Source organism: Lycorma delicatula, chromosome 1 (genome assembly GCF_047948215.1).
Source record: "Lycorma delicatula isolate Av1 chromosome 1, ASM4794821v1, whole genome shotgun sequence".
NCBI classification, from domain to species: Eukaryota; Metazoa; Arthropoda; class Insecta; order Hemiptera; family Fulgoridae; genus Lycorma; species Lycorma delicatula.
In genome coordinates, this window is record NC_134455.1 from 7,283,129 (window position 1) to 7,571,486 (window position 288,358).

General features: G+C 32.1%; 2 protein-coding genes and 1 long non-coding RNA gene across 11 annotated transcripts; 1 reads left to right on the forward strand and 2 right to left on the reverse strand.

Annotated features, from left to right (window-relative positions):
* Nucleotides 1-20,157: 20,157 nt before the first annotated feature.
* Nucleotides 20,158-25,270, reverse strand: LOC142318030 (uncharacterized). Its single transcript, XR_012754780.1, has 4 exons — nucleotides 25,099-25,270; nucleotides 23,164-23,354; nucleotides 22,423-22,529; nucleotides 20,158-20,548 (listed from the first exon to the last, which is right to left on the reverse strand). It is a non-coding gene; the product is annotated as an uncharacterized LOC142318030 (long non-coding RNA).
* Nucleotides 25,271-25,515: 245 nt separating this feature from the next.
* Nucleotides 25,516-223,859, forward strand: LOC142318031 (sodium leak channel NALCN-like). 9 transcript variants are annotated; one of them, XR_012754783.1, is made up of 10 exons: nucleotides 61,463-61,530; nucleotides 143,693-143,817; nucleotides 158,003-158,136; nucleotides 163,657-163,821; nucleotides 170,077-170,294; nucleotides 170,803-171,025; nucleotides 172,499-172,635; nucleotides 182,393-182,647; nucleotides 204,190-204,474; nucleotides 223,105-223,859. XR_012754783.1 is itself a non-coding variant. In XM_075354559.1 (5 exons), the coding sequence occupies exons 3-5, from the start codon at nucleotides 158,045-158,047 to the stop codon at nucleotides 170,132-170,134; spliced, it is 315 nt and encodes a 104-aa protein (XP_075210674.1). In that variant the 5' UTR covers nucleotides 25,516-25,656; nucleotides 143,693-143,817; nucleotides 158,003-158,044; the 3' UTR covers nucleotides 170,135-170,216. The 9 variants fall into 9 exon arrangements, 2 of the variants coding, with proteins under 2 accessions (XP_075210674.1, XP_075210673.1); XR_012754784.1 differs by lacking the exon at nucleotides 163,657-163,821; XR_012754785.1 differs by lacking the exon at nucleotides 163,657-163,821 and having other exon boundaries at nucleotides 182,393-182,641.
* On the reverse strand, nucleotides 136,086-137,315 carry LOC142320115 (uncharacterized). The gene has a single exon (XM_075358106.1). It carries the CDS (start codon nucleotides 137,313-137,315, stop codon nucleotides 136,086-136,088), a length of 1,230 nt encoding a protein of 409 aa, XP_075214221.1.
* Nucleotides 223,860-288,358: the final 64,499 nt, after the last annotated feature.

The following is a 288,358-nucleotide window of genomic DNA, read 5'->3' on the forward strand; positions in this document are numbered from 1 at the left end:
ATAATGCCCTGCAATAATATAATAATGCCCTGAGGTAGATAATCCTCACAACCAGAATGTACCATCTATGTTCCACGTTCAAGGTGGTAACAGCTATACGTAAGTTCAATACATACAGGTGGCAATGGGATTCCAAGTATTTTTCTTGAAAATATAATCATTCTTTTGACTTCCATCTTCAGGTCACTATATGAACTGGAATTTTTGGCTACCTGCAGATCATGAACAATGGAAATGGACTTAAACCACCTTTAGAGCCGGGGATGTGATGGCCGGGGTCAATGTGATAGTAGGTGTAAAAGAGACCCTTCTGTTGTACACATGCTCCCTGCAATGGTAAGCATGTAGTAAGGTGCCCATGTGTGTCAATGCATGGGAGCCCTTAAAATTTTGGTGAGTAGAGGACTGGAGTCAGTGTAGAGACTGTGCATCCTCTCTCTGCCAGGACATTGCTCGTTCCACCAGAGTACCAGGACAGATCTCCAGGGTCAGTAGCTCTGGAGTGGGGGTTATACCCTGGCAGCTAGCTTGCAATGGAGGGGATCAAAATTTCATGCAAGTTGAACTATTTATCGTGGCAGAGGGTTTATGTAAACAACCTCGTTTGGAACCAGCTGTGTGACCAGAAGTGAAATGGCAGAAGAGTTTTTGAGGAGGAAGAATTCATAGTAGTCTGAAGGATCTGCAGAGAACTGCTATCAAGAACTGTTCATCGAGATCTAAACTAAATATCTGGTGATTATAAATGAAGGTGGAAATTATGCAGCGGTAATAACTAATTTCTTATCGCTCGTGAAATAACTAATTGTACTGGAGGGCCAGTAAAGGAAATACAAAAAATTTTCAACAGTCTTTACATCCGGATGACCAACAATATCCAGTTGCAGATTCTTTGAATAAAGAAAATAGAAGAGTTTGCTGTACGTGTACATCCTCACAGCACTCTTAATACCTCAAAAGATGTTGTGGTTTGTCAAGATCTATTCAACCTATTCTGAGCAAAAAATTTTGGAAAAGTTGTCACCTCAGGGAGTAATAGGGTGCTGAAGGTTGAACATGGGAAGGAATGATGAAGTTCTAACTTCTGCCTCTCATGTAATCACTTTTAATAAACCAACCTTGCTGGAGAAACTGCATGCTGGTATATGCTGTCTGGATGTGTGTGCATTGCATTCTTGTTGCAACCCGTGTAATGCTTCAGATGCAAACAATTTGGCTACACTGTGGTTTGATATGAGAGATTAAAAATATGCATGTATGATGAAGAGACCCATAAGGGGAATGATGCAAGAAATCTCCTGTCTGCATCTACTGCAAAGGAAAGCATTCGTGCCAGTCAAGAAACTGTCCTGTTTACAAATATGAAGTAGCTGCTCAAGAAGTTAAAAACATAGAGGTCAGCTATTTTGAAGCTAAAAAAATTGTAAACAGCCAAAAATGTAGAGCAACAACAACATATGCCGAAACACCAGCTACTGTTTCTACTGCAAGTTAATGGAAATCAACTTCTCAGTAAACTCGTTCTAATGTTAGCTAAAATGATAGTTAGAATAATAGGTAAAACAAAATCTCTCTCTCAAAAGGAAGCTAAGAGACTCTCCAAGATAAAGCCACCAGATAATGTATCAAGCAAACGTAAAGTGCATATGAGCAGAATATGATGTCCGTTCAGAAAATAACTCGACTTTATTTTTTATCTTTATTATTAATTTACAGATTATTACTCCCCTTCTCAATTCACACACTTTTCCCGGCATATTTCCACTTTGCAAAGCAGTTATGGATAGTGTCATTTGAAATGGCCTTTAAGGTTCGTGACGAATTTGCTTTAATGTCACCAATAGTCTCAAAACGGCATCCTTTCATCACTGATTTTAATTACGGAAATAAGAAAAAAATTGCAAGCAGCCAGGTCTGGTGAGAACAGAGGCTGAGGGAGGACAGTCATCTGATTTTTGGCACAAAACTTATGAATTGACAAAGCTGAGTGTGAAGGCGCATTGTCATAGTGAAGGGACCATGATTTGTCTCTTTTTGGAGGAACAATTCTGGACCCTTTTTGTGGATTTTTTTATGTAAGCATTGAAAAATGCCTTCATAGCATGGACCTTATGGCAAGAATTCATAATGCATAACCCATTAAAATAAAAAAAGAAATAGAGAGCATTACTTTGAGATTGGATTGAGTCTGACATGCTTTCTTGAGGTGTGGAGATCCTTTGCCAATCTGTTGTGGTGATTGAACTTTTGTCTCAATGTCATAGCTGTAAACCCAGTTTTTGTCTCCTGTTATGATCCTGTGCATAAATAAATATTTCACTGTCATTGGTTTGTTCAAGAAGTTGCAGACAAACGTCTACTTGATGTTCTTTCTGCTGATTGGTCATTAAATGAGGAACAAACTTCGCTACAACTTTATGCATGTTCAATTTTTCAGTCAAAATGTCATGGCAAGAACCATTTGAAATGGTAACCTCTTCTGCAAGTTCTCTGACAGTAAATTGACAATTTGTAAGCACCAGATCATTGATTTTCTGAATGTGGGTATTGTCAGTTAAAATCAAAGGCCTTCCTAGTCACGAGTCACCTTCAACTGACTGATGACCGCTTTTAAATTGTGAAAACCATTCATAACATTGCGTACAAGTCAGAGCATCTTCTCCATAAATTTGTTTATAACACAAAAACTAAATGAAACACCAATAATCCAAGAATATGTGATTGCAAAGGAGGTTATGTGGAACACAATGCAGCCAGTTGAACGACACTAAATAATCTGAGAAATATCTCCGTTGGCACATAATTAAAAATGTTCAATTATTTTCTGAATAGACCTTGTAAGAAGGAAAATAAATCTGGGTTCAAGTTCATCTACATAACCTGTCGGATGAGCATGTTACGAGGGTAGAGAGCCCTCTAAAGAGGCTCTGAAACCATCTCTGATGTGGTCTCATGAAGCCACAAGGGGAACCCCTATTTCCCCGTTTGCTGAAACAGTGGCTGATGTGCTTCTTTTGTGGGTGTCTCCAATTCCTGTCTGAATCAGCGCCTAAACTGAGCACCAAGTCATGCCTGTTGTTGTCCACCGTTTCCTTTGTCTCCAACTCCGACGATGGGAGCTACAAAGGGTATGACATAATTTTAGAATGTAAAGCTGTTCAGAGAATGAAGAAGAGAAAAAAGGAATGGGCAAACACTGAGATGAACTGGCTAATATAATCAAGTCAATTCTTCAATGGAACATCAATGAAAGGATAGATTAATGGAGCTCAAGGATGATTGTCAAACACTCTTGACCTTCATCACTTGGTACATGATGTAGACCCAATTTGTATATGTCTGCAAGAAATATACTTCCACCGAGATTAAAATTCCAATTTAAGAAGATATAACAAAAATATTTACATCAGTGATAATATGTTTTTATCGACAAGACCAACGGCCAAATATAAGTTACAGGTGGAGTAGCAATATTAGCATCGCCTAGAGCTACCACTGAAGCAACTGAAACATAAAAGTGATCGCAATCAGAAAGAAGTGCTCACTACAGATTATTATCTGTAGCATATACTTACCAAATTTTGATAAGGAGGATGAAATAATGCAATTAATCGCTCAGCTTCTCCCAACCATTCTATCAATGGACAACTTTAATGAACACAAACCTATTTTGGGGTCGAATCGAGCATATCTCCAGGGAAGAGAATTAGAAAAGTTCCTTTTAAATTCTGACTATTATTTTAAATGATGACTCAGGAACTTATTTTAATGTCAGAAACAGATTGAAGTTCTGTATAAATTTAACTTTTATTAGTGCTTCAATTGCATTGAAATTATCTTTCAAGGTTTTACAAGATCTTTACGGAAGTGACCATTCTCTGGTAAAAATTACAACTGACACTACAATAAAATAATATCCCATCTCCAACAAATGAAAGTGCAATAAGGCAGATTGGACTAGCTTCACTGCTAATACAACACTTCACTCCAGAAGTAACTGGAGTTATTGAAAATGATGTCTGATACAACCAATGTTATATTTGACTTGGGATTAAGATAAATACCCAGAACATCTGGAAAACTCAAGAAGCCACCTGATCCTAGCAACAATACATGCCATCTATTATCAGAAATACAACTGTATTGATATTTGGAAGAAATTGAAGGCTATCTGTGGGCATACAAACTATACTCCCATAAGTTGCCTTCAATATGAACATGAGCTAACAGATACTATACGTGAAATTGCAGAATTATTAGCCAATCAATTTGAAAAAGCCAATAAAACGGCAAGTTATGATGAAGGCTTCAAAAATAAATAAAAAACAGAACTTGGTCACTTAAATGTTGGAACCAAAGTGAATTTTGTTTACAATGTACCTTTCTAAATAGATTTGTGACAGCATTGGAGAAAACTGGTAATACAGCATCAGGTCCAGATGAAAAACATTATGAAATACATCAGAATTATAAGCACTGCTGCAGAACTTAGATTGCTACAACCATATAACCTGATATGGCGGGATGGAATGTACTTGCAGCAGTGGAAGAATGCATATATTGTTCCAATTACAAAAAAATATAAAAATCTGATCGATCCCAATAGTTACCTTTTCATAAAAACATCTCCTTCCACAATTTGTTGGAGAGAGTACACATGAAAACCCTCGTCCAGGAAAGCCATTGTCTTAGCAAGTGAAGAGATTCAGAGAGTCAAGTTTTGTGATATAGAAACAAAGTATTGAACTATGTTTCCACCTAAGAGCTATGCACCAATTCCAAAATATTTGGTAATAAAGAAGAAAGAAGGGAATTTTTCTAAAATCAGTTCTTTTGTGACTCCTCGAGGGATCACGGAACCTGAAGGAGGACCTTTAAAGGAGAGAATGAAGACTGCTATGGGACTGTTTGTTGAGACCTGTCAATGATCTACAGATGTGGATAGTCAACAGCGATCTGAGTAGCTCTGGCTACTCAAAGCTAAGATGGGACTCAACGACACTAAGGTTGCAACACAGGTATGTGTTGCAACCTAAATACTTCCAAGGGTGTCGCTGTGTGCAGGGACCACACAAAAGAAGAAATCATCAAGGAGCTATTGCATGTTGACAATTAAATACCCAACGCAAGTTTGAAGTCTTACCATCCATGTCACATGTCCTGAGGTTTAACAAACTTAGGTGTCCTGAAAAAAAAAGGGTAGATTTCATAGGCTAGATATTTGTCCACTCATCCCAATATGATTACAGTGTTTTGGATGTCAGAAATTTGGACACAAAGCAGTGCGATGCACAAGAAAACAAATCTGTGCTTATAGTGACTCATTACATCCTGATGACTCATGCAGGGATCCACCGATTTGTGTAAACTGTAGTGTACATCATACTGTGAGATCATGAATCTGTCTGAAATATAAGAAAGAAGTAGCAACATAGGAGATAAAGACCATTCAAAGGTCAGCTACTTTGAAGCTAGAAAAATCATGCTTAGCAAATTGCCAAAGATCGCATCTTATGTACAGGTTGCTGCCGCTCCTGCAGTCTCCTTTAAACCAAAGAACGTGATCTCTGAATTGGTGTCAGCCTTAGTAAATATAGTGTAACGCATCATTAATCGACCAATTAGGGATAGCAGCCCAAAGCCATCACAGATAAAAATAGATATGATAAAACAAAAGAGCTCTTTTCAACCGAAAAATGAGCCTTCAACCAATCCCAAGGCAAAATAAAGCGAAACGAAAATACAGAAACCAGAAGACAAAGTAAAAATTGAAAAAATTTCCAATCTAGGGAACTGAGAAGAAAAGATAAAATATTTCAAAAAGACGATATTGGATGACCAAGGCCTTTAAGTGAGAGAGCAAACATTTCAGCCACCCATCGCTTTAGCGGGAAGTGCATTTAGTATCAACTCTGATGCACTGCTCACCGCACCATCTGAGCCGGTATCTCATGTCAGTAGCAAAACATCCTTTGTAATTTAATGCAGAGAATTCCATCTCCGAGGCCTAATAAGAAATTTCAGAATTTGACATAGAAACCTTCAGGATGATGGAAAAAAGAAGGAAAAAGGAGAGCCTAAAAGTAAATCTAGGCAATAGAAAATAAGAATGTAAATAATTTTGTGAACTTTTGACAAATTTTATGAAAGAATGATTTTTTTTAATAATTGTATGACTGCAATTGTTTTGATAAATTTGACATTTCTTTAGAAATGGATTGTTGTTTTTCAAGAGGTAAGGTCCCTTGTCATCTTGTGTTCTTTTGGGGTTTTTAATGTGCTATGACAAGTCTATTTCTGGATGAACTGTCTAACAAAACTAGTTTTCTGAATAGTTCACTGATGATTTCATCAGGAAGAAAAGAAATCTCTTTTCTTTTTTTTTTGTTTGGGAAAAGGGGACTAACATCTATAGTAATCAATCGATTCCTGTACACCCACAAGAAAAAAATAAGGATGGCCTCCAGATTTCCGCTTACAGCTCCATGAAAAAACCCTAACTAACAGGGGAGCTGAGTGACATATTTTAATGTGAGGAAAGTCCAGAGTAAATAAAACCATGCTGTATGCACTAGTTCTATCAGGGAATGTATATAACAGGGGAACATTGAATATAAATATGATACTAAACTACAATATACTACAAACTACAAGAGACTTACTTGGTAATGTGGCAAACCAAAAACACTAAAATGCAAGTCACTAGAAAGAAAGGCTATTCAGATATACTCATTACATCATTGGATTTAATATGAAATATATCTACCAGCCAACCATACTCATTTAGCCTGATAATACATAAAGGGATCCAACTGCTGTTGTTAAACCATTTAAACAGGTAGTACCTACAAGAACGAATAAAAGGAATACATAAAGTTATATTTTTCATATCACTCAACAACCCCATTGATAGTTTTATGGGCAAAGACAACTTCTTGCACAGTGCGCCTGACCTTGAGCCACAGCATCTTCCATAATCAGCACTCATCCTTGTAGTTTCAAAGAAGAGTAAGTAGTACTAAAACGAAGATGCAGCATATAGAGTAGTAACTTCTGTAATGCTTCTATACTACTGCAGGTACAATCCCTGTCACAATTCCAGATGACAGCACAATATTAGAGAATAGGTCTAACAATAATCTTATATAGGTGCAAGATTGTATTTGCATATTGGAAATGCCGACCAAGCCAAACAAGTAAACCAAGATTCCTTCTGGACTTGAAGATTATCCTACTTACATACTCATTGAAAATTAATTTTGGATTTAACCTCAAGATCAGAAATATCTTTAACACTCTGCGTAAATTGCTGCCAATCCTGTAAATATGTATTTTGTCAGAAGGATTTTTCTAGAGTAGGTTACAAGAGTGTTTTGCCAAGATTAAGCAGCATTCTAAGAGGTGTGTTTTTTAAGTAAGGGCCGTTTTCAATTTCCCGCCATTAGATGCAGTGGAAATTGATGACGCTAGTGTAGCATGTTTATTTATATCAATGATCATTTGTTTGTGACAATAGGTTAACATTATTCATGTTAGTTGCTGTGTACAGCCTGGCTGAAATGAGTACTACAATAAATAATCCTGCAAGTTGTGAAGTGCAATTGGTAATTCATTATCTACTGGCAAAAAACAAATCTGCTACTGATATTCATAGAGAAATTGTCGATGTTTTTTGATCCAGTGCTATGTGTGAAGGTAAAGTTCACCAATGGTGTTGTTTGCTTCATGGAGGAAGAATGTAATGGTTGCCCAACTGTCATCACAGATGATTTGACTGAAAATGTGAGTGCAAAACTCCATGTAAACAGAAGGCTTACTGTTTTTCAATTATCGATTGAATTAACTTTTGTTTCGTGATCGGTAGTTTACAACATTTTAACTGAAAAACTGGGTTACAGAAAGTTATTTTCCAGATGGGTATCAAAATGTTGACAAAAACACACAAAGAAAAGTGTTGCTGCAGCTCAAACATTTTTGAAACGCTATGAAAATGAAGGCGATGAGTTATGGAAACACGTTGTGACCGGTGATGAAACTTGGATATTTTATTCAAATGTTGAGACACAGCAGCAATCAGTGCAATGGCGGCATTCAACATCCCCAAACCCCAAAAAGTTCAAGCGAGAAAGATCAATGAAAAAGCTTATGGCAACAGTTTTTCGGGATGCAGAAGGGATATTTGATTGAATTTCTTGAATATGGAAGAACTGTTAATGCTGATACATACTGTGAAACGCTTACAAAACTTAAGATATTCAATTCAAGATAAAAGACATAGGAAGCTAACCGATGGAATTTTGTTTCTCCATGGTAACGCAAGATCTCACATGGTGCACAAAACCACAGAAGAATTGTGATGAGTTCATTGGGAAATCTTCAAACATCCACCTTACAGTCCAGATCTTGCACTGAGTGATTATTACCTTTTTCTCCATTTAAAACAATGGCATGCATCGCAGAAGTTTGAATATAATAAGGAATTGCAAAACAGAGTAATTAATTGGTTTAGATCGTAAACGGGAAAATCCTTAAGTAACGGAATAATGAAGCTGGTAAGCTGATATCAAGAGAGAGAGAGAGAGAGAGAGATTTTGTTATAATAATTTTTTTTTCTGTTTCGCTTATTTCAATTTTTATATCAAAACAGCTCTTACTTAAAAAATATGCCTCATATCATCAACTGACCATTTATGAATTATATCAATATCAGATTGCAAAACCTCATGATCAAAATAGCTGTTAACCCTAGCCATGATTTTAAGGTCATCAGCATATAATAATGCCTTAGAGAAATAGTCAGTCCAATATAATCCATAAACAAAATAAATAATGAAGGGCCAAGGTTGGAATTAGGTACTCCATATTCAGCCTTAAACTCATCTGAGAATCTCCTTAAAACATTCACATGGAATGGTCTATCTGCAATATAGCTCTGCAACCACATCAACATCACAGCACCAACACCCAAACAGCCAAGCTTCAACAGAAATAAATCATGAGACATAGTGTCAAACGCCTTATGAAAGTCGAAATAAATGACTTTGACTTATTTATGGGATTTCACTTCTGGAGCAGTAAACACTAGCATGTTGCTTAAATTAGTTGTTGTAGCTTTACCTACATGGAACCAGTGCTGAATTGAATGGACTATCTTCTCCAGCAAAGCATTAAAATGCTGGTAGACTGACTTCTCAAATACTTTGACAACAATATTGATATCAAAAATTGGATGATAATTATCCATAGACTGAGGGGATTACCATTTTTTGGCATTGGTGGAACAAGTGCACATTTCCAATCAACTGGGAAAATACCAGAAATTGTACATCCAACATAAAACAGAAGCAATTAATTTAGAGATGCCCTTAATAATAAATGCTGGGACTTATGTCAATACCAGCTGCAGTATGGGAACACAGCATCTAAATAAAAGATTCAACATCTTCAGTCGTTATAATTGGAATATTAACAGTAATGTAATTGACAAATGACCCAAAATCCACTCTCCAAACATCTGCTAGACAAGGCTTGTAAATTGATTGAAATTGCCTCCTAAATACTTCACTCATATCTTCTGCATCAACAATAGTTCAATTACCGACTTTAAGTGGGTGAACTCCACTGGAGTCCTTCAGCACAGATTTTACATAATGAAATAACTTTTCCAGCCTTCTTATAAGACACTCTCAGCCAACTTGGCTCTCTTTAAGACATCACTTTTTATACAGAATTTTAGCCTTTTTTTTCAATTCTGAAAATTTATGATAATAGACCAGACACCCTGCTTTTTTATACTTTCTGTGAAAAAAACTGCTTTTTATTTAGACAACTAATCAAGTTAAATGAAAGCCATATGGGAAACCATTTAGGTTTGGGTCTACATAAAGGAATATTCTTTCATATACAAGAAGAAAGAATATTATTAAAAGCAGAAATGGCCTCATTACCATCGGATAACTGATAAACATTACTCCAATCAGCTTGATTTACCGTATGGTAAAGATGAAGATAATCACCTTTCATATAGTTTAATGAATTAACAACACTATTACATAGAGCAATTTCACTAATATAGATGTTAACTGAGAGTGTATCGTGCAGCAGAAATGGAAAAACAAGATGATCAGCCTCCAACTGGACACTGACATTATTGTTATTAGATAAAATGAGTGAACCTCCAATAAGTAAATGAAAATATACTGAACTAAGTTAAGGTCATCCACAAAATTGAACAATATATGCCTTCTTCTTAGCGTAAAAGTGGGCTCCACTACTTAAAACATTTACTATTCCATTTTATATTTGGGGCATTAAGATCACCAATAACAATATTATAAGAACTAATGTCAATTTTAAAAACTAAACTACCAAAATACTCGGATATGATCTCAGGCTTAATATCAGGACTTGAGTAGTGATTCCCAAGAAGATTAACCCCTCCAAACAAATTTACTTCCACCCAGATGCATTCATTAAAGGCTTCTAAATCATGGCACCTAAAGGAAGCTATATTGGAATGCACTACAAATACCACTCCACTACCATTCTTGCCTGATATAAAGAAGTTGCTATCAGCCCTATAAACATTGAAGTGGTTTGAAACATAATCAGAATTCAAAGAAGAGTCATTAAATGCTGATTCTGTGAAAGCAATAACATTGTATGGGCTCGCAGCAACAGAAACAAAAAATGCATCTGGCTTAAATTGGAGACGCCTAACATCCTGATAAAATATCCTCAAATTATATATCTTCACCACCAATTAGAAAGTTTCTGTCCTCCTCCTTGGACTTACATTAACACAAGATATTATTCTTCTTATATTAACAGAAGACATAATTTCTGCTCAGATCTTAATGAGTCATAGAATAGAAAAATCAAAGTACCAGAAGGTCACGTATCAGCAGACTTTCTCAAAGTGCTTATCGAGAAGAACAAGATGAAAAAAAATTATATCCTTCTTTCTTGGTTTTAAGATTATCTCGTACATCAAAATCAACTGATTCCCTCACCAGATTTCTCGATATTAGATGAAGTAGAGGAATCAAATCTAGTAATAAAATTTTCTCTATTTTTGGGTCTTACTAGATTGGTGTTGTCATTGGCAGTTCCAAAAGCAGCCTTTTTTATTCACCTTAGTCGTTCTATCCTCAACCTCATTACCTAACTATGTAAGAGAGCAGCAGATTGTAATAGCTGAACCAATAAAGTATGGATGAAAATATTTATAAGAAATGACTGATCAAGGTTAAACCATGAATTGTTGGTTCTTTTAGCTATTCTGTAGAGAATATCAGAGCTAGTCCTGCTGATAAAACCACAGCCCATTGCCTAGCTTCAGACCAGCCGAGTCAGCAGACAAGTCCACTGCTCAACTCAACAAAAAGGTAGGACATACTGATGATCTTGTGTGATAAACAGCCTTCTGAGCAGAACTGCCAAATACAGAGAATATAGTTACAACTGAAAAATGTGGTGGATAACCTAGCTAATGATTATCTGGCCTGAAGATGGTATTAGTATTATTATCATCTCTATCACCACCTCTCTACCCAATCAGACAAACAGAAAAAAAACAATGGCCGGTGCCTGGGGCCAAAGGCTTAAAAGCAAAGATAATAATAATCCAGTGTTTATATGGTGGAGCTCATTGCTATACAACATTTCTACTAAGAGAGTCTTATATGTTCAGAGTCTCTAAGTGTACAAACTGCTATTCAGATCAAGAACACTGAGGATGTCCCTATCATAATCATCCCGTCTATTCCATATATATATTAAATCAATGGGGACAGTGATGCCTATTTTTATGGACTCCAGGGCATGCTGGTATCTCAGGAAATGAAAGCGCAGATGAAGCTGCCAGAATGACAACTTGTGAGAATATGGATATAATCCCTATTTGTGGGGCAGATGTTGAAATCATCTAACATGATCAGAAACATGTGGAATGATGAATGGAGAAGGCTAAATACGAAATTAAATGTAATTAAAACTACTCCATAAAAATGGAAGAGTGACGTGAAACTGACTTACTGAGAATATGTGGTAGTGACCAGACTCAGAAGTGATCACACATGAATAACAAATTCACATTTGTTAATCGGTAAAAAATACCATTGTGCAGTGTACGTGATAAAGAACTTACTATTAACCATCTACTTGAAAAGTGAAAAATTATATGAAAACCTCAGAAAGATATATGAAAAAGAAGCAATATTGCTGCTGATTTAGAAAATAGCAAAGAAGAAAGAGTAGTTGCCTATCTACATGCCAGCAAACTACTAACGAGTTCATACTACATCTTCAACAAAGTCAGTATGAGTTAGGTTTGACTGAGAATCCTCTATGTGAAGACACTTTCACTTGAACATGCAGTTCTTAAATTTATATGGTACTATCAACATTCTTTTTTTGTGTATTTTATTTTACTGTGTTTAATGTTTTAGTTTCATTTTTCTTTTTTTATGTAAATGTCAGGGCTCTTTACATCCTGTAAGATTTAATATGAGTGTTTTGTTTAAATGTTTTTCATGTTATGTTTATTTTTTGTGTTTTAATTAAAATGAAAAGACTCTACACACCCTTACATCTGACAATCCTGCTGGTGATTTAATTCTTTTTTTTTAAAATTGATGAGGGCTATGATCTTAGAAGTCTATGCCCATATAATGCAAAAAAGATATAATAATAATAGTTTTATTGTCATCTTTTACGAAGTGCATATTTCTAATATTTCTATTTAAATTAATCATTTGATATAACGTAGAAAAAATAAAATAATTGCTTATTGTAAAGGAAATTAACAACAGTACCGAACAGTTTACTAAATATTGCTCATATTAGAACAGGTCCAACTAAAACAACTTTTGAAAAAAAAAATAGATTTTTTGGAGTATCTTCTAACATCATCACCTTTTTCTTCTTCTTATCTGGTATTGGATGCAAAGATGTGATATACACTGACATCTTGCTATGTTACACTGTCGTTCTTCAGTAATTTTTATTAACCTCCAAATTCTTCCTCTTAGTATCACCTTAAAGTTTTGTAGCTGCTACTTGCTTGGTCTCCATCTTTCAATCTTTTGTTCCTGTTTAGCCTCCAGTAATTACCGTTCAGATAATACTTCAGAGGATGAATGAGGATATGTATGAGTGTAAATGAAGTGTAGTCTTGTACAGTCTCAGTTTGACCATTCCTGAGATGTGTGATTAATTGAAACCCAACCACCAAAGAACACTGGTATCCACGATCTAGTATTCAAATCCATGTAAAAATAACTGACTTTACTAGGACTTGAACGCTGGAACTCTTGACTTCGAAATCAGCTGATTTGGTAAGACGTGTTCACCACTAGATCAACCCATTGGGTTGCTTGGTCACCATTTAGACTTCTTTTTCACCACCCAAATCAATATTTTTGATGCTATTAATCACTGATCTTTGTTAATAAACTACTATATGTTTGACCATTCTATCTTACTTGAAAAACTCTATATTTTTTATCCCTTTTACTATTGTATTCCTTTCATAATCTTTGTAGTGAAAAAAAAGATCACCAAGCGAAAAGATAGATTATAACAGATTTAGGATAAATTATGTTCATCCTGTTTCAGAGGAATTTTGTTTCTTTCCTTTCAGTTCAGTTTCCTCTTACTCTGTAGTAAACTGGAATTCCAAAACTGAAAAATAATCATGTCAGAAAATTCAAACAGTTTAATTTTCCTGAAAGAAAAATATACCTAACATGTAGTTAGGTATTAATAGCATCATGTACCGATCACTACTATTTAATGTGAAAAATATTCACGTCTGAGGATTTCTCTAACATACAAATATTTTTTGACTGAACTTAGTATATGTTATCCACCTCTGTGGCAGAGTCAACCTTCACAAAAGATGAAATATTTCTATCAAAAGGTAGAAAAACCATGAAACATTGGTGACGTAAATAGTATATGTTCTGTAAAGTACATATATAAACAATGGAATGCAGATTATCTGAACATTGATTTTCCAGGTGTCCAACTATTCAGACTGCTTACATCCACATTTAATTTAAAAATAGTACATTACACAACAAGCCTAAAATAGTAGCCATTAATGCACGAGTGCAAGTAAGTTATGACATGAGTTTTGCCAAGGATCATAAACTTTGCATGAGTGCATAAATGGCTATTATGGAGAGTTGCATACCATATATTTTCTATGGCTATGAAAATATTGGGATTATCAATTAAAATCAATGATTTACATAGTTTATGGAATATCTAAAAAAAAAAATCTTTTAGAAAATACATTAAACTATACATTTCTGTGGCAATAGGTTATTAGTCATAAGTTCTGCTTTTTTTTAATATTGAGCGGTGTTAATGAAATTCTTTCTCAGAATTCAAAATAATTAATAAAAGGATAAACAGTGTAATATAGAAACAGTTACCTATTGGGGTATTTTCAAAGTAACCTCTGCTTGCTTACTAAATTGGATTAAAATCAAATTAAAAAATAGCTGATACTTTAAACAATACCAGCTTCTGATTGGCCAGTGGTTGAAAACAGTAGGCTTTTGACCGGTTGAACTCCTATTTCATAATGACCCTCATTATGATACAGGTTCCAGCCACGTAACCCAAATATTATAATAGAAAAAATTAAAAGAGTATTTATCCGACCTAAAATACTACTCAAATATAGATTTTCTTCAACAGGGAATTTAATTTTACCGTTTTTTGTTTTAATGGGATTTGTAATTAATTAATGTTTTTGCATTTTAAAAAACACAAAGCATATGTAAATATTTAGGCCTGTGTTAAACTAATTAAAAAATTAACTTCTGAAAAGATTGATGGAAACATATTAATTGGTCAAGCATTAACTAAACTATAATGTAATTATGTTTATTTTTATTCTGCTATCATATACAGTAGGTCAAAACAAATGACATCATTAGCATATTCTTCGCTTATTCAAAGTTTCATAACTTTATGAAAGATAAGCTGTGTAATTTTCATGACATGAAATCACGCAGTTTTACTGACTGGGATATTTTAAGCCTAAATTGTTAAACTTCTATAAATTCACTGATCAGAGTCCCACACACATAATTAATTTAATTCTAGTGCTGTTAACATATGTACTAATATGTTTGTGATGCTATAAAGAAAATATTTTTAAGAAGACAAAAGAAAATAAATTATTAATATTTTCTCTCATTTTATAACAGTGCTTTGTTTTAGCATAAATTATGTTTTCTATTATATACATAATTACTGGAAAGTAAGTGTTCTAATTTATATTTTTCAGCATAAAGGACAATACAAAGAAAATATTCTCAGAGTTAAATAATACGAGATAAAAGTATTCTGACTGAATGTTTAAAGCAAATTTAGAAGCTCTTACCCCATAAATGAAATATGTTTCTTTCTGCAGTTCTCACTTTCCTAAAACATTACCTTCAGGAAAATTACAGTCGGATGTTGGAAAAAAAATCACAGAATATAAGTTAATTCAATTAAACTGATTAGCTGTTACCATTGTATTATATTTTCAGATAAGACTATTCATCAGTGGATAATAATTTTTAAAGAAAGAGTGCTAATGCAGGAGATCGCCTGTTAGCCACAATGTTTAAGAAGAGAGCATAGAAATCATCAAAATTTTTCTACCCCAAAAGTACTTAGTATAAGTGCTGTGTTCAGATAGAAAAAGGAGACTGTGCATACAGATGAAAAAAGGAGGGTTAATTGCAAAGCCGTTGTGAAGTTCAGAAATAAAGCTCTGTCTCCATTTCATGTTTGAGTAAGTGAAAAATAAGAACTGCATTGAGGGGTTTATGACCTTGACCGTACGCAACAGAACATAACTATAGCTGCTGAACTACTACTCCAGAAGTCAGAGATCGGTGGAAACCGAGCAGTCATTTACAGCGATATGATTGAGTTATGTACAGGATTTTATTATCACCTGCAAGGTTTTGAGGGTAAGTATATATTATGTGACATTGCATTTGAAACTCTATACTTCTTTTAAACACACCCGACCTATGAGAATAAAGTATACAAAAAGCAAATGCAAACTGAAAATTAACTACACTGACTTGCTCCTTTTATAGTATATAAAGACTAAAAGCACGTATAAATGTGCAAAAGTCTATTATTTTAAGTTGAGAATTCAGTAAACCTGAGCTCCAGTTAAAATGTTTACTCTATAAGACAAATATCTTCCCACAATTCTTAATTTATCTTAACAAGAATTCAGAAATCCATAGATCAGTCAAGTGAAGGTCTAGTTAAAATATACATTACATTAATACATGTAAAATGTAAGTACATTAATACAAAAATATACATTTATATTACACAGAAGAAATACTTACACTCATTAGATTGGAAGAGAGTGATACTGGGTATCATGATTTATATACACGGTACTTGAGAAAATATAATTGGGAACCCTTTGAGAAAACTTGAGCATGTTTTTGATATTTTGAATAGAATATCACCTGTAGTTGGGTTTCAGTTAAATGAAGTAATGATTGACAATTATCACAGAATTTTTTAAAGAAATTCTGAAACTTACAGACTACCCCTATTAAATAGTCAAATTTAATTGTTTTCGAACTAAAGTAAAGTTCCTGAAATGTACAAGAAAAAGTAAAATTTTCAGATATTGGCTGGGAGAATCTGTACAACCATGTAAAAAAATGGTTGTTTGTGGGCGAAAAACGCTTGGGCGTTATCATCGCCCGGTATGTCTACTGAAAACTGGTAGATCTTCAAGGTGGCCACCCAAATCTACAGAGAAAAGTGGTGTTCCACAACAGGAAAATTTATGTACTGTTAAATAAATGATAATATGTCTGCAGCTAAAGTTATAGCCATCCTTGGACTTAAATCCTTAAAGCCATGTGCTGAAATACATATGTAATTGTTAATGATAATTAGAATAAGAGTTAAATCATAAATGTAGTGAATTAAGACTCTTTTTAAAGGGACTGTTGAGTTACTACAATTACTTGTTTTTCAATTCCATTTCTGCTAGTGTATTATATAGAAACATTCAATTAATTACATAAATTTAATTACATTACTTACTGAATTCAGAAAATTTTTTCTTCAATGTTTTAAGTTAAGCATTTTCACTTTGTACTCTATTGTATACCGCAAGTAATTAATGAAGAGTTAACCTATGATTTGTTTAGGAGCTTCATAGGAGTATTATCTTTCTCTTGATAGACAGATTGATGATTTTTTCTTTTTGGTTATGGGAATGAATGTGTGTGTTGTTTTGTTGTACTTGATTGATAATGGGGATATAGTAATATCTATGGATGTGTGTGAAAAAATGGTGTTTGTTGTACATGTTATGCAAATTCATTTTTACTGGTTACCGGTTAATGTGAATTTTTAAATTCTGCTATGATACTGGGAGGTAATTATCACATATTGCTGTGGAAGTGTGTTAATGATGTAAACAATAGCTTCTTAATGAATCAGAATAACCTAATAATTCACCGAAATATTACAAATTTTGATCTTTTTTTTATCATCGGTAAGCAGCTGGAAGATTAAACAAGATATTGTCTTTCTGGGACATGCACGAAATCAGTTGATGAGGCTTCTTTATTTAGAACAGATGGATATATATATATTTTTTTTTTGTGTAGTAATTTTTCTAAAGCTACTGGGCTTATTGTGTTTGCATCTGTTATGGAGGGTTTTACTTGTATGACAATAGATTGTGAGTCACTGTATACAGATGAGATGTTATTCTTTTGGAATATATTTAGTTTATTTTTTACACTCTGTGTTTATAGCTGGAATAAGCAAAATTAGACTTGAAGACATTCACCTTCTCCTTCTTCCTACAATTCCAATGCGATACCTTATTAATATAAATTAATAAGGTATAAATTTAATTAATTAGTTAAATTAATATTAATATTAAAGAATGGATAATAATGATGAACACTAACTAGAAATACTCAGAATGAATGAACTCCGCACAGCTCCTTTTTACTAGATACTAGAGTTACTGATAATGATAAGCCAACCAGTATTTATTACATTTTTTATAAATCAAGTTTATATAAACACAATATTTCTAATGTTGTCTTTTTGACACATTTTAATGGTCATAGGGCTGGCTGTTGCCATTGTTATTTCTAAGGCAGAACTCAAAATAATTTTGTTACGGATTTTAAAGAGTTCTGGATTATGATAAATTAAGGTCATATTTATATGAACATGACTGGAGTAAAATTCTTGATAATGATGATTTTCAGTTTAATTAAACTTTTTAGATATTTTATTAGGGTATAATTAATCAAAATCTGTTGGATTATCATTATCATTAATCAATTTATGCCGTGGACAACAGTCGGGCTGTGCATTACCATTTCTCAGAGATGGATTGTATAAGAAATGGCATAAAAATCCTCATAGCCACAAAATTATACTGAATACATTGAATTTAAGAAAAAGATAGATGTGTGGATTACGGCAGCTAAAATTCAATATTTTAAAAATATGAATTACCTACTATGAATCAGTGAAAAATTATAAACCCCTATACTGGTATGCCTACTATTAAAAATAAAATGTGTAAATGGTAATGTTGTTTCTGACGAGGATGAAATTGTGAATATTTTTAATGAATACGGTTGTTGGACCTATTCTATTTATAATATTTATTAATGACCTATTTTTACCTATTTTATAGTAAAGCTACATCTTTTGCAGATGATACTGCTCTAGTATATTCATCTAAAAATTTTTTAGATTTCAGACTTATCTGGAAAATTCAAGCTTATGGTTTTGTCAATAAATTAATGCTTCAAAAACCCAATATCTAATTTTTACTTTATCATTTGCTTCCAGCTTATTAGCTCCATTAATATACCATATTAATTTATAAGCATTAAAAAATTTTATCATATAAAAAAATATTTTTCCAATAGTCATTCAACAAACCTACTTGTATTACTTGATGGGATTACAGCAGGTAAAAAACAATATTTTAAAAATAAACTGCCAAGAAGCAGTGGAGAATTATATATCAGTAAACGGGTATGTCTGCTATCAAAAATAAATAAATAATCAATATATGTATGTATATGGTAAAGTTCTGATGAAAGTGAAATTGCTAATTTTTTATGGTTAAAAGGTTTCTGGGTATTTCTTGAGATTCATAAATCAACAGATTAAACATTTGCTTTTATTAGATAAAATGTGTAGTACTGAAAGGTCTAGCTTTAAAATGTTTTGCATATTATCTGGAGGACTGAAGTAAGTGCACTAGAAATACACTTACGTGCATTGTGTACGGTTTCTTGTCTTATTCATGTATGTATTATGTATTAACAATTGAAAATAAATATATTTATTGTTATTACTGTTATCTTGTATTTCAAAAGCTCCAGGTTTTACAGTTTTATTCGCGAGGAACTAATAAAATCTCCGTTATGAAATTGTAGTTACATTCTTTACGTTTGACATAACCTAGAAATGTCACCTCAACTTATATTTAAACTAGCACAGAGTCCCATATTAACACTATTTTTTAACCGTAAAAACAAAATAAACAAACGATCAACTAAAATTGACAACCACAGCCAGTGTTTACTTGATACTGCCGTAATTCTAGCAATGAAGACAGAGCCATAATTGCCTTTTTAACATAAAATATCCATATGTACAAGAGTATGAAATATTATTTTAGTACAGTTCATTATTCAAAATTAATTTTTACTAAAATACATAGGCACGTAAATGCTCGCGCAGGGTAATAGTTCGGTAACAAAAATTCAGCAAATGTAGTTTCCTGACCTATAACTAACTGTAGTTAACTATCTGTAGACCTTAACTGTAGTTTCAGGTTTTACCTGAAGATTTATAAATTTAATTCTTTTTTGTAATATCAGTCATTCGAATCATTCAGTTCAAACCCAACTCACACAGTGATAGAGGCTCACAGTTCATCATTCATTCAATTTTACGCTTCAACCAGCAAATCACCACTACTACATATATGTATATACAAGGGTAAGTCAATTATTATCCGCAATGTAGTTATAAATTTTATTGCGATACAAATAGGAAACTTACATGTACATCATTTTCAACATAGTCCTTTTGCATTTCAACGCACTTGGTTCATCGTTGCACAAGCTTCCTGATGCCCTGATAAAAGAAGGTTTTCGGTTGAGCTGCGAGCCAGCAATGCACTGCTTCTTTTACTGTTTCGTCCAAGTTAAATCGACGGCCCCCTTAATGCCTCTTTGAGTGGAACAAAGAAGTGGTAGTCAGAAGGGGCAAGATCAGGACTATACGGAGGATGAGCTAGTACTTCAAAGTTGAGTTTCTGGAGCGTTTCAGCAGTGTGGGCAGCAGTACGTGGACGGGTATTGTCATGCAACAACACACCTGAATTGCAGACTTCAGCTTGGCAGTAAGCATCTCACTGTAACGCGCATTGTTTCTTGTCGTGCCCCTTTCCTCATAATGTTCCAGTACTGGACCTTGTGAGTCCCAAAAACCGCAAGCATCACTGTTATAAAGTTATCTCACAGAAACAGGGCATAAAGACACCTAGGAAAAATTCAAGTTTGGATATAAACCATAAAAGCCTTGTACTCAACACATTTGAGCTGTATGATATTTATAGATATGCAACACTTAATTTAAAACGTAATGTTAAATTAAGAAAAAATAATCAACTATATTTATTATTTAATCTCTAAAAACAAAAGGAAGTGATTCTGAATTGCTCTAAGATGATCGCAAACAAACAACAGTGACAGCTGATATATTTCTAATATATCCACATACTGACTTTTTACATTAACATATTGAATTTTTCATAATTGGTGGGCTGATGATGGAGAAATCATTACAGACAGATGAGCAAGTATTCTCACCTTTTACTGAACTGTATATGGTGGATTTAAACACTTATTCATTAATAATTATTTGATACAGTGGTATATAATGTTTGAAAAAATAAATAAACACACACACACACACACACACAATATAGTATTCTTTCAGCATCTGCAAAGCACAGAATTAGAGAATCACTCTTACTTTTAATCTTTTATTCCATCAAAGTGCTTCTGAGCCTAAGCCCATCCTCAGTGATGTTTTTTTATAATTCTTAAACTGTTTACATTTACACAATAACATTTTTAGCTTTTTACAATTTTGTAAAAGTTGTTTGTTTAAAATAAAATTAAAAAATCTTTAAATTTAAAAGATTTTTATAAACATTAAAAGTAAATATTTGTTCAGTCAAGAATGAAAAAATTTAATTCTGTGCTTTGCGGAGGATGAAAGAATATTATATTGTATTATTGATGTTTACTTACAGAGGAAGAAAAAAAGAAGAAAAAGTAAACTATATTTAATATTATTATATAATCGATTAATGACAGTTTACTTCTGGAAAATAATCTTTGTGGAATGATGTAATCAAATTTATCTTTCACAAAATGGATAATAGATGTAAATCAAAAATTATATAAAGAAGTAGTTTCATATTTGAAATTATAGCAATATTTTTTCCAAAATATCTATCACCATAAAATTTTAAGTATTATTCAATTAGTCTTTTATACTACTGAAATTACTGATTCGACTTAAGTATAACATGTTAACTAAATACCTTCAGAAATTTCTTAAAGTAAGTAAACATGAATATAATTTCTAATCTGCATCAATATTTTAATTCTGAATAAAGTTAAGAAAATTTTAATTTAATCTTAGAACTTTTAAAGATCTATTCAGTCTTTTCTTAATTTTGTAGTATTTAAGTAACTGCTACAACTTTTTAATGACACGATGCTTGTGATGTTTTAAAACCCAAATATTTTTCATTAAATTATCTGTAAAACTCAATGAAAATTTCATTATATTCAAAAAATAATTCTTAACTTCTGGCTGGAAAATCAAAAATGCCACTAAATCATAAAGATAAAGTCATTAAACTTTAAAAACAGTTTAAATTTTATTAAACTTTTAACCTTTTTTTTCTTTCTGTAAACTATCATTATATATAATGATACTTTATAATGACAGTTTCACATACCCTAATCCTTTTAATAAATATTCTTATTTTTTACCAATTACTTTATGTTCATTCACGAAACATTTCATATAAGTTTCTAATGTTTCTTTGTCCGTAACAGAAAACATTACAATAGTCTGGTTTTCTAATCCTGAAGAGGTTTGTATTATTTTACACCCTCTATTTTTTAAGTTGATAGATTTGTGTGTGAATTTATTATAATCGATCTTATATGAGAATAGATAAGTATGAAAGCAAAGAATAGGTATTATTATTATTATTAGTACTTTTGTAAATAATAAATCATGAGAAAAAGTTCATTACTCTTGTTATAAAAAACAAAATGCAATTTCACTAACCTGATTTTTTTTCATATGAAACACTTCATTTTAAATTTTGTTGCTAAGAGAATAATAAATAAAGTTTCTTACACCCAAGTTGCTTAAATATTGATAAATTTTTATGCCTGTAAAACACAAAATAAAGTTAAATTAGAATGATTGGACCTTAAAAATAAAATAATCTTAAATGCTAAATATGTTCATCTATTTTAAGCAAGTAAATTAATCCGAACGCAGATGTTATTTAATAAAAAATTAACTTAATGTTGATACAAAATCATAACTGTACACTTTGTGAATATCTAATTAATATGTTTTCTTTATTCTTAATCGCTTAACATACACTTTTTAGCATCCATTATACTTAATTGTTGACCTTATAAAGTTAATTCATTATTAACTGTTTTTAACACATAAACCGTACTTTGTTTACCCCAGAATTCAGTACGTTTAGATCGTGGAATAATTTTATTTCCTCGGTTAATTATTTTATTGCTCGATTAGCCTAAAATTTATAACCAGTCGCGTAATTTGTTTCTGTTTGTTTATTTTTGAGATATTATTTCGACGGTATTATAAATAGAAAACAAAGTCAGAAACGTTTGCGTATACGAAATAGTTAATTTATTTTGTAAAAATAGGAGTGCAAATTGTATTTTAAAATTCACTACGTGATAAGTTTGGATACAATAGGCAAACAAAAATAATGAGACTTATTTTAATCTACATTAAAATAATATATATATATAAAATTCTTACCTCGATCAACAACGAGGGTTATCTAAAATAAACGTATAAGATATAATATTAATAGTTAAAGTCTGACCACAGACATGAGAATCTAAACGGGGCTGTGCAATAAACCCAAGTTGGCCGCTGCATCCATACGCTTCATTCTGTCACGCAAGTAATCTCACTGTCTCTCCCCACCACTGTATAACCAACCGTCCCTTCAACAACAAATTTCTTCAACTGCCAGAGTAATAATTGTGAAAATAACCACACCATCTAAACTTCCTACACGGCACTCTCTCAGAACAAGCGACCGACCGTCAGTTTAATATTAATTTTTTTAAACATTTGATAAGTTATAATCATAAAAAATAATTGAAACCAAATTTTAAAACGTACATACACGTTAACAAAGGAACGTAACCAAGGAATCCAAACGGTAGTAAGGTTTTAAATTATTTCTTTTTAGCTAGTATTCAATTAACTTAAATAATTAACACTCACGCATACAATATAGTTGCAACACAATTTTACAACTTAGACCATATCTAAATTACTTAGACCGTATATCTTACAACTTAGACCGTATTCTGATTGATTACTCTTAGTAATCAATCAGAAAAACACAACAGGATCATTTCTTTTAATACATATGATAAAAAAATATTAATGAATATTTTTTTAATACATGGGGATTACGATATAAAACGATTATTTCCAAATTTACCTCATATCAAGTCAACTACCGTATTTCACAGTACAGCCCAGCACATCTGTAATACAAATAAGCGAAATAACACAGAGATGCTACTAATTGCACGCATAGTACTTTATATAACATCGATTTCAAATATTTTAGGATTTTTTTTTTTTTTAATAAATAATAGTAAAATTATAATATACTGATTCGTTAAAAAAATAAAAAAAAAAATTTTACCGTAAAAATAATTTTTTTTTTTTTTCATCTCCTTACAGGTTATAGCTTGGAAGATTTAGTCTATGAATAAGTCAAACACAACGCGGCGAATATTACCTGATGCCGAATTTGGCGGGCACGGGGCCAAGGGAGAAGTAAATGTCACGTTAAATGACAACATAGCACCTGTCAATACCTAATGTTAGAACTATTTCTTATACAAGCACCCTATTAAGATTAATATTAAGATTCTCCGTATATTAACCGAAGCGAACGGGTGTCTTAAATAATTTTGAAGTAATTTCCAGTTTCAGTAAATATTATTATCTCCTAATAAATAATATATTAAATTATTTATTTATTATCACACACGCGCGCACAATTTTCAATTTTAATTATAAACAAATACTGAAATATACTTTTTTATATAAATATAATTTTTTTCTCACTCAAAATCTGTTATATCAAAACCTTTGCTGTAACAAATTCCCGAGTACACATTCATTTATGAATATTTAACGACATTAACTGAGATCGGTGAACAAACGGTAAGCTATTTGGGTGTCGAACCCAGGAGCTCGAGTAAATCAGTGTAATCTTGATGATACAGATGGGAATTATTTCCTTGCTTAGCAAGCTTCATTCTCGTTACCCGACTTAAAACTTAATATATCTAATATATCACTCACGAAATACCCTTTCCTTAAATCAGTTTAGTTAAATATGATATATACAATGTATTTTACTCCGTTGTTAATTAATGGCCAATAACCTAAAATGTAACCGAACTTGTTTCTTTTTTCGATATTGTTAAGTCGCTATTTAGAACTACTCTTGGATAAATTATTAAGAGATAATTACAACAAATTTATTTATTTATATTATTAAATTTATTAATTTATTTTGTAAAAATAGATGAGAGAAAATTGGGTTCTAACATTTGTAATCTAATAAATAATTTGAATAATACATACACACAGAATAAAACAACTGCCAATTATCGTTTCAAAAATTGTAATTATATTAAAAAAATAAATACAACTCACCTTAGTCAGTAATAAAATGATGTAAATTGGATGATGTTTTATCCATGATGTATAAAAAAAAAGATGGCTTCCGAAAAATGATAGACGGAAGAAAAATATTACTTATACTACTGTATAAGTTTGTACGTATTGGTGACTGTGAGAGGGGGGAGAGTGCAGAGAGAATGTGAGTGCGTTTGACTCTCGTTCTTTGGTTCGTGTCGAAATTCATCAAACTGCGTGTGTCAAAATGTGTGTTACGTTGATGAAAAAGTATATTTGTTTATAATATTTTTAGCGGTTTCCATTATATTCAGCGATGTAGAAAAAATAAACAAATCTTACATAATAATAATATTAGCTTACATTTTCTTTCTGATAATTTATTAATCTATTAAAAGTGTTATTAACGAATAACGTTGTCATACAGTAAATAATGTTTCATATCTTTATATCTGTAAGCAGTGTTTTAAAAATCGTATCAAATTTTGTTTTTTTCTATTTATCGTATTCCGTATATTAGATGTATTTTACGTGAATCTAGACAACCTTTAGAAAATAATTCTACGTGTAAACTAGGTAAGTTCTTTCAAATAATAATATTTAATTTTGTTTAGATTTCTGTTAATAACAAAACCTTTTGTCAGTGTCTACATTTGGTGATTAATAAATTAGCTATCTACTTTAGAAAGATAAATTGCCTTTATTCAGTATGAAATTTTTTTGTTGATACTATCAAAAAGTAATGTGTGAAATTTATTCTGTTTGTTCAGATTTTAAGTTATACTTCGTTCTTATATAGTAATAAGCTATTTTAACATAGTACAAAACATTTAACTGTGTTTCATTTTGATTTTATAATATACTATTTTTATTTTTTTTTTTTACAAAATACCAAATTGGTTTGTTAAGCAATATAAATTGTAAATTAACCCTTAGCTGACCATGATATGAAATAACTTTTTTTTTAAATTTTACTGATGAATATCTTTAGATGGACCTAATTTAAGCAGGGATATGACTTATATTAAGAATTTTAACAAATTAGCTGAAATTTAACCCCGGTACTTACAAATACCGTTGGGCTCTGAGATGCTATAAGGTCATATCACTCAGCCAACTTATAAGGACTAAGAAATTTTCTTTACATGTAGTGGCTTAGCTTACAAGATAGTATTATTCTTTTCTTTAAGCATAATATGTTATGTTACACACACAATTTGAAATTGTTGAAATATATTCTAAGAGATTGGTTTGGTCGAGCGACTGACGAAAACGTGGCGTTGATCCGATAAGTCCACGCATAATGTCTTGCGATTAGATTATTTTTTATGGGGTTTTATAAAGATTGAAAATTCTCCTCTTTCGGTTAATGTAGATGACTTAAAACTGTATATCAGAAATGATGTTTGTATTGTTGATGGAAATAAGCTTTTAAATATTTGGGATTACTTGGACTGCCATATCGTTATCTATTTTGAGACTCACAGCGCACACACGGGATAATTAGATAAAATCTTTACAAATTTCTTTGCTTTTTTAAGGGTTATTTACGAAAAGAGTAACAAACTTTTAGCAGATGTTCTGCTGGGGAAAATAAAGAAGAAAGTTCTTATAAACATAGGTTCGTAAACTCTTCGTTAGCGAGTATCGGCTGGCAAAAGTTTTCGCTCTAATCTCTGCTTCTTCGGTAAAATTATGCCAGTCTGTAATTCCTCAGGCTTAAATTAAGGGTTAAATTTTTCTGTTTTATATCAAATTTGACCTGGAAAAGTTTTTAAAAATAATTCCCAGAACTCTAGTAATTTTCAATAAAAATGAGGTAAAATAGAAAAACTTTGGTCGAAAAAAACATATTTTATATTTGGCGAAAAATAACTTTGTTAAATGGCTAATAAACAAGTAAAAGTTTTATATAAAACTCCTACAGAATTTTGTGTAACTTCAGAGAAACTATAAATATAAACGTAAGAATTCTGAAGTTTATTTAAAACAAAATATTTCAAAATGCGGCAGATTTTAATTACGAATTAAACGAAACGAAATGTTATTTAAAACCAGCAATAAATATTTTCTGCTAATCGAATGCAAAATCTTAATCGTTGGAATCAGTATTGCTAAATAAAATATTTCAAATAAATTTAAATAAAATTAATTTTTAATTAGCTTTAAAAATGAGTAATTCATTGTTTTATTGATAGTTTAATTTATTTTTCTAAAATATTTAATTATTTTGTTTCGTTTAATACCTAATAAAATCTGTCACATTTTCAAGTTTTTTTTTTTTAACTTCGAAATTCTTTTGTTTCTGTGCAAATTATTCGTACTGTTTTACTCGGAATCAAATTCTCTACAAATTTTCTTTAAAACCTTAATGTTTTTATCACCGATTTAACAACGTTATTTTACACAAAACGTAAAATAATGTTTTTTTCAACTCCAATCTTTTGTTTTTTACCTCAGATTTCTCAAAAACGACTAAAAATATAGTTATAAGACCTACCTTTTTTCAATTTTTCAGGTCAGATTTCATATAAATCGACTAAATTTCCTCCTTAATTTGGATTCCAGTAATACAGAATAGCTTAATTTGACGGAAGGCACAGAAATCAGGCCGAAATCTTTCCCCACCCGACATTTGTTAACGAAGCCGTTTCCGAACCTATATTTGTACAAATTTTCTTCTTTATTTTCATCGGTATTTCAAGTCCTAAAAGTTTGTTATATACTTCGTGAATCACTCTGTATTAAACAGGTCACTGATATGTGGAATGCTAGAACTATATTGAATGCTTTTCTTTTAATTCAATATTATAGAAATATATTTTTCTTAATTTGAGACCAGCAAGCTGAGTTTTTGTCTATTTTGTGCCTGTAGCGTTGGAAATAGTCCTGAAAGTTTGTGATATTTTTCGTGAATATCTCTGTACATTCCTGTCTTGTAACTTGTCTAACGTTTATTTTCTTGTGCTATTTTTTTTGATTAAATTTCCTGATATCTGTAAACGTAAAGAAACTTCAATTTGAACCCCGCCCCCCGCACTCTCACTATGTAACCGAAAGTAAAAACCTTATTTTTCTTCGAAAATTCTGTAAAAAATAGATGTTTAACATCCAAATTAATTGTTTAAATAAAAATGCGTGAAATAATGTTAAAGTGTATACATTAAATATAAAAGATTAACTACAAAATGATTCTCAATTTCGGTATTAAAGATTATTTTGAGCACATCTTTTAGTACACTTTGAACGGGAATCAGATAAATAGTGATTTTAAATAAATCGGTTGGAAGATTTTTCAAACGATTGGCGATTTATTATAAAACGATAACATAATAAGGCCGCCCTTTCTCGTAAATATAGTATCGAGTTGTAAACGAAAACAGCTCCGTTATCTGTTTTGGTAAAAGTGGATATTGTTATTTTTTTTAAGTATAAGTGACCGTTCTTTTCAACAAAAATTGCACGTTCATACAGAATGCAGAAAAAATTAGAAATATGGATTAAGAGATATAAAATCTAAACCGAGTTATCGAAACAAAGTAACAACGTCGATGTGTTTTCGGCGAATGGACGCCTCGATCGAATGAGTAAGTTAAATAAATTTTTGTGTACTTTTAAAACTAGTTAAGTCCTTTTTGAATCACCCGGTAGTTAGTCGCGCAAAAATACTCGTAAAATGATCTCTCATTCGTCGTTATTAATATTTAAAATCTGCGCTGGTTTTTTATTAGTATATGCGGTACAGAAGGGAGAGGAACAGTAGACGGCAGCGACGGCCTTTCGTAGAAAAATGTTCGGGAATGCTTTGATTTTTGGGGAGGATTATGTTATTATATAGAACTGCGGATTTCATTGTACTTTGGCAGTTTACCGCTGCATTTGCAGTGATTTGAAAATTAGATATCTAGGTCCTCGAATACAAATACCGGTCGGTCGGCTAACCTTATTTCATTCCAGAGTTATCTAAATAAAAAATATTGAGAAATAATTTCAGAAAAATATTGAGTTATAAAAAAATATTGAGAAAAAGTTTTGTAAAAGTACTACGAAAGAAAATAGTAGTTTACTGAATACGCTTGCTAAAAGTTATCTAATTTGTATATTTTTAGCACTTTTCTCATCAAAATAATGTTTACAAGAAATATTAATTCTTCGCATTAAAAGAAGAGTTATTAAAATCTAAAACTAAAAAAATACGTTTTTCGTTCCACACACTGATTGAATATTTGACATAATTTCTTATTTAAATAATATTTATATATATATCTTTTTAAATTGTATTTTTCTGTTAATTTTTTTGAAATTAGTTGTTAATATTGCAAACTAGTGAAATAAATTATTTATAACAAATTTACATAAAATTAATTACCCTTAACGATATCAAATAAGTTTAATTGATGTTAATTATTTGATTTTTAATTTTTGATTATTTTTCTCAAACATTTAAGTCTTTTGTTTCATAATATTGTACAGTTTGTTTCGTTACATACGTACAATCTACCAAATTTTGATTCGGTCCAAAAAAAACTCAAAAATATTTTGTTTATATATATTTTCGGAAGATGTATATGTACGTATTTTGGATTCTAGCTCAATATCTCAGGACTGGCGCAACATAAATTATCCTAAAATTAATTTTTTTTTTTACATTGTTTAGTGTTCATGAAGAATTTTCGATAAAAGTGCTTATTTAAAATTCCACAGTTTCAAGTCGATCGGATTTGCGACGAGGTTCAATTAACTTTTCAATAGTTTTTTTTAGAAAAGAAGATCTCTTGGGACATCTCTTTAAAATTTGTTGATTTTTACAAATTTCTTATATTTTAAACGTTTTTTAAAGCTTTGGCTGTTATTAAAAATTTTATATCGCGTAGTTTACGTCACCGTTCAGAAAGGAGTCAAACGGGATCCAACGTTTTAAATAAAATTTTGATTTTACTTTCGCGTCTAGCGCTATAGCAGTAGATGGGAAAATACGGTAATCGGTCCAATTTGTGCGTATGTAGTTTTTAACAGATCTTTACGTTTTGACACCTAAGGAACCCAAAAAAAACGAATGGAAATTTTCCGGATGTTCATATGTACGTGTGTGTGTTCGGTGTTGTACCCTAAATCACCTTATATCACCAAAATTAATTGATCAACTACGACCAAACTTGGTCCAGTTATATCTATATATGAGGCTTGATGCCATTAAATTTTCAACTTAAAAGATCAAGGGGATGAGGCTCTAAAGCAAGGTCATCGTCAGTATCTCGATATTTCGCGTAGTTAACGTTTGTCTTAGGCACATTTGTTAATTATTAAAAAATAATATTTAAAAAAAAATTTTACAAAGTCGCATTTCCCTCCAAAAAAAAAAAAATGCTAGTAACTAGTGGCTAAGTGAATATAGTGCTTCATTAGTACCTCCTTTCATCACAAGGAGCGCTAATGTAGCACTGACAAGAACTTTGCTGGAGTCGTCTGTATATTACAATGTCAGAAGTGAGCGGTAGAATTAAATAAATACGTAATAAACTGTAAAAATGTATTTAATATTGTCGCTAGTACCGCCACACCCGCGCGAATGAAATACGGTAAACGCGCACGCGCACACACAGATTGTCTGTCGCAATCTGGAATGATAACGGGTTGTCGATAAAAAACTAGAATCAAAAGCCGTTTTAAATATTATCAAGTTTCACGGCTATACAATATACATATCTTTATTTGTATATATATATTTTATACTAACTGTTCGATCTCCCACTCTGTTTAATAAATTGACCAGTAAACGACGTTTTCGAGGATTTTTGGAGGAAAATACAAGGTTTGGACGTGCCTTTAAAATCAACCGCCCATGCGGATAATGCAGTTCACGCATCGACCAAATTTATTCAGTCAGCGGTATGGGCCCTCAATCCCAATTTGACTAACCCGGTGGGTTAAATTAATATGTAACCTATAATATCTTTTTTTACCTATAAAGCACTGAAGTTACCTTTGCTGTTATAACAAAATGCAAATCTGTTTTTGAAATGTAATCTGATTGTAAAAAAGCATACATACTTTAACTCGATTGAATTTTTATTTTATTTTTTTACTCTAGTATTATAATTTACATTATTACTTCTTTTTTCGTATTTATTTTAATTCAAATTTTTCATTAGCACTATATGGGTACAATAGTTAAAATCAGTTATGTGAATTAATTCTTATAGGATGTTAGTATATTTTTTCGTAATCTACATTTGAATATTTTTTATTAAAATATACATGCAAGATGCAAGTTAATTTAATTTGAATTAAAATTTTTATTGCTAAATCTAACCTTTATTTAAAATAAAGTTAATTAACTTTTTTATTTTACATTATTTTCTACCATAATAAGTCACTTAGTTTGAAAATAGCGCATTACACACTGGGTTCGTTCTTACTGAACTGTGAATTTAAGACAAAATATAAATAAAAATTGCATTTAAATGTTAAATTTACTAAATAATAAATAAATATAAACTTTGATTTAAACAATTAAACAAAACCAAAACAAATATTAATTTTAAAATGAATGATTTATTTTTAACGATGCCCAGTTCTTTACATCCTCTCTCTTGTCGACATGAACAGTGGTCATTTACAAGTGTTATATAGTTTTTTTATATACTTGTCCTTGAATCGGTTACATACAATAACGTTTGCGTCTTTGTTTTAACTACTGTCAGTTTTAACTGATTTTTTTTTTAGCACAAGCGGCAGTGTAATTATAAAAAGAATTTTAGACTACATATATCTTACAGTTATTTCTATACTTGTTCATCAATCATTTTATGTATATACAAAACTCTAGAACATCTATCATTTTTATTTTTTTCCGGGAAACTGGTCAGCTTTGACCTCCATGATCAAATTATGTTTTTAATTTAAAAATGATGCGGTATTAAAAGCATTAATATGAAAAAAAATATATATAATAAAATATTTTGCGTCTCGGTTTTCCTTTTTACCAAATGAGGTTTTTACCGTCCAAATTACATTGTATTTAATTAAAATTTAATTGCCAAAAGAAAAAGCTGAGAATACAGTTGTAGGACTTTCCCCGTCACGCGGCCTTTTTCTGATGCACGGATTACACACAGACACAACACACACGCACACGCGGGCGCGCGTGTGTGATTCATATTCTAAGACAAACGACAGTCGATCGTTTTTTCTCAAGACGATTCATGAATAGTCCAGTTCATATTTTCAAGCGTTCACTCAAATCTTTGCAACATACGGTCAAGGACATTCATCGGCCCGTGAAAATTTTGTTTATCAATAGTTTGTTGATCATAGGGACAATTCATTTTAACTTTTTCACGTATGTAATACCAAAAATATTCAGCCCATTATTATATTCATTATTATTGTTACTACTATTATAATTATGAAAATCATTATTACTACACGAACACTTCTTCTTTTAGCACTCAAATTGTTATTATTGACATTAGTATAATTATTATTATCAGTAGAATTGTTATTAGTTACAATTCTGGAAGATAGGGCGGGTTTGATAGAATAGACCTTAGTTTTATACTGTTGATAGATTTTACACCCTTTGTAACTCGCCGCAGCTGACGCAGGAAGCTGGAACCTGTGGTGCCTAAATACAGACTGTTGTGGCACGATCTGTACCGCATTTTACACAACGGGCGATTGCGTAGATCTTTGGTATGGCCAAAGCGTTGGCAACGTTTGCATTAGACCGCTTATTTTTTTTAAATACGGAGCTTCAGAGCTTACGATTGTATAGTTGAGAGATTTCAGGTCAAAAGTTTCTTTATTATTAGATTTGGGATCCAAATCTATTAAATAAAGCGGCAACGGTTCCTTCGTTTGACGATGGAGAACGTTAATAACGTCTCTAACCTCGTGGCCTAACTTCAATTCAACGATTACAGATTTATCTACCGAGTGATGCACGCCTCGCATGACCACTCTATATGCTCTTTCATGTTTCAAGTTTATATGTATAATGACAGATATTGTTTTCAAGCATTTTGGACGTCATAATATTATATATTTCAATATCAACCGGCAGAACATTTACCGTGCGGCCCGATTTCATTGTTGTCAGTTTATATTTAATAACATTACAATTAGATAATAATTGTCGACAGAAAATTTTTCAATTCGGTTATCGCATTAACGCCTATTTCAAAATAGACTCGGGTTTTAATAATTCTGCACGTCTCCTTCGTTGTCAGCAGTGTTTTCAAGAATACTAAATTTATTTGATGTAGAACAGCAAAATTAGGTACGCGATATTAGGTTCAGTATAATTTGTACGTCGGCGTTTTTTGCCGCTGGAATTACATCGTTCTGCCGACTAATATTTTCGTTTTGTATGTGCAATATTAGTATTGCTTGTCGGGAAGGGTTTGCACTAAAATCCGTAATATCACTTTTACTCTCTGTTCCTGAAGAGTCACTCGTGTTAGCGATAATATCGTTTCTAATTAAATTACGCCGCGGTTATTGAGGGGTCCCTATCAGAACACTTTAGAAGCCGCGTATTCTATTACCTTGTAGGTTAGGGTTTACACGAGATAGTAGGTTATTGTTTACATGCGATGATTCGCTGTTATTAGGAATAACAGCTTGTAGACGGTCCGTAGCAACGCTCAATAGACGGTTATGTCGCTTATTTAAAAACGACACCGAATAAAAATATTCCTTCTTGAGACAGTACTAAGATAATAATAAACAATATAGTATATAGATAATATAGTCTACAATATAATACCTGGTGATATTCGGTATAAGATAAATTTTCACTAGAAATCACTAGACTCGTCTGTCTTACACTAAAACTGAACAACTGATTGAAAATACTTTTAAAAATTGTGTATTGTTTTTAAAAGCGAAGAATTTTATCTTAATTCCTAGTAATTTTTACGTAATATCTACAATGACGATGTCATCCTTTCGAAAGTTCGACGAGAAAGAGGAGACGTTAATACGTCGTGTGAAAAATCAAGTAAATTTTCATCGCCAGCCGTTATGTTTTTCATATTTGAATTCATATTTTAATTTGTGTTTTAACCTTAAGTAAACATCATATTTTAAAATTATACTAAATAAATTTCGTTAATTAGTCATAATTTTAATCGGTTAACAATTTTTTTTATTTATTCATATTTATGTCTGGGAACTATTTAATTATATATTTCTAATCTTAAAATTTAGGTCGGCAACTAAAAAAAAAAACAAAACCGTATTGTTTATTAATTTAATTGTTTGTAATTCAGAAAATGCTACTCTTGTTAGTTTATTTAAAGAAAAAACAAATTGCAGTTAAAATTTTATTTACTTTTGTGGAAAAACCATTAAAAAGAAATGAAATAGAATCCTTAAATAAAATTTAGTTAAAACAGCGTATTAATAAAATTTTAGCGATATACAATAACGAAAATTCGAGAAATTAACTCTGCTATGAAGTTAAAATGACCGTACTTTTCGCACTAATTTTCCAATTTGTCTTAATTAGAAGACAGCGAAAAGGTTATTTGTATAATAAAATTGATAGTTGCAGTACTAGAGTTAGACTGAATTTTATTAGTACCAAATTATCAGACTATGTATGATTTTAATAAACTAATGAAATATCGAAGTGAAAAATATATCTCTAAATATTGTCGTCTATATTAGTTGTATTCAATTTTTTTAACAATAAGTAGAAACTAGCGCCCGGCTCTGAACATATGCTACTTGTTTATTTTCTTAAATAAAGGATAATAATATAATATTCAAGGTTTAATGAGTCTGTAGTCAAAATTTACAAAATTTGAATAGTTTCAACCCTGACTTAAGGTAACATAAGATGTAGTTGAAATGAGTTTAAATTACAATATTTTGGTCTATATAAAACAAACGTTATTAATAATTATTCACTATTATATTTGTAACCAAAATCTCGACTGAGGACACCGTTTTAATATTGTCTAAGCTTTGTGTAGCAGTTATTAATATCCTGTTGATGTTATAAAAGTGTATAAGTTACTGTTTTCTTTCATTGCCTGTCGTTAAAAAGTACACGTTAGATGAACGGTTTAGTTTTTAACATTTTTACTAAAAGTCCTGGGTTCGATTCCTGATAAGGGGGATCTTCTAAGGCGAGATAGAAGACTGATTCTTTGAAGATTTACGTAATTACAAAGCTATTCTCAAACAGATAACTAATAAAATATTTAATGATACATTTAACCTATGTTTTATTACTGATTTTTCACGCTTTAAACATTTTATATCTACTAGCGCGCGTGTACTGTTTTTTGTTTGTTTTTTTTTTAATAGAATTTCATTTGTATAACTGTTTTTCCTTATAGATTAACAGTATATTATTTTATTATAAAATTTAAATAAAATATCATTTTGATAAGAGAACTGAATTTGGCAGTGACAATCTAGGTTTTTCTTTGTAACGAATTTCCCGTTTCATCTTATTCATTTTTAAACAGAATAGTAAATTCTTCGTTAAGTTTTGAAGAAAGTTTTGGATCCTTTCCGTAAAGGAAAATTAAGTAAACTCATAAATTAAATACCTAGAAAAGTTACTGAATTCCGTTTCCGCTGATCTACAGCAAAAATAACTTTAAAATTAGCGTAATTTTTAACTGAACTGAAATATATATAAAAGGAAAATATTGGCTTGACTCAAATATATATCTGAAATCTAATATTATTTCAGTCGCTTTACATGTGGTATAGATTTAGTCGGTCGGGTTTTGTAAGTAGTTGCAGCAATCTTATTTTACTTATTGTTAAATCTACAACAGAAGGAAAGTACTTCTCTTATCACTAAAAAAATGACACATCCCGTATTTTTTACTCGCATTTCTCGACTAAAATTTATTTTTTATTCTTCGACGTTACTATTTTCACTGACGTCTCTGCTGCATCAGAACATTTTGTAAGTAATATTGTTTCCTTAATTCATCATGTTCAAATTTTATTTTATCACTAGGATCCCTCGTCCGCGCTATATGCATAATTTGGCATATGAAAATATTACTACCGAATCGAATGTCGAATCTATGCCAATCACGAGAATGGCTTACCCTGATGATGTAAATTCTTAGTTCGGGAACTAAAAATATACAGAATGTTACTCTGTACAGCCGTAAATTTGTAAACTGTCGGTATTTCCTATAATTTTATTATCAAATTAATTTATTTTACGTATATTATGGCGCTAATACAAACTGATATTTTATAGACGACGAATTAAATTTAGTAAATCAAATAATTACTGTTTGAAGTCGATATTAACATAGACGACATTAAATCTTGGTAAAGGAAGTTATAGATTTTTATCTATAAGGTATTTATTTAATGATTTGCATAGCAGTGAGATTGATGAGATTTAAACTGCGGTTAAATTTCCAGGTGTCATAAGAAAGTTACAGGTAAAATTTCGTATTGACTGGTTCAGTAGTTTTTGCGGTTATCGGGAACAAACGAAAAGCACTCCGTCAATATATGTATAGATTGAGGTTAATTATTTTTTTTTTTTTGCTGTTAACGTATATTTTTCCACAGTAAAGTATTTAAATTTTTTGCCGTTAATTTAAAATATATTCTCGATATTTTACTACAAAGTATGTGATTATGTTTTCCTAATGTGTCAGAAAAAAATCTATTTATGGATTACATTTAAATACACTTCTGTGTAAATGATTCTGATAGCGATTTATTTGTTATATCGTTTTTTTAAAATAATTTTTATCTTCAAATTATATTTTATAAACATTACATTTAATTTAAATATATTAGAATTAAGATTCATTATTAATTATTTTATCCGATCCTTTTATTTTTAATTTTAAGATCGATTGACCGATTAGTTAAATGTATTTTATTTCAAAAATTTATTTACGTCGGAATAAATTGAATGTAAAATATTCAGTGGAATACAAAAATTCATATTTCAGTGATGAGCACAGATTAGAGTTCATTTTTTATCAGCGATTGTAAACATCAAACATACAGTTTGATGTATAATTTTAATATATTTATAATTAGAACATACGTACAGAGTGTTGCGGGACGTATTCGCCGAACTCCAGAAACTGATTCAGGACACCAAAATGAGTAAAAACGTTCATATCAACATAAGTCCTGCTTTGCTTTGTTTTCCTTCTGGACGCAATTTTGTGATTTTCAACAAAAAAATTATTTCTCAGAAACGGGTTAACCTACGTTAATTAAATTTGGAAAATTTAATTTTTTATTCTACAAAATAAAAAAAATTGAAAACATCAACTTCAAAGATTTAAAAATGGAGTCATCTTAATTTTTTATTCTTCAATATCTTTGTGATTGTTTATTTGATAAAATTTTTACCAATTACAAAATTTATTAAGAATTTTATTTTAAATAAAATGACACCTCGTAAAACTACGTTGACAAACAATCGAGTTTTGTTTGTCAACGTAGTTCTATTTCTTCCATTAAATATAATAAATAACAGTAAATTAAGAAAAATTATTAGCTTTTAATATTTTATCCCTTCTACGTTGTGTGCTTGGAAATGTAAAAAATTTTAATAATATTTAATGAAAGACACATCAAATTATTATACTAATTCTTTACTTTAATTCTGCGCAGTCTAAACATTTTATTTGCTTTGCTATGCGCGCGCGTGTGTGTGTATTGAAACATAATTGACGTACACTTAGATCGCATGGACAGAAAACCAAAAGTGAGATATAAGATGAACAGATTTGTTCGTTATAATTCATTTATATTACAGAGCTTGTTTACTCACTTATTATCCCTCCCTTTCTCTCTACACAAATATATATATATATATATATATATATATATATATATATATATATACTGCCGTGTCAGTTTGTTTTTTAACGGTAATGTTTTACCTCTAGTCTGCAGTTGGTTTAAATGATTCTTTTCTATCTTAAATCAGTTATATTCTTTCTAATAAATAGAATAACATTTCTTTAAAGATATATTCACTTCCATTTGAATTATTAAAAAAAAATAATATTATTATTTGTTTAATCTTTTCTCAATTTTTCCTTTAAAATATTTTTTTTTTCGGTTGCTGACCATTTCTTAACTAATAACTGGAGATGATTTCTAAAAATAAAAGATTAAAACATCATTTACGGGAAGATATTTTCTTAAATAAAAGTTTATAAATTCAATGCGTCGATGAACTTGAACGTTTAAAAATATATAGATGGGATCGCTCTCCTGTCACAGTGAGTAATGTAATTTTTTTTATTTTACGAAATAATTTCAAACAATCGGTACACGGTACATAAAAAATACGTCAGATTAAAATTAAGTTTGATTCGGCTATATTTATTCCTTATAATAACAGAACTATGATGAGGCATAATTATACTGGAGGTCCGACAACGATATTATTGCTGCAGTGCATTTTTGGTAAGGAATTAAATGAACTGTCGACCCTCAAAATTTGCGCGCGCCCACACATTAGATCCTTAGATCCTACCTACGAGTTCGGTCGGCAAACTGTTTAGTTGATGTATTATAGCATTATGTTTTCTGTACTTATAAACATAAAAGGATTACATAAATGTAGGTATGTAGGTTGTTTTTAGAGTCTAACGCAACGTTGTTGTATGTATCTGGCCGACAGTTTTATTTATTAGAACCTTAAATTTAATCGAGTTAATTACAAGTTTTACCGATTACTTTGTTTTATTCTTTAATGTTTTATTTCGTTTTATAAATTAAACATTCTATCGTATTAAAAACCGGCCGATCAGTCGATATAGTTCTTACCTTCTAAATCTGCTGGTCCCGTGTTTGATTCTGGGCAAGAATTTGGTTTTTTTTTAAATCGTTAATTTCATTTACCTCATATTCCTTAAAATATACCTGTAGGATAGTACGAGGTCGTATTGTAAATAAAATCGGAAAAATTTGATCTGTTATTATTTAATATTAAAATTTTACCTTACAAAATTGATAAACTATCGTAATATTTTAATATATTTATTAAAATTAAAGGAGATTAATTATTATTTTTATAAAATGTAATCGATATAAAATAATCGACTAATCTTAAATTAATTTAATTATACCGGATGTGTATATAAGAAATAGGATTACTAACATTGTAACTCGTATAGCAATATTGACCGTTACAAGTGTACGGTTGTATTTGAATCGAACCATCACGTGATATAGTACTGTCCTACGGTAGCCAATCAGAGCGAAGGAAGCCACTTGGGTTTTTTCCTACCCCCTCACACCTTCACACAATCTTTTAGTTGATGCGTCCAGCTACTAAAAAAAAAATTAAACGAAAAAATAATTATCTTTAAAATTACTCTTTGCAAAGTAGTCCTCTGTCAGCGTTTGACCGATACATTTTTTTTATTTATCATATTTATAATTGTCGATTGAACTATTTTTTTATTTATTAAAACATTTCTTACTATATAAAAATATTTTATTACGTTTATCCATCATTAAACATATCGTTTTAAACGTAATTCTAAATGGAGTGCATTTATACACATTATTTCTTTTAAATTACTTTTTTCTTATGATAATTAAAAATCATACAATGGCTGTCATCGATACCGCCTCTAGAATAAAACCTCTAAACAAGACGAACATTTTCTCGAATTTTTAAGTCAGAAAAATTATTCATCAAGACCATATTTATCAAAGATTTTGTCGTGTAATATGAGATGTAAAATTTTGCAAATATCATATCATAATCGTTTGCCGACCTACATTTAAAATTGTTCAATATTTAAGCGTTTTGACCCTCCGTATCTCTGTGACATAACAGCACTGTAAACCAAGAAGACGAACCGTTCGCATTCGACGGTAACGGTTCAAGATAATGACCGCATAAGTGTTTTCATCCTTAGGAAATTCGGTTCAAATCTTAATTTCAGCCGAAGATTCCCGGTTTATTAAAACATATGTTGTTGCACTTAAGGTATACAAATTTAGCAAATTTTTCCACGAGTATATATCTTTATCATTCTATCGCCCCGAATATCACTTCGCTTACTGACCGTTGAATTAAGTTTGAATAAAAGTTTTCTTTTTCCTGTTTAGCCTCCGGTAACTACCGTTTAGATAATACTTCAATGATGATATGATATGATGATATGTATGAGTGTAAATGATGTGTAGTCTTGTACATTCTCAGTTCGACTATACCTGAGATGTGTGGTTAATTGAAACCCAACCACCACCAAAGAACACCGGTATCCACGATCTAGTATTCAAATCCATGTAAAAATAACTGACTTTACTAGGACTTGAACGCTGGAACTCTCGACTTCCAAATCAGCTGATTTGGAAAGACGCGTTCACCACTAGACCAACCCGGTGGGTCAATTAAGTTTGAAATTTGTTACACGTAACGGTATTATAATTAGTATCGACGAATCTTTACCGGAGTTACCGTTAATTATATCATCAGCAAAGATTATAAAAGATTGTAAAAAAGAAAAAGAAGAGATTATATTATACGTAGTCTATTATAATCGTTAAATATTTTTCCTTCAGCGGCCTCAATCAGCCCCTTAATAAATATCTCATGAGAATAGTCTGACTTAACTTCATTCTATTGTGACAGATTTTTCGTTTGCTGCTACTTTACGTCGTATCAATTTAATAATAACCCTTGTGAAAATGAAAACGAGCTTGCTATTTATTCTGCTTTAAAAAAGCTATAAGTTAAATAAATAAAAGATAACGGTTAAAAGAGATATTTAAACTGATTTTTTGGATTGTTCTACGTACAGCTTTGGAAAATAAAAATTATTAGTTTCGATTTACATTACAATATATTTAGTAAAAGATTAAGATTTTTTTTTGTTTGTGTATTAAAAAGCTTGCATCCTGAGAGAAAAAATTTCAACAAATTTATATTTTTCTTATTTAAGGACAGATGGAAATACGTTTAAGATTACAACTTGTTTTTATGTGTTTATATATCTATTTATCGGATATATTATCGTAACTTGATCCGAAAATGAAGTATTATTTTTAATGAAGTACTAATATTAAGAAAAAAAGGCTTTATAGTTTAAAATGGAAAGAAAAGGTAGTTTAAACGGTTTTGTCATCGACGTACTAAAACTAATATATATATATATATTTTTTTCAGTTTATATATTCAGAAGCCGATTTTTTCTAAATGATTTATCGGTATTCTATTTTTTTAAATCGTACATAAGTAGATATAATATAAGTATTTTTATAAAAGAATAATTTGTTTTTAAAGTTATAAATGTTAGCTGCAGAAAAAGAAGTCGCATCTGGACTTGCATTTCTGAAGCAAGCCCTGGAAAAGCCTTGTGTAATCTTTGCCGTATATCAATACCTTATGCCGGTGCGACGACTAGTAATCTATCTCGTCATATTAAAGTTAAACGCCCGGGAATTGATATTTCAAGACAAAAAAATCCTTGTCCTTCTGATTATCGTATTTCAGAAACGCATTACGATTTAAATCTTACGTCTATTGCGATTTATTTTTAAAGAAAATATTCATAAATAATGAATATAATTTCCTTGACTTTTTTTTAATATAAAAACTTAATAATACGACTCATATTTTGCGTGTCTGGATTTTTGAAAATCTTTGTGTTTTATGACCAGCGGCGGCTCGCGTATAGGCACTGTGGACTCCAGCACCACCTGTTTTCGTTTAATATTATCGATAACATTTAGATATAACGAGTCCTTTTTTCTTAAATTCTTTCTTTATACTTGCACAATATATAATAATCCTTAAGCTTAATGTCAGTAGCCATCCCCCAGTTTATGAAAAAGATACGAAAATCTTTGTACGGAATTGTGCGCTTCACAGTTCCAGCGGCGTGGTGTTTAGCTGTTGTGCGCATGCGCACATAGGAAACTGCCAGGAAGAGAAAGCACTGTCGCTCCCGCAGAGCCCACCCTGGCGTGCCGGCGGAAGATAGTTTTTTTTACGCCACGTGTTTACGGAAACTTCCTTTTTCGTTCGCTTCTCTAATTCGATCATCTGCGGAAGGAATACTAAAGTGTTTATTTGTCTTTTCAGTAGCGATCAGAAGACGGCGGAAAGCAAGGGCTCTTTGATCGCCAAATCAGAAGGGCTAAAGAGAAGATAATTAGTAAAAACTAATCACGTATTTGTTTCTGCGTACATAGAAATTGAAATAAACCGCCGTTGGAGTATAGTGTTTTTAAGCGGACATTTTATCGCCTAATATTACTAAAAAATATTATCTGTTGACATTTTATTATTTATTCGATTAAACCGAATACGCCTTTAAGCGTAATGTGCTTAGAAACGGTGTGCCGTATTCTTGAATATAATAAAATGTAGAATTAGATTATTATCCTGCTTTCTGCTATCGATTCATTCTTGTTTTCGGTTCTTTTATTTTACAGAAAACTTTAACCGCGGCCTTGAAAAGGCTAAGAAAATCAACCTCGTTAATGCTAGCTACGAACCGCTACCGTTCGTGTCTGTTTCTAACCAAACGACACGATTTCAGCGATGAAGAATTCCAGAAACCGGGTATCTCTCGATCGGATGGACCTATTTGGATGAAATCGGCACGATGATTTTTTGTACGTGACGGCGATTAATTTGTCACGATAGGTGTAGGAGGCAAGGAGATGTGGACCTTAAGGATCCCGTATCTCAAAATTTTATTCAAAGGGCAGAAATGTTTCCTAGCGAACATATTTTCCGGTATTATTCAATCCCCTATAAAGGGATAAAAATATCCTTTTTTCGGTTTCTCGCGCGGTTGGCGAAAGGACCTGTTGGTCTGCCTAAATTATATTTGAACTTTATTTCGACGAAATAGACTTTTGCGTTATCGGTCGAGAAATGTTAATCGCTGAAATTACTAATTTTTCATATTTACTTATAATTCTAACGTTACATATTTGTTAAACTGTTTACGCCGTATCTAAACAGTACATACAATGAATATTATTAAGCGACGTCATGAACTAGGTGGAGCGAAAGCACGGTAACACAGGCTACGAATTTACCCGGCTCCTGTCTGGACATAGATGTTTTCGAGAGTTGTCGCTCCTCGATCGCCCCCAGGGGACGCCTTCCGGTCATACGGATTTGGATAGTAGAGTGCCTGTGTGATCATGCAGGGACTGTACATACTATATGGCTTAGATCCGGCCCCTGCATGATAGGGGGCAGTTTTTTAGAGGGGGAGAACCCCGCACTACCGTCAGTGCTGGCCTGACGGCGGCTGGCAGAGATTATTCCTCCCCCTACGGAAAGAGAAAAAAAATGAATATTATTAAAAATACTGGTATCAACATTTTATTTTTATTAAATTTCAACTCGACCCGTATTCTATTTTCCCATTTTTGACAGCTGTTTTTAAACGCTGTACAGAGAAGTGACAACAGTATAATAAATTAATGAAACTTCTAGTAAAATCCAATATAAGCTACGTAAATTAGCGAGCGATTTAATAAATAAACCTCGAAAATGAGAAAACTATTTCACAAGAACGCAATATTTTTTTACATTTGGTAAATATAAAAAGCATACAAATGCTGCATAATAAATATGTACAACTTTATCCCGGTTTCAAAATTGCCACAATAAACACTTAAATTACTTATATACGCTATTACTATCTCGTATCAGATATATATATATATATATATATATATATATATATATATATATATATATACAGGTTATCCACGTTAAAAATGTACATTTATTCCTACTGTGGAATTTTTAATCCACATAATAATACTAGAAAGGCAACAACATAATTTTTAAGAAATTATACGCAAAATAACTTTTAAGATACGAGTAATCATAATTTCTTATTTTTTACCGTATTTTACGATAATTTATTCGGTTAACGTAGTTTCTCAAATTTTTTGGAACTCTGTTTCAGATCGTGCTTAAAACACAATTAACGTTTCGTTAATTATTCCTTTATATTTAATAAACGGATGTAGAAAGTTTAAACATTTTAAAAGATTTATTACGTTTTTTAACGGGATTTAAAAAACATTCGGTAGAATAAATCCAAAATACATCGGTAGATCGATTAACTCATCCCAATCAGGAAAAGGAAAGGTGGATATCGTTTTCATAATAACCGTAAATTAAAAGAAGTTTTACGTCTTTGAGTTAGTGGAGTTTTTATTTATGTAAACTACAGGAACGTAAAACTGATAGGCAACGGTCGTAAACGTATCAAACAAATATCACACCTTTATTAAACAATGCAAGCAAAACCGACATCAAAATCCGTTCAGCACTAAACACCCGGTCGGTTTACCGAAAACGATTTGGATGGATTTCAATTAACCACCAGATTTTCTTTGAAATTACGAACGGTAACGTATTCCTTATAAAATTATAATCATTTCCCTCTTCATTTTCTCAATTTATCCACCATCGTGTCATATTAGTAACGTTGTCATCGGTTTGTTATCGTCTGCGAGTAAACAGTAATTTTATTTGCAATTATTTCTAAATTCGGAAAAAATTAGGTTAGAATTACGGAAAAAATTAATAGGATAGCTGCCGTAATTACAATGAAGTTGAAGTTAAAATAGAAAGTAATTGTAATGTTTACAAGCAGTAATTTTAACGATAAATATTGTTCGAGCTGGTTGTAAGTAATAGTTTAGATGAAAAATTAGATATTATTTGTAAATTACCCGTCAAGATTGCGATTATTATTTTAAGATAGGTAAATCGGATTCATATTTTAAATTTTTTTGTTATTTTTGCGTAACAAAATAAATTTTATATCCATTGAAATGTTATTTTTTGAAAAATGCTTAGTAAATTTTTGGAAGGCAATTCGTTTTTATCTATTTCAAGAAAAATTGCCCGTAATAACGAATAAATTTGAGCGGTGCAAAAAAGTAGATTTCTTTGCTTGCGAATTCCGAGTTTTTATAAAATGTTTATAGCGCCTTAGAAATTAAAGAAATCTGCATATCAAACGGAAATTTTTATAAAACAATCGAACTTTATGTTTCAACCTGGCTCGGTTCTTTTAATCTTGGAGTTGGCAGTACATCGTATCTCGTTAAATTTATTATTTTTATTTATGTTTTTTTAGTAATTAACCGGAGGCAGGGGCAATTTTTTTTTTTTTTACCTTCCTTCACCCCTTTTAAAAAATCTAAGTCGGTTGTTATTTATTCGCGTGAAAATTACACGCATCAGAGAACCAATCGATTTACCGCTGAAAGAAAAATCTGAAAAATTATAAATACGGATTCTATTATTTATTATAAAAAAATGATACGCGCTTTTTAAGTGTGTTAACATTTTCCGTTGAAAATATATATTTTTTAAATAATAATAAACGTTTTTCTGGTAGCGAGTGATCTTGATTTAAATATTCTACATTACATTACCAAAATTAAATGCGATAACAAAATTCTAATAGATATTTCTCTAGTAATAATTTTTTTTTCTTTTTAACAGGTGACAAATTAATTTTATCTAAATCTAATGTTTTTAAATTTATATAAAATTCTGTGCGTCGAGTCTTATCAAAACTTAGTTCATTATATCATTTTGGATGCCCGCGACTTTCATCTCATACTGTGGGTTATTTTTTATATAATTTTACCGTTATTAGGATCGATAAGATATATTCCTTAAAGTGTTTTAGTTATTTTTTACTTATAATTTACAACTTTTATTTTTACTTAAAAGGAAGTATTGTAATCGCGAATAATTTCGGTTTTCACATTTCAACGGAAATATCCATTTTCACTTGTTTTTGCGTGACGTCTGTACATATGTATGTGCGTACGTAATTACCTCGCGTAGCTCAAATACGATTGGCCGTAAAATGTTGGAATTTTGGATTTAAAACTGTTGTAACACATCTAGTTGTGCACCTCCCCTTTTTATTACAATCGGATGAACCAAAAGCGTCCAAATAAAGCCAAAATTTTAAAAAATTAGATTTTGGACTTTTTCTTAACCGAAGTAATAAGCTCTGATCGAGAGGTTTTCTACGATATATCGTAAGCGGTACTTGTTTTCATCGGTTCCAGAGTTATAGCCCCCAATAAAATTTTAATTAATGACACGCACTCGTGGGTGAGACTACACTTTGCGGGGCCCAGTTAAGGGTGAAATTAAAAATTCGATTATATATTTAATAATCTGTACACACGAATTTGTTTTATTTGTTTTTCCGATTAACATTAACATTTAAATTACGGGTTCGTTTATTAACTTCATGTAGTTTTTAACTCTTAAGTAATTAACCGTTTAAAACAATATCTTTTTCACATGTAAAGAAGGATATATTTTAGGTAAGAGGGCCGTATTAAAACCACGTGTTTTCGCGTCCCTCAGTTTTATGTTTTTTATTAAATATTTATTAATTAAATATTTACTCGATTAGTATTAGGGCATAGAGTATATTTTTGTGAACATTTTCAAGTGATTTGATCAATTTTACAAGTGATTTGATCACGATTCTGTGATTTATTGTAGAATTTTACGGTTTTTAATTTTAATATAAATTTGGTGCGTAGACATTTATGTTTGGATGCTTCTTCGCCTTTGAGTCTGTATGTGTATGTGTGTGTGTGTGTGTGTGCTGCCAGGCCAGCTGCGCTTCCCTTCTCTGTTGCTATTGGTGCAGAGGGGTCAGGTGATGCGCCATGCTGCTCTGCGCATCTCAGCCAATGCTATCTAGCAAGTACAAGACTAAAGAAAGATAAATTACATAAAAATAAAAAACATAGACTTTAACGTAATATCTTTTAGAATTACTACTATTCCAGGAATACGCTTGCATATGCTAAATACTAACTCCTCCTTCCCCCAAAAATACCCGGGAGCTGCTGATTACAATACAATACATAAATATAAGCCTTATAAAAATTTAATTCACTAACGTCTAAAAATCTGGATTCCTGCAACTCTTTCTTGCGTAAAGTAGTGGGTTATTTCTATATAAGATAAAAGAAAATAATAATAAGTCGCATAAACGCTATTTAAAGTTTGTTAAATTTATAATTATATACCAGAATCGCAAGAAGAGTTTACGCGTCAACTACAATAAAGGAAAACAATACGGTAAATAACATTTACGCTACAAGAACAGAAGACTAAACTGAAAATATTACACTCTGCATCGAACACACATTACATTCGCAAATACAAAAATAATAAAATATAATTTTACCTTTTTTTATTATATTCCGACAATTCAGAAACAGCCGCGAACAGTAAGTTAGAATTAAATAAAGTATTTATATAACTTGAATCTTGTAAAGAGCTTAGCCCGATGATTTATCGATAACAAAAAAATTACACTGCTAACGGACGCCAGCACGAACAGAACTGGTCGGTAGACTGGTAACATCGTCCACACAGAATTATAATAATAATCTTGCGTGTGTAATTCGTTGGTATGTTGTTTATTACAACGTTCATTCATTTGTTGACAAATTCTAGCCCGGTATTGCGAAATTGACAAAACTGCTGGCGACGTTGCTGTCTGCGACCTTGACCACATACCTAATAATTTTTATTTTTTCCTTTTGCGGCACACTTGACAAAAAATACTGCATCTCCGTTTAATTAAATTTTCATTAAACATCTAAACATATTTACAATTCTTACTTGTGTATCGCTAGATTAAATAATAAAATCTTCACAATTTATTTCTCGATCGATATTATTTCAAATGAACATAAATATTTCCATTACGTTTTGTTAGCACTAGACTAGATAGGGAATCTTGGAGAGCTGCATCAAACCAGTCAAATGACTGAAGACAAAAAAAACTTGTTTTTCCTTATTCTAATTTTTGTTGATACTTTTCCAGTCGCATAAAATATCAGTTACATATTATTCATACAGTCGATTACTACTCTCTTAGCCCTACTTTTTCTAAATAAGATACATCCCATATATCGTTTATTTTTTGAATTTTTAGAACACAAAATCGTATTTTGAAATTTTAAAAATTAACTGAGATTACTAATTTTCCCTACTCCATACCCTGATGTTAGAATATTCCTGATCTGTGCTTTTCCCCTTATCGACTTAGTATCTATTAACTCTTTCTCCTGATCGAGCGATTTTTCATCCGCGTGTTTGTTACCGATATACTGAAGCTTCATTTCTTCAAAATTTTCTGTTACTTTTCGTTGCGGTACATCATTATGGCCGATAATGATATTTTTCTATCGATTATCGTTTCACCTTGGACGATCTTAACTTTGCCGTTCTTCATTTTTCTATTAATTTTAATTCAAAATATCTATATACACTGCATCGCCCGTAAATTTTTAAGTATAATATAACGAATTATATGAAATCAAAGAGCGATTAAACGATCGCCAACAAAAAAACAAAGAAACGAAATGATGATCAGCTCCGACTTGGCAAGAATATTGTGCGACAATATCAGAAGAGTAATGAACTAAAAGATACTAATTTTTTGCACCTTATTAAAGATCGGGCATGCACGTCTGAGTGTATATGTTGTTCTTATGAGAGTCTATTTTTCAGTCACTCTGTAATTAACTTTAATGTAGATAAAATTAAACAGAAATTAAAGTAGAAAATCCAAAAATAATTCGATTATAAATTATAATTTTCAATTAATATTAAATAATCAGATACTTCACCAAATCTATTAGATATACACGTTTTTAAAATTCCATAAAATTTTATTTCACTAATAACTTCTGATTTTTTTTCATATATATATATATATTATTATTGAATTGTAATTTACTGTATTTATTATTGTAATTTTTTTTTAAATAATGGGTTAATAATTATTAAAACAATATATTTAAACTAAAAAAATGAAAGTTAAAAAAAAAAAAATTAAAAAACGTTATGAAGTGTGATTGGAATCGATGAGCCTTCCCTTTAAGATCCAAACATTTCATAAATTAAAATTTTATTTTAATTTCGATCGCAATCGAAAAGTGTGGTCCACAATTAATGTTACAACAGCCCTAATCTAAAATTTCAACATCCTACGGCTAATCGTAGGATTCGTTATAAATAACGAACATTTTCGGGTAACCCATCTTTTTCTTTATTTTTCCTGTTTAGCCTCCGGGAATTACCGTCCAGGTATTACTTCAGAGAGATATGTATCTGTAAATGAGGTATTTGTACAGTCTCAATTCGACCGTTCCTGAGATGCGTGGTTAATTGAAATTCAACCGCCAAAGAACACCGATATCCACGATCTAGTATTCAAATCCGTATAAAAGTAACTGATTTTACTAGGACTTGAACGCTAGAACTCTCGACTTCCAAATCGGCTGATTTAGGAAGACGCGTTCACCACTAGACCGATTCGGTGGGTTAGTAAACATCACTGCTTTGTGATGTTAGTGTCCATGTCTGGTTCTTCGAACGTAAAAATTATAATTAATCTTAACGTCAAGCCTATCTAGGAAATATATTTAATGTAAATATAGTCTTATGAAAGCAAACAATACGAGGTGTATTTTCTCCTCCTTTTAGGTAATTAGTTATAAAGGAGGTAAACTCCTAACTCAAAATTTGTGTTAAGATTAACCTTCTCAGCCGTCCCTCTACCGAAGATTTATGGCTTATTGTTAAGTCGTCATAGCTATTACGATAATAAAGGAATTACTTAAAACCGATTACGGTCACACATTACTGACATCAGATATTCTTTATTTCTCCGTTATAACATCCATAGAAATGTAGTCCCTACTCCAAATTATAGAACGTAGGAAACCCCCTTAGTTCTTTTGCTTTTCTTAACCGCCTATTAATAATCTGCCTCAAAATGTTATCGTTAATTTTAACCCTCTTCGCAGAATTTTCTGTAAAAATAATAATCTGACGAGTAAGAAAAATCACCTAAATGTATCGATTAAAATTTATTTCATTCCTTTTTCATCAAAATGAAAGGCTTTCAAGAAACAAATGTATCCCGTGTGCTCTTTCTTTTGCGCTCGTAAGTAACAAACATCTTTACCGTTGTACGATAAATACTAATTTATCCTTGTATTTTTATTTAACATCACACTATTCGGTAGTCACTTATTCTAAAGAAAAAAAAAAAACAAAATTACCTGTATTTTATCGAATCGGGCTATAGAACTGTTTACTTGTTCTTTGGAGTACAAGAAAGGAGTTAATTATTTTTCTGCTGTTGTTCTTAATAAGATCTAGTTAAATCTTTTTCCCCGTTAATTTAATTAAAATATTATCTTTTACAGAAAAAAATAATATTCCGTTTTCAATGATTTTTTAATTCGTTTTTTTCATCGCTGTGTAATATGCGCTCAATGCCTTTTAGCTGTTTATTTTTTTGAATTTTATTTAATCTACCGATCATCTATGCAGATATTTAATATTTCTAAGAACTAATATAGACTCACCGCATCCAATTTTATTTTATATGTCGCTCTAATTAAAGTTTTACCTCTATTTTCTTTGATTTATCCGGTATTATAAGAGTTATTTTTTTATCGATGTATTTCCATCCTTAACCTTCCTTGATATTAATTGTATAATGCATTATCAGTGCAAAATATTTGTAGATTTAATACAGGTCTGTTGTCCTGTCACCGTCTGAAATAATTTTACCGTCTAGACGAAAACAACTTTATACTTAATTACATCGGGATAGGAATAGAACTTCGTAGGCGCACTCTTTGATTTTACATAATCGGTGTTATGCTAAACATATGCTCTAATTTTTTTCTCAAAAACAACCGCTTTAATGTAATTTAGTTAATTAGCGAATTCTTCGTTAAATACTAGCTAAAATAAAAAATGATAACTAATTGAAAACTTCAAGTTAATTTCTAGCGATTTCAATTTATAAATTTCTTCTGTATGAAATGAAGCGCGTCAAAACAGAGGTACTGGAATTTCTGATGAAAGATGCTATATTTCATCGGAAATTAAATACTATAGATTAAATAATATAGATTATCTATGTAGATTATTTGTAAATTCATTTCTACATTAAATAAATCGTGACCGATTATTTTTTCGATTATATTTCATTAAACTAAAAGACCCCTCTCCTATATCTCCCAAATTTTGAAAAATTTGTTATCTATGTCGATAAGAAGATTATTGAGCTATTTGTTTTGTACTTATTATTCTGGTGAATTTACCACGTCGATACTACTCTCGATTCTACTTTCAAGATTTTATTATTTTTTTAGTCGATAAATTAATTAACTATATAAGCGTGAAAATAAACGATTGAAATTTTATACGAAAAAAAAAATCGATCCTGACCGGAATTTGAATTCAGTACTTTCCAAACGTTGCTAATGTATCCGGAATTGCAATTTCGTGTATTCTTCTTAATTCGTGGTACCTAATTCCGGCCGGTCTGGAATAGGTAGCAAGATGTTCATATAATGCAGCCAAAGGATGGTTGTTAAAAAGTTTTTTATTTATATGGGCAGGAAAAGCCTATATATTTGCTGCATATCTTAACAAAAGGATCTCTCTTATATAATGTAGTGGCATTATTCCGGCTTCGGACATTAGGCTAGTCGCCGGACTTGTGCGGAAAGCGCCTGTCGCATATCTTATTCAGCTATTATGAATTACGTCTAACTTTATTAAATGCGACTTCCTAGCGGATGAATATACAATACATCCGTAGTCTAGTTTAGATTGTACCAATGCCTTGTATAGTCTCAATAATATTTCTTTATCCGAGCCCCAATTGATGTTCGATAAACATTTTATAATGTTTAAGGCTTTTTTGCACCTATCACTCAAGTCCTGTATATGTAATCTCTCCGTAAGGGATTTATCCAGTACCAGTCCTAAAAATCTCACATTGTCCTTATATTGTATTGGATTATTTTCGATTATCAAAATAGGACTTTGGTGAGGAATTCTCTTCCTACAGAAGTGTACACAGCACTTTTTTCTGGGGAAAATTGGAATCCATTATTCGTTGCAACTTCATTTAGAGCGTCATTCGCTCGTTGTAATTTGTATTTTACTAAAGCAGTCTTGTTGCTGGCATACACAATTGCCAAATCATCAGCTTTTGCTGATTTCTACTGGAATGGCTAATATCAATTTATTAATGGCGATCGTAAACAAGGTACCGCTCAACGGTGAACCTTGTGGTATGCCATTTCCCAAGCTTCTTTCAGATGAATATTCATTGTTGACGCGTACTTGGAAAGTACGGTCGTTCATATAGTTGCTGATTAAAACTGGCAGATTGCCACGAATGCCCCATTCATGTATCTGGAGCATTACTCCATGTCGCCAGGTCATATCGAAAGCATTCTGAAGATCAAAGAAGACTCCGACACAATGTTTCCTTGTAATAACAACTACAACAGTAAAAGTGTAGATAAAGTATCTTTTGCATTTCTTTCAATTTATTTAAAATACAATTAAATACTTTTAATTTGAAAAACCAGTCTTACGTTGTCATTGCATTTTTAAATAATACAAATTAAAAAAGCCTTAAATTTTCTGCATCTTGCGCAGTGTGTACATAAATGTCGTCAATTACTTTTTATTAATACCTTCTGAATTGAAGCTCATGACTTGGCTGCACATACGATATATTTCAAAACATCAGCTTACTGAGCGGTTCGTTAACTCCGGCAATTCATATGCCGTATTTTAATAAAATTACTTACCTTTCTTAACTCTGTTTGAAAAAACTATCTATCACTTTCTGCAAAATCTTACTTTCTATTTCTTTTTCAACAAATAAGAGGCAAAAAAGACCACATTGACAGCCGCTGCAACAGCACCGATTTTCATCGCGAAGGCTACTTCATTTGAAAAAGAAAGTTTGCATCGCCTCCAACATTGAATACTTGGGGAAACAGGGGGTACAATGGAAAACATCGGAGTCATGCCTGAAGCAAATTTGAGACCTATGTCGGACACACTGTATGAGAGTGACTTGATGATGATATGGATTTTAAAGCTCCCAGAGCTATATACAATCCCATTTTGTACAAGGGGGTGTTATAAAAGTATGCTAATGTATCTTCCCTTACAAAAAAGAACCCCGTCCTTTTGTTGAAAACCGCACATCTGTAAATCAGTAATGAAATGAATTTTAAAAAAAATCAAATTCTCTTGCATTAATGACAAGATTTAGAACAATTTTTTTTGTTGTACGACTACAATAAGGAAGATTCTTTTAACGAGTGAAAAGAGAATTACAATTCCCCTTGTTCATATGTAGATCGCTTTAAATTCACCGATTAAATATACCATTTACACCTTCTCAAAGCATAACGATTCGGTTCAAAAACGTTTAGTCATTCGCAAACACTACACGACCTGAATTCTTGATAACCGTTCCAAATCGTTTGCAAATAATAGAGTACTAATTTACTGGGACATCTTGTTTTCAGTCGGCTAACTAAATTTATACACAAAAAGATTTAGATTTATCTTCAATTAATCATATGGTAGCTGTACTTGCTGGAATCCTTTTCTAAACTGACTTATTTTGTCTGTGTCACATTAACAAAATTATGTACTAGACTGGTGGCAAGTCCAGATTCTAAATTTTCTTGAATGAACCCCACCTTATACTTCTGTTTTTATATTAAGTCGCCTACGTCAGTAAATCATCAGTTGCCGTTAGAAGTATGCAAAATTGCAGTACTCAGTGCTATCTGTCCTGTATTTACTCTAAATCTCTCGGTCGACTTTCCTGGGTGAATGACTTGACATTTATACGTCTCTTTAGCGAGGTTCATTATTTTCTTCGGCAAGTTATATCTTTCACGGTTTTCCAGTTATTAAAAGTTTCTTAAATTAAATATTTAACAGAGATTTTACTTCCATCTTCACATTCATTAAGCCAGTCGCGTCTCACGCCGGTCAACTGCCTTTCTCATCTTCTTCATCCGACTTTTATATCTCGTAACACTTCTTTTATCCTTAAGCGCTTACCTTTTCTGTTAACCTGTATGTATCGCTTTTTCATCGGTCAACAATCAATGTTATCTTATTTTAAATTCATTATTATCTTAACCGCCACGGGTTTCTGTGGCACAACGGTAGCGTCTGCCTTTTATCTGGAGTTTCCAGATACAAGTCTTGGTCAGCAGTTTTCTCACGCTACAAAATTCATTACGTTCATCGTAGCGATTATCTTATATTATTAGGCCTGGACCTGTGCCTTTTTTTACCGATCAAATAAAAAATTATTTTTATATCGACTGGCTTTTTTTTTTGAAAAAAGTAATCTATAGAAAATGAAATTCAGTTACGATAACGTAGTCCACAGAACATAATTTTTTAAAGTAACACAAAAAATGCTTAACCGGTATTGTGACTTTTTGTTTTTAAATGCGTTTTTGTTGTAAAATTACTCGTTTCAGTTAACAGTATAAATTTATCTACTGAACTGCTTGATTCCGTGACCGGATTTGTTTGTAATATAGTTTAAAATTGTACCGTTAAAGAATAACGATTCGCTTACCGATATTTTTTTATACCGGAATCTTTTTACGCAAATAGAAAGGATAAGAGGTAGAAAAAAGCAACTCTATAAAAGCTCTACCGAGGAGATGAGCCTACGTATATTTCTAAATTTTGCTAGTAGTTCAAAATCGATAAATATATGATCTTCCCTATTGCCAGACCTTGAAGGTCATTGAACTTTTATATTGATTTTTTTCTTTAATAATTGAAAATTAATACATTTATATCTTAAGTTTTTAATGTAAAATAGACTAAATATTCTCTAAAAAAATTTGGTCTGTTATGCTATCATCCGCAAATGTGAGTATTTACTCTGTTGATAAAACTTAACAAATTTGCTTTGCAGGCGAATGAAGACTATCCAGCAGTATGAAATCCACAGTTAATACAAAATATCAAATTAAAACAAATCCGTAGTTAACACAAACTTATTTTCTCCTCTACCACAATAAAAATATTTTCCTGGCGGCCTGATCCGCCATCGAAATTAGCGCTGCTTTGCTAGTCTTTGAAGTAAAGGCGTATTTTTAACTTATGAAATCAGATTTTTTTTAAACATCAGTTTATAGATTTCTGCTTTTCACAAGTAATCCGTATTAGTACTGGAAGGAAGAAATCTGCTAATCGTTTGTTTTTGCAGCTTACAATTAACTCTTAAGTTTTACATTTATTTACAGCTGTGATAAAAAATCTGATGTGGATCCCACATGACTTCCTTGTACGCCTATTAAATTACATATACGCATTTTTAAAAGTACATAAAATTTTATTTTACTAATAATTTTTTATATTCTTTTTTTATTATTTTTGAATTATTATTTATCGTAAACATTTTTTTACAATTAGGGATTAATAATTATTAATAAATCAATATATTTAAATTTTAAAAAAAAGTTAAAAAACCAGATGAAGTCTGATTCGAACCGATGTGCCTTCCTCTTGTAAGATCCAAGTATTTCGTTAATTAAAATTTTATTTGGCTATAACTCTGGAACCGATGAAAATAAGTACCACTGAAAATGATAATAACTACATATATAGTTGAAAAGCTCTCGATGAGGGCTTATTACTACAGTTAAAAAAAGATCCAAAATCCAATTTTTTTGGATTATTGGCTTTTTTTGACGCTTTTGTTTCAACAGTCCTAAATACAAATTTTCAACATCCTGCGGCTAATCGTTTTTGAGTTATGATAAGTACATATGTACGTGCAGATGTCATGCCGAAACTAATCAAAATGGATTCAGGGATGGTCAAAATGGATATTTCTGTTGAAATCTGAAAACCGAAATTTTTCACGATAACAGTACTTACTTTGGGATCTGCTTTTTTCTTTTTTTTGTTTAGCCTCTGGAACCACCAGAGTCAGGTATTACTTCCGAGAATGAATGAGGACGATATGTATGAATGTAAATGAAATGTCGTGTTGTACAGTCTCAGGTCGACCGTTCCTGAGACGTATAGTTAATTGAAATCCGATCGCCAAAGAACACCGGTATCGATGTACGATAGTATTCAAATCCGTGTAAAATAAGTGTCTTTACTAGGATTTGAACCTTAGAACTCTCGACTTCGAAATCAGCTGATTTGCGATGACGAGTTTACCACTAGGCCGACCCGGGGGGTTATGCCAGGCTTACTAGAAAAAGAGAAGCGATACATTATTTTCCAAGTCAAATGTACTATTCTCCATCAGAATACCGATCCTATTCCGTTACAGGTTGATAATTTTAATCTGTTTATCAAAGAAACTTGGGAACTTGTGTTCAGAAAAGTAAATCTGGCCGGAACCTTTTGTACGTCAAGTATTTTACACGTGTCGCTGACATAAGAAAGACCGAGACAGATGCAATATATTAATAAATTAATGAAATTCTTTTTGTCGCTGTGAAAAATACATTATGTATATTCGATAGGGAAATCGTAATAAGTGTTGCGGTTTTGTCTTTTTCCTAATTATGTCGTCGGTAGGTGTTGAATCGGATGAATTATGAGAATTTTACAGCGTTAAATTATTTTGAAACAATGCTATACGGTCGTGATATAATAATAAATAAAACCGATTATCAGAAAAACCTGAAAAGTAGTTTATAAAAAGTCGCGTTACATTATACGCCTTTTGAATAACTTCTAGATGTGCTATAACAATCTGATATGTTTAACAAATCCAATCTACTACACGATAAATATTAAGTAATATTTTCACGGTTTCAATGATATTTTATTTTATCGTAATATTTTCATAATTATTAATCTATTACAAAGTAACATTAATAAAATTATTCCGGTTGGGATAACGTCAAGTTATTTTATTTTCTTTGGGAGAAAATGAAAACCGGTTTTTATTTGTAGTGCGAGTTACTTCAAGAATTTTTGCCGTAACTTTGTCATCGTAAAATGGATTTGAATAAATAAGATGTCATTTTCTTCGCAATACCCTTCACTTTCTTTGTTACAACATTTAAATAAAACAGCCGTCACAAAGATATTAACAATAAAAATTATTACAAGACCACCATTTTGCGATGGATTGAGAGATTACGTTTTTATTTTTGTAAATTTAAACCTCTAAGTACCCCAGCAGTACAAAAAACATCATCGCGATATGACTACCCGTACCTGAAAAAAATTTTAAGTTAAAAATACAAAAAGGATAGCCTGTAACCTAAACGTGTTTGGACATGTGCAAGTATAAAGTTTCTTTCTTCATTTCATTTATTTTCGTTTTTTTATTAACGCTCTGTATACTACCTGCATTTAGTACTGAATAAGAGAAGTACGAAAACTAAGATTCATAGGCACGCTCGCATATATGCGAAAAATAAATTAAACTTCTAGCATTCAGGAACTACATTCTTCGCGCGTACTATAACGTTTAAACTTCTGGGGATATTTTTAAATTGGAAAACAGAATTTAGTACATTATACATTTAAAGTAACGGTTTCACGAGGAGACATCGTTAAAGAGATGAGTACGGGTTTGAACTATTTAATTAATACTTTGACAAAATCGTATAGCATATCCAAAAACTGTTCTATCCTATATTCTCTGAATTTTAAGTAATATCGGTAAAAGTAAAAAAGAAAATTTGATTTAAATAAAAATAATTAATAAAAATTTGCTTCGTAAACAACCGGTCGAGTAAATTAAATAAAATTAAAAAAAATTAGAAAATTAATTTTTACAGTTGTTTAGAGTTTTTAACATTTGTAATTTATTTTAATTTTATTGTAAAATATTACTGTATAATAACCAAAGAAGTAGTAATTAATAATCGCGGCAAAGTATATTTAATCGGCGTAAATGTATAATCACGCCGATTAAAGTTGTAAAACGTTTTCTGTACATTTTGTGTCTGACGAGTCAGAAATTACGGTATACTTGTCGCATAACATCTGATGATACATTTAAAGCCGACTTCTTTGCTTCGTTGACCAAAATTTTAGTACTGTAACAATATTTTAGTAGCAATCGATCTATAAAAAGAGAGAAAATGAAACTAAATTTTGTAGTAATTATACGATAAAACTAAAATAAATTACGAATGTTAAAAACCTTTAATAAGAAAACTTATACCTGTAATATATAAGTTTTAAACCGGTCTTACGTACTTTTTTCTTACCTTTCTTTCTTTTTCCTGTTGAGCCTCCGGTAACTACCGTTTAGATAATTCTTCAGAGGATGAATGAGGATGATATGTATGAGTGTAAATGAAGTGTAGTCTTGTACATTCTCAGTTCGACCGTTCCTGAGATGTGTGGTTAATTGAAACCCAACCACCAAAGAACACCGGTATCCACGATCTAGTATTCAAATCCGTGTAAAAATAACTGGCTTTACTAGGACTTGAACGCTGGAACTCTCGACTTCCAAATCAGCTGATTTGGGAAGATGCGTTCATGGAATGGAATGGAATGCAAAGTTGGCAGGAGTCTATTACTCCCTACTTTATCGCAGAGCCTGGACAGAGTCCCTTGCTGCTGGATCTTTCTAATCGGGCTTGTTTTTAAAAGGGTCACTTTTAGTCTCGGTTCTTATTTTTCAATTTTTGTATATTATTATTATAGTGAATTTAAGACGGATTTAATTGCATTCCAATTCCGTTGTTATACCAGCAGATGCGTTCACCACTAGACCGACCCGGTGGGTACTTTTTTCTTACCTGTAATAAGAAATAATCTTAAAATAAGTTATAAACGTTAAAAATCGATTTAACTATTCGGTTTTCCATTAAACAATTTTTTTATTTAGATTAATATTTTAGAAATTTTTTAATACGATTATTCATAGTTAATTTGTTTTATTAGTATTTTTATAACAGCCGTATAATCATTTTAATATGCTGTAATAAAAGTGTATTCTTACAAGAAAGCTGAGAGGGATTAAATAACAGCCGATTAAACAAGATTGTAAGATGTATATGATATTTATTAATGTGAATATCAATTGTTACATTTCATTGTACCTCTTTGTTTTTGTTTTGGACATAATGGACTACGTTATTTTAACAGATTCACTTTTTTCTCCCCAGCTCCCTCGTAATTTCCCTGATATATATATGCGATATGATGTTTTTTATTCCGATAAAAATGTCGCGAGAAAGTTTGCAACAAGTTTGTACTTTGCCAAATGCCGAGTTTATACTTTGGCATAAAATGTAAATAATTTATTTATTAAATACTTTTTCTCTTTTTTACATTTTAATTTTCTCGTAACGGTACCGCGTAAAAAAGTACAAAAATTAAAGTTATATTTATAATGTAATTTAATTATTATTATAAAAAATATCTTATAAGATGTATTCCTAAGCTGAAAATCGTGAAAAATGTTTTAAGTGCGGTGAGACGCGACGAATTTCACTGGTTACGTCAGTTATGCCAGATTTTATCATCATCGTAATGTACGTCAAATATCCAAAGAAAAATTTTGAAAAAAAAATCTAATTTTTTATATTTTTTTTAGGAAGGGGATAAACTCACCCCTAGATATAAAGTCTTTAAAAAAAATCGGGTGGAGCTGAGTCGGGGCGTACGGCTGTTGGTTTAATGTGAAACATTACAGACCTTGGATGAAGTTCCTCCGAGCTACAGACCGACCGATGGGAGAGCCACCGTCGTATCTTTTGAATAAAACTGAAAGACTCCGATGGAAAATTTTAGTCCCTTCGTTTGGCCGACTCTACAGATAAATTAGTCGGTCTGTATGTCAGCGAGTCGCTTTTAGTGTATCGGATCGAAACAAAAACGAGGAGACATCGATTGCGTACTAAATTTAATTTTAACATGAAACAGACGCTAAATGTTACACGATATTTATTTCGATTAATATTCGACGACAATTTTGTTCAACATCGTTATGTGATATGAGAAGTAAGAAGCGTAACGTATAATAAGCAGCGGTAGAGGTGCTCGCGCCGTCGGCGTCGTTCACTGAGCGCGCCGTGTCGGCTTTGCGACGTTCCCGAAACAGTTTCGCTTTCTCAGTACCGGACACTGGGGTACCTGTGCGCGGTACCTTTCCGACGATATGCGTAATTTATATTTCCGACTGGCTTTTGCGCGGGCTGAGGCTGACATATTGAATTTTTGTACTTTTTTACACGTTAATATTGTCCAAAATACACTTATTATTACATAAATCGATCTATCTCGAAAAACTCTAAACGCAGACACACGAATCCCCGCGCTATCACATCTAAATCGTCAGCTACACCGAATGGAATTGGGCGAGAGCGCCAGTTTTGGTCGATCTGTGCTGTGCTCCCTTCCCGCCAACCCGCTCACCAGTGACGCAAACTCAAATTCCTATCGGCGAGCTGACCGAGTAAGTTATAAAATGACACCGCACGAGACTAATAGTCAGGGAGTTGTTAAGGCTGGACGATGCAGACCTTTTCGTTACGCTACAAATTTCTGTTCTGGTACCCGTAAGTTTCGGTGTGATTTTAAAGATGTTTTGAGTCAAAAACGCCAAAATATTGTATAAATATATAAAAAGTATCAAAATCGATCCGACTGTTAACGCCAAAACTCTGTTTCAGTCACATGACTTTGTGAGAATCTATTTCTGAACATCTAAGACGAATTTTTAAATGAAAATATAGGCGAGTAAATACAAAATAAAAATTTATTACGGTAATATATATAATTTTTCTTTTTTGAGATGACGGGCACCGACTACCTTGATCATTTTTTCCTATGAAAACGGAATATTGTAGAGTATGAAAAATACTGTTCCCGACCGGGATTCGATTCAAACCTGGGACTTCCAAGTGAAAGGCTGTAACCCTACCGCACCGCTACGGAGATCGGCAAAAGATATTTAGAATATAAAATAATTTTTTTTATTCTAAATACGTCAGTTGTAAAAAATACAATGATAAAGATTTATTCAAAATAAACGATCGGAAATTTATTAAATTAACTATTTTACGTTTTAACCGCTAATTAATTTTTTCTTAAAAGAGGTCTAAGTTTATCCCAGCAGTTATTCCGTTCAGTTGTAAAGAACCCGAGTCGGTATACAAGTCAGGTCGACGGTGTAATTAATGCGTAAAAATTATTGCGGTAATTAAACATTAAAATATCCTCGTTAACAAATTATGCGATTATATCGTTAAAATTTTTAATATGTAATAAAGTAAATAATTCTATAAAATAGCAAACAAAATCGTATTATCAACTAAACGTAACTATGTATAATTAATACCCTTATGAAGTAACAACGTTATTCACTCTACGTGTGTCTGCATTAGAACGTTGTTAAAAGGTAGTCGGTTGTTAACTGTATTTCGTTCTTTCAAATCCCGCTATGAACGCTGTTGTTTTCATGATTACTCGGCAATTTTCGGGTCGGTAGACGTCTAGTACTGCGTACGTTTTAATTTCAACTCTCGATGAGTGTAGTCAGTTTTTATTAATGTGTTTCTGCTTTGATATGAACACACGCGTTATGAATCTATTATATTGTAAGTATATATTTATTTTATATTTGTTAAATAAAATTAATTTATTTATCGATAATAGATTAAATACGCTTTATTTGTAATCGTACATTTCTGTTTAATTCGTCGTATGAATTTTCTTATATACTATATTAAAGTATAAAGAATAGCGGCCAATTTAGTAGACGTTTAGACATATTTAATTACGTGAAAACTTTAAAATAATTACGTATCTCTCTTTGTCTTATTTATTCAATTTCTTAACTTTTGAAATTTTTATTTTAAAAATCATCTTCGAGTAGAATATTTATTTCGATATAACGTTAATAACACCCGTTCAAAGATGACAAATGCCGTCTTCTGTTTTGCAGAAACTTTTAAAATAACATTTATACATGTAGATTTAAAATTTATCATCAGCAAAGATTTTTATTACGTTATATCAAAACGATGTCTAGTCATTTTAAAGTAAAAATGATTCTATAAAACGGCGGTTATTTGAAAAATATAAATTCACATATTAACAACAAATAAAACGATTGTTTTATTTGTTAGGCACCTAAGCAGTGGCGGCTCGCGTATAGGCACTGTGGAACTGCACAACTCCCTATTTCCATTTGTTATTATCATTAATACTTAATATAACGAGTCCTTTTTTCTTTAATTTTTTCTTTATACTTTTACAATATATAATCCTTAAGCTTAATGTCAGTAGTCATCTCCCCGGTTTATAAAAAAACAAATACAAATTCCCAAAACGTCAAAACCATTATAAAAATACAAAAAAGGCTTACTTGTTAAAAAAAAGAGTAGCGAAGCGGTTTCCTCAATACCTTCTTTTCAGAATTACACGTACCATTATATCATCGTACCTAGCTAATTTAAATCGAATATGACACTTCCCCTGTGAAATAATTTTGAAATAATTTATATTTTACCCGTACTAAATTACGAAATTTTTTACCAGCGTATTATGTAAATTTTGAGAGCCATAATTCGAGTGAAAGGCCTTTTCAACGCATAATTACAATTTTAACGAGTAACTTACGTCAAAAATAAGGTATATTCTAAATTTCATCAAAATCGGAGGCGAATCCATAATTCTTTATAATTTATCGATGAGAAATTATACCCCAAAATTATTGTTTATAACCGGCGATACTCGTGTCAGTCTTCGATGAGGTTTCTTTCGATTATTAAATTATCGCGTGAATTAAATATCAGACATATTATCCGATAATAATAATTAGTTACCGTCATAAATTTACCCTTGAATCTAATCCGGTAAAAACATTGTAAGAAGATTCATTTACGTCGGGCGAACGGTTTTTGAATTTTAGTAGACGGTTATACAGAATATCTTTAAAGGTGAGGCCGAACTCTAGGAAGCGATTCTACTTAAGATACTGAAGAAAAAATCTACACTGAACGTAGATCCGTAAACGCATATTTTTCTGTACGTCAGGAATTTTGTGTTTTTTAAGAAAAAAAATATTTTTCAAGAACGGTTGGAGATAACGAAGTAAAATTTTGTACTTTATTTTAAACTGATATTTTTTATTAGGAAAAAAAATAACGATATTCTTCGTTGACAAATTTCAAAACGGCGATCGTTTCAATTTTTCAATCTTAAATATCTTAGGATTTATCAAATTGTATTGTATTATAAAAATCGTGAAACATTTTTTTGTTTGTGAACAAAACAACCTAGGCGTAAAATCCGACGACAAACAACAGAGTTATTCCAAAAATTAGGCCTAAATTGATAAGGCGGCATATTGTTTTTTTTTATTATCTTGACTCACCCGATAACTAAATCAATTTTTCTAATTAAAATTATTAAAATTAACAATTTTAATCGTAAACCACGATAATAAATCGGTAAAAAAAAAACAAAATTGAAAAAAGGTGAAAGGGGAAAACGGGAGAAGGAAATTGAAAGAAAAAGAGAAAAAATAAAAGGAAAACAAGTAAGGAAAAGCGAAATGAGGGAATGAAAGGGAATGGGGTTAAAAGAGAAAGGTTAAATTTTGTGAAGTTTCGTAATATTCATTTTGTTAATGTTTTATCAAAGTTTCAACTGTGTTCATTTACTCTCTCTCTCTCTCTCTCTCTCTCTCTCTCTCTCTCTCTCTATATATATATATATATATATATATATATATATATATATACTCAAATCTAGTAATGGCGAAGCATTAACTTTTATTTTGTGTGTTTTAAATAAAAACAGGAATGCTCCTCAAACTTCAGCATCTTGATAGGAAGAGTATAATATTTTGTTTAAATAACCCAAAATATTGTCTATTAATTAAATCTGATATTTATGGTATATAAAATAAAATTTTGTCGATAAAATATTTTTAATCATAATTTTCAGCTAAACCACAGATTTTTTTATGAGAATAATTCAATTTTTTTTTTGTTTTAACTAATCGTTATTACTTTTTCAAATTGCAAAACAAAATCGAAGCCAAAAAAGAATTTATAAAAAATTTCACTTAAAATCTAAAACTAAATAGCCCTAAATAGCTTCTTCAACTTATATAATCAATTCAAAAAATATAGTCGACGCTGATGCAAGATCCTAATCTTATATTTTACGTTTATCATGGAATCCGGTTGTTAAAAAGAAAGACGACCCGTAAACTGATTCTGCCATTGTAAAATTTGATCGCTGATATTCTCATTTTTGTATAATTGTGAAGTATAATCGTAGTACGATTGTTATTTGATATCGATAATTTATTTGATAGGATTCTGTGATGAGCTCATGTCACTGTGATTCCCGATGAAATTAAGTCAATTGTGTTTAAAAGTGGCACTTCTATAGGGTTAAATGGTTTAATTGATTTTGGTGGTCAGTTTATTCCAATTTCAATCGAGGGCGCTAGACTTGAGTGAAAGAATATTCAAAAGAACGATAGGAAGAATATTATTTCTGAAATGATGAATATGATTATTCCTATTTTTATTAACGATTTTACTTTAGTCGTGCTGTTTCCTTGAAATGTTGATTCTCGACGAATGTCTCGTCATCATATTGTTATCGATAAAATTGATATGGAGACTCCTATTATTATTAGGTTGTATTCTTTTGTTCGGGTTCATTTTACAGCGCCTGTTAGTGCTGTTATTACGTCGATCGATAGTATAATTGGTCATGGTCTTTTTGAAACTATATGGAATAGGTGATTTTTTTTTCATAGGGTACTTCTCTAGAGTAAAGTGTTACAAGCGTTGCAAAAAACATAAGCTTGAATGATCGTCTCAGGTCGACCGTTTCTCAGATGTGTGGTTAATTGAAATCCACCACCAAAGAACACCGGTATCCACGATCTAGTTGTAGTATTATTTTTATGTTCGGCTTTATTTGTAGTACTGGACATTATTATGATTTCTTGTTCATTATCGGCTTGAATTTATCAATGTTTATTGCTACCTTTGATTTAACGTCGGTATTTAGATTGTAATTAAGGTCTTTCAAGAAAATGTCCTTCTAACTTGATTATTGTCGTAATATTTACTTACGGTTTCTAATCTACGAAACTGATTGTCATAATTTATAATTTGAGATAAAAGAAAAAAATTAGTATTTTATAAATACAAGCTAAAATACTCTTTTTGTAATGCTTTGTAAGTATAACTTATTTAGTTATTAATGTTAATAACTAGCAATTGCTTACAGTGGTGTTGAAGAAGTGAAAAAAGTAAGTTTGCGATTTAAGCGTTCCACAAAATTGGCGATAGTTTTACTGCTGCACAGCGATTATTTTGGCGCCACTTCAGCATCCATCGGAATTATACGGTGTTGTCAGTTCATACCACTAAAGTTTTGATATTATAACGAATTTTTAATTCTTTACATTGAAAAAAAATATATATTTACAGCAATGCCATGAAGTTAAAAGTTCTGTTCGTCGTCATTAAATTCTTCGGTTCGTCATTGCAAATTCGATTTGTCGAACACTACCATTATTCAATAATTCTTAAAAAGGGGATTCAAACAAAATGAAACCATTTTCGGTCGTGTAATGTTCAGAACTTAGAATATTTTAAGGTGAAATTAAGTTTTAAAAATTACACGGGAAATTTTCAGTAAACACTGTTTTAATATTTAAATAAAACAATCATTAAATTTTAAAACTTGATCTGTTTAATTAACTCATCCATAAATATCCTGAGCATCATTTAACTTGGTGAACGACTTGTTATGTTACTGTATTGTCAAAATTGTCACTTTCTGTCTGATTCCAAACTATTGTGTTGCTGCAATTTGTTATTAACTTCTGTACAGATTTATCACTGTATTATACTATTATTCAGTTGAAAATGTGTACACTTCACAAAGAAAAATTTAGTTACACCAGACCTCCTTTCTAGTTCATAAAGTAATTTCAGATCTATATCTATCGCGCGACACCATATTTTTATTTCCATTTCAAATTGTTCCATAATGTAATTTGAGATGCGTTGACGGATTCCAGTGATATCATATTCACTTCAGATTTCTAATTTGCTTCTTTTGCAAAAATCATCATTGACGTTTTAAAAAACGCTTAATGTTTCGAATTAGTAATCGGCAGAATTATGAATAAGAGTTAAATGAAAATCACGCTAGAAAATAAAAATTTTATCGAGTATTCTTTTATAATTTTCTAAAGTTAAATTTTCCGAAAATTTCTTGGTAAAGCGAGTTTTTCTATTTTCAAGCCGATAAAAAGAAAATGAAAATCAATTCGTAAGTGTTGATCCGTTAACTTTACGTAGGAGAAATTGATGATTTTAGTTTTGTAAAAATACTTTACGGTTTTCTTTTAAAAACACATTATCCTGGCAGATCCATCTTTCAAGGTTGTATATATTGGTTTGTTTGACATTTCTCCTGCCACCACCCCGTTCGATCGCCCTAAAGCATAAGACTGTCTGAGCCGCAAACGGCTACTGAGCCAAAACAGTTTAGCGGCCAGTGTTCTAACTAGTTCCTATAGCAAAAGGTTTATTTTTTTTTGTCTTCAGTCATTTGACTGGTTTGATGCAGCTCTCCAAGATTCCCTATCTAGTGCTAGTCGTTTCATTTCAGTATACCCCCTACATCTTGCATCCGTAACAATTTATTTTACATATTCCAAACGTGGCCTGCCTACACAATTTTTCCCTTCTACCTGTCCTTCCAATATTAAAAAGACTATTCCAGGATGCCTTAGTATGTGGCCTATAAGTCTGTCTCTTCTTTTAGCTATATTTTTCCAAATGCTTGTTTCTTCATCTATTTGCCGCAATACGTCTTCATTTGTCACTTTATCCGACCATCTGATTTTTAACATTCTCCTATAGCACCGCATTTCAAAAGCTTCTAACCTTCTCTTCTCAGATACTTCTATCGTCCAAGTTTCACTTCCATATAAAGCGACCCTCCAAACATATACTTTCAAAAGTCCTTTCCTGACGTTTAAATTAATTTTTAATGTAAACAAATTATATTACTTACTGAAGGCTCGTTTAGCTTGTGCTATTCGGTATTTTATATCGCTCCTGCTTCGTCCATCTTTAGTAATTCTACTTCCCAAATAACAAAATTCTTCTACCTCCATAATATTTTCTCCTCCTATTTTCACATTCAGTGGTCTATCTTTGTTATTTCTACTGCATTTCATTACTTTTGTTTTCTTCTTGTTTATTTTCATGCGATAGTTCTTGCGTAGGACTTCATCTATGCCGTTCATTGTTTCTTCTAAATCCTTTTTACTCTCGGCTAGAATTACTATATCATCAGCAAATCGTAGCGTCTTTATCTTTTCACCTTGTACTGTTACTCCGAATCTAAATTGTTCTTTAACATCATTAACTGCTAGTTCCATGTAAAGATTAAAAAGTAACGGAAACAGGGAACACCCTTGTCGGACTCCCTTTCTTATTACGGCTTCTTTCTTATGTTCTTCAATTGTTACTGTTGCTGTTTGGTTCCTGTACATGTACAACAATGTAAAACATAATATAATTAATATCGTAAAAGTAAACAAATAAATATCAAGTAATCTTTATAAAGTGAATCGGTGCATTTTTTATTTCACGCAAGGTATTACAGTTGTGGACACTATTAGACTCGATTGCGTGAACATTAACTTTTGTATACGCAAAAAATACTTCTCGCACAAGTTTTGTAACGAATTTTTTAAACAAAAAATCATCCCCGTTTTAATTTCAACCTCTTGTCATAATTTTATATACAAGAGGATTATCGCATGATACACTTGCATCTAGACAAATACTTTCTGTACAATATAAAAAAAACTCACGTAATTAACTCAATCGTAACGAAAGTAATGATTTCTTTAGTTTTAACGAAACAGAGAAATTAAAGTTTTCGAAACAGAGATCGCGATATACCTGCCGATTATATCGCACGGTTTTAGCAACGTTCTATAAACATCAAAGTGGCCTAACCTGTAGAATGAAATGTGAACTAAATAGAAGAAAAACGAGGTTTAAAACTGCGACATATTCATATTTCTATCGTTTTTCATTCGTGAGATTCAAGCTATTGATTCAGTATTTTACACGGAGAAAATACAAAATATTCCGTGGAAACAGGCTTATATTTTATTTTATTAAAATTTTCATGATCAAAGGAGAAAGAAATAATTACACAGTTAAATAGAGCATATTCCATAGAAAAAAAAATTAAAAAAAGCACTTAAAAAAACATTTAAAAAAATTTATAGGATTTTATTTAACTGAATCAAGCCCTCCCACCTTTTCAAAGGAAGAACTTTAAATTTTATTACTGGAGGACTTTTAAATTTTTAAATAAAAATTTTCATTTCCATTGTTAGTATTTATAAATTCTCTCTTTTCTTGTAACTCTGATTAATTGAATCGGTTTATGCTCTATTGTTAGTCGGTTTAGTTCCATCCTCCAAAGACCCAGTGTTTGTTACGAATATGCAGGGTGTCCCATGTAAAACGCAACCCAACCTTATATTGGTAGGTATTGAAATAATAAAAAGGCATGTGTAAATGTAAATGTAATTTTTATTATTACCATCCATTACCTTACATTTAGAGTAAATGTTGGAAGTGGCCGCCATCTTCTTGAATACAAGCTTCGATTCTTTTTACGGCGTTTCTTGCAAACTTTTTTCAAAGTTTGTGGCCGGATATTTAATACGGCTTGTTCAATATTGACTTTCAATCGTTCAAGTGTTCGTGCTTTGTTGCTGTAGGCATTTTCTTTGAGGTAACCCCGTAGAAAAAAATCCGCTGCAGTCAAATCTGGAGATCTTGGTGGCGACAAGCCTCGACCGATAACACGATTACCAAAGAATTCCTCGACGAAATCAGAAGTTGAACCTTGCGTAGGCCGATGTCGCACCGTCATGATTTAGCCGGCAGTGTCTGTCTTCCTCTTCTAAGAGTGCGATGAACCGAAATAAAATATCCTGATATAGTTCTGCATTAATGGTGTACTCGAAAAATATAGGACCGATTATTTTCTTCAGCGATATCGCGCACCACACGCCCGACTTCTGCGGGTGTAATTGTTTTTCGTGATAAACGTGGGGATTTTCAGCGCTCCAAATTGTACTGTTTTGGCTGTTTACGTAGCCATCCAAATGAAACCGTGAAACTGTGAAAAATAACGAATCAGTAACGTTAATTCCCTCGTGCAGAAATCGACGGAACCGTTGACAATATTGTAGTTGTTTTTCTTTGTCGGACTCAAGAAGTCGATGTACCGTTTGAATGCGATAAGGTCGTAATTGTAATCGTTAGGTCGCCCGATGAACAGTCGATTTAGACAAATTAATTTCAGCAGACAAACGTCTGATCGATTTATTTGGCGAGACGAGTAATCGGTCTTTGATTTCAGTGACTGTATCTGTATTCAACACCGACGCAGATCTTTTGTGTTCCTTGTTATTAGCAGAACCGGTCTCTCTAAATTTTGCGACTGACCTTAATACTGATTTTTTGTTAGGAGCCGGTTTATCTGGGTACTTATGGCGAAACAAATCTTGCACTCCAACCGCTGATTTCGTACTGAAGTACGACTCGACAATGAAAACACGTTCATCTAACGAAAACACCATCTTGTCTCCAGCGATACACTGAACGTTATGATTGCATTTTTGTTACTACCGGTAGTGTTCTACTGCGTCGCTGCGATGTTCAGATGTTGGACGAGTCCATTTCAGTAACGAGTAGGGGAGTAAGCTTGACTTTTGAAATTTCACGGATGAGTGATTGATAGGTTGCGTTTTATATGGGACACTCTGTTTAATAAAAGCCCCTGTACAGGTGGTCCGAGTAAAGTTCAATCAAATGAACTGACGTTTGACTGCCCTGCTGTTGGGGGGCTCAGAGACCGGGCCACCCTGGAACTTAGAGGTCAAGGGGAAATTTGGCCACTCACAAGCGGCGAGTCAATGTGGCCAGAGCTGCATTATCGGACCGTGTGAGAGTTCCTTGATGCGGTTGCTTTGTTCAACCGAAATCAGTAGTTTAATTAAGGGAAAGACTCCTACCGCACTTCTGTGGAAAGCTAACCTAGAGATATATGGCTGACCACCAGCCGATCAAGGCTCCAAGCGCTTTAATATGGTGGACAAGTACTTGCTGGCATTGAGCGACCTAGACGTAGCAGCAAATTGCTGTCTAGAGGAAGTAAATTTTAATTTATGGATGTAATATATACCTGTAGTAGTCGACGGGGTGCGAAAACCCATTTTAGTAAATCTATGACAAGTGAGGGGTTTCAACACGCGCTTAGTCCGCTCATGCTGTTAGGTTAGCTCTAGGAGCTATTTAGGATACTGGTCGCTAAACTGTTTCGAGGCTCAGCAGCTGTTTGCGGTACAAACATTCGGTCTTTAGGGCGACTGAATGGGGTGGTAGCCGGATAAATGACAAGCTAACCGAAAAATATAACCTCCTTTTTTGAAGAGATTAATAGAAACAAAGTTTCAGGAAAAAATTAAAACGTTAGATTCGTTTTAAATATACTTATTATTATTAACATATTTTTTAACGAATGATTTAACAATAAATAAATTTAATAAACAACATATTTTATAAATTGAATAAAATTTAAATTCTTTATTTGTTTATAAATACGTAAAAAATGAAAGAAAGAAAGAAAATAACAAAGAATAAAACGGACAAATAAAAACCCTATACTAAAAGGTTTTATGACGGTGAAAGAATATCAGGTGAAATGGAAAGCATCTTCATTCTTCGGTCAACAGTCGGTACATAAAGTGTAGTTGTAGGTTGCCACACACAACCGGACCCCTCTTTGAATTACCAACCGATGAAACTGAGAACTCATCGCAGCGTTTGATCTTGAATTATTCAGCAAAGCAACATAACAGTTTATTTTTAGTCTTATTTTCTTAGTCCGGTAGTACACTTTAAATATAAAGATAAAACCTTCCGTTTGAACGATAACTAATTAAATTATTTTCTGATAGCGCAAAATATATTACATTAGACAGGTATATATGAACACCTACCGGGTCGGTCTAGTGGTTAACGCGTCTTCCCAAATCAGCTGATTTGAAAGTCGAGAGTTACAGCGTTCAAGATACCGGTGTTCTTTGGCGGTCGGGTTTCAATTAACCACACATCTCAGGAACGGTCGAACTGAGAACGTACAAGACTACACTTCATTTACACTCACACATATCATCCTCTGAAGTATTATCTAAACGGTAGTTACCGGAGGCTAAACAGGAGAAAGAAAGAAAAGGTATATATGGGAATCAAACATACATCCTTCATATTACATAATCAACGAATTATATACGGAATAATTAGTTACTACAGAAAATATTTAATGTTCACCGGTAATTACTGATATCATAAACCTACTTTCTTTTATATAATTTGTTTTTATTTAGTTGCTTTTGCTTTAAAATTACGTTAAGGTATTAATGTAGCAGGCAATGTACATCTGTAGTTTTAAACTACACTTTTAAACTAAATTAACACAGGTATTAATGTAGTAGGCGATCTACATCTGTAGTTAGTTCTTAGATGGCGCCACTGAAATCCTATACTGAAAATAACTATAATTATAAATATAATCTAACCAAGCTTAACCTATGCTGGCTTCGCTCGCTAATCAAGGTTAGCGAATGAAGCGAGCGTAGATTAAGTTCGGTTAGATTATATTTATAATTTATTTTCTTATTTCAATACTTCATCGGCGTCATCTAAGATCTAACTACAGATGTAGATCGCCTACTACATTAATACCTGTGTTAATTTAGTTTAAAAGTGTATTCTTACGAGCACGATACATGAATGCAGTATATACAATTAAAATTCTAAAGATGAAGAAGTATTCCAAAAATTGTCGTGTTACGTTTCGTGCGTGACGTAATTTTGGATTCAAGCCAAAAATCCTGTAGTGAACAGAATGAAGGTGCCACTTGTAGGGCTGTATACCAACAAGAACTGATTTGGTATGCTGATATTTCCACATATTTCGCACAATAAAAACACTTTCTTCCTCACTTTTGTTAGTAAACATAGAACGATATATGTTTGACTTCCTTGAAGATGATTATTTAATTATTGTAATTTACTTGTGACTCTTGTAAAAAAGATAAAATAGAAAAAGGATAAAAAGGAAAAAGGATAAAAGGATAAAAGGCGCTTGAAAAAGGATAAAATAGAATCGTTAAAAAAAAAAAAAAAAAAAAAATACTAAAAAGCAAAACAAAACATTATTATAATTTGGTTTGTCTCATCATATATTTTGATTCACTGATTTCATCCGAGAATATATCATCTACTAATTTACTAAACACTTTTAAACAATATTAACAGATTCAGTAAATAAAAATTCAAAAAAACAATTGAAAAACTCATTCTTTTAAGTCAAGTTATTTTAATTTTTATTTTTTTTAAGTTAAGGTTTAACTCGCTTGAATTTTTACTTATTACAAGGAAGTACTGTAGTCATGAAAAATCTCGGTTTTCAGATTTCAACTGATACGTCCATTTTGACCATCCCTGAATCCATTTTGACTAGTTTCGACGTGATGTTTATACGTACGAATGTACATACGTACGTATATATTTCGAATAATTGAAAAACCATTAGCCGTAGAATGTTGAAATTTTGGATTTAGGGTCGGTGTAACATCTAGTAGTGCGGGAGGTGCGCTACTAGATTGCAATCGACAGGTCCAAAAGCGTCCAAAAAAACTGAATTTTGTTTTTTTGAAAAGCCCTCATCGAGAGCTTTTCAACGATAAATCATAAGCGGAACTTATTTTCATCGGTTCCAGAGTTATAGCCGCATGGAATTTTAATTAATGAAATATTTGAATTTTACAGGGGAAAGAAGGGACATCGGTTCGAATCGGACTTCTTTTTATAATTTAAATATACCGTTTTATTAATTTTATTCACCCTGATTGTAAAAATAAGTTTTACGATAAATAAAGATTCAACAAAAAAAATATGAAAAATAAAATTTTATGTAATTTTCATTTTAATTCAAAAAAATTTACAGAGATTAATAATTATTAATAAATCAATATATTTAAATTAAAAAAATGAAGTCAGATTCAAATCGATGTGTCCATGGTTACCGATTCGACAGGTTCTCACACCGCATAACTACTTCAGCGCCGTGAAACAAAATTAATATATTAACTAATATAAAATGCCGATGCGGACACCACAAAAAAATTTGATGCGACCGGTGTCCACCGCAATGCAATTGTGTACTGCCCGATTGACTCTTGGACAGTGCACGATTCAGTTTCTTTATTAAAGAATTGAAGGATAGTATCCCGCTTTCAAACGAAATAAGTTTAAATGAATTTCAGGATGCGTATACCGAATGTAATTTAATAGACGTACATGGAAGTCATGTGGTGTTTACATCAGATTTTTTTAAAATCTAAAAAAGGGGTAGCCTTAAAAAAGAGCTGTAACGAAGGAAAAAAATCATCAGAAAATGTAAATACTGAAAAACCTGTGAAAAAGGAAAAAGTAAGGTAAACTAATTACTTTGGAGAACGAGTTAACTAAGAATATCCCTAAATTTCTCCAGCCGATTTTCATTCGGTTTCGTGTAGAAAGATTTTGAATATTAAAATTACATCAAGCTAATATTCATTGTGCTGTAACAACCCGAAACTAAAAAATCATCCAAATATAGAAATTTAAAACGACTAAAAAAAGTCTTCCATTACTGCCTAGAAGAAACTAATTTGAGCCCGCTAGAGAAACATCCTCTAAAAAATAAAATCGAGAAGCAAACGGCACACTTATAAAGAATATAATTCCTTAAGTTACGTAAGAAAAAATAAACGAGTCTCTTTAGAACCTACTCCTTTACTGGAAGACGGTTAAAATAATGAACTGCTAGTTGAAAAGACAGAAATAAAATTTAAACAATTTATGATCGGTCAAAAGAGGCAAGCATGCGACAAACAGAGTAGGTAAATTTAAAGGCGTACAAAAGTGGATTTAAAAACGAATAAATAATGCCATATTTAACTAATAAACATGTAAAGAAAAAACCAGTGATTAAGCAAATAAGCAAAATTGTAAAATGTTTAATAGAGTAAAAAAAAGCAAAAAGAAAACTCGTCGGTCCAATTTAGATGTGAAAACGCCTAGTACATTATATACCACAAAGGGGCTATTAAAAGCAATTTTTTATTGTGACAAGCAGTAAAATATTAAAGAAATAAAATCTGAAGGTTATGATATATCATCGTATAAAAAAACGAACACTTCAAAAATAATGAAAGAAAGAAAACGGTATCGTTCGTTACCGTTACTTTAATTCATTTTTTAAAAATATTTCATAAAAATAATAATCTTATAAAATCATAATGATTATCATTAAAATAAATAAATAAATAAAACTTTTACGATAAATTAAGTGACGATTTAACCGTCAAATAGATAATTACGTAAACGATCGGCACAGTAAAATAAATCCATAACTCAACGGCGTGGAGCAAAATGAAAGAGTTAAGACGACACATCTTATAAAGAAATAAAGCAGCCGGTAATGTCTTCCAAGAACCAGTCGGTTAACAGAAGGACAATATAGTGCGGGGGGATGATGTATAAGATTTAGATCAGACCGCCTGGAAGCGGTAAGACCTGAGGCGGCAGACCGGCAAGTATAAGCGAGCCGCGCTGTCGAGCCCGGTTTAATCGGAATCCGGTTTACCCGTATCACACTCGCGTCTCGTTCCATCGAACAACTACTCCCTCTTATTCCTTCTCTGTTTTTAGAGGTTCATTAATGAAACCGGATAGGAAGAGACAAGAACCGAGTTTAAATCCGATCGATGCAAAGTTTCTAAAACCGTATTTCACGTTGAATCTTTTTTTTTTTTTTTTCAGCTCCCCTGGGCCGGACCAACTTGTTGGTATTACGCCGCCCATGGGGAGTGTCTTTAAACTCAAATAGGCCTCCCCACCTACCGGCTATATACCGGCAAGGCAGGTCGGCCTACCGGTTAGCTCTTTTTGAGAGTTCTTTATTAATATTGCCCTTTTGGACACCACGCCAGACCCAGTTCGCCGCGACACGACGCCGGGTCCCTTCAGTATTCAGCGTGCTGTTACCTGACTGTTACCCGTGGAGTCCTTGGTGGCTCATCAGTGCCAACACACCGCAGCATGCTGGACCTCACCAGCAAGGCTGTCCACCCGGTCCTATTCTAGCCAACACCTTGTCTTCTTTCATCGGAGTATTTCTGTACAACAACTTGTCTAACAAAGCTAGCAAAATTGTTCCAGTTTGACTCGCTTCTTAGCATGTTGTCTCTGGAGTTATACCTGTGAGTGCCTTACTATGTCTAAGTGTGTCCCACCTTTTGCACTCAAAAAAGGTGTGCTCAGCATCATCTATCTCATTGCAGTAGTTGCAAATTGACTCTTCTCTCTTGCCTATTTTGTGATAAACAGCATCCCTGACCTCTTGTTCTGCCTTGCCTTGTGCCCTCTCCACCTTCTTTTTTGCGATTAGGTCAATAGGAGGTGTACCCGATAACACGCACAGGGCGGCATAGGACACTGTCCTGTATGCGGACACAACACCTAGGAGCACACACCTGTGCGTCCTCGCCAGTCTCTCTTTGTTGCGCCTGATGGTGATAGAGCGCCACCAGGCCGGAACGGCATACATAAGCGAAGACACGACGGTGGTCGCCAGTAAACGGCGCTTTGAGGCCCGAGGGGCATTCTGCGATGACATAATGATGTTTAGACTTTTTATCATCTTTTCTGCCTTGTTGCATACATTGACTATGTGGTTGGTGTATCTACCGTTTTTCTGGAGGATAACTCCTAAGTACTTGATGTTATTCGCTTCTTCTATAGCATGACCGTTGATGGAAATATTGAACGGTTCTAGCACTCTTCTACCCGTAAAGGCAATACACCGGCATTTTTCCGTAGACAGTTGCAGACCCCTGGACCTCAACCACTCCTGTATAGTGTCGATGGCCGCATACACCCTCTCCCGCACCTCCGTCCTTCCCTCTACGAGGACTGCAAGGTCATCTGCATAAGCCAGGACCTGGACGCCGACAGGAAACTCCTTCTGAAGCAATTCATCTATAATCACCAGCCACAACAACGGCCCCAGAACAGAGCCCTGCGAAACTCCACCGTGCATTTGAAAATGTACTGTTTCTTCCTGTGCTTCTACCAGACATCCTCTGTTGGACAAGTAACATTCAATTTGCCTACGCAGCTACGGGCTGAGGCCCCTAGCCGCAATTGCGTCATTAATGTGACCCCAACCAATAGCCCTGAACGCGTTTTTTATGTCTAGTGACAGCATCAATCGAATTCTCCTGGTTCGCCAAGTGGCTCTCTTCACCTCGTCGGCCCATCCCGAAATTCGGCAGATAGCCTGCACGGTGGATCGCCCCCGCATAAACCCGTACTGGTTAGGACTGATTCCGGCTCCCTCTTCTAGTTCTTTGATGATGCGGCGAGCCAGCATCTTTTCTACTAGCTTCCCCATCATGTTAAGGAGGCTCAGGGGTCTATAGGTTATATCTTCCTCCGAAGAGGTGCCTTTAGGTAGGAATACCACTCTGGCCTCCTTCCAGCAGTCGGGGAAGTCTCCGTTCTCCATGCCGTGGCTGGCAATCTCGAGCATCTCCCAGGGAGCCTTCTGAACCAGCCCCTTGATCACTGGCGCGGGAATCTTGTCCGGGACAGGGCTCTTTTTGGTTGCCAAGCTCCTCACCGCAAGTTGTAGCTCTTCCACGGTGAATCTTCTATTGTCGCAAGGTGTGGATCTCACGATATCAGGCACTGTATGCGGGAAAAACCTGGCTACCTCCCTTGCAACACTGGTCTTATTGAAGATAGGCATACGTCTCCCGAACTTTTTGATCACAAAACGATATGGCTGGCTCCAGGGATTGCTGTCAAGCTCTTCGCAGAGCCTGATCCAGCAATCCTTTTTACGTCTCTTAATAGCCTTATTGAGCGTTCTTCTTGCCTCGAGGTATCTATTGGCTATTTCCTGGTACCCTTCTCTGTTATTTCTAAGAATACGTTGTTTCCTTCTCCTAAGGGACTGGAGCTCTTGTCTCATCGCTTCAATTTCAGCAGTCCACCAATATACGGAGCGCCTCCTTGTATTGTTAGCTGCCATTCTGTCCATTTCCTGCTTTATTTTATTAGATAAAGCCTCAGGTGATAGTTGATGTCTATCAGACAGTCTACTTGCAGTCCTGTGACGATTTGAATCTGTGAACATATATTCTCACCTGTTCTTTTCAGACGCATTATGCAAAACGATCAAGATTACCTTCGTTAACATAAATAAAAATGATTCCCGAATAAAATTCATTACTGTATATTCTACTGCACATTTAAAACATTTATTTATCGACTAAAACTGTTGTCTTATTCTCTTTTAAACGACACGACCGGCACGCAAAAACTTGTCATTAATTATTATCGCATAACAGGTCGTTGGATTATACCGAATAATTTTACAGGATCTAGGATCTTTTTTTTTTTTGTAAATTTTAGAAAAAAATAACTAAATAAAAGAAAATCGGTTTACGTATTATGTAAATTAATCGGTATTCTAAGAGAACAGATAAATATTTAATAAAATATTTTTCTAATTTCCTTACACGATCACGAAGTCAAATCGCAATAACGCATTAAAAAAATTTATAAATTGAACCGAGAGACATTAATTTAATATCGCTCATATTTTTTCTGCTCGCTTCACTTATCCCCACTCACCGATCATTTTAGCTCTTATTTCACTCTCCATTTTCCCCTGAAAAATTCATACACACTCTAGAGAGAAGATAATAGTTATCCGCATGTAATTATCGTTTGTAATAACGATCTTAAAATCTTTGAACCAAATACGATGTATTATTTCCCAAAGAAAAGACCGGTTAACATTATTTATCGGGTTCGAATCCCGATCAGGCACGAATGCATCTTTTCGTACGCTGCCAATTTCCACCGGGCTAACGACGAAAGCTTGTGGTGTCACTTGTTACACGACAAACGAATATTATTATCTCTCCGGTTTTAAATATTTTTTATATATCCGGTTTGCAACGCCTAAAAACTACGTAAGTACAAACGGCAACAGTTATAATTAGTTTTAATAATACGCATCGATATTTATTCGGCTTAGTAAGCGAACTAGTTTCCTGTTTTTGATACATGAAGACGGTTCACTTTTCACTCTAAATAGTGTTGTATTTAGTAGCTCTGTATCGTACAGAATGACACCGGGGAGTGTACTCGGTTTTGAATGAACATTACACGCTTAAAATTTAATACCAAATTTTCAATTTCATTTAAAAAAATGCGCGTGAACTAATTCTATTTATTTCAGTCTGCGCGGATGTACTGTGCGTTCACCCCGTGTGACAGTGCGGTGTAGGATATCCAAGCGTAACGTTATCGGTCCCTATTTTTTTGAAAAGGAGGAAACAGGGAATTTCAATCGTTACACGCATACGATAAACATCTTTTTTTGTCATAACTAGAGACGTTTAACTTTGCGTGAGCATCCTACGGGGATTGTTTCCTAGTCATTCGATTTACAGGTTTGGAAATGCGCCTTAGCCTCCTCGATTTTCCGACCGCATTATTTGCGAAATCTTTCTGAGGAGGGTATTTAATGGAGCGAGTTTACTTCGACAAATCCCATTCAATAGACAAACTGATGACAGCTATTCGTAGAGAGGTTCAGCAGATCGTTCAGAAAATATCGGAGAGCGTGTAGGTCAGCTCACTTCTCGACTTTTATGGAAGATGGATATTACCTTCTTGATGTGATTTATTTCTACATAAAAATGGCATTCCTTCTCCTATTCACCTTCAGTCAAGTAATAAAATTTGGTGTTAACACTGTGTAACGGTCATTCAAAAATGAATATACTCCCTTGTGTCACCCTATTGTAAATCTAAGCGGTTTTAAAAATATACATAAAAATAAGTTCGGCTTTACGTAAGGAGTCGCTTAAAAATTTTTTTGTGTTTTTATTTTATCGGCAGGGATAATAAATTCAAGGAAATTATAAGCGATAAAGGACATAGAACCGTTATTTATTATATTATATATTACTAGAAAATTAAAATTCAGGCAAGCTTAGTAAAAAGTTAATTTACCGTTCGATTACGTGAGCGACATTAACCTTTTCAGATCAGGAAGCCAGTAAAGTGGCTCTGTGCGGTCACAGTTTTAAAACGCTGTTACAAAATCATTTTATATGGGATCTAAGTCGGTTATATTTTTTTATATTCACAATTTTCAAAAAATTTTTTTTTTCAAATTATATATATCTGTTTAAAATAAAATACGAAATAAAACATCCATTTGTAGTCAATTTTAAATAATAGAGGTAAAAACATTATAGAATTAATAAACATATACAATGTTTTATTATACAATTTGAACTACGGTTATACGAATTAAAATGTTTTATTTGGACAAGAAAGAATATGACCATTTTTTTCTCACGAATGTGCTTGTGTGTGTGTGTGTGTGACTGGTGTATTATAATTGCTATGAGGGTTACGGATTTATTTATTATTTACAAAACTAGCTTATTATATTAGCAACATAACGATGTATTGAAACACATAATAAGTTATGTTATACGGCACACAAAAAAAAAAGGAATTTGTGGTCATAAATGTGTCACTTTTATTTGAGACCTAATAAATCTTTTCTGACAAAAGATATCGGCATCAATGAAACACATACCGATTCGTAATGAATAACAGTATACAGTAAAAATAGTTTTTTGTCAATCCGAATAGCCTTTTAAGTGGAGGGGATTTTTATAAAACGTAGTTTTTACTGAATCTCTTTCATTTATACTAACATATGTTACTTTATTGTGCGAGTGAGTACGAGTGAACTGCAGTAAGTAACTTACTATCGCAAACCGGCGTTCCGTTGGTAATATATTATTTCATTATTTTTTTCAAAATTACATCGGTTTTTTTTTTCAGTGCGATTTTTTTCACATATTGGGCGTTTTTTTTAAATTTGTGATTTTTTTTTATTTGCCGTAATTTTTTTTTTTATCGAGACAATGAATGACGAACACATTAGGTTTGCTCTTGACGAAGGACTTTCAGATTATGACGAAAATGACAGTGACGACCTTGAGGGCTTGGACGACATCAAAAATACTGAAATTAGGAGTAACGATTTTTCGGAACCGCATCTCCTGAATTTTAGCAGCGACGATGATGATCCAGGTCATTCGATTAGTGATACTGACACGGAACAGAAAATAAATGTAGCCGGTTCAGTTCTACATCCACATGCTGAAGGAAACGGTAATATATTTCATGAAATCCATTATCGTTCTCCAGTGCAGTTGGATGTTGAAATGCAACCAGCTGTTGATTTTCCTCTCCAAGATGAGGAACTTGACACGGCGGAGTTACAAGAAAATCCAACTGACCGGGCCCAAAATGACGAAACAGTTACAGATGACGAAGGTTACGAGTTGGAAGGTCGTCTGCCGGTTCTTGGAAATCCCTGGTTAGTTTGTACTGATAGGTGTAAATATGACACACTAAACAGTTTGCCTTTTACGGGTCCGGAACCAGGTGCATTTGTAAAGAATCCCGACCTTTTGGCTAAATCCGCTCCTCATAAGAGAGGTCGGCCTAAGAAGCGTCGTAGGAATTTACAGAATGTGCCTGAATATATTCCTGATCCCCGTATTCATGGGCAGACGCCGTTTGCCGTATCTATGTTGTTTTTTGGGGCTATCCTTGAAAAAGTAACATCACAAACTAATTTGTATTTTCAAAGCCGTAGACCTGATAGACCATTACCTAAGGACAGAATTCAAGGTGACGTTAGTCTTGACCAGACGAAACGTTTCTTTGCAATCATCCTGGAAATGGGTCATACTGTAAGACACACTTTACAAGAATACTGGTCGACTGACGAGGTTTCCCATTTCGCTTGGTTTGGGAATACATTACCGAGAACTGTCTTTCTTCATATTTTGAAGTATTTACACTTCGCTAACCAGGATCCACCGATAGAATCAGAAATGCAAACTGGTAACTATGACCGTCTCTGGAGAGTACGCGAAATATTTGAAATTGCTCGTCAGAAATCTCGTGAACTCTGAAATCCACGACAAAAAATTGTAGTTGATGAGGTTTTATGCGCCTACAAGGGTAGAGTCTTGTTTCGGCAGTATATACCTAGTAAACGAAAGCGCTTTGGGATAAAGGTTTACAGACTTTGCGATAATTCTGGGTACACATTCGATATGAATGTATATCTCGGGAGATAACGAGAGGAACAAAATGTAAACGAAACGATTACTGAACGTACAGTTATCGATCTAATTGCAGGTTATGAAAATTGTGGATATCATTTGTATATGGAAAATTTTTTTCATCCCTGCAATTATATCGACGACTGAAAGATGTGGGAATTCTAGCTTGTGGAACAGCTCGATCCAATCGTGCTGGAATGCCAGCTGAATTCACACGAAACAGACGTAAACAATTAGGTTTGACCAGACACCGGTTAGCCTGTCGTGCGACACTGGATGGAATATCTTGTATTCTATTCAATGACAAGCGAATGGTAACACTTCTGTCTTCTATTCATGGGCCTGCTGAAGAGGGTAAATACAGTGTAACAATTCGCGGTACAGAAAATGTCGTGAGACCTGTAATGATTGTAGATTACAATAATTATATGGGGGCTGTTGATCTATCTGATCGTCTGTCTTCAAGCTATTACTTACATGACGCATGACAAAATGGACGAAAAAACTTTTTTCCACATTTTTGATATGCTCCTTGTCAATGCTTATACGGCTTACAAGTCAGTCAATAAGATGGAGAAAAACCAATCCTTCAGATGGTTTCGAAATGAGGTTTTGAAAGGGCTTGCTTCATCATCTCTTACGAGATTTTCTGCACGAGGATCTTATGTAAGAAATCGTGAATTTTTACGTCTTGAAAGTTGTGAAGCAAGACATTTTCCTAAACGTGAGGGAACAAACAGTTTTAGACAATGCGTTGTGTGCTCGGAAAACGGCATTCGCGTAAGATCAGTCTGGAGGTGTGTGGCTTGTGAGGTACCACTCTGTATAGACGGATGCTTTCTCGTGTATCACACATGCCAAAATATCACCAACTAGGGGTAAGAGCTTTTTATTTATGAATTTATTATTTCATTTTATTTGTTTAGGTTATTTATTATTTGTCTTCTATTTCATTCTTTTGTTTTTTTGGGGAATCTCCCATATTGCGATTTATATGTTGGTGTAAAAACTAGTGCGCGCTCGTAATTTCTTATTTTATATATTATATATATATAATATATATTACGATTTTATATACATAGTAACATAAAAAATACCTGTTGTTTGTACCGAATAGCTTGTAATTACTGGGGTAATTATTATGCGTTTCATGAACTCTATTGCCCCCCCCCCCCGTGGCGTGTAACAGCAATACTCTGTTGTAAAAAAAGTTTTTTTACGTTATAAATGCTCTAAGGAAGTCTTATAATTTTTAAAATAAATTTTACATTATATGTAACGCTAAGAAAAAATAAATAACTATAAAAATTTCTCGAAACTGATATGCTAATTAATCTGTAATTTATGACACGGGTTTTTCATCATATTTTGCCCAACTTTCAACCGATTTGCTTAAAAGTATTTTTTTTTTAATCAGCAAACTATGTTTCATAAACACAAATAAAAAAAAAAAATTTTCGCTAATAAAAAACGCGGTAGAAATGCGCAAAAAAATTCTGCAATTAAATTATCGTAATTTTTGTACGGTTTCAATTTTTTTGTTGTTACAGGCATAAAAAAATATCCAATCGTAAGGTTTTTTTTTGTCAGAATCTGTTAAATCTCGTTAATATACTGATATTTTTGAAAATTTTTTCACAAGAGGGTAGCATAAGACTATGAAGAGAGGCAATCAGATACCAACATATTTTTGCGGAGCGCTAAGAAGCGCGGAGCATTGTGATGGGAAAAGATTAAAACACGCGACAAACCTTGCGTATCCCGCAAAAAAATAAACTTTTTTTTTACGTCAATAGTTTAGACTTCTTATTTTCTCAAAAGGTCTTCGTTCTTTTGTTCGGTTGTTGTTTTCTTTCTTCCGTCCATCTGTTCAACTGTATTTTCTTCTTTTTCTCTGTGGAAAGTTAGAGTCGCGAATAAGTTTTCTAAATTTATCTCTGTCTTCAATAACATATTTAGAGATGTTAAATTTCTTTAAAACATGTGGTCTTTGCGGTTCTGTTTTTGAAAAAAAACCAGATATTTGTTTTATCAATCTGTTGTTCATTCTGTATAAATATTTTCTTTTTCGGAATAAATCCCCAATTTTTTGCTGTATCTTTGTAAATTTCTTTTCCGCTTTCCGATTTGTAAAAACGGGCGCAAAACTTAAATTCACATATATAAACCGTATATATGTGAATTTAAGTTTTGCGCCCGTTTTTATGTTTAATTTATTAAGTTTTTCTCCATTCTCTTACAATTTTTTCTAGGGCGAAATTAAATACGATCGGTGACCCCGGTTTTAATTTCAAATAGTTCTGAAAGTTCTCCTAAAACTTTTATTTTTGATTTTGTGTTTAACATCCCGTTTAAAAATGTTATTATTTCGGGTCCGTTTCAAATTCTTCGAGGATTGTATGTACAAAGTATCGCTAAAGTCCCGCGCTGTAGGGATTTTACTAATTTCGCTCTGTTTTCTAGTCGCAGAACTGAAAGATGTTGACTGCTGAAGAGCGGAGAGGAGAGATTATCTTCCTTTGTGGAAGAGGAGAATTCTCTCGTAGAAAAGTCGCAGATGAATTCGATGCGGGGCATCCTCGACGAGAGCCTGTGTCGCAAACAACGGTTGGCAGACGGCAAGAAAGGTTTAAGGCTACGAGTAGCTATGCCGATGCTAAAAGATTTGGACGTCCGTCCCGTTGCGTGTGAGGATAGAATAGTGTGGTGATGCGAGCGCCTCGTGCAAGGCTAAACGAATAATCACCGACAAACCGGGGCCCTTTTTGAAAGGTAAAACGGGGTGCTATTACGATATCAAACGATCGTCCTATTTCTATAATTCAAAAGGGGTTATTTGTTAGCAGGTTGAAGTATAACTTTGACATCGATCAGGTACACTGTCGATCGAACAGATCACGGTTATACAAAAATGTTGTTATATCTTTGCGACCGATCTTTCGATTTCCAAAATTCAAACGGGGTATTTGCCGGTATAATAAAAAAACCAAACCGGAAAAAAAAATTGATAACTCGTAAAAATCGATTGGCCTGCGCTACGCCGAGACCGGCTTGAGCTCTGTGAGCGCCCGCTAACGGTGGGAGAGGTTTTGTAGAGTTTGGTGACGATACGATTAGAGGTAATGCTGTCGGCATCGGATTGAAGATCAAGCTCCAACGGTCGAATTTGATGCTTTAGGGGGATAGGGCGAAGGAGAACGGCGTATGCTGCTGCTAATATCGTGTTCGGTTGTGACTGTGCGTAAACAACAAGGGATACCTTAAACAGAGCTGTCGTAGATCTGAGCAATCGCATCTTTGCCGAGGACCAGACCTACGTAGCATCGAGTCGCGTAAGATAGTCGGATAGTTTGGATCTCAGAAAATTCCTGTACGATCGATCCGGACGATATAAAGTCTCTGGAGGACTTGAACCGCTTGAGAATCAAGCGGTCATCTATTAGTTGTAACAGATTTCAACAAATCTGTTTGTTATGTAAATAACAGAAGATTTGTTATGCTAACGAAAAAAAAATCTTCTGTTATTTGCTAACGTAACAAATCTGTTATGTAACTGGCTTTTTGATATACGCCGGTTATATAAATAATTTGAAACGTTTACGGCTTCTTCATTTGACTCGGTACGTTAAATACGTTATATCCGTAAATTTTCGAATCGTAAATTTTTTCGACGATCGCTAAAACGTATTAAATAATAGAAACGATTATAAGAATTAAAAACCTCGATTGCCAGAAAAACAAATAAATCCGACTAAAAAATAAAAAAACAAGGTGTGTAAGTAAGGGACTAAACATCATTACGCAACCGATCGGCTTTCAGAGACTTAAATATGCTTTTTACGTAGTAGAAATAGCAGGTATTTAAGTTTGTCTAATGATTAAGTTCTCAACAGATCTTATATCGATAGGAAAATTCTGTCCTTCGAAGAAAATATTTAAATGCGGTCGGGGGAGTTCTTTAATATAGGACAACTACTGTTCAGAAATCTCTTTCGGTTTACTCCTTCAGAAGCTGAATAAGTTACAAAAATGTTTGGATTTAATGTTGAAATTAATCTTGGTTTTACGATCCACCACCAGACTGTTGTTATATAGACTGTAGACGTTTTTGTAAATAGTACTGCGTACAAAGATGTATTTTTATCGGTTTGATAAGGTGTTCTGACTTCGAGTGAAAAAGCGTCTTGATAACTAACGAAGAAAAAAGTCATATCAAATTCTAGAAATTTTTATTTAAGCGACTGTAATCTTTTAATCGACGTTAAATTCTACCCGCAAAAACAAAATCGTAAAAAAGTCACAGTAAAACAAGATATTAATGAACTTCTTTTTTTTTGTGTATATATTTATAATTAGTAGTTTAATTACGAAGTAACAAATACGTTTGGACATTCTTTCTGATACTCCAGGCACGTTGCCATTAATTTAACCCTACAGTGAAAAGTAAACAAATGACGCTAACATTAAATCTAGCTAAAATTAACAGTAGTTTTTATCGGTTTTAAATCAGGATTCTACATTATCACCGATTAAATACAAATCGCGTAGAATACTAAAAATTATTTTCTATTAAAAATAAAATTACGAATTTTGAGTTTTAATAATATTTGTAATATAATCTAACTAATTTTAAATTTAAGTTAGGAATTACAATAACAGCATTGTTTCACCGATCGAAAACGCTATAACTATTTCAATAATGTTTATTACCTTTAATAAATTAAACGATTCTGTACGTAATTCATATATTACCGATCGAGGTTAAAATTATTTTAAAGAATATTCAATAAATTATTTATCGATATTTTATAATTGTATAACGTAAAACAGAAACCGGTTTTACTGAGAAAAATTAACCGATTAATATTCCTTACAAACTGAGGGTAGTAAATATTAAACATCTAAGAAGAGTACACCGTTTTAGAAATCATAAATTATAATTATTTAGATTATTTCCTAGCTAGTAATTAGGCTTAAGCTTTAATAAAAATGATCGATAGTATTTGATAAAATACTATCGATCGTAAAATTCACAAGCTGTATAGTCAATTTTCACATTCGGTAATAGAAAATCGGCTTAAATCCATTATCTTCATAGTCCGTTGAATTTCAATTAATATTCAAACGTGTTTCTAATCTCTCCGATAAATATATTTTATAGTATTTAGATTGATCCTACCTACCGCATTCTTATCTTATTTACTCTAATTTTCTTAAAACGTTTTTTTAATAAAAATTTAGTCCTGCTAATTTACACCTAATTTTTTATTAGTCGATTTAAATGAATTTTGAAAAAAAATCATAGATAGAAAATTATTTAATCTAATCCTTTCAAAAGAAGTATTTGCTTTAAAAAATAAATGTTATAAGAAATATCTTTCCCTCTACGTTAAAAGTAGATGATAGTATTCTACAATAATAGTTTTAAACAAATCTAAATTAACGGTTATTGAAAAATACGAATTTATTTACAATAATAAAAACAAAACCTCTTTCAACTCTCCTTTTTCTAACGTGTTGATCGTACAACTACATATATTTCTATAAGCGTTTACTTATTTCACATTTTACGTCTGCTTTATTACAACTTAATCCGCTACATAAGCTCAAAGTTTCTGTATGGAAATATGATATAAACATATTGAAGTACGCGTATAAATAACGCCGTGCCTGTTCAAAATCCAAACCGGGAGTCTTCTGAATGAAAAGTACAAAAACTCCATTGTGGAGCTTGAAAATACACAGAAAACATTTTTTTTGGCGACCGAATAAATTACATTTACTAGCGTTTGGGTGGTTTATTTATATCAGCCGAATGACTATTTTCAAAAGACGAGATAGTAGCTAAATTCAAAGTAATCAAGAGAAAATATGCCAAATTTATACATCTACGCCTCAAATTATGTTTTCTGGTTCCAGACAACATATTTGTTCAAAACAAGCCACCGGTAAAAAATAAATACTTTGAAACGGTTATTACTGCTCTTCCTTCAGTTATTTATTAATTTTGATATCGTGCAATTTTTACATTAATATCAAAGCAAAAAAGTTAAAGTAAATAAGCGGCTTTAACCGGTACTATTTTGCAGATAAAAAAATAAAAAGTATCGAAATATTAAAAAAAAAAAAATTAAAAAATGCCGATCTCCATGGTGGAGTGTAGTATTTTGGTCGACCTTTCATCTGAGATGCCGGGTTCGAATCCCGGTCAGGCACGGCATTTTTCATTCTCAACAAATTTCTATTTTCATATCCCTGGTACGTACTTTGTAAGCTTTCTAACGGTAACAAAATTTAATTTAAAATAAAACGATAGTTCTGTTACATCAACACGTTCTCTTTAATCGCTGATATCCTCACATTCCATGTTAGAATACAAAAATTATCTCTAATTAAAGAACTCGGATCTTATTAATAACCGTTAGATAGTTACAGTAGATCGTAGTATATAATAAAGCTTGTTTTTAAATCTTCAAATAGTTTCAGTCGACCGTATTTTAAACGGTTACAAAACTTCCTCTAAGAATTTTGCAACTGCTTTCCTTAGAAAGCTTTACAAACGGGCATTAGAACAAGACTGAAACTGAATTAGTGAAGTGTTGAAACGTAGGTGTATTAACAAATAACCGATATACATATAGAAAAAAATTAACAAGATTATTAATCTCGATAAAATCTACTTTTTGTCATTTTATTTTGAATAATATTTTATTTATAATTATTTTCTGTAATTTTTTGAAAATTAGAAACACACAAAACAGAAATTAAATGTTAAACATAAAAAAGGTATAATTTTTTTAAATTTAATATTAAAATATAATTTTGTTTATAAGAAAATTAAATTGTGAAATTATTAATAATACGTGTAGATCCTACATATAAGGATCAAATTTAACTCACCCCCCGTTATGACCTAAGCGCATAAGAAAAATATACTATTATCATAACAACATAACCTCGCATTGAGGTTATCGACCTAAAATCGGGCGCAATTTTCGTCAGAGTTTTACATGCACAACATTAGATAAAGTACTATAGCATATCTAAATGTCAAGCCGATGTAGTTTTGAGATTTCGAACCGCAAAATTTTATACGTAAATGACATTTTTGTAAATCTCATAGTTAAAAAGGTAATGAAAATTCATGCGACCGAAAAAAGATACCTCAAATTGAGGTTATGTTGTCTATTATCGACTTTAAATTTACTGTAAATTAGGAACGATCCAAACAATCTTCATCTAATTTTCTCACGTATAACTTCAGGTACACTACTGCAGCATATATATTTCAATAAAACCGATCGAGTAGTTTCGGAAATTTTCGGGTCATAGATTTTATATATAGGCGTATATATATACTCTATAGTATTATATAAAGAGGAAGAAGGTTTTGTTTGATCGGGATAAAAAAAAACACTACTCGATCGATCGCAAGTAAATTTTTACCCGTTTCTCTTGGCATTACTGAGAAGGTTTTTTTTTAGACTTTAATGAATCGAATTAATGAACCGTGTATGTATCGCTGTGCTAGCCGGGTTTGAACTGAACGATTCGAATCGATCAAATAATATTACAAAAATAAGAAAATAAAATAATATTAAAGAATTTAAAAAAAATATATTTTTAGCAATACCGGGCTTACCGTGGGAACTACGTGTGAGGCTAGAACGGTGAGGCAAGCGAGAACCTCGTGGGAGAGTAAACCGATTATCGCCATTAACCGGTAACAAACGGGGTGCCCTTGGGCGCTGAACCCGACCGTTTTGGGAGGTGCAATGGAGTGATTTTATAAAATATCTGCAAACAACTGTCAGATTTTGAAAATTCAAACGGGGTATAGTTGAAGGCTAACTTCTACATGCATCAGTATACTCTCCGCCTAACAGATCACGGTTATTCGGAAATGTATATAAATGTACAGGGGGGGGGGAGCCCTCTGTCTAGATGGGAATGGCGATGGAAGTAAGCTCTACGGATGTCCAGGGCATCGATTCCCCTGGAAAATTGGGAACGGCGAGCGTAGCGAGCTCTGCGGTCATAGGGAAGGCCCCGAGGAGCCGCTGAGTCGGCTCCTCGGCCGACCTTAGCCCCGAGGGTTCAGTCTCTGTCTAGACGGGCCGCCTAGTAATAGGTACAAGGAATTTACATTTTAAACGAATGGTATTTTCATACTCCTCATACCGCAAAACGTAAAGAAAAACAATTTCACCCCCGATCCCACTGTGCAGCCGAAATTATAGGGTACTTTTCTTCAAAAAGTCTAAAAAAAAAGTTCTGCTCAAGTCTTAAGGACCGTAAATTTGAAATTTCCATTTTTAAATTCATAATAATACTAAATTTTTTTTATCGCCGTTCAGAACCGACAAAGTATTTTAGAACAAGGGATTAAAATCCCGTACATATTATTCACTCTTTTACAAAAGAATCATTAAGGGAAATTGTTTACCGTAATACAAAAAAAAAAGAGGTTAAGGACTGTATAAAAGGAGTTAACATCAGCCGACAATAAAAACTGTTTCTAATGTTAAGAACCGCTTTAAAATACGGTTTAACTCCGTTTAATACAATAAATAAAAATAAAAGTAATAATAGCGTACTTAAACGGCAGATTATCAGTTTTCCCTAATAGTAATAAAAAATAAAAATAATTATAAATAGGTAGGAGAGCCGCTCCCTTCAGACCACCCAAATGCAATCATCACAATAAAAAATTCCAGCATATAGCACTGATATTAAGAGGGTATCCGCGTAATACAACGAGATGATTTAACAAACACAAAACACGCTAATTCGTGTGTAAGCTACCCCCTCCCGACAATCATTCCGCTCTTCTTTATAGCATCCAACCGTATCGGTCTTTTTATGTACCTGCTCTAAAACCACGTGTTATGATCGTTAACCCCGTAACGGAACCGATTCGATGTTGTTTCTTTTTTCTTTTCATTTTGTCGCCAGACTCGAGTCCTTTATCGAATTATTCAGTGACTATCACGATACAAAATTTTTTTCTTCATCTAACGGTATTTGATTTGTATACGTAAAAAATATATAAATGTTTTAAGTGTAGAAGTGAAAAAGGAACTGCGGTAAATTATTTTCTGTAAATTCTATACGTTTTATAAAATATAAATATTTGTTATAAGATTATATCGTAAATTACTGTCTTTTTACTTTCCCGGCGAATATAAGTAAAAACAGCTACATTAAAAGGGAAATTACGGTTATCATATCAAAAATGAGGTATCGGGTTTTTTCAACTAGGTCATCTGACGAAAAAAAAAAAGGTATTGTATCGCATTGCTTTTGGCTTATGTTTCGGGGTCGACAAAACTATTTTCCTTTAAATTTGGCTCAAATGTTTTTATTCGTGGAAAGAACGATCGCGTTAGTTTCTTTTACGATATTCTTTAAGGAATGGAAGGATGTCGCGAAAAAACCAATTTCGATTCTCCTACCTAATATGTATATATACAAAATCCAAAAAGAACGCTTCCAAAAAATAAACCTCCACCTCGTAAAATTTTTTGTTTTTTTATTGTTATCTCCATTCGGTTTAAATAATTTTTAATAATATTGTGAATGTTTATACTTCATACATAAAACTATAAAGAAATCTCTACAATTTAAAATTAAAAATTTAGGTCCGGGGTCTATAATTTAAATAAATTGCAGAAAGGTTTTTGAAAATTTTCTTTTTCTTAATTATAAGGGGTTTTTGATTTAGAGAAAACTTTATTTAAGAAAACTGATAAACTTAATATGAATATTTTCTTAAAATTTATTCCCGACTTCTGTAAAATAATTATTATGTCTTTCGATTTGGCTCTAACTCTTAATTTTTATTATTAAATCTGTTCTTGTAAAGAGCTATTATTAAAATTAGAATAGCTTGGCACCTATGTTATATTCTGGACCCAAAATGAGAGGCGATTTTTTTCATTACTTTCATAAAAGCTATATTTTATTTTTTCTGTTATTACTTCGTAAAAAAATTTGATGTGGACAAGACAAGACTTCCTTGTACTCCTATTAAATTACATTTTTTTAAATGAAAAGTACATAAAATTGTATTTCGTTAGAAACTCTTTCTTTATTTTATTATTCGTAATCAATTTTCTTTACAATGAGAGATTGATTAATAATTATTAATAAATCAATATATATAAACAAAAAAGAAAAAATGAAAAAAAAAATGAGATGAACTCTCATTCGAACCGATGTGCCTTCCCTTAAGCTCCAAATATTTCATTAATTAAAATTTTATTTGGCTATAACTCTGGAACTAACAAAAATAAGTACCGCTTGTGATATATCGTTGAAAAGCTCTCGACGAGGACTTATTACTGCAGTTAAGCAAAAGTCCAAAATCCAAACTATTTTGGATGTTGGGTTTTTTAGTCAAGTCGATGGCAATCAAGAGGGGAGGTGCACAACTAGATGTTAAAACAGCCCTTAATCCAAAATTTCAACATCCTACGGCTAATCGTTTTTTAGTTATGCGAGATACATACGTACGTACAGGTCGTCACGCCGAAAGTAGTCAAAATGGATTCAGGGATGGTCAGAATGGATTATTTCCGTTGAAATCTGGAAACCGAAATTTTTCGCGATCACAATAATTCCTTTACTTTTTACGAGGAAGTTATAATGAAACTATTTTATTAAAAAATAAAAGTCAGGTCCTGAATATTCCAACTTACAAAGTATTGTGTGACTTGCTGGCTTACCCGGAAAATTTAAAATGCGATAACATTCTTGTTAATTTTTTTTATAGATTACAACTTTAAACGATTTAGGATTTATTTTGAAAAATAAAATCTACTAGAACAGAAACGGCTGACATTTAAAAAGTTGCGTTCTTTATGGGACACCCTGTCCTCGCATTAGCACCATGCGAGGACCAAACAACGTTTTTTTTTCAAATCTGAAGGGTAGATTTGTATTATCTCGTGGAAGATTTTAAGCCGTAGATCGAGGCCTAGCCCCCTTGGGGTGAAGTTTTGAATTAAAGATATTCATTAAAGAAAAAAATTAATCCGTTATTATATTTCTGTCATCACGGGAACTTAGAATGATTGTGGAGTTTTCCTCGTCAAAGGTCTGTGTATTTATTACTATAGTTACTACTATTCTGTCTTTTGTAATTTATTCTCACAACCGTGATGGTAACGAATAATGCGGAGATCCAGACGAGAATGGCGGGCGAAGCGAGCACTGCGGCCTTAGGTTCAGCACCGTGATCTCAGGATCTCAGCAGACCCCGGAGTTTCAGGAAGCTCCAGCGTCGGCCCCCAGACTCGCCTGGAACAACCTAGGCTCTGGGAGTCCAGGGGGCGGGGTCCCTGGCTAGACGGTCGGGCGAGCGAAGCTAGCTAGTATCCTTATAAATTTTTAACATAAAAAAACTTACGTGGAAGAATTACATAAAACATTAAAAAAACCAGTAATTTCTTCCAGATTTTCTAACGACAAGCAGGATTATAAAAATTATTTTTATTACAAAAGTAAAGTTTTAATCGTGAAAAGGCTTCATAATCTCAAATTAAATCTAAATCCCTCAAGCGGAGTATTTACCTACTCTTTCCTATTTTACTTTTAATAAAATACAACTCGACAAAATGAAGTAAAACCATTTTAAGATAATAATATTAAAATATTAGAGTTTATTTTAAAATTTAAAGTTTTTCTTACTGTGTAATCTTTATAATATTAATGTTCGTGGTTGCACAAAGTACTTGGTGAGAGCAATTTAAAACATAAAATTTTTTTAAACGTATTATAATTATATGCATTACACAGATGTGGTTTTTTTTTAAACGCTATTTGTACTTAGTTAAATGACAATAGTTTAAATTAAAAGGTAGTGTGAAAAAGCTGCGGTAAAGTTATTAAAGTAAACTGTACAATATAAAATCAGTTTAATGTATAACTAAATAACTGATAGATTATTATAACTAATCATTATTAGTAGATATTGAGAATATAATAAAATATAAATTAACCTCTCGCATACCGTTGGGAATACAATAAAATACTCTCCCGTAATCCGAACAAGATTATAAGTAAATTATAAAATATATTCTTTTGATTCAACACATTTATAATAAAATCCCATAAAAAAATCTGTAGCCGACGTTGTCACATAAAAATAAATTACCTTGCTTCAAACCAATGCGGGTTGTAATCTGTAAATTGCAATAGTAAACCTTTTACTCTCTCAAAACTTATATTAATGAGCCATTTTATAATCGAGCCATTTTCGGGCTTATTTTTACGGCTACATTTTGTACACATTAGCAGTATAAGCCGATGCAACATATATTTGCGACCGAGAAAGTTTTATTTTCCCTTTTTTTTCAAATATTGTATAAACTACTGCGGATAAATATTTATGGAATTTCATATCCGTTAGAAAATCACCCTCGAAGTTAGTTTCATACCGCCGTGAGAAGTTTTCTTTTTTGACATCAAAATAATCATTTTTCTTATTCTTTCTTCCCAACTTTAGGTTGTATATTTGCAGGTAAGATCTTCATTAAATCCATCTGTCCTCTAAAAGGTAAATCTTTATATTTTGGTAAGCGGATCGGTCCGGAATATCTCAAACTGAATTTATCCTTTCCGGTCGATAATAAAAAACCGCCGAAGTAATTGCCGGGATAAACAGGTGACACTTAATGTACAAATCATCTAAGATGATAATCAAGAGATTGCAGAAGAAAATTAATATCTAATTTACGAATAATACAAGAAATTGATATAATTAGAAATAATCATAATTAATTATATAATAATTATTTATTAATTACTTTAATAATAAAGTAATAATTAAATAAATTCAAAACAATCATAATTAATAAATAATTAGTTAATCGATTCTAATCGTTCAGTTACAATTGATAAATTAGACGCGGTCGAATCTTTATGCGTCGAAGTTAGTTTAAGATTTGGCAAACTGAAAATACTTACCGGCCAATATGTAATTGAATATCTCGGAACAATATTTATCCTGACTCAGGTTAACCGTACCTGGACTTGTGGTCGATTGAAACCAACCACCAAAGAACGAGATGACGTGTGGAGAATTACAGGGGTCGGCTCTGGGGCCGTTGTTGTGGGATTTCGTATATGAAGTCCTCCTGACGATGGAACTACCGGAAGGGGCAGAGGTAGTCGCATATGCCGATGACCTGGCCCTCTTGGTCGCCGGCAGTTAGAGCAAGAGGTGGAAGACGTTGCCGATGCTGCGGTTTAGAGGGTTGAGTGGATAGCTGCGGGGGAAGGGCAAAAGGCTTGCCCGCCGAAAAACGGCGACGTTGGCGAGAGACCGGTCTGGACTCTTCACCACCCATCTTTGTGAGGCGGCGGCGAAGACTGAAAAAACCGTTGTGGCACTTGGACGACTGATAATGACACAAAAAGGACTTCGAGCCGGCGAGAGGAAGTTACTGATGACGATGGTGATGTCTTGAGTATTGTACACCGTGCCGGTACGGATTACAGCGCTGGACCGACAAAGGAACGTAGATCGGTAGGCCTCTCTGCAGCGTCGTGTGGCGATTCGGATTGCGGCTGCATTCCGCAGTGTGTCGGGAGATGCGGTTGGGGTAATCGCAGATATTCCTTCGGTTAAGATCAGAGCTTAGAGCTAACCCGTGTGCAGGGCGGGACAATGAAGAATGTCGCACAAAAACTGATGGAGTAGGAGCGGCAGGGAGCGTGGTACGCCTCCAAAAAGGGTGCATGGACAAGAAGGCTTATTCCACTCCTGGCCCCGTGGATCCGGAGGAAGCACGGTGAAGTCACACATCACCTTACGCAATTCCTCTCGGGACACGGGGCATTTTAAGCTTACTTGCACCGCTTTAAGATCCGACAAACACCGGATTGTATCTATAGCGGAGAGGTAGATACCCGCTTCCTACTTTTTACGAATGTAACTGATGGGCCGGGAGGCGTAGGCTCGCAGGCCTTGATCGGTTAACACCATGGACAGGGGTGTCTACGCTGGTCTCAGGCATCCTACGGACCAAGCCGTTGGAGGCTGCGGAATGGGGCTCGGACTGACTGCCCTTCTTGAAGCAATTGGCGTCGTTCCACCCCTCCAGGATGGGTTCAGGACGGGCCAAATTTAGGGCGTAAGATGCTTTCACTTCAGGCCGGATTGCTTTGTTTCACGGGTTACCTATTTATATTATTTTATACATTGTCTTATGTTTATTTTGTACTCCTTTCTTGTTTATCGTCTGTTTATATGTTTCTTCTCATCATAACTGTGTTTTCTTATCGCATATTTAGCTTTCTTGATATTTGTCATCTAAAGGTGCAACCCTATAAGCGCTTTTCGTAAAAGGTGTGTAGAGGGACTGCTGTATCCCTCATAGGAGAGGCTGGTGCTGGTGCTTAAAAAAAAGAGTAAGTAGGAGATGGCTAAAAAAATAATGCCACCAGTGGGGAAGCGCGGACGCGTGCAGGGCCAGGGAGGAAGCCGTTTTGCAGAGAACGTCTTGGCTCGTTCACACGCAAGAGTAACTGGATCGGGATGCTCTGGTCAAGCATTAAGGACCCTCGAGGTTTGAGGGGCGGGCGCGTGATGGTCGGAGGGGGTATGCATGGGGGCATACTCGGACCCCGACTAGAAGTAATGACGGGGAGGGAAGCCCTCATGGGGAGAGGCATCATGACATCTAGAAGCGGATATCGTGTTGCTTCAATGAACCAGGAGGGACCCCGTCGGGAAAGTCCAATGGGTGGACAACGCTGAAGGGTAGTGACTACGTACGTGCTGAAGGCCGCGTCACGTACGGTCAACCGAGGCAACGCGTCTTCTAAGCGGTTACCGGTTGGCCTTGTGCTGTTAAAAAAAAATAATAAATCACCATGGAACACCGCTAGTCACAATCTAAGTTTCACATCCAAATAAAAGCGCTACTCGTATCTTTACATACTACACCACTCACACGTCACGAACAAGGGATGCGGCTCCCGAATCCAGAAAGCTACATGGGATATCTAGAGATTTCCAGAATATTCGTAAAAATTAATATATAAAATTTCTCCGTTGTAGTGTATTTAACCGGCGGGTTTAACTCGTTAACTGAAAATTAAAATAAAGTATTTAACGAATGACGAGATGAAAATAAAAAAAAGCGAACGATAAAGAGCGGAAAGAAAGGATGAAATTAATGAGAGAAACGGTTACTTAAGATTCAGGAATCACGACAGCCTCCATTTTTGGTTGTCCCAAGAGTAAAAGAGATTAAAGAGTCTTTTGAACTAATCCGAAACAGCGCGATACAACGATAGCATCTTTTAGATAAGATCTCTCGGTTCACTGAGACCAGTTTTATTCCGGAAAGGAAATACAGACTTCTCATTACGCGTAACTTTGTTCGTATTACGTTAAACAAACTTGTATCTTTCATTCCGGATGCCTACTTGAATCGATTCAACTATAATTTAAATGAATCGATGCCGCTACTATATTTTTTGTCCAAGTCCAGTATTCCACCCACCGTTAGAAGTGGAGTCAACATGATATTAAATTACTGGTGTTCAGTAACGTTATAATCAGTTTTATTAATAAATAACAGAATAAAGATTTTTTTTTTTAATAATCTTTTGTTTTGGTGGATTTAAGTAAAAGCTTTTCTTTAATTTTAATAAACGGTAAAACGTTTGAAATAATGGTTTTGTTATATTCTTAATTCATCTTTCAATTAATTATTATTAGATATGAAACACCTCACGTAATGGTGGATGGACACATAAATTAATTCCGAGAATAGACGTATGGGTGCAGAGAGGACTGGGTGAGGTAGGTTTCTATATCACGCAGCTCCTTTCCGGGCACGGAGAGTTTGGCAGGAGAGCGTTTCCGCTATGCAGGTACTGCGATCTTAACCCACCGGGTCGGTCTAATGGTGAACGCGTCTTCCCAAATCAGCCGATTAGGAAGTCGAGAGTTCCAGCGTTCAAGTCCTAGTAAAGCCAGATATTTTTACCCGGATTTGAATACTAGATCGTGGACACCGGTGTTCTTTGGCGGTCGGGTTTCAATTAACCACACATCTCAGGAACAGTCGAACTGAGAATGTACAAGACTACACTTCATTTACACTCATACATATCATCCTCATTCATCCTCTGAAGAATTATCTTAACGGTAGTTACCGGAGGCTAAACAAGAAAAGAGAGAGGTACTGCGATCTTGAAGATAACGTTGAGCACACCATCTACCAATACCAGCAGTGGGACGTGGTCAGACAAGATCTCACGTTAAAGTTGCTTTCTCCGGAAGAAACAGTTCGACACATATCGACAGGAAGAGTTCGTCTTGAAAGGAAGAGAGGAATGGGACAAGGTAAAACGGGACAATCAGTTGCGTATAAAAGATCTGACTCAGGCGAAGAAAGGGACCTGAGGGGGATGGGGAGAAGGAAAGCCCCCTGCGGAGTCGTCGTGCGTATGGACGACGGTGATGAAGCACGGGGACTCTGGACACCTGGAGGTGCCCTTAGGGACCGGAAAGGCCACCTCCTGGGACCGCGCAATGCTTTACTGCAGTACCGGCCCCGGAGGGGGAGAAACTGTGAGATAGGAGTTTTAGTCGGTAGGGTGCGGGTACACATAGGATCTTATAACATCTAGCCGAACCCGTGCGAGTACCACTCCCCCATTACATCGATCAAACCGTCAAACACCACGGTTTAAATACAATCAGAAGTTAAATTTATAGAAAAATTAAATAAAATTAAGAATTTTTAATAGTTTCTATTAGATTAATTCTTCATTATCTAAATACTAAAAATAAATGAGATACCAAGCAAAAAATTACTTAAAACGGACGCTACAATATCAAAATGTAACTTTAATAATTAAAATACTTAGTAAACTCTTACGTATTTTATTATGTTTATTAGTTTTTTAAAATGTTTGATAAAATTTTAGATTATTATCACATACTATTATTACTATTCTCAACTTAAAAACTGTACTCGGCTTACCTAACCGCTAGGATTTATATTTGTCAGACCATACAAACTGACCGGGAGGAAGAAAAATGAGTTGGTAAATTTATAACAAGGATTTCTCCAACTTTGAATCGATACTTAAATTTTAATAATGTTGTTATTCCAACTATATGATTTAAAGCAAACGGAATACAAATTTCAGAAAATAAAACAAATACTGTATTTTTATTAAAATTATAAGGCTTATCGTAGCGATAGATTGGAATATATAACGTACAGGTATGAAAATAAATGGCCGACAAAGTAAGTGATTTCACATAAGAAGGTAACGAAGGTTGCTGATAAACACAAATATTTAATATGGAAATTAAAAATACGATCGATTATTCCAGAAAAAGGAAAACGGATTAACCAAGTACTAAAGAAAGTAAATTGTAGAAGATAGATATGATTTATTCGATAGGTGAGGCGCATGGTTGTACATGATTTCAAAATTATAACTGCTATCTAATATTAAGAGAACTGTAATAATTAACGTTTAGACTTGGTTATAACTTTGCTAATGGATTAGTCATTTTATAGTATCGTGTAAACCAGAGGTTCCCAAACTTATTCATCTCATAGACCGCTTTCAAAATTTTGTTGGTTCCGGTGGACCCCCTGCAGCTACATTTCTACCGTATTTCCGGTCGACGGAAAATGTGAAGATTAGATCTAACTATGAAAATTTGCGTTACGGCTGAGTTCCACGAACTAACAGCTTCCGAAAAAAACTGAGAATCGATCGGTTAATTTTTGATCGACTGTGCTGTGAGTGGATGTCAAAATAGTAAAGTTGGCCGATCAAAAAAAATGCTTCCATCCGACTTTACGTTTTTGACATCTACTCACAGCACAAGAAAGCAATCGATTCTCACTTATTTTATTTAGAAAACTTACCGTTCAGAGTGGTAAAAAGCAAAAGAAAAATAGTATATTTTTTTGTGTCGCATTTATGCAAATATGTAATCATTACGCTATTAATTATTATTGTTATCGTATTGCAATGTAATATATAAAATCGTTGTAATATAATTAAAATTAATCGTTAATAACGTAATGTAACTTCTACAATGACGATCGCAAAATATTTACAATTTTAATGGGAGGGATGTACTTGATGGATTGACAGCAAATTATCATTATTTGGCTTCAGTTTTGTTAGGAATAAGCGCAAATCTCCCCGTTCTGTGATATTGAATCTGCTCCTTTTTTTGATAAAAGGTTTGTAACGAGGCTAAAACTTTTTTCGACAAGATGTGACGAGGAAAACGCTACCAAAAGCTTTCTCGCAATTCCCCACAGTCCAGGATATTTTTCTGGTATTTCTGCCTGCAGCCGAAATGTTTGATACCCTCTTTTAAATTTCCCCTTCAGGTTCTCATTAGTGCTAAGCTCGAGTAGCTCCTCTTGTAATATCACATTCTCCACTTCCGTTTCATCAAATGGATTTACGATCCGTGGTGGTATTTCCATCGTCAGAATATCTTCAAATCTGATTTTGAAGTCATCATGCAGGGCGATTAAATGTTGAACGTACGTCTGAATATCCTCATCAAGGCATTCTACCTGTGACAAGTTTGAAAACCGCTAGCTTTGCAAGTCTCGACACGTTCGTCGTACTGAATATGGAATATGCAAGTTTTTACAAGTATCAGTCGCTGAGCTTCTCAAAACATTATCTGCCTAGATCGATACGCAAAGTCAAGCCGACATTTTAGTTCTTCACTATCGAAACCAGATGAATTTTCGTGGACCCCCGCTTACGAATTGTGAACCCCCATTTTCTTGTCACGCCAACGTAGACCCCCGTCGAGTCTTAATGGTGTAAACTGTTCAATTAAAAGAGCTGCCCTGCTCTCATTACTCAATAAAGCCATACAGTATTTCATCATCGCAGCGCTCAGCGACAACACTAACAGTTATTTTTTATTACGCATTGTTGTTATTTCCTGATACGGTCCGTATTATTTATCTGTACCGTTAAAAAAAAATTGCGGTGATAAATACGGATTGATTATGCAGCCGGTATCAATATCATACACTTCACGCAACGAGTAGGAAATACGATTAAAAATACGAATGAATTCAGTAGGATTACTTACGATTATAACCGGGTCAGGTTCTTTTGGGTGTAATCTTCACGCATTATAATTATAAAGTTCTATCCAGGATTAAAGAGGGAAAATCGCCTGATAAAATCAACGGTCGGAATTAGGCAAGTAGCTCAAATAGTACGAACTTAAAATTTTCAATAAATATGTCATTATTCAGTTTTGTCGAGAACATCTATTTTTATCACAGTAATGACAATCGGTTGAAAAATAGAAGCTATAATGAACAAAACATTTTTTCGTATTTTGGCAAAGGCTAATTTTTAAAATTCGATCAAATTATATTTCTTATGTAGTTTGAGCTGGGAAATATGATAAAACAGTGCCCGGAACTGTAAATCCAGTTGTTTTTAAGATATTCGACGTAAAACAAAATCGGGTGTCGAAAAACAATTTTTTTTTTAGGTTTGTAGTACGTTTAGCTTTGTTAAACGACTAATATTAATATTGAGAAAATTAATGTAAATACAGTTAGTTATTTTTACAACAAAAAGTAAATGAAAACTTTTAAATCGGGTTTTATCGAATCAAAACAGACGAAAAACGGACAGAAAATCGTATTATTCTTTCTACCTAATAAACATAGTAAAAAAATAAAGGAATAACAGAATAACAAACCTCATTTACAGTAATTGTTTGAAATTTCTCCTTCCGGTTATGACGGTTTGGCTTTTAAGTACAGTGAAAAAAACCCATTGAAGGCCGTAATACAGCAACAGTCAGGATTGCGGTTACCCCGCTGAGAATATTTCAGTATACTTTAGTAAACGTGTAAAATAATAATAATAAAAAAATGAAATGCGGTTTAAAATATATATTGTTTTTAAAATTGGCACATCTCTTTTCGAATAAAAACAAAAATACAAAGATTATATATCGAATAATAAAAAATTAATATGTTTATATATACGAGTATGTCGTTTATGTTTTGAAGAAAGTACGGTACAATTTCAACGTTAATAAATATTTAATAAATTAAATTTTAAAATTATAAGTCGATAAAGAAAATTATCAGTAAACCCCTATAAGTAAGAAAACCTCAATATTTTTCATTTATCTTAATTTAAACTAATTTGAGTCGGTTCCAAATAAAATAACTTACGAATTTTTCGTAGGTTTCTTATAATCAAAATTTAGAAAATGAGAACCGGTGGTTTTTTTAAAAATATAGATGGCTTAAATCTTTATCCATAAGAACGTAAGAAAACAAGCCTTTCATGAGAAACAATGAAAAAAACGTTATATTAGTAGTAACATTTCTATAAAACCAGAACAAAGAGTGCAGAAAATTAACTTGATGGAAGAAATCGCTTTCGAACATTAGTTAAGGCTATCTGGAATCCACGAATATGAAATTGTTTCTCAATTTTCTTAATATTCAACCAAAATTTTCAAATTCTATATATACATAGTGTTCTGAGGACATATTAGCTGACCTTCTCGATCTGATTCTGTATACGTAAACGAGCAAAAAAATTCATAGTTCAAGTCCTATTTTGCTTAGTTTTCCTTCTGGACGCCACTTTGTGATTTTCAACAAAAACGTTATTTCTCAGGAAAACGGGTAAACCTGCTTTAATTGAATTTGGCAAATCTAAGACTAGTAGTAGAGCCTAATACCGCAAAATAAAAAATTTGAAAACGTCATCTTCAAAAATGTCAAATGCCGGCCATCCATATTTTTTTAATTTTCAATATCTTTGTAATTATTTGTTAGATCAAATTTTTACTTATACAAAATTTATTAAACATGTTATTTTTAACAAAATGGCATTTCATTTGTAAAAATCCGTTGACAAACAATCGAGTTATTGCAGACAATTAACTGGCCAGTATGCTAGCGCAACTTGATGCAAGCTGATAATTTTTTGTCTGTTTTCGTTTCCTTCCCTAAATGTAATAAAGATTATTAATAATAAATGATAATAGTAAATTAATAAAAATTATCACCTTACATTATGTTGCGCAAGCGTACTACACCGATAATTATCTGCAATAACTCGATTGTTTGACAACGGATTTTTTACTAATTAGATGTCATTTTGTTCAAAATAAAATTCTTAATAAATTATGTAAAAGTAAAAATTTTATCAAACAAATTACAATCATATTAAAGATTGAAAATTTAAAATCGCTGCCGGTTTGAAAATTTTGAAGGTGACGTATTCAAAATTTATTTTGTAGAACAAGACACTACTATTCTTAGATTTGCCAAATTTTATGAACGTAGGTTTACCCGATCGTAAGAAATGATCCTTTTGTTGAAAATCACAAAATGGCGTCCAGAAGTCAAACTAAGCAAAATAGGATTTATGTCGATATGAACATTTTTGCTCATTTGTGTGTCCTGAATCACTTTCTGAAATTTGGTTAATACATCCCAGAATACTCCGTATATATATATATACACAGTCTGTTTATAAAAACCGTTTTCCAGAATTAAGGGGATCATCCCTTACAACGAAATAAAGAAAAAACTCTTTATATCGAGATATGTCCGGAAACGCTTAATTTACCTGCTACTTGCCGTTTTGTATTTTTAACGTACAAATTTATTTCTCAGGCTTGGTTAATCATATCGAATTGAAATTTCGTATACTGCTACGGCGCCTAGAGGTTTACTTTTATAAAAATAATGAACCTGATCTCTCACGCCATTTCAAAACGGTGGCCGTGTAAACTTTTTAATTTTAATATTTTTACAACCGCTGTTTTATTCAAATGTTATATTATTATATAACATATATATATCTTAAGGAAAAGACTCCTACCGCACTGCTGTGGGAAGCTAACCTAGAGATATATGGCTGATCACCAGCCAATTACGGTAGACAGATACTCGCTGGCATTCAACGACCAAGGCGTGGCAACGAATTGTTGCCTAGACGAAATAAATTTTATTATGGATGTCATATATATTTGTAGTAGTTGACGGGGTTCGCCTACCCGTTTTAGCAAATATATGACAAGTGAGCGGTTGGGACACGTAAGCCGGTGGTGTATGGTACCGCGCTTAGTCCGCTCACGCTGTTAGGTAAGCTCTAGGAGCTCTTTAGGACAGTGTTCGCTAAACTGTTTCGAGGCTCAGTAGCCGTTTGCGGCACAGTCATTCGGTCTTATGCTTTAGATCGACCAAACGGGGTGGTGGCGGGAGAAACGCCATGAGAACTTCATCTCACTCACATGTAGTAAATTTTTAAACGCTAAACAAATCAATATCGATCAGACATAACCGGTTGTACTTGCTACTGTTTCGGTTTTAATGTAAAACTAGATTTTTTTAAGGATTTAATTTGTTTAGTTTAGTTTATTCTAGTCGAGGAAAGTATTAACAAAATCTTTTTTTACCACCGTTTCCGTAAGTAGCCAAGTAAGATTTTTGACTTCGTTGTACGAAGTCCAAGGAAGTATTGTAATCGCGAAAAATGTCGGTTTTCAGATTTCAACTGATATATTCATTTTAACCATCGCTTAATCCATTTTCACTAGTTTCGGCGTGACGTCTGTACGTATGTATGTAACCCGTATAACTCAAAGACGATTAGCCGTAAGATGTTGAAATTTTGGATTTAGGACTGTTGTAACTTCTAGTTATGCACCTCCCCTTTTGATTGCAATCGACTGGACCAAAAGTGCCCAATAGGAATTGAATTTTAGACTTTTACTTAAATGTAGTAATAAGTCGTTATTGAGAGTTTTTCAAGGAAGCATCATAATTTATTCTAATTGGTTCCAGACTTATAGCAAATAAAATTTTAATTAATGAAATATTTGGATCTTGAAAGGGGAAGACACATCGGTTCGAATCAGACTTCATTTACTTTTTTTTAACTTTTTTTTTTATAAATATATTGATTTATTAACCTCTGATTGTAACAAAAATTTTATAATAAATAATAATTCAGTAATAACAATAAAAAAAAAGTATGAAAACATATCAGTAGTTAATGAAATAAAATTTTGTGTAATTTTCGTTAAAAAAAAAAAAGTATATGTAATTTAATAGGCGTACAAGGAGCCGGCTTCCGTGGCGCGAGTGGTAGCGTTTCAGCCTTTCATCCGAAGGGTCCCCGGTTCGATTTCCGGTCTACAGTAAATCATTCATCTCATCCTCTGAAGCAATACCTAGTGGTGGTCTCGGAGGTTAAAAAAAAAGTCGTACAAGGAACTCATGTGATATACACATCAGTTTTTTTTTTTATCGAGTAATATTTTTATATTCTATATAAAATTAATCATTACTCATATAATTGCTGTGGTTGGTTTTATTGTATGTTATTTGTCGTTAATAGAAAAAGAAAATTGCAAAATACCTTGTAGTTCACAGGATATTTAAATTTGTGTCGATTAACTCGACATTTCCTTTGTATAATTTATACGGTATATAGTAAAAACGGTAAAATTATTCATAGGAAAAGAAAATTAACAATTAATTTAATTAAACAAGGCATAGTAATTTACACCGTTAAAATCTTATCGATATCTATTATTTCTCGCTTGAAATGTTTGTAAGTACGTCTTCTTTCTTTCTCGATGAAAAATTTATTTTAGTAGAATAACGGTGAATTAAAAAAAAAATGAATTATATACGAGTGTGTAAGCTAAGAAATAACACCTATCAACTCTCATTTCCCGTGATGTACTAAAACTTAAAAAACTTTTATATTTTAGTATAAACAAGATACACTTATATAATCGGTTAGACTTTCGAAATGTTTGCAAACTATTATTTGTAAAAAAAACCAAAAAAAACTGAATTATTCTCTAACTCAGTATTTCAGTTTATAATGAATGTATTTAAGTGAAAAAAGAGATATTCGGTACACTTTAATGCTGAGAAATCAAATCATTATGAAAAAAAAAAATTGATTACAGTTTAATTCTTTGATAAGATTTTTAAATGACGTCTTGTTTTTCTCTTTGTAAATACTAATTATTAAACACTCCGACAGGCGTGTCGGAAGAAAATGTAAATAGAAATATGCTGATTATTAAATACACATATTTAATAAAAAACATTTTTTTTCATTGTTAAAACCGTTAAAAATTAATCGACAAATTTGTTAAAAAATCAGCAACGTGTTATAAATTCTATTAAAATGTGAATTAAAATACTGATACTTTGAAATTTTACGCATTACTTTTCTTCTTGGGAAAACATTAATATTTCTCTAAGTTAACGGCAATATTGTTAATAAAATAAAAATTTGTTAATTATACAGAGTGTCTCACGAAGAAATTTACAGGACATGTTCAAATGGTAAAAATAATGAAAAAAAATCGGATAAAAGTCTGAAAACGCTTTGTTTTATAGTTACAGCTACCGAAAGATTTCGCCCGGATTCCTGTTCTACTAATAATAAGAAGCCTACTGTGATTTTTGGCAACCAAATTAAGGAGTAAATTTGGTGGTATCTTATGTAATTTGAGCTGGGAAATAGGGTAAAACCGGTCTCAGAACTGCAAATCACCACTTTTTAAGATATCCGACGTAAAACACAATTCGATGTCAAAAATAAGTGTTGTTTAGGTTTTTATTACAATAGCTTTGTTAAATGACTAATAAATGCGGAAGATATAGTAAAACATTTATAGAGAATTTAATTCCGAGAAAATTAATGTAAATTAAGCCAGTAAAAAGAAAAATAAAAACTTTTAAAATTGTTTTTTTATTGAAGCAACACAGACAAAAAGTAGATACAAAATATATAATTCTTTCTATATCTAATAAACATTATTCTTAATATTTTTTTTTGTCTTAAGTAATTTGACTGGTTTGATGCAGCTCTATCTATTGCCATTCGTTTCATTTCGGTATACCCCCTACAACCTACATCCTACATCCCTAACAATTTGTTTTACATATTCCAAACGTTGCCTGCCTGCACAATTTTTTCCTTCTACTTGACCTTCTAATATTAAAGCGACTATTCCAGGATGCCTTAGTATGTGGCCTATAAGTCTGTCTCTTCTTTTAACTATATTTTTCCAAGTTCTTCTTTCTTCATCGATTAACCGTAACACCTCTTCATTTGTCAGTTTATCCACCCATCTGATTTTTAACATTCACCTATAACACCGCATTTCAAAAGGTTCTAATCTTTTCTTTTCATGTACTCCGATCGTCCAAGTTTCACTTCCATATAAAGCTACGCTCCAAACATATACTTTCAAAAATGTTTTACTGACGTTTAAATTAATTTTTGATGTAAACAAATTATATTTCTCCGACTGAAGGCTCGTTTCGCCTGCGCTATTCGGCATTTTATGTCGCTCCTGCTTCGTCCATCTTTAGTAATTCTATTTCCTAAATAAAAAAATTCTTCTACCTCCGTAATCTTTACTCTTCCTATTTTTACATTCAGGTCCATCTTCGTTATTTCTACACATTTCATTACTCTCGTTTTGTTCTTGTTTATTTTCATGCGGTAGTTTTTGCATAAGACTTCATCCACGCCATTCATTGTTTCTTCTAAATCCTTTTTACTTTCGGCTACAATTACTATATCATCAGCAAATCGTAGCATCTTTATCTTTTCACCTTGTACTGTTACTCCGGATCTAAATTGTTCTTTAACATTAACTGCCATTTCTACATAAAGATTATTCTTAATATAGGAAAATAAAAAGAAATGATACATGAAATGATAAATAGTATCGGAATAACAAAAGTAATTGTTCAGAATTCCCTCCTTCAAAATGTAAACTCTGTCCAATGTAAAATATTTCCGGTGGGTTTCCGTATTATATCGGAATCGTTTCGAATAAATTCAATAACATTTCGTATTTTAATGAGTAATTCTTCTTTGTTATTTATTTTTCGTTGGCATACTACGGTTTTCATATGACCCCAAATGAAGTAATCCAGTGTCCTTAAGTCAGGCGATTGTGGTTGCCGATCGACCGGTCTACCACTTCCAATCCATTTTAAGCTATTAGCATTCAAGTGACTTAGAGTTACTAAAGAAAAATGTGGAATTCCACCATCGTACTTGAAAATCATTTGCAATCTAGTTTGTACAGCCTTCAAATGAACCGGAAAATTATTTTTCAAGAAATGAACGTGTACATCTCCCATTAGGTTTTCATTGAAAACAACTACTCCCGCAATTATATAATGCCACACAAGTCATTAATATAAAATCTATGTTGAAAACTGGTTTCCACAGTACCATATGAATTGCATTTGCTCCATAAATGACTATATTTATAATCGAAGATTCCGTTTCTCATAAAAGCGCCTTCATTAGTAAATAAAATTGAACGTACCTTATCAGCGTCGTCTAGAAGTCAACGACACAAGTTTAACCCCTAGGGGTAATCTGTTGGCCGAAAATTTTGAACCTTCTGCAGGCGGAAAGGATAAAGATTTTCCATCCGTAAGATGCGCCATATTTTGTTTTTTGACAAACGAGTACGACATGAACATCACCTCCTACTAGTGCCTGGGCTATGCTGAATATGCTGAATCGTACTATTTTCATCATTAACGGGATTATTCACTTGGCGTTCAACAGAAAAAGAACATGTTAGAAATGATCCTTTCGTAAATGCTGATACACCGAAGATAACGTTTTCATATTTGGAATCCGCCTTTGAGGAAATCTCTCCCGATATTCGCATCGAATAGTTTCAGAATTTCGTTTACAAAATCCTTAAAAATTATATCTGCATATTCCTCGTTAGAAAATTGAAAGTGCATTTTTACTGTACGAAATGGGAACATCTCGACCCCCCCCCCCCCGAGGGGAGAAGAACACGCCATCGTAGCGTGTCCGGTCGCTACACCCCCTCCCGTTCGTAGACAGTAGTGGGTTTATCGGATGTCATCTTCTTGCCCTCGTACTGATCACATTCCACAGTGTTCATTCCGGCCTCAGGGACGAAATGGGAACACTTCCTTGATAATCTATAATAATAAATTCAAACCAAGTACATAATTTTCGTTGTTGACTAGCTGTTAGTATTGCCAGCCTAAAAAATAACTTTTTTTTTAACATTTCTGAAGTAACGTTTATTTCAATGTAGTTTTTGCATAATTATATCGTTTTACCTGAAAAATTATTGAATACACAACTAAAATATTGTATTACTGTATAAATTTTCTACTATTTTTAAAAGTATTTTCATTAATTAGGGTTTTTGTTTTTTAAAAGAATGTTTATTAGGTACAGAAATAATAATACGGTTTTTTGTTTATTTTTCGTTTCGTTTTTTGTTGCTTCAATAAAAAACCGATTTTTAAAAGGTTTTATTTACATTATATTGGATGTATTTACATTACATTTCTCAAAAATAAATTCTCTACAAGTTTCGTCAGTAAATTTTTCGCATTTATTAGTCATTTCGCAAATCTATTGTACTACAAACCTAAAAAAAAATTATTCTTCAACACCGAAGAGTATTTTAGTTGTGGTATCTTATAATCTAACCCACCGGGTCGGTCTAGTGGTGAACGCGTCTTCCCAAATCAGCTGATTTGGAAGCCGAGAGTTCTAGCGTTCAAGTCCTATTAAAGCCAGCTATTTTTACACGGACTTGAATACTAGATCTTGGATACCGGTGTTCTTTGGTGGTCGGGTTTCAATTAACCACACATCTCAGGAACGGTTGAACTGAGAATGTACAAGACTACACTTCAGTTACACTCATACATATCATCTTCATTCATCCTCTGAAGAATTATCTAAACGGTAGTTACCGGAGGCTAAACAGGAAAAAGAAAAAGGTATCTTATAATCTATTGGAGTTATAGTTCTGAGACCGGTGTTATCGTATGTTCCAGTTCAAATTACATAAAGAAAACATCAACTTCCCTACTTAACTTGGGACTCAAAAATTCAGTAGGGCTTTTTCTTATTACGAGAGCTGAAATCCGGCCGAAATCTTTCGCGAGCCATAACTCGATAAAACAAAGCGTTTCCAGATCTACGAGGGTAAGTCGATTATTATCCACAATGTAGTTATAAATTTTATCGCAATACAAATAGAAAACATACTTGTACATCATTTTTCAACATAGTCCTTGCATTCAACGCACTTGGTCCATCGTTGCACAAGCTTCCTGATGCCGTCATAAAAGAAGGTTTTCGGTTGAGCTGCGAGCCAGGAATAATCCGCTTCTTTCACTGTTTCGTTCGAGATAAATCGACGGCCCCTTAATGCCTCATTGAGTGGACAAACAAGCGGTAGTCAGTAGGGGCAACATCAGGACAATACGGAGGATGAACTGGTACTTCAAAGTTGAGTTTCTGGAGCGTTTCAGCAGTGCGGGCAGCAGTAGGTTGACGGGCATTGTCGTGCAACAACAACACCTTTCGACAGCATTCCTGGGCGCTTGCTTCCGATTGCAGGCTTCAGCTTGGCAGCAAGCATCTCACTGTAATGCGCACTGTTTATTGTTCTGCCCCTTTCATCATAATGTTCCAGTAGCGGGGCTTGTGAGTACAATAAAACCGTAAGCATCAGTTTTACTGCGGGCGGTTGCGTCTTGAACTTTTTTTTGCGGGGCGAATTTGGATGCTTCCATTCCATATTAATATTTATAAATTTTATTACCGATTTGTAATTGTTCTCGCTTCTTAATTTTGTATTAATTTTTGAAAACCTAATAGTACCCTCAGAATTGTAATCGTATATAATATTTTGAACACAGTAAGTTTCTTAAGAGTCAATAATCGCATTTTTTTTTAACGTTAACTTATACAATCTCTTTGTCGAATCGATAACACACTACAATATCTAAGCCGGTCTATCGTAACATTATCGGTCAGTAAGAAGATACTACTCTCAGGATAAAAATGCGTTGATATTTTATGAGATTATTGACAGAACGGCCACCAGTTTTACCTTATTTTAGATCGCTTTTCCCCATTCTCTTTTCTACGGTTATGATCCTGTTAGATCCATTCTGAGAATATCAGGTTCCTGTAAGAGCAAGTTGTTATGATCTGAAAGAGTCGCCTTATAAACGACTTGAAAATTTCTTTTCCTCCTCAGTAACTTTATTAAGTATAACTTTATTCGATTATTTTAACTTTTATATTTTAAAGACTTGGTCTGCGGTATTAGTTTTGAATTTTATTTTACCATCTTGACTCTTGTTTTAATACATTTTTATTATTCGATTAATATTAATTTTACACCGTATAAGTTTGATTATTTTGGAGTTATTTTACCCTTTTATTAATAAAATTACGAGCGATGATAACGCCTAGGTGTTTTTCGCCCGCAAAAAATAAATTAAGCATAACTGATATATCTATCGGACAAAAACAGTGTTTTTAGCCCTAAACTTTGTATAATAAAAATGCAAATTGCATCATCTACCTGCGTACTTTTGTGTTATTAAAAGAAAGTAATTTTACACCAGTGACTGAGATGAAAACCCACCGGGTAGGTCTAGCGGTGAACGTGTCTTCACAAATCAGCTGTTTTGGAAGTCGAGAGTTCCAGCGTTCAAGTCCTAGTAAAGTCAGTTATTTTTATACAGATTTGAATACTAGATCGTGGATACCGGTGTTCTTTGGCGGTCGGGTTTCAATAAATCACACATCTTAGGAACGGTCGAACAGAGACTTGTACAAGATTACATTTCATTTACACTCATACATATCCTCATTCATCCTCTGAAGTAATATAATATCTAAACTATAATTCTCGGAGGCTAAAACAGGAAAAGAAAGAAGTGACTGAGATGAAAAGTTTGTTATCTGTTTAATGAAAACAGATGCTACTGTTATGAACTAATAGAGAGAAAAAAGAAAACAACCAAACATTTACTTAAATCCTTTATTATCGGGTAATAAAATTTAAAATAATAACGACAGAAAAATAAATTAAAAAGAAAAACCAATTGTTTTTTTTTTAATGTAGTCTGCTAATAAAAAAAAACACGGTTTTTTTTTCCTATTGATTTATTAATTAAGCATGAACGAGGTATGTTACTTATCAGTCTAGGGAAGAGGGAATGTGTAATCGATTATGATTGGTTTATCAAAACTCATTTCATTGATTAGGCCGATCGACTTTCTCCCCCCGCTTTATTTATGGAAACACTGATCTAATAATGTACAACTCACCGGGTTGGTCTAGCGGTGAACTCGTCATCGTAAATCATTTGATTTCGAAGTCGAGAGTTCTAAGGTTGAAATCCTATTAAAGGCTTTTATACGGATTTATACGGACTTTTATACGGATTTGATTACTAGATCGTTGATACCGGTGTTTTTTGGTGGTTGGGTTTCAATTAACTCCACATCTCAGGAACGGTCGATCTGAGATTGTACGAGACTAAACTTCATTTACACTCGTACATATCTTCCTCTGAAGTAATACCTTACGGTGGTTCCGTAGGCTAAATAGAAAGACGAGAGTATACACTGGACGTAACGATCTAATAATATAAATTCCTAAAGATGAATTATAATTTTTTTATCATCGTATATTTAATTAAAGAAGTAATTTTTTTAAAAGGTTGACGATTTTGGAGTAAAGTAAATTACAAGTGGTTACTACGAGAATCGGTAATTAAAATCCTTTTACTTTATGAAGGATTTTTTGTAATGAATTGGTTTCAGGTGCATCGGATAGAGTAATTTGTAAGCAACGCGGTACGAGTAGTTAAACATATGAACGTTGCTTTTCAATGAATCGGTAGCCCCTTTTTTATTATGTAGAAAAAACTCACCGGAATATATTTCATCAGGAAAAACAGAATTATTATTTTAAATTTTCCCTGCTTTTTAATCACCTCAATTAAACGATTATATTTATTAAAATTTTTACAAAAAATATTTTTTATTAAAATTATCTAACAGTCGATACGATTTTTTAGTTAAAACATTGTAATTTGATATGATTTTTATTTTATAATCGACAACCGAATGTTTAAAATGTAAAAATTATTAAAATTTGTCTTTTACCATACCCTATCGGGTGCTTAAATTCAGAACCATGCGCGTTCTATATAATGCTGTTGTTTAAGAAGCTGTAATGACGTATGCTGCACCTGTCTGGGCTCATCGAATGAGGTGCAAATGTTATAGGAATATTTTGTCGAGCACCCAGCGTCTCCTATTGTTATCTGTGATTAACGCCTGTAGGAATGTCTCTCCAGAGGTGGTCCTTATTATTTCTAGAATTAAGCCCATCGATATCCTTCCGATTGAGCGTCAATTACGGTATGATGCTAAGAAAGCAGGCACTCGCCTGTGGGCACATGAAAGAAATTGACGACTAGGGTTTCCATTTACGGCAGGTCAGGTGGACTGAATCGCTCGATGGCCTTTACACGCGTGTAATTTTTCCTGATGCGAGACGTATGCAGATAGTTGAGACGTGGTGCTTTTGAGATAGGTAGGCCAGATTTGGTTTGCTTAATTAAGGCTTTGTCCAGAGCGTTAGGGCCACTGAAGATGTGCGCCGCGTCTTATATTTCTGCCCCAGGTACGAATTACTTCAAAACATTTTCAATTGCCTTTGCAACTTTTCATCTCCGGTGTCAGCTACCGTTATTGTAAACAGTTTGTTTTTTTAATTAGGCAGAAAAATGTAGAATGCTGTTGAAAAGTATGTCGCATTTGAATTATGTCTGTAAATTTTACATAGTTTCTCTGCGTTTATATATATCACAGTGTTCCAGTTGTTAAGATATGGGTCTTTTTCATGTACGTTTAAAATATTAAACTTGTTATTTATCTGCATATATATGTTTCTATAAGACGGTTGACAAATATTAACTTTATCTTATTAGGAGAACTTTTGTGTTCATTGAATTTCTTTCAAACTGTTTTCTTTTTGATCGATTTAGAACATACGCGCTCAGAGCAATCAGTTTAACTATTCTTGGAGTATAATATGTTCGGTATGTAATGATTTATTTTGTTTAGTTCATTTGAAGGTAATATTATTTTTCGTGAGTTATTTTCTCCGAGTTGTTTAGATAATGTTAATGTAATATATTTTTATTTATTTTGTGTAGGAGTGTGATGATAATAAGTATGCTACGATATCTATTTATGTTTTGTTATATTATTATGTCATCGGGTAACATTATTGTATTATTTAGGTTACGGATCAAACTTCTAAAGCTGATAGTTTTTGTTTTGGCTGTTTGGTTTGAATAGTTGTTAATAAGAGTACCTACCATCATTTCTCATATTTTGAAAGTGTCTTTTTCAAGTTACTTTTTGAGACGGTGAGATCGACAAAACTTATTCTTTTTATTTTGTTCTACACAGTAAAGTTTAACTTGTGCCGATCTTTTGCGCATGACTTTTCAGACTATTAAGATTCGATCTGTGTAGATAGAAGAACTTTGCATCTGTTATCGGTATAATTGAGGAATTTAAAATTTTTGAACATCGCGAATCCCACCGATCTACCTATATTAATATCTGAAAAGGAGATGTTTGCTTACGTCGTTTCATTCTTTTCAAAGCGAGGGGCACAGGGCTAATCGGGTTCCTGTTTACATCTAAATCTAACTACACGGTCATCAAACCGACTAGCTTATCTAACAGACTAGTTTAATAATAACCTTTAAGCTGTTAACCCTGTTCTATGATGCCGCAGGACTCGGGTGCAACAACTACTTTTAATGGGTTCTGAATATCAAAAGAGTTAGTAGTTGGTTTCCAGCACTGAAAATGTTAAAAAACTATCAGTCCAAGACCGAGTAAGAGCAGCTGTCAAGCTACAGTATCAAGTCTACAGATCGTTGAGGGATAGTAAGACTTCACAAAAACAAAATTTGGCTTGGCTTGGCTTTCTGAAATAAAGGATTCCATGTATTTTGTGAATTCTGTACGTTCGAGGCCCTAAGAAAAAATAATTCTTCATTAGTAGTTTAGAAAGACCCAAATGCCAGTAAATCTGAAAATTTTATCAAATAAGGAACTAAACTGTAAGAAAACCAAGAAATGAAAGCGAGTAAATTTTTTGTCATCCTTACCGATAATAAAATACATAAAAAAATGTAATAATAGTAGGTACATTTTAACGAATAACAGTAAACAAAAATATTCAAAACCCGCGTAACTTGAACGGGTCTGGCCATTTAAACCTTTGTTTATTTAAAGGTGCCCTAATACATAGGCGATATGAAAAACTACCCGCCGGGTTGGTCTAGTGGTTAACGCGTCTTCCCAAATCAGCTGATTTGGAAGCCGGTTATTTTTACACGGATTTGAATACTAGATCGTGGATACCGGTGTTCTTTGGCGGTCGGGTTTCAATTAACCACACATCTCAGGAACGATCGAACTGAGAATATACAAGACTACACTTCATTTACACTCATACATATCATCCTCATTTATCCTCTGAAGAATTATCTAAACGGTAGTTACCGGAGGCTATACAGTAAAGAAAGGGTTTTTAATAACAGGCCTTGGTAGGAGGGGGGGGGGGAATATTTAACCTTCGGTTAGATGCAAGTAGTTTTGTTTAAGGGTCTATGAGGCTCTTCTATTATCTGTGCCGTAGATCTGAACAATGGAAAATATCTCTCCTGTTTTTTTTTTTAAGTGAAAATAGAAGGATTTGATTCAGTAAACAGTAATAACGTAAAAATGTAGTGTAATTTTTGTTGTGTATAAACTTTGTACGCATAAAAAACCACGATACCGGAATTGAAGAAAATAAAAGCTGACAACAAAGTCGGAATTCTTTCCTGGCATTGGTTATTCGTTCTTATTTAGAGGAAAAATAATTATTTATGAAAAAATATATCTAAAATTTATTTTTTGTGGTGGGGTTAAGTTACGATTATAAAAATATATAATTATAATTTAAACAAACAAAAAACCATTAACTGAAAAAATCTGTATTAAGTTTTTTCTACCCCAAAATCACTTTCTAAGAATATTTTTGATTTTTCAACGTTTACTATGTTAAATGTAAGAAACTAAAACAAAATACCGTTAAAAAATATACAACCAATAAAAAGTTACTAAAAAATTTCTTTTTTGGGGTGGGGGTAAATTATGAGATTTTATTTCAATATTATTACTAAAAGTTTATTATTTATTTAAACTTTTAATAATATTAAAAGAATGATCACTAATTTTATAAATGAATTCGGAGACAAATATCTGTTCTGAAAAAGCGTGAACAGTGTTCAATAGAAATATTAAATCGTGAAAAATACTCTACGGGATGTGTTTTATATATATATATATAGGTCCAAAAATTTCCTAACTACTACATCAGTTTCATTAAAATGTAGGTATGCATGTTAAAATTGGTTGAGTTGTTTCTGACCGATCATGATCACCTGATCTCAGTCGGACCATTTCTAAAGTGTGAATATTTTTAGAGTAGTTGCTTTGGGATTTTTATGCGCTCCAATAAAAAAACAAGAATGCTAATCGAAAAACCGTCTTGCGCGTAAGATTACATTTTTAATTTTTATTCATATATAAGATTATAGAGGTAGTGTCGCCGCCTCACTGTCAAATTATTATACTTGCCAGAGAGAGCGCTAGCGACGTCCCTCGATATTTAAGTAACCTCCGGAACCGCGTTAGATATTACTGCAGAGGATGAGATGAATGACAATTTTTGTAGCGTGTGAAAATGCCGTGCTTGACTGAGATTTGAACCTGAGACCTCCGGATGAAAGGCCGAGATGCTGCCACGAAGGCCGGCGATATTTAAGAGTTATGTTATTTAAATGAAACCTCCGCGGTGGAGTGGTCTCGTCTTCCTTTTATCCGGAGGTCCCTGGTTCGAATCCCGGTTAGGCAACGCGTTTTAATACGGAACAAAATTCAATTTCCACTTTCCTACAGACAGGCTTTAAGCTTATTTGTGGAATTAATTCATCAGACCGAAACAAAGGAAATAATAAGTTTGTTTTAGTTGAATCGACCAGCGTTTATCCTATATCCTAAATACCATTTTTTTTTTTTGCGTGGAGGTAATTTAGATCAATAAAATAAAATTTGTACAAAATTTATAAAATATTTCATCAAAATCGTAAATTAATTAAATATTGTTTCCTACTAGTTTCATAGACGAATTATGAATTATTTTTTTTTTTAATTTAATTTGGCCAAATCATTTTTTTCTAAAAATAAAACTTAACCTTAACTAGATCCCTTCGGTTTGATAAGTGAATTTTGATTTCGTATTTTTTAAATATTTTTTTTGTTCATTATAGTTGTATTATTAGTAATTATACAAAAAGTTTGAGTTTTTTTTTTTGTATTTTATACAGATAATTTTAACGCTTCCCATCGGTATGGAAATATTAAAAAAATATTATCCTAAATTTTGTTTTGTTTTTTTTTTTTGTCACAGTTAAATATAAAACCAACGCCTCTTTATACTGTTTAGTGGATTATGTTTGTTGTATGTATGTTGTTGGTGAGCGTGCGTGCGATCCGCCCATTCAGCTGTTGAAGCCGGCCGGCTTTTCAAGGACATTTTGCGCAAACAACATAATCTATTCTCCATTCTCATAATATTTTTTATTATTTATTTCAGTTAATTTCCTTTTTTATTTTTTTATTTGATCCATCTTTTTTGTGTTAATATTTTTTGTTTGTTGTTTTAAATTCCTAGTAGTGTCACTCTCTCTCTCTCTCTCTCTCTCTCTCTCTCTCTCTCTCTCTCTGTGTGCGCGCGCGCTAATATGAATATATTTAAGTTTTAAAAAAACAAAAAAAAGCATTTAATTTCGGTACATAAATATTTATAAAATACATCGAATAGTAAATAATAACTACAGGGGCAAAGTCTGTGAGTGGATATCCCGTTTAATAAATTAAAAAAAAATGTAATAAAACCTTCATTTTTGAATAAGATGAAATATAAAATCCACTCAAGTCAATAAAAAAAAAAAAAAATAGATTATGTAATTTTATTTAAGTTTAATATTTAACGTTGTATTTTTTTACGTTGTATTAAAATACTCTACAGATTTCCGTTCGGGCTAAATGAGCATAGCAGTCGATTCCCACAGTCTCATAAAAAAAAAGAAGAATTTTATTATTTATTTATTTATTTTTTTGTTTACACATCATGCTATAACAGCGTTATTACGTTAATTTTAATTTAATAAAAATAAATAATAACGGTTTGAGAACCGTCGGTTAATCGCATTTTGCTATTTATTCAATTTACTTAACACTGTTTTGTCGATAGAGCAAGTTGTAACCGGAAGGTCCGGACTCGTGCCCAGGAATTATTCAATAGCGTGGCAAATTTTATATTTACCTGTTACGATGTAAGAAACCTAGTTTAAATTTATAAACATGTATGTTATTTTTTCCTTTTTATTTTAACAAGTTCTCCCTACGGATCGCAGAACCTGGACGGAGTCCCTTGCTGCTGGATGATTCTAATCGGGCTTGTTTTTTTAAAAGGTTTATTTTATATCCCGGGTCTAATTTTTCAAGTTTTGTGTATTATTATTTTAGTGAATTTAAGACGGATTTAATTGCATTTCAATCCGTTGTTAAACCGGCGTTATCGAACCCATTTTATGGGCCGACCGCGGAAGGCTAGGCTTATGCAACCTGTCCTCCCGACGTAATTCCCCTTCAGACCGTCCACTGAAGTCCTTTCGGTGCTAACGCTTTATAGGCTAGCAGGAATACGCCACAACGGGGCACTAACTATATGGAGGGAGCAATGCGCCCCCTTTTCCGGAGGAGTCGCAATTGCTGATTTGTGTTAATTTTTATGTAAGTTTTAAAGGAAGGGTTGTGTAGAAGCTCTTCATCCACTTCTGTTATGGCTGCCTTTCGGGACGCATCTCTGCTGAGCTCTGTTCCGGACTCCAGTCCGTGATGTTGGGACGAGTAGAGGGTCTTCCTTCTTCTTCATCTTCTTCTTCCGATGACAGGACAGGATTGTGGTTGTTATGATGTTTATACCTAAACCCCTTCCCCACCGACAATAACGTCCGCCAGCCAAACCACCCCCTTCCCCGCCGTGGCGCTTCATTTCCAAGTACTCTGATTTTTTTTCTTTGAATTATTATTCTTGTTGTTAGACTCAGGCGGAGAATCTTCCGATTTTAAATTGTTAAATGTTACGTCATACGTTAAATGTCGCATTTATTTTTTATTTTTTCTAATTGAACTTGTTCGTCCTGGATAAAGATATTCTAGTCTCCTGAGGAATTGCAAGTAAAACAAAGGTTCCCTCGATTCACGTAGTAGACCTTGAAGTACTCATTCGAAAGAATTTTTCATAATTTCATAATCCATTTACGAGTAGTTTTTTCCTTTCTCTTTCTGTTTTTATTGTTTTATTCTGGTGTTAGATAAAACGTGTTGCGTCTCCAATCAGCCGGCTTTTTTTTTATTTAAAAATCTTTTGCGTATCATCCTTGTAATTCTTATAATTTCATTCTTTTACGTATTTAATTATTAAATGGAAAAGTAATTTTTTACCTTGTTTATTTCTTTTTAAAGTGATTTTTTTCTCTATGTAACCCTATTCGTGGATTACTTGAAATTGAATTATACGATTTCTTTAATACGTATGAATGATTTGTTTAGTGTGAAAAAAAATGTTAAATCTGACAATTAAATCTCTTGAGAGGATATGTTTCTTCATGTAGGAAATACATTTAAAGTTTGTATCACGCATCTTAGATAAAACCGGTATTTTTTTGTTTTAATTTTTTTATTTACTCGCACGATATAGATTTTAATTCAAAATTTTTCAAAGATAAAAATTAAGTTAATTAATTTTTTTTAGTAAACTTTTATTTAGTGATTTTTTTAAACAAGCGATTTGTTATTTATCGTTACGATTTGCCGGGGATAAATTTCTGTAAAATATTTAAGAGATTATAAGATCAGAGCGAATAAAAAATTAAACATCAAAATCGGTTACGGCCCGTAATTTGACTTTTTGATATCAGATCGAATATTTATTGGAATAATAGAAAAGAAATACGTTTGGTATTTAAACCCGTTCACAAAAATTTAAAGTTTATTGTTTTATCACGTTAATATTATAAATACGAAATTTCATTGTTTTTTGATAAAGTCAAATGTTCCATTATTATCCAAATAATGTTTTTTTGGCTTGATGGTACCACCACAAAAGCCGGAAGCTTGTGCGGCGTGTATGTAAATGCACTTTATAGCGAATGAGAAACGCCGTGACTGACTGGGATTCGAATGAAAGGCCGAGCCGCTACCACTCCGCCACGGAAATCAAACTTTTATTAGATTTTACTGTGAAAAAACCCATTACCTTATTCGACGAATTTAAAACAATTTTTAAGTTGTTTTTAGAACTTAAATAGTAAAACATGGTTTTAAAATTATAACATAGGGAAAGATTTTACATTCCTTAAATATAATTATAATTAGCTAAATATTTTTAATTTTGTTCTGTCTTCTGTGGTATTTATTTTTGTAAATATTTGCGCCATAATATCGTATTTTCTTTTCTTTTGTTATATACATAATGGTTGCTAGAACAAACAACGCATATTGTCCGGATCGAATTTCATCGGTGCCAACATAACAAATACTATATAGGAAGTGGTGGTAATGGTTTAGATGGGGAAGGATTAATTACTATCATATGAGATCAGTAATGCCAACTGGCAACTTAAGTTCAGTTTATATATACATACATACTCACACGAGGACGAACTCTCCGTTTACTTTTTTCATTCTTCTTTGTTTATTTATCTGGCTGTACTCCTTTCTACTTTTATCATTTTTTTATTTATTATTTTTTTGTTGAGAAAATGGATTTATTTTTTTATTATTTGCCTACATGACGTATTACCTTTTTTATACTGATAATAATAATAAAAAAATATCGGTATTTATTTTTTTATTTTTATTTTGTTTATCGTATGAAATATCCCGACGTTTTTAAAATCGTCATTTTGCAAGAGAAGCGTCATTCTCTTTGTTAGATGATTCATTACCGGTTTTTAAGTGATTGATTTATTTTTTGATCTATTAGCTAGAGCGAGCGAGAGCATATGCAGAGCTTTTCATTTACATAACAACTTTAAGTAAAAAAAAAATTTTTTTTCTTTTCTCCTGTTTAGCTCCGGTAATTACCTTTCACATAATACTTCAGAGAATGATATATATATATGAGTGTAAATGAAGTGTAGTTTTATACAGTCTCAGTTCGACCGTTCCTCAGATGTGCGGTTAATTGAAACCCAACCGCCAAAGAAGACCGGTATCCACGATCTAGTATTCAAATCCGTGTAAAAATAACTGACTTTACTAGGACTTGAACGCTGGAACTCTCGACTTCCAAATCAACTGATTTGGGAAGACGCGTTCACCACTAGACCGATTCGGTGGGTTAATAGGATATGTCCTGAAAGTTTCTCCGTTTCTTTGTGTGAAATTCTGTATATATAGATTGATTTATAGATGAAATGCTATTTTTACAAACACGGATTTAGTCGAAGTCTAACCGATGCGTTTCATACTATTAACTTCATCGATACTATTTACCCGGAATCAGATTATCGACAAGTTTTCTTTTGCTTTTATGAATTGTGACACGTCCTAGTTCCGGTAGAATTTATACGAAGTTATTCGAACTCATTGCTATTGTGTTCATAATTCCGTAAATTTCAAACTTTTATAAAACGTTTGGAAAACTTATGCGATGGGGTCGGTAGAAATAATAATTTCAATAATAATAATTCTTGGCGTAGAACCAACGCCAGGTTACAATATATTAGGTATAGATACACAATTGACGAATTTACGTCATTGTGCTAAGATAACTTATAATTAATTATCTTATTTTAGGCATTTAATTTTTAATTACCATTCCTATATTGTTAAAAAGAAATATATTCGGTATTTAAACAAATATTCCATGTTGCCGGTATTTGATAAAATTACCATTTTTTTATCCTAAATTTCTGATAATCTGATATCAGTAAATAAGGTATAAATTTATTTTTTATCAATATATATATATATATATACACGACATACAAATAATCTAAGTCAACCTCATACAGAAGTTTAATAATTGAAGTAAGAAATATAAGGGATGGGAACTTGTCAATTTACATTAGTGAATTCAAGCAATCTTAACAAATTTGTTGTAAGTATATTAACGATATCTATTAGTTTAACTGTCAACTAATTTACAAGCTGTCCGTCATTTTAACACTTGAGATATAATTGTTTCCGATTTAAATACCATTGACCCTCTTTAACATTTAAAAACTTTTTAAAGCAGAAAAGCACATTAATAAACAGGACAAAATATATTAAACGATTTCGTTTTATATTGTTAATTAAATTTACAAATTCTCTATATATTTTAAATTTAACCTCGGTTAAAATATAGCAACAAAATTAAAAAAAAAATAAGCGTATTAAATTATCGGGTGTATTATACTTAAAAAAAGCAAAAAATAAAAATAAAATAAAGGTAGATTTCAATCAGTAAAATTTGATTTAATTTTTTATATTATCAATAAATTAAAAAAAAAATGAGTATCGTCATTAACTGTCTCGTATATAAAAAAAAAAATCCCTTTTGGCATGCTGGAAGGCGGAAGTAGATTTCACCGGTGTTAAGTAGTGAATAAAAAAGATTTCCACCTTATACTTAAGAAACACTTCAAATTTATTTAATACGATACATGTTTAGCATACGATAAGCTCCATCTTCGTACAATTCCAGCAACATTTTGGTCATCCCTTGCCGTAAGAGTTGGTTATATAAAAAAATTGTTACAGACAAAAGTTTTAGGTAATGTTTAAAGGACTAACGACCACTTTAAACCGATTCGATACTACGCCTATTAAGGAAAGTATGATTCTTTTTTGTCTTCGAAACACAATTTTTTCAACCAACTGGGCAAATGGTTAGTGATAGCAAGAAACTTTACTTAAGTTTTCAGCCCTTATCTAATGAATAGTAGGAACTTTCAACGAATTCGATATTTTACTTAATAATAAAGTTATAGCGAATTTTTTTTTTTGAAAAAGCCCATTCCATTTCCACCCTCACGGTCCGATTTTTCCTATTAACGAACTCGACCAAGATTTTTAGACGAGTTATTTTTTTAAGGCTCGGTTTGAAAGGGATTGGCGCAAAATTACGGTAGTTATCTTGTTCCCAAAAAAGTGAAATATATATTGTATATATAAGCTTTTGAACTGATGGTGGTTTTGGTGTCTGGGGAATGTGAAACGCGAAGATATGTCGAAATTTTTCGGAAGTGGAGTCATGGTACCCCATTACAATAGGTAGCTATCTTATGAAATCTACCTAAAAATAAATAGTCAATAGCTCATGTCCATTAGGACACACTTTTATTCTATACAAACACATTCCAATAATTTATTTTCTGTAGTGAATTTTTTTGAGGTTAAGTTCATTTTGATTTTCTGTTGACTCAGCAAGTCAACAGAAAATCAAAAAAAAGTCTTTTATGATCGATCCTGAACAGCATCAATATTCTCCGAGTATGAATATTTAGTATATATTAGTTATCTATGTATATATAAACCCACCAGGTCGGTCTAGCGGTGAACGCGTCGTCGCAAATCAGCTGATTTAGAAGTCGAGAGTTCCAGCATTCAAGTCCTAGTACATTCTGTTATTTTTACACGGATTTGAATTCTAGTTCGAGGATACCGGTGTTCTTTGGCGGTTGGGTTTCAATTAATAACACTTCTCAGGAATGATAGACCTGAGACTGTACTTCATTTACAATCGTACATATCATCCTCATTCATCCTCTGAAATCATACTTGAACGGTAATTCCTGGAAGATAAACAGGAAAAAGGAAGATATACAAACGTAAGAATTTCGAAATTTATTAAAAACAATTCGTTTATCAAAACTTGGCAGATTTTACTTTCTTTTTCTTTATTTTTTCTGTTTAGCCTCCTGGAATTACCGTTCAAGTATTACTTCAGAGGATGAATTAGAATGATATGTATGAGTGTAAATGAAGTGTAGTATTGTACAGTCTTAGTTCGACCACTCCTGAGATGTGTGTTTAATTGTAATCCAACCGCCAAAGAACACCGGTATCCACGATCTAGTATTCAAATCCGTGTAAAAATAACCGATTTTACTAGGACTTGAACGCTGGAACTCTCGATTTCCAAATCAACCGATTTGGGAAGACGCGTTCGTCAATAGACCAACCCGGTGGGTTATTTATACATACCTCAACCCAAAATACATTACGCTGCTTTTTTGTGCACTGGTGTAATAAAGAAGAATTTTACATAAACAAGGTTCAGAAAAAATTTCGTTTGTGAGTGTCGGCTGGCAGAAAATTTCCTCCTAATGTCTGCCTCCCTTTGTAATACTGTAAGCCAGACTGTAATTCATGAAACCCAAATTACGGAGTAAATTTAATTGCTTTTTATGAAAAAATAGAAAAAAATAAAATCGGTCTAAGAAATGTTTTTTTAGTTATTTTCGAAAAATCTTGGGTAAAAGATAAAATATTGGGGTCGAAATAGACACTATTTTATATTTAGAAGAAAAGGTTTTAAGCCGAATATGTAGAGAATTTGATTCTGAATAAAATCGTATGAATAAAGTTTACAGTAACTAAATACAAAAGTAAGCCGGCCTCTGTGGCGCGAGCGGTAGCGTCTCGGACTTTCATCAAGAGGTCCCGGGTTCGAATCCCGGTCAGGCATGACATTTTCATACACGCTACAAATCATTCATCTCATTCTCTGAAGCAATACCTAACGGTGGTCTTGGAAGTTAAAAAAAGAAGGATTTAAATACAAAAGTAAGAAATTGTAATTTTATTAAAAAAAATACATTTATCAAAATTTGGCAGATTTTACTAGGGATAGTAAATTCAACCCCCGCTAAAATTCAGATGATCATTATGCGTTAAAAATGTATCTTCATTCTTGTTCAAAATAGGGACCGAGTATGTAATTAAATCATTACTCTTAGAGAAAGCAACTCCGAATGTTGTCACTTGTATCCATTCGTAATAGCCAACCATAAGGAAGACATATAGTAAAAGGAGCTTTATTAATCTCCAGTTTTTCACAAAATATCTTTACGGATAAGTAGATTAAATCACACTTTATTATAATAAAGCAGTGGATTATAAATGCTGCTTATGTACTCTGTTATATGCATACACAGAATGTTTCTAAAATGGTGGGCTGGCTATACTTTTTCGGATCTACATGTTAAACTAAACAAAAAATATCCAAAGGAAAAACGGCAATTTTTCTTTCGTTCTCTCCCTGTCCGACATTTGTTTTTTTTATATAAAAATTTATATCTCAAGTTCGGTTAAACGAATTACATTAATACTTGGTAAGCCTCTTGATAATAACGTTTTAAAATTAGAAAAAAATTAGGATCGAATACTTTCGCAAATTACAAAACGGCGGCCATGTTTATTTTTCAAACAGTTATATCTCCATAAATATTAGTTTTATCAAAATTTATGTTATTTTCTAAACTATTAAGCTTTTTATTTTGCAAAAAATAACATTTTATTTTTGAAAATCGGTTAACAATTAGCCGAGTTACGACAGAAAATTAATGTTACAATTAGGTGTCTGTTTTCATGATCTCCGCTTTACGTTCAGTTCGATTAAATATTAATTGTTTTTCTTATTAATTCTAATATTGTAAATTAGTATCAAATTAAGTAATAATTTTCTCACCTAATAATTATAACACGAAATATAACTAATTTTATCAACCAAGTCGTGTCAGGCTGGAGTAGCCGTCCTGATATCCGGCAGTAACAATGATGAAGTCGTGCAGGTGGGTCGATCGTTAATAATTATTAATAAATTAATATATATAAAAATTAGAAAAAAGAAAAAGTAAATGAAGTCGGATTCGAACCGATGTGCCTTCCTCTTGTAAGATCCAAAAATGTAATTAATTAAAATTTTATTTGGCTGTAACTCTGGAACCGATGAAAATAAGTACTACTTATGTTATATCGTTGAAAAGCTCTCGATGAGAGCTTATTACTGCGATTAAGGAAAAGTCCAAAATACATATTTTTTGGATTTTGAGCTCTTTTGGAAATCTTTGGTCCGGTCAATTGTACCCCTGAAGGAGAGGGGTACACAACTAGATGTTGTAGCGGTCCTAAATCCAAAATTTCAACATCCTACGGGTAATCGTTTTTGAGTTACGTGAGATACATACGTACATACAAACGTCACGGCGAAACTAGTCAAAATGGATTCAGGGATGGTCAAAATGGAAATTTACGTTGTAATTTGAAAACCGATCGCAATACATCCTTTACTTCGTACAAGGAAGTTAAAACGAAATACAAGTCCCTTTGATAAAAACAAAATAATTTTAAAGAAATTATCCCGTGAAAAAAATATTTAAGGATTTTTTTCCGGACTTAAAAGTTAAGCGCTATGATTATTTAATAGAAAAAATATATAATAAAAAAATTAAACACGGAGGACTTTATGTTTAACTTAACTTTGAAAGTTAAATCTTTGTAATAATTCTAGTTATTACAAAGTAAGTACTTGTTCTTTCTTAGTTCTCAGTACAGAAGTTTATTAATTAGTAAATTTATAAAATAAGGCTACTCTTAGCTTAATTTTCTGACATAAATTGATTTACGTTCGTAGTTATGCTGAAATTTTTTTTAACAAAGTAAAGAATTAATAATTCTTTTCCCCCTTTAAAAAATAATATTTTTCAATTATGAAATGTGATAACGGGCTCATGTATCGTCTCTCCCTTTTTTTTCTTTTTTCTTCCCTGTCATCATAGTTGTAGAGCTATGCTGCAAGAAGGAAAGTATCGTATTCAGTCTAAATATAGGGTACGGGGTTTTGCATTTCTCAACGTTTCATGACCCAGGGGCTCCCAAAAAAGAAAAAAATGTGGGTGGGTTAATGTTCGTACGTAAATGTGTTGGTGTGTTTGAAACTTAATAAGTTTTGACTGGATAAACCGATTTTGATGAAATTTTGTACATAGAGGCTCGTGTGTGTGGGGAAATTTATTAGTAAAATTTTAGGGTCCATATCTCCAGGTGATGGAGTAAAAGTTTCTTTAGGTTCATTTTTTCAAAATTTTGCAAATATAACTTTATATTAATTTCAGTACATACGTACATATATATCTTACCGTTAAAATGATCACCATAAATTTTTCCCCCTTTTTGAATATTCGAAAAAAGTTATATTTTTATTTATTTCATATTTTTCAAAGATATTTTTATGTCTTCCTAGGCATAATAGTAATGCACCGACCGGGTTGATCTAGTGATTAACTCGTCATCGCAAATCAGCCGATTTCGAAGGAGAATTACAATGTTGAAATCCTAGTAAAGCGATTACTTTTATACGGATTTGAATTCTAGATCGTGAATACCGGTGTTCATTGGTAGTTGGGTTTCAATTAATCACACTTCTCAGGAGCGGTCGACCTAAGACTATACTTCATTTACATTCATACATATCATCCTCTGAAATAATACCTTATGGTGGTTCCGAAGGCTAAAGAAAAAAATAAAAATAAAAAAACCATAATAGCAGTGCAAATGACCCGAAAATAATATTTTCGGAGTAATTATTGGGGTTGTGGGAGACGATCAAAGTTTAAAAATATCAATTTTGAATTTCTGAAAACTTTCTTTAGTCGATTTAAATTTTTAATTATAATACAGAGTTATCGTAAAAGAATGGTGCGTTTTCTGCCTCTGTCTGTCTGTGACTCACTCACTCTCTGCGCATCATTCTCTCTCTCTCTCTCTCTCTCTCTCTCTCTCTCTCTTAAATAGTAATATTAACCCACCGGGTTGGTCTAGTGGTTAACGCGTCTTCCCAAATCAACTGATTTGGAAGTCGAGAGTTACAGCGTTCAAGTCCTAGTAAAGCCAGTTATTTTTACACGGATTTGAATACTAGATCGTGGATACCGGTGTTCTTTGGCGGTTGGGTTTCAATTAACCACACGTCAGGAACAGTCGAACTGAGAAATGTACAAGACTACACTTCATTTACACTCATACATATCATCCTCATTCATCCTCTGAAGAATTATCTAAACGGTAGTTACCGGAGGCTATACAGGAAAAAGAAAGAAAAGTAATTAGTAATATTGAACAAATTAAGAGTAATTAAAAGGAAAAAATGGATTAGAAATTTGTAGAATCTGGTATTAAAAGAAAAAAATTTAAATAAAGAGGATTAATAACAAATGAGAAAATGAAAAGGTTTTAAAACGAAGTAGAAATGAGTTTATTGTTGGAATATAACACAAAGAAGAACTTGAAATTGAGGGATATATCTTGAGGCGACCAAAAAATTAGCTAATATGGTACTAAAACGGAAGTGAACAAAGTGAAAGGAAATAAATGAAGCATTTAACTAAGGATTTAGAATTTTCAAATGGTAATAAATAAATTCGGATGAAAAGGTTTGCAATAAAATATAAAAGATAGAAAGTATAAAATTAAACAAAAGAAATGAAAAACTAATTTCGGTCGTACAAAATTATTAACAGTAAACAAAAATTATTTATAATTAAATTAAAAATTCTGGCAAAGTATTGAATGACTTTCCAGTTATTAATAATAAAAATCAAAATATTAAGAGCTAAAAATTAGAATTAATCTTTTTTAGAGGTGTTGTTTTATATATATATAATTCCGCAATTCGAATTTAAAGAATTTATTCACAGGTAGATAAATAGAATCAAAAAGCAGAATTCAGTCCATAGACAAAAGATATTAGCATGACCGTTAACCATATTAGCATAACATTTTTAACCACTAGTCTTGTATTAACAACAATATATAAGACAAGTATAAAGTTCTTTCGATAAAAATACCTTCTCTATTCACAAATAAAACTACCCTAACAACTTATGAATGAAATTCAGTACATTATCTCTTTAACAGTAACGCGCAGAACCATTTCTTGTTTTCGAGTACCGGGATTATTTGTGACGTCACCTTAGTTGCATGCAACCTACACTCGAAATTCTCTCCTTCATTGAACTCCTCGCACATTACACATCTCGCAGACTGACATCGCAAATTATCCTCGCGGAACTGATTTTTAATTGGTCTTCCCCGGAATATTTATACTTCTATCTTCTTTACCTGTCGGACCGGAAACCAATTGAGAGAGAAAACAATCGACCGAACCGATTTTCATCTAAATCGACTTTATTTTTTCCGCTAATCCATCCTGCTATTTCGGCACATGGCAGCATAGAATTTGTCATTGAAAGAACGTTTTTCATAACAGTTGTCACGCCTACATTTCTCACCGAAGCTACTTCTTGCGCGTTAATAAGATATCGTAGATCCTGGAATAAGAAGGCCGCAGCAAAATTAACTAATTCAGAAGTAGTCGATTTTTTCCGTCTGTTCCGACGAGTTTGCCGGAAACAATCAAATAACTTTCACCCGGAACGGTATACACGTCCGGTTGATTTATAGGGATTTTAATCTCCTTTTCGGTTATTCGCTAAAGAATAATGATTGTGAAATTGATTGTATGTTAGGGACTCATCTGAACGCGCTATCTTATTAACTGTTAAATAATTCATCTCTATAGAAAAAGTTAAATTTTTTATTTCAATAACGTAATGGTGCTTTTAAGTTTCCCTTCGACGATTTCAAAACCTAAAGATTTTAATTTTTTAACGCTTTCTTCGGTCAATTTGTAACGTTTTTTAACATCAGTTTCATCATCACTTTCAAATACTAGCGGCATGTCTATCTAAAACAACAAAATAAAAATCCAAATTACAATATTCTATTCAGAAACTCCGATGGGTCCTTGATTCTTTCAAAACTAACATCTTGTTTACTCGTTCGCCGCGCAAATTTAATAAATTATCATTTTCATCGGTCAACGATATAACTAAATCGTAAATTGCTCTCACATCTACCGGCAGAAATTCAATATAAGGAGGATATTCTTCAATCATATCGCCCGGATCTACACTCAGCGGAAACTCATATAAAATGCGGTCTTGATTTTCATTTCTATAACTGCCCGAAATAATGTTACATTTCTCACGTACTACATTCACGGGAGCGATATTTATTATTTCATCCGAAAGATGCGTCGCATTCGCTTTGAGAACTCTCGACCCATAGCCCAACAGCCTGCCGATACTGCAATCTGTATCCGAAAAGTCTATCCATACGGTGCTTTTAATTTCACACCGTAACGTATTTGGGTTTGCTTGCAATATGATGGTTTTATTAATTTTATTCATTTTATTCTGTATATAGTTACTGATATCTTCAATTTCATAACTACCTGTTGGTATTGTTATGTATTGCTTTTTTGTCAACACATAATTATTATTTTCATCTTTTATGACAACCTTTTCCAAAGCGAAACAAAATTTATTATTTTTGTTTTCCTCGACGTGTGTTGGCGGTCATCTACCATTTGAGACCCAATTCGTATGGGCCTTTTGAAAGGTCGATCGGTGGAAAAAATGATTTTTTAATCATCGAACTGTTACCATCAATCGATAATAGACACGACATATCTATTTAGAAAAAATAAAAAACAAAAAAACGTATAATTTATTCGGATAAAAATTCTAAACATAATCGACCGCAAATCACATCATCGTCGGTTTGATATCTATTGTAATTGTACGTTACGTTGGAGTTTCTGAAATAATTCATCAGTTCTGGAGGCGGATGCGCATCGCCTATGCTATCAAAATAATTTACATTTTTATCGATTTTTCGGAAACAAACCCAATGCGTACCGCGGCCGTTTGAAGTGTCTAAATTCACTATCGAGCATTCATTTTTCCAAATCTTTTTCGGTAAAGCGTCCAACATAAAAACACCGCGGAAGTGTGGAATTTTCAATTGTTTACGTATTCAATCATTTCGTGATCGTACAAAGCGCGATTTGGTATTGAATCGATTATTATTTTTTTTTTTTTCTTAGCCGTACCGCCGCCTTTCTTCAATCTCAATCGACCGCCAAATTTGGATTTAAGTTTCATCGCGTTAGTTACTGCGTAGGCGGCCGCTCTTTCAGTCAAACTGCTATCTGGTGCGACCACACGTTTCCAAGCCCGTTCGGCAAGCGCTTTATCGGCTTGAGATCTTGTTTTATTATCTGAATATTTCGAATATGCTATATCGTGCAGTTTACACGCCTCATCTAATTTATTTACGCCTCTATCGCCACGCTTCAACCTCTTATCCAAATTCGTGCCCGGACCGCAATAATTGTAACCTGGTATATGAGCTTCAAACGGTAATAAATCTACAGCCTTATTGATTACTGACCCGATTATACCGCGTCCGCCTTTTTTCTTGGAAATATTTTTCTCCTTCACCTTCATATCTCTCTATATAAAAAAAATTATTTTTTCATTCAAATAAATTATTCATCATGACGAACCAAATTTATTTTTATGCCATCATTATTGTTTTTGTTAATCGCTTCCAACATTTCCTTAATGGCCGTCTCTATCGCATCATCTATATATCTATCAACTTTTGTTTTAAGCTTGATGTTTTCATCATTTATAAATCGTAAAGTATCGTTAGCAAGCCTTTCCATTTCATCTTCTATGTATTTTCTAATAACCTCATCATATGCATTTAATCTTTCTAAACCTATAAACTTTTCATACAGATGGATTGTGTATTCATCAAACATAGTTTTGCTTCGACGCAGATTCAACGCGTCCGCATCATCGACAGGATCGGACACATTACACAACCTATGATTTTTTTATATCGTAATTTCCATCGGTTGTGATGGGGAAACCCGACGAAATTTGTTTGGCATGTTTCAAATTCACCGCATCCGAATCACCGATAGGATCGGACACGTTGAACAATCTATGGTGATTTATATCATAATTTCCATCACTAGTCGACGAAAAACCTTCCCCAGGAGGCCCTCGTTTTCTCGCTGTTCGACGTCCATTACGACCTAATCTTAATCGTGACATTTATATATTTGCAAAAATTAAAATTAAAAACAAATAATCTATTCTTCAAATTCAACTTGTTTCAATTCTTTAATTATGGATATCAGTTCGTTAGAAACGCCCTTGTTTCCAGCGTCATATTCGCCTACAAGAGTATGCAATCTAGCTACCAGATCGTTTGGATCGTGCCAATATAAATAGACCGGATTATAATTGAGTTGCGCGTGCAACAGCCCGGTGCCGCTGAACGATGACGATGGTGTCTTATATGGTGAAATTGATTTGACGGGTCTTTTTGAAGGGAACAGTTTTCTGATGACTTCGTTGTATTTGAAAGATTTATTCGTTTTTACTGCGCCGGCGTCCGTCAAGTGAGCACCGGTACGCTTCAACATTTCACCATAAGTTTGCATATCTGCCGTGTGAACTTTTCTCAGATCTGGATTTTTAAACAACAACAGCTCGAGAACGCCCGGTGTGGCCGAATATATCATCTCTCCCAAATGCATTTTATCACTGACAAATTCAATTTTAATATCGCCCAATGTAGCCGTATCTGTATTTTTATCGTATTTCACACCGTTTACATGATCTAGAGATACTTTTGGACCGGTCTTCAACATTTGTATGTATGGTTTTATAGCTTCTGAATAATCTTCACCTGTAATTGTTTCTTGCGTCTCAGAAATTTGTGTAGATGGAGTGTCTGGCAAAATATGTATATATTTAACAAGCTCTTCGTCACCTTCATACGCAGTTTGAGTTTGTTCACATGGTAGAGTTGTTTGTTGAGATAACATTGTAGAAGAAGCTACATCTTCTTCATCATCTGAAAGTTCTAAATCTTGTTCCAATAAACTCTGTTCACATCTCTCTTCATGTCTGTCTAAATTACTCATCAGTCTATCGCCCAATTCGCGTCCTACTCTATCTATATCAATTTCTCCATCGGTCAGAGGTACAGGAGACGGTTTTGGTTTATCTATTTTTTCTCTAATTTCTTGGATCGGTTCGATTATCGGTTTGAAACGTTTAGCGAATAAAGCTTCCTCTTCGGCTAAACCCAACATGAAAGCCGCACGTTTACGTTTAAAATCTTTATACAATCTATCAATTTCCATCATTTGTTTCTCCTTCTTATACATTGTTCTATATATAAAAAAATTAAAAACTGAAACAAATAATCTATTCGCGTTCAATACAGCATCGCTGCGTTCAACGCTGCGTTTGACGGTGCGTTCAATATAGCATCTCTGCGTTCAACGGTGCGTTCAATCGATGATGATAAATTTATCCATACCGTTCCGATAGCGACCCTTATTTTTATCGCTTTCTTTATCGATAACTAGAAAACCATACCGATTCGCGTTCCAAACATGTTCGCATAAAGATTTAAAGTCGTTAAAGGACATGTCGACTTTTACGAGTTCATCGTAAATGTGTTGTAAATTTAAACCGTCTTGTCTGAACAGAATTAGAAAATTGCAATTGTCCCGCACGAGTTGTTTTGATATTTTCGAATACGTTTGCGCCAGATAGAAGCAATCAATTTTATTGTGGCGACCTGTCGAAAAATAATCACCGATATTGTTTTGCTTTTGTTTGATTACATCGTCGAATACCATTATCGAATGTGGTTGAATCGCTTCCGGTTGTGGAACCTGATCGTTTTCACTGTATTCATAGTAACCCAATTCTGGATTCAACATTATCAGGTTTGATAACATTCTATATAGCGGTTGATGGAGAGATTTAGAGAAAATGTACAAGTTCTGAAAGCGTACTCCGTTTTCTTGGAACTAAAAGATTGAAAACCATATTTGTTTTACCGCAATTCGATGGGCCGCATACAATACATCTGATAGTGTTTGGCAAGAGGAAACCGTGCTTACTTCGTTTTTTCAATCCGTATCCTTTCATTACGTTCATGATGGGAAATTTTGTTTTCTGTTGCACTTCCTTCATATCTCTCCCTTGTAAAAATATTTATGAATTTTTAACAAACTATTAGTTTGTTACACTCACATCAATTTCGGTGACTTATGATAAAATTATTGTGAAATTTGTTATCTTATGTCAAACTCATACGGATTTTTATGCGAAATGGAGGCATCTTTATATATATACAACATCATTTCATTTGTCATGAAATATTGAAAATCATATCCAAAACATCAGTAAAATCAAAATTACCAAAACAATAAATTCCAACATTATAATCGAATCTATATTATGAAAAAAAATGTTTTCCACGTAACAATATATTCAGACAACATCATTCAAATCTATCCATGAATTGTAAGATTTATCAAAACCTAACCATTTTACATAGGCTTTTTTGCCTTTTCGTTTGAGAATTTTCTCAATTTGATATATGTCTTTGCGTTTTGTTTTTTGCAATTCGTGTTGATAAAAACGACCTTTTAGAATTTCATTTCTGGAATCGATCAGTTCATAGGTTACAGGTCGAGATTCCGAGTGAACAGTGTGTATTTTGAATATTTCATTCGTCCAATCGGGCAAATAACCCTTGTCGAACATCTTTTTATGTTTGCTTATACAAACCGGATCGTCGACTTGAAATTTAATATTACAATATTGGGTTTCCTATCGTATTTTTTATTTAAATTTGCGAGAACTTGCTGTTCTTTTTTTTGATTTACATCTTTCGGTTTAAATTTTGTAGCCGAATGCACCGTATTATTGTTATTCATCGACGAGATTTTGTAACATACTAATCCATTTATTGTTCCCGTGTTCTGTAAATTTGGTAAACATTTTCGTCTTTAGCATCCTGTTAAAACGTTCAACTATGGCGGCTTTTTTATCTGAATATGCAGAATAGTGATTTATGTTGTACAGTTTCAAAAGGGCTTTAACTTGCAGATTATAAAATTCTTTTCCTTGACCTGTTTGAAGATGTTTCATCTTGTGATTTGCGAATATCGGATGCAAAGCGACTGCGACTTCTATACCCGTCTTCTTCTTTAACGGTATAGCGTATGCAAACTTACTAAAACAATCGATAACCGTCAAAAAGTACTTGTAGCCGTTGTTTTGTCGTGAATAAGGTATCATTTCGACTATGTCTGATTGGACTAACTCATTCAGGCCTTTTAATTCTGTTTCTCTGGTTGGATAATTGCGTCTGGCAGGCTTGTGGAGTTCTTTAGCTAAAATTGCTTTAATTGTCATTTTGATCTAAAATAGAGAAATTAACAACATAGTAAAGTAATGTATTTGTTTATTACAAGTATTTAAAATGTATCGATAATTAGGTTAATCACCGAAAATATCGTTTTCTTTAATCTAATCATAAGAATCATTTCTATAACTATAAATAAAACGGTAATTTTTATCGCTAATAAAATATTGTTTTTAAATATTGTACTCTTTAATATAGGTCTATAAAAATGTGCGATATTTTAGAAAAATTGTAGTTTGAATTATTCCAATAATGTTAAAAATATTAGTGAAATGATTGTCGATAAGCATTATAGAATTGAAAAAGTGGAATTTATAACCACGAAAAACGGTGAGTCGCTTATCGCATCGATTGATGGATTTGGAAAAGTATTTTTACCGCAAAGATTTAGTATTCTTACCCGATCTGATTTGAATGAAATTAATAATTCTAAACAAATTAGTATCGTATATAAGGGCTTAAAGAAGATGAAGAACGGTCATGGTTTTCACGATGTTGAATTTAAAAACGGTATTGATGTTACATATTAAATCATGTATATTTTAGATATGCATTCGTTTTGTATAAAATGTAAATTAAGAACTCTCTCGCGTAATTGTGTTGCGGTAGAAAAAAATAAAATACGTTCTACTTGTCGTATTTGTAACGAAACTAAGCTAACATATGTTAAAAAAAATTAATTAATTAGAGAAATTAATAATATTAATAGAATGGATGCGGACTAATTTTTTTTCTTTTTTATCATATATTCACCGATTTCTTTATGTCCATACGGAAGTGTATCTATAAGGTTTTCCAACACGAATCTTTTATCATCATATGGTGAGAGAGCTTTTTTACTCTGATCTATCGAGTATATTTCATGATTAAAACTACGTAATGATTTCGAAGTGGAATGTGAAATGTTTCTATTGAATAAACAATCTTTATAAATTTCATGATTTAAAACTTTCATATTCTTTTTTTCAAACTTTTTTAATTCCCTTGGCTGTCTTTTTTTCTTCTAAACCACATTGATGATATCCCCAAAGTAAAGAATACATTTTAGCTCTCAACCAGACAAATTCGTAGATCGGATCCCCTTTCATTTCATCTTTTAAACGACCAATGTCGTATTTACTCGTTGCGTAAACATTTTCATCTTGTTCATTCAAACGTTTATCATCCCAAGAATGATCAAAATGTTCCTCTTTAGTTGGTGTAATTGAATATAATAACGAATCTGTATCTGTCATTAGCAGTTTTATGTTTTCATATCCGTATCTGGGTAAAAAGTGATTGTAATGATAATCATACATGATTAGTTTTGCCAAATTCGTTAAACCTACATATATGGGTTTGTTTAAGTATATAAGTATATATATATATTTTTTCAACAGTGAAATTCCAACTACATCATTTCCATAAGGATAATAATGTTTTACTCTTCGACTGGCGTTTGTTTTTTTAAATTTTGATTTGTCGTTAATCAAAATCATATCGATTCGCTTTCTTACATTTTCAATAGTTTTACCGTATACACTGTTGATCAATAGCTTGTCAACTTTTTTCAGTCGGATCTTTTATGTCGCACCACGCATCGAAATTTTTCTCAACATAATCTTTCAACCGTGGAGATTGATTGAAATTAACGGCTCTGTGTATTTTTGTCAGCACCATACCCTGTTGACAATACAGTTTTAACGTTCTGTAATGTAAAACGTATTTGTGTTTATCTTCCAAAGTACACAATAATTTTTTACACGCCACTCGTTTTTCATCGTAGAGGAACGGAGAAATCATACCGTTGGGATTGGATTTTTTCTCTGGTGCGAGCGGATAATCTCTGTGTGTTTCATGAAAATGTTTGGGATATGCTAAATCGACTTCTAAAATATAACCGGTTTCCGCATCGTCTTTTATATCTTCCACATTGAACAAATATTCAAGTTCGTTTTCATCACACCATCTGAAACCGTTTACAGGCAGCGGTTCCTTCATACAGCGGCCGTAAAGAGATCGTACATCGTAATATTTAATGTATTTCTTCGGTTTATTTTCATCATAATAATCATGTTGATTCGGATCGTTTGCCACAGCATAACGGTTGGGAATCATCGACACTCCACCGCGAATGCCTTTTTCAAAAAACAAATACATATCCGGATCTCTAACGAGTTCTAACTGCACTTTCGTTTCCTTAAGCGCTGCAAACCACGATAAATGTGGAGCGGATATATAATGACACGGATCCAAATTGTTTATTTCAATCATTTTATTACGAAAACTCTCGAATACATCAGACAACAGCATGACGTCTAATTTCATACAGAGATCGTGATATTCACCGAGCGACTTAATTTTAAATCGATTCCAAACGTTTTGTGCATGCATGTAATCCGTTTCGGATATGTGTTCTCGCCGTAAATCATCATAAAACGCATCGATAGGTGGTAATTCTGTTTCATCGAAAACAGATGCCGATTTCATATAAGTATAAGGATAAACACCTTTTCTTGGAATTAACAAGTTCAACATAGCAACTCTAGCTTTATTGTTTTCATCACAATTACTTTGTATATCGTTTCGAAATTGAGAGTATGTTGTTTTAAACATCATTATTTGTTTACGAGTAAATAAACTGTGCACCAGCTCATCTAAGCTGTAAGACAGAAATTGATACGAATCAATAAATCGATATGATATTTTGTTCTTGAGCGTTATAGATATAAGTTTTTCACTATTGTTTGCGAGACAAGAAATTTCAAATTTATCTTTCAATGCATCCATCGCCAATACGATGTGATGTGAATCGTATCCGCGTAAATTATGAAATACAACCGGAATAAATGTTACACGTTTACAATTTAAATTGCAACTTTAATGTGCAGGACCGATAAATTTACCGCTTGTGTGAGAATGATGTCTTACACGACTCCCATCCACCTTATCTCCGCATATAACACATTTAGTATCTTTTTCAAACCTTTCTTGATCTTTTTCACTTATAGTATACTCTTTATTAGTTGATAATTCCTTTTGGAAATATTCATATTTACCACATAAATCACCGAGAAACTTTTCAACTACCTTATCATCATCTGTAGCAGCTCTGTATAATTTTGATTCTACAACACAATCGTTTTCGTCTATTATAACATAACAATAGCCAGAAGGTTTATAAATATGTGTTTTTGTTGTATTGCTAGTGCTTGGTTCGGATTTTGGAATGATAAACGATTCAAAATCTGCATATATTACAAAAGGTACACGTAATGTTGAGGAATAATCTCTAAACGATACTATATTACCACGTCTACGTTTCTCTCCAACACCGATCCATTCGTTTGGCATTCTGATTCTCTGAACCTTTCCTTGTTTACAGTCTTCAATATGTATTGCAAGTCTTTTTTTAGCTTCAGTTTCACTAGTCCAAGATTTAAAACAATACGGGCAATATTCACATTTTTTATGACTTTTATTATTACCACTCAACAACCGTTATGTTCGTTTGTCATATTTATTAAAGTATAATGAGAGATATTTAATTTAACATCAGTTAATAACAACAACCAAACCATGATTTTTCGATTATTATTCACACGTTTTACATATACATTATTAGAATTAAATGACTCTCTATCATCATCGTGTTCGATATCATAACACAAAATGTTAACACCAATGTCTGGGTTTTGAGCTTCAAATTTATCAATGTCTTTAACGCAAACAGGATAGGATAGTCTATTCCTTTCATGTTTAAATGGTTTTCAAATTTTCTATAGAACGAAACACGATAATGACGTTTACTGTTAGGAAATAGACGTGCTAGAATAGACCATAAGAAAGATTTTTGATCATCATTCTGTACATTTATTACAGCGTGTTTCTTAAATAAAGCTTTCGGTAATGGAAAATATGTACTGTTACCACCGTAAAGCGGATCGAATTCTGATACTGAAAGCTCCAATCTTAATATTTTATTCATAACCCAACCGCTTCCCATCTGAATAAACCTTTCAAAAGATTCGTTAATTTTTTCATAAGCTTCTAAATACTGTTCATTCAAATCGCTTGGATTTTCGCGTACGTTTAAGGCGAATCGAGTGCTGCTGTGAAAGTTAACTTCACAAAAATCACATTTATCAGCTACGCATCTCTGTAACTCAACAACAACGACGATATAATATTTAATATTGTTTCCTTTGTATTTTTCAGCTTGTAAACTTATAGCGTTAAATACCCTATCTTTCGTATCCATTAAAAATTCATAAATATCTACAAGATTTTTATCGCTAACATTCCACGATTGTTTTATTAGAAATCCATCTAATGCTTGTTTTATATCTGGAATTTCAATATAAATCATCAATTCAGAAACAGCTATTTTATTATTCAATTTATCTCGCATATTAAAATATTGTTCAAATATACTTTCAAAGGCCGTATCAATAGACGATTCATTTTCCGCGAAAAGTTTTATTTTTTCCAATTTGAATGATTTATAAAGAGTTTTTCCATAAGAAGTGAATAAACGTTTATTAAATTCACAAATTAATTGTATAGTAAATGTATTAGGAGTGTATTTCTTATGTAAACGTTCAATATCATCTTTTATATTATCTATAAATGTAATTAAATCGTACTTGTCAGACGGATTTTTATAACAAAATACTATTTTATTGGGGTCAGATAGGTTAGAATCGTTTGATAAATTAACTCGTTCGAATTTAATGTTCTCTTATTATAATATAAATAATTTTAATAATCATATCTTATTGATGTTAGCATTCACTGTATGTATATATACCCATACAAAAGACTGGGGATTCCCCTGGATCTAGCGTTCACATTGAAAATTGCGCTGATAGATAATTTTATTTAAATACTAAACAAAATAAATTTATCAAAATTAATTAATGGTGATATGAATTAAAATTGCAAACTCTACCGACGGTTTAGTTGTCGGCTCTCTCCGGGCTGGCTTGCCTAAAAAAATATAAATATATTTGTTCTTCAGGCTATAGGGATGGCCGGACCTTTCGACGATCACCCACGGTCAACAGCTGCCGCAGGGACGCTGTTTGTCTGTCTAGTTGATTCAGCCTTATAGTATAGGGAAGAGAAAAAGCCAATCTATATGTGCAGCTATACGAAATAAGCGGTATATGTTATTGATGTTAGCATTCACTCTATGTATATATAGACATACAAAAGATTGGGAATTCCCCTGGATCTAAAGTTCACATTGAAAATTGCGTTGATAGATAGAATTGTATCACTACTTTAACATGAAAATTGTATAAGTCAAACACAGTTGGTATAAATCGTTCTTTAATTCTTTAATGTATAGCGAAAACAACCCTGGGGTTCTGCGCCACTTGTCTGGCCAACCAGTCCTGAGAATTGGAGCACAACCTCAGGTTTATATACTACTCCTTATTGGCTTTCTGCCCGCTGGCTGAAAGATATTAATATTACCTTTAATAACTGTATCATAGGTGCTGAATGTCTAATAGAAAAACGCAAACATATTGCAACATCATTTGTCTCTACTATTGAATTTGAATACACAAAATGATTTTCATCACTACATACTATAAATCACACTTTTAGTTTTTGTTTCAGATTTATTCATAATGCCAAATCAAGACAGTCAGAATGAATTTCTGGTCCTTTAACTACTCAGGAACTAAACCACGCTCTTACCTTTTTTATTCAACAATCACAACACATGCATTTTAATGACAAATTAAATCTTAAAAACAATCAAACTCTATCTAAACAAAGCAAACTTATATCACTTGATTCATTTCTGAATAATTCTGTGGGGCAGACTGCAACACTCTCTGTTACATTACAAACTGAAACATCCTATGTTTTACATCCTAATGCTAACATCACAAAACTAATCATTAACACTGAACACTTGCGACTCTTGCACGCTGGTGTTCATTCTTTAATGAACTAATGCTGTCATTCTTTAATATCATACATTATGTATAATACTAGTCAGCTCGGGGCTTGCATAATTCACTCAACCGTCTACACCTGGACCCCTGTGGTCAGGCAAACCCCAGAGCTGATTCAGGGCCACAGAGCATGCCATTACCGTCTTGCAAGGAAATCCTGACCCCTGAGTTTCCACAGGACTCGCTTCACATACTGTTTCAGTCCAGTCAGAGGGCTCTTCCCCCTGGACCCCCCGTAATATTCATTATCCTCATGGTTGTGAGAATAATACTGAAAAATAACGATTAAAGTATTCAAGCTGTATAGAAACCTGAAAAAGAAACTAAATTACAAAAGACAAGATAATAATAGTAACTAAAGCACACACATTATTGACGATGAAAAATTTGTAACTTATTTCGTTGCTGGTGATAGAAATATAAAAATGAAATAAAAGAATTAATCTTTTTTTAATGTAATGAATAACTTTAATTCACAACTTCATTCCCAATGGTGCTAGGGTCTCAGTCTGTGAGTTAAAACCTTTCCTGGGATAACATGAATACATCATGCAAATTTCAAAGCAGTTAGTTGGTTCTCACATGATGCGAGAACAAACAAACTAACTTTCGGCTTTATATATAAGATATTATTTACATAATACATCTTCTATGATTTATATAATATATTATTATTTGAGGCATATCCAGAAAGTAAATACTATTTCCTTCTACCACCTTACAACACTGTGATCATAGCTGTGAGCATGCATGCCATATTCTCTGATTCGTCGGCTTTCGATAGATGCCATTACAAACATTTATTTATAGTTGATTAAACTTTGTATAAAATGTTCGAGTCAGTCAGTAATCCCACTGATTGTAAAATTAGGGCAGTTATCCAATTTTTAAACATAACAAATATCAAACAGCAGATTAGTAAAGTTAATGGTGAGAAAGCTATGACTGATGGAATGGTTAGAAAGTGGGTGTGACAGTTCAGTAAAGGATGCAGTAATGTGTAGGACAAGGAAAGGTGTGAGTGCCCTTCATCCTGAATGAATTGGTTATGTGATTGGATGAAAAAGTTTAATAAAATGTATGGTTTACAATTTCTTTGTTATGTATTGAGTTCCCTGAAATTTCACAAATCGTTTTATTTGAAATTGTAACACAAAACGTAGGCTACTACGAACTCTGCTCTTGTTGAGTGCCGAAAATGTTGATGATGGCTCACAAAATCAAGCAGTTAGACTGTGTTCATTCTTTTCTTACCCAATACGAAAGTAAAGTGATGATTTTTTTTGAGCCAAATTGGTGCTGAGTGACTACCATTTGTTTTTCCATCTCAGCAGTCTCTTATTGGTCAGTGGCTGTGAAAATGCCAATGTAAAAAATGCTGTAGGACATTGGTTGTCTTCCCTGTTAGTGCTGTTCTTTGAGGAAGGAATGAAAAAACTGATTGCAAGATATGAAAAGTGCCTTAATATGATGGAAATTATGTGAAAAAGTAGTTAAGATATGCTCTTCCATGTAATAATAAAGCTGTTCTACTGAAAGTTATGTTACTTTTTAACAGCAAAATAGTACTTACTTTCTGGATATTCCTCTTATTTGTTATATGCTGTTACTTATGAGAGTTTTATAACTTTCTAAAGTAGTCAAATTTAATTGTAATCGTTAAATTCAACACATACAAAGTGCACTAGGAAAGTTTTGCAGTATAATTTTAGTTTTTATTATTTTTCAGTGTAATTTCCACCACATGCTACACACTTCTCCATTCTTCAAAGAAACTCTGCCATGTTTTGTCAGAGATCTGGGCACATTCATCATCCCAAGCCTTTAGGATGTAATCATCGCTTGTAAATTGTCTCCTTTTCAGTCTGTTTTTCACCTGGTGGAACAGTGTGAAGTCAGATGGAGTGAAGTCAGGTCTGTAGGAGGGTGCTCTAATAATTTTATTCCAGTGCTGGCCAAATACTCAGAATAAAATTTGGAGCAGTATGCTGGAGCATTATTATGGTGAAGAATCCATGTGACCATCCTTGAATTTTGGTGCAACTTCTTGGGAGCTTTAACAACTTTAGGCAGGATCTTCGATATACCACTTCCCTGTAACTCTCTTCTGAGTTTCCAACAGAACTCCCTTTAAAACTCCTTTCACACTAAAAAATACAGCTTTCATTCTTTTCTTCACTGATGGATTTTCAAACAGCCACGGGGATCTCCTCATCTTCATACACCTACAGGTTGTTCTGAGCCTTGGTCAGGGGTATCATAATAGTATAGGCAAGTTTAGTTACCTGTTACAGCACTGTTCACGTACAAGATTTCCCATTTTCAAACTTGGGGTAGCTTTTCTAACTTGAAGGTGATGCAGCAGAATAGAACAAACTGCTGGTGCATTAATGCCCAAGGACACCTCTTGGTGGTAGGTCATATGATTGTCTCAAGCAATTTTCATGCTGCAGCAATAGTTGACCTGACCTTGATGCATCCTGAAGGATGAAATATCCTCTTTCAAACTCCCACTACCAATATTTAGGGAAATATTGTTGTATAATGAGGACAATACTCCAAGCATAGGAGTCATTTTCTCTAAACACTTGCAAACGTTATATTTAAAAATTGCCCAGTATTCAGATTTTGACTGTGGCAACTTCACAGTCTCTTTTCACTAAAACAGCAAAAAAGCAATTGACACAGAGATTAGAACAACTATAGTGCAGTTTGGGACCTGTCTAAACATATGCTAACTTTCAACCACCTGTGATTATCAGCTCCATCATATTGCAAAATTTTCCTAGTGCCTTTTATATTATCAATTTTACAACTTCAATATATTTCTGATTGTTTAATTTTTGTTTATAATTGTAAATTATTAATCATAATTGTAATTATGAATTAATAACTGCAATAATAGCATCTAAAAATGGTATTTTTCTTTCATATTTTTAAATCCAGTTACAGTGTACCAGTTCAAGTAGTGAGACATGTTCCTTTCTCTTCCAGAAAACAAAATATGTGTATTTATATAAGTAGTGTTACTTAAAAATAAGTTCTGTTTAAGAACATATATCAGTTTTATTTGGCAACTAAATCAATCTTTAGATAAATACAAGAAAATATATTTGCAACTAAATGATTAATATTAATAGCTTAGGTTTGTAAAATTTGTTTTGTTATATTGAAACTGTATCTGCTTCTTTTTAGACATCTGCTACCAGTTCATTGAAAATTCAAGTACCTTTTGCAGTTTTAAGTGATGTTATTGAATTCATTTAAACTGATGTAGTATCTAAACTTCATACATCTGATGATCTTGAACATATCTACAGGTAATTTTTACATACAATTCTTTTATCAGCGTATTTTTTATTATTAATTGAAAGTGTGTATTTCCCTCTTCTTTAGAATGAATTTTACTTTTTTTATTAAAATGTGTGTCACATAATACTGATGATACAATTAGTTAGTTTTCTTCAACATAGTCTTGTCTATCATTAAAAGTATAATTATTGTAAGGGAGAGTATAAATTTTTTTGAAAGAAATCTTTATTCAAGTTTTCATTTGTTTCCAGTGTTGTTCCCAAGTTTTATGAACTTAATCTTGTAAAATTGCCTTTCTTAACTATTATTAGTTTAACTAAAACCATTAATTATGAAAAAATAGGTAATTAAAACTCAATATAATATTATCTCCTTAATTCAGTGATAAAAGCCTCTTGGCTTTGATGTAATAATATTCCACCATTACTTTTGCAAACCGTTGTTATGTGCAAATTTTCTAGGTTAGTAGTTTTTGATGCTGTCCCTCCCTCATTGTGTTATTGGTTTTTAATAACTACATATTCTGGGTCTGGCAGTCTGTGGGTATAATAGTCTACAGGTCTGCTTATTGCATAAACAAGGATGCAGTTACTTGTAGTCTTGAAATCAGGAAGTCTACACTATATATCAGAAGAATTTTTTGTTTTATGAATCAGTCAATCAATTCAGTAGTGCGAGTAAAGTTTAGAACAGTCTTGTGATTGATGAGATAAATTTTATTTATACAAGAATTAGAATATATTTTCTCTTCAATATATAATCTATAATAACTCAAAAGTGGTAATGCATTAATCTTACTTAAAATAATTCTATTCATATGAATAATCAACAACATTGTGTAGTACACTACACTAAGTAACTATGAAAAATGTCTTATCTGCCGTAGTATATACCTGAAAAAGAAAATAAAACAACCAATTTAAGAATTCAAACAACTTACAATAACAATAATTCTAACATAAACAGTTCCATTCCATATGAAAAATTAGAGGATTATAAGCTGCTAAACCCTTAGAAATACAGTAGTATAAAAATTCATGTGTCTTTCACATAAGTAACTAGATAAGAAAAACAAAAACAAATAATTATGCCCTGTAAATTTATATGGAAAAATAAACACAGAATAACAAATAATATTATTAAAAAATGAACTAAAAATAATAAAAGACCAAAAAATATCATTGTTGAAAACAAGATAAAAAGAGTTATGTACTACATGCAAAGGATACAAAACACTCTCTACTTGAAGGGTTCCATAACAAACATTTTCACAATATTTAGAGAGATCAGATCGTTATTAAGGCCTCACAGTCAATAAAACCACATGCGAGTGTAAACAACTGCAGTACTTCTTAATCCTCATATTAAATAGCTTAATTTTAAATAAGTGTAATTGCAGCAGGTGTTGCATTATAGAATTTAGGTTCTAAAAATAAAAATGATATTTGGAAAAATGAAGTGGTAGGTGTTGGGTTCTAAATAAGATTGCAGATCTGGTCCAAACTGTTACATTATCGACTACAGTCTTGAAGTTACCATTCATGGTAAAACATTTGGTAAGGACTTTTAAAAAAAAATACACATATTTTGTAGGAGATTTTTTAATTTAATATAAAAGTGATGTATGTATATGTATGTATAATATAAAATACGCATATGTATAATATAAACATAAGTCCAGAAGGGTTTCTTGCCATTATATAAACAGATTACTAATATTGAATCACAAGAGGTTTGATATGAAACTGGTAAATTCTGCACTGACCAAAAATCCCATAATTCAACCTGAATGTGCAAATACTAAGTAGATATTTCTTAGCAGTTAATCAGGACAAAGTTGCAAATCCCTGGTGCTAGTGCCAATTATATGATTCCATTACATTAATATGTTACTTCGGTTATGTATTTGGGTAATTTCATTTGGGGGTAGGGGACTTTCTGATTTATTTGTAAATTTAGAATTAGTATTCCGTAAATTCACTTCGTTAACCCTTTCCAAGCTAGAATTATACTTAAGTATATTTTTCTAAGAGCCAGCTTTTTTATTCAAACTTTTGAAAAAGTAATATTTTTTTAATGTAAATTGGATTAAAATGTCATTAATGTTGGTTACAAGCAATATTAGGTAAAACCTATAAAAGAGAAATAATGTAATCTCAAAGTTACTATGTATTTTAAATCTTAGTAACCGCTAAAAAATTTTGAAAGGTTGAAAAAAAAATTATACAACACACAATACTCATGCTACATGTAATAATTACTTAAAGTTGTAATTGTAAATTCTAAAATTGACACTCGTAATAATCAGTGATGGAAAATTTGAAAATGATGAATGTTTTTCATCATTTAATTCTTTATAACAGTATATTTAAAGCTCGGATTGGGTATGGTAGAAGGAAAGTAAGTGCATCTTTTCCATTTTACATCGCATTGATTTATTTATACAAATTATGATTCATTGAAATAAATTATAATATTACTTTATTGTTCTGTGTATTAGGTTATTTTAAAGCCACACGTGTGTGCGCATGCACAAACAGATACACTCATATGTATATATATTTAAACCTAACAAAATTTTTGGCATAAATCATAAAAATCTGGCATAAATGTAATAATTTTCTTTTAAATTTAATTATTTATTTTTTTTTTACTAAAACCACATATATATTTTAATTATCGTCCTATTATACATTTGTCGTAGGAATTTTCTACATGTTTTGCCTCATCAATGTATCATCATCAGAGCCTGAGCTAGAGTTCAGGCCAGGAAACTTGGCAATTTGCTTGCATGCTTCTTGTAAATATATACTTTAGTATCTAATATTGCGGTGTGATGTTATGTGTTTTTTTGTATGTAAGACTGACGAAATGTAATTGTGGATATTTTCATTCCATGATAATGTTGGCACATAATTGTGGAAAAAATGTAGGAAATTCCTATGACAAATATATGGTAAGATGATAATTAACATTATATATGTGTTTTTAGTAAAAAATAAATAATATGTGTGCACCGTACGATAAAGAATGCATATAAAAAAGTTATTTATTTACTTAAACATTTATATCATAATAATTTATCTTGTTTAATAATATTGAAATTTCTCTTCAGTAGACTGGATGATGAAGCAGATATAAAAATATCTTCCTCATATAAATCACTAATACACCTTGTCACATGATTTGCATTCAGCATGTTAAGATTAACTTAGATTGCATTTTAACATAACATAAAACATATTATTTAAAATCACTATTAATAATTGTTTATATTGGCTGTAATAAAGGATTCATTAACAATGTTTTATGTATGCAAGTCAAATAAGAAGAGATTATCACAAATTGATGGATTCCGAAAACTACACAAACTGATTATGGAAGAAGTGTATTCCCAACTTGCCACCTTAGTCGGTCATTGTAGTAGATGATGCATCATATCACAATGTTCTGCTATATAAGTAGCCAAATTCTAACTCTAAAAAGTGATGTGATAAAATGGTTAGCCAAACAATGAATTAACTGTTCTCCTGCTATGATGAAGATTGAATTATATGATATCATAAAATTACACAAAGAAAATCAAAAGAAATTTCTAATAGATGACATTTTCAAAAATTATGGTCACACAGTTCTATGGTTGCCACCTTTTCACCCTGACTTAAATGCCATTGAAATGATTTGGAGTTAAGTGAAAGGGCAAGTAGCTGAAAGAAATACAACTTTTAACATGTTGGATGTTCTTAAGCTAGCTGAAGAGGAATTTCATAAAGTGTCTGAAGCTAAGTGAAGCAATGTCTGCGAGCATGTTGTCAACATTGAAAAAAAAAATACATTGAAAGTGAATATATATATGATGTGCACATCGACAATTTTGTGATAAACGTGAATTCAGAATCGGACATGAGAGCTCTTTAGAATGTACCAATGACAGTGACTTCAGAATTTGCGAGCTATACCTGCAAAGAAAATATGTATTAAGAAAATAAACTGAGTAGAAAAAATAATTATTTAAAGTACTTTAAAATAATATTATTAATTGGGATACTAAAGTAGTTTTAATTAAATAGCATCGTGTGTATTTTTGGTTATAAATATCATCTATATTAACTAAAATTGTAGATTTTATTTTAACTATAATTACTTATCTAGGTGCAAGTTGAAAAGTAGACAGGTTATATCCTTATCTTATTCCTATTTAAATCAGACTTCATCTTTATTCATCTTCTGTTCTTGTGGCTGCCACTTGATTCGTATACAGATAGTAGATATCCCTTACGCATTTATATTTAAGTCTGAATTTCCTATTCCGTACATTTAAGTCTGAAACCTTACATTCTGTTCTACATTATCAGATTCCTTCTCTACAAAAACCATGAAGTTACCTTCTTAGATAGGTCTGAGACTTTCCCTGAAACCAAAATGGTCATTATCTGTATGCTATTTACCACATTTCTTATCATTTGTAAAATATCTTATAGAGTATCTTACATGTATGAGATGCTACACCTCATGTGCAATAGTTTTGCTCTTGCTTTTTTGGTATCTCTTAAGGACTGTGAGTATTTCTCCCAATCTCTTAATTCTTGCATACTAACCTGTATAATCTATTCAGTTTTGCTTATCCTAAAAAACATAACTCTGATGGTATAGTATCTATCACTACTGCTTGATTTTTGGGTATCTTTAAATCATTTCATATAAATAACAAAAGTATGTCAGTTTTTTTTTTTTTTTTTTTTAATTATTTGCTGCTAGTGTGTCAGAATCATTTTTAAATATTTATAAAATTAAATTTTGAGCTTATTTGTATACTCAGCAACTTTATTGGTATGGAAATTTATACTGCTATATGCTAGTATTTGTTTTTTAAAAATAAAAATTATGGTGAGTTGTCACCCAACTCACACTTATGACATAATTCACATTTACAGCGTGTAGTTTTAAATACTTAACTGGCTAATTAATCACCCCCCAGTCATTTTTAGATTATTCGTAGGATACAATTATATACTAATTTTATATCAAAATATGATTTATATATTTGTTCATAATATTATTTATAAAAAAATAGATTGTTTTTCTGCATATCATTTCTACGATTAGATTATTCCTAATTGTTTGACTGATGCACATTATTCTTATTCTGTGCCAAAGATGAGGACAAAGAGCACATTAAGCTTGTTTCTTGAACTTTGGGATAGGGGATACTTTCATCAGCTGATTCTTGAATCTGTAGAAATTGGTTTTATTGAAGTATCAAGGTAAGTTGAATTGATTAACTTCTAATGTTTTTCTAAACACACTTCTTTCAGCTAAAGTCATCATTAATTCATTTCAATTCATTTTTAACGTATAAAACCACAGCTAAAACTAAATAGAAACTGGCACTGAACTCATAAATAAAACAACTTCATAAAAACGTACAGTGGTAAAACTACCCGATTGTCATATGTTACTGACAGAACAACTGACCACTGCCAGTGCACCTTATTCAGAGAGATAAAACTACCCAAATGCATTTAGATAGTTTTAATTCATTTATTTTCATGAGGTAAAACTACCCAAATAAATTTAGTTAATTTTTACCTCTACAGCCAAGTGTCAGTGTTCATTTAGGTATTTTGAAAATAAACCATTGCTCATAAAAAGTGTATTGTTGGAGTTAGGTAATGTAATCTTCAAAAAAGGAGTTGTCATTAACTTCATTTGGGTAAAATACCTCTGTTATCATTAAAATTGGACTTGGGTACTTATACCTGCAAGTCAAGGTGTTTTATTCACCTATAATTGCTAAGATTTAAAGTTAGGTTCATAGTTATGACCACTTTACTACCTGTTAGGGTGTAGGGTTTCAATTAATTTAGTAGTAAGCTTGTAGAGTGAACAGTCTTTCTTTTTCTTTTTAGCCTCCAGAACCACCGTAAAGTATTAGTTCAGAGGAGGAATGAAGATAATATGTGTGAATGTAAATGAAGTGTAGTCTTGTACAGTCTCAGGTCGGCCATTCCTGAGATGTGTGGTTAATTAAAACCCAACCACCTAAGAACACCAGTAACCACATTCTGGTATTTAAGTCCATATAAAAGTAACTGCATTTACCAGGATATGAACCTTAGAACTCTCAACTTCAAAATCAGCTAATTTGCAATGACAAGTTCATCAGTGGTCAGTCTGGATCTCAATAAGTCCACTATTGAGCTTTAGATAGGGAATCTTGGAGAGCTGCATCAAACCAGTCAAATGACTGAAGACAAAAAAAAAGCTTTAATTAGGCTTTACATTCTGTTATTAACAGTATAATATGAAATTTAAATAAATTATTTAACCATTAAATATATATTTTTTGAATTGATTGTTTAATACTTAATATTTTGTTTAATTTGCTGCAATTTACTGTAAATTTTGATTTAATATTTTAACATAATCTTTTAAGAACTCTTTTTTACAATTCTCTGTAGCATATAATGTCGGTCAATATTTACATTTTCTTTTATATGTTAAAAATAGAATTATTGTTAAAGTTGTATGACATGTATCATAAATTTTTCATAGATTTAAACACGTATCAGTGATAAGAATTTTTATATTCCTTCTATATAGTGAATTGATTTTTCTCAATTATCAAAATTAATAAGTCAATTTTACTGGGTTTTCTTTATATTTCAATATACTGCAATCATTCTAATTCACTAACACGTGTAATAATCCTTTTTGTGTAGAATTAGAATTTTTGTTTACAATGTTGCTGATGTAAATTTTAGCCAGAACACTTAACATGAAGAGAAGAAACATGCGTTAACAGGGTTTGTTACAGATTCAAATTTCTTCTTATATTGACTGAATATATCTTCTTTTTTTTATTAACCTGATAAAAATAAAAATGAATAAGCTTGCGATATAAATGTTGTGTGCATGCTTAGTTATTCCAGTTGATGTTTATTTATTTGTTGTTGAAATGGTTTTGTAGTTTCATCTTGTTGATATAAAGAAAAAATATATGCTCTATCAATGAATATTTAAAAATTGTTATTTGTTATTTAGTTAAGGGATTGACAGCTTTTATTTTATTTTTATTTTTTTACTTACAGTAAAGGGTTCTAATGTAATAAATTTAGGTTATGATATTATGACCCTGTTATTCAGATTATATTAAAAAATCTGATTGACTCGTAATCAATGCATTAACATTACATCTTAATTTTTTAAATTCTAAATACATCTAAAAAGAATTCTGTTGTGCAGGTATGCAGTGTTATATATGAATAAATTCATGTTAATGTGCATGAAAAACAGTATTGGAAATCTAATTCCAAATTAAAAATATATTATTTATGAGTCCAATGAGAACTCCGGTATCATTTTATCAACATTTTCTCAAGGATCATGGAATTAATGATCACAAAAAAGTATCTCAAATATTTTTACTGTTGATTCTTTAAACATTTTTAATTTAATAAAACTTTTCTTAATTGCTGTCTTTCCCTTTTTCTGTAGATGCATGTGTGTATCTGGCAGCTGTGCTCTGTTATTAGGCTTATTTGTGTTATTCATTTGTATGATATTGTTATTAAACTCTCTTAAAAAAGATAAAATCAAATTAAAATCTGCAATTATAACTATTTGTTCAGAAATAATTGATAAGAAAAGTACAAACTTTTATTTCTTATATAAAGTATTCTCTTGTATCTTTTTTATGGTACTGAATACTCTGGTCATTAGCCACTGATACCCACATCTAATTAATAAATGGATTTGTCATGTGATTTAGCTATACTTGCATGGGATATTCTGCCTGTTGGCAGGTCCCTAGCACCATTGTTACCTTCATCTGTTTCTGTCCCATGCTTTTCTTTTCATCTCATCTTTACTTCTCATTTATTCTTCATAATACTTTTTTATTGCTTACTCTGTCCAATCATATTATATTCTCAACCTCCTCTATACCCACATCTCAGAAGCCTCGATCTTATCTTTTTCATTTTTCCCCAGTGTCCATGTTTGACTAACGTAAAAAATATTCTCAAAACATAGCATTTTACCAATCTCGTCTTCAGGTTGAGATCCATGTTGCTGCAGAGTAGGTTTTTCTTTCTAAAAAAAGACTTCCTCTGCAATTACAGTTCTCATCTTAATCTCTTCTTTACTTTTCCAGTCTTCAGTTAGTATTGTCCCTAGATATCTGTATCTTTCTACTTGTTCAATTTTTTCTTCTGTAACAAGATCCTTATCTTTCCTCTCACTCGCCTTCCTAAATTTTGTTTTCCTCACAGTTATTTTCATCCCATATTCGTTCATCCGTACTTCCAATGCTTTTATCATTCCTTGTAATGTCTGAGTGTCTTTAGCTACAATCAACAGATCATCAGCATATCTGACACAATTTATATTCCTTCCATCTATGCTTACTTCTTTTTAGCCTTCCACTATTTCTTTCAATATTTCCTTAACATAAAGAGTGAACAGTGTTGGTGATAAACAGCAGCCTTTCCTCCGCCTAATTCTAACCGATTTGTGAGATTCTCATTTATTTTCACAACTGCTTTTTGCTTCATATGCAATTCTCTGATCAATTTCCTACCGTTCTAATCAACTCTCTTTTCGTTCAGAATCTCAAATAACTTTTCCCACTGTATTATGTTAGACATATCTATAAAACACAATCCTCTTCCTCTTTCAAAACATCTCTCTTCTATCATTCTGATCAGTCCTACAGTCTCTCTTGTTCCTCTGCTTTTCTGAATCCAAACTGTTCTTCTCCAGCATTCTCCTCCATTTTTGTAATCAACCTTCTTTTCATAATGCTAAGCTTATTTTTGTAGCATGTGATATTAAGCTGATAGTTGTATGTTCTTCACATTTTTTGGTTCCAACCTTTTAAAGAACTCTATTGGAAGTTCATCTACTAGAAAACTTTAAATATTTGGGGGAAAACATCACACACAACCTCCAAGAAAATCCAAACTGGAATGAAAGAATAAATAAACTCATCAAAGCCACAATAAAAACACAAAACATCTGTAACAAAAAATGCATGTCCATAAACACAAAAATAAGACATTATAACTCAGTTATCCAACCAGAAATACTTTACGGATGCGAAACCATATTTGGACCGTACCAGACAAGGTTTACCGACAAACAGGAAAAGATTGAAAGACAGATTCTACAACAATGCATCGGGAAAAACATTAAAAAAGACGGGATTTGGAGAATTATTCCAGACGAATCTATTTACAAAACGATCATCCCGATAACTAATAAATTTAGAAAGAAGAGAATTTCCTTTCTAGGGCATATTTTCAGAATGGAAGAAACCAGACTTATCAGACGGACAATCGAACTTTTCTGGAACAAGAAAAGCAGACCGAACTGGTTATACGAAGTACAGAAAGACATGGAGGAATTAGAGATAACCCGTGAAAACCTAAAAACGAAAACCGGAAACTATGAGAAATTAAAAAATAAAGAAACAAGATTCCTATCAAAACCCAACAAAACAATAAGCCGGGTGTACTCTGAACAAGAAAGGGCAAGAAGATCTGAACCCTTAGAAATTACTGGCAAAAAAGAAAAGCTGAAAAACAACAAATCAGCAAGAAAAGAAAGAACTTGCCAAAAAAAAGAACTAAAGTGATCCATTATGGTCTTAAAAGTAAAAAAAAAAATTGCATTATTCAAAAATATTATATATTATATTAAAAAAACCAACAAAGATTTTTTCTTCCTTTTTTTAAAGCTACACTTACAAAATATCCCAGAAGATGTTGCCCAGACTTGTAGAACTCAGAACATCAAAATAAATGAAATAAGTTCATTAAATTGAAATTAATTATTAATACTCTTAAGTGAAAACAGACATAAAATTGTGAGTCTGCATAATTTGTATGATCCTCTAACAATTTCAGCTATTCATCAACTAATTTAAACAAATGAGGTGTTCACAACAAGAGGCCTTATATTTTATCTAATCAATATAATTTGATAAAATTAATATTTACAAAGATATTAATGATTAAAAAATTAAAATGGCCGCCATTTTGCTTTTTCAAAGGTAAAATGTTCAAAATTATTTATTTTGTTGAAGATATTGTACGGTGCATGTAAACCAGATTTTATTAGAACATCTCAATCTATTTTTAAGTTATAAATCCTTATTGAAAACACACAAATTGGAGGACAAAGAGAAAATGAATCAAAGTAAGGCATTTGTCCACATGAATTTTTACTTTCCAGTCTAGTACTATTTTTACTTTCCAGTCTGGAAAGTAAAAATTGATGCTATTAAATCTTCAGCTTAAAAGGTCAAGAGAATGAGTCTGTAGTGCAAGGTCACCCTCAGTATCACGAGATTTAGCATAGTTAAGGTCTCCAGACCTGGTGGACCGGTTTTGACCAAACTTCGTCAGATTACTTCTGTATAAGGGACATTAATGTCATTAAATTTTCAATATAAAAGGTCAAGGGGGTGAGGGCTGTAGACCAAGGTCACCTTCAGTAACCAATTATTAGTGGTTTTTCAAATTCACCTGACATATTCTCAGCCAACAAAGCAGTCAGTCTTTTTGATATCTTTCCCTCTGTGCATTATTCCTCTTTCAAACATATTTTAATGGGCAAAGCCTGGAAATAAATACCAGTCTCATCAAAATTAAAAATGTTTCTTTCATTATAACTCTTGCATATTCCATTTAACTTTTTCTTACACTCGCACACCAAATTCTGATCTACAGCTTCACCGTAAACTTTTTTATATGAAGCATTATATCGAATTCAGAGTTTATCTAACTAACCCCCTGATGCTTTAAACTCACCATAACAGAGTTTTCTGCAATTTCCTTTTCTTTTCTTAATTTTCTTTTTCGTAGACATTTATAACTGCTACTTTTTTTTTAATGTCAAGCATTTACAATTTTGAGATATTTTAAGTTGTGGTATCAATGGTTGTAACGATTTTTATAAAATATACAAAATTGAACATATAGTAAAGTATGTGTAGAAAATAGAGCTAATAATAAGAGCTACAAAAAATAATACAGTTCTATACCGTAACAATGACTAGTGTACACACGCACATCAACTGATGATGATGAATACATGAAATGATTGAAATCATAACATCAGCATCTAGGCACGAAGTGATGCAATTCACAACAGATAAATAAATTAGTCACACTTGAGTATGAAATAAAACTGTGAAAATTGCAATTTTTTTATTCCCGCTATCCATTTTTCATAATTGATTGAACATTTTTTGTAGGTAAATTCCTTGTCTGTGTTCATTATTAAGAATTATTTTATCAATTAACTTCACTAAAAAACTACCGGAGACTCTAAAAGTGTCTGGTATTAGATAAGTCTACTACTGGGAAGTGTCCTTCCCAGGGGAGTTTCACTGTATATGTATGCAATTTTAATTATGCAGATAGAAGGTATGTGCCGTCGTAAAAAATGTAATGTTCTTTGTTAGATAAATTAGGTCAGTTCTATTTTTGTCATGTTATATAACATTTCAAATTTCTATTAACAAATTGTTTGATCATAATATTATTTTCAATTATCACTAAAAAGACATCTTAAATACATATTGTCATAGAGTGAAAAACAGCTCGACTTTAAAGCCAGCCTTCAAAATTGATTATGTCAAATTTTTCAATGATGTGGAATTTTTTTTGTAAGTACAAACTGCTTATTTATTCTATTTAATTCTTCTTGTAAATAATTATTAAAAATTATTTGTCATTCTATTTATTTTCTAATAATGTGTCTCATCTATTCAACAATGCATAGCTTATTTTTAATATTATTGTCTGAATGAAAACTGTGTATTAGCTGTGTATTTATTTTTGTGGTATCAACTTCTGTTAAAGGAAAATGTAATAATAGTATATAATGATGTAAACTATGAAAGTAAAAAAGAAAAGTTCAATAATAAGATTACATTTTATATCAAATTTTACATGTTAAACATATAAAATGAATAGTAAGTAATTATTAATGTATTACTGAATTGTATGATAAACCTGACTACTTTTGAAAAATTCAGCAGTGTATCTAATTTGGCGATGAAAATTAGTTAAATATTATTGTTCCATGTAATATCAAAATAAACTTGGTTAGTATTTTGTTGAGAAGGTCATAATCCCAATAAATATTTGGTAATCGAATTGTGTCTAATATTCTAAAAATCAATCTCAGATGTATTAAAAATTTAAAAAGAAGTTGAAAAAATAAAGAAGAATGGGGAATTCCTATATTAGAACAGGTTAATTTTCCTTGAATTAGAGCTTCATTTTTTAAATATTTATTGAAAATTATACATAAATAGATGTCAGGAGTTAAGTTTAGGAGACTTCATTTCATGATTGTGAAATTAAGTCTGTGAGTAAATCTTTAGTGGCAGTCTTTAACTTACTGGAATAAAAGCCCTACTAGGCTTTAAGGTTGATAAAAGAATTTGATGAAACTTCCAGAAACTTTGAGATTAATAAGATAAAAAAAAAAATTGAAAATTCTCCTTTCCTCCTACTTCTACTCCTCCACCCCACTTGTCTGATCAAAAAAAAATTAATCTAAATATTCAGAAATTAAATTTTTTCTATTCTAACCAGAATACATGTAGAATGGTGTAGGAGCTGCAGGGACACACTCCTTCTTTGAATCCAGGAGAGAGGCTAATTTAACAAAAAAATGTTTAATTTTTTTTCAGGAGTATTTAATAATTTTTGTGAAAAGTAGTAAGTGTTTTGGCTGTCTTGGTATTGAGTGAGTATTACCTCAACCCAGGTCCACTTTGATCGAAACTTCACCTTATTATTTTTTAAAAGTATTTAAAGCTTATTATTTTTAATTATTGTATTATAAGAAGCGTTTGAAAAGACTTACTGTATCCTACATCTCCAAAATAGAAAAGCTTCCTTAAAATCTTAAAGGTTTTTTATTTTTTTGACATGTTATATTGGATTGATTCACATTAGACCTAGAAGTTTCCGTTTTTAGTCAAGACTTGTAGTCAGTTGTGGACTTGTTTGAATTACGGGAGTGTTTGTTGTTTGTTAGTATATCCATGAATCATCAGACCTAAATGAGGATAGAAATAATTATGAGCTATTGGTAATGAATAACTGATTCAGCCATTCCCTTATAGGAAGATTGATTGTCTACTCCATCCCGACACTATCTATTTATAAAAATCACAATTAAATAAAGTATTTAGTTTAACCTTAGAACTGAATCACTACATTGGACAATCATCCGATCATTTAAAATCTCCATTGTTTTTCTGATTAAAAATATTGCTTATAGCAAGAGTAGCATCAAAAGAAATAAAAAATCAAGGATAAGACAAAGAGATAATTGTCGGGGCAGGATGTATTGTTTAATAGAATTTTACAACTGAATAGTAGCTAAGAACAGATTGAAGAGCTTTAAAAATTAGGTTGTTTAAACATATTAGCCTTAAAATTGTAGTGGGCTCAACCAAAATATCAACATCAACCTTCTTCATGGGGAAGTTAGTGCTGTAAGTTAGGTTAGTTGAAATATAAATAAGAGTGAACTGGTGGTCAGAAAAAATGGATCTCTCTTGGGTCTTGCGGAAGGGAATTTGTACACAACAGGTCAGTATTTTTTTATTTCTACCAAAATATAAGACATGTCTTTTCCTTTTATTACATAATCATATTATTTACTATTAAACATAACTGTATTGAAAATTCTCCTCTTAAAACATTTTCAAAGTATTAATTTTAAAAACAAGGTTATTTAATATAGGGCTGTATGATAATAATAGAGTTATTTAATACGGCTTGAACATTTTTGCGACTACATTATCAGATTTTTTTAAAAATTGTTGTGAAGGAAAATTAAATGTATGGTTGATTTGTTTGCTGAAAGTTAAATATGTATTAACTGTTGTGTGAACTATCTTCAATATTAAACTGTTTTTTTTTTTTTTTTTACCTTTATTTATATAAGATACATACATTCATGCTCATAACTGCTAAAATTAAACTCCAATTGAGTGATATTTTTTATAAGATTTTATTGGAGGAAAATATTTATTTTTTTTTTGAAAGTGATGTAAGAAAAAAGATTATAATTTTTATTTATTGTTTTATGAATATTTGAAAATATTCTTTCCATTACCCCCATAACAGAAAAAGTAGATTAATCGCTTTCAATTTTTAACAGGTACATGCAATATATATCCATGTCTACATATTTCTTGGATGTATGATTGGTCTGACATTATTTGTTGGTGTAGTAATTGCCAACTATTCTGAAAATAAAGGTACTGCTCTTCTAACAGTGGATCAAAGAAAATGGTGTGTATTTATGTTTACTAGTTCTGATATAAAAATAAATGTTTTTTTTTTTTTTTATTCAACCATGCAGGTATTTAGCGATGAACATATTTTATGTTTTTTACCTGGCAATAATTCACAGCAAATATTTTAACTTGTTATAGTTGTTCAGAGTAGTCTAACATGCAAAACTATTTTCATAGTTTCTGACTACATACGGTATAAAATGTTTAATGAACTTTTTAAGTATTTTGTTTTCTTGATCAGTCTTCTAACTCCGTGAATTTTAACATCAAAATTTGTTTATTTGTTGAAAGGCAAGAATATTTTTATTTTTAAACATATGTAACATGTTTGATTTATTTTTCATTGTAAAATCATTTATTTATAAAATATTATTTTTCTGACTCTCAATACTACTATTGTACTTATTATATAATGAATGTGGAGATATCTCAGTATGAATTTCACCTGTTTAATGTAAGCATAATATTTACATATTATGTTTTATGTATTTTTACGTAAATACATTTAAATCCATCTTATGCAGGCTGATTTTGTCTGTATAAGAGAAGCAGCTATATAGGTGATCGATACCTGGATTGGAAATTTAACACTTAATATCTGTTTATGTTAGCCTCTTTTCATGTTATTTATTTCTGTTGCATAGTTTGTCTCCTATTCAGGTTTGTTTATATTACTGTTAAAACAATTGTTTAGAAAATAATGTATATATAACCATTTACATCTGTGTAAATTGGCTGTTGGAAATAATGTTTGTCTATCTCCAGCATTCCTATTATTGATATACATCTATTTCTGTTGTATTTATTTTTTTAAAAATAAAAATTTTATTTATTGTTAAAAACTGATTACAACAATGTTTCCGCTAAAACAGTTGGGGTTATGGCTATAGCATTCTGGATGAGCTCAGGTACAATTCCCAGCTAGAGTCTGTTTTTCAACTGTTACTTTATTTAATAAATTAATTAAGTTACTTTTTCTCAAGTTATAAATGTATAGCAATTCAAAGTTAAAAAAGAAAGTTGGGGCCTAATGGTTTTAAATAACCTGACTTAAGATAAAAGATTTGTGAGAAAGCCACAGCCATTCCTGAGATTAAAAGGTATAGTATAATACAAGTATATATCAGGCACACTGGTCTGAATTAGACCAGTGGTAAGTAACGTGGTTTCCTCTTTCCTTCTTCATAGACTTGATGTACTGTTACATATCCAGCATGCTAACCTCCTCTGAATTTAAGGTGATATTCAGCCTTACAGCTGACTCCATTAATACCACTTTTTTATATCACATGTTTGACTTGTTTTGGGAAACCATACATGAAAAATACAAAAGAAATTGCATATTATTGAAGTATTCTCGACATATAGCTATTAGATTGTAAAGAGATAATAAATCAGTACATATGAATAGCAGTCTGTCATTGTGATACACTATTACTGCACATATGACTATTTATAACAATACATATAATGCATTACCGTATCACCAGTAACACTGGGCTCTGACCACTTAAATTTTTCTTCATAATTTGTAATACTTGCCAATTAGTCTATCAATATTAATTGTGTGTTTTATTTTTTCTTAATTTACTTAATTTGTAGGTTAGTACAAATTGCATTGTATGTAGGTCATTAAATATGATAAGTTTACATATCTGAATGTTGTTAAGGCAACAATGAAAGTCTAAATTTTCTTTTAATCTGTTACCTTGATTCATAACAATATTCTACCATACACTGATTGGTTTCCACATTTGTGGTTTGGAAAACTGGTAAGTAAGCCTGCTGTTTTCTTGAAATTGGCGCTGAAGAACGAGGCAATTTTTGGGAAGTTCATTAGTACTTCATTAGATACAAGCATCTTTACTTAAATAATATTGTTTTTCTGAATTGATAACAAGGAGCTCACATTCAGTTGGCATATTCATCTTAATAATGAGTTGTCACCCTCTTACTCTTCTTCAAAATCAGAATTACTTTCTTCATAGTCTTGATCTTTGACTTAGTTACAAAATAAATTCTCCCTTGACATGATTGAATCCATCACTACTTTTTGTATAACATTCCTTAAATTATATCCATGGTTCTAAAACACAAAGAAATAGAGTCTAATTAAAATTTAAACACTTTTTCTATAAGAAAAAATATAGATTAAATATTTAAAAAAAAGAGTGTTTGCCTTTGTACTAATCAGTGTTAAAGTGAAATTTTACATAAACTACAATGCCAGTCTTACAAAAAAAAGACGATCTATTCAATGAAACAATGAAAATTGCAAAAAATTATAACACCATTATAATAGTTAATTCTAGATAAAACTGTTACTATGCACAATATTCCATATCAAATCAATGAGTTGTAGACTTGTCCAAAGAGGGGAAATCTCTACAAGACACTATCTGCCTGCACCGACAGTAGTGTCGGGTTTTTACCAACTAAAACCACTTCTTCTCTATGACATGCAAAGACTTGACCCACCAAAAGCATAGTAGGAATCACAGGATCACTTGCCAGAAAGGGGCGCAAGGAACTTGGCAGAATCCCACAGGCATCAACAGAACACGTACATCCACATTCAGTCGTAGCCTACCTTTCTTTTTCTGTTTAGCTTCCAGAACCACGGTAAGGTATTACTTCAGAGGATGAATGAGGATGATATATGAATGTAAATGAAGTGTAGTCTTTTACTGTCTCAGGTTGACCATTCCTGGGATGTGTGATTAATCGAGATCCAATCATCAAAGAACACCGGTATCCACGATCTGGTATTCAAATCTGTATAAAAGTATAAAAGCCTTTATTAGGACTTGAACGCTGGAACTCTCGACTTCCAAATCAGCTGATTTGGGACAACGCATTCACCACTAGACCAACCCAGTGAGTTAGGCTTAGCCTACCTGGTCTAATCTAACTTAAATGATGCAGATGGACGCCCCTCATCCTCGCAGGGTGTTCTTCAGCCACTCACCCTGCAGTGATGCTCCTTATCATCTTGGAGAGCTCTCCGCCTCTCAGTGTTAGCAGGCATGACACCAATTACAGTAACATGCAAATTAATCCGAACACAATGTTATTTAATAAAAAGTAACTTTATTTAGAAAATAAATCATACTTGTACAATTTGTGAATATCTAGTAAAATTAATATGCCCTCCTTTATTCTTAATCTCTCTTTTCATGTACATGATTTGGCATCAATTCAACAAGTGTAGTACACATTTTTTTCTTTGTCATGAAACCATACCAATATTCTGCTTTAATGAGGTCAGTTTTTGTGGTACAATTCATTTTTAAGAGCAACCAACTGTTGCTCTAAGTTTTCAATTGGTTTTTAAGTTACAAGCATTGCAGTTACAACATAGAAGTAAATAAAAAATTTCCTTTGTTCAGATTAATTTGCACATTACTGTACGTTGTTCGTGTCTAGCAGGTGTATTGCCACCATATGCCCTTTGATTCATCCACCTATTTATACATGAAAAGCATGTGTTCAACATCATCAAGAGTGTGCAATATGGGCACTTGTCTTTGCTGTGCCTCCTAGTGTAAAGATATGACCTGAAGCAGCCTTGACCCAACAGGAACTTAGTAAGGAAATTATCTAACTCTCCAAATCGTGACATGTAGTTAGCCCACATCATGACATGTGGGTCAATACTGACCCACATTGTGACATGTGTAATTAGCCTGTATCCCCTATCAGATTCTTCCCATCTGGTCTGCCAGCTGTCTAGGAGCGTGGTGTATCACCGTAACCTAATTTACTACAAGTCAATTAGGCTTATAGTGTCGTACATAGCACTTTATCAAGCTAAAGCTTCCCTCAGGTCTTTAAGCCTGGTGTTATATGAAAGGGTTAAAAAAAAGGAATCTTATGATTGTTAGTGTTGAGTGAAGAAGAACTCAAGTAAAAATGTTCCTATTACTTTATTCATGTCATCATTATGGTGTCCTGCATGTTAGCAAGTCCCTGGCACCACTACTGTCTCCATTTGTTTCTGTCTCGTGCTTTCCTTTTCGTCTCATTATAACCTTCACTACCTTATGACTCTTGTTAACTTCAGCCTCTTCCTTCCTCTTCTTTTTTGATTTTCAGTGGAGCCTTCAAAAACTATATTTATTACCCCTTTTCCCCTAATTATATGCCTGATCCAGTTTCTGTTCCTCCTGATAGTCACCAATATTGTTGTCTTGTCATTTATTCTTCTTAATACTTTTACATTATTTACTCTATTCACCCATTTAATCTTCTCCATATCCCCCAGACCACATCTCAGAAGTCTCGATCTTATCTTTTTCCCAGTGTCCATGTTTCACTACCCTACAAAAGTTTACTCCAAACATAGAATTTTACCATTCGCTTCCTCAGGTTCAGATCCATAATTCAACAAAGTAGGTTTTTCTTTTGAAAAAAGAAAGAATCACCTTAATCTCTTCTTTACACCTTCAGTTTTCAGTTTGTATTGTCCGTAGATATTTGTATCTTTTTACTTGTTCAATTTTTCCTTCTTCTGTTATAGCATCCAGATCTTCCCTGTCATTCACCTTCGTAACTTTTATCATTCCTTATTATGTCTGAGTGTCTTCAGCTACAATCAACAGATCGTCATAAAATCTGACACAATTTATGTTTCACCTATGCTTTCTCCTTTTTGGCCACCCAATATATTTTTCAACATTTCCTTGACATAAAGAGTGAACAATGATTGTGATAAAGCAGCCTTGCTTCACTCCTTTGCTTAATTCTAACTACTTCATCTTCTAAATATTTAAAGAGTTCTGCTATTGGAGGTTCATCTACTCCTGTTTTTCCTGTTCTTTAATATCTGGTATAATTTCAGATCTCAAAATTGGTGGGCCTTATTATATTACTATTATTATATATATTCATATAATATGATGCCCTGCCTTGATGTAGGTCCCTTGCACAATCTCTGTCTCCACCTCCACTCTCTATTTCCAGCCAAACTCTGAGTTCGTAATAGCCCCATTTTTTCTTTTTAATCAGGTTTAATCTGTATTATTCTCTAACCTGTCTTTTTTCCTATTGATCTTCTTAACCTTCCACTTTCAATTATATGTCCTGATAATTAGCTTTCTTACTGTGAATTGTTTTGATTAAGCTTCTATATAGAAACTTAATCAAAACAATTGCCCACTTTTATTAAGCAGCTTTTGTTATTGTAGATATTCAAAGGCTATGTAGAAATAAAGTGGCCAATATGAATGAAAAATATTGGAAAGTGTATTGTGATAATATTAAGGAAACAGAAGCTGAATATATGTGATAAGACAATACTATGGAAACATTTATTATTTCTTTACAAAAGCTAGTGAAAGTGACAGTGATGATATGATGATTCTGATGACAGAAATCTCAGAAATTCTAATATTTCTTGTGAAGTGGGTGGTGTTCACCCTCTTTAATTAAAGTAGTTTTATCTACTTCTAACAGACTTAATATCTTTGCCAATTTATATGTTCTAATGTTTAATAACAACTTTTTTTAAAATTAGGTGTGATTTAAAAAAGCGTCTCAAAATTGCTCACCCCTTACACTTACCTCCAAGACCTGATGGCAAAAAATTTCGAGCTTTTATATATGATATTACTCAGAATATTTATTTTAAGAGATTTATCGCAGGAATGGTATTGACAAACAGCTCCTCCTTGTTGTTTCTGTAAGTATATTCTGTTTGTAATATATGAATTAATCCTCTTTGTTTAATATTATTTTCTGCATGATTAAATAAACAAAACAAATAAACCAGTTTTCTGTTTTTATTCTTTTATTGATTTTAGGATAATATTGAATTTTTGTGTAATTATTTAATCATTGTCAATTCTAAGAATTTCATATATGTTTATTCGGGATAATCGCAGTTTAACTAATACATTGGTAGCATTTCAAAATTTTACATATTGAGTATTAATAAAAGAATTTTTATGTTTAGTGTGTGAAAAAAATTTTGTTTTTTCTTATTAAATAATTTACTATCTACTTATTTTATTAAATTAATTATTTTTTGAATTACCATTTAATTACTTTCAGACCATTATTGACAGACCATTTTTACATATGGTCTGCCTATGCAGTTCATACCATTACAAGATTCTGCCACAAATTTATTCCATCTCTACATTTTAAAATCGCTTCATTTCATACTACTATCACTAATTTTCAACATCATCTTCTTACACATTTCAAAAGCCTCTATCCTTTTTTTTGTTCTTCCTATTCTTTATGGTTCATAGCATAAAGTATTACAGTTCACATAACTGTTTATAATTTTAGAACATCTTTATAATTTTTAGATCCATAACTGATATTAGGAGATTTTTTTATACATCAAAGTTTGTGGCAGCCTGTTTCTGACTGTACTTTAATTCACCGTATCTTTGAATTTTAATTTTATTACCTAAATAGAAAAATTCTGTTAATTTATGATTCATTTTGATATCTAATTCCACCATTATATCACATCTCCTTACCTTTGTTTTATTCATATTTACATTCACATAGAATTTTAACACAATCTTGGTTGTCAAAAGAAGTCTTGATTGTCCTTTATTTGTAGAACAAAACAAAATGGGAAAATCAAAGTGCATTTGCTTTTCCCAGTTGAGAGAACATGTTGACTCTCGACTATATTTATATAGTAAACCAGTTGTCATGCACGCAGATTAGATTTCTAAGTATGTGGATTGACCAACGACTCATGGATATCTGATGATGCAAATTGATGCATGCCTTTGTGCTTGCTGTGACTGCCAACTAACAGTGCTCCACATTCTTGTGGATTGTGTCTGTTATGTGGTACAGTGTCACAAGTTTAACCTAGGGCCTAACATATGAACCATTTTAGGGGATAATGAAATATTGATACCTTATGTTTTACAATTCCTTAAGAGCCATCCGTTTATATTCAAATATTTGAATTACTATGTTTCAGCTATTTATGCCATTTGTCATAAAGCAGATATTTTGATCATAGCATATGCTACAGGTAAAACTAAATACATTTTTCATTACATAAATATTTGCATTATACATACATTACATAAATACATTATTTCATTCAAAATAAATAATCGCGTTCAGGCGATGATAATGCTCAAAGCATTTTTCACCAAGAGAAAAAACAAATCAAAAGAAGGGGCCCTTGCATTATATCCTCATATGTGTTAAAACTGCCATAATATAGCTGCAAGGTGATGCTTTTTTTTCTTGTGTATTGCTGTCGTTGAATGTAATGAAAACTTATTTTCTTTTTCTTTTTTTAGATTTATGTTAGGTCAAGATGCAGTTAAAAGGAGGTTATTATGGGTTACATTAATTTTTTATTTTTATTAATTTTGGATTTAATAGTAATTTTTTTAAATTAATTTTTTGAATTTTGTTCTTCATTATGTACATATCGCCTGCCCGTCACTCTCATAAATTGAGATAAGTCGTAACAAAGTAGATGTACTGGAAAGTGTATCTAGGAACGGATTTTGGGTTTTATTTATTTATAATAAATGTATTTTAACTGTTCAATTCAGTTAGGTCTGATAGGTTTTAGAAAAAAATTTTTTTGTCTCTTTTTTTTAATTTGATTTTTTTTTTATTTAGTTAATTGTACTGTAAGGGATAATTAAATTTTAATTTAGAATAATAATTTTTTTTAGTAACTTTTGTATCGGGGTTAATTAATTTCTTAGATTTATTTATTTTTTCCTGAATAATGAAGATTTACTTTAAATTGTATGTTACTGTTGTTGAATAATTATTTATAAGTTTGGGGTCATTTTGAAATGAAATTCGTTTTTTTTTATCTGGTAATTTGATTTAATCAAGAATTTTTTATTTTTTTCATTTTGAAATTTTAAATTAAGGTGGATAAGCTATTTTTTTAATATAATTTTTGTTTTGTTTTTTTTTTTTTTTTTATTAATATCTTTCATCATTTTAAGTTCGTTGTAGATTAATTATTTTTTCTTTACCAATTTATTTTTTTACTTTATTTATTTTGACTGTGCTGAGGTAGCATAATAATTAGTCTGGAATGAATGGTTTGACGATAATTATACTTTATTTTTTTAATTTAATTTGAATTTTGTTTTTAAGTTAAAAAGCTTAAATTTTGAAGAGGGACATAAGACCCTATAGATGTTTATTTTTTTATAATTTTTTTTTTTAGTTTATTTTTTTACAGTTACTTATGTGTTTTTGATCCTTTATTTTGATTTTAAGATTTAGATACCTTATGGATAACAGCATTATAAATCTGGAGAGTTCTTATTGATAGGTTTGTTTGCGACCTTGATGTTGGATTAAAAATTTCTGTGGGGTAGGTTTTACAGTTTCGGTCTGTTTGACCTTTAACCCACCGGGTTGGTCTAGTGGTTAACGCGTCTTCCCAAATCAGCTGATTTGGAAGTCGAGAGTTACAGCATTCAAGTCCTAGTAAAGCCAGTTATTTTTACATGGATTTGAATACTAGATCGTGGATACCGGTGTTCTTTGGTGGTTGGGTTTCAATTACCACACATCTCAGGAACGGTCGAACTGAGAATGTACAAGACTACACTTCATTTACACTCATACATATCATCCTCTGAAGAATTATCTAAACGGTAGTTACCGGAGACTAAACAGGAAAAAGAAAAGTCTGTTTGACCTTTAAAATTTTACATGATCTGAGTTCAAGCCAGCATGAGCCAGGTTGGCTTCTATCTTCTTTTTTTTATTCTAATTGGTACAAAAGGATTTTTGGTAATATAATAATTTATTTACTAATTTGACAGATTTTAAGTCGTTAGATTTAGAATTTAATTATGTAATTTTACAGATAGTAAATGTTTATTTTTAGTTCTTTTTATTTATTTATTTATTTATTTTTATTCTTCTGGGTGTTGCTTTTTTTACTTTATTTGAGCAGAAGGTATTAGGTTATATTCAGTTTCGTAAAGGTCCTAATAGAGGGTGGATTTATTTGGTTTATTACTTTAAAGTTGTTTAGAAGGGAGTTTTATTTTCTTGTTTTTGGTAATTATTCAATTTATTTTTTTATTCCTATTTAAGGTTTATCGGTTTCTTTTTTATTTTGATTGTTGTTTCCTTTTACTTTTAATTGTGTTGGATTTATTTATGGTTTATTTATTTATTTTTTATTTTTTTGTTATCTGGGGTAGGAGTTTATTTATTTAGGAGTTTATTTTAGTGCAGTACTCTGATGGAAATAAATTCTTCTGTAACAAACAACTAGATATAATAGAAGGGAATTATTATTTAATAATATTCAATAACCCTTCTAATATAACTTATCTTAAATAACTGTTGAATATTGCTTTCCTATAAAAATTTTGATGTAACAAGATAGATATTCTGTGCCACCCATTCTGCTTTTTGTATTGGCTGGTTTGTTACTGCTTGTTACATCAATTTTCCAGTTAGTGTGACATGAATACAAAAGAAAAGGTTCAATTTTTTAAAATTCACAAAAATCTATTTTATATCAAAATATATTTTACACGAATAACAAAAAGCTGAGCTTTGGTTATGTAATAAATCAACATGCAGAAATGATACAGAAATTATAAAAAAGATATGTTGTTTGAAGACAGTCAATTGCCTTTCAATAAAATAATATTGTTTACTTACTCGCTTGTAAATTATATAACTAGTCAGTTTTTACAAAAATGAATTTGAGATGGCAAAAATTTCAAATACAGCTTGGAAAAATTATTTGAGGAAGGTGTGCACTAATCATTTACTGCAGAATTGTACTAATCCTATTTCGAATCCTGTTGAAATAGATAAATCATATTCTATGCTTGTAAAATATTACATAGGGAAAATGCATCTTCAATATTAAGTTTTACAGTCATATGCCACAAAATCTAAGAAAGTTCCTGAATATTTTACAGATCAAAGCGGTCTTAAAATAGCTAAATCAAGATGCAATTTCACTAAAAATAACTATAATTTGAAAGTATACTGTGACCTAAATAGTGATTAGGACATGCAGTAAGCAGCCCCCATACTGTTAACAGTAATTAAAGTTTTGTGGACACAAAACTTTGCCACATGCTTGTACCAAAAAATAGAACTGATATTGGGCCAGTATAAAATGTCGCAATAAAATTAAATATAAGATGAGCTTCTTTTCAATCTGTATTTATGTAAGTTCATGAACAGACAATAGCATAGGAAGAAGATTTGTTCAAGCAGATATTCAATGATATTGTTGATTTCTGGCCACAGTAATGATTAAAAACAGGTATAAGTAAGAGAATTTATTTTATAATTAATTAAAACTCACTTTTGATTCAAAATAAGCTCTAAACTTTTATATGTAAAGAATTTAATGATAAAACATGTTCCTTGTAAAAATATAGCTTCTTTAAGAACTTTGAATATGATGTTGAAACAAAAGCTTAATCATCATTATAATATGTGTGGTTAAAGGATCTCCATGGTCAAAAAAAGTAAGATAAGTGGAGTCAAACATTAAAGACATGTTGACAGCTTTTTTTTGTCCATGTGAGCATTGATCACCATGAATTTCTTCCAGAAGGCAAGACAGTAAACAAGAATATTATCTTGAAGCAATGAAACGTCTTCATGATACTATCAGGAAATCCAAACTGTCATACTACGATAAAATTTTATTTTTAGTAAAAATGTCCAATAGGAATTAAATTATGCCGTGATTATCCACAATTAGTCTTCTCTGAATAAATCCATTTAACCTTGCGTTTTAAAATCATCCGTCAACTGCTCATTGAATGAAGCTTAAAATTTTAAAGAGAGCTTGAAAAGATACTGACCTAGGCGTACAGAGATGCTTAAAAAAATATATAATGCTAAGAAATGGTAAAAATTATGATGTATTTAAATTAAATAAATAAATGTATTTTCTATAAAAGTAAAACACTCATATTGTTTGACGACATAGTGGTTTTTTATTTTTTTATAAAAGTACAATAGATGACTCTGTAATCGTGTAACCCTAATGTTTATTTATTTTTTTGTCACATTAATGATAGCAAAAAATAAATGTAGATTTATTAATTAATTTTAATGTTAAAACAAAACATTAATGGTTAGTATGTCGTAAATAAAACTAATAGAAAAAATGCATTTGTAAATAGCAAATTTAGAGTGGGTTGTTTAAATGAAGTTCTTAAAAAAAAACTTAATTTTTTAACTGTAATTTCACTTAATACAGTTTTGTCAATGCCAAATTGACCTGCAGCTGCTTACTAGGTGCACCCTGTTTTTGCTAATTTATGGGCTTACATTTTCCTTATTACATTTAAACATTTTTATAATGGTCAGTTTTCATATAAATACATAAGTAAAAACAGATTATTATTCATACTTGTGGTAGGCCAAACTCTTTCTTTCTATAATTTCTGTTAAAAAGAGTTAATAATTGAAATTTTAGTGGTTATTTAATTATCTTGTACCTAAAATGTACAAATGTTCTCCCATTACATTATTTGCTAATGATTTAATGCATAATATTAAGGTATATTAATTTTGGTAGAGTAAATCAAGGTACATATTCCGCAAACAGCTGGGGATTATTGTGCAGAGCTTTAGTTTTTTTTTTATTTTATTATTTGGCAATGTACCAATTCAAAAGGGGCTAATAATCCAATTACAGTCAGGTAATTAATATTATCAAAGCTCAGTTCAAACATTTCTGATAGTGCTAATAATTAAATCTCAACAACCAAAGGATATCAAATCCAAATAAAAGTAGATAACATAAAAATGGATTTCAACCTTAATTCTGCTCTATCATAGGACAGTACTGAGTGTTCATAAATGAAATTGTCTTTAAAATCTACAGAAAGGAAATGAGTAGATAAAATCTGAAATGATAACTACTCTTATTTAAATTAATCAAGGAAAATAATTGACTTTTTTCTATTTGTTACAGAATAACTTATCATACACTGTGGGCTTTGTCGTTGTCGTTCTTCGTTTTTTCACAATAACTGGAAAGCACGCAACATTAAAAATGCTTATGCTTACTGTTGGTGTTTCAGTTTGCAAAAGCTTTTTTATCATATTTGGAATGTTTCTTGTGGTCTTCTTCTACGCTCTTGCTGGGACAATCCTTTTTGGAACAGTTAAATATGGAGAAGGTATAGGAAGGTTAGTTAATGAGATAATTCATTTTAAAAATATTTGTTAAATTTATTTTTATTTATATTGAGTTTGATGCGTCTAGTTATGTTTTATATTTTTAAATATTTTCTCACTTTTAAAATCTAGTTACAAATATTTAATGTTGGGATTACCATTGATGACGGAATTGCACAATACTTCAAAAACTGATAACATATGTCTCTCTATTTAGAAAATATCTTTAATGTAAAAAAGTAGTTTAAGGCACAATTTGCCATCCGGATTAACAAATATGTCTTAAATTAATATAAGGATAAATAAGAGTATTTTTTTATGTAATAACCAAAATTTTACATGCAGATTTAAAAAATGTATTTTTTAATAAATATTGAACATGATAAATTAAAAATTAATATTGTTTAACCTACAAAGTAGAAGTTATAATTCCAGAAAACTGTCAGATTAGTGAGCTATTATAAGCTGTAGTTGCTGTATAGATTTTCACTCAGATTTACTGGACTCATTGTATTTTCAGGAGAGCTAATTTTGGTTCACCAGTGACCGGTGTGGCAATGCTTTTCCGAATTGTTACTGGAGAAGACTGGAATAAATAATGCATGACTGTATGATACAACCTTCATATTGTACACCAGCTGACAACTATTGGGAAACTGACTGTGGCAATTTTGTAGCTTCTTTAATATACTTTTGTTCATTTTATGTTATAATAACATATATCATACTCAATCTTCTTGTTGGTAAGTTAAAATGTTCTATAATTAATTTTTAAATAATGATTAATTGTTATTTTATTAATAATAATAATTTATTTTTTCTAAATATCTTGGCCAAAGTATTGGAAATCAGACTTGTTGGATAATTTAGAAAAATCATTATTGGATCTTAATTGTTGGATTTTTAATTAAAGATATTTTTTTTTGCATCTAGTCATTTTTATAAAGTAAATCTTTTTAGAATACTAATGTTATAGAAAAAGCCCTAATTAGTTTTTGTTTTAAAAAAAACTATGCCAAGTCTTGGCAGTTTCCTAATATTTCTGACACCAAGTTATATGTTAATAGTGTCTTTAAAGTGCCTTATTTGGTTGATGCTTCTAGTTAGAATTGAATGATACTAATGCAGAAGAATAGACAGATTTAAAGGATGTATCATTAGTAGTACTCCAAATAATAAAAAGGTTTGTGACAGAACTAGTGGCAAAAAGTGAAAGAAGTAGGAGAAATGGTAACTGAAAAAAAAATGGAGCACAGAAGGGTACATCCGAAGGCAAAGGTGTTAGTATTTGGGGACATAATATTTTTTGGTACTGTGAAAGAGATAAAAGAAGGGACTGAACAAATTGAATTTAAATAAAAAATGAAAGTCGAGATATATTGAAAGAAGCTGAAAAAATCAGTAGTAGCTGGAGAGGTATCTTGAAGAAGAAAGAACTAAGTGGGAAATTCAATAAGAAATAGCATTGTGTTTGTGCAGTGTTTTATGACAGCAAGGGTACTTTTTCTGGCAGAATTCATGAAACTTGTAACCACAATTATGTTAGAAGTTCATTATCGATTTCTAAAGAAGCTTTGGAGTTGAGTTCAGAAAACAGAGTGGGATGCTCAAAAAATGTTGTTTCTGTCCTTCATATGATAGTGTGTGGTCCCAATTCCCAGTTTACACTAAGGCTTTACTTAAGCCGTTAATGATTTTTTTTTTATCATTATGTATAACCTGAAATCAATGTACTTTAACTACCATTTCTTTTCTAAGTTGGAAACTTAGTGAAGAGTTTCCAACTCTGAGTTTGAAAATCAGAATTTTCTAAGTTGGAAACTCTGATGCCTTGAAACCAAAGAAGAGCTCATGGTTGGTGTCATTGACTGAGTGGATATCCTGTTCCATGGAGTTCTTCAATCAGAGTTTGCTAAAGCCATTATCATGATTGATAAGTATCATGACACCACCTTCATATGTGTGACTATGTGAAGAAGTAAAGTAGATATTTTAATTAAATATCAGATTTTAGAATAATTATGATAATTTTGAAGTAATACATCACTGTTTTTGTTTTTTTTAAATTATCTATTAACACAATTACTGAGTTTTACTTAGGCATTTATTGTGTTCAATGATTGAATAAACTTACTTTTTATTTCCTAAACAGATAACATTTAAACTAATGAAATATAAGATAATTTTATGCTAATTTCTTGTGGGTATTTTTTTAGGTAAGGTTCATTTTAAGACTTTTACGAGGGAGATTAGAAGTGGATCCACAGAAAGATCGTCTTTTGTTCAAGCACATGTGTTATGAATTAGAGCGTTTACATAATGGAGAAGATGTAACTTTCCATGATGTTTTAAAGTAAGTTCATATTTTTATATTGCTGTAGCAGGAGGAGAAATACTCCTTTTTGTGATGTAAATAAGGAGAAAGTTTCCATATTTTAGTGATATATATGTTTGTTAGTGCCTGTGTAATTCCAGGTCAATTGTATCAAATTTCATGAAATATTTTTTAAACAATTTTTCTGAATTACACTAGCGATACAAAGTATATAAGACTTTTAAATAGGAAATGGTTAAGATACTATTTTCTTCAAGTACCAGTTAATGTGTCAGGAAAGTAGATTTAAAAACTAAGTGAATATTGAGTTGTATCACAATAATAATCGTGAAAAGCAGCCAAAAATGGATTTTAAATGTACAATTTCTTGGATACATTCATTAAATTGGTAACAAAATTAATCTTTAAATAAAAGATTTGGGGTTAAGATTTTATTTTTTTAATAAATCCTATTTCATTATCTGCAGAACCGATCTAAACAAATCGTTCCAGCACAAGCTTGGGCATTAGCAAAAACTAGATACAACAAGTGTCAGTAATAATAAGAAAATTAAGATAACCAAATTAAAAATAAATAATTTATTATTCACACCATTTCATTGGCAATAAATTCCAAATTAATCCTTTATCTACAGATTTACTTTTAGTGCCAAAGAAAGTATTAATTTTTTTTTGTATTAATTTATCTAGAATTCAGCTAAATTGGAAAAAAAAAATGTTTAATTATATTATTATATGAAAAGGAAGGGTTTTTTTTTTGTTTCCGATAAAAAAAAAACTATCTGATCAATCGCAATCAAATGTTTACCTATGTTTCTTGGCATAACTGAGAAGGTTTAGATACATTTCATCTTGAAAAAATATTAAAAACAACAATAAAAGAAAAACAAGTTAAAAAGATAATGCTTCATTGCCTCCATACATAGTATGTTGACTCTCCACTTAGTGACGGATATTTTGTACTCGGGCAATAAATGTTTACGTAGTATATTGGTTGTCTGCTAGGTAGTGGTCAGTTGCACTAAATTCAGTCTACATAATCACAAGAGCGTAAGCTGCTGATAATTGGTAATTATTGAATACAATTTTAATTTGTTACTTTGATATATGTACAGTAGTTAGGTACATATATAGCATATATACCTAACTATACATATACATATATTTGTAGTATTCGATTTCTCAGGTAATATGATATATTGGTTCTGTGGTAGGTGAAAAATATTTGATTATTCAAATTTATTGATTTATTTATCTATTTTGGCATTATTTATTGATCAATAAATATTTGATTATTCAAATTTATAAAATTAAATAAATAATAAGTAAAAAAATATACAAATATAAAATATAAATAAAAATAATGTACAGTTAGAAATTAAACATAATCTGTCAGTTAATTGACAACGAACTGCTTCTTGTGGAAGAGAGTTATGGATGGAGCTATGTGCAATGGCTCTCTCACACTAAATATAGAATCCTTTTTTTTACTGTTAAATATTAATTAATAATCCCTTTCTTTTATTAAAAAAATTTAAAAAATAAAATTAATAAATAATAATAAGTAAATAAGGATACATATATAAAATATAAATAAAAATAATCTACACTTAGAAATTTATAAACAATCTTAAATTAATTAACAATAGACTGCTTCTAGTGGGAGAAAGTACAAAGTAAAGCTTTGCTTTTAATGTGGAGGGTGCTGTGTGCAGCCACCCAGTGCACCACCATTGGACTGCTCTGCAGCAATAGCAGCTAAAATAAAAATGTGAGCATATATGAAAAACAAATCCTCAAAGTGTCTCATACTTCCTTCATCTTTCACTAGTTTACCGCAGTACATGCATGAGAAATCTCAAGATGCTATGACATATGTGCGTAAATATGGGCATCCAGATTTATTTATAACTTTTACGTGCAATTCTGAATGGCCAGAAATAAAAAACGAACTATTCACTGGTCAAAAATCTACTGATAGAATGATATTATATCCAGAGTTTTCCATTTGAAAATGAAAAAAAACTTCTAGACTTTATTAACAGAAAAGAAATATTTGGTTCGGTCAGCTGCTATGTGCTAAGTGCCGTATGGCAAAAACAAGGCCTACCTCATTGTCACACATTGATATGGTTAGCAACTAAAATACAACCTGACAAAATTTATCTTATCATATCTGCTGAACTCCCTGATAAAAATGTTGACCCATTGTATGACATTGTTTGTAAACATATGTGTCACAAACCATGCGCTGATGTAAATAGGTCATCAGCATGCATGATAAATGGAAAATGTTCAAAAATGTATTCTCAAATGTACCTTTGCAACACTCAAACTGCAGATAACGGTTACCTGACTCTGAGAAGTCCAGAGTACAGAGGTCATATGCCAACTTTAAACATGCAAGGTAACATTATTGATAATAAATAGATTGTCCCGCATTGCCCACTATTGTCACATTGCTTTAATGCCCACATAAATGTTGAATTTTGCAACTACATGCAAGTGATTCAATATATCTGCAAATATATTACCAAAGGTTCAGATCAAGCAACTTTTTCAGTTGAAAATCAAACATTTGAATTGAATCAGTACATTAATGGTAGATATATATGTACATCTGAAGCCAGTTGGCGATTTTTTAACTGGTGAAGTCCGATGACTTCACCAAGTCACTGTTACATCCTGAAGTTCTTAGATACTATACTTATAATAATAAATTAATAAAGCAGAAGAAAGTGACATCAAAGAGTTTCCTGGAATCAAAAGGATGCTACTCTGGGTAGAGTATATACAACTCATCTGAACCAAAGTGAATGCTTTCATTTGCATATGTTATTACATAATGTTAAAGGATCTACATCTTTTGATTACTTGAAAACTTTTGATGGTATACTACACCAAACATATAAAGCTGCTTGCACTGCAGTTCGTTTATTAGAAAATGATAATCACTCGAAAGACATGTTTGCTCATGCTTCTGTCACTCTACGCGTAAATATAGAGAATTATTAACAATTATGTTAGTTTTTGTCATCCATTCCAACCAACCAAAGTATTGTGGGAAATATTCCAAAAAAGACTTTTGCAAAAATATTTTAACCAGTAACATTGAGATTACAATTTCAGATGAGATGTTGAATAGAGGTCTCATTAATTTTGAAGATATTGTCGTTGAGAAATACTTAATGCGATTTCAGTTTACCAACACCAACACATGATAATCAAGAAGCTATTCATGCTTATTACAACGTTAAGACTTTCAATGTCGATGAACAGAAATAATTTGTTAGTATTAATCTTCCCAAATTAGTACCAAATCAACATCAGGCGTTTGAGATATAAATGACAGTGTTGCTAGCGACAACACTAAGATTTTTTTCTTAGATGCTCCTGGAAGCGGCACTGGGAAAACTTTCTTTATTAATCTGTTTGTTGCTCAAGTTTGTTCAACTAAAAACATTGCAATCAGTGTAGCATCATCAGGAATAGCTGCTACACTTATAAATGGTGGGAGAACTCTACATTCCACTTTTAAGTTACCATTAAATGTTACATCTGGGCAAGAATCTCTTTGTTCTATTCATAAAAATGGTCTGCTTGGCTAAATTTTGCTAGATGATAAACTTATAGTGTAGGATGAATGCACAATGAATCATCAAGCTCATATTGAAGCCATTGATTGAACCTTTTGAGATATTAGATCGTGTAAATTAATGGGTGGTATAAATTTTGTTTGCTAGAGACTTTTGGCAAACATTGTCTTTCATTGCGAGAGGAACTAGGACCGATGTTCAGGCGTGTCTTAAATCATCACCCTTATTGAAATTTGTTCACACTATTTAACTAACTTAAGAACTAATGTGAGAGTTCATCTTGAAGCTGACGATGCTATCTTTCCCTTACAATTACTAAACATTGGAAATGATACTCTTCCTCAGAATGATGGTTACATTTCATTACTGTTGTGCCTATAATGATGATCTCATTTCTAGTATTTATCCAGAAATTAGTAAGCTTTTACAAAAACCGTACGAGTGGCTTTGCGAAAGATCTATATTATAACTCCTCAAAATATTTCTGCTTTTGAAATTAATAATATGATTTTAGAAAAAGTTGAAGGGCAAAGCAAGGAATATTGATCTGTAAGTTCTGTAATCAATACTGAAGATGCAGTTCACTATCCTCCAGAATTTTTGAGTTCTCTTTATCCCACAGGTTTTACAGATTATAGTCTCAATCTTAAAATGGAAGTTCCTATTATTTTACTACAAAATCTTATCCTTCCAAGTTTATATAATGGCACGAGGTTGCAAATCAAAACTATGTGAAATTACATCATTGAGGCTACTATTCTGACAGGTCCAGCTGCAGGAGAGCTTACTTTTACCCCACATCCCAATAATCCCAACAAACTTACCATTTCAATTCAAGAGGATGCAATTCCTTATAAAACATTTGTTTGCTATAACAATCAATAAAGCATAAGGCCAGACATTCAAACACATTGGTATTGATTTATGATCAGACTATTTTTCTCATGTGCAGTTATATATTGGACTTTCCAGAACTGTTAATAAGGAAAGTCAATAGATTCTGCTACCAGAAAATCAAAACGCCACAAAAAATATCATATACCCAAATCAGTTCTATCAACCTAATACTTTTAGAAAATAGGTTGGCTACAATATTCTTGGGCAATGCTATATACATATTTAAAATAACATGTCGTGAGTGACTACTGAAGATAAATTGATGAAAATTTGTATACACTTTCTCCTTACAATGTAAATGCATACTAAGAAAATCCACTTTGAAATTCAAAGTTTAATGGCTTAAAATGAAGTAATAATGAATTTTTTTTCTCAATAACAGATGTAGATATCAACTTAATTTTTAGTGTGTGTAATCTTAATATGAATATTTAAAAATTGATTTCTAAATTTTTTCAAATTCAGAGATTAAAAGTGTTAAAATGAATTTTTTGTAACAAATGAAGAAATCAGCCTGATTTTTGGTGAGTGACTTCATGTCAATAAACCAAATTTCTAGATTTTTGAAATTCAACCTTGAAAGAGGATGAAGAAAGGTAAAAAAATTTTTGAACATTGGTTGTAAATTTTCTCAATCCCGGTATTCAGTAGATTTGGACTTGCAAATACTCTTCAGATAAATATTTAAAAACCATTAGAGTTTTTTTAATTCTGATTTTTTAAGGGGTACGAAGTTATACGACGCTGTGGCTCAACCAACACAGCCACTGCCACTGTAACTGTATGACTGGCTGCACCTATCTCTGGTTACGTGAGTAAAGGACATAAAACGAATGAATTGACCACTGTGGGAAGTGCAAGTAACCATATACCACTGGTGAAGCTGTGATTGGGAACTAGTACATATATAATTTTTTGAATATTCAAATAATTCATTAACATATTGACCACTGTTAATAAAATTTAATATTATATGAAATATAAACCACCAAAACGCACTAATTAAAGTTAAACTTAACATATTAATTTCCAATAACTAGTTTTCGCAGTATCCTGCAACTTCAGTTGGTATTAAACTCTATAACTATTACATTAAAACATCTTATTTTAATAAATAAGAATAAATGTTTGTCATTTTATTCAAAATTATGTTTTATACTTTGAAATTTTGAATAAAATTTTGAACTTATATCTAACTTTTGCTTTTATTTCATATAATATAAAATAATATATATTTCAAGAACAATTTAATACTTCCTACAAAGATAAACATGTTACCAGTACATAGAACTGGAAAATACAATATAAAAAATATGTACAAAAATTTCTACAAAACTAAATCTTAGTATGCTAAAACTTAGAAGCTATTTGTGTTGAAAAAGTAAATAATTCATACAGCAAACCTATATAGTTTTCATGCATTTCTTAATTTTACATCCATTAGTATTTTTGCTGCTTATTATAAGATTTTTGTAGAATTAATTCTACTACTTTTTTGTTTTGCTGCTCTGTTTACTGTTGCAAGAGTAATATTCTTATTTCTTGTTCCATTAGTTGATTGCATGTATTAATTTTTCAATTCATTGTAGTGAAATTTATGAGATTAATTTTTTTTTTACCTCCGGGACCATTGTTAGATATTACTTCAGAGGATGAGATGAATGACAATTTTTGTAACAAGGGAAAATGCCATGCTTGACCAGGATTTGAACCTGGGACCTGTGGGTGAAAGGCCAAGACATTACCACTCACCCCATAGAGACTGGCATATGATTCATATTGGAAGATATGCATAACATTTAATGGCAGTGGAAAATCATTATTTTCTTCTTAATGATTTGCAATAATCTAATTTGAAGACTTTATAAGATATTTTTCATGCTATTATAAGCCCCAACCCACAACAATACCAAATGTCACTATGCTGTGATAAATGGCGAAGTAAATTGATAATATTGATTGCCAAGACAATATTCTACATAACATCCATCACTAATATATAAATATTTTGTTTTCTTACTTACGTAATTAATATGGATATCCCATTTCATGTTAAAATCTATATTTACTCCAAGGTGTCATGATTCAATTCTTGTTATGGGCAGCTTGTTAATATAAATGCTAGTTCTGGCAGGTACACTATCTTTGTGTATTCCAAAAGTAATATGGATAGTTTTGTCAATATTTAAGGATAACTGGTTTATGCATAACCATTCATATATTCGTTAAGTATTTTATTAATATTTATTGCAGCTAAATCCGATGTTCTACCAGTACTCAAAACTGTAGTTCCAACTGCATAAGATATAATAGTAATTTTACCATAGATGAATCCAATATAACATTAATGTACAGTAGAAAAAAAGAGGTCCAAATAAATTATCCTGGGGGGCACATCAGTAATTAATTCAACTTCAGAACTGTTAATATTTGATATTTTTATTGTTTGTTTACTATTTGACAAGTAACTTTTAATTTGATCTAATACCATACCCTGAATGTCATATCTGTGCAATTTTTAGAACAAAATTTTATGATTTACAGTATCAAAGACTTTAGTTAGACAAGTCTAAAAAATTAGCAATTAATAGAGCTCCTAAGTCAATTTTTCATAAATAAAATGTGTAAATAACCTAGAGCATCCCATGTGCCCTTGTTTTCAACAAAGCCTTATTATCTTGTCAAAATAATACTGTATTCATCAATAAAATTGAAAATTCTTTTATGAATAATTTATCTAATATTTTTTATATATTAAATATTAAAGATATCAGTCTATAGTTAGTTTGTGGTTAAAAATGTTTCTCCAGATTTGAATACCGGTTTAACTTCTGCTACTTTTGAAGCAGAAGACCAAATAGATTTTTCTATGTATAGATTGAAAATATGTTCAAGTGGTACAGTTATTAAGCAACTGTCTTTTGAAAATGTTTATATTTATATCAACTCCACCAGCTTTATCATTTTATAGATTATCTCATTAATTTCTAAGGAACTCAAAGGTTTTGTAAAAATATGTCTTTTGTAAAAATCTGGTAACTTTAGCTTTGCACTTTTGGTGTAGTTATTTTATTTGCCAAGGTTGATTCAGTGTCAAAAAAGTGTGTTGAAACTACCAGCTATTTCTGTAGGATTTTCTATTCTTATCAATGATGTATTCAACTTTTCCTTTTAAGTTAGTAGAAGATGGCTTATTTTATTATTTATATAGTTTCATTACTTTTCATTATTATTTGATACTGTTTATACTACTTTTCTCATGTTCAGGTTATCATATAATATTTTTTTAATATTATAATGTATTTTAATGTTTTATAAGATAAGGTGCAAAATTTATACTAGACTACTCAACAAAAATTAAAATGTATCCTAATTTCATTTTTCCTATAATATTAAGAGATAAAATTTATGCCACCAGATCAGCTACATTTAATTATATTTGTATTAAACGTTTTGATATCAATATATATATATATATATATATATATATATTAGCTGTAAATGGTGTATCGGTCGGGATCATGGGTATTCGAGGAATGAGAACATCTTCACCTTTGAAAGGCCCCGTTAAAATCATTGCTTCCACTACATTATTCATCAATTTTTTAACTGCAAGTAGCGTGCCGTTGCAGAGTTTTGGCCGATTAATATTCCGCAACAGGATAATTGGCACACCTATTTTCAATTTTAATATGTGTGGTGGCATCCCTGGCAGATCAAGTGAGTTTAAAAATTCCGTTGGATAATTAACTACTTCATCTGCTTCCACAACGGTGTCTATCGACTTATATGTAATTTACTCGCTTTGAATGCTGGATTGAATAACAAGTTGATAGACATCTTTATTCTTTGCGGCAAGGATAGCTCGTTCACTGAGCCGATCGTGATTTCTATGATTAATTTGAATATCAGGAAATACTTTTTCGATCGGTTCTTCTTTCGATGTTACTAAATTACAAAAATTATCAGGAAATGATATTCGTCTGGACGTCTCATCGACTGGCAGCTGTCCGTTTCCAATATCCAGTAACTGTCATGAGAATACCTCAGCTGATGGATCATTCTGCAACTGGACACGCATATTCGTAGTCGACTGCAATGTACATATGTGTCGCCAGTGTTGAAAATTTCAGACAAGCATTTATTTCGTCTGCTGGTGTCGATCAAGAAATTACAGGCAATGTTTGCCTAAAATCTCCTGCGAGCAATATCAAAGTATTCCCGAACGGTTGAACGTTTCCACGCAAATCTCGTAACGATCGATCAAGAGCTTTAAGCGATTTTTTATGTGCCATCGTGCATTCATTCCAAACAATGAGTTTACATTTTTGTAATACTTTTCCTACACAGGATGCTTTGGAAATATTCCACGTGGGAGTCTCGATGATTTGCATGTTTCATTCACATTGCAGGATCCGCACAGCTGATTATCTAATTTGTAGGAGCTTATTTTGATGTAGCGGTGGCAAAAGATACATTTGGTTTAACCAGGCTTCTTGAGTTAATTGTCTTTTTATATTCTGTGTGCCACTGGAAAAGATAAAAATAGTATTTTTTTCCTTAAAAGTTGGGTAATCTCAGGAGTGGGCTGTATGTAAACCACTGCAACTTGCACATTTTTCTTTATCTTCGTGGCAGTTAGTATCATTGTGGCCTTCCTTAGCACATCAAGCACAGATCTCTGTTTTCGAGCAAAATGATGTAGTGTGACCACACCCTTGGCATTTAAAACATCATTGAGGGTTAGGAATGAAAAGTTGTACTCGAACTGAAAGATAACAAATTTTTATTTTTTCCAGTCAGTTTATCAGTGTTGGTTCTTCCATTCCGTTGTGCCTTTTTATTATATGCTTTACTTCCACATATTGGGGACGAAGCTCATCAGCTCTTTCAGTCTCTGCAAAAAATTACTCCCTGACTCATATTTAGGGTTTTGTGGCATTCTGCACTTATGTTTATATTACCCATACTATGAAGACATAAGATACATCAACTCTGCTCATTATTAAAATTTTCGATCAGAATCGATCATCCGTCTAGTAACTTCTTAACTTCTTTGGGGAACCACTTGAACCCATTACAACTTTGTTTATTAGGAAATGCGAGACCTTATGAAGGAAGCCACCTTCCTGATTATTTCAAAGAACTACAAATCTGATGTTCTTGTATTGCAGATTTGATTTCTCATCATTTAGATTAATGTTATGGTCTGAACTGTTATCCTTGTCAGACAATGTTGAGCAAGATCTTTTCACTAGACTATTTGAGGTGGTTTTTTTCAGACTGGCCACCAACCATCATGGAGTTTGCTTGAAGGCTTGAAATTTTGGCCCTATGAGTACCGGTGATATAATGGACCATTCCAGCAGAATGCACGTGTACTGGAGCTAGAGCTAAATACAACTGGGTTCACCCTGGTGGTCAGAGGGCATCGTTCGAGACTCACTACACACAGCCATCCACCCATTGGCACGATAGTTTCCACCTTGGGTTACGGTTGTGTTTCATAAGATGTCACAACACCACCAAATGTAAATGTAAGAAGAAACAGTGTACGATGTTGTGGAGTTGTGTAAGGGTATATGTTGTAATTTGTGTGGTGTTCTTGGTGTAGTATATGTGTATAATGTTAAGTGTTCTGCAGCTCATTATAGTGTTCAAAAATGGGCAGAAAAGCTGCAGAGGCTAGGGCTGTGGGGCGCCAATCCCCATAGTCTTAAAGACTAAGACTCTCCGTCGGGGGAGTCAAACCTTTTAAATCAGACCTGTCCTGAAATCATCAATAACCAAAATAATAATAAATAGTAGTTTTTATTCATATAATAAAAGAGTTCAGTGCTACTTAAGTATGCAATCTACAATAAATATATATAATTATATATAATTTTTATGTAGATTAAAATATTAATTTACTATTTAAAATAAATTAGGCAGAATGCTAACAGATTATGTGGGATGGTGCTACTTTATTTAGACCTCATACTAAACTAGCAATAAAAATCCTTGACCACAACGGTACATGTGGTCTACTATCATTGTGTATAAAATTGCATATAATTTGTGTATTTAATGTTAATTAGAGGTGTTAGTGAGGAAAGCGAGCATTAGGTTAAGTGTGATTAGATTATATTGATATTGTATGAAGTTCAGTATGCTGAAATGACATTAGATTTTGTGTTTTTTTTTTATACAAAACAAAACTTAACCTAACGCTTACTTTGCTTGCTAATCACTTCTAATTAACATTAAATATATATAATTATATATAATTTTTATGTAGATTAAAATATTAATTTACTATTTAAAATAAATTAGGCAGAATGCTAACAGAGTATGTGGGATGGTGCTACTTTATTTAGACCTCATACTAAACTAGCAATAAAAATCCTTGTATTTCTAAGATGAACATAAATTCAATCCTTTATGAATATTATCTACACTTGAAAACAAATGTTTACCTTTACTTGAAAATGGACAATTTTTTCACAGTTTGTAGCAATCTCATTCTGGCATTTTAATCTGTTCTATTCTTTCTAAAAAGGCATCTACACCTCACTCTGAAGTTATATACAAGTTACAGGATCTTTTCTTTAGGACTTATTCTTTTCTTTGTTGAATTATTCAACAAATATGTCAAAACCGATTTAAAAAAACCGGCACATCTTTGTTAAGATTTTAAATATACTTTTCCTTGAACATTTAAAATATCGTTCTTACCAAATTTAGTATCAAATTCTATTTTCGATATTACAGGGTATTTTCCTCCGAAAGCCATAATCATATTTTTTTGCTAATATTTTTTATTTATAATGTTCATAGATAATTTGTAGCTAATAAAAGTTTAGGAAAAGTTATAAATTTTAAGGAATGTTGGATATTGACTGAATTAATATATCTCATGATTTTAATATGAAGACATTTGGCTAAATATCTTTGTTGTTTGTAGATGAAATTCCCAGGTTTCCTTCTCACATTTTCGGCATAATCATATTTTAGCTGTATTGGTTAACAATTTCAAAAAAAAATCTATGGAGGTTCGTCACCTTTCAGGGTTTTAGGATACTTGGTTGCCAAATATATGAAAGATCGATTATCATTTTATTGGTATTACAGTAACTGCTTCATAAAATATATTAAACTACATCATTTTATTTTTACCATTTTCTTACATAAAGTGAAATCATAAAAAATCAGTGTCAATGAATGTTGGAGATGCTAAAATGTAGCATATCAGATAGTTCATAGCATGACAGTTCATAAGAACCAAAAGTTCAAATAAGAAAAAAAAACGCTAAATAATTTACATTTTGGAATAAGAAGTTTTGGAGCAGTATCTATAAATAGTAAGTCAGAAATTAATGAGCAATTAACTTACCTGATTATCTACTTCACTTTCACGATCAACAGTTGTCTCTTTAGCTTTTTCTTCTGTATGATCTTGTAATGTTAACATTTCATTTGTTGCCCTTAAACCTGCTATCAGACTGTTCTGTTGTTTCTAAAAATAGAGAAGAAATAAAAAAATTGTACAATAATAATCTCATATACAATTTAGAAATTAAACATAAATTTACCCACCAGATCAGTTTATATGTATATTTAAACCTATCACCATAATACAACTTTACAACCGCATTAGAGATTATTTATTTTATAACATAACAGTAAACAATGGGCACATCAAAATGCTAGGTAACATGTCAGCATAAGGTACAATTACTTATACGCTTTCACACATTAGAAATTTTGCACCTACAAATCTCAGCCTGTAAATTAAAATGTCACAAAACATCTGCACATATATTAAAACAAAATTAATAACATTTTTATCAACAAATGTATCTACAGATGTGAACACATGCCAGCGTTTCTTCCATTCCTCCCTCAAAAAATTATTAGAAAGTGATTTCTCAGGTGTAGCCTAAGTTCACTTTTTTAGCAAATTTTTCTTTATTTCATATATCATCTAAATTGTTGTTCCTTCAATGTTCTCACATCAGTGGGAACATGAACAAGTTACAGGATGTCATGTCTGGAAAATATGAAGCCTGCAGTATCATTAGGATGTTGTTTTTGACTAAATAATCATGATGAATTATTAATCAAGTGTGAGCCGAAATGCTATTGTGGTACAAAATCCAAATATTGTTTGCTCACATTAGTGTTGTTTTCTTCAGATTGCCATTTATATAGTAAATGGTGTAACACTGCTAAGTAATGATATTTATTCACTGCATAACCTTACGGTAAGAATTCATAATGGATGACGCCACTGTAATAAGAAAAAAATAAACGGAGAACTTAACATTTTATCAAACTTTGGCAAGCTTTTTTTCGGCCACAGTTCTTAAGAAAATTTCTATCGGGATGATTAGACCTTTATTTCAGTGTCATAACAGATGACCCACATTCTATCAGCTGTAATGACATGTTTGAATTCTGAATCTTCGGCTAAAAATTGTTCTATGATGCTTTTTTGCTGAAAATTTAACAGTTTTGAAATAAATTATGCTGCTACTAATTTCATATCCAAAATGTCAGTCAAAACGGTTTCATATGAACCATAAGAGAATCCCACCACTTCAGCAACTTCTCTAATAGTGATTATTGATCAGAATGTATTTATCTTGGTAAAATAGGTTATAGACGTGTTAGAATGTCTAACTTTTCTGTTGTTTTCAACCTAAGGCCTTGAGACACGGCTTTCTTGAAAATTGATTGTATTACTCATAAATCCTTAGTGTCAACATCATAAATACTTAGTATCATCCTCACCAAAAGCCTTCTTTAAAATCTTCACTACTCGATTGCACTTTATTCCATTTTTAGCATAAAATTTAATGCAAATCCTTTGTTCTGTCATTTTCAAACAAAATAAATTACCATTCTTAATAAAATAAATCCTTATCACTTGATATGTCAAATTTGAACGACATGTCTAATATGCTTGAATATTGATAAACTTATTTATTTGATTTCTGTTGTCTCATAATGCCTCAGGTCCTAAAGGACGGTAGGTGACATGTCACAGATTATATATGTATGTTAATCAATCCCTACAGAATTGTAATACAAACTGTTTCATTTTGTCTATGAACCTACATCCAGTGAAATAAAATCATTTAGATAAAACAGAAAACTTGGCTATGAGTAATTATCAGTATTAGAAAAGACTCTTATCTACAACATAACATCAAAATCACTGGAAGCTGTCCTTTGTATTTTTCTCACTCACAGCCTATTTTTATTTCATCCAAGTATATTTTTATTGATTACTTTGTAGTCATTTTATGTTTAGTTTTCACTATGATAATGTTCAGTATATAAAAGTTTCACGTACAGCAAAAATATAGAATAAGTGAAAAAGAGACTGCTTTCATTCACTGCTGCAGAAAATTTACGTAAAGGAGCATGGAAATTGTGCAACAGGCAGAAAATTTGATACAGTAAAGCGCTAAGTTTGTGAGTGATGAAAGAAAGAAAATAAATGTCTCAGAGCCAGTAAAAATAACAGATCATTTTGGTGGAAAAAATGAAATATAAAAAAATAGAAGAAAAATTTGCAATGATTATAAAGTATGTACCACAGTTTAGATTCATGATTTCTACAGACATGTGTTGGATGAAAGCCCTGGAATCGCAGATGGATAAATATCAGTACGGATGGATTTGAGTCTTAACTGGGTATACAGATTTCTTTGCTGACACAGTTTCTTTGTTTGAAGAAGGATGATAATAGCACAGCAGATACCAGAAACATATGAAAACAAATGACAGAATTTCAAAGATATGCAAAAAGAACAATTATTTCCTTAATCAAATTAAGAATGTGATCCGACACCGGTGACTTTTGAAATACACCATCAACAACAATAACTGAAAGTGTAGAAGATGCAAACAGTGTAGACATAAACTGTTGGTTACGAAAAACAAAACTGTTAAGAATACTTTTGGAACGAAAGAAAATACAGTATGCAATTTTGGACGCCCCCCCCCAGCATACAATTTTTAAAAGAAAATCTCTACCAAAAAGTAAAAACTTTTCAGCAGATATTTTCATATAAGCCCAAGAAAAGGGATAGATGAATAATGAATTAGTACTGAACTGAATTAAATGCATCTGGGAGTGTTGATCAAAGCTTTATTATGAAAATCTTCCTTGTAATGGACAGTTTTAGGGGTCATACAACCATTGATGTAAAGCAAAGACTGATTGCTAGTGTGATATGGTTAATATTTCAGATGGAATATCATCTAATCTTCAAGCTCCAGATATCTATGTAAACAGACTATAAAAACAAATCTCCCTAAACAATACACACACTGGAAGTCCAGAAGTATAAGCTGATTAAAAAATTGTTCAAGAGATTTATTTTGAACACCGATTATGAAGATAATTGCAAGTCTATGGATGATGGAAACTAGAACACCGATTACAGAATTAGGTAAATAACTATTATAATTTCTATGTTTTTAATTAAATATTTCCAGTATAGACTGATTTAATAACATAAAGGAAATAACAAATATATTTATTATACATTCAATCTTCTATGTTAATTTTGTAAATAAAATGCAAAGTAGCAAATTTTTTTTACTACTTCCAATTTTCCAAACCTGGGTGTACTTGGTACATGGAAGTATAAAGTATTTATGGAGCTATTAATGATTAAAAAATTTTAATGGACTCCATTCTGAAACTTTCAAAGGTGATTTTCAAACTTATTTATTTTGTACAAGATGTTAATGGGTATTGGTTGATGTTGGGTAAATTACAAAAATTAAACATAGCTCGTTTGCCAAAGTATTGGACTTTAATTTATCACTTAAATGAATTTTTGGATTCTCTTCAAAACTTAAAGATTAGTAATCTTACATTGATTAAAGAAAATTCAATATCATGCAACATAATGTTATAACATAATACAATAATATAATTAATATTGTAACATAATGCAATTCATCATGTTATAATGATTTTAAAAACATGAGATCGTAATATTAGTACACTGAATTTATCACTACATTTTTCACAATTAAGATATATAAAAAACAAAGCTAATACAGTTCTTAATGAAATTCTTAATGAAATCTATAAAACTGACAAGATTGACAAAGCTTTGAATGAAACTGATTTAGATTATTTAAAACCTAAATCTGAATATATAAAACATAATATTAAATACCCAACATGTAATAATATGGAACTTGATTTAGATGAAGACAGTATATTATTTTCCATGTATTTTTGTGAAAAATTATGCTTCAAAATAGAAGTAACATCAGTAATCTTTGAAAACCACTAAAAACAAAATCTTGGTCAATATTAATGAAATATACCCAATCTTTGGGATTAGAATGCGATTATGTATGTGCATATTGTTTACAGAAAAATATGATTTTCAGTAGCAAAGATGCAATTGATTTGTTTTGTTAATTATTAACACATTACGTATTAACCGGACTATGAACCACATTATATTTCTTTTAGTATATAATAATTGTTAACAATAACAGTTCATATTTTTACTGAAGTATACCAACATTAATAAATTACATTCTTTAACTCAAACACTAATTTTTAAACAATACATAAAATATTTCAGCATCGTAGCAGTTAATAAAGCACACTTACTTTACTTTTTAATGGTACGTAACATTAAACACTATTAATTATTTATGAACAACATTTTATAAATTATTATTCACTCCACTTCAAATCAATATGTAACAACTTGTATAATTATGAATAAAATGGGCACAATGAGAGAAATGTAACAAGAGAGAAAGAAAACGTGAACGAGTCGCAGGCAGAACATCCGCACCCAGTAGAAGTCTGACCTGCACTGACAAAAGGTGGTGTGAAAGGAGAAGCAAACTAGGCCGTAGACAGAAGAGTGTATGTTGATGACAACAGGTAGTGTGCAAGTGTTAGGGGTCCGATACTACCGGGTGTCAAATAGGCAGAGTCCCGTCTGTCAAGCTAATTTGCATTCATATAAAAATAAAACCAGTAAAAGAGAGTGTGCAAGTGTTAGTGCGGAAAGAAACAGCATAACGGGAAGTTTGGGAACGATTAGAGAAACGTGGGGAATTCGGGAACGATAAACATGACATTGATTTTTTTTATAAACAAGCAGACCATTAAAAGAATTACGTAAGACTGATAAGATACTTTCTGAATACGAACAAGTTGAGGAATGACATCATCGCAGACAAAGAAAATTAGACTTCTAGGAACTTTGACAACATTAAAATTGGAGATAAAAAAACAGTTATGACTAATTTGGCTAAATAAAATTTTTTTTTATGAATCATTACGACCACAGCAGACAAAATAGAAAATTACGGTGAACTTGACACTACGAGAAGACCTTGAATTTATTGGATTAAAGCTACTTTGGTTAAAGCTACTATTGGATTAAAGCATTGGCGTAAACATACTGGGGGGCGAGCGAGCAAAATCAAGCAGAGAAGACCAGAGGGTGAATCTTATTCACAGGACGAGTGACAAAACCAGAAGACAAATACCTCTTTACCAGAAAATTTTCAGAGATAACACCAATGGGCCAACAAAGGGGAAGAGTACTAGAATATTTCAACATGACAAAATCACCAACAGCAAGGTTGGGTTGGGATTTGTTCCATTTTGAACGAGAAGTGAGCTCATGCAGATATTCTTTAGACCATTGATTCCAGAAATGTTGAATTTTTTGCTGTAGAAGAGTCCAGAAAACACGAAGAGAGGGATTTGAATCAATGGGTTTTTCGGGAAGTCCAAGGATTGGAGACCCAATGAGAAAGTGTCCAGGAGAAAGGATGCGGGATTCCTCAGCAAGATCTGGGGAAAGAGAAGTAAGAGGCCGACTATTCAATATTGCCTTAATACGAGCAAAGATCGTGGAAAATTCTTCAAAGGTAAACAGGGTATCACCAAAGGTTCGAAGCAGTAAAGTCTTGGCCGACTTAACAGCGGCTTCCCACTAACCTCCAAAGTTGGGAGCATATGGCGGATTAGAGTGCCAAGTGATGATGCCTTGAGATGATAAACTGGTGAAAATTTCATCTTGGGAGTTAACAAGTAGAGTAAATTTTCTTTAAATGTCTTGAAGCGCCGAAAAAATTTGTTCCGTTGTCAAAGTATATCGTATGAGGAAAGCCTCGACGTGACGTAAAGTGTTGAAGTGCAGCAAGAAAGGCTTGAGCAGATAAATCAGATACAAATTCCAAGTGTGCTGCTTTTGTGGACAAACAGATAAAAATACATAAATATCCCTTTTGAATTTTGCAGTTTCTAAAGTTTGAAGATTTATAAAGAAACGGTCCGGCAAAGTCAGTGCCTACAGCAGAGAAGGCTCGTTGAGAAACCACCCGATCAGCAGGAAGATCAGCCATGATTGGTTGAATTGAGTAAGTTGACAAGTCAAACAATTTTTAATGTTTTGACGAATTACTGTGCGTGCAGAGATGATCCAAAATCGTTGAGCGACGAGCGCTTGAGTGTGGCGAGGACCACAGTGCATGCCATCAAGATGATGTTTCCTAATGAGAAGTCTAGATAAATTTGAATTTTTAGCCAATAACAGTTGATGTTTTGAGTCATAGTCAAGTGACAATCGTTGAAGACGTCCACCAACGCGAATTAAGCGATTGTTGTCGCGAAAGAGTTACAAGAGAAGAGGGCATGCTTTTCTTGTCAAGATCTTGAATTTGCGTAGAGAAATGTTCTTGCTGAACTAAGTGCACACAAAAAAGAAGAGCAAAATTACGCGTTTTCGCAGAAGGTGATACGTGGCATGAATTCTGAAGTGAGTTCAAAAGTTAAGCAATGATAGGATGGGGAAAGATCTTTTTGTAAATTTTGGAAAGGAATTTGAAAATATGAACAATGACATTTAACAGATAAGGTAAGGATGAAAATTTATCAACGACAAGAGAAAACATGGATTTCGATTCAGCAGGAGGAGAACTAGACAATAAGGATATGGGAGAGGAGTGATTTATGTCAAAAGGAGAGTTTTCCAGGGATGAAGATGCGGTGTTGAAAGAATAGATCTGAGGAATAGTTTTCTTAGACTTTAAAAGAGATATGAGAAGGATAGGAACGTGGAAAGCTGATGGACCATTCCACCAGGAATCACAAGAAGAAAGCTGTGAGGCAGATGTTCCTCGAGACGCGATGTCAGAAGCATTACTTGAAGATTTTACATGATGCCAAGAATGGGGTGAAGTAATTTCCAAAATTTGACTGACACGGTTAGTCTCATAGGTCTGTAACTTGTATGTAGGAGTTGAAATCCATGATAAAACAATTTCAGAATCGGAGAATAAATAGTAGTCGGAGACATGATTTTGGTTGAATGAGGAAAGAAAATGTGTTAATAACACAGCGAGAAGAACAGCAGAGTTAAGCTCAAGTTGAGGAATGGTGATTTTCTTGAGAGGGGCTACGCGTGATTTGGCGGCTACAAGCTGAAGTGAAATAAACTTTTCTGGAGTAGACATGTGCAGATACAAAGCTGCGGCATATCCCTTTGATGAACCGTCACAAAATCCGAGTTTTACTTGCTTGAAGCTGCCTTGAGGAAAGACACAAGGTATTTTGACATGATTCAAATCAGAGATGTCGCAGGTGATTTGCGACCATTGTAGAGTGAGTTCTTCAGAAAGAGGTTCGTCCCAGTCTAGGTTTGCAAGCCAAATCTGTTGCATAAATAATTTAAGAGAAAACATCACAGGCGTGAGCCATCCAAGAGGATCGAAGATTCTTGCTATGTATGACAAAAGAGAACGTTTCATAATTTTATCTTGGAAAGGGGTGATCTGGAATTGAAATTGATCACTATTGGCGAGAAATTGTACACCTAATATGTTAAAGTTATTTTTTGAGGCCAGAAAAATGGAGTCATTTCCAAGAAAGTCTGAAGGAAACTTTTCTAAGAGTGATAGCTGATTGGAGTTCCATTTTCTCAACTCAAAGCCACCAAGTGATAATAATTTTACCAGTTTGTCTATGAGTTGTTTTGCAGTGTCAATATCAGCAGAGCCAGTAACTAAGTCATCAACATAAGTATGATTCGATAAAGCATGAGCAGCGAGAGGAAATTTGGATCCCTCATCAGTAACAAGTTGTTGAAGTACACGTTGGGCAAGATACGCTGAAGGTTTCAAACCGTAGGTTACGGTGTTTAATTCGAATTCTTTGACACGAGAAGTAGAATCAGGACGCCAAAAAATATGTTGAAGCTTTCTGTCCTGAGGTAGGACGACCTACATGGAAGACATTCGTTGCAAATTGCATCAGTGAAGCGGAAGATTTAACAAAGGAATGCACCTGGCATCAAGTTTCATCAGCATCCAATTCTTCAGATATGGTGTCACGCAGAGTCACTCCTCAAGGTCTCATAAATAACGAGTTATGGTGGTATGGTCCGTCTTGGTTGATAGAAACCCCATCACAATGGCCGTCACTTACATTTGTGGCAACCTTAATTAGTGATATTCCTGAAATGCATCATACTGTAAGTTTTGTCGCATCCACCTGCTCAGATGACATTTTGAAGGAATCATCTTCTCTTCCACGAGTCCAGCGAAAAATTGCATATTGTCTTTGTTTTATAAAAAATTGTAAAGGTTCAAAGAATTCACAAAATTTTGGGCCACTCACTACTAAGGAATTAAAAACATCCTTAAACACTTGCATAAAATTAGCTCAATGCGTCCGTCTGTTATTCCCAAGAACTCACGAATTTGGAAAGTGGATGGGAATTAGCTACTAAATCAACTATACGTGACTTGCACTCATTGATAATGCTGGTATTCTTAGAGTTGGAGGAAGGCTACAAAATTCCGAGCTTCCATTTCACAAATACATCAAATCATCTTACCACTGCGTCATCATCTTACGCGACTACTAATTGAGCAAGAGCATAAACGACTTATGCATGCTGGTTCACAGTTATTGATCAGCTCACTTCGATCCAACTATTGGATACCTTCGGCGAGAAGGATTATAAGAAACATTCTACATAAATGTACACGTTGTTTTTGGTTATCAGCAAAACCACATAACCAGCTCATGGGAAGTCTACCTAGCAAGCGAGTTGTTCCTGCACGGCCCTTCCTTAACACGGGTGTGGACTTTGCTGGCCCATTCTTCATAAAATCTGGCACATGTCGCAGCAAAGGTCGCATTAAATGTTACGTTTCAGTATTTGTTTGCCTTATTACGCATGCCGTTCACTTAGAACTCGTAAGTGACTTAACTTCTGATGCTTTCCTAGCAGTTCTTCGTCGATTCATGTCACGCCAAGGAATCTGTGCAAATATCTATAGTGACAACAGCTCAAATTTCATCGGTGCCTGTAACAAGCTTTGTGAAAACTATACCATGCTGAAAAATAATAATACAGCCATTTTGGAGAATCTGTCAGTGGATTGTTGTCAATGGCATTTTAACCTTCCTAGCGCACACCATTTTGGCGGCATGTGCGAAAGTGCAGTCAAGGCAATGAAATACCATCTCCGTCGCATTGCTGGTAATAATTGTCTAACGTTTGAAGAAATTATGACACTATATTGAGGATATGGAACAAAACAAATCAAATGTAATGATGGATTTGTATGTAAAAAAAAAGTAACCAAATTCAGGATGTTTTCCATTAGATATATTTTTAAATCTACAGAGGGGTCCAAAACTATGTCCTCACTGTTTGCTAGTCCATATCTAATGACAAATCTGACTTAAAGTGACAATTTTTGGTACTAAGAGAGGCTTATGGTGTGTGTTAGAAACGACCACCAGCAGCTTCTATACAACGCCCACGGTGCCAAACTGCACACCAAACTACAGCTGTTAGTGTAATGGCATAATGGCAGCACATGACTATGACTTTTTCACGTAGGTCATTGATTGTTGCAGATTTTTGTCAGTACATGTCATTTTTGACGGTCCCCCAGAGGTAGAAATCCGGAAGTGAAAAATCAGGAGACCAAGGTGGGCATTCAACAGCATCTCAACCCATCCACCCACATCCAGGTAGTTTTATTGAGGTACAACCTGACATCTTGATGGTAGTGAGGCGGGCCTCTGTCATGTTGCATGTAAAAAAGTTAATCACCATACAGATTTTGGATGGCAGGCAAAATCCTTGTCTGAAGCATATCAAGATACGCCCTACCGGTTACAGTACCCTTGAAGAAGAAGGGACCAATCAAACCACGCACTTAAAGACTACACCACACAGCAACCCCTGGTAGATTTACTGCCTTGTCCACATGAGCGTGAGGATTTTCAGGAGCCCTGAAAATCCTGACGCTCCTGAACCATGTGGGCTTCTGAAAATCAGGAGCCCACATGGTTCACAATACCGTTAATTTTGAATTGCGCCTCATCTGTCCACACAAACTTCCCTGCAAATTCCTCATCCTCACCAACCATGTGCAGAAACCATTCACAGTACTCCATCCTTCGATCTGGTTCGTCATCATTCATCACATGTAGCAATCTTGGAATGTACGCTTTCCACTCTTCAGAATGTGTCTTACACTTGACCGGCTCATCCCACATTTGCGTGCTCCCTGGTTCACTGATTTTTACAGTGATCAAGCAAAATGTTGCAACACCGCAGCACTGGATGCTGGACCTGTAGCTGTTCACGTTTGGTCAGATCTTTCCTTGTTCCAAACTCTATCTGCCACTGGCATTGTACCTTATGAATGTTCTTGTACTTCTAGTACCACTTCAGTACAGCCTTGCATTCAACAAACGATAAGCGAACCTCAGCCATTGTTACTACTCGACTGTCTTCTGCTGGGCTAGCTAATATGACCGACTCATTCTACTACTGGCATAAATTACCAGCTCTGCCTACCACAACAAATTTAATATCTTACAATTACACATTACATTAGTGAGTGTAAGTCTTTTTGTTTAGAATCTAAATCAACAAAAACATCTCAGTATCACTCCATATAAATTTAGACCTGCTTTATGAATGCACGGCCTGAATTAATCGTGGAAGAGAACTCAAAATTCAGTGTTTAAAACATTTTGATAGGTTAACAAGTAACAGCATAATATTTATAGTAACATCTTTTGGGGTGCAGATGAAATATGTGTACTTAAATTTTACTGAATCTTTGTAATGTCTAAATTCGATTAATAGTTTACTCCTCAGAGTGTACAATTCTTGGGATGTTGGATCTCCATTCATAAAATTTTACTTGATTTGCTACCGGATCATTCCTGTCTAGTCAAATAGTAAGCACTTTAATGAAGAATGGTGAGCCTTTCCCTCTCTGGTCGAGTCTGACCAATAATGATTTACACGCGTCATAAAGGGACAATCTTAGCATCTTCTGTGTGATTTTGTTTTTATTTTCAGTCTTAATCTACAGATTCCCATTTAATTTAGTTTTATGATTATTCAAGCTCGGGGAATGTTTGTTTTATCTTTCCTTAGTATTAAACTACATGCTACATTTACTGTTCATTAGTATATTTACTTAGGTGATTAGTTATAAGAAAAACAGACAATAAGCGTGTAATATTATTACAGAATTTCTGCAATAAACATACTTCTTTATAAGGTGAAGCGATTTACATTGATGGATTTAACCAGAGCAGTTACATTTGATGTTCCCTTTTGGCCTATTTTCTCAGATACAGATTTTATGTATGTGTCTTACCGGTGCAAGCATGCAATAATTGGAGACATTCATGTACGTGTCCCTGTTTTCAGTAACCATGTTCCATATCTCGGTTTCTTGGTGCCTAGTTACGTAGGAATCTTAGCCGATGAAATAGCTGATGCACCGCTTAAGAAGTTTGCTTTCACTTAACTATAATGGATCATGAAATTACGCTATGTATAACATAATTTTATGTTACATAATTTTAACAGGTGAAGATAGCTTGCCTGAATTAGCAATTGACAATTGCCAACAGTAAACTGTCATGTTAAAGCTGCTAGTATATTGTTGTGAAAGTCATCGGTTCCGACAGTCACCTTTAAGAAGGTGTAGTTTATATTTGGAATATGTCATGTCATCTTCTGTCTTTCAAAAAAATATATATACTGTAGTTTGAAATAAGCTCTACTTGAGAACGTTGATACAAACATATATCTAAAAAACATTTTGTTATCGAGTTACAGCTAGTGAAAGATTTTCTTGTATTTCTGTTTTCCTGGTGAAACGAGTTCATACTGAAACTTTCTGGTGTTAAACCGGATGGTTTTGTATGACTTTTAACCTCAAAAATCAAATAAAACTGATCGCAGAACTGCATCTCCTGCATTTTTCATAATATCCAACATAAAACAGAAAAAATAGCTCTATATACACGCATGTTTCTTCTTAGAGCCATCTCTTAACCTAAGTTGACCGTCGTAAACTATTCTTAATTTTAGGCGGCTGCTGTAAATAAATAAATAAATGGAGAACTTAAATCTTCAGTCGTTAAAACTTTTCTGAAATATATTGACGGAAAAAAATATGTTGCTGTTAAAATATCTTAACAAATTTTAATATAACTTTTCAAGAAATTTGAAGGAAACTTATTGGAAAACAGTTATTTACTTTAGTTCTAGAAGTACCGTTATTCAAATATCAGTTTGATAAGCATAATTTGTTTGTTATAAATATTATATGCATGTGTGTGTGTGTGTGATTGTGTGTTGTTTCTTACACAATTATTTATTTTGTAGTATAATTTAGTATTTAGTACGATTCACTATAATTATTTATTTTATTTACTTATACATCTATTGTTCTGTATCTACTTTTATTATAACTTATGTTGTGTTCATGAATTAGTTTTAACTTAACGGTTTTATTTACAGGAATATTAAGCATGCCATTATTGTTAACCGCTAATCTGCTGGAGAATTCAACTTTACCTACAGTACCTGTATTAGCACCACCAAGCAGTCAATAATTATAGATATTTTTAATGAAACTTAGTTGTTCAAAGTTTTTTATTGTAAATTTGAATAATGCATTTAGCGACAGAAAGTGTAAAACAATTTTGAATGTAATTTTACATGATGGTGTCTGAGTATAATTATATAATTTTTTAAATGATTTTGCCTGTGTTTGTATTTATATATAACACACACATTTACTTTTCTTGTCTATTTAATATTAAACATTTAATATTTTTAAGTAGAAGTGATTCTGTCAGAAAAGAATATGTATACGATCTTAAGTTAAAATTTATTTTTCATATCAAGATTGACAGACTTGTGTTAATAATTCATATTTATTTTAAACTATTTCAGTGACATATTGTAGAGGTTATGATAATGATAAAGTTATTAAGCGGTGAATATTATCTATGTATGATTTATTTTCTTCTATGGAAATTTACATAATGCTTGTAATGTATATCGCATTTATGTTGTATAGTAAATTATGCTCGCTTAATCTTTACTATAATTATTGAAACTAACCTAATAAAAATATTTTTAAAGTTACATTTGTTTGATGCAAGAACTAGGACCATCGCCTGCACTTTTTCTTTACTTAGAAAGCTGTACAAAAATTTTCAAGATATTTCTCAATTAAATATATTGTGTTACAACAGAAAATTAAGGTGGGACTATATACCAATACCTTTGTGTACCGATAGATACAAAGAATAGATTTTTTAGCTGTCCTGATTTCAGGGCTTAAAAACTGATGCGCATTAATTTCATTTGTGCGATTCATCTGGAAAGCGTCATTATCAGGTATTATTATTTTCTCATCAGATTTCCTACCAAAATGTGAAAGTTTTTTAGGGTTATTTACCAGTCAGTGGCTTTGTTCTCTTTTGACTTATATGTGATTCTGCATTACTGAATCTTTATAGACAAGAAAAAAAACATTCCTACTGCACCTTTTGTTTAATACCTCTATTTGGACAAGGATGTCCTGGACACCTGCAGCAGTAGAAGGAGATGAAGAACAAAAAAAATTATTTATTTAATTTTTTGTTGGCAATCCACTTTTGCATAAAACTTCAGATACTTCAGGCTTATATTCTCCAAAGGAAGGAGATTTGGCTAGAAATATATATATTTAACGTTGGAGTAAAATACAATGGTGCAATGCAATTTTTTCTCTGAGATCACTCTTGCAGAAATATGATATTATGGAGTCTACTAAGCACTCTGATAAAGTCCGATAAAATTTTATCAGATTTACTAAAAATTTTAAGGTCCAAAAGAATTTCTATGACTTTCGTGCTAAGAGCTTTTGCAAATTCGAAATATCAAATTTTTTGCCCCATCATCATGGGTTACTGTCGATATATTTGGAATTGTTTTATGGCTTTTGGGTATTATAAGAAAATTTTTGAATTAAAGAAATGAAAACGGTTTTAGAACTGCACGCTTTTTGTACAGGAAAAATTGTTAAAAATTTTAGCTTTGTCTTATCTAGCTTTTGCTCTATATTAAGCTAATTCAGAGACTGCCACTGGATTGTTCCAGCTCTGCTTCTAGACAAGGCACTAGTGTTTGAATTAGGTTTTAAAAGATCTTTGCTTAATTAAATGAACGCAAACAATTAAAATCATGCATGCTGTTCGTACTTGTTGTAAATAAATATTACCTTTCAAAACCCGATTTGAACACCTACATTGCAACCAGTGGTAGCAACACAACATTCAGAAGTCCCATCAATCTCTAACCGAGTTCCACCCCTCAGTCATAACTTGAATCTATTAAATTCTGCTAAAGTTTAACTCGCAGTATAATTTTTCCAGTCGGTTCTGCATTTGTGCAAACAGCTGGGTGGCTGCAAAATATCTAGATTACAACTGATCTGGCCAACAATTTTGAGAGTTTTAAGGTAGGTCTTGCAGAAATGTTTGTACTAGTTCTCTCTCTATTACCTCCTGCATTCAAATACTGTTTGGGAGGATTAGGTAGAGTAGAGGGCTCAAAGCTTGAATTATAGAATTTATTAAATACTGCATATTACAACCGCATAATTTAAACACGTGTATAGAATTTTAATCATAGGGAGCAATAAAATTATTTGTTTTTTATTGCTAATCTTCTGTTAAAATTTGTGTATATTATATTCCAACATTTAAAAAAATGTTTGGAACTATATCAGTCAATTTTTTGTTTTTTTTTTCTTTTGTTTACTTTTGCGTATAACAAAACGTTTTTACATTTTTTGTGATTGGTTTCTTTTTTTATAAAACAATTACAAGAAACTGAGCTGTCTGAGTATTCTCATCATAACCATAATTTTCTATTTTCTTTTTACCCAAAGAGTGCTACGCTGTCATATACCTGTGCTATGCTGTCATATACGGTCAAATCAGCAGTGCGGATCCTGCAATGAACTTAAAAAACTTGTTCAGATGCTTTCTAATCAAGTAGCTTCACTTACAGCCACTATCTCAGAGCTGACAAAGATGAATAAAACATCTTTCGTTGCAGTTAGTGAATCCAACAGTGTGATACACACGAAAGTCCCTGCTCCCAAAGTCAGTACGACTTTGGACTTTGTGCCGGTACGGCACAAGTAGCGACTATCACAGCTGGCAGTAAGCCACCTAATAAGCTCCCCGTAAAGGGAACCCACATAACCACCCCCTCTGGAATGTTAACTGCAGCATCCCATTCAAATAAATCTCCTCCACCATCACCTCATATACTGGAGGATATGGTTGAAGAACCACCCGACCCTAGGGCATCGGAGTTCTTTAAAATAAAAAATACAAAAAAGAAAAACCGAATCACGTACAACTAATTTTTATATAATTTCTGAAATTTAATTATTTAATTTTTTTATTTATTTTTTTTACACTTAATAACATTATTCAGTGGAATGTTAGAGGTAATTCGGTCCCGCATTGATGATATTACAGTACTAGCGCACACACATGATCCACTAATCATGTGTTTCCAAGAGACTCACCTTCTACAACATGACCCAATTACACTCGGAGGATACTTCTGTGAGAGATACGACTGCCTAGTAGACAGTAGGGAGAGTGGTGGAGTAGTGATTTTCATGAAGAATGGGGTGTCAGCTACAAGAATTCAACAAACCTCTGTCATTCCTGCTATTGCAGTAAAGGTCTCTATTCCCTTCAAATTGCATATCTGCAATCTGTATCTCTCACCGAACACTGAGTTCAGTGCTTTAGATGTCTCAAAAAATCCTCACGCAAATACCATCTCCATCGTTAATAGTAGGAGACTTCAATGCCCATCATATTTCCTGGGGCTCAACCTTCTGCTCCACTCGAGGAAATATGATAAACAGATTGAGACAAGACTTTGACCTTTGCCTACTGAATAATGGATCACACACATTCATGTCCTTATCAACTGGTACTGTATCTAACCTTGATCTTTCCATATGCTCACCGAATGTGCTCCCTCATTTTAATTGGTCTGTTTGTGATGACTTTCACGGCAGTCTACACCGAAACCAATTATTATTGGTTTCGGTGTAGACTGCGAGATTAAAAGAAGGCTACGGAGATGGATTGTTGAAAAGGCAGATTGGAACGGATACCATAAAGCATTCCAATCTCAGTATGACGATGGAGTGAACATCCTCGACCAATATTCTTCTTTTACGTCCATGATACTTGAGAATGCCAAACATGGGGTAATCCTAGACGTCCTTTCGTTCCATGGTGGAACGATGATTGCAAATATGCTATTAGGAATCGACGGCAGGCAACTACGCAAATTTAATCGTAGGCCTACAACAGAACATCTAAATTTATACCGCAGGGCTAGAGCGGTGTGTCGTCGAGTATTCTTGGACACTAAGAGGAATTCATGGACGAAATACGTGAGCACTATCTCACGCACTACTCCCACGTCTACTGTATGGAAGAAAATTCGTGCAATTTTCGGATCACCGAAACAATCTATTCTCGGATGAAGGAGAACTCCTTTCATCACCCTCAGAAGTGGCAAATAGTCTAGCAAAATCTTTCCGCTCGGTGTCTCTCACCTCATCATATAATAACGATTTTCAACGGTACAAGATACAAATAGAAATATTATCGTTAAACATTGGTGATTCGGTTGATGAATTAAACACTCCGTTCGTATTTAAAGAATTGTTACATGCACTTAAAAACTCACGGGACACTTCCCCTGGACCGGACAACATTCGCCTTTCCATGCTTTCACACCTTCCTAATTCGGCACTACAACAACTTTTGAATATTTTCAACGGTTTATTCTCCGAACAAGTCTTCTCACCCTGCTGGTCAGAAGCATTTATTATACCAGTACTAAAACATGGTAAAGACCAAATGAACCCCTCAAGCTACCGCCCTATTTCGTTGACAAGCGTTTTGTGTAAAATAATGGAGAGAATGGTAAACCGCAGACTTACATGGTACTTGGAGAAACATGGTTTTCTATCTCCAGAACAGTGTGGTTTTCGACAAGGACGATCTTCTATTGACCATTTAGTGTCACTAGAAACAGCCATACAAAACGCTTTCCTAAATCGGCAGCACCTCGTCGCTATCTTCTTCGATATAAAAAAGGCGTATGACACAGCCTGGCGACGTGGTATTCTTAACACTCTCAAAGAATGGAGAATCAAGGGCAATATGCTTGCTTTTATCTGGGGATTCTTAAATCACCGAACGGCTCGTGTTCGTGTAGATGATTCGCTCTCAGATAGTGTCATCTTGGAGAATGGAGTGCCCCAAGGTAGTGTGTATTAAGTGCCACCTTATTTTCTGTAGCCATAAACGATATTACCAAATGTGTTCAGGCTCCTGTCTCATGCTCTCTATTTGCTGACGACTTTGCTATCTACATTGCAAGACGTTCAGCACCTACAGCAGAGAGACTACTGCAGAACACTATATCTCACCTTGAAGCTTGGTCCAGGATTACTGGTTTCACATTTTCATCCGAAAAAACAAAATGTGTAGTTTTTTCTCGGCTACGAAACCCTTCTATTCCGCAAATATTTCTGAACGGAGAGACTATTGCTATCTCTACTTACGTCAAGTTTTTAGGTTTATTTTTTGATAGCCGTCTTACTTGGGTCAAACATTTAAAAGAATTGAAAACAAAATGTTCCAAACTTCTAGATATGATGCGAGTCCTTACTAACACCAACTGGGGAGCCGATAGATCATGTATGATACGTTTTTACTATTCCTTTGTTCGCTCCCGTTTAGATTATGGTTGTGTCGCCTACTCTTCAGCTCGTCAAACCGTGCTTAAAATGCTGGATAGTGTACATCATGCTTTCCTTCGGCTTGCCACAGGCTCGTTTAGATCAAGTCCTGTCGCAAGCTTACTTGTAGACTGTGGTGAACCATCACTTTGGGATAGACGAGACCAGCTCTTTATCTTATTTTGCTCGTCTAAATGTTGACACACCGTCATTTTTTCCTATGTATCCTTGCTCATATTCTCCATGGAGAATAAACATCATAAATTTTAATTTTGACCTGACTACATACAATAAACAATCAACACCATCTATTATCTTTCAGCAAATGTTTCAGTGTGTTCTCTCCAAGATGAAACCAGATGCGGTTGTATACACTGATGGATCGAAACAAAACGATACAGTTGGGTGTGCATTTGTTGTCAATGAAAGAACTTATATGTTTGGTCTACCCGGTATTACAAGTGTGTTTACCGCTGAACTATACGCTATAAATAAGGCTCTAAACATCATTAACCCTAAATATAGAAAAATTCTTATTTGCAGTGACTCGTGTAGTGCTCTCCAAGCCTTAAAAAACTTTTATTCTAAACATCCTATCGTCATTGAAATTTACAACGCAATCGCTGAGTTGAATAATCGCAACACAGAATTAAGTTTTTGCTGGGTCCCTAGCCACGTAGGGATTCCAGGTAATGAACATGCAGATTCCGCTGCCAAAGAAGCATGTAACCAGCCTCCTTTCACTACCCGAGTTGCTACTTCTGATTTCATTAATTATGTAAAACAATTATTAAGAGCAAGGTGGCAAGGTGATTGGACGGCTACCATTGATAATAAACTCCGTCAGATTAAAGATTCTGTGTTACCATGGGACTCCTCATACAGAAAACCCCGGCGTGAGGAAGTAGTTCTCTGTCGATTGCGGATAGGACACACGAGGGTCACACTTACAAGAGGACAACCACGCACGATGCAACTGCCGCGTGACTGTGCGCCACATACTCGTGGACTGCAAATGTTATGCGGCATTGCGTCGTAAATTTAAACTACCCAGAAACATCCGTGGTATCTTGTGTAATGATAAAGAGGTTTGAGACCAAATGTTTCTGTTTTTGCGTAGTATAGGGTTAATACAAAAAATTTAATTAGTCTAGTCCTATGTATTGTTTTTGTTATCCGAGTAGCGAGCCTTTTACACTCCCTATCGGAATTTTGTTTATATATATATATATATATATTCATATTTTGTTGTTTTTTTTTATGTTTTTTAAATTCGTCTGTGATATTAGTTGTAAGATTTTTGTGATATTAGTTGTAAGTTTTATCTCTTTTTTTAGTTTTAAGTTTTATTTAGTTTTAATATGATAGTTTTTAACGTAGTTTTAAATTACATGTTAGTGTTTTTGTTATCCGAGAATGGGCCTTTTACACCCATTCCGGATTCTGCTTACTGTGATAGTAGTTTTAAGTTTTAATTACTTTTACTTTTACTTTTATTTATTTATTTATTTTCCGGGCATTGATAACGATCAATCGTTTTTCGCCTTAAAAAAAAAAAATAAATCACTAGTCAACTCATGTCAACTGTTACAAGCTGCTAACCTTGAGTACAGTGTTGCCAACTGATATGTAGGGAGAAATAACATTTATTTATGGGACTATGGTTCTACATGACTTATGTGTGACTAATACCTTCCTAATCTTAAGGTTGCATCCTTTTTGAAACACCTGTTAGATAAATACTTACATTTTATCTTCTTCATCAGGTTTTTGAACTTCAGATCTTTTATAATAATAAAAAATAAGAATTTAAAATATTTGTTAATGTAAAACATAATTTAATGGTTCATTTATTTATATTTATTTCATTATTAATTTATCTTTTAAAGTTGAATTTTTATTTAAACAGGTTTTGCCAGTTGTTAGTGTATGCCATATGTTAAGTGGAGATTTTAAACGCAGTTTATCATTATCTCAGCATGCTGATCATTTATTCCCTAATGTAGCTTGGGTTACGCTGGTGCGACCAGCGTAACCCAAGCAAAAAGGACATCCAACCAATGGTGGATGTCCTTTACATATTGCATCTAGTCTTTTGTCTCACTGTCGAAAAAATCTTAAGATGGAAACAAAGTGGATGAGTAATGTTGAAAGAAAGCTGGAAATTCGTGCAGCTGCCTCATAAAAAACTTATGTAAGTTAATATATTTTAAGAATATTTTATTAAATTATCCATATGATAAAATGGATTATATTATTCATTCATTAATTTAATTTTCTTTCTTACAGTCATTAGATTTTATTGATATTGTGTACTCAATTCATTAGTGTATGTTTTTATCTAATAGTTTAATAAAGGTTTAAGTAATAATAAACTTAACCGTCCTCAATTTATAAAAAAAATAAAAGATCTAGAACATTGTAGCAGGAAGTTGCATATCAAACAAAAATACAAAAAACAGCATACTTGTGTTGTTCAGAAACAAAAACAAATTTATTGTTCAGGCATACTTCTATTTTAATACAAAAGTTGCATATCTTACCCAGGTAAAACCAATCTTCATTGTAAAATGAACACATCCAGCACCTCAATCCCATTTTTATTTATAAGAGAATGAAATCAGTTGTAATATAATAAATGTTTTTCATGGTCTGGATCTTTCTGTTCACGTATAACATCAGTTTAGTAACCATGCAGTTTTAACTTCTGTAACCCTGACAGAAGTTGCAGAGGATTTAAGGATAGTTATGGGAGGTTTTTTTAGTTAAGGAAGTTAAAGATGATATCAGGATTTCTGCATCAAGCTGAAATAATTTTATTTTTAGTAGGAAATTGTGAAGGGGAAATTTCAACTGAAACCTATTTTTCATATGTTTGAAAAATTTATATTTAAAAAAAAATAGTTATTATAAAGATGTGCTTATAAACACATACTTATTCTAGCTGACTCAACATAAAGGAATGATATTGAGGTAACACTAGTGCTTGACAAGGTTAAATCAGCCATTATCATTGAAAAGAATGTTTCGATGTTACAGAATTAAGTAAAATTTCTTGTGTGAATTATACACCCTCATACTGAGGATTGCATATTCTTTTAAACATCAATTATTTTATTTTCCTATAATCATCCACCTTCCTTCTTGAATGGGTAATCAGTTTTAACTTTTTTAATCGCTATTCTCTAAACTGGCTTGCTGCATTCTCTTAATTTGCTCAAGGTAGCATACCTTGCTACATTCCACTCTTTATTAAAATTACTTTCATTCCATTCCTGATCCATTTCTTTTCTTTTCTTATATTCTACACAACTGACATTACAAACAGCGGTTTCCAATTTGCATAGCACTTAGTTTTTTTGGCTTTAGTACTTAAATTTCCAATAATTTTTAATTGATGGGAAGAGTGTTTTGTGCTTCTGTTGGGAAAATTAGATTGAAGCTATTGGTTTTGTTTATTTTATTGTTATATTAAAACTAAAACTTTCATCTATCCTTTTACTACTACTATGTTCCATTTTATTTAAATACCGAAGTGTTCAGAACGAATTGTTGAATGTATAACAGAATGTTAATTTAGAAAATGTGATTAGAAAGTTAGCTGATAATTCATAAACTGGCATTACTCACACCACCTCTCCTCCAGTTTGCATAAATTGGCATACCTAGAATCTATTTTACACCATTTCCCTGTATGATTTGAATTCATACACAGATTTTCCATCAGCTGGAAGTCTGCTTTTTCCAATTGAGTACTTGAACCTCCTCTTTAGAGTAGTGTGGGTGATATAATGAAATTTGAAATAAAGTTTATTAATAATGAGGTAGCTTTCCCAGGCAGCATTTCTCCAACAAATAGTCACCAAATATATGCATCCCTCTCACTTTGAGCTCATGTATAGTAGCCTGCACCTTTATGACTAAATTCACTGAGAGAACATATCCCAAAATGAAGCATGAAACACCAGGTCACACTTCTTTTTAATCCGAGTAAACCAAGAACATTGTGTAATGTTGCGTAAGGCACTGTCATAAAAAACTTAAATACCATCTTTAACCTACCCAAATGTAAGCCAAACTCTTGATGAGTTGTTCCTTTTAATTTGTGCTTTATATCATGGCAAATTTATTAACTGTCTAATATGATTACTAAAAAAGCAATTTATCATTGAACAGAATAGCCAGATACCTAGGGTTTCTGACTACCAATTGTCCCTTTATATTTAATGTGGGGATTGCAATTGAAATGTAACTTTGACATATTTCAGAAGAGTATATTTCATCTTAATTGCAGATATTTTTAAATTTTTCTAGTATATCAAGTCCTCAAGACAACCTCAGCCATTTGCACTGTGTTCTTTTAATTGTAAATATGTGTTACCATACACTAAGGGTAAGTAGTCATCCATAAAAGCTTGTATATTAAATCTCTCTAGGAATGATAGACCCATGTTAAAGTCATCAGACAGCATATTCCAGAAGAGAGGGCCCAATACAGACCCCTTTGGTGATAAACGTTTACACAGGTAAGTGTGTAGTTTTAAGTGGTCATTCTATTACTCAGGCAATCCTTGACAATGGCTTGGACAGCTTCAGAAACCCTTTGACATGAAAGTTTCCACATAATTGAATTTCAGTACAATGAACAGAGAATGCTGCTTTGATATCAATAAAAAACACCAAAATATATTTGTAATTGGTGCATTCTATATTGGTAATTGGTTCATTATTGGGTAAGGCTGCAATAATATATCTCTAAGAGCCAAACCCATTTTTGAAGGTGTATTTTCCTTAGTTCTAAATATTGTACTTAGTGTGTCCTTAACCTTTCCTCAAGCAGCAGTCAAAGACCAGCTCTGATCAATTGATGATTGCTAACCTCATCCAAATCCCTATTTCTAAAGCCTTAACTAGAGCAATCCTCTCCTCTAATTGAAGCACCTCTGAACAGTCTCCCAAGCAGGGATAATTGTACATAATGCAAGGATTATGTACAGGATGAGCTAGTTAGTACCACTGCCCTTCTTAATCTATCCTGGAACCCTCTTGGTTCATTTCATTGGTAAAACCTGGTGACATCAGTGGAGCCACTGCAAAATCTGGAAACTATGTATCCAGGGTGTCTAGTAAGTTGGTCAAATTGTTCTTCTTAGTTCTACCACCCTGCATTGGAGACTAGATAAGACTGATTTTATTTTAGGCCAGTATAACAACTAACCAACTAGCCATGGCTCTCTGCAGCACCTTTGACAGCATACCTCCAAGCCTTTCAAATTGGCATTGTCAGTGACAGTCTTGTTTCTTTTCATGCAGTTACATAGCTCAGGAGGTGTTTTGATCTGGTTTTGCACAGGCAGTATTTCTGATATCACTTCCTGATGGTGCTAATTGTTGGATTCAGCATACTCAGAGGACCAGAATACCTTCTGTTCTCCCTTGAACAACTCTGGAAGGTGCATAGTTGATTATGACAGCTTCAGGTACTGTGTGCTCTACTAGATCGTGGATACCGGTGTTCTTTGGTGGTTGGGTTTCAATTAACCACACATCTCAGGAATGGTCGAACTGAGAATGTACAAGACTACACTTCATTTACACTCATACATATCATCCTCATTCATCCTCTGAAGAATTATCTAAACGGTAGTTGCCGGAGGCTAAACAGGAAAAAGAAAGAAAGGTACTGTGTGCTCAGGGTAACAACTAACTACCTTTCTGCATCAGTTCCAAACTCTCCTATGGAAAATCAGTTAACAAATGGATATGAAATCCTGCGAGATGGAAGCTGCCATTTCACACTTGAGGTTCATGCTCTACGTTAACTTCTTTATTCTGGTAGTCACAGATTGGCAGTCTTCTTCTTTTGTGTGCATTGTCTCTAAAGGAATACTGTCCCTTCTCATTTGGCTCACCCTGGATGAAGTAATGTACTATTTCATGGATTATTAGCCTACAATCACTAATACTAGTGTCAGGCCAGACATTGTAATTTCAAGTCTTTCATAGTATGCCATGATGTATCTTTCTAATTTCTGAAAAGAAATTTAATGGTTGGTTGGCAAAAGTTGACCCAGTAAATATTCCTGGTTTCTAAGAACTGTTCAAAAATTGCTCTCTCTGAGGTCTTTTTGAATGAAGATCTGAGAGTAGAATTCACATCCAAAACTACTAGATTTTGCAGAATTAGAAATCTCACCATACCTTGACTGTCAGCCATGTATCGGTCTATAGTGTGTTTGTATTTAATCAGTATTCTCTCCTTTGAAGAAATTTTAACCCCAAAATATTCTCATCTTCTCATATTAACCTATATCAGTCACTATAAGTAAAAAAGGTCAACCTTTGGGCTGAAATTCCAAAGGTATGAATAATTGGTTGCTTTGATTTAGAAGGTCCCCCTCCATTAATGCCTTTCCAGACATCTCCTTCATCACTTTCATTTAAAACTATGAATTTCCTCTCTTACATTTGCACTTCTAATCAATCTACCAGTTGCCTTTGCCTGTGGCTACTGTTGCTGTCTAAGTACTTCTGCCTTTTACATCTATACATTGGTGGTTTAAATAGTGTTACCATTTCTGAAAACAGACCTGAAAAATTTTCACAGAATAGTTCTATCACATTACATAAATATCACTTGTGTCAAAAAATTATCTGTTTTTGGAACAGCCAGAAGTCATAGGGCTCAATCTGGTTAGTTGGATGAGCTAATCGATTAGTATTACTAAATTAGTATTAAACATTTTGTTCGTATAACAAAAATAATAAAACAAGTTTTTGAAGATTTCAGTTTGACCTCAAACTTTACAGATACTGGGTATATAAAAAATAATGTTGGGGTTTTAATTTGTTTTAATATTTCTTACATTTAAGAAATATATATTAAATATATATCTTACATCTCATTAGATGTACAGTATTCATTTTTTATGACTAGACTCAAAGAGCAGTAAGGACTGTTTTCATTACACATATGGCTGTAATCTGATTCCCTATCTTTCTGCTTGACAGCACCGTAGTAAAGAACATGACTGAACAGAAAACTTTCTGTGTTTTGCAATTTGCTAAATGTGAATCTGTAGTTACAATTCAACATGAATCCTGTAGAAAGTTTAATTGTGATCCTCCAAGTAACAATAATAATTGCCAATGGTGTAATCAGTTTGAAACAACTGGATGTCTGTTTAAAGGAAAGTGTATAACTATCTGAAGAAAATGTTGAATGTCAGGGAGTGTTTCCTGCATAGACATAAAAAATGTGTTAGGAAGGCCAGCCAGAACTAGGAAATGCTGGTGATGAAAGTGGAATGTTTGAAGGAAACACTTAAATATGCTGAAGCCTATCAATTACTTTGGGTATGCTGACAGTCGAAAATGTTGCAGCATGAAGATGACAACTTTCTTGATCTTATTGTTTTAGTGATGAATCAACATTTCATCTTGGAAAAGTTAATACACTTAATTTCTGTATCTTGGGGTCAGATAATTCATATGAACTTTTATAAAAAGGACTTCCCAAAAATATTGGGAAGAATTTCCCAGTAGAGAATTTTATTAGACAAGATGGTGCACCTCCTCACTGGCTTAACTCTGTACAGCAGCGTTTCTCAACGCTACCTTTCAATATTTGTAACCCAATTTTCAATCATAATTTTCATCACGCTTCCCCTCTCTCATACAATAACAAAGTACACAATAATAATGTATTTTGAGTATTTTGACGCTAAAGCTACACTATGACCTTAATTCCAAACCTTACAAATGACCAAGAATAAGTAAATTTATTGATATTTGGCAACACCGATCCGTTTCATTGACAGAACCAGAATTGATGCCTCTCTGTTGCTCTCTGTCTTATGTTCACCAATCAGACATTCTTGCGGCTTGGCAAGAAGTTCTGATTTGTCTTGAACATTCTGGAACATCTGCACGATTGTCTGCGCAAACGTGTATAAATGCTTCACTTCATTCAATTCCAGCCAGTCTCAGTCGAGTTGGTTCTTCTATCACTGTTGAATCTATCATAAATATGTATGTTGTTATTTACGTGTTAATTGCAATTAATACTCATGGCAGTAGATTTATACAGAATCATGGATAAATTTTTAAGTGGGTGTAAGCAAGCATTAGACGATAGTGAAGCATCAGCAAGTGCATAGATGAGCATGAATCTGAAAATAAAATCAAGAAAATATTCCCAAGAATATTTAAATTTTGGGTTTACCAGTACTGAAGTAAATGAAGATGAAAGGCCCCTGTGTGTCATTTGCCCAAAACCTTTGGCAGCAGACAGCATGAAACCTAATAAACTTAAACGTCATTTGGAAACACTTCATAGTGAATACGTTAACAAACCCTGAGAATGCTTCAAATTAAAATTAAAATCATATGAAATGCAAACATCGTTTTTAAAAAAAACTTTGTGAATGAAAAAGCTTTACTTGCCTCTTAGAAAGTTTCATATAAAATAGCCAGATGTAATAAGCCTCATAGCATTGGCGAAGAGCTTATTTTGCCAGCTGCAATTGAGATTGTAGAAACTATGGAGATAATTTTGCCAAACAATTATAGTCCATACTTCTGTCAAATGATACTATTGCCCGTTGAATTGGTGATATAGCTGAAGATGTACAGCATCAGCTTTTTGGGAAGTTGCATGACAAATTGTTTTTAATTCAGCCTGATGAGGCAACAGATAGCTATAGAGAGATGCTCATTTCATTGCCTATGTTTGGTTTTGTGATGGTATGTCAGCAATAGAAGAACTACTTTTCTGCAAGCCAGTAGAACTCAAAACAACAGCACTCACATTATTTGCTGTCTTAACTGATTTTATAAACAAGGCAAACTCAGAGTGGAAAAATTTTGTCAGAATATGCACCAATGGTGCTCATTCAATGTCTGAAAGATTCCAAATTATACAAGCATTTATTTTTTTGTCTTCAGTCATTTGACTGGTTTGATGCAGCTCTCCAAGATTCCCTATCTAGTGCTAGTCGTTTCATTTCAGTATACCCCCTACATCCTACATCCCTAATAATTTGTTTTACATATTCCAAATGTTGCCTGCTTGCACAATTTTTCCCTTCTACCTGTCCCTCCAATATTAAAACGACTATTCCAGAATGCCTTAATATGTGGTCTGTAAGTCTGTCTCTTCTTTTAACTATATTTTTCCAAATGCTTCTTTCTTCATCTATTTGCCGCCATACCTCTTCATTTGTCACTTTATCCACCCATCTGATTTTTAACATTCTCCTATAGCACCGCATTTCAAAAGCTTCTGATCTTTTCTTCTCAGGTACTCCGATTGTCCAAGTTTCACTTCCATATAAAGCGACACTCCAAACTTACACTTTCAAAAATCTTTTCCTGACATTTAAATTAATTTTTGATGTAAACAAATTATATTTCTTACTGAAAGCTCGTTTAGCTTGTGCTATTCGGCATTTTATATCGCTCCTGCTTCGTCCATCTTTAGTAATTCTACTTCCCAAATAACAAAATTCTTCTACCTCCATAATCTTTTCTCCTCGTATTTTCACATTCAGTGGTCCATCTTTGTTATTTCTACTACATTTCATTACTTTTGTTTTGTTCTTGTTTATTTTCATGCGATAGTTCTTGCGTAGGACTTCATCTATGCCGTTCATTGTTTCTTCTAAATCCTTTTTACTCTCGGCTAGAATTACTATGTCATCAGCAAATCGTAGCATCTTTATCTTTTCACCTTGTACTGTTACTCCGAATCTAAATTGTTCTTTAACATCATTAACTGCTAGTTCCATGTAAAGATTAAAAAGTAACGGAGATAGGGAACATCCTTGTCGGACTCCCTTTCTTATTACGGCTTCTTTCTTATGTTCTTCAATTGCTGTTGCTGTTTGGTTCCTGTACATGTTAGCAATTGTTCTTCTATCTCTGTATTTAACCCTAATTTTTTTTTAAATGCTGAACATTTTATTCCAGTCTACGTTATTGAATGCTTTTTCTAGGTCTATAAACGCCAAGTATGTTGGTTTGTTTTTCTTTAATCTTCCTTCTACTATTAATCTGAGGCCTAAAATTGCTTCCCTTGTCCCTATACTTTCCTGAAACCAAATTGCTCTTCTCCTAACACTTCCTCCACTCTCCTCTCAATTCTTCTGTATAGAATTCTGGTTAAGATTTTTGATGCATGACTAGTTAAACTAATTGTTCTGTATTCTTCACATTTATCTGCCCCTGCTTTCTTTGGTATCATTACTATAACACTTTTTTTGAAGTCTGACGGAAATCCCTCTTTTTCATAAATATTACACACCAGTTTGTATAATCTATCAATCGCTTCCTCACCTGCACTGCGCAGTAATTCTACAGGTATTCCGTCTATTCCAGGAGCCATTCTGCCATTTAAATCTTTTAATGCTCTCTTAAATTCAGATCTCAGTATTGTTTCTCCCATTTCATCCTCCTCAACTTCCTATTCTTCCTCTATTACACCATTTTCTAATTCATTTCCTCCGTATAACTCTTCAATATATTCCACCCATCTATCGACTTTACCTTTCGTATTATTTATTGGTGTACCATCTTTGTTTAACACATTATTAGATTTTAATTTATGTACCCCAAAATTTTCCTTAACTTTCCTGTATGCTCCGTCTATTTTACCAATGTTCATTTCTCTTTCCACTTCTGAACACTTTTCTTTAATCCACTCTTCTTTTGCCAGTTTGCACTTCCTGTTTATAGCATTTCTTATTTGCCGATAGTTCCTTTTACTTTCTTCATCACTAGCATTCTTATATTTTCTACGTTCATCCATCAGCTGCAATATATCGTCTGAAACCCAAGGTTTTCTACCAGTTCTCTTTATTCCGCCTAAGTTTGCTTCTAATGATTTAAGAATTTCCTTTTTAACATTCTCCCATTCTTCTTCTACATTTTCTACCTTATTTTTTTTACTCAGACCTCTTGCGATGTCCTCCTCAAAAATCTTCTTTACCTCCTCTTCCTCAAGCTTCTCTAAATTCCACCGATTCATTTAACACCTTTTCTTCAGGTTTTTAAACCCCAATCTACATTTCATTATCACCAAATTATGGTCGCTATCAATGTCTGCTCCAGGGTAAGTTTTGCAGTCAACGAGTTGATTTCTAAATGTTTGCTTAACCATGATATAATCTATCTGATACCTTGCAGTATCGCCTGGCTTTTTCCAAGTGTATATTCTTCTATTATGATTTTTAAATTGGGTGTTGGCAATTACTAAATTATACTTCGTGCAAAACTCTATAATTCGGTCCCCTCTTTCATTCCTTTTGCCCAGCCCGTATTCACCCACTATATTTCCTTCCTTGCCTTTTCCAATGCTTGCATTCCAATCTCCAACTATTATTAAATTTTCATCTCCTTTTACGTGTTTAATTGCTTCATCAATCTCTTCGTATATACACTCATCATCATCATCATCATGGGCGCTTGTAGGCATATAGACGTTAACAATCGTTGTCGGTTTAGGTTTTGATTTTATCCTTATTACAATGATTCTATCGCTATGCGTCTTGAAATACTCCACTCTCCTCCCTATCTTCTTGTTCATCACGAAACCTACTTCTGCCTGCCCATTATTTGACGCTGAGTTAATTACTCTAAAGTCACCTGACCAAAAGTCGCCTTCCTCTTCCCACCGAACCTCACTAATTCCTACTATATCCACATTCACCCTATCCATTTCCCTTTTTAAATTTTCTAGCCTACCAACCTTTTTCAAGCTTCTAACATTCCACGCTCCGACTCGTAGAATGTTATTTTTTAGTTTTCTGGTGACCCCTTCCTTTAGTAGTCCCCACCCGGAGATCCGAATGGGGGACTATTTTAACTCCGGAATATTTTACCAAGGAAGGCGCCTCCATTATTGTTATGTGAAAATGCAGAGAGCCACATTTTCTTGGAAAAAAACAGCTGTAGTTTTCCATTGCTTTCAGCTGCGCAGTACTCAGAGGACTGAGTGATGTTGATATGGCCGTTTAAGTCATTCTGACTCACGCCCCTAACAACTACTGAAAGAGCTGCTGCCTTCTTTCAGGAATCATTCCATAGTCTGGCTCTCAACAGATACCTCTCCGATATGGTTGCACCTTCGGTCCAGCTACTCTGTATCCCTGAGCACTCAAGCCCCCTCACCAACGGCAAGGTCTCATGATTCATAGAGGGGGATTTACAAGCATTTGTGAAACAAAAATCTCCACAGTTTGTCTGGACACATTGCATCATCCACAGAGAAGCTCTGGCTTCCAAAGAAATGAGTCCTGATCTGAATATTGTGCTAATGATGGTTGTAACCATCAGTAAATTATATAAAAATGAGAATAATTCTAAAATCAAGAAATTTTCTGCACTTTGTAAAGACATGGGTGCAGTACATTCAGCGTTACTATTTTTTTGGTGAGGCAAGATAGTTATCAAGTGGGAAATGTTTGCAACGTGTTTTTGATTTAAGAAATGAAATAGCCATTTTTCTAGAAGAGGAAACCGACTGGAAGCCGAAACGTTTTGAGATAATTTATTTGTGATTGAATTGGTCAACATATTCAAGAAATTAAATACTTTGAATCTTCAACTCCAAGGAACAAATACACATGTTGGATACGTGTGATAAAGTTAATGCTTTTTGTAGAAAATTGGAATTATGAAGCAGAAATTTAAAGTTAAAAAACCTAGAAATGCTTACAAATGTGAATGAATGTGTTAAAACTTACAAAGCTGAAGAACAACATGTGAAATTTATTTTTGTAACCATTGAAAATTATTTAGCCATGCTGGCAAAGAATTTAAAAAAGTATTTTCTTTACGAGAGGGTTGGGATCCATTTCAAAATACTCCCGAAGGGCTCCCAACTGCCAAAGAAGAAATCTTTTTATACTTCACGGCAAGTGGCAAAATCAAAAGACAATTTAATAATAATTCACTCTCTGAATTTTGGGCAGCGATGGAAGATGAGTTTTCTGCACTGAAAGCAAGAGCATTTTGTATACTATTACTATTTTCAATATCCTACTTTTGAGAAACCGAATTTTCTGCAGTGGCTGCTTTGAAGGGGAAATATAGATCTCAGCTAAATATAGAAAAAGAACTCAGAGTGTCTGTGTATAATATTAATTAAACCTTCCTTTGAAAAACTTTGCTAACTTACTACTAACTAAAACTAAACTAACTAGTTAGTAAGTAAGTAAACTAGCATGGTTAGTTATGATATCTGTAATATGTGTCCAAGTATACCCATGGAAGCCATTATTAATATATTAAAGAAAATATTAGTACAAAATCATGAAGGTCCCTTGTTTATTTAAAACGTCATTGTTATTATAAAAACATATGCTAACAAAATTATTTTAGTTTTAATAACAAATGTTACAACAAAGAAAGTACGCTACTGAAGTCATCCACATTGTCTGAGATTTTAACACAGTAGTTTGAAGATAAAATAGTTTATGGGATTACACATACATATGATATTTTACTGTGGATTAGATACGTTGATGATATTTTTGTAGTCTATAATCTGGTCATAAATGAAGAACATTTAATAATCTTCAATAATTTACACTCAAACTGTAATGATTTGAAATTTATATTTGAAATTGATAACAATAGAAAAATAAATTTTGATGTTGGTATTAATTTTAGTAAAAATAATCAATGTATAACTTCAGTATATAGGAAACCAACATCCAACAAAACCACAATACATAGAGCTTCAAATCACCCATGGTCACATAAGATTAGTACTTATACAAATATGGTAAATAGAGGAATTAATTATACAAAAAATAACGGGAATAAAAATGAATTAAACAAAAAATTAAATATTATTATAAAACAGATTGCTATATAATAGTTATAATAAACAAATGGTAAAAATTAAAAATAACACAAATTCAAAACCAGAAAATAACGCACAAAAAATTGACAGTGTGTATTTAAAATATGTATATACTGATAAAATAGTCGAACACATTACAAAGGTTTTTTTCCTAAACACCCCAAAGCAACTGGTCCTCACCATTAAGCAAAACTCAGTCACCTCGGAGTGTCGTGGCAGCAGACTGCCCTTCCTGACTTGCCTCCTCTGAGGTTCTCTCATTGGGGTCCTCCTAGTTTCATCAGGATATGTTGATCTCCCCATCTAGGTTGCCGACACCTCCTTCCATTAGGAGGCTACCCTCCCCGTTCCTAACCTACCAGTTCCAAGCATGTGTTTCACATGCCCTTCACTGCCCGCGACCCTCACACACCTCGAGGGTCCCTTATGCCATCATCAGGGAGTCCCGATTCTTCTACACTTGCATGTAATTGAGCCAGGGCACCCTAGGCATAAAGGCTGCCTCCCTATCTCTATACGTCACCACATTTCAACCCTGGTCTTTAACTTAACATTAACTTCCTCCTCCTCCTTATGTTTCCTCCTTCTCCCTTACTTACAGCAACTAGTTTCCCTAGCCATTGAGCACGTGCTCTCCTTCCCCTCTTCCCTCCCCTTGACACCTTTCACTTTTTCTTTCCCATTAGCAATAGGGGAAAGTTAACCTACCTTCCCTATCGCGAGGATGCACCTAGTACATGGTGAGTGACATGCATGCCCTGGTGAATTTACACACAATATACAGAATAATACAAAATCTTATTGGTTTACAATGGACCATTGAACACATAATATTACACAAGATACAATTTAACACTTAAAATACTATTTAAACCTTAATGAAATACACAAGATCTGCATACGCATTATTGAATTCCCAATACTAACATTTACAAATTAATTTATTTATGCTCTCCTCTCAGTATAGCTTTTAGTGTCCTTTGTTTTAGACAACATATACACAAAAATTAATCATACATTTATATCAAAATAACTGAACACTTAAATTACAATACCATTAGCTATCAACAATTTACCCAAAATCCACATATTGGTGTGAATTTTCACAAACTAGTATGAGAATATACATTTACATTTGACAAGTGATAACATTTCATATACACAAAAATACAAATTACAAATTATCAGAATACAATTGACTCCTTAATTGCAATATTATTTATTCTATGTGTGGAACTTAAAATTAACAACGAAAATTCTTATTCTACATCCTCCTCTCAGTATTATTCCTTGCACTCTCAGTTTGGATATCATGTTCTCCAGGCATTAAGATCCTCTACCAGCGCCCTGTCCTTTCCACTTCTTCCTTGTATCAGAGTATTCGGGTGACCCACTCCTACATCGCTCTCCAGTGGCCTTCCCCTCAGTGCATGTATTCTACCACTGTGTCAAAGGTAAGTTCATCTACCCCTAACTCATGCCTTAGTTGGGCCCACCTACTGCAAAGGAAGAAGGTGTACTCCTCCACACAGTAAACATACCCAGAGTCCTCTCTCAAGTGAAATCTCTGCAGGTATACGTCAAAGTCACCGTGGCCTGTCAGGAGATGGGTTAGATGGTATCCCAGCTCCCCCTTCATTTGCCTATTCCACGGTTCTATTCATTTTGTCAACCTCCAGGTCCATCTTCTTTTGGTCGAGGTGTCCCAAATCTCTTGCCATTCTTCTATCATCTGCCTATGTGCCTGGGCAGCAGTCATGCCAACCCTCCTATTTACTCCTATTTAGAAGACAGGTTGGCAGAAGACCTCTTCTTTTTCTTCTTTTTCCTGTTTAGCCTCCCTTTAGATAATACTTCAGAGGATGAATGAGGATGATATGTATGAGTGTGAATGAAGTATATTCTTGTACGTTCTCAGTTCGACCATACCTGAGATGTGTGGTTAATTGAAACCCAACCACCAAAGAACACCGGTATCGACGATCTAGTATTCAAGTCCGTGTAAAAATAGCTGGCTTTACTAGGACTTGAACGCTGGAACTCTCGACTTCCAAATCAGCTGATTTGGGAAGACGCGTTCACCACTAGACCAACCCGGTGGGGTTGGCGGGAGACCTGCCAACACTCTGACCGCCTCCCCTGAAACCGTCCTGTATGCCGCCGATACACTTAGCGCTGCCCTTCTCTGCAATGCATCCAGTATGGCAGAATTCTTTCTGAAAGCCATCGCTTCTCCCCATGCCGGGGCTGCATACAGCGCGATTGAGGTGGTCACTGACATGATGAATGTTCTGGTTGAAGTCTTAGGGGGTTCCTATTCTTGGCATTACCCTTGTCAATGCCATTGACATCTGATGCTCCTTCTGCATGACCTGGCTGACATGTTCTCCAAAGCTCCTCCTTCTATCCAGCTACACTCCAGAGTACTAGGCCACCCCAACTTGCCCCATCCTAACTCCATCGACCACAAGGGTGATCTTCCTCAGTCTTTGTCGGCCAGCCATCACTAAAACAGAGGTCTTCTCCGGGACCAGCCTTAGCCCCATCGCATTTAGCCATCTACTTACTTTTGTTATCGCCGTGTTAGCTGTATCTTCCACTTCACCCTCACTGGCCCCTGAGACCAGCAGCACCAGATCGTCTGCATAGGTCACGACCTCCGTGTCCCCAGGCACTCTAGCCTGAGTACTCCGTTGAAAACAATATTCCATAGGAGGGGTTCCAATACCTAACCCTGCGGCACCCCCTCCCCATGAATATAGAGGTCGCAGCCCACGCCTCCTTCTGACGTCGCCTTTACTTTCCAGTTATTTAAATAGTCGTTAACCAACGCTCTTATGTATAGGCTTATTTCCCTCCATTCCAGTTCTTCCATGACAGCTGAACAAGGAACGTTATTGAAAGCGTTCTTTACATCAAGCAGTACCACCACCGTATTCTCCTGCATCGCCAGGTGCCCGCTGCCTTCTGATTTGCCCAGGAGACTCTCTACTGCATCTATAGTAGACCTCCCATTCCTGAACCTGAACTGATTCTGTGAGAGGTCTCCCTTTCTTTTCTTGTCTGAGAGCCTTCCCGCCAAGAGGCAAATACCTTTCCCATTGTGCTAAGCAGGCACAATCGGCAGTATCCTCCAGGTATTCCCATTTGCATCTCTGCCTTTGGGAGTAAGACCAATCTGGCCTCCTTCCAGCATTCCAGGAATTGACCATCCTGTACTGCAATATTTATTGCTTCCAAAACTGGTCAAGGGTGGCTTTCCATCAGTTTTTTCATGACCAGCCCCGGAACACCATGCGATTCTGAACTCGTTTTAACATTTATCTCTCTTGTTGCCAGCATGGTTTCACCCACCTTGAAGCGCGTTGATTGCCCCAGCTCTATTCTTTCTCACTGATGATGTTGTGCTGGGAAAAGCTCACGTACGACTCCCCTCACTTGGTCTTCTGTGAGAGTAGACAGGCGTCTCCGTCACAATCTGGTATGCCTGCCCCCAAGGGTTATTGTCTATTTCAGCCCAAAGCTTCCTCCAAGCTTCCCTTTTTTGCTCCTTGATTTCTGCTGTGAGCCTTTTCCTGGCTGCCTTTAGTTCTTCTACTAGCATCAGATCATCTTCCCCATGTCTCCTTTGGTCTTCTTTGTGCACTCATGACTTCCCCTCTTAGTTCAGCAATCCTCGTTGTCCACCAGTAGGCCCTTCTCCTTCTTAAACCCCTAACAGGAGCTACGCTGTTGGATTCTTCTTTGAGGTCCTCATGAATACCTCCAGCTCGTCCAGTGGGTTCTGCTCAAATCTAGCAGCTCATGCTTCCACTTTCCTTTACACCTGTGCTTCATTGGGCCCCAGATAGTCTGGATTTCCTCTTGATTCACATTTCCCCACTCCATCTGGAAGCTGATACCACAATGATCACTGGCGAAGTCCGTGGATAGGACCTGCCATTCTACCACTCTCCTCACCATGCCTTCAGACACAAAGGTTACATCCACCACCAATCCTCTGCCCCTTCCTATAAATGTTGGATCCCCTCCATCATTAATGCAAGTTAGTGGGAGAGAACCAACCACCACCAAGAGTTTGTCCACACACACTGACACTTGCTTGTTTTCAACAGTAGTCTTCCCTCTCCTCTCTCTATTTTTATTTTCGCATATCTCCCAATTATGTCATAGATGGCCATGTCTCCTCTTCTATCAGTGATTCATCCATGGGCCACCCAACATCTGTTTAGGTTAATTTGTAATATTCTCATTTCTGACGTAATTTGTTACAACTGAAGCTTCCAATTCTTTCTCCTTCTTTCCTGCAAGATACACATCTGGTGGGTTCCTTAGATTCTTCTCTGAAGTGACCTAAGGCTCCACAGTTGTAGCAATTACATGACCTGTTGGGGCCTCTGCATTCTACAGCCTTGTGGCCTGGCTCCCAACATCTATAGCATGATTCTACTTCCCTCCTCGGCTCCACTCAACATGAGCGCCAACAAGTAGCCTCCTTTTCTATGTCAACCTTCCTGCATGTTTCTGGGCCAGGACCATCATGGCATTCTTCATGCTGCCGAATGCAGGGCGCAGTGAGGTAACACGTATTTCTTCATCAGCTCCAACTTCCTTTTTTACCCCTTCAGTCAATTCTTCCTTCATGGTTTCTAGGTCGAGATCTTTGATATGGACTGACACCATTCTCTCCCCTTTTGACCTGTCCATCACCACCAGTCCTTGGATCTGTGACCCACCCCTTGATTTCAGTGTGGTTCTTCCCTCACTGTTTTCTTTCAGCCTAACTTTCACCTTTTCTCTTGGTCCCTTTCGCACTGAAAGGATATCTTCTGCCAGGTCATTCCCTACACACCTCTTAACATCCTTCAGGAGGGTGTGCATAGGTGGCACCCTCCTTTCTCATTGTCACCATGACCGTCTTTGGGCCCAGTGGGGTCCCTCTCGTTTACTTGCTCCTTTACCAAACAGGTATAACGGAGCTTTAAGTCCCCACCGGACACACCAGTATTCTGTCGCTTTTCTTCTTAGTACGGCGTATGTCTTCATTGACTGCCACTATTCCAATCTACCTTTTTTCTGCCTTCCAAAGCTTGTTCAGCCCGTCCACCATGTGCTTTGTCCTCTGGTCTTCATCACCTGCTACCAGTAGGACATACGCGGATGCAGACCCTGCTTCCTTGTTTTCTTATGTTTTCCTATTATGTTTATTTGCATCACGTCCTTCAGTAAAAGGTCTGAATGTAAGTTTCCTTTCATCAGTCTGGCATGTGCTCCTGGCACCTTGGAGCACACATGCCTTGCATACGGTGCCTCCTTGTTACCTTTTAGGTCCAGTACATATTGGTATATGTACTGGACCTAAAACCAAACCTTTGTAATGTAAACACTGTGCAGTGTTTACATTACAAAGGTTTGTGATAATAATAAGTTCAAACCTGCATACAAAACGAATAACCACATAATAAAACATTTAATAAGTAATATACGTAATAATACTTCTGATATATAGAATTTGAATGGTATTTATGAAATTGTATGTAATGATTGTGGCAATATTTATTTATATTGGTAAGATCACTATATCTTTTAAAGCTAGATTTATAAAACATTTTAGAAGTTATAAAAAAGTAAACTGGGTTTTTTGAATGTATCGGATCATTTTATTAAAAATAAACACACAATATCAGATATTCAGACAAACTTTAAAATATTAGGAATTAAAAAATGCAATATGGATAGGATTAACAGGATTTCGGTTTTGACATTTTAGAAAGGTATTGTATATATAAACATAAGAATAATATGATCAACCTTCAAACAGAATACAAGGATGACAGTAGTATAAAGGCTGCAGTATTTGATCTGTCAATACAGTCAGTAGGGTAAATTCAGTGAAACGGCTGGCACATGATTTTTCTTTGCTTAAGTTTTTGTTTTTACTTTAAAAGTTTTAATTTTTATCTTTGTTTTAATTATATTTTTACATTTTAATTTTAACTTAATTGATAAATTTTTATAATTTTAAACAATTTTTTGTTTTTTGTCTCTTGTTTTGATTATAATTTTAAAAAATGTTTAATTTAATTAAAAGTTTTAAAATTTTTTTATAAGACTTCAAAGTATGATAAGTTAAATTTAATTTGTTTAAAATATTTTTAACTTATCACAAATTATAAGCGAATAAGTGGTATGTTTTCATGGATTGGAAGTTTATGATGTTTTTTTGTATACAGCTGATGATGCGAATCAAGTTCACAAAACCACTTCTATTTGTGTAATGAAATCCTATTTCAATTATTCAGTACTTAGGGTTGATCTCTTAAATATAAATTAATATATCTATTTATATAGCAGGGGGGTTCTTTAATATGGAAGCTATAAATATAATAGCTTGTATTTTATATTTATATAGCAGAGGGTTCTTTAATATAAAATAATTATTATTCAGAGCCCCCTCCCCAGACTGCATTTAAATATTTTCATTGAAGGAAAAAATTTTCTTATCAATATAAGACCTGGTAAGATCTTAATCATTACACATCCTTAAATGCCTGCTATTTCTACAACATGAAAAATATATTTAAACAAATTAAAACTGTCGATTGATTGGTCACCCATTATTTTATTGAATACTGCTGCATAATGATATTTAATCCTTTATTTTCATACCTCGTTTTCTTTTTTTTTAGTTCAGTTTTTTCTGGCCGTCATATTTTTCATTTTTATAGTTCTTTTTATTATATTACTCCAGATATACTGGTTAAATTATGAAATAAACTCTTCAGTTGAATTATGCAGGGTGATGAAATGTGCTCACATTGAACACTTGTAGGAAAAACTTAAGAGTTATTACTTGTTCATTTTATTTGCGATTCATTGCTGTAAGTAATTGGCATTTATTGGCTTATATAAATGATTTATTTTATGAACTTAAATAAATAATTTGATTGGTTTCAGGTTGACTGATGGATTCCTTGAATTTTGTTTGCTGTATGACATTACAGTAGCATTAGATTAACAAAAGAACCACTTGCCTCAATTTTATTTCATTATAAAGTTATATTTGCTATTTCCCTAAACCAGTTTAACAAAAAAATATTCATTAATTTTGGCAATAAATAATGTATAATACTAGTAGTATTTTGTAATAATATTTTTTATTTTATTTTTATTCTTTTTTTATTTAATTCATTTTTTTAATTGTATTTTTTGTTTAATACAGTTATAATCATTCATTATTTTATAAGTGTTTTAACCATATTTTTTTCTACCAAATGACTTTTTGAGAAATAAATCTAACTTGTAATAAATATTGTTAAGAAAAAAGCTATAAATAAAAACACAAAAAAGAATTGTATTATGTATATTATATAATTTGTAGATATATATACAGGAACAATATTTATTATCTATTACCACTGATAAATAACACAGGTGCCAAATATTAAATGTAAATATTACACAGTAATAATTATTCTTTATTATCAAACTTGTAAATTATTGAAAATAGAAAAGAAGCAATGTGAAAAGTATAAATTGATGTGGTATAACTTGTGGTTAGAAAAGTTAATTGTTATTGATTACAAATTAGTTCAGTTAGTCAAAAAAGGCAAGTGGTAAAAACCAATTAGGTATTATTGGCCTTTGTAATTATTATTATTATATGATGTAATTTATTTTTTAAAACTGAATTGGACTAAAATAAATGAAAATTAAATTGATTATTTAATTAAATGGTGTTTGAAATAATTTCTTTCTTCGTAAATTACAAGAGTTGTTCCTAAATAAAGTTCTGATTGTTGAAAACAAACTAGTCTTATAGCAACATTGTACATCTGCAATAGGTAACAGTAATCTATAATCTCATTACTTATGTATCTTCTGCCAACCAGTGTGTTTAGTGTTTGTAAATCACATCCTAGCTATTAAAACAAATATCCTTTCACAATTGTGCAATCTTTATGGGTATAATGCTATTGTGAATGCTGTTAGAAATTATTGCCAGAGTTCAGATAGGAACAACAAGAGGAAATGTGAATTTGATCATGACATGAGAATTTGTTGAAATATGTGAAAAAATTGTGTTCTACATTCACGTAAATTGCATTCATATGAATGCAACAATGGATCATTATCAGTGGTTGCTTTCTCAGTCACATTGTCAGATAAAAAGTGTCAAATATTCAAAATTGAGCCAAAAATTATATCTATGGTGTTTGCAATCGCAAGGGAGTTTTGTTGACATAATTGATGGAACCTGGAGTCTACAATAACATCAGAAGATTATAATGAAATATATATAGTATGTTCGACTTAAAAGCTCCATCCATTCAAATAGTTTATACTAAATGCATATTTTTGTTAAAATGCACATATTGGTGTGAGATGGGTAAAATAATATGGAAGATGGTGCGACTGGAGCTGGTGAGGAGGACTGTTTTATTACTTGCACATTTAAGTGTTGCCAGTATTGGTCAAGCATTGGCTTTTGAACAAGGTTGCATATTGGCTATTGACAAGGTTGCAAGGTTGTTGACTGTCGTAAGAATGTGTATTCATGATTGAAACTTATTTACAAGACCAAATCTCATGTTGTGTGTTGCCAAAAGTTCAGGGAGAAATTTGAAAAGGAAGCACCAGTGAAAAGTGTTACTCAGAATTTAGTTGAAAAATTACACGAAACCTGTTCAGAGTTAGACCAGAAACGTGCCCAATACAGTCAGTTTGAACATCACATGTTTTGATAACATTCATGGAATACAGGTGTTTCATAAGCTAACTAATGCCATTCAAAAGGATTTACTACTGTCAGTGGTTCAAGAATTTCATTAGAGGCAACATTGGCATTTTAAATAGTGTTTTTCACAGATGAAGAAAGTAGTCTGAACTATTGAACCAGGGGTAATGAAAACCTGCACAGATTTCTTTGATTCTCCCCTACATCCACAAAAAGTAGGTGTATAGTATGCGATATCAAAGTGACAAATAATAGGACCCTTGTTTTTTAAAAAACTTGGATGATGCTGTCTACCAAAAAATGATCCTACAGTTCATAGCCTTGCTGCAAGAGGAAAAGCGTAACAGCCAGTTGCAAAAAGACAGCACCACTTGCTGTACAACTCATTCTATTACAGAGATGTTACAGGATTTTTTTAATGGAGCAGTAAGAAAGATCCTATAAAAAATCAAGTTTTTTATAGGAGCAGTCCACACACCCTGCAAGAATTGAACGAAAGACAGACATTAAAATTTCCATTCAGGAAATAGATGGGATACAGCTTACAATAGTAGCCTGGAACACAGTTAAACGTGTTGACAAGTGCATAGAAGTGGATGGACATTTAAACACCTGTAAATTATTATGTAAGTGTTTGCCAGTAAATTATTATTTGTAGACTAAACTAAGTGATGGGGCCTCTTTTAAGTTGAACCCTACTTAAAAAGTTATGAAATCAATCCAGAACAGCAGTACAACAAAGGGGTATTATTTTCTGCATAACAATGTTCAGTTTCATTCAAGTGAAACATTTTCAGCCTATCCTGGACTTAGGACCAAGTAACTACCGTCTGTTCGACAAAGTCCATGTCCAGAAGTTCGACAAAGGTCCATCAGTGCAGAAATACTGTTATGTTAAGGTCTTGAATCTGGTGAAGTAATGTTATAGATGTAACTTTAACTTCATACATTAATCTTTTTTTCTGCTGAATTGTTCTTAGAATACACACAAACCAGAAAGAGACCAGTGGGTTAAATAAATATATCTCACTAAAACCATGTGATACTTTTTTTCTTACTAGCATCTAACTTTTCAGGGGCTTATAGATTAAAAAATGTAGTTACTACTAGTTTACTTGATTGAGTGTGTAAATAAAATATTTTTCTTTAATTGGAATTCAGTCTCTTTAATTAAAAAAAAAAAAATGGATAGTGCTAATTTTCTTAGCCATTTAAAACGTATGGTTACTATACACCTGTAAAGATACGTCCACATTTGTACCACTTGCATTCATTTAGCCCTAATGCTGCTATAAGTTGGTATATTTAGTTGTAAATGTTTCCCAGTCCAGTTATAGTTTAATAATATATAGTTATATTTTAATAATTGCTGTTTTTGATGATACTATTTTTACTAATTTTTGATGATACCTTATCGCTGCAATATCATTAAGAAATGAAAGAAGTATTCATAATACATGTTAAAGCGTATTAGCATTATATTGTGTCATTAGATGTATACTGCCTTAATATTTGAATTTAGTTCAACTTAATAAAAACAAAGATTATGAAATTTGTAGGTAATTTTTTTTAAATTGGCACCCTGAAATATGGATTCAAAAATGTGGGTGAATTAAGAAAGTTAAAAAATGATGTTAGAGTTAACATGATGCAGTAATGTTGAAATTAATTTTTATTTAAGATTTGTTACGAATTAAACATCACTTTATAAATTAAAGTTAAACCTTTTTTTTACATTAAAAATTATGATTCAAAATTGCTTAAATAGATAATAGAATGTCATTTTTTATTTTTTTTAATTATTTCTATTTTAGAACTTAAAATACTTTTGTTAAAACATTGTATTTCTATTTTATAAAATTCATGAAGACAGTTTATAAACTCTTTAATTTTGTTTTCTAATTGTTGATTTTTATTTCTGGTTAAGAAATAAAAGCCTAGTCTACTATTATATATAGAAGTATATGCTGTTTGCTTGTCAGAAACAGAGAATACTCAAAAGTTTTGTATGTGTGTATATATATATATATATATATATATATATATATACACACCTTTTTGTATATTTTATTAAAAAAAAACTAAAATTCTGTAAAATTTTAAAGGTTGAATTGATCAAATGAAATTTTCAATTTTTTTTATAATGGTGAATTAATTCACCACTGAGAAACTTTTGTGGGAATATGGAATTTTGTATGAAAATGCCATGCCTGACTGGGATTCAAACCCAGGACCCTGGATGAAAGGTCAGGACACTGCTACCACTCTACCATGGAGATTGGCAAATTCTTTTGTGTGAAACATTCAAAAAATTTTTCAACACTACGTGTGCTGTTCATTGATCTTGAGAACAACCCCTCCTGTGTACTACTTTTTTTCTTGTACAGCTTACATGTTAGATATGTGTGTGAAGAATATGTCAATGTGTTAACAATTGAAGAACTTACATTTATAGTGGAGAATGTTGTTAAATCTTGTAATAAACAGTTAAATTTAGTTCAAGAAAAACTCAGAGAAGTTTTACATGAACATTTATTTATTTCTAAAAATTATACCAATCATAAATTTACAAATAAACACAATTTTTATACAGTTCATAATCCTTGAAATTGTAATAAACTATTACTAAACAATTTTATACTTAGATTATAAAATATTTTATTAAGTCACATGGATTTTACATATAGGTGACACATGACAGATATAAGATTTAATTCATAAATTTTAGAATACTAGCAACGTATCTTGTGCACTAAGAAGTGATTAACCTATTGTTTTGAATGGGAGGCATGTAAACTTTCCAAGATTCCAGTTACTTAGTATTTCAACAATTCTCATTAATGTCCAATAATCAGCTAAGAAGTTGTACTATTGTAATTTAAAAATTCACTAAGAAAAAAGAAATAAGTATTAAATAAAATTATTTCCATAGGCAAGTCTAGGTTTTGTCTGTCTAGCTATATTAACTCTTTATTTGTTGAGTAAGATAAACTGCACATTATTCATGAACAACCATATTCTGATTTAACTTGTGTTTAGATAGAAGTTTTAAGGTGATGAACTGTGGACTCCATGTACTTGAAAACATCATGCCCAATTCTATTACTCAGAGATAATATGACTGTTCATTTGAAAACTTGTTATAAATGAAATATTGAATGTTTAAAGAGAATTTGCTTATATAACTTCCTGACAGGTAACCTTGTGACTTATGTTCTGAGAAGCTGTATATAAAGAATACTGACTCCAAGGCTACAGACGACTTAAAAAGATTTTAGATTTATATATTACTCTAGAATGTAATATGCACATGATGATGAATATTTTAAGCCCAGAACCATGTATTATCAGTCGGATAACTTGGTTGGTGCTGAGAAATTCTACCATTTCAGGAAAAATATTTGTGAAGTTCACAAGTGAGACTTCTTATACAAATCACACATTACATGTATTTTTCTCAAATGCATTTTCACAAATAACGTTGACCTTGAATTCATTTAAAACCTCATTCCGATTTTGTATTAAAGTTTATTCGCATATTAAAAACAAATAGTAGGATTCCTGAACCTGTTGTCATTATTGACCTCAAAAACTTTATTTTTAATTTTTTATCAACATGTAAAAGAATGACTGCTTCTTTCATGTGTCAATTTCTTAAAAAAATTTTCTTATCTTATCTCCTGGTTGTGAGTTATTTTCCTCTCTTTGTTGCACACTAACATTTATAAGTGCTCATAAACTTGAATATGAACAGAAACTAACATTTTGAAATACATGTCTCAAATCGTTGTTATTATTTCTATTGGATTCTCAAATATATTCTATTCACAATGGAAAGAGCCTTTGGAAAGTATAGGAGCTGCAAACTTAAACAATAGAGGGCAGTGACTTGAAATGTCAGGTCTCTTACCACACTTTGAATTCGATCTACTTCTGTACCACTTTAACTCTTTACTGCTATTATTACATTAATGGTATCGTCGGTTCACAGCTGACCCAAAAATTGAAATTCTCAATATTAAATTTTTTTTTGGTTGACAAAATTATTGACCGTATTTGCAATGCAAAAACATACAAAGGTGGCTTTTTAGTGGTTTTATATAAAATTTAATTAGATTACCTGATTGTAGCATGTAAAACATCAAATTACTTAATGTACATTATTTCAAATATCTATCACTGCATTTAAGAAATAAAATATTCAACATAAATATATTATATATGTATGAAAATTACAAAAGTGTTTTTTAATAAAAAGATTAACATTTTTAATGATGTTTTTTCTTGATACCAACTACTAATGAAAATTTTTTACACGTATTATAAAATAAACGAAGTAATTAAAAATTTAAATAATCAAAAAAATGTTCTATGTGTCATGAAATTTAAAAATGTCTGATTCTTCAATGAAATGTATTTGTAACAATAAATTGTGATATATCAAAACTAATTGAAGACAAATATGTATTGAAAAATTTTAAATGAAGACCAAAAATTGCAAGATTTTATTCAAGATCTTCATTTTTGCAACCATTTCTTATGAGGTTATTTGTACTTGCATACATGGTCTCACACTCACTACAGACGTTGAGATGTTTGTTGTCATTGATTGATGGGCACATATGACATCGCCTGTGTTTTTTCTGTAGCAATTCAGGTTCGATTTATCCTTTTTTAATTTTTAATACATTTCTAATAATAAAGTCAGCAATGTTGGAAGTCTGGATTCTTCAAGTCGTCGTCTCATATGAGTTAAGGCAAGTGATTTTCTTAAATATGTGTCCATATTTTCTGGGCTTATTTTTCATGAACATTCGTAAGGTGCATAGATCCTGAAAACTGACAAGCATCTTGTATACAATTAGATACTTGGACAGAGAATAATTGGACTGGCAATTGAGAGGAACATTTTAAATAATTTGAAAATATGAGCAGTTTTGTCACCATCTCGTGTACTGGAGTGTACTTTAGTGCCGTTAAAACTAACAGAAATAAAAACTGCTGAAGGGACATGGTTTCCCTGAATATAACACTTCCAGTTCATCACTTTCTGTAGATTCCTCACATCTTCTTTACTAGAATTAAATATACCAAATAAATACAGTAGTCCATTAAAGCTTTTAATTCAATATTATCAGTGTGATTAACAAAGGAAGTTGCGGAGCAGTAGTTTTAGTGATAATTTAATAATTTTATGTTCTAATATAATGTATAACATTTCATCAGTAAACAGGAATTCCCAATAATAAATTGAATTAATAGAGATTCAAGTTTTTAGCAGTTCCTTTTATTTGAGAAAGATGAGTCCTAATAACCTAAGTTCTTGAACTAATAAGTTCAGTACTCAATTTATAACAATTTTTTTCATAAACAGACTTTCGTCTAATTTCCTCTTCAACAATTCATCGGATACACTCATCGCGTTTATGTTTTTAATTTCACATACATTGTCAGGACTTTCTATGTCACATTCACTATCGCTATCATATTCACTAAATATAGATTCACTGTCCTACAGATTATCAGTTCATTAAGATATCTTCAATTTCATTTTCATTCAAGCTTTTACTACATTCACAAGAGGTACTTATACTCGGTAAACTCATAATTTGTTAAAAATGTAAAAAATACAATGACGATTTTATTACCAAAAAAAAAAAGTAACATTGCTACTATCATCGGATTGATTGTGAACACTCGTAAAAGGTAAACCAATAAGTTTCATTGTACATGGCACTATAGCTGACCTTGAAACACCCTTGAATACAGTGGACAATGAAAATCTGGGAAGTAGCAACTGTCATGTCAACATAGCCAACAAAAATATACCTCTCAGGTCAAAAATGACCAGACGACAACAATTAAGAGTTAAATTTGTATAACTTTGCAATTATTTTGAATTTATGCTTGTAAATTTACCAAATTATTTTTCAAAATATATAATATCAGAAAATATAAAAAAAATTACATTTTATTTTAACACCTAAAAAAATTAAGAATCTTTAAGGTTAGATCATACTTTGTTGCTACTGGTATATTCCGATACATCTATTTAAGAAATATTTTGTTATATATTTTAAGAAATATATTTCAGCAATTACATTTACCATTTCTATTTGAATCTTGCCCGATCTTTTGTAAAGGCAAAAAAATCTCCTCTTTACTATTTATTTTTTCCACACAGAATCTTCCCTTTCTAAACCACCCTGATATATTTCCCAATTTGTTTATTGTTGTGCTCTTCTCTTCTTTGTATTCTCTACAAGTTTTATAACATTTAAAAGGTTACTGAAAGGAGAGACATTCCACTGTAAATTTTGTCTCCTCTTTTGTGTCAAGGATGAATTGGGGCAGAGTGGCCATTCTGGCAGGATTTTTTTTGTCTTCCAAATATTTTCTGTAATAGATCATTGATTAATTAGCTAATAATCATAATTTAAAAAATTACACAGTTATTGGGTCCTCACCCGGATGCTTTATTAATTTTTAGAGATCTGTTTATTCTTTATTTCTTGTTTATTCAGGGGACTTGAGTTTTCTAGTTTAGTTACTGGTTAGAAATAGTTGAGCTTTTTTCTGGATTTTTTAGCAGATTCAACAGTTTTTCAAAATTATTGACTAAAATTTTACTATCGCAAAATAATATTTTTTATTAAATTTTATATGTATTCAATTTTTTATAAAATAAATATCTTTATGAAATAGAGTATTTTATTGTAATAAAAAAATTAGTTTATTATATTTCAGTTTTAGAAATGTTTATAATATATAAATTGCGATTATTATGTGATGTTAAGAAATAATATTTTGTTCATAAATTAAAAGATTTCAGAATTATATAGTCTGATTTTACAATATGTATGTGAAATGAAAACTTAATCTTCCACTTAAATATTTAAGTGGATTAAACTATATTTATATACTCTTATTATTTAAAAATTATGTTTTTGATTAATTTTCATATGTACATTCAAAGTTATTTATTTTTTTAATCAAATAAAGTTCTACAAAAAACAGATTGCTTTTTTATTTAAAATGTACATGATTCCTTTTCGTAAGAACAGTTGGTTGTATTATATTATGACCAGATGCATTTATCCTGTACCAGTTAGATAATTAAAACTAAATTAAAGCTACCCTCTTTGCCTGACCTACGTTGTGAATCTGCATAGTCTTAACTTTTCCGTTTAAATTTTTTAGTGTCCCAGCCATGGGGGTTTGAATCTGGTGGCCTCATATCAAAAAGTAGATTATTATGAGGTTGTTTCATTTATAAAAATCTCATTTTTCTACATTTAATGGTATGTCATTGTTATAATCTTAGGCATATATGGACAATGGTAAAGATAATTTTTTCCAGAATTTTTTGTTTTTTTTAACTCATTTTCTCTCTCTTTTCTCCAGTCTATTTCTTTCCAGACCATCTTCTTTTTCTATTTTCCAACTCGTGATTGAAAATTAACTTTCTAAACAGATCTTGTTTTAAAAACGTTTCAACAGAACCTACGTCTTGGAGAACCTTTTGAATCGCTTCAGTCCAATTAATTTATTTTGTTTTTCTTTCTGCAGAATTCTATTTTTTTTTTTCAGTATTCTATTATTACTTTTTAAAAAGATGTGACAAAAGAAACACATCTTTCTTTTCTCAGTGCCTAATAAAAAGTTTTGTATTTTAATAGAATAATAATGAAATTACAATTACTGGGAAATTATTAATGTTTAGTAATGACACAAATTCATAAAATAGTAAAATATTAGCGGTTAATAAAATGTACAATCAAAAATATCAAAAAAAGTGTGGATAGAATTTTTTTGCAAAAATGGATGTTATACACCCTTTTTTCAGCCAAAGTTGTTGTACATCTCTCTCGTATTATATATATGGACAGATAGAGTTTAGTAGTACATTGAAATATATTTGGATTAACAGTTTACTAGAAAGTAATTAATGTTGTCAACTGAATTGTTACCTGGCTGAGGTGAGACAGGTGAGCCTTGTTTGTTGTACCATCTAACAGATGACATCATCAAATTATTAATAACATGACGTATTTGTATATAAAATTCAAACACAACAAACTAGTACAATACAATGACTAATATACTAGACCCAGCAGTTGGCAAGGAGAAAACTTTCAGCTTTTATACAGAGTTATCATAAAAGAATGGTGCGGTTTTGAACATGGTTTAAATTAAAACAGAATTACTTACAGTTTATGTTTTTTATTTTTAAAATTTGTCGTCTCAAACTTTTTTTTTACATAATTAATAAATTTCAATGTGCGCTCTTTGTCGCTCGACAAATGTCCAAACGATACTCAACTTCTCTCCAAACATTAGTTAACATTTCTTCGTTAATGGTTGTCATTGCTTCATTAATCCTGGTTTTTAAGTTGTTTAGATCGCGAATTTTTTATGTATAAACAACACTTTTGATGCACCCCACAAGAAAAAATCGCAAGGTGTCAGGTCTGGAATCCTTGGAGGCCAGTGTACGGCTCCTTGCCGGCCTATCCTCGATCTCCAAATTTTTCATACAAAGCGTCCGTGACCAATGCATTGTAGTGCAGGGAGCACCATCTTGTTGGAAATGAATGTTTTCGAGTTCATCCAGCTGAAGAAAGCAATAATTGGTTATGTCAAGATACACAACTCCATTAATTGTTTTTTCAGCAAAGAAGAAAGGCCCAATTACACGATTTTTTGTCGCACCACACCAAACATTAACTTTAGGCGAATTGCGTTGTTTCTCAATAATTGCGTGTGGGTTTTCAGAGCCCCATATTCGTGAATTGTGTCTGTTAACAGATCCAATCACATGGAATGTAGCTTCATCTGTAAAAATTATATCATCTAAAAAAGATTCGTTTTCACTTATTCTGTCCAACATTTCAACAATGAAATTGTAACGTTTTATACCGTCATCGGATTTCAATTCCTGCAGTAACTGGATTTTATAGGCATGTAAATTCAGTTTTTTATGTAAAACTTTGTGAACTGTTGATTTGGAAGCAAGAGTTATACTTTCTGATTTTACTTAAAAATTTCTTCGATTCATCTGTAACAAAGAGTTTTCAAAGGCTCCTCTGGTTCACCAAATAAAGAAAGTGAAACTTTACCACTAGAACAGCACATTCCAGCAGTTTCATCTTTCCATTTCAAAGCATCGCATTGCTGACATTTTCTATTCGTACAGCCATTACCAATATTAAAGAATGCTTATGGTATTCAAGTGAAGGATCATATTGGAATCCACAATTATTAAATACAGACCAATTGTTAAGCATAAAATTTCTGCATGAACGATTCTTCTCGCCTTCGTTGTTCTGGAGTTTCTAGCTGTTATAGCTGTCTGCTGCTTAGTTTGTCTTTCTAAACGAATATGTGTTTGAATCGGCGTTTCAGCTTTTCTTAAGATAGCTTGTAGTTCAGCTTGCTCATCTAACCTATCTTGTCTCTTAGAAGTTGTTTCACCAGCCCTCAAAGCACATTGTCGTCTTAGTTCTGCGTGAGCCGAAGATTCTTGAGTTCGAGCAACTTTTCTGCCTGGGCCCGTGTTGAATCCCTGGACAGGTTAGATTTGCGCTTCCGAGACATTTTAGAGTAAAACGGAAAATAGTGTTAGAAGTAAATTAATAAACAGGCACCTAACCTCAAAAACTGGAAAAGTTTTAGTATTGCTTAGAAGTGACAGAAGAATAACAATAAATATAAAAGGAGTCGAAACAGCTAAAGGACTTTACTCAATTGAATAGTGACTTTAACATCGGTGTTACGGTGTTAGATTGGCACCTTATTTCATTTACTTACTGGAACGCCATATTGCGTTAATTTGGTCAAATTTTTTGACGACGATCATACCTACCAATATACATTTTTTTACCCTCCCAAAAAAATGTTTTTTTTTTTACCAAAAAGTGTCCTATGCCCTTCGAGAACCTATGAGAATATGTGTACGAAGTTTCATGAAGATTGGTTGAGTAGTTTCTGCGTGAAAGCGTAACAAACAAACTCACATTCACATTTATAATATTAGTAAGGATTAGCCTGATACATCCACATACACAAGTTAAATTTGTTTTGCTATTTTATGAATAAATACTTACACAACGTAATATTGCAGTATGATGTACGTATGAGTATTTGACCATTTATTGGCCGGTTTGCTGCTATTCCAAATTCCTTGCATGTTCTGTGCTAAATTATAAAATTAACTAAAACCATGCCTTAATAAATGGCCCACCAACCATTTTTATCATCCACAACCGATGTAAAAGTAAAGGTGAGACAGGGCGAATCACTCTCTAGCTCCTGTTTTACAATATTTTTTTTATTTTCTATTATTTATTAATAAATATTGTTTATTCTCTATTAAAAATATTCTCATAAAAACCATAAATAAATTTTTGTTTTGTTTTATTTTAATTCCGTGTTACTATCAAAAGACATTCTACTCGTTCAAAAATATGAAACACCTTTTCAATAAATCTTAATAGTTCTCTTTTTCTTAGTCTTGCTAGTAAGATTAATTAATGAAAGTGATAAAATTGCTTCTTGTGTTCCCATGTTTTTTCAAAGAGAATTTTTCTTCATCTAAAAAGCTTCTTGTTCTACAGGCTATAGCAACTGTTTTCAACATCCAGTAGGATAACAACTGGAATCATCCTGGTTCGCCAGGAACCAGCAGCAGCCGCATCGACCAGCTTCATTACTCGGTTGACAGCATACACCGTGGACCTACCTTTGCAAAAACAATACTACCTACCCTAGCATGCAACTCGGTCGTCAATCTACCCACAAGAAGCCGCTCGAATAGCTTACCAAGTGTACTCGGTAGGCACAAAGGACGGTAGCCAGTGACATTAACATCCTTATCCCTACCCTTTGCCAACAGCACCAACCAAGCAACCTTCCAAGCATCTGGCACAAAGTCATGTGTTAAGCAGTAGTTGGCAGCGTCTTGTAGCTTTTGCGGGACCACATTGACCAGGACCTGGACTGCATCAATAGATGGACTAGATAGTGATGCCATCTAGTCCAGGGCCCTTCCTCTGCCTAACGCGCATGGCGGCAGCTGTTACTTCATCCCGGTTAAAGACAGGCAGTGAAACTTCCAGAGCGATTTCCCGCCAAGGCACTCGATAGCCTTTGGGAATAGTTTTTCCAAACAATCCACCAGGTACTCTCATGCCAGAACGGGGAGGGAACAACCAAACTTCTTCATTACTATCTTGTAGCTGCTGCCCCACATGTCACCATCAACCTCACTGAGCTGGTCAGCCCACTTATCTCTCTTAGCCCGATTAATATCTGTCCTACACAGACGGCTGACTTCATTAAGTATCCCTCTAGCATGAAAGATGCCTGGGTGGTCACCACGTCTTAACAACCTCTGCACTCGCCTTCTTGCTCTGAGGCACTCACTATGTAGCTTCTCCACCTCCTCGCACCATCAGTAGACTCCCTTGCTTCTGGCAGTGCTTTCTGTCTGATGCTCATCAAGCACCTCCTGCATTATTGAAGTTACCTCTTCCGGCATAGTAGCATTTCTTAGCCCGTCATATGAAAAATAACTGGGACTTGAATTCAGAACCTTCCATATGAATAGGAGAGATTTTTTCTTACTGTTCTTTCTCAAATTGATAACTAAAAGAAAAGAATCAGAGTAAGAGAAAAAACGTTCAGTGAACACATGAAACAGAGAATATTATTTTTCTTAATTTTAACTTTATATTAAAGGATTCTATTATAAATATTTTATTAAAAATTAATCCAAAGATGAAAAAATAAAAACATTAAACTTCTCAAGAATTTTTTTTAGTATATTTAATAATTATATTATTGTAACCCCAAACAGTCAGACATTAATTAACTCTTGGAATACTTTGTTTTTATCAAATAAACTCATCAGCGGTTACGCTAAAACTTAATTTACGCTTAAATATTTATTAACAACATGAATAATGTACAAAAAAACCCGTTACCTATTATTTTAAGTAAACACATAATATATTGTTATAGTTAGTGTTAATTTTTATAAATATTAGTGTAGCTAGCATGTAAATGTTAGTAGTTAGCAATTAGTATATTAATTGTTAGTAACATTTATTTTTTACGTACATATTAATGTTGCTATATTTCAGCAAGCGTTAACATAATGATAATATATGTTATTCTTTTAAGACATTATAAATTTAATCTGCTCAGAAGGTTGACATAATAATTATTATTACATATGTGCCTATCAATTAATTATAGCAAACCAAGAATGGGTTGATATAATCATAAATATTGAAAGAATTGATATGAAGACAATAAAAATATTAATTATTTAGAAAATTTCTTTTTAAATTTAATGTATATAAAGGGTTGACAGGATATTTGTTTATTAAAATATTAAATGAAACAAGAAATCTAAAGTATTGTGAAAATAAAAGTTTGTGTTATATCTGACCGTGAAATAATTAATATAAAGAAATGTAAAAATAAAATTATTGATATAAACATAAAAACGATTATTTACAATTCAGCTAAGGGTAAATAAAGAATGAAATCATATAGATGTGTATGTAAAAGACAACTTAAAAATTAATCCATGTTCCTCAAGGATATGGGGGTGGTAATCCATGAAAGGATGGTTGAAAATTTGTGTTGCTACAAAGTAAACTGCTAACATTTCCACATTAATTTTAGGGTTGATTAGGTCAAGATAGGACAAGATTAACTTTTTAACTGTGATTTGGGTTACAGCCACCTCTGAGACAATATGGCCTGCAATAAAAAAAGGTACCAATATATATAATTTTTTTACGTTCTAATTTTTTTATAATTTTGTAAAACAAATTTTTATTAAGAGGATGAATACAAGGTGAGCGAGTAGTGGAAGTAGTTGGACTGAGGTTATCCTAGAACAGTCATTCTTTTCACGGAAGATAAAAATTAATAAAAATAATAGCAGAAAATGTTAATTGTCACACTGAGGAAGGGGAATAAAAACCAGTAATTACCAGCTGTATTTTTAGTAAATTATTTAGTATTTGTGAATAAAAAAGCAATTACTACTTCAGTTAATATTATCAGTATTTATTGAAATACTATTTACCAATACTACTAAGTAAATACTGAAATTTGGGGGAATAAAACATTTCATTTGCTTAAATTTATCAGTAATTACTAGCTCGTTGACTGATAGTAGTAACCATACCAAAAACATTTACAGTTTACTAAAATGGCCGCATTTATAATGTAAAAACAGTAGTAAGTGGTGTAAGAACAATCACTGGTGATCAGTACAAGAAGATTTGTGTTTGTGAAAGAATCGGTTGATTTTTTGACAAATTTGTTTTTACCTGAAACAATTGAAACTAGAGGAGTTGGTTTAAGCATGCAAAAAAAATCTGAAATTTTTCTCAGACATTAATCATATCCAGGATTTCAGAATGGTGTTAGCAAGCATTTCATACAGAAGAACTGTTACAAAAGCATTCAATTATGTTCTCAAGAAAGCAGTTTTTCAGGAAAATTGATGGATAATGTTTTTATGAAATGCAACTGAAATTGCTAAAGCCATAAGAAAATGTAGGATTAGATTCAAAATTCCATATGTAATTGTTTGTAGAAAAAAATAATTATATTTCATTATATTAACTAAAAGGATTTGCCAGACAACATTGTAATGTGGACAACAAAATAACCAGCACTGAAGCAGTATGGTCTAGAAGAATTCATGAAAGCTGGATTTTAAAACCAAGCATAATTTATAAAGAAATTTGTAAATTTACATCTAAATTCATCAGGTTCTATAAGTATCTTCCAAATTTAAAGTAAAATTACACAAACAAGTTGCTCTTCCTAACTTTTAATCTTTTTTTTATACAAGAAAAAATGTACAATCTCATTATAGACATGTTTGCAGACTGAAACAAAACAGAGTGACATGACAAAGTTTTATTTCTAAAAACAAAGTAGGATTCTTTAAAAATAATATTTAATTTGTTTGTAATGACACACCACCACTAGTGAAATAATGAATAGGCAAATATGATGATATGGAATATCAAATGTCGGTTTCTTTCTGGATGACCTTGTAATTACAATTACTACATGCACAGCGGGCATCAAGTTAAAACCCATGAAATACCTTGGAGAAGACAGATTCAAAGATAAAGGTACAGAATGATGGTCCGGTCTTCAAGAGTTATTTGTGGGGGAGGGAGTTTAGGTGATAAGAGCCTACACCAAAAAAAACGACTACTAAATTCTTATAATATATCTGGAGTACGTATTTAAAAAAAAAAGATAATAAATTTGTTTCGGTTTGTTGTTACGGAAGTATGTGTTTTTAAATTAATATAATCTCTGCCCGTCATCGACAAAAATCTATGAAGTAATTAAAAATGATTACTTGTTGTTTAAGTTATTAACGACAATGTTATTTGAATTTTTATGTTCAACTACTACATTTTCGTATTACTTTTATATATAACGAAAACATTATTATTATCTTTTCATCTCAGAGATAATTCACATCCAGTACGAGAGGCCATTGAGGCCTCATTTAGTGATGTGGTACATTTAACACAGTCTGTACAATCCTACACTTCTCCAGAATTACCGATCTATTGAAATTTTGAGTTTAGGATCCAGGGCAACCTTTTCTATCAGCTTCTTCGAATTTTTATTAATCAATCAAGTTGCTGTTATCACAACGGGAATGACTTTGCTGAGTTCAGTCTGTAAATTTCCTTATACTCTATTGCCAGAGGGTTGTACTTGGTTATTTTATCTGCTCAGCCTTATTAATATTGTGATCAGATGGATGAGTGACATCAATGAGAAGAGCAGTCTTTTCTTTAATGTTTGGGAGAACCATGTCTGGCCTATTCACAGCAATAATTTTAGCAGTATTTACCGAGAGATCTAACACAGTCTATAGTGCTCATTTTCCAGCACAGGCCTCGCCTTATATTCATAACAAGGACACTGCTCCCTGTCATCTACGAGTCCTAATTTCAACGCCAACGCCTGATGAACAGTGTTTAATGTAAGATCGTGGTGATGCAGATTTCCTTGTCAGCCAGACTGGCGCACTCAGTTAACAAATGATCAATTGTCTCCGATAATTGGTGACACATCCGGCACTCATCACTGATGTCCTGATCTTCTATGAACTTCTTCATCGCAACGACCTGATCCTGTATGGCACGTACAAAACGTTCAGTTTCTCTAAATAGAAATTCGTCCCTCAGCTAACGCGTAAATGCATCGTTATCAGCATTTTCGTGGGAATGGAGAAATCTACCGTGGAGCGCCTTAGATTTCCATGCTTGGATCCTATCCTTAGTTGTAATGATACAGGAGTACAAATTGTCACCATTCAGATTTAGAGGGGAGTAACCCTTGTCCGATGAAACTACTGCTTTGTGTTATGATGATGTTTCAGATCTGGAGAGAAAATATCACTTCATTGAAGCAATGTGTCTGTTACAAAGTGATTTTAGGTCGAGACCTCTATCATCTTCTTTAAGAGATATACAGACATTTCACTTCGGATTTAAGGTGATGCATTCTGTATTTTGTCATCGTTGTGCGTACAAAGATGTTCATGTTTCAAGATGTCTGGGACCAATAAACAACTCCAAACAAGTTTATGAGAACTTTATTATTATTATTAAATGCCGTTTTATTTTTTATTATTTTAATAACTTACAATCGGTTCTAAGAATTTTATGAAAATTTCTTTACATTTTTTATTTTTACATTTTACCACTTAACTTTTCCGTGAATGAGAAATTGTTTAATAAGTATAATGTGCAATATTATATGTATGTATATATATTTTTTTCCAAGATTATGTCGAGATATCTTAGGTATTAAAGTATACATTTGCATGTGTTGGCATCACTGATAAAATTGTGGGAAAGCTTTGTTAGGAAGATATGTAGTAGATGTTATAATATTATTATTGTGTAATTGTTGGTGTTTACTTTGTTTATTTGACTAAGTAAGTAATGTTATGCTATTCTAATATAAATCAGTAGAATTTAAGTTTGAGTTTTTTATATTGATAATTGGTAGCGTGAACTTTAAACAGTCATGTAAATTCATTTTAGTTCGTTGTAAAATCGTTTTCCACAAAAGGAAAGTTGTTCAGAAACTTGTATAATCACATTTTAAGTGTGTGACTGTAAATTTCATTTACCCCATGCAAACACAGACTGAACTTCAATTTCACAGTCCTTCAGAAATGATTACACATATATCATATTTTAATGCCTTTCATGCTGTTCTTGTTACAAACCAGTTTTATCTGAGACGGCACAAGCCTTCTCAGTAGAATGGAGAAATAACCTTAACAGTTAAGTTCATTTATTGTGCCATTGCCCTAAGAGTGCCAATTTCATTTGAACTTGGCAGGATGAGTGTCAGATTTGTTTTACTCTCAACCGTATTTCTTAGGCAATGATGCAACTAGCTACCGTTAAGAAATTTCTGTCTAAAGAAATAATAGATTTTTAGTACATAATTATTAATAGTACTTGAACATTAATTCTTCCCATTGTTTATTAACTTTTAATTTTTAACAGGTAATTTGTGGTTAGAAGTGATTATACATTGAATAAATCCATGATCACTATATGTGAGTGCTACCATATCCTTAGGGATGCTAAGAGACTTAAGGGGTTGGTCCACTCACTTTAATTAAAGTATTAATAATGTATTATTAAATTTAAAATTTACTATAAAATATATATATACACACATAATTTGAATCTGTTTCACTGACATAATAAATAGAACTTCAATGAACCTGTGCTTATTGACATTTATATATTTAAACAAGCTTGCATTGTTTTTTGAATTCTGCTTAATCTGATTAATGCTAAGTTAGTATTTTTCCCTATTTTTGGTAACCTTTATTATAGTGGGCATGTTGAAACAAATAAGTATTCTAAAATGGGGCGTACAAATTAGAAAAAGTTTTTAGATAACAAGAGGGCTGGTGGTTCAGCTTATAATGGGATTTATTAATATGTTTTTGGTGGGGGGGTTCCTCCATTAAATCCAAAATGGCACCTTCCAACTTGTGATGTTTTGTAGTAAACTGTAATTAAACATATTTGTTAAATAAGTAACTTATTTGTATATTTTCAGTCACAGCAGCCAAGTGGTATAGTGAGTGTTCAAATCTTATAACTGGGAGATCTTTAGTTCTAGTTCTTAAATAAGAAATAGCAAGGTGATCTCTATACAGGATACAGATAAATAATTTTTGTTTTAATATAATTTATTTAAAAATTCATCTTCAGAGTAATTATTTATTATTGCCAACATAAATGAATCAATATCAAATATAACCTCATTCAAGCTACTATAAAATATAAAGAACTATCGTTAGGTAATTATAAGAAAGCTGTTTATGAGAGGTGTTTGGAAGAATCTATTTAGTTATGTTAATTGTGTTGGGATCCATACCAAATTCTTGTAGCATATTAAATAAGGAAGTGCTATTAATTGAGTTGTTTGAGCATGTTGCAGCATGCATTTTCCTGATGACTGGAAATGAATTCAAGCGCCTGTTATAAGATGAGCACTGCAATTGAATGGTTCAAACAAGTCTATTTCAACTATAGTATTAAGCATAAAGATATTAAATCGCCAAGAAGACAACAAATCCCTTTTATTAAGTCAAAATTGTATTGCTTGTAACAAGTTTTTCATGATTTTTGAGAGGTTATAATTTTTTTATTAGTACAGTTCACAAGAAACTATTTTATTTTCCATAAACATCTACAAAAACACTACAAGTGGTGTAAATTATTTAAAGCCAAAACTTAAATCATGTAAAAAGATTAGTTTCCAAAAATTCATAAATATTTAGGGTTAAGTATTATATCACTATTCATATTATTTATGGTAAAACTACTAACAATACCTACATGTAATAAAATAATTCAAACTGTGTTTGGCATCCTCGCCTCATAAAAAAATTACCAAAATTAAAATTTCCCTGTTTTTCAAGATCAAATTTATCGCTAATTTTCTCGTAGAAAGAAGAGAGATAGGTAAATAAACCGCTAGACCATTCTTTCACCTTGAAAAAATATGAATATATTGCTTTTTGGTTCATTCTTTCCGGACTTACAGTTTTTTAGTTACGATTGTTTTCGTAAACCCTTGCAATCACAAAAATAGGTGTGTGTACCATAACAAAAATGGCTGCCACAAATAAACTGCTTAAATAAAAAAAGAAGACTTTTAATTTTAAGGTCCTGAGACATGTGGAAAAGAAGTGGGTTAGTTTCAATTTTTTTTTGGTGGAATTGGTGTCAATTCTTGGATCACATTAAATGGATTGACCCAGAAAGATATTTGGAATATATGTAAATTTGTACAATGTAACAAAAAAGAAATATGGTGCAAAAACAAAAAAAAGTTTCTATGTGTAGAAATTTACTTTTATAATTGAGATTAATAAATTCCTTAATGTGTGTGTGTGCGCGTGTGTGTGTTTCCTGAATGAATTGCAAAAATTCAGTTAAAAACCCGCAGTAAAATAAACACTGATAAAAAATAATTCCTCTGTAGCAGAGATTTGAGTGTACAAGATTACACATTGTTTACATATCATTCTCATCTAATTGGCCCATGGTAGGGTAGTTTTATTGTTAACTACTTGAACAAATTGCAACATACACATTAAGGGAATAAAAAGTATATATATATATATATATATATATATATATATATATATGACAGCATTTAGAACCACTGCTTTCTTTCCTTTCCATATTAATTCGACACAGTCTAATCTGAATTTAGTTGTCAACATTATTTTTCCCTCCTTAACACACACTATGAATTTCATTTTTAATTAAAGTAGATTTATATTGTTTTTGTAGCTTATGGAACTCTCTTCTTATTAATAAATTTATATTCATGATCAATATCAAATCCTGCTTAGGTGTGACATTTTTCATACACTATTAAGTGACATTTCCATGTTCCATGCACTAGCTTCATGCTTATATTGCGATAAAAAAAATTAATATTGTTTACAATCTGTTTTTATGAGAAAATGTAATCATATATTCTTATTTAGTAATTCTGACTATTATAAGATCAATATTTTTATAATCTGTTAAGTATTTATGAGAAATAAAATTAGATTTCAACATTTTAGGTAACATTATCTCTGATGATCATGATAAATTATATTTATCATGATAAAAAATTTCATTTGATAACAAATTATTTGATTGCAGAAGCTTACAATTTGTAAAAACAACATCATCTTGTAAGGTAGTGTTGTTTTCAACACCCATTTATATGGTGAGTAACAGCATTTTTAATATTTAGGTTTGTATGACAACATTTAGCAAAAGAAACATTTCTTAGGTTTTCCATACAAAACCTGGCACAGTAAAGTCGCCTAATAATAATAATAATAATAATAATTTAACTGTTGCTGCGCTGTTTGTGTATGATAAGCGAATTAATATACAATTTATTTTACTTTTATAAATTGTACAATAAATCATAAACGTATTTACTTTGTAGCATTTATTTATTGTTTTTTATTACAGAAAATAAATTCACTACAAGTGAAAGAGGAGGAACTGCTTGAAATTATGAATAATCAAAACAGATCTCTACCAATTGAAGAGTTTAACTTAGTTAAACCAGAAAATTTAAAAGTTGAAAATGAAGTGGTAAGTGTTAGATTTTATATACAGTGGCACACCAATTATCCAGATGGACATTTCAAGGCCAAATCTGGATAATTGAAAAGGGTAATTTAAAAAAGGTTGTGTGATTCTATATTTAATAGGTAATACAATAAGTAAAAAAAAATAAAAAGTAAATGTGTTTCAGTTAAATTAAGAAGAAATTTGAAAAATGAAAATACAATGTACAGTATAAGAAAAAAGAGATAGTAATATGGTAGAAAAGATACACTATATAGACATTTGCTTTTATAATCACTTTTACAAAGGTTTGTATATATATATATATATATATATATATGTATATATATATATTTTGTTACTAATATTTGTTGAGTTGCAAATAGGCAGTTAATTAACACTGCTGTAACAGCTGATTTTTGAAGTCAAAAGGTTGTAAAGTTCAAATCCTAGTAAAATTTAGTTGCTTTTATAGAGAATTAAAATCTAAACCATGGATACCTATAGACTTTGATTGTTGGGGCTCAATAAACCATGTCACAGGAATGTTACGCCTGAGTGTACAAGACTACACATTGTTTACATGTCATGCATATCATCCTCATTTAAGTGGATGTTCGTGGGGTAGCTTTATTGTTTACTAGTTGGTTACTAGTTTCAAAAAGAGTAATGACAATATTAATGGTGTAGCCATGATTAGGAGTTTTTACAATTTGTGTGCCTGCATCTACATATGCTATCAAATTTTATTTTCATATATCCAGTTTCTGGCTCTGAAATGTCTTAACATCAAAGTGTGCTCATTTTATTCTAATAAAGTGAATGAAATTTAGCCTACCTTTCCAGTAAATTTTCATCATCTGCTAACATTTTTTCTGGTGTATATACAGCTCTGAATTTTTTAACAAGATAGTCAATAATCGATTTTATTTTTTGGAGATTTATTAGTATTATCATCATGAGTAAAATTGAGGGAATACAATAAAAGTTCGATTCTTTGGGCTAACACTTTGGGCTAAAATCCAAGAGTTGTAAAAAGGAGATTGTTTGTGTAATAACTTTCAGTTTGTGGCTTTCAGGTAATTCCTGATAGCATATATACAGCTACAAACAAAAGCATCTCATAATTATCAGTCTGTTTCCACAGGTGAAACCTCAAAAACTGGTTTGGTAGTTATTTTTTTTTTTTTAATGAAATCTTCGACATAAAGATTAGTCTGCTTGACATCAACTAATTTATATTTATTATATTAACTGCTAGTCAACTAATTTATTTGTAAAAAATAACCCGAATAATGAATATACATTGTTAGGACATATAGAATAGAGAAACAATAAGATACTACCGCTTCAGCAATAAATTAGAGTAAAAATGGAACTAGACTCGCATATGTTACAGTAACCCATCAACAAACACAATTAAATGGGTCAATTCATAATTCATCAGTGGCACTTTTCAGCAAAAAAGTGGATGACGAATTATTTCGTCAAGGAAATTTTTATCAGGGTAGTTATTTGATGAGTTATTTCATCAAAAACTATGAAGGGGTTAAATAATTTGTGTCTTCTTTTCTGTCCTTGATGGGTTGAAAGACCTTTTTTTTTAATATTTTTTAATTTACAATGGTATATTTAAGTTTGTCAGAATAAAAAAAGATATTTTATTGAATATTAATTAATTTCAACATTTTTGTAAGGTTTTTCATCTTATTTTTATAGAAATCTGAGATCTCATTAAATTATGACATTCCACCTCGGATTAATCTTAAAATTAATGATGTACACACTATAAAGGCAGAAGAAGAGGAGGAATTTTATCCAGGTCATGTAAGTATTTATAATTATTGGATATTGTAACATACATGATGAGGTTGGACAGAACCCTGAAAAAGAAACTAAATTATGAAATATAGGTAATAGGAACTATAGTAACTAAAGTACACACGCCTTTGACAATGAAAAATTCATAACTTATTTCTTTGCAATGGCGGCAGAAATATTCAGTAATGAAATAATGAATATTTTTAATATCTCAATGTTCAAGGGAGCTAGGGCCTCGGTTAATGGCTTAAAACCTTCTCTGGGGTAACACATATATATTCTGAAATTTGAATGTAATCAGTCAGCTTCCTCTCACATGATGCATGAGCAAACAGACAAACTATTATATATTCCCAGTTTGAATTTTCAAAATCGGATGATTGTTTTCTGATATAAGAGCACCTCCAAAAAAGCGGTCCAGGGGCACCCCGTTTGTTAATAGTTCATAGTAATGATTGGGCTAGCCTCCCATGAGGTGTTCGTATACCTCACCACTCTAGCCTCACATGCATACCCCAAGGGAAGGTTATTATTGTTAAACAGAAAGAATTGTTCAAAATTTAATATTACTCATTATTTTTGTAATATTTTCAGTCGACTGATATGATGCATTCAGTTCAACCTCACCTCACACAGTGATGACTCACAGTTCATTAAAGATTGTGCTTCAACCGGAAAATCTCCACTACTACAGATATATACTCATTTTTTTTTTGAGATTGAAAACATATCTAAAAACCTTCTCAGTTATGCTGAGAAATGTGGGTAAAAATTTGGTTGAAAGTGATTGAGTTTTTTTGTTTATCCCAAACAAACGAAAACCCTCTGCCTCTTTATATAATAGTATAGATAGAGATAGGAAGTATTATCAGCAAGTACTGCTTTGTTAAAGTGAAGCTTAATTCTAAGAATATATATTAAATTAATTTTAATTTCACCCAAAAAGATTTTTAATTTGAAAAAAATTAACAGATTGCTGGCATGCAGAAATAAGAAAATGAGTGAAAAATCTCATACACAACCCAGCAGCTTTTTTTAACATATGAATAGATGTTTTTAACAACTTTATGTATTCATTCAGAACAAATAAATTTTTCTGCTTTTCTAAAATAAATTCTAATTTTCTTATCATTAAACTTTAAAATCCAATATCTTCATTGTTTGCATACTATCTAATTCATAAACTATTTACAATGGTAACTTCACTGATCGTAAAGTTCTTGTTCAGCTATTATAATTATTATTACTGTACATCTATTCTCAACATTGATTAATTTCTCGATGTATGGAAAATAGCTGAAACCAATCAAACTAGGTAAACTAACTGATGGTTATACCATCATACCATCATACTAAGCGGCCGATATGATGTATCATATCGGCCGCTTAGTATGAGAAGTGGGCAGCAGTAACTGACTCGCTAGACACAATCAATGTAATAGATGTCATGTTGCTAGAGTTGTGAAGGACAGTTAAAGCCAGTCACTGTAATCTGTGCATATGGGTGGTGTCTGTATAATTAGTTCATGTTGGATTTTAGAAATGAAATCTTACTGCTGGTTCATATAGTTTAATAATTTTTTGAAGTACGTCCTATATTTTTGCAATTGTCTTTGTTGTTAAGGCCTAATTTTCCATTTTTATTCTCAAGCAAAGGCTGGATAATTTGTATTTGGTAAGTTTTTAAATTTTTGCATGTGGTAAATTTTTAATATTATTTATTTATATTTAATTTAATAGACATGCATGAGATCCATGAATGCAAATTCATAAGTACATAATAAAATAGAAAATAGTGTTGTTTTTTTTTGTTTTACATCGGAATTGGGAAAACATGCCTAAACCAAACGCTCAGTACCCTGTACATACTGAGTGTGAGGTTGACCGCCTACTGCAGTGGACTCGCTAAAAGCCCATTCCCTCAGGCAATGTGGTGCTGGAACTGCCGTAAAGGCTCAACTTCAGCACTACGTGCATCACAGGTACACCTCACATTCATGAAAATATTTACACACCACATTCACATGATATTTACAACTCAATATATACTATACAAGTAGATTCTTAACTCCACACAGCTATGCTGGCCTTAGATGGCAGGAATGCATTTCATGGGAGCCTTTGCTGATGGCAGTGTCGAGGCACACCTGTCACCTGCCCCCCAAAGACTGGTGCCCAGCACTACCCTCAACTGACATCTTTGCTGCCCACCTCATGTTCTTCCATTAGTAGTTTCTGGTGGAGCGCTCCACCAGAAACCACTGTGAACACATGGTCCAACTCTCACCGAACAAGAGCATCAACTGCATGACCCCCAAGCGAGTCCAAACCATCACATGCCAATTCTTCCTTCCACCTGGGACACATGAAAAAGATGCGCTCCATTGTGTTAGTTTCTTCACAATACTGACATTGATCTGTACACCTCCTTCCAATCCTGCAGACGTAGACCCCAAATGACATATGGTCTATTGACCAATACAGCAGCTACTTCTGGGATCAAAATATAGCTCTAATGTCCTTTTGGATTCTTCCACCTCCTGCTATTCAATAAACATACGGGTCCTTGCCTTCTGTGATCCTGTCCCTTTTTCCCTTGGCTATGAGGTCCATGGTGGCATTCACACCACCACTAGTGAAGCATCCAAGGAAACTGTCCTATATAATTGGGCTACCCTGATTGCCAACTTCCTATACTTGCTCTTCAGTCTGAAGGCCTCCCACCTTACCGCCATCATATACAATATTGTATGTGATAGCAATAGTATCGGCTATATATCCAACACCACCGTAGACGCTAATATCCTGCGTTTAGATGCCCTGGGACCTCCGACATTGGCCTTAGCCTCATCAGTGTTGAGGACATTTGCTCCGCCTTCGTGGCCACCTAGAATAGATTTATCATTGTTTTTGTTAGCTTGTTTTAAAAAACTCTTTGGAACCATTGCATAAAGATTCCTCAACTTTAACAGTATAATTAAAAAATAAATCTTGACTAAGAGTATTACAAATATTTTGTTCTTAAATATATTTTAATAAGAAGGTATTGTTGTTTAATAAGAAGGTGTGTTGTTTTTTAAGATTATGGAAGTTTTTCTCATTAATAATTGTGTAAATTCTGCTTCAAAAATTACATTATATATAAATATTTTTGGTACTTGATTATCAACAATATTGTTAATATGTAGTTGCAGTTCTAAAAAAAATTTCTATATTGGTGATAAATATCAAATCCGAGTCAGGTATTGCATTTTTCATTTGCTACTAAATTCAGTTTCCTTGTTTCACTCTTAAACTTCAATATTATATGGCAATATAATAAATAAATATCATTTACAATCAAACTCCTATTTGGTAAATGGTGAATGTTATAAAAATATCTGGTAAGAATTGTTTAGCTATAAGATTTAATTCAAAATCTTAGGCAACGTTATCTGTAAGGTAAATGATATTTACCATGATAAAACGTTTTACTGTAAGCATTATTAACATAATGTCAGTAAGATTAGAAAAAACAAACTCATGAGAATTACCACAAGAGTTTTAACAGATTATTTGATTGTAAAAGGTTTTATTGTAAAATTTGTAAAAAATCTATAATATGAGTTGAAACATTTTTTGATAATATTTTGCAAAATCTGGCATATTAAAGTCACCTAATAATAATAGTAATAATTTAACTGTGGCTGTCCTGAATGTGTGTGCTAAGCAAATTACAGGAGCAATTTATTTTTATTTAATAAATTATACAAAAAATCGTAAAAATCTTTTCTTTGCAGCATTCATTTTTTTGTTTTTTATTACAGCAAGTAGATTTACTAAAGCTGGAAGAGGAACTACTTGATATCAAAAAAGATCATTTAGCAATTGAAGACACCAATTTGTATAAATCAGAAAATTTAGAAGTTAAAAATGAAGTTGTAAGTAAGGATATTAGATTCTGCATACAGTGAAAACACCAATTGTCCAGATGAACCTTTACAAGGCCAGATCTGGATAATTGGGTAAAAATTTACTTTAATAAGTTTTACAAAGGCTAAAATACATATATGTTTTTGCTAAATGAATTGCAAAAAGGTCAATTGAAAAATTCAGTAAAATAAACATAAAAAAATATTTCCGGTTGAAGTGAAGATTTATTTTTCAAATAATGTATTATTTTTCTTTAATTTCTTAATTTGGATTTAAGAAGTCCAGTTTGTCAGACATATTGAAAATTGGCATCCTACTGTATTGTTTTTCATTATTATGGCCTTGCATGTAAATTTTGGATTCCATGCAGTTCATTTATGAACTCGTATATATTAATTATTTAGCAGGTTAAACTTTTTATAGTCCATTTTTTTCTCTCTACATAAATGTCTATATGTACGATAGAATATTCTTTCAGCCTCTGCAAAGCACGGAATTAGAGAATCACTCTTGCCTCTAATTTCTTACTTCAAAATGCCTTCAGGCCTAAGCTCATTCTCAGTGATAACTTTTATAAATTCTTTAACTGTTCACAATTTATATAATAACTATTAGCTTTTTACATTGTGTAAAAATTGTTTGTTTTAAATAAAAATTAATAAAACAAATTTTAAACTTCTAAAAATATTCAAAATGTTTTTAAAGATTTTTTATTAATTTTTATTTAGCTTTGTAATTTTTCCAGTTTTATTCTGTAGGTCAGTCAGGGAAATTCCCAATTCTTTCATATCTTCTGTAATTTCTTTGATCCATCCTACTTCTAGCTTTTGGAACCAGAGCTTTTCAATGATATTTCTTGACAGTCTTGTTTCCTTGTGTCCTTATGACCAAAGAAAGAGATTCTTTTTTTCCGCATAGTATCAGTAACAGGCTCTATTTCTCGATACACCACCTCATTTGGCACAATCCACCATCGGCCTTCTTTTTGGTGTTTTTTATTGATACACGTTCCGACAATTCTCCTCTCTATTTTCAGAATTTTTTCAATTCGGTTTTTCTAGGTGATTTTGAAAAGGGTCTCGCTTCCGTAGGTGACTTCTGGCTGTACTACAGTTTTATAATGTTTAAGTTTTGTTTTAGTTGAAAGGCATTTTTTGTTATATGTTGACAGAGTTAATTTTTGGGATTTAATCATTTTATTTGTCCTGTTTTGCCATGTCACTTTTTCATTTAAATTATAAATTATTATTTCCCCTAGATATTTAAATTGTTTTACTATTTTAATTTTCTGATTGTTTACCGTAATGTGCTCTATTACCAGAGGATCTATGGCCATTAGTTCAGTTTTTTCGAAATAGATATGAAGCCCTGTATTTTGTGCTAGGTTCTGAAGGCTCATGATTTGTGTTTTGGCTTCTTGAATATTATTTGTTAAAAGAGCGAGGTCATCTGCAAATCCTAGGCGATTTAGTGTGATGGAGTTTTTCTTAGTACCCATTTTTATATTTTTGGGATTTATTTCATACCATTTTCTCATGACAAATTCGAGGGCGCAGTTAAAAAGGAGTGGTGAGAGGCCGTCTCCTTGCCTCAATCCAGTTTTTATGTAGAAGGGTTGAGAGAGTTCACCTCTGAATTTCACTCTGGACTGGGTATTGGTTAAAGTTAATTTTATCATGTTTAAGAGTTTAGGGTGAAGGCCCAGGTTTCTCAGAATATTCAGCATGGTTGGTCGGTGTATACAATCATAGGCCCTTTTAAAGTCAACGAAGGTTTTAGTTATTAGTTGTTTTTTCCGTCTTTTAAATAAGTCCATCATAAGTTTTAGGGATATTATTTGCTCCGGGCAACCTCTCCATGGCCTAAATCCCCCTTGGTATTCCCCAAGTTCCAGTTCATGTTGGTTGTATATGATTCTCGACAGGATTTTGTATGTTTTTAATGTTTTATTATATGATTATCAGGTTTGTATTTTTTATTTGTATACGCATCAATTTAGTTTTTTATAATTTTATTTGTATAAGATTATTTTACATATTTTTATGGGTAATAATGTAGTAATATTTGTATTACTGAAAAATTCTGGATTATATTTTTAATATCAATCAATGACGTATGATATCCATTTTTTTATAGCTATATTCTTTATACTAAAATTACAAAATTCCCATTTTTCATTTATGTATTTTATTGCTCTGTTTATCATGAACTTAAAAATATTAACCTTCTGGGACCAAATATGATTAGAATTCCTATTTATAATAATTTCATTTCAGGTAGGTTTTTTATATAATTCAGTTATTATTTGATTGTTTTTATTTTAATATTTACATCTAAATAATTTAATTTTCTGTTATGTTCCATTTCATATGTAAAATATAAAGTTTTATAATCTGAACTGAATTTATTTAAAATTACTTCATCATTATCTATAACTGGTTCATATATAACAAAATTATCATCCACGAATCTGACCCACAATAAAATTTAATATACGTGATTTATGCCATATACTGTTCTATGATCAAATTCCTGCAATATATTTTTGACATTAAAGCAGATAAGGGAAATCCCATGGGTAAAATATTTTCTCATATGTAACAGGTTCCAATAAATTCAAAATAATTCTGCTGACATGTTTCTAATTGTTAAATATTTATAAATTTTTTGTCTTCACCTGCTTTTATTAATTTATTTTCTATTGAGATTGTGTAATCAATGGGTTAATCTGGGTACATATTGGTTATATCTAAGCTAGTAATTATAGTTTTAATAATTTTTAACTTATTTAATTTATTAATTCATACCTGTTTTTTATATTTTATTTGTATTCTAAATTTATCTTTGATCTAATTGCTATATCAATAATTTTAGTAATAATATAACTTGGGGCTGTTTTGAAATTAATTAATGGTCTTGTTGTTATACCTTCCTTGTGTAATTTTGGGAAACCTGTAAGTTTTGGGGTACAAGGTATATATGGATAATCTGATATGATATTTTAATTTATTGTTATTATTAAATATTTCCTTGTATTTAACTATGGAATCTTTTTTTAATTTTTAAAACTTTATTGTTGGGTCATTAATTTTTTTTAAAACCATTTCATTTATATATTCATTTTATTTCTCAATTGAAATAACGGGAATTTTTGTTTTATCGTATTCTTCTGGTATTTATAAAATTAAATCCAACAATTGCAAAAAGATTACAAAATGTAAAAAGCTAATAGTTATTGTGTAATTATAAACAGTTTAAGAATTTATAAAAGATATCACTGAGGATGGGCTTAGGCCCAATAGCATTATGATGAAGTAAAAGATTAAAGGTGAGTGTTTCTCTAATTCTGTGAATTGCGAAGGCTATTGTATATATATATATATACACGAGTGTAACATTTAGGATCAGACTTTTTAACTTTTCTCCAAAATAACATCTTTTAACAAAAGTCAGATTGAGCCTTCATGGGTTATGCTTGGAAGTATCCCAAACAAATAGGAGAAATTTGTCTGGTGAACTGAATCTAAAAAAAACTTCATAGCTTCATTTATCATCAAATCACACCTCGCTAGATCGCATTTAGAGATGTAACTCGGAACCTAGTTTGACAGGTGTCCCCTTGAGAGGCGTCACTGAATGGTCTTTTTTAAGAAATACACCACCTCCTGAACCAAGCAACACCAGAGTTTAGAAAAGGCAGCATTTGGATATGGTGGGCTGCCACTTAGAAGATAACATGCAACTGGAAGCATTGGAATGCCCTAACACTACACACACAAATAAGAAAAATACAAAGTCCAAAATCAAACCATCTACATTTCCACACACAAAGTAAACTTGCTGCAGCAGACTGGTAAACTAAAAATAATAACTGGCCGAATGGACCAATACAAAATTCTCATCATGGGTCTGCAGGAAATAAGAAACACTGACCAGGATGCCATGGACTCTCACGGATATAGACTCTGCAGAGGTATACCTGGAAAGAGAGTGATGAAAAAGTCCCACAGTTTTGAACTGGCTTTTTAGTCAGACTCAAAATAATAAACTGCATACAAGAATTCAAGTCACAATCTCCAAGAATCGCAACACTCACACCAAATGCATCTAATAAAATCTACACTATAATAAACAGCCATGCATCCACTAATAATAAAAATAATTCTCCAAAAGACCATAAAGAAACAGTATGGTTCTGGAATCTACTCGACCTAACTATAAATAACATAACTGAAATCCATGTTAAACAATTAATTGGAAACTCAATGCCCAACTAGACAGAGAAAGAAGACCACGACATCATCGGAAAATGGCCCGCCCAAAAGAAAACAAACAAAAATGGACAGAGATTCATCGATCTCTGCAGAAATGACAACCTAATCTTGAAATCCACATATTTCAAGAGGAAACCTTAAAAAATCAAAATCATAAAACACCTTGATTACATTATAGGAGAATGGTAACTAGACCGTCTTTATGGATAAACAGCACCACATTGAGATCTACAGTGTAAAAGTCATCCGAGGCGTAGACACTGGATCCAATCACTATGTAGTCAAAATTAAATTTGCTTCAGAAAGAAAACAACAAAATCAATTCCTAAAACTAGAAGAAAAGAGGATGCTGCCCGACTGGTCAAGAATGAAAATGACCAAAAAAATAACAATCACAGATAAACTCAAATATCCAGTCAACAACATTAAACAAATCGCAGAAGAATTAGCCCCAATAAAATCCCGTACAAAAACATCAATCTTGGAACGGCAAATGTGTCAAAATAGTTGAAAAAATATCTATTATTGCTATTATCCCAAAAATTAGAAATATCCTTCCCAAATCTAGTAAAACAAAGAAAAGAAACCACCTGACCCCTAAGGAGAATAAAGAGACTACATCATTAAGAAACACTGAAGTCAATAGAAGGAACTGGCTATTTCAAGAAAGCTTATGACTGCATCCCTACTAAAAATTCTAAGACACCTTGAACTACTTATCAAATTATAAACATGATAAAACTGACCCTTACAAACAGTGTCAAAGGTAAAATTCAGAGATGAACTCTCATAACTTTTTGAGATCAAAACAGGATTGCGCCAAGGGAATGAGTTTTTACGACTACTGTTCAACTGTATTTTAGAAATTGTAATTAGGGAATGGCTCAAGCTCTCAAAAAGGTGTCTCCCAAAAGTTAAAATGGGTGGAAAAATTGAAACAAACTGTCCTAGTTTTGCTGGCGACTTGACACTTGTAGCAAATGGCATTGATGAAACTAAATCACGGATATTAGTACTTCAAAAAATTACAAATAAAATTAGACCCAAAATTTAGTAACCCAATTTAAATACCTTGGAGAAATAGTAACAAACAATCTAAACAAAAAATCCTTTATCTGAATAAGAAGAAAAATCTAGCTGAAGCACAAAAATTAACCTGGTACACTTATGATAAAAATGCCTATCAATAAATACAAAAATAAGACACTAAAACACAGTTATAAAACCATAAACCACTTATTCAGCAAACACTCTTCCACCTGAACGAACAATCAAAGACAGACATGTTCCAGAAGATGGAAAGAAAAAATTTGAAGAACTTGCATTGTGGATAAGATGTATCAGAAAGATGGGCAGTGGTGGAGTGTACCAAACAAAATCATGTACAAAGAGTTAGAACCCATTACTGATATGCATAAGAGGAGATTAGGATTCTTTCAACATAATCATGTGGATGCAGTATTCAAGACTTCGGAAACTGCTAATGCAGTACAATCTCGACTCGGAAAATACAAAGGCAGGATGCAGATGATTCAGAGAAATAAGATGAAGGAAATTGGCATTACATCAGTAGACGCCACAGGTACGATAAAATTAAATGAGAAACTCATGAACAAAAACTCTTATAAGATAAAACCTCACAATACAAACATTTTCAACACTAGAAAGGGCACAAAGATTGAAATGTATGAAAAAGTAATGGGAGGACCACAAGGCCCAAACAGTCCCATCAAAGAGACATGCATAACAGACTGACTAAAACGATCCTATGCGGTCATAAAAGAATAATAATATATATATTTCACCCACCAGGCTTATCTAGTGTTTAACTCATCACAAAAAAGTTGTTTTAACAGCTGATTTTCAAAGTCGAAAGTTCTCAGGTTCAAATCCTAGTAAAAGTCAGTTGCTTTTATAAGATTTATTAATTTAACAGTGAATACCTGTGTACTCTGGTGGTTGGGGTTTAATTAACCATATGTCTCAGGAATGGATGATCTGAGTCTCTACCAAATTAAACAAAGTGTAGTCTGATACATAACATTATCTCATTGAGGCATGGTGAAATTTGTTTACATGTTGTGAATCTTCTATGTATACTTTTCTCATCTAACTGTGAAATCTATTAAATTATAGAAATAGTTCATAAATATTTATAAATTTATGCATTCAGAGTTCAAGATCACAGAATAATAACTTAGATTCATGTTTGCCTGTTCACAGAGTTATTACTATATTTCAGTTTAATACTAGTTATAAATTTTTTTTTTTAAATGAATTTTAATGTTTTGAAATATGAAAATGTTTTCCTTCTTAGTGTGGAAATTTCTAAAACAAGGGGCAGGACAAATACCAACATCACATTCACAACAATAATATCGTGATTCCTTTTTTATATGGTTTCCATAATAACAACACATCTTGTAGGTGCAATTTTTATTCTGTATCGGGAATATACGACAGGAAATGTCATTCTCAGAGTATGAGAGAATCATCTCCTACAGAGAGCCTACAATTTTTGGGAGTGACTTTGATGAATTTCAACGTTTTGTTCAATAAGGGGCTTCTCAGAATTGAAGAAGAGTGTACTGGACTGTAAAGTTTAAAAAAAATGTATTAAAATTGTAGCTCCAGCTTTTTAATGTTTTTAGTGAATGGAGTCATATATAATTTATAATTTTCTGTTTAAAAGTACATTAGTCGATTGCTTTAAACTTTCTTCCCTAGTTTTTTTTTAAAGTTTGATTTTGTTTCATGTGAAGCAACTAAAGTACATCTGGGCACAGTCATGGTAATGTTCTCTGATAGTTTTGATGTCCATTGTACATAAATTTCTGTGGAATAAATAATTGAGCTGCTTGTGTGTGGCTGATTATCACCTTTATTTCAGTGGTAATATCATGTTTATGTAACACTGGTGTATATTTGTTGTGTGAAATATTGCAAAACCTCTTCTTCTCTTTCATTCTTGAGAATGACTAGTGCCATTTTTATTAGTGATGTGTCTAATGTCAGGTCTCACATTAATCATTCACTTGACAATATTTTATATATATACACTATAATTCAGTTCTTAAATATTCAGGTAAAACAAAAAAAGTTATACACAAATAAATATAAATAAAAATTTCAATATATGAAATGTTTTACAGTTTTCAGCGACTTTGTTGTTTTCATTATAAATACTTAAATTTTAACTTAGAGTAAGAGTATTTCATTTTTGAAGATAATGGATGTTCTGATGTTTTACCAGACTGATTGATATGTTTGATATATACTGCCACATTGGCCAAAAAGATACTGCTCTTTTACTACAATAATGTGCGAGTACACATATCTCTGATAGTAGTTGCAAAACTCAATGATAATTTACACTTTGACAATGACATGTGGAAGCATGTGCTGTATTCACTTGACTTGGCTTCAATTAATTACTACTCCCAAATCTGAAGGAATGGCTCATTGGACAAAGATTCATTTCTAATGATGCAAAGGTGAGAGAACTGCTTATTTCGCAGAGTTGGATAAATCACATCATACTGAAAATATAAAAAAAGTTGGAAAGTTGGAATGAGTCAATTTGCAGGAGAAATAAGTTGAAATTTTAAAAAAAAATCTTCAAAACCTTCCTGAACAACCCCCATATTTGTTTTAAATTGACTTATAAAATCAATTTTCTCAAAATTAAATTTGTGATTACTGTGTTTGCTATTTTTTTTTATATTTTATTTGTTTATTAATGCTTTAACAAATAACACTGACAGACAAAAAAAAAATTTTAATGTTTCTCTAAGTATAATACCATTTCTTGAAATGGTTTGTTGTGTACATTACAGATCTGTAAATACAATTTTTCTATTACCGTTGGTTTTAAATAAATTAGGCTTCAAAAACAATTACGGGAAAATATAGTTAAAATTTGTAATTTTGCATGGCCATACCCATTTTAGAATGATTTCCTTGCTTTTCTTTTATAAATTCCCTCAGGCACAACCCAAATTAATGTCCAACAGTAATCGGCTAGCATGTTTGTATTGAATTTCTCTTTACAGCGACTTTCCATCACCGAAATGTCTTGATGAAAACATTCACTGTGTGTTTGTCACTTACATCTCTGAGGTTGTCTGGGAAAAATCCGATGTGAGTGGAGGAAATGTATTTTCAAAGAAATATTACATCCCAAAGTTCTATATGAAATAAGAAGTTGATAATAATATCGTGGTAAGTGTCAGAGTTTTGTTTGCAGATAAACTTTTGTAAACGTCTTTAAATGAAACCCAAGCTGCACATTCTACATTAGTTAACATTGAGTTAAATACATCATCTTCGATCGACTCTCTTATTTGAGGACCAACAAATATTCCTTCTTTAATTTTTCCTACACTTACATTCGGAAATTTCTGCTTGGATTTGGAAAAATCCACGACTATCCTTCTTCATTACTTTTACAAAGTCCTAGCTTGATAATGAGAGGAGGTAAAAATATTTTATTAGATTCAACTAATGGCCCGTGAATAATATTTCTCCTATTTGGAGTTTAGTTGTTTTGTTTCTTCCACTCTTTGGTAACATACTGTTTATCCCTAGCTCAGTTGTCCCATTTGCAAAGAAAACACATATACTTGGTATAGTCTAACTGCATGTCTAACAAAATAACTATAACTTTGAAATCACCACATATGTTCCAGCTATGTTTCTTTATAATTTATTTTTTCAAGAACATCTTTCATCAAATCATATTTTCTTTCAAAATAATATCATAAGTGATTGGTATTGAGGGATATTTGTATCCGTTGTTGTAGAACCACTTTTAAACTATGCTTGGACAAATCTATGAAAATGCACCAGTCCTCAGGTTTATGAACTTCAACCAAATTATTTTCATCAATAAAGTAGAGAAAATTCTTTTTGTCGGCTTCGAAAGCCTGAAATTTTTGTATTTTTTGAAGTAAATTCCAACTTGTAGTCTTGATCCTAACAGTTCAGCTTGATGTTTTTGATAAATTTAAATTCCACACCAAGTCATCTAATTCACTTTGTGATATTTGTGTGGCTTATTGGAAGATAATTCAAAAATAAAATGATTGTTGTTTTCTTCAGTACTGATTCTTCATCATTGCTTTCGAAACATACATTCACAGGTGGCTTAGGAACTAGAATAATTTCACTATGAGCTACAGGCTTGATTGCAGATTGCAGTGAAGGATATTTTACAGTATGTTTAGATTGTTTAGAAATTCCAGATGCAATTGTTAAACAAAAGTAACAATCGGCTATGTGATCCTTTGGTTCACATCATGTACCTTTCAGCTTGACCTTATATGTAAATTTTGGGATTCGATACAGTTCATTTCTTAACTCATATAGCCCATAGCATTTAGCCCACCAGGTTGGTTTAGTGTTTAACTGCTGATTTTTGAAGTTGACGGTTCTCAGGTTCAAATGCTAAAAAAAGTTAGTTGCTTTTATACAGATTTAAAACCTAAAGTCTGGATACCGATGTACTTTGGCAGGTGAAGTTTTATTAACCATATGACTCAGGAATGGTAGACCTGAGTGTACAAAACTACACATTGTTTACATATCATTTTGATCTCATTGGGCCATGGTAAGGTTTCTTTATTGTTCATTTGTCAAACAAATTGCAACATACACTATAAGAAAATAAAGTGTATAATATATATATATATATAACCATTGTAATATTCTATTAATAGTAAATTTATATAAAAATAATATAAATATATAAAAACAATTTTCTTCTTTTTTGGCCTAATTTTGTCATAATACTTGGATTTTTCTAAAATTTTTAGCAACAGATTTTAATGGTATTTACTATCAAAAATATTTATTTTTATATTTGATCTGTATATAAGTGGTATTATTACTAAGTTCCAGTCAGAATAAAAAAAAATATATATTTGTTAGAAATTAATTAATTTGTAATGTGTTTTCTTCTTTTTTTTTAAGGAATCTGAGATCTTATTGAATGATGTTTCACCACTGGTTAATCTTAATATGAAAAGCAATGAACTTCGAATAAAAGATTTTCACACAGTGAAGACAAAAGATGGGATGGTATTTTATCCGTGTCGTGTAAGTATTAGCTATTGGCTATTGTAACAAACATGATTTGTCTCTTTGTTAATTTCATTACTGTGTATAAATTTCAATGTGTTAGTTTAAAAAAAAATGTTTGTAACTGTATTTAGTTCTGGTTAATTAATATCGATTTATTAAGATGTTTGTGAATGATAAATGGTCAGTGTGTGAGAGCAAAGTGTGTTTATGAAATTCATTTATGACTGAAATATGTGAATTTTAACCTGTTTTATAGAGGTGACATTTTAGTAGGCTTTGGGTGATTTGTTGTTAATTGTATTCAGTGTTCATGTTTCAATATTTATCAGGTAGGCAGTTTAAAGTGGACCTGGTACAGACTATACATGGTTGTGACATAAAATCTGTATGTGAAAAGAAAATAATATAAAATCTAATTTTGTGTTTCCATTAGAAAGACTTAACATATCTACCACATTTTGACAAAAGATATCCGAAGTGATCACCCTGCACAGCTGATGCAGCAATGTTAAAGTAATCATATTGAGAGTCACCTGATGCAAACTGTTGTCAATGACTTCAGTTTTTTATTGTGAACATTTGCCTTCAGTTATTGATAGTGTAGGACTTACAACTAGACAAATCGTCTAGTCAGAATTGCACTAGACAAATCGTGGTGACAAGGAAACCACTGTTCTCGAAAATTATTGCACTGAAGCATGAATAGTTTACAACAGACAATAATAGATTAGAGTAGTAATATACACCTCCAATAATAGTGCTAATAGGAGCAGTGTAAAAGGTAACACTCAAATACCTGTAGTTAAGCTCTCTCAGTTTGGTTTTTAAGTTTCTTGCTCTATGTGGAAATATATATATATATGTGTTTCTTGCATGCGCACCACTTCATCAGATTTATTTACAAGTTTTTTTAAATGTTTTTAATATATTGTTGAAAGAGGATGCTAATTCAGAAGAATTCAAAAAATATATTTTTATTTTATTTATTATAAAATTATACATTATAAATAATGTTTTCCAGTGTGATCATATATATATATATATATATATATATATATATGTGTGTTGTATTTTTATAATAAAAAAATCAACTTGAACAACCCAAGTACAGAATTATAAAGTAAACGAAATGACACTTACCTTATTTTTTATTCCAAAAGCACCTTTACAGGATCCTGCATCATCAGCTGTATATAATATATTTATATAAAATTACATATCAAACATAATAAAAAATTAAAATATTGTAAATAGTTAATTAAATATTAAAAATTCAATGTAGTGAAAATATCAAGAAATTTAATTTAAATAATACTACGTAAAGTTTGGACATTTTCCAGAGATTTTAAACATATAAATATAATAGATTCCAACTTGATCAACTTTCAGACAGAATATGAAGATGACACTTATAAAAGCAGCAACAGATGACAGCACATTTTTAGATAAAAAAAAGAAATAGTCATAATTTTTATAAATAGCGTGATTTAAATCCACTCAGTAATGTAAATTGGCTTTCCAGGTTACATAGGGTAAATTTATTCTATTTACTATTTTTTTTAAATTGTAAGTTGTTATTTATAGTAGAAGTAGTTATTTTATTTAACTGACTTCATATGTTTTTTATATATGATTGTAGTTTTAATTTTTTATTATGTTTGATATGTAATTTTATTTAATTATATTATATACAACTGATATGCAGGATCCCACAAAAGTGCGTTGGAATAAAAAATAATATGTTATATCATTTACTTTGTAATTCTTTACTTGGGTTGTTGAAGATGGTTTTTTTTAATAAAAATACAATATATTAATACAGAAGAATATGACGTTTTACTACAATCATCATAGTGTCCAGTGTAAAAGTATCTAAAAGTACAGCTTAATATTAAGAGAACCAGTTAACATAACTTGGTAACCTTTTTTTTAAATAAACATCAACTCTCGCCATGTTTTAATGTAAATTTTTCTACTTCAGTGTATGCACCTTTTGTAGCTCTTTAGATGCCTGGACAATAATCTAACTCCTGCCAGGTGTTTAAGAGCATCAGCTTCATTATTAGACGTACATCTTCAATTTTTTTGTTTTAAATCTTCTAAATCTCAAATTTTCCTTTGTTACAACTTTTAGTGAAATTTCAAGCAAAAAAGTTAGAGAAGTGATATCTGAGAGATCTAGCTGGCCATGCAGTTTGTACTTCATCTTATCCTACATCTAGGGAAGTGTTTTTCAGGAACATGGTAACATCTCAATATAAGTGTGATGGAACACCTTGTTGTTCTGAATCCGTTGGAGACTGAATCCGGCAGGAATCTGATGAACAGGAAAATTCTCAAACAGGTTGAGAGAAATGTGCCCTGTCACAGTGGCCTTCATGAAAAAAATCAGTCTGATTATACCATTTTTGTTTCATCGTAACTAGACATTGACTTTGGGTGTGTCCCTTTCATTTTTGATTACTGCATGGGGTTTTCAGTACATTAAATTTGACAATGTATCTTTAACTATCCTGCACATACGAAAAGTTCTCTCACCACTAAATAAGATATCTAACCATAAATAAGAGTTGTAACTTGTATTCTTGCAAACTGAGTGCTTATGGTAATGTTGTGAACAGTAGAAAGAGATATTTGCAGTCCATAACTAGGTCGCCTAATAAAGTTAATGGGACGGGCAGTGAATGCGTCGCTTACTTGATCCATAGTCTTATCACAACTGAAACCTTTGATGATTTCTGTCTCTTAGTCATACCTTGGAGTATGTTAAACTTTGACATAAAAGAGTTTATACTCCATTCAATTTGTACAAGCTGTCGAACATGTGTGCATGATTGATACTCTATTAACCAAAGCATGCATTGAATGGTTTTTGTGGGATCCACATCTTGATGGACTACAATCACATTGGAGTCAGCTTGTCTGCACATCATATGCATATTCTACTGACTCTTGAAAGTATACTGAACAAGTCTTAGAGATTTATGCTACATTTGAGTCTACTAAGAAATTAGGATTGATTTCCTAAATATAGGCCATTAGTTTTGGATACCTTTAGCTCAAACAATCTGTATATAAAATTTTATATATGTAAAACGTGTGGGTTAGTGTATCTGATTGACATAGATTGACTTGATATAGAAGTAATAGATATATTGACCTTTTATTATTAATTTGCTAACTATTTAGTTTTGTTGGTTTTCCAAAAACATGCATATGATAAAGTTTCAGCCATGTGTATAGATATGCAATAGCATAAGTAAAGTTTGTTAGAATATTAAACTTTACTTGTCAATCATTAAATAATATTCCAAACGATGTTTATTTTGAATATATGTTTAAAATATTCAGTTTTTTATCCATATTTTGCGGCTTTTTATGAAATAGAATAATGTTATTGTAATGGAAATAATTTTACATTAATTCATAATTACTTTTTAATTGTTGTTTAAATTTTACAGGTTGTTATTGATAAATTAACCATCACTGGAAGTACTAAGAATTGTAAGAGATGTGTAAATAATTCGGTATATGGTGGAATTATAAAACAAAAAACCAGTGAATGCAAGTTTGCGAATGGTGATGTAACAACAGAAAATTTAGTGAAGGATATAAGTAGTGAAAATGAGTTACCTCAGCAGAAAGGAAAGAAATTGATTTGTGAATATTGCAATGAAAGATACAGATGTAAATGTTTTTTAAAGAGGCACATTAACTTTCATGCTAAAGAGAAAGAAAATAATTCTTACTCTTGTCAAAAGTCTCTTATTCTTGAAAATAAGTTAAAAACACAACTTATTACACACAAAGAAGAGAAAAATTATGTTTGTAACTATTGTCAAAAGTCATTTAATCGAAAAAGCCATTTAATAATACATCTTAATATTCATACAAAAGAGAAGAATTATGTTTGTAACTTTTGTCAAAAGTCATTTAATCACAAAAGCAATTTAGAAAGACATCTTAATATTCATACAAAAGAGAAGAATTATATTTGTAACTTTTGTCAAAAGTCATTTAATTACAAAAGCAATTTAAAAGCACATCTTAATATTAATACAAAAGAAAAAAATTATGTTTGTAAATTCTGCGAAAAGGTTTTTAATTGCTTTTCTAGTTTGAAGCAACATCTTAATATTCATACTAAAGACAAAAATTATATTTGTAACTTTTGTCAAAAGTCATTTAATCACAAAAGCAATTTTAAAAAACATCTTAATATTCATACAAAGGAGAAGAATTATATTTGTAACTTTTGTCAAAAGTCATTTAATCACAGAGACGGTTTAAAAAAACATCTTAATATTCATACAAAGGAGAAGAATTATATTTGTAACTTTTGTCAAAAGTCATTTAATCACAAAACCAGTTTAAAAACACATCTTAATATTCATACAAAAGAGAAGAATTATATTTGTAACTTTTGTCAAAAGTCATTTAATCGCAAAGACACTTTAAAATTACATCTTAATATTCATAAAAAAGAGAAAAATTATGTTTGTAAATTCTGCGAAAAGGTTTTTAATCGCCTTTCTAGTTTAGAGCGACATCTTAATATTCATAACTAATTTTGTTCATAACTAAATTTCTGTTTGTAACCTTTGTCAAAAATCTTTCAATGAGTTATAGTTCAAAAAGATATCTTAGTATCCATATTAGAGAATTGTTATGACCTTTAAAAATCTTATAGTAAGAAACTATATTATGGGAAAAAATGAATATAATTTTTTCAAGTGTGCATAATTTAAATCAACCATAACAAAATTTATCCATGTAAAGATATGAAAACCAATCTGTCAAGGTATTGTTCAACATTATGGTGGTTGGTGTAAGGGATAATTATTGAAGAAATTATCCGAAGTCGAAACTTGAGCAGTTTTATAGTAGGTAAACAAAAAATTAACGCTTGGCTTAGTTATGGCTACAAAGTACATTATTAATAATTTCACCTACCACTGTAGTAGCACTGCCACTATTAGGTATTGCATCAGAGGATTAAGTAAAATGGCAGTTTTGTAGCCATGGTATTTGTGAAAAATACGATTCCTGACCGGGATTTGAATCCAAGACATCTAGATGAAAACTGAGTCATTACCACTGACTCCAAGGCTACAGACGACTTAAAAAGATTTTAGATTTATATATTACTCTAGAATGTAATATGCACATGATGATGAATATTTTAAGCCCAGAACCATGTATTATCAGTCGGATAACTTGGTTGGTGCTGAGAAATTCTACCATTTCAGGAAAAATATTTGTGAAGTTCACAAGTGAGACTTCTTATACAAATCACACATTACATGTGTTTTTCTCAAATGCATTTTCACAAATAACGTTGATCTTGAATTCATTTAAAACCTCATTCCGATTTTGTATTAAAGTTTATTCGCATATTAAAAACAAATAGTAGGATTCCTGAACCTGTTGTCATTATTGACCTCAAAAACTTTATTTTTAATTTTTTATCAACATGTAAAAGAATGACTGCTTCTTTCATGTGTCAATTTCTTAAAAAAATTTTCTTATCTTATCTCCTGGTTGTGAGTTATTTTCCTCTCTTTGTTGCACACTAACATTTATAAGTGCTCATAAACTTGAATATGAACAGAAACTAACATTTTGAAATACATGTCTCAAATCGTTATTATTTCTATTGGATTCTCAAATATATTCTATTCACAATGGAAAGAGCCTTTGGAAAGTATAGGAGCTGCAAACTTAAACAATAGAGGGCAGTGACTTGAAATGTCAGGTCTCTTACCACGCTTTGAATTCGATCTACTTCTGTACCACTTTAACTCTTTACTGCTATTATTACATTAATGGTATCGTCGGTTCACAGCTGACCCAAAAATTGAAATTCTCAATATTAAATTTTTTTTTGGTTGACAAAATTATTGACCGTATTTGCAATGCAAAAACATACAAAGGTGGCTTTTTAGTGGTTTTATTTAAAATTTAATTAGATTACCTGATTGTAGCATGTAAAACATCAAATTACTTAATGTACATTATTTCAAATATCTATCATTGCATTTAAGAAATAAAATATTCAACATAAATATATTATATATGTATGAAAATTACAAAAGTGTTTTTTAATAAAAAGATTAACATTTTTAATGATGTTTTTTCTTGATACCAACTACTAATGAAAATTTTTTACATGTATTATAAAATAAACGAAGTAATTAAAAATTTAAATAATCAAAAAAATGTTCTATGTGTCATGAAATTTAAAAATGTCTGATTCTTCAATGAAATGTATTTGTAACAATAAATTGTGATATATCAAAACTAATTGAAGACAAATATGTATTGAAAAATTTTAAATGAAGACCAAAAATTGCAAGATTTTATTCAAGATCTTCATTTTTGCAACCATTTCTTATGAGGTTATTTGTACTTGCATACATGGTCTCACACTCACTACAGACGTTGAGATGTTTGTTGTCATTGATTGATGGGCACATATGACATCGCCTGTGTTTTTTCTGTAGCAATTCAGGTTCGATTTATCCTTTTTTAATTTTTAATACATTTCTAATAATAAAGTCAGCAATGTTGGAAGTCTGGATTCTTCAAGTCGTCGTCTCATATGAGTTAAGGCAAGTGATTTTCTTAAATATGTGTCCATATTTTCTGGGCTTATTTTTCATGAACATTCGTAAGGTGCATAGATCCTGAAAACTGACAAGCATCTTGTCTACAATAAGATACTTGGACAGAGAATAATTGGACTGGCAATTGAGAGGAACATTTTAAATAATTTGAAAATATGAGCAGTTTTGTCACCATCTCGTGTACTGGAGTGTACTTTAGTGCCGTTAAAACTAACAGAAATAAAAACTGCTGAAGGGACATGGTTTCCCTGAATATAACACTTCCAGTTCATCACTTTCTGTAGATTCCTCACATCTTCTTTACTAGAATTAAATATACCAAATAAATACAGTAGTCCATTAAAGCTTTTAATTCAATATTATCAGTGTGATTAACAAAGGAAGTTGCGGAGCAGTAGTTTTAGTGATAATTTAATAATTTTTTGTTCTAATATAATGTATAACATTTCATCAGTAAACAGTAATTCCCAATAATAAATTGAATTAATAGAGATTCAAGTTTTTAGCAGTTCCTTTTATTTGAGAAAGATGAGTCCTAATAACCTAAGTTCTTGAACTAATAAGTTCAGTACTCAATTTATAACAATTTTTTTCATAAACAGACTTTCGTCTAATTTCCTCTTCAACAATTCATCGGATACACTCATCGCGTTTTTGTTTTTAATTTCACATACATTGTCAGGACTTTCTATGTCACATTCACTATCGCTATCATATTCACTAAATATAGATTCACTGTCCTACAGATCATCAGTTCATTAAGATATCTTCAATTTCATTTTCATTCAAGCTTTTACTACATTCACAAGAGGTACTTATACTCAGTAAACTCATAATTTGTTAAAAATGTAAAAAATACAATGACGATTTTATTACCAAAAAAAAAAAGTAACATTGCTACTATCATCGGATTGATTGTGAACACTCGTAAAAGGTAAACCAATAAGTTTCATTGTACATGGCACTATAGCTGACCTTGAAACACCCTTGAATACAGTGGACAAGGAAAATCTGGGAAGTAGCAACTGTCATGTCAACATAGCCAACAAAAATATACCTCTCAGGTCAAAAATGACCAGACGACAACAATTAAGAGTTAAATTTGTATAACTTTGCAATTATTTTGAATTTATGTTTGTAAATTTACCAAATTATTTTTCAAAATATATAATATCAGAAAATATAAAAAAAATTACATTTTATTTTAACACCTAAAAAAATTAAGAATCTTTAAGATTAGATCATACTTTGTTGCTACTGGTATATTCCGATACATCTATTTAAGAAATATTTTGTTATATATTTTAAGAAATATATTTCAGCAATTACATTTACCTTTTCTATTTGAATCTTGCCCGATCTTTTGTAAAGGCAAAAAAATCTCCTCTTTACTATTTATTTTTTCCACACAGAATCTTCCCTTTCTAAACCACCCTGATATATTTCCCAATTTGTTTATTGTTGTGCTCTTCTCTTCTTTGTATTCTCTACAAGTTTTATAACATTTAAAAGGTTACTGAAAGGAGAGACATTCCACTGTAAATTTTGTCTCCTCTTTTGTGTCAAGGATGAATTGGGGCAGAGTGGCCATTCTGGCAGGATTTTTTTTGTCTTCCAAATATTTTCTGTAATAGATCATTGATTAATTAGCTAATAATCATAATTTAAAAAATTACACAGTTATTGGGTCCTCACCCGGATGCTTTATTAATTTTTAGAGATCTGTTTATTTTTTATTTCTTGTTTATTCAGGGGACTTGAGTTTTCTAGTTTAGTTACTGGTTACAAATAGTTGAGCTTTTTTCTGGACTTTTTAGCAGATTCAACAGTTTTTCAAAATTATTGACTAAAATTTTACTATCGCAAAATAATATTTTTTATTAAATTTTATATGTATTCAATTTTTTATAAAATAAATATCTTTATGAGAGTATTTTATTGTAATAAAAAAATTAGTTTATTATATTTCAGTTTTAGAAATGTTTATAATATATAAATTGCGATTATTATGTGATGTTAAGAAATAATATTTTGTTCTTAAATTAAAAGATTTCAGAATTATATAGTCTGATTTTACAATATGTATGTAAAATGAAAACTTAATCTTCCACTTAAATATTTAAGTGCATTAAACTATATTTATATACTCTTATTATTTAAAAATTATGTTTTTGATTAATTTTCATATGTACATTCAAAGTTATTTATTTTTTTAATCAAATAAAGTTCTACAAAAAACAGATTGCTTTTTTATTTAAAATGTACATGATTCCTTTTCGTAAGAACAGTTGGTTGTATTATATTATGACCAGATGCATTTATCCTGTACCAGTTAGATAATTAAAACTAAATTAAAGCTACCCTCTTTGCCTGACCTACGTTGTGAATCTGCATAGTCTTAACTTTTCCGTTTAAATTTTTTAGTGTCCCAGCCATGGGGGTTTGAATCTGGTGGCCTCATATCAAAAAGTAGATTATTATGAGGTTGTTTCATTTATAAAAATCTCATTTTTCTACATTTAATGGTATGTCATTGTTATAATCTTAGGCATATATGGACAATGTTAATGATAATTTTTTTGTTTTTTTTAACTCATTTTCTCTCTCTCTCTCTTCTCCAGTCTATTTCTTTCCAGACCATCTTTTTTGTCTATTTTCCAACTCGTGATTGAAAATTAACTTTCTAAACAGATCTTGTTTTAAAAAAGTTTCAACAATTCCTACGTCTTGGAGAATCTTTTTAATCGCTTCAGTCTAATTAATTTATTTTGTTTTTCTTTCTGCAGAAATCTATTAATTTTTTCAGTATTCTATTATTACTCTTTAAAAAGATGTGACAAAAGAAACACATCTTTCTTTTCTCAGTGCCTAAAATAAAGTTTTCTATTTTAATAGAATAATAATGAAATTACAATTGCTGGGAAATTATTAATGTTCAGTAATGACACAAATTCATAAAATAGTAAAATATTAGCAGTTAATATAATGTATAATCAAAGATATCAAAAAAAGTGGGGATAGACTTTTTTTCAAAAATGGATGTTACATACCTTTTTTCAGCCAAAGTTGTTGTACATCTCTCTCGTATTATATATATAGACAGATAGAGTTTAGTAGTACATTGAAATATATTTGGATTAACAGTTTACTAGAAAGTAATTAATGTTGTCAACTGAATTGTTACCTGGCTGAGGCGGGACAGGTGAGCCTTGTTTGTTGTACTATATAACAGATGACATCATCAAATTATTAATAAAATGACGTATTTGTATATAAAATACAAACACAACTAACTAGTACAATACAATCACTAATATACTTGACCCAGCAGTGGGGAAGGAGAAAACTTTCAGCTCTTGTATTGTAATAAAATACCAATTAAGTATTTGGATTTTAAAATCTGTACAATTTAATACATCAAAATAAAATATGAGAGTTAGAGTGTTTTGTGGTTTTTTTTACAAAACTGTTGATTTGTTAATTACATTTTTTTTCAGCAAAAGTGGCTGCTGTTATAGATCTTTCTCATATTATGATTTCAAATCTGTACACGTGAGTAGTACACAGAAATACACTCGGTTGCTAATCAATTCATTTTACAGTAGAATAATGAGATATTAACAGTTTGCTTGAAAACTATCAATGTCCAATAATTGAAATATTAATTAAATAATATATTTATTCTTTCAAAGTGCTTGCACATATCATATCTGTCTACAATCATTTATTTTCTACATCTTCAATTTTGATATTTTTCTCTTTCATGTCTCTCTCTTAACTTTGTTTTCATTTTCTGTTTTTCAAAATAGTCCGCAAATTTGTTCATTGTTCTATTTTTATTCATACTTTTAATGTATCGATACAATTTATTGACTTGAAGAAAACTTTTGTCAATTTACCTCAAAAATTGCTATGGAACTCTTTAGAAGACCAACATATAAATTGTATTAAGTTAAGTACAACATGCCAAAAGCTGTGTAAAGATAAGAGTCAAGTATTGAGATTTTGTTATTAGTAAAAGTGTGGGACAAAAATGCCTATTACTTCTAATTCTCTTTAAGACAAAACAAAATTTTATCAGTTATATAAACTTTTTTCTTACAAACTGATAAAAAATGTGTGGTATGATGCTAGTCCAGATTGGTGGTGATGAGAATATTCACTTTTGTTTGCGGATGACCAGGTGGATGGATTTATTGTTCTAAATTTGACCAACTTTTATTAAAACAGACTTTACTGTAATTGGTTTTCAGGATTAGATTTAATCTAAAACTTTCAATTTAATTTTATAAGTTTTCTTATTCCTCTTCTGTTTTGTTGTAATAAAAAGTTAAAATTAATACTGAAGTATAATTAAATACAAAAAAAAAACAGCCCAATTAAAATATTACAGGTTTATTTGTAAATAATTTAATTTAAATAGTATAAATTATTTATTTCAGCAACTAATTACTTAGTTTTAGTCAAATATGGATGTTATAGCATGTGAAAAATGCTAACCTAACCTGGATTTGAACTCAAAACCTTCTGGATGAAAGACAGACTTGTGTAATACCATGATTTCTAACTGAAACCTAATAAAAACATAGATATATTTTCGTTATTTCTAAATAACTCAAATCATTTTTAATTTAACTTATGTAATTTTGTCATTTTCCCCATTTTCATAAAACAACATTAATCGATTTATAAAAACACTTTTAATACTAGGTTATTACAAACTACACTTTTACTTCCAAATTGTATAATTTTACTTAATGTAATATTGAAAATAAAAAAATACATCAATTTTGGAAATTTATCCAAAAAGTGTATTTATTTACAATTATAAAACAAATGTTATACATAGTAATTAAAAAATATATATCAGTTATATTGTCTTAAATTATATTTTACATAAAAGTTCAGTTTTACAAATTTCCAAAGAATATAATCAGGGTGGTATCCAACCCCCCACCCAACCATAATTATTATGGTCCTACTATTCCTGTCTGTTTTCTTTTACTTAAATTACCTTAAACTTTTTTTAATTTGTAGTAATTTTTTCCTCTTCTTTTTTTTACACATAACGAGCTTTCTTTAGCTTGTGGTTTTTTCCAAAGAGTTTTTTACTTAAAAGTCCCTCCTTGTGTAGGTCCTCCTAGGTTCTTGTTTAAATCCTACTAGGATTTTTATAAAAGAACTCTTCGGTGTTGTCTTCTTTTTTGTTCTTTTGTGTACCCTTTTTAATTAAATTTTACTCTGTTAGATTTTCATACAACTTTACTTGTTAAAAGTTCCTCTTCGGTTTAAGTTTTGTTTACTTTCTTCAACCTCTGTTTTTTACACTTAACGAGTTTTCTTTACCATGTAGTTTTTATTTTTTTTACGCTAAAATAAAATCTCTCCTTGTGTATATCGTTTTAAGTGCTTGTTTAAGTCGTATTAGATTCTATATAATAGAACTCTTTGGTGTTGTCTTTTTTGTTTTTTAAAACTTAATGGATTGTTTTTGTTTTTTACTGTAAAATTTTTTCTCCCTGTGTTTAACGGTTTTATTATATAGATATTTTTTCTCTTGTACTAGTGATATAGTGAAGCTCACTAAATACACTTAGATGTGAACCTTTTTCCTTCTCTGTTTACCTTATTTAATCTCTTACTTTTCTTAATATAGTCAATAAAGTATTTTTCTTCTATCTAATCTCTCTAGATAAGTTGAGCTGTTGTTGTTTCTTTTATATTAAAAATTTGATTATCTTAAATCTTTTTATGTAAGCGTTATGATGTAGCAAAACTTAAAGTAATATACTTCTACATGAAATGCTAATAAAATTAAATTTGAAATAAATTGATCGTTGTTCAGTTATTATTTAATCATTGTTAAATATAATTGACTTTTTTTTAGTTTTACTGGCAGTAACTGCTATGGTCATTAGCCCAATGGAAAATATAGCATATGAATAATTTCATACCTGATTTCTTAATTTTTTTACATGATTTATTTAGATTTCATAATAAAGTTAGCGATTGTAAAGGGTACAATGATTCGATTTCTGGAAAATTTCTACATATTTTTGCGTTTTACATCCCCCCAGACACCAAAACCACCATCAGCTCAAAAATTTATATATATATATTTCACTTTCAAATTGTTCCTTAAAAATAACTTGTCACAAAATCTCAGTTAAGTTCATTAACGTACAAAATCAGAAAAGGGGGGGTGCATTTTCAAAATATCACTATAACTTAATTATTAAGAAAAATATAGAATTCATTTAAAGTTGTTACTACTCTATCGATAAGGGCCTAAAACTTATATAAGTAAAGTTTTTTGATATTGCCAACCATTGGCCCAGGGTGTGTAAAAATGTAGTTTTGAAGATAAAAAGTTATACCCTCCCTAGGCACAGTCGGCAATCGACTGTTCCTAGGCACAGTAGGCAATCGGTTTAAATTAGTTGTTAGTGCTCTAAACATTACCTAAAACTTCTGTTCTTTAAGAATTTTTGATATGACCTACCCTTACGACAAGGGATGACCAAAATGCTCCTGAAGTTGTAAAAAGATGGGGCATGTTATATGCTAAACATGTGAAACTTTTTTCACATGCAACTATCGTCATATTGAGTAAATTTGAAGTATTTCTTAACTTTAAGGTGGAAATATTTTTTTAACACTGATGAAATCTACCTCTGCCTTCCAGCGTGCGGAAGGGATTTTTATTTATGCTGTACATTTCTATAAATGTAAATAATATTCTACCACGGCCAGGTCATCTGCAAAACCTACAGCCGTGACCCCTTCCGGATACCCGATTCTAAACACAACATCATATGCGACGTTCCATAGCAGAAGACCGAGAACCGAGCCCTGTGCGACACATCACCCTCCAACTCATGGGTAATTTGCATTACTTCAGAGTTGGCGGCTACATACCTACGGGACAGGTACAGATTTATGATCCGCTGGAGTACGCACTTGCACCACGTCTCCCCACTTCATCATGAGTCACTCGCCAGAGCAGGCTATAGCAAGCGTTTTCAACAACCGGAATCATCCTGATACGCCAGGATCCAGCAGCAGCCTCATTGACCAGCTTCATTACTCGGTTGAGAGAATGCACTGTGAACCTACCTTTGCGAAAACCATACTACCTACCCTAGCATGCAACTCGGTCGTCAATCTACCCACAAGAAGGCGCTCGAATAGCTTATCAAGTGTACTCGGTAGGCACAAAGGACAGTAGCCAGTGACATTAACTTCCTGATTCCTACCCTTTTCCAACAGCACCAACCAAGCAACTTTCCAAGCATCTGGCACAGAGTCATGTGTAAGCAGTAGTTAGCAGCATCTTGTAGCTTTTGCGGGACTACATTGACCAGGTCCTGCACTGCATCACTCGGTGCTTCTAGATGGACTAAATGGTGATGCCTTCTAGTCCAGGACTCTTCCTGTGCCTAACCCGCATGGCGGCAGCTGTTACTTCATCCCGGTTAAAGAGAGGCACTGAACCTTCCAGAGCGATTTCCTGCCAAGGCACTCAATAGCCTTTGGGAATAGTTTTTCCTAACAATCCACTAGACTCTTGGCAGAACGAGGAGGGAACGACCAAACCTCTTCATTACTATCTTGTAGCTGCTCCCCCACATGTCAACATCAACCTCACAGAGCTGGTCAGCCCACATAGCTCTCTTAGCCCGATTAATATCTGCCCTACACAGACGCCTGGCTTCATTACGTATCCCTCTAGCATGAAAGATGCCTGGGTGGACACCACCCCTTAACAACCTCTGCAGTCGCCTTGTGCTCTGAGGCACTCACTATGTAGCTTCGCACCTCCTGCACTATTTAAGTTACCTCCTCTGGCATAGTAGCATTTCTTAGGCCGTCATATGAAAAATAACTGGGATTTGAATTCAGAACCTTCCATATGGAAAGGAGAGATTTTTTCTTACCGTTCTTTCTGAAATTGATAAAGAATCAGAGTAAGAGAAAAAACGTTCAGTTAACACATGAAACAGAGAATATTATTTTTCTTAATTTTAAAACAATGACTTTATTAAAGGATTCTATTATAAATATTTTATTAAAAATTAATCCAAAGATGAAAAAATGAAATCATTAAACTTCCCAAGAAATTTTTTTAATATTTAATAATTATATTATTGTAACCTCAAACAGTCTGACATTAATTAACTCTTGGGGTAAAACTTAATTTACGCTTAAATATTTATTAACAACATGAATAATGTACATAAAAAACCCGTTACCCATTATTTAAAGTAAACACATATATAGATTGTTATAGTTAGTGTTAATTTTTATAAATATTAGTGTAGCTGACATGTAAATAATAGTAGTTTTTTTTTTATACAAGAAAAAATGTACAATTTCATTATAGACATATTTGCTGACTGGAATCAAAACAGAGTGACATGACAAACAAAGTTTTATTTCTAAAAAACCAAGTAGGATTCTTTAAAAATAATATTTTATTTGTTTGTAATGACACACCACCACTGGTTAAATAATGAATAGGCAAATATGATGATATGGAATATCAAATGTTTGGTTTCTTTTTGGATGACCTTGTAATTGTAATAACTACATGCTCAGCGGGCATCAAGTTAAAACCCCTGAAATACCTTGGAGAAGACAGATTCAAAGATAAAGGTACAGAATGATGGTGTAATGAATGACTAAAAGACTTGACACCAGAAAAGATAAACAAAATCTATGTAAAAGGGTTCTTCAAAGTCTCTAGTTCAAAGATTATTATTTACAAATCCATCCCTAACCCAATCAGGACTTAAATGGCAGCCGATTACTGGGAATATTAATAAAATCCAATGTAATTATTTACGTTTTAAATTTTCACAGCTCAGAGATTTAGCTTGGTCCATTACAAATAACAATGTACATAACTCTCCTCATATTTAGAGTAACAGAAGAAATCTCAATTTTTTAATCAAAACCCAACAATCATCCAAATGTTCTGACAATTAACTTTTTAAACCATATTTGCCACTTACATTCTACTGACCTTTGTTAAAATTCAAGATTTTAAAGAATAAATCCTTGTAAGAGAAGAATGAAGTAAATATTAACATTTGCTGTTGAGCTTCTCTCCTTCAAGACATTTACAAATATTCATTCACCTTAAAAATGACATTCTAGTAAGAAGACTTAATAAGGTTTACCTTGGTTGATCACCCATTGAATCATCCAACAGGATCTTTTCTTTTTCAAGTTGTAATTTTTTCAACTTCATCTGCTGTAACACAGCTATACTTTGAAGCTGGAGAAACATTAGATCATTCGTTTGCTTACTTTCAGAGTGTGAGATCTCTTTAGCATCTTTTCTCAGCTTTACAGTATTAATTTCTCTTATCAACTAAATTGTTAGTAACTAAAACATTTTTACGAGTGAATTTGAACCTTTACTAATATCGTACTTTTTAAATGAAAAACATTATAATCGGTGGTTATAATATGTCCTTTACATTACAAATCATGAAATTTTGTTCTTTTCTGCTGGAAAGATTCATCATCAAGCAATTATTGATATACAGGTGATTCAAAGAAACATGAAATTAAAAAAATTAAATAACGTTAATGAAAAATTTTTTTTAGAAAATGAATTTTATTTCATGTAATTGTACAATTGTTGCCATTTTAGGATACATACATTTTAGTTTATTTTTTAAAGATGACATCTTGCAGGTGACTTCCTCTTCTACATAAACACTCACAAAGTCGCTTCGTTAAATTGTTTGTGGTTTGACGTAACATCTCAATTGGAATTTCCGCAATTGCTTCTCGGATCTTTGACTTCAGTTCTTCTGTTGTAGCAGGTCTATTGTGGAACACTTTGCTTTTAAGGTGACCCCACAAAAAGTAATCAGAAGCTGAGAGATCAGGTGATCTGGGAGGCCATCTAATGTCACCATTTCGTGAAATGACACATTGTCCAAACAATCGGCGTACAGCTGCCATCGATATTTATGCAGTATGTGACGTTGCTCCATCTTGTTGAAACCAGGTTGTGTTAAGAATTGGTGGAAATCTCTTTTGTTGTTCCACAACAAAGGTTTCAAGCATGGCTACGTAACGAGCCTACATCACTGTAATCGCAAGACCGTTGTCATCCTCAAAAAAATAAGGGCGTATAACACCGTAAGATGACATAGCACACCACACGGTCACTTTCTGGCTGTGCAACAGACGCTGGTGTAGCTGCGTAGGATTTTCTTGTGCCCAGTATGTGAAATTTTGCTTGTTAACAAATCCACTGAGGTGGAAATGCGCTTCGTCATCGAAGAGTTTGTTCACGAACTGTAGATGTCAGATTTCCACCAATTCTTAACACAGCCTGGTTTCAACAAGACTTATTTAATTTTTTAAATTTCCCATTTCTTTGAATCACCCTGTATAATCATAATTAATGAGTGAATGGTCTTCATGTAAATAGGAAATAGCACTAGTTGTTTTATTTACTTTAAGATGTTTTGGCCATTATTAAGTCATGTTTTATTAAAATGTGTAATTTTTCTTATTCTTGGGTGTTAACAAGATTAACAGATATGTATTTCATGAGGCATTATTGTTTTCTTTTTTTATTAAATAATCCTCGTCGAAGTTCTAATGAAGTCTGTTATTGTTATATGTGTTGTTATAGGTTCAGTTTGATGTTGCTAGCATATTACAGTCCCATTTTTCACCGGATGGACTTGTTGTAAGGTGTTTAGAATATGCTATGAAACAGGAACACATTTTGGACTTTACTCGATTACATGCACTTAGCTCATTATTTTCAATGTTAAATCAAGGCGTTAGGTAAGTGTTTATAGATGAAATTTTAGAATAAGAATAAGAAATTATATGATATACTTAATCATTTATGACATTGTGTTATAAATTGTACAATGTATAATACATAATGTTATATTATTCACTAAGTTTAGAAAATTCAGTTGACATACTGGGTTGGGGGTGGATTACTGGATCGGCTGGGAGGATTGTGGAATATCAACATAAAAAAACAAAGTCTGCTGTGTAGCGTACACATCTGTTTACCTCTATTGTCTTTCTTAATGGTATTTTTATTTATTATTGCAGGAATAGTAGGAAAGAAATAAGGTTTTTTTTTAATTTAGTGGCTCTCCCATTTATATCATCTTTTTCATCATGTCTGATGACAAATCAATTAGTTATAATGTTACTGTTTTCATTATCATTGTTAGCTATTGTAAACCTTACTGTTTTCATTCAGTAACTGTCTAATAATAGCTCTGTCCACTACTTTTAAGCTGTGTTCACAGCTCTGCTTTCAGAATTCAACTTGCAGTTCAGAAATTTCTTTTATTGCCTTTTGCTTACATAACTCATTTTCTTCGGCAACCTCAAAGGTGTTGTATTGAGGGATGACTTCTACCAGGGAAGAGAATCCTTAATTTTCTCTAAGAAATACTTTTCATAATAAGGTATATTTAATTGCACTAATTCATACAGTTCAGTTTTTAACATATCTGTTGAAAATAGAATATTTCTACTTTGTAGCCATTCTAACAGCGGTTGTTTTCTATAATTTGAATTTGTAGTTATGGTAACAAGCATTGTGAATTACCAAATTTGAATGAAGTGGAAGGGTTGGTACTCACTTTCCAGCCATATTCTGTAGTTATCATTCATGTGCTTCCAGTTTTCCCTTTACTTTTGGCTTGATTTAAAAATCAAAAGAACATTGAGAATTTCTCCTCTAGCACTGTAGTGTACACGATCAGCTTCTTTTGGGTAATGTTTTTTTTATACCCATTAATAGAGCCATTAGCCCGATTGTAACTATATACTCTATCCACTCCATTGTTATTAGCCATACTACTTCAGACACACTAAATAGAGTTACTGTGTATCTATATGTTTACAGTTTGTGAACTTTTATTAATAATGCAATTATATTACTTGTTTACAAATAAACAAATTTTTATGGATGGGTTACCATTTCTATAAATCACTTGCAGAAAGTGGTTAACAACCTTCCTTGATTCATTCAAGGATTGCAGTTGTTAATGGTGTTTGATGTGGTAAATAATTGTTGAATTGTAAACAAACTGTAACCGTGTTTATTAACTTGAATGAATACATTATATTGTCTGATGATAGCCATTGAAAGTGTTGAGATAAATTACCAATGTACACTTAGACGAGATTGGATTTGATTTGAATGTAAAACAAAATGATTGTAATAATTGAACATGTTAAAGAATCGCTACATATGAGTAAATTGATATGACATGTTACTGTAATGACCGGAGAAAGCCAATTGAACAAAGCAACCATAGTACAGGCAGAATGCCCTAGTGGTCAGTAAAAAAACTGTTGCTTTTAACTACCATCACTATAACAAGATTTTAAATTTTTATTCTAATTCTTAACAGAAAGCATGTAACTTAAAAAAAAAAAAAAAACTTTAAGACTAGTGTGAATGCTTTCTTGATCTTTATTTAAGAGTGAAAATTCAAAATCGTTTAAAATTGAGAATGATAATCGAGTTATTATTATTGTAATTTGTGATGGACCCTGTTGGATCATGCAAAGACTCAATTTTCTATGCTTCCTTGCAGCTTTCTTTTTCTCTGTGGGTTCTCTTTCTTTCTTCTGTCCACTTGGTTACTGGTCTCTTCAGGACTTCAGAATTATTATTATTATTAAGATTATATTTTACTATTATTTTTCATTAAGATTTTTATTTAATCTTAATTATTCAGTGTATGGTATCAGTATTTTTTTTCTGCAGAAATGTTGTACAATATAATCATGCTCATTCCGACTTTCCTCTACCACCAGAACAATTAGAACGTTACATTCCTAAAGTATTAATTTATTCTTTATTGTGGAGCTTTGCTGGTGATGCCAAGTTAAAAGTTAGATCAGATCTTGGCGATTTTCTGCGTTCTGTGACTACCATTCCAGTACCATCTGTAAATGCTAATATGCCTATCATTGATTATGAGGTATGCCTTCAGTTTGTTTTTTAATTAACATTTTTAGTATGTACAAATTATTTAAACACCTTTATATTTATTAGATTGAAGTTAAGATAAATGTTTACAACAGGCTGCCTGTATTTTCTGTTTCACATTTTTTAATTTTTTTTTTTTATGAAAAGATGTAACTAAGTCCTAACTGAACAATTGAATGCTGTTATCTATATGTAATTTATATGAATATATTTTAATACATTTTTTTTATACATTGGTTAAAGGTCTTTTAAAGACTTTGTATTATGATAAAATAATATTAGACTCATAATGATGTAATCTGAATTCTGTATTACTGTTATCGCTTAATGATAACAATGGAATTTTGTCTTCATACTATCTACCTGAAAGTAGCAATGTACAAGAGATATTTAAAAAGTAATCTATCTCAAATCTGCCACCAGAAATGTTTGTCCAGATTTCTTAGTTAAATAGTGATTTTAAACATCCCGTGTTTTTAAATTTCACCAATCTCTCTTCAGAGTGATAATGATATGATATTAATGTTGAAATGAGCTGTCCTAGTTAGCTTACACCTGCGAAGCAGTGAATTCTTTAATTAATTTTTTTGCAAAATTCATGGCGCAAAACATATGAGTCGTGTATTAGTAGGCTGGTCTGATCAATTAAATCTACAGAAATATATTTGATAAACTTATTTACTGTTAGGACAAATGCTTGCTCAGTTTATGCAGAAGATTGAAAACACTATGTAGATTTCATTTTTTCCATTGACTTTTATACTTGTTATATCAAATAAATGTAGTTATTTGAAAATAGAGATCTCTTTTTGACAAAACCTTAGAGCAGATAGGTGGACAAACCTGCATTGTCTTATTTGTTTTGGCTGGGCTTTAAAAATTTATGCTGTTGGCTTTCACTTTTTAGGATCTGTAGGATCTTCAAAGTTTTAGAGAACTTTGGCAGAAAATCTAAACATTTAGACTCATTTTGCTATTGAGGTAATGAAATAATAAATTAAAATTTGTAAAGTTTGAACTGAAAATTAAACTGTGGAACTATTGTTGACCAGTCAGTATTACTACCAACTAAGCTACAACACTAAATTTTGATTTATAATATTTTATTAGAAACATGTAATCATGTCTTGTTTAATTTTATTAAGTTAAAATTTATTTTTTTTTAAAGGTAAGCATAAATGAGAGTGGAGTTTATGGTCAAATAAAGTACCTCAGATAGAAGTAGAAACACACAAAGTAGCTGCTCCTGATGTGGTTGTACCAACATTGGATACTGTACGACATGAATCGTTGTTGTATACTTGGCTTGCTAAACATAAACCTTTAGGTATGTATTTTGTTAATTATTATATTTTTATGAATCAATTTTTGTTAAATTGAAATGAATCAGATGTTGAACTGACCAGCTGAGATATAGGAACTGAATAAGTATTCCCGAATTTTAATTCAAACATCAATTAACTTATCAATTCTTGACTTTACACAAAATCAATTCTCTAACATCTGATTAACAAAGACACCAGAGTTTGAGTTGTAATAATTTACAAACAATAAAGTTTGAACTTGTTTAAACAGCAAGTTAGTATTAACATTTTCTATAACATACGAGGGACATTCATTAATTAACAAGACAAATTGATGTAGAGAAAAAACTATTTATTCAATGACAATGAAAATTGCTTCTTTTCAACATAGTCTCCAACAATTTTTAGACCCTTGTCCCACTGTTCTCTAGGCTTTCTGATTTCCGCAGTGTAGAAGTTTACCTTGCTGTTTGAACCATTCATGTACCGCTTTTTTGATTGCTTCGTTGGTTGTTGTCAAACTTCTTACCATGTAAAATGTTTTTAAGCAGGCCGAACAAATGAAAATTGGATGGGGCGAGGTCTGGGCTGTAAGGAGGATGTGACAACACCTCCCAACCCAACTTTTTGAATGTTTCTCCTGTTTTCTGAGTGATGTGGGAGTGCAGGTTGTCATGCAAGAGAATCACACTTTTTGAGTGTACCCTAATGTTTTTCCCTTATCGCAGATTTCACTTTCTGTTAGAGCATGTTAGAAAAGTACTTGCTGTTCATGGTATGATGTCCTAAATAATTACTAAAAATTGTGCCTTGCGAGTCCCAGAACATCAACATCACTTTACTGGCTGATGTGTGAGTTTTGAATTTTTTTTGGTGGGCAAATCCGGATGTTTTTGCTCAGGACTTTGCCGTTTGGATTTGTGTTCGAAATGGTGTATCCATGTTTCATGTACGATCTAGAAAGTTACCTTCTACTTCGAACCGTTCTTTGATCTTAGAACAAATGTGAATCCAGGTGTTTTAATAGGCTTAAGTCAACTGTCTTAGAACTCATCTTGAACATGTTTTCTGATTTCACCATGTCATGAATGATTGAATGCACGGTTCCAAATTGTTTTGGAACCACGCATTCACAAACTTGCAGTTTGGGAAATTTTGACTCGCTCATCTTCACAAATGAAATTATTTATGTGATTTTACAGTACAGTTGTCAAACTTCAACTGGTCTTCCAGAGCAATGGAGATCAGTCACACTTCTTATGCCTGAATTAAACTGTTCCACCCACTTATACACATTACTAGGGGTTTAAACACTTTCTACCATACTGTTTCAACATTCTTAAGTAAATTTCTGCTGGTTTCACACTTTTGATAGCAAAAATCGTATCAATATATTTTATCAAATACTTATTCCCATTTTAACCATTTTCTGTAGTTTATTATAATGCAGTAAGTGTTATATATATATCCAAAACAACCATTGAAACATGTCTGCTTATAGATCTATTCTGATATAATTATTATTGTTCTCCATCTGTTTTGTTGTTTTAACATTTAGTGATGTTTTATTCGAATAGTAATGTGTCAACCTACGACCCATTATTTTTTAAATTGACCTTTGCATTTTGAAGAGATGGATTTTTAAATCAGGAATAAAGTAATTGTCTTGATAACTTATTATCTGGAATAACCTATATTTCCCATATTTTCATTGCCAAATATTCTTTCATATGATTTCAATTCAGTATTTATGTGCTTTAGTTAAACTATATAAAATGTGGTACATAACTCAATTACTGTAATTCAGAATTTACTTTGCGACAAGTGATTTTAGAACATGCAGTATTCAGTTATATTGGAAGAAAAGAGATTGTACTATGTGTCTCCATGTGTAAGCTTGCTATTTTCCTGATGCAAAACAATTAGTCATCATGGTTACTGTACAGTTTTGCTATTACAAGGCTGCTAGGTAGATATTTGGATCTAGACCAGAATGACGATAGTGTCATCATCCATAATGCTCATTCCACAGATGAAAGAACTTATATAATCCAGAGTACATTGGTGCTGTTAGTCTAATAATTTGCATAATCTAATGCATTCAACTAAACACCATTCAATAGCACTAATCCGTTTCTGCATCTAAGATAAAGATAAGTTTTTCTTATTAAGATTTATATTCTCATCTATTTAAAATTCTGAATCATAAAAGTTGAAAAATTCTTGACAATTGCATGAATGAATGGAACAAGTGGCTGGGGTATTGTTAATCTGCTGACATGATAGGCTCATTCTTTTTTAAGTCTAATAAAAAAAAGGACTTAGACAATTCAGAATATTATCTACTCATAATTTTTTTTAACTGGTTTCATCAAGGCAGGAATGTATATATACTTTCAGACTATAACATCCTAAGGTTACTTTTTGTTATAGAAATAACAATTTTTTGGTTGGTTCAATATTCTTGATCTTCCTTTATTTGGGTGTTTAAAAAAAAGGTTATTTTTTATGTTCAAAATGGTTACAAATTAATGAATAAATTAGGTAGCTTAAATGTAAGTAAAGACACTAGAAGGGCTCGTTATAACATAAGTAATAATAATAATTCTTATTTTTTTTATTTAAGTTTTTTTAATAATATAGTTATTGAATTTAATAAAAAATATTATATACAAAGAAATACCTTACCTATGGGATGTCCACTATCAGCAATTATGTCAGAAATATGTTTACATAATTTTGAGAGTAAATTAGTACATGACATCACTCGTACACATTTAGTTATAATATGGGCATGGTATGTTGATATTCTCATTACATATAACCCTGTAATAAACAGTGAACATCTAATAATATTAAACAAATTAGATTTATATAATAAGAGTTCAAAATTCACATTTGAAATAGATAAATAATAGAATGTTAAATTATTTAGATGTCAGTATTGAAATAAACAAGGATAACCAAACTGAAACAGTGAGTATATAGGAAACCTACTTCTAATAATATTCATCAAAAATCAAATTATCCTAGTTCTCATAAAATTAACATTTATACGAATATGATTAATTAGGCAATCAAATATATATATAAAAGTTAAATAAGGAAATAAATATCATAAAACATATTGTGGTTGAAAATGGACATGATACTACTTTAATAATATTTATAAAAAAACGAAATAACTATCTACAACCAATATATGATACAAAAGATGAAATATACAAAAGTATTTATACACTAATAACATTACTGATAGCATTATTAAAACTTAAATACAGGGTTATTGAAAAGGTTGCAGCAGTTTAAAAATATCATCTATCTCAGAAACTACTAGAAATAATAAAACTAGTATTTTTTAAAAATTCACCAAGTCAAAAAGTTTTTGTACATACCTTAAAATGTTTCAATATGAGCTCCTTTGGTTACTCATAATAATCGACTTCTGCCCAGCTCTGCTGGTTCATCGCAGCTGTAACTGTGGCAATAAGAGTTGTGATCTGTTGTCTTAAATGTTGTACATCCCTGATTTTTTCACTCTAGACAATGTTTTTACTTATCCCCATAGAAAAAAGTCTAGGGATATAAATTATGGGCTTCTTGGAGGCCAAAGCAAAGGACCAGCCCTGATCAATTCCAACAATTAGGTTATTCACTGGGATTGCATCAAACATCTAGGCTAAAGTGTGGGGGCGCACTATCTTGTTGAAACATTACAGCAGCATTACTTTCTTGATCAGTTTGGTCAACTTGTGGGGAAATGTACAGTTGTAGATTGTCTATGCTCAACTGGTTCATCACTTGTTTTGTGCTGTCCAGGGGACTTTCATTCCACATTGCCAGATTCCTTTAACTGCTCGTACCATTGTCTAATGATGTTTGTTTGATGTTTGAGGGGAATCATTGCCATAAACATACTGAAAAGTCCATTGAACAGTTATAACTAATTTATACTCACAAAACGCTAACCATAAAACACATTGTGCTTACTGCTGAACTGTCCCCATTGCACTGACCAACAGTGGCACAGAGGTGTTGTTCATTGTGCTGTTGTGTGCATCGCCACATCTAAAAACGGTCGGCCACATCTAAAAACACTTGGATAATATCCCGATTATTTTGCAGTTCCAATTAATACTTTATTTCAATTACATATGTTTTTTTTTGTTGCAACCTTTTTCAATGATCCTGTATTTAAACTAGCATAGAAACCTAATAACCAAATAATAATAAATTATACAATCTGTGTGGAATTTATAAAATGAAATGTAATGATTATGATTAAATTTATATATAAAAAACAAATAGATCCTTTAAAACTAAATTTCTTGAATATTTTAGAAATTACAAAAGTATTAAATTAGGCTTATCTAATATGGCAAACCATCTAATAAACCATAAACATTCTATTTCTGAAATTAACTCAAATTTAGAAATATTAGAAATTAATAAAGGTTACATAAAAATTAATTATAATAGAAAAATATTACTTCTTTTTCCTCATCTTTTATGACGGCATGGATTTTTTTAGCCAGTCCATTATCCAAGTCTGTTTGATTGGACTGCTTGGGCCTTATGGTCCTCCCAGTACTTTTTCATATGTTGCAATATCTGTGCCCTTTCTGATGTTGAAAATGTTCATGTTGTCAGTTTCTTTCTTATAAGTGTGATGCGAGTGTTTGTGTCTTGATTTTTTTGTTTAAATTTATCTTGTCTTTGGTATCTTCTGCTTTAAGGCCAATTTCCTTCAGATCCTCTCTTATTTCTCTAATCCATTTGCATTCTGTGTTGGTATTTTTGAGTGTTGTTTCAGAAGTCTTGAATCTTGCATCCTCAGGATGTGTTCAAAGAATCATAGTATTCTTTTACACATGGTATCAGTGATGAATTCTACCTACTTAAACATGACTTAGTTAAGCCCGCTCCACCACTGCCTGTCTTTCTGGTACTTTTTGTTATGCAGGTTCTTCCAATTCTTTTGATTATCAGGACTCTGTCAGTCTTAGATTGTTCATTGAGGTGGAAGAAAAAATTTTGTGTTGGTCCATTAGGTCGGTTATTATTTTTAGTTTACCAGTCTGCATGAGTGAGTTTACCTTGTTTGTGGAGAGTAGGTGATTTGCTTTGATTTGATTTTGGATTTTTTTATTGTTCTTGTTCACGTGTGGGATGTTAGGTTACGGCTTTCCGATGTTTCTCATTGCATGTTATCTTTTAAGTAGCAGCCTACTGTATCCAAGTGCTGCCTTCTCGAAATTCTAGTGTTGCTTGATTCAGCCAGTGGTGTATTCCTGAAATATATATTCATGGTTGACTGTCAAAAGGTCACCTGTGGTAGGACTTGGTGCTGAGTTACAACTCTAGATGTGATCTAGTGAGGTATGTCTTGATGATAAATGAAGGTATGAAATTTCTTTAGATTCAGTTCACAGGATAAATTTCTCCTATTTGTTTCGGATATATCCAGGCGCACCTCATGGAGGCTCAATCTGATTTTTGTTAAAGTTGTTATTTTGGAGAAAAGTTAAAAAAGTTCAATCCTAAACTTTACAATGAAAATTACATATATAAATACAAACAAAATTTCAATAATTTGATATACCATCAGACAGTGTTTGAGGAAGACAGTCCTATAAAAACTGCAACAGATAACAGCACTCATATAAATTAATATGCAATTCTCATTATTTAGTATTTTTATTTTTAAATTTTTACTATGCCATAAAATTATTTTAATCATGACAGGATGTGGGATTCCACGAAAGTACTTTCATGAAGAATTCATGTAAGATATGAGAGTATGTCTTATCATGTTATTCTGAAATAGGTGATTTAAATGTAATTAATTTTATAACTTGATCAGTTGCTATAATTATTGTTCTTTGTATATTTTTACTGTTAAATACATTTAATTAAGCCACATAGGTGTAAGGCAGGCTTAGATTGAGTGTGAACTTTTAAATTTTATCATATATAGATTTCGGCTTTTAAAAAAAAGGTAAGTTTACGTGAAGTGCATCAGTAATGAGGAATTTTGTTCTCTTCCCATGACCTTATACTGCTTATCAATCTTAATGCCACAGTTATAGCATATTACATACCTTCCTGATTGAATTAATATGTAACAGTCAAAAAGGACTGAAGAGAAATAATTCAAAACCGCTAAAAACATTCCTTCATCTCTAGATTCTCACAGTAGTAGTTTATCTTAATTAGGTTTCTAAACATTTATACTTGGAGCTATAAATGATTGTACCTTTACTTCCTCACTGGATTTTGAGATCTGAACAAGGACTTTCTCTTAGTTATATCATGTTTTCAGACAGTTTTTTTTTCTTTCATCTTTGATCTACCTAAATGTTTTTACCTTAATTCTAGAAGCAGCGGTGGCAAAGTTCTGTGTAGATAGTCTACATATCATTTATTAATAATTTATGTATTATCCTTTAATAATAGCTATAACTTTTAATATCAGTTCTGTTAAATTTGAGAAAGTACAAAGATAAGCGATAAAAATATGGCAAATCAAAAATTTGTTTTTAGAATTAAACTGAACAGTTGTAACAAGGAAATTTAAAAAGTGAGGTGTAAACTTTTTTATGCCTTGTTCTAGTAATTACCTATTAAATTTAGCTTCTTGTAAAGCCTTTTTCTTAGTACTTGAAAAATAAATTGCATGATAAGTTACCCTTTAGTAGGATCAACATCCCTTCTCTTAAGATGTAAGTTTATTTTATTTTCTGGTAACATTACCTTGTCCAAGAG

Excerpts from the sequence above, each read along its gene's own strand:
- LOC142320115 (XM_075358106.1), bottom strand. The coding sequence starts at position 137,315 with ATGGATGCATTGAAAGATAAATTTGAAATTTCTTGTCTCGCAAACAAT.
- LOC142318031 (XM_075354559.1), top strand. The coding sequence starts at position 158,045 with ATGATTGGTCTGACATTATTTGTTGGTGTAGTAATTGCCAACTATTCT. Across the intron at positions 158,137-163,656 it reads ACAGTGGATCAAAGAAAATG|GTGTGATTTAAAAAAGCGTC; the intron begins GTGTGTATTTAT and ends TTTTAAAATTAG. Across the intron at positions 163,822-170,076 it reads AGCTCCTCCTTGTTGTTTCT|AATAACTTATCATACACTGT; the intron begins GTAAGTATATTC and ends TATTTGTTACAG.